Source organism: Actinia tenebrosa, unplaced genomic scaffold, assembly GCF_029948245.1.
Source record: "Actinia tenebrosa isolate PJP-AT-01 unplaced genomic scaffold, QUT_ActTen_1.0 PGA_scaffold3__52_contigs__length_22856419, whole genome shotgun sequence".
Lineage (NCBI taxonomy): Eukaryota > Metazoa > Cnidaria > Anthozoa > Actiniaria > Actiniidae > Actinia > Actinia tenebrosa.
In genome coordinates this window covers 12044546-12284236 of record NW_028292580.1, presented here as the reverse complement: position 1 = coordinate 12284236, position 239691 = coordinate 12044546, and the positions used below count along the sequence as shown (strand labels likewise).

At 38.2% G+C, this 239691-nt stretch overlaps 21 protein-coding genes, 3 non-coding genes and 2 pseudogenes across 39 annotated transcripts; 15 read left to right on the top strand and 11 right to left on the bottom strand.

Moving 5' to 3' along the window:
- The first annotated feature begins 1127 nt into the window (after window positions 1-1127).
- LOC116289420 (supervillin) lies at window positions 1128-43034 on the top strand. 5 transcript variants are annotated; one of them, XM_031696358.2, is made up of 25 exons: window positions 1128-1220; window positions 1455-1548; window positions 8665-9882; window positions 15070-15184; window positions 15652-15736; window positions 15824-15991; window positions 16474-16610; window positions 16809-16950; window positions 17212-17369; window positions 18409-18531; window positions 18792-19010; window positions 19589-19642; window positions 20701-20791; window positions 20873-21022; window positions 21549-21742; window positions 22147-22223; window positions 22488-22510; window positions 22952-23030; window positions 23391-23528; window positions 24052-24170; window positions 24377-24532; window positions 24740-24904; window positions 25634-25752; window positions 26311-26466; window positions 41706-43034. In XM_031696358.2, exons 3-25 carry the CDS (start codon window positions 8777-8779, stop codon window positions 41790-41792), a joined length of 3861 nt encoding a protein of 1286 aa, XP_031552218.1. In that variant the 5' UTR covers window positions 1128-1220; window positions 1455-1548; window positions 8665-8776; the 3' UTR covers window positions 41793-43034. The 5 variants fall into 5 exon arrangements, with proteins under 5 accessions (XP_031552218.1, XP_031552209.1, XP_031552201.1 ...); XM_031696349.2 differs by lacking the exon at window positions 1128-1220 and adding an exon at window positions 1227-1354; XM_031696341.2 differs by lacking the exon at window positions 1128-1220 and having other exon boundaries at window positions 1361-1548.
- Trnad-guc (transfer RNA aspartic acid (anticodon GUC)) lies at window positions 27512-27583 on the bottom strand. The gene has a single exon. It is a non-coding gene; the product is annotated as a tRNA-Asp (tRNA).
- On the top strand, window positions 28445-30847 carry LOC148908660 (uncharacterized). The gene has a single exon (XM_089035362.1). The coding sequence runs from the start codon at window positions 28543-28545 to the stop codon at window positions 30124-30126; it is 1584 nt and encodes a 527-aa protein (XP_088891488.1). The 5' UTR covers window positions 28445-28542; the 3' UTR covers window positions 30127-30847.
- LOC148908657 (uncharacterized) lies at window positions 33859-41672 on the top strand (annotated as a pseudogene).
- On the bottom strand, window positions 34271-34342 carry Trnad-guc (transfer RNA aspartic acid (anticodon GUC)). The gene has a single exon. It is a non-coding gene; the product is annotated as a tRNA-Asp (tRNA).
- Window positions 36125-37539, top strand: LOC148908658 (uncharacterized). Its single transcript, XM_089035363.1, has 2 exons — window positions 36125-36150; window positions 36272-37539. Exon 2 carries the CDS (start codon window positions 36286-36288, stop codon window positions 37537-37539), a length of 1254 nt encoding a protein of 417 aa, XP_088891489.1. The 5' UTR covers window positions 36125-36150; window positions 36272-36285.
- Window positions 41533-41604, bottom strand: Trnad-guc (transfer RNA aspartic acid (anticodon GUC)). The gene has a single exon. It is a non-coding gene; the product is annotated as a tRNA-Asp (tRNA).
- A 535-nt stretch (window positions 43035-43569) lies between the features above and the next one.
- LOC116289412 (U6 snRNA-associated Sm-like protein LSm3) lies at window positions 43570-45257 on the top strand. Its single transcript, XM_031696329.2, has 3 exons — window positions 43570-43709; window positions 44205-44300; window positions 44896-45257. The coding sequence occupies exons 1-3, from the start codon at window positions 43581-43583 to the stop codon at window positions 44977-44979; spliced, it is 309 nt and encodes a 102-aa protein (XP_031552189.1). The 5' UTR covers window positions 43570-43580; the 3' UTR covers window positions 44980-45257.
- Window positions 45258-45742: 485 nt separating this feature from the next.
- On the bottom strand, window positions 45743-49093 carry LOC116289401 (tRNA-dihydrouridine(20a/20b) synthase [NAD(P)+]-like). Of its 2 annotated transcripts, none has more exons than XM_031696312.2 (11): window positions 48960-49093; window positions 48799-48825; window positions 48547-48641; window positions 48241-48316; window positions 48112-48153; window positions 47860-47994; window positions 47328-47442; window positions 46881-46974; window positions 46665-46750; window positions 46331-46418; window positions 45743-45914 (listed from the first exon to the last, which is right to left on the bottom strand). In XM_031696312.2, exons 1-11 carry the CDS (start codon window positions 49085-49087, stop codon window positions 45766-45768), a joined length of 1035 nt encoding a protein of 344 aa, XP_031552172.2. In that variant the 5' UTR covers window positions 49088-49093; the 3' UTR covers window positions 45743-45765. The 2 variants fall into 2 exon arrangements, 1 of the variants encoding a protein (XP_031552172.2); XR_004196329.2 differs by having other exon boundaries at window positions 45897-45914; window positions 46526-46750.
- Window positions 49094-49573: 480 nt separating this feature from the next.
- Window positions 49574-57883, top strand: LOC116289446 (mitogen-activated protein kinase 14). Its single transcript, XM_089035391.1, has 13 exons — window positions 49574-49796; window positions 50463-50613; window positions 51175-51233; window positions 51328-51439; window positions 51809-51838; window positions 51970-52017; window positions 52155-52269; window positions 52361-52436; window positions 52549-52624; window positions 53581-53659; window positions 53901-54010; window positions 55272-55335; window positions 55449-57883. Exons 1-13 carry the CDS (start codon window positions 49681-49683, stop codon window positions 55529-55531), a joined length of 1119 nt encoding a protein of 372 aa, XP_088891517.1. The 5' UTR covers window positions 49574-49680; the 3' UTR covers window positions 55532-57883.
- A 536-nt stretch (window positions 57884-58419) lies between these two features.
- LOC116290962 (guanine nucleotide-binding protein-like 3 homolog) lies at window positions 58420-82904 on the bottom strand. 4 transcript variants are annotated; one of them, XM_089035262.1, is made up of 22 exons: window positions 82869-82904; window positions 82742-82794; window positions 82503-82560; window positions 82083-82165; window positions 81722-81838; window positions 81403-81457; window positions 80981-81090; window positions 80796-80859; window positions 80553-80656; window positions 80060-80204; window positions 79577-79664; window positions 79218-79329; window positions 78817-78882; window positions 78532-78619; window positions 78337-78391; window positions 77542-77641; window positions 77381-77417; window positions 77126-77214; window positions 76819-76902; window positions 76467-76610; window positions 59048-59081; window positions 58420-58663 (listed from the first exon to the last, which is right to left on the bottom strand). In XM_089035262.1, the coding sequence occupies exons 1-22, from the start codon at window positions 82879-82881 to the stop codon at window positions 58590-58592; spliced, it is 1773 nt and encodes a 590-aa protein (XP_088891388.1). In that variant the 5' UTR covers window positions 82882-82904; the 3' UTR covers window positions 58420-58589. The 4 variants fall into 4 exon arrangements, with proteins under 4 accessions (XP_088891388.1, XP_088891389.1, XP_088891390.1 ...); XM_089035263.1 differs by having other exon boundaries at window positions 76524-76610; XM_089035264.1 differs by lacking the exon at window positions 59048-59081.
- Window positions 82905-83189: 285 nt separating this feature from the next.
- Window positions 83190-86996, top strand: LOC116290963 (exonuclease 3'-5' domain-containing protein 2). The gene is made up of 4 exons (XM_031698087.2): window positions 83190-83821; window positions 84450-85081; window positions 85483-85794; window positions 85882-86996. Exons 1-4 carry the CDS (start codon window positions 83250-83252, stop codon window positions 86268-86270), a joined length of 1905 nt encoding a protein of 634 aa, XP_031553947.2. The 5' UTR covers window positions 83190-83249; the 3' UTR covers window positions 86271-86996.
- Window positions 86997-87296: 300 nt separating this feature from the next.
- Window positions 87297-89642, bottom strand: LOC116290964 (dehydrogenase/reductase SDR family member 6). Its single transcript, XM_031698088.2, has 2 exons — window positions 89214-89642; window positions 87297-88873 (listed from the first exon to the last, which is right to left on the bottom strand). The coding sequence occupies exons 1-2, from the start codon at window positions 89602-89604 to the stop codon at window positions 88500-88502; spliced, it is 765 nt and encodes a 254-aa protein (XP_031553948.1). The 5' UTR covers window positions 89605-89642; the 3' UTR covers window positions 87297-88499.
- A 2406-nt stretch (window positions 89643-92048) lies between these two features.
- LOC116301452 (conserved oligomeric Golgi complex subunit 5) lies at window positions 92049-136526 on the top strand. The gene is made up of 25 exons (XM_089034828.1): window positions 92049-92114; window positions 92216-92355; window positions 92517-92574; window positions 92678-92732; window positions 93245-93314; window positions 93599-93719; window positions 110771-110808; window positions 111099-111191; window positions 111434-111584; window positions 111942-112027; window positions 112272-112349; window positions 112640-112718; window positions 113401-113578; window positions 114020-114181; window positions 114298-114397; window positions 119741-119851; window positions 120519-120581; window positions 128988-129091; window positions 132897-132966; window positions 133280-133347; window positions 133679-133787; window positions 134069-134145; window positions 134429-134555; window positions 135364-135443; window positions 135944-136526. Exons 1-25 carry the CDS (start codon window positions 92078-92080, stop codon window positions 136050-136052), a joined length of 2364 nt encoding a protein of 787 aa, XP_088890954.1. The 5' UTR covers window positions 92049-92077; the 3' UTR covers window positions 136053-136526.
- On the bottom strand, window positions 115216-131600 carry LOC116301453 (potassium channel subfamily K member 10). Of its 5 annotated transcripts, none has more exons than XM_031710512.2 (5): window positions 131491-131600; window positions 127382-127483; window positions 118501-118923; window positions 116458-116961; window positions 115216-115961 (listed from the first exon to the last, which is right to left on the bottom strand). In XM_031710512.2, exons 2-5 carry the CDS (start codon window positions 127437-127439, stop codon window positions 115357-115359), a joined length of 1590 nt encoding a protein of 529 aa, XP_031566372.2. In that variant the 5' UTR covers window positions 127440-127483; window positions 131491-131600; the 3' UTR covers window positions 115216-115356. The 5 variants fall into 5 exon arrangements, with proteins under 5 accessions (XP_031566372.2, XP_031566373.2, XP_031566370.2 ...); XM_031710513.2 differs by lacking the exon at window positions 131491-131600 and adding an exon at window positions 131027-131294; XM_031710510.2 differs by lacking the exon at window positions 131491-131600 and adding an exon at window positions 127640-127841.
- A 406-nt stretch (window positions 136527-136932) lies between the features above and the next one.
- Window positions 136933-140490, top strand: LOC116301445 (MICOS complex subunit MIC25). Its single transcript, XM_031710503.2, has 7 exons — window positions 136933-137074; window positions 137227-137302; window positions 137737-137837; window positions 138320-138448; window positions 139443-139513; window positions 140012-140147; window positions 140263-140490. The coding sequence occupies exons 1-7, from the start codon at window positions 137000-137002 to the stop codon at window positions 140287-140289; spliced, it is 615 nt and encodes a 204-aa protein (XP_031566363.2). The 5' UTR covers window positions 136933-136999; the 3' UTR covers window positions 140290-140490.
- Window positions 140491-141439: 949 nt separating this feature from the next.
- Window positions 141440-153504, top strand: LOC116301449 (putative ATP-dependent DNA helicase HFM1). Its single transcript, XM_089035936.1, has 43 exons — window positions 141440-141552; window positions 141905-142296; window positions 142603-142695; window positions 142796-142858; window positions 142974-143044; window positions 143255-143387; window positions 143489-143640; window positions 143793-143873; window positions 143967-144134; window positions 144240-144286; window positions 144514-144667; window positions 144763-144851; window positions 144946-144989; window positions 145177-145278; window positions 145378-145403; window positions 145498-145617; window positions 145875-145922; window positions 146061-146107; window positions 146207-146340; window positions 146506-146553; window positions 146648-146728; window positions 147015-147106; window positions 147191-147297; window positions 147374-147421; window positions 147499-147562; window positions 147654-147687; window positions 147926-148007; window positions 148083-148129; window positions 148270-148355; window positions 148524-148556; window positions 148677-148727; window positions 148813-148973; window positions 149075-149181; window positions 149329-149424; window positions 149515-149585; window positions 149831-149893; window positions 149988-150039; window positions 150107-150214; window positions 150327-150391; window positions 150636-150867; window positions 152120-152807; window positions 153023-153067; window positions 153426-153504. The coding sequence occupies exons 1-43, from the start codon at window positions 141440-141442 to the stop codon at window positions 153481-153483; spliced, it is 4596 nt and encodes a 1531-aa protein (XP_088892062.1). The 3' UTR covers window positions 153484-153504.
- LOC116301454 (TBC1 domain family member 30) lies at window positions 153460-165228 on the bottom strand. Its single transcript, XM_031710517.2, has 9 exons — window positions 164349-165228; window positions 163799-163963; window positions 161667-161728; window positions 160993-161058; window positions 160770-160889; window positions 157340-157522; window positions 156738-157081; window positions 156340-156445; window positions 153460-155879 (listed from the first exon to the last, which is right to left on the bottom strand). Exons 1-9 carry the CDS (start codon window positions 164842-164844, stop codon window positions 154611-154613), a joined length of 2811 nt encoding a protein of 936 aa, XP_031566377.2. The 5' UTR covers window positions 164845-165228; the 3' UTR covers window positions 153460-154610.
- Window positions 165229-167914: 2686 nt separating this feature from the next.
- Window positions 167915-181939, bottom strand: LOC116301447 (scm-like with four MBT domains protein 1). The gene is made up of 18 exons (XM_031710505.2): window positions 181870-181939; window positions 180578-180740; window positions 179944-180047; window positions 178700-179270; window positions 177885-177976; window positions 177437-177692; window positions 176695-176777; window positions 175964-176222; window positions 175288-175385; window positions 174709-174964; window positions 173955-174037; window positions 173368-173605; window positions 172446-172485; window positions 171934-172238; window positions 171501-171718; window positions 171245-171323; window positions 170355-170872; window positions 167915-168698 (listed from the first exon to the last, which is right to left on the bottom strand). Exons 2-18 carry the CDS (start codon window positions 180675-180677, stop codon window positions 168573-168575), a joined length of 3426 nt encoding a protein of 1141 aa, XP_031566365.2. The 5' UTR covers window positions 180678-180740; window positions 181870-181939; the 3' UTR covers window positions 167915-168572.
- A 539-nt stretch (window positions 181940-182478) lies between these two features.
- On the top strand, window positions 182479-184973 carry LOC116301446 (uncharacterized). Its single transcript, XM_089035524.1, has 3 exons — window positions 182479-182789; window positions 183161-183350; window positions 184708-184973. Exons 1-3 carry the CDS (start codon window positions 182608-182610, stop codon window positions 184816-184818), a joined length of 483 nt encoding a protein of 160 aa, XP_088891650.1. The 5' UTR covers window positions 182479-182607; the 3' UTR covers window positions 184819-184973.
- Window positions 184974-187835: 2862 nt separating this feature from the next.
- Window positions 187836-194010, top strand: LOC116301457 (fibronectin type III domain-containing protein-like). 2 transcript variants are annotated; one of them, XM_089035544.1, is made up of 5 exons: window positions 187836-187975; window positions 188343-188648; window positions 188808-188878; window positions 189907-190260; window positions 192885-194010. In XM_089035544.1, exons 2-5 carry the CDS (start codon window positions 188570-188572, stop codon window positions 193164-193166), a joined length of 786 nt encoding a protein of 261 aa, XP_088891670.1. In that variant the 5' UTR covers window positions 187836-187975; window positions 188343-188569; the 3' UTR covers window positions 193167-194010. The 2 variants fall into 2 exon arrangements, with proteins under 2 accessions (XP_088891670.1, XP_031566380.1); XM_031710520.2 differs by lacking the exon at window positions 187836-187975 and having other exon boundaries at window positions 188148-188648; window positions 192885-194001.
- On the top strand, window positions 193748-195661 carry LOC148908656 (uncharacterized; annotated as a pseudogene). Its single transcript, XR_016120835.1, has 3 exons — window positions 193748-193825; window positions 194476-194652; window positions 195213-195661. The product of XR_016120835.1 is annotated as an uncharacterized LOC148908656 (transcript).
- Window positions 195662-195859: 198 nt separating this feature from the next.
- Window positions 195860-199536, bottom strand: LOC116301456 (general transcription factor 3C polypeptide 6). The gene is made up of 6 exons (XM_031710519.2): window positions 199423-199536; window positions 199247-199330; window positions 198644-198707; window positions 198196-198234; window positions 197589-197683; window positions 195860-197200 (listed from the first exon to the last, which is right to left on the bottom strand). Exons 1-6 carry the CDS (start codon window positions 199447-199449, stop codon window positions 197138-197140), a joined length of 372 nt encoding a protein of 123 aa, XP_031566379.1. The 5' UTR covers window positions 199450-199536; the 3' UTR covers window positions 195860-197137.
- Window positions 199537-199586: 50 nt separating this feature from the next.
- On the top strand, window positions 199587-205773 carry LOC116301455 (transmembrane protein 43). The gene is made up of 11 exons (XM_031710518.2): window positions 199587-199742; window positions 200730-200897; window positions 201071-201205; window positions 201603-201697; window positions 201804-201853; window positions 202170-202310; window positions 202774-202892; window positions 203369-203446; window positions 203512-203613; window positions 203922-204039; window positions 204800-205773. Exons 1-11 carry the CDS (start codon window positions 199728-199730, stop codon window positions 205012-205014), a joined length of 1236 nt encoding a protein of 411 aa, XP_031566378.1. The 5' UTR covers window positions 199587-199727; the 3' UTR covers window positions 205015-205773.
- Window positions 205774-206196: 423 nt separating this feature from the next.
- On the top strand, window positions 206197-221954 carry LOC116301442 (cilia- and flagella-associated protein 337). Its single transcript, XM_031710499.2, has 31 exons — window positions 206197-206383; window positions 207032-207122; window positions 207811-208026; window positions 208263-208367; window positions 208619-208672; window positions 208921-209029; window positions 209139-209226; window positions 209630-209763; window positions 210222-210320; window positions 210408-210510; window positions 210762-210826; window positions 210919-210983; window positions 211503-211586; window positions 211671-211749; window positions 212294-212355; window positions 212693-212788; window positions 213587-213655; window positions 214153-214248; window positions 214415-214530; window positions 215044-215116; window positions 215305-215478; window positions 215963-216079; window positions 216173-216280; window positions 216380-216440; window positions 217258-217389; window positions 217970-218121; window positions 218277-218345; window positions 218624-218756; window positions 219165-219283; window positions 219576-219717; window positions 221195-221954. The coding sequence occupies exons 1-31, from the start codon at window positions 206301-206303 to the stop codon at window positions 221413-221415; spliced, it is 3315 nt and encodes a 1104-aa protein (XP_031566359.1). The 5' UTR covers window positions 206197-206300; the 3' UTR covers window positions 221416-221954.
- Window positions 221955-221999: 45 nt separating this feature from the next.
- LOC116301443 (uncharacterized) lies at window positions 222000-235890 on the bottom strand. 2 transcript variants are annotated; one of them, XM_031710501.2, is made up of 7 exons: window positions 234998-235888; window positions 230279-230511; window positions 226752-226860; window positions 226185-226351; window positions 225055-225191; window positions 223663-223715; window positions 222000-223457 (listed from the first exon to the last, which is right to left on the bottom strand). In XM_031710501.2, the coding sequence occupies exons 1-7, from the start codon at window positions 235323-235325 to the stop codon at window positions 223426-223428; spliced, it is 1059 nt and encodes a 352-aa protein (XP_031566361.2). In that variant the 5' UTR covers window positions 235326-235888; the 3' UTR covers window positions 222000-223425. The 2 variants fall into 2 exon arrangements, with proteins under 2 accessions (XP_031566361.2, XP_088891004.1); XM_089034878.1 differs by lacking the exon at window positions 225055-225191 and having other exon boundaries at window positions 234998-235890.
- Window positions 235891-239691: the final 3801 nt, after the last annotated feature.

Sequence of the window (239691 nt, the reverse complement as noted above, 5' to 3'; positions counted from 1 at the left end):
CCACTCCTGAATGCGAGTCTCTCTATGTCAATTTGGAAAGGTTATCACTGCGATGTCGATCATTTCGACAATGTTCAGTCTCAGTTAAGGCGACTACCACCGGACGAAAGTTTACCTTTGGCAAACAAATGAAATGGCTTGAAAATCTAGGGAGATAAGAGATCGTCGCCGGGAAATGATATCAACAAGAAAATGCGCCACACCCCTGCCAAAATGGTGGGACGTTAAGCGTGTTCTTCCGACCAGAAAAAGCTGTTGCATAGATTTGATTAAAAACCAAAGGAAGTTGACAACATTTTAAAACAATCCTTTTGTAATGTGACGTGACAAAAGTCTAGCTAGCTGCTCGAGATTGTGTGACTATGAAAGTCAATATCCGTTTTATGATACAAGATTTATTTCTGATTGCCAGTTGTCTTCCAGCATATATGCGAAGTGGTGTATTAGCTAACATAAGTAGATTGAAGTACCATCTTCAAGGTTTAGAGTGATAGGAAGAATTTTCCGAATGAAGAAAATATAGTTAGATGCTGTGTTTAGGATTAGCATCTAAACATGTAACGGGAAACCATTGCCAGGATTCTTCATCGAGACATAATTTATTTTAATGCTATTTTTGACTAATTTGTTAATATCTTAAAGAGTTATGCGTTGATTTAGAAGAACAGTCGGTCCTAGAAGACCCTGGAAGTTCAAAAATCTAGTTTATATGTTGTGTGTCTGTTTCTCTTGTATTGACGATGATGGGCACTATGAGGTCAAGCACTAATTTTGGTTCCAATACGGGAGTCTTACGCGGTTTTCTTGTTGATACTCACGAAATCACTTATATTCTATTTGCTTCCCAATATTGAAAGCTTATTGATATATTTTTTTCCTCTTTATTTTTTGCCTCCAATGAGAGAAGGGAAATGTAAATAAATGTTCAAGCTTGAAGATGACGTAAGAATAATTAACACACGTTCACGTCCACAACACTTCCGGTCTCACAATGACCTTCAGAATATTTTAAGCCATATTCTCAGTAGTCGGGATTTCCTTTCTCGTATATTTTTTTATAACTTCACGTCAAGGATACACATTCATACACGAATCCTTACTTTAAGATTTGAAAAATTATTTTCAACTTATCGCCAGCGATTGGTGAATAAATTCAGCGGCTTCCCGCCAAGAGTGGGATTATATATACAAGATGGCGGTAAAGAGTGAGTGAGTACAAGGTAAAGAGAGTTTTCGATTGACCTGTAATCATCACATCCGTTGTGCAGTGTGACCTATTAATATTGACTCGTACAAAACCGCCTCAACGAATCAACTCACTGATTCGAGACTTATACTTGTCATGAACGTCACGGTATGTGTGAAGCTTGGTTTGAACCACCAACGGAATAGTGTCCTCAGAATCGTTCTTCCTTTCACGTAGAAACATTCCTTCTATGCAATTCGTCTTTCAGATCGTTTGTTAATCAACCCGACGTGCTAATACCTAGTTTTCTAACCAAAATACGAAGTACAGAAGAGGTCATCTTGAAGGTATCTGCAATTGAGGTAAGGCCTAATAGAACATGGCGGTGGACAATAATTAACTTGTCAACTTGTTTGCATTTATTCGTTGATTTATTTCTTTGTGTAGTCGTCTTTTAACTGAAGCATTGATTCAGCTCCTACAGGGTTGCTTAATAGCACATATAACCACAGTACTCTAGCTTTAAGTTTTTGAATTAATATTTTATTTTTTTTGTGTTTGGATTGATATTCTGTTTAATGTTGTCAGTTCAAACGTTTACGTTGGAAGTGACTTTAGTGTTCGACCTCACTGATTCAACGTTGATGATTACGCACGTCAAGATCTTCTATCTTGTACTCTTATTCTGTTCTTTATCTTTTAAAATGTATTAAAATTCAACAAGCTGGAAGCTGGAACCATGCTTTCGGGTTTTTTTCCGAGAATGTCGAGACAACTGGAAATCTTTTGACGAAATCTAGAAAGCTTAACTAAATTAAATCTTGCGCGTTATTGGCTTTTGTTTTGTTTGTAGTCTTCTTGTAAAGATTATTACTAAGCGATCAACGATCACATGTAAAAATGAAAAGCGTTAAGAACTACAGCGGCAACTATTTTTCAATCTAGACTTCATAATTACCGAATTTCGCTCTACCTTTCATCGCCTATAAATTTATAATCCGATCTGTACGGTATTCTGTATTCCGCATTATATATATCAAGCTAATTAACTGTAATATAAGAATTTGGTTTGAAACGCCATAAAATACCAACTTCCTGTAAAAAATATATAATTATTTTGTTGTTTGAGAACGTGTTTGCTTTTCTACGATTTTTTTCCGATAATAAATTCGCTAATTTGGTCTAGTAAGCACCCTTTGTATCAAATATAATAAATGATGCAGAAGTATTCATAAGAAGTACAGAATTGTAAAGTTTCTCAAACGTAACGAGAACTTCCTTCTAACAAGTGTCAGAAGGATTTCATGGCTGGGAAGAGTTATGCTAAAGAATTATTTTCTTTTTGTGTTTTTGATGCACCATTGTTTGGAGTAAATTGCAATTGTTATGGAACGCTTTGCCTGGTTAGGGGTATTTGAAGACGTGACGTCATCCAAGTAACTGGTTTATTAGACAGCTGTAATTTATTTATTCCAAAAATCGTGTAAATTTATATATGAGAATATATGTATCTATATTATCTATATTTCTATATCTTCATAAATTTAAAATTTAAATTGGAGAAAAAAGCAAAAAAATCGCTTTCTTCAGTGTGAAATATTTAAGTTCACTTTTAAAATGAAAGTGAAAATCTGTTTATTGTTTTATTCAATTACAAATTGAAAGAGGAAATGTCATTTACTGTAAATTGAATATCAATCTTTTGATGCAAAGTAATCCATTGTTTTTCTATCAGTTTCTATGATATATGACTTGAATGGAGGCATTATGGCTAGTCTTACAGAGTCAGTGGTGTTTAAACATGTAATTGCAGCTGTAAACAATCTAAATTCCAATTTTGTTCTGTTAGTTAGCCATGCCCTGACTTTGATCAGCCCAAGGGTTGTTTTAGGGTTTGATCTGTGAGTAAGTCGTTCCCTGACATCCATCAGTCCAGAATTTGATTCATAGTTCAAATTGTGAGTTATTTGTGCCCTGACTTTGATCAGCCCAGACGTTGTTTCAGGGTTTCTATAAATTGGAAGGTTGGTTTCACTGATTTGGACTGTTTTTAAATCTTAAGTATCTGAGAGGAATATCATAATTTTAATTCTATTATAACTATTTTCCGTCCATGTTTGAACTTCACAGATTAAATAACATAAAGTAAGTTGTATATTTTTCAATAAACAACCTGTTTATATACAACTTTTTCAGTTTACGACAACCCTTACATTTATGTTTAACAACATTAAACCTTGAGAAATCAATCACTTTAGGCAGACAGCTAGACTTTCACGCATCTAGGGTTAGAAAAACAGGTTTCAGATAACATCAAAATGTATTCTTTTGGATTCCTGAAAGATAAAACCACCAACACATTTTGTAAATAGATAAAAGCATGTCATGTTTACCCATTTCTAAGCTATCAGTTTCTCATTAAGAAAATTTAAAAATAAGACTGAAATTTGATTACAAACAATTTAGATTACGTATGTAATTGGCAGAGAAACCAAACGTCCTAGATTTCCATTTAAAATTCATTAAGAACATGATATTTAAATTTCCGTAAGTGCCAATCATGACACTTTTTTGTGTGATTTTTAAATTATATATTAATTTTCATATTAATCATGTATAAATGTATTTATTCATAAGTTATTAATATTATCTACTGTGGTCTTCATATGTACGTGTGGGCTTTATCTATGCTTTCTTATGGATGTACTATGCTTTGGCTTAGTTCTCAAATGTATGAATATCCACAGATATATGTTTGAAGCAGTCATTCAAAAATTTTAATTAATTAGCATACAAATTAAATACCACTCAAATGTTGAAACATCAAAGACCTGTAGTGACATTTCATACATCAAACTTATTTCAGGTATGGCACTTAATGAAAAGGTTTTTTATGGTCTTCCGGAGTCAATTAACCTATTTTTAATTATAACAAAATATTAATTATCAATATTGAATTTAGTAGCCACTCTTCAGCTGCACTGCGTAGTTGTTTATTCACTAAAGCAAGCAAGAGTCCCAGATTTTAGGGGGTGGTGGTAGGGGGGAACGTGTGAATGTCAGTTTACCTTTTGGTTATTCCAGGGGAATTCCATAATTATATATATTAGCCATTAAAAAAATCGATTCTAATTAAATTTAGTAACAAATTTATTAAACACTTCAGCTTTTTGCTAAAATAATATATAAAATGAAATCCTTAATTCTGGGGGTTTAAATACCGTCCTCCTCTATACATTACTGGTCCACTGTATGATATACAGAATTCAAATTAATTTTGTTTTTTTGCAAAAATTATTTGAAATGTTTTCTTAGAAATTTGACAACAGGGCCTTATGAGTAGAAAATGTTTTATTTTTATTTTTGTGGTTCATAATTCATCAGTAAATGGAAATCTAGCTAGGGGATACTCATATTTGTCCCAAGAAAAAGGGATTAATTGAAAAGATCGGACCAACTCAGGCATTGAACTTCATCATTAACAACGCCATCATTGTCAACAACATTTGCACCACTACAACTGGTCACCACTACTATCACAACAAGCAACAGTCCACCTATATCATTAATGTCACCAAAATCATTGTCACCAACATCATTGCCAGCAACATCACCACCATCATCAACACCAATGCCAACATCACCACTACCAACACCATCATCATCATCATTGCCAACATCATCATCACCAACATTACCATCATTACCATCATCAACATAACCATTACTAACATCACCATGATTTCTCATCATCACGAACATCACCACCACCACCATCATCACCATCACCAACATTATTACCATCACCAAAATGACCACAGTCATCATCGTGCACCATAACACACTTTACCAACATCTCTATTCCACCAACAGATCATAAAGATCACAAACTACAATCCTTAGTAATTAATTTTTGCACTGACAAAGGTTTGTGTTTTTATATTTCTACATGCCCTGACCCCTAAGGATTTTTTATGAATCAAATCATGTAGAAGAACAATTAAACAACTTTTGTTAATAAAAGAGGTGGTCAGCATGGCTCCTTCCAACCAATTCGAATTTCTGTTGCTAGAATCTTGAAAGCATTTTCAATTAAAATGGCCAGGCTGTCATCTTGGCTTGTGAGTGATTTTTTTATTTTTTATTTTTTGCTTTATATGTTTACAAGTTTTAGCTTTTGCAGAACCTCCGTTATTTTCAGCTTTCCAATTCTTCATTGAAAGGTTTTTCTAGTATATTCTATAACTTTTTCTTCTAATCAGTTTACTAAGTAATGTTATCTCGAATCTTCTAAAAATCGTGAATTTGCCAGAGAGTTTTGGATATAATCTATCTTTCACTCATCATGTAGCTAAAGAAACACGTACAACTATGTAATAGGATATTGTATATATCTTTAAATATTTAAAATCTTAGGAATTATTCATGTACAATTATTTTACAAGATATATTGTTATCTAAGAATGATCAACACAGATGGCTAGATGTGGGTGAAAACAGATTTGTCACGATAAACGACTTTCCTCAACAAGAATGAATGTATGATTCTTCGTTACGCGTTCAGGCAAAACCCGGATTATTTTAATGCCACTTATGATAGATTGACACAAATGACCCTTGACTTTAGACATAATTAGTAATGATATCTCAGAAATACAAGGCAAAAATTGAAAACAATCTTAGATTTAGCTGCACACACAGTGCCCCATGAAGTGTATACGAATGGACTTCACGAAATACAATTATTTTTCGTTTCATATTTCGATAGTTTGAAGCTTCTTTACTCCTCAATAAAACTCAAATTAATAGTAAACTAAATCAGAAAATGCTGAAAATTAGTTTTTAAAGCGTTTTTTTTAAAAAGTACGTAAAGACAACATGTTTTCGCACTGAATTCAAAGATTACCTTTAATTTTCATGGTGTGACGGTATTTTATCAAAACTTATTTTACTCTCTAGGTTTTTTATCTTTTACCGCATATGAGAACATTTGATAAAACATTTATTTTTCTAGTTTATCTTAAAACCAAGTTATATATCGTAAAGTTAAGTTAGAATAGCATAAGTTCTAACAGATGTGAATCGCAAAATGCGGTTTTCGGTGCCATATCATTGACATACACGTATCCGCGCACACTGGCCAACAAAACTGAAGACAGTAGTAAGCCGACAATTTAAGGCGCCAAGCTATCTCTTTATCTCCTATAATCTTCATTCAGATAACGATAAGTTTAAAGAAAACTCATTGAAAAACAGTTTTTGATAAAATTCTTGATCATACACCGTATCTATTAACTTTGAACGTACGAAGTTTTTTTATAAACTGATTCCAGTTGAATTTTTGAATTCTTGATAATACACCTTATCTATTAACTTTGAACGTACGAAATGTTTTTTTTATAAACTGATTCCAGTTAAATTTTTGGCGTTTCGCGATAACTGTAGTTGCCAATATCGTCGTGTTTTAGCCAAAGACTGACCATGAAAAATGAGGTAAATCACGGCTCTTGAAGCGCCGAAACTTACTTCCGTTTGTTTCCCCTTAAAAAGACAGAGCACATTCGGAGAAATAATTTGAATAAGAAGGAAACTTAAACACCGTGTGAAAAGGTTTGTAACAATATTCAGAGAGATATACGAATACCTTTGCTCAAAATCATTATTATCTGTAGCTTATCTCGTAAAACAGATTACCATTTACATGTTTCCTTAGAAACACACTTTTTGATCTGTTTATCCATTGTCCTATATATTTTTGTTGGAACGTTGTAGTCTTCAACACTCCTCGCCAGGCATAATATGTAGTGTTCCTTTGTAACGTTGTAACATCATCATTGGCTTGAACGATTTCAAAACAACTGTACAATCTGTTTACTAATTTTTTTCTGTTTTTGGAGGAAGACCAAAGAAAATAACTCGATGCTTCACTGTTATCTGAATTTTAAATTATATCTAAGTGGCTCTATTCATATGTTGTAATTCTCAATTTTTGCATTTCTTTGTTTTTACGGAAAAATCTCTTGAGCCTGCTTAAGAACTCGTTATGCATGAATAACTTTTGAGCCACGCAAAAAAGAGAAAACATCTGTCAAGCTTTTGTCGAATTTTTAAAAAAAATTGTAAGGATATTTTGCCGTATATAGAAAAATAAATAAAATATCTTATAAAAGGTGGGTTAAAAAGGTTTAAAATGCAGAATATGAAAGGGGAAGAGACGAACAGAGAGTTGAAGCCTTGACGACCCGGGACCCCTTGGTAGCTTGCGAACAAATGGGCAGTCCAGATAACACGAGTGTGAGGAATGCTTCGACTGAAGCGTAGGCAACTGGGACTGAAAGTACTTGGCCAACTGGAGCCTTTTGAAATACCTCAAGAAGTGCATTTTTGAACGTCTGAGATTCTCCAGTCAAAAGTTAACACACAATACTTCAAGGAAAGCCAACCAGGATGGAGGCACAATTTGCGGACGAAAGAAAACCTGTGCCAGTAATTACAGACATAAGTCAACGAGCGATTCGTGAAAGAAATCCTGAAGATCCCTTAATTCTGGCCTCAGAAAATGGTACTCTAGATTACGATTCTACAGATTATGGCCAGCCACGAAAGTCCCATAAGAAGAAGGATCGTTATGGGAACTACGCTAGCGCTATAAGGAAAGCAGATCCGCAGTCAGAGCTGGTAAAGAGAAAACAGAAATATGCCGCTGCGCTTGAAGGAGCCAGGGTCGAAGATGATGATTTAGATGAGTTTTACAAAGGAACGGGGATAAACCTGTGCGAGCCTGATATTATGTCAACGGTACCCGTCGACAGGATTAAAAAACAGTATTTATCCTCGGCTAAAGAAGAAGGCAAAGTTGTTCCTCGTACTGAAGAAGCACCAGCACCACATCATATCGAACCGCAATGGCCTCCACGTGAAGACATGTTGGATGGACCAATTAAACCAAGGGTCATTCAGATATCATCCGAGGGTGAGAAGCACAAACGAGATGGAGTCGATGGTGGCCATATTAAACCTGTAAATACAATGAAAGATAAGTGGCAAAATTTACCCCAAAAATACAAAAACAAACCAATGGGAGTGAATAAACCAACTATAGACATTGTGGGCGACAGGCAATGGATAACCCACTTTCGACCTGTTATAGATGAAGGAAAGGCTCCTGAAGAACCGGAGTGGCTAAAAACCGTGCGCAATCGTCGCTGGTTATCAACAGTGAGGGCTCGCTTTCCCGAGGACGAGCAGGAGAGAATTGCATTCGAAAGACGTTCCACCACCCCCCGGAAATTCAAAAAACCCAATCCCCATACAGTTATGCGCTCGTCTTCTGATTTAGATGACGAGTTTGAGGAAGTGATGAGGCGTCGGCGCAAACGCAGCGACAGCGCGGATGAATCATCTTATTTAACTAAATCCGCTTCTACTTTTGTTAAATCTGCTTCTACTTTTGTTAAGTCTGCTTCGTCTTTCTATAGCGACAGTGACGTCACAGATGCTGGGAAAATTTCTAGCTTAAAGAGGAACGCAATCAAGGGCCCAATCAAGGAGTACCTCAAGAATTTGTCTCTGGAGAGATCCAGGAATCATATGTTGAAATGGGCTTTCACTGCTGATGTTGTTGATGAGCCTTATCGATACGATTTACCAAAACCTGTAGACTTGATTGTCATGGATGAACTGGAACGAGAACATCAGTGGAAGTACGAGCAGGCGAAACAGAGGTTTGGGTCCGAAGAAGAAGACCTAGAGGGGACATCAATGCAATCGTTGTCGCAGGTGTCCTTCGCCTCTGAAGAAGAGCTTCCTGAGAAGTCTCCACTAGATGAATCTGCTGGCTTTATTCCAAAGTTAACGGATATTCAACAAAAACTACTAGATGAAGTGGACTCCAAGCCAACCCCAAAGTCGGTGGCAATCGAAGAAGATACCAAGATTATCCCTAAACTTTCTGAAGTCAAAGATAAGTTAGTATCCACAGAGGAAAACGACAAGAAGCCCTTCACGTACGGAGATGATGAGCGGTTCGAAGGAATAAAAAATGTCAAGAACAAGCTGCCAAAAGGGCAAAAGGAATCCGAGCCACAGGACTATGTGATGCCTACAACTGTAATGAAAAAAGATCAAGACTTGAAGAAAATGATGGAAGAAAGGAAGAAACTTACTGACGAGAATATCGACGATAGAGCCGAGAGTGCTGCTCAGGAGATACGTAGTCTTGCTTCTGATATCTCCAAGACCTTTGGCTCAGATAGTCCTAAAGAGAACCAAGAAAAAGCAGACAACAAGGAATCTGTCAGGAAAGTTTCAAGCGAAAAGAAACCAGAGGAGACAAAGAAAGAAATTAAGAAAACTGAAGGAGATTCAAAACGAAAGGTTTCTGGAGAAAAGGAATTTACTCAAGGAAAGCCAAAGGTGTCATCCCTCGATCAAGAAGATTCTGGCAAAAAGAAACCAGAGGAAACTAAGAAAGAAATTAAGAAAACTGAAGGAGATTCAAAACGAAAAGTTTCTGGAGAAAAGGAATTTACTCAGGCAAAGCCAAAGGTGTCATCCTTCGATCAAGAAGATTCTGGCAAAAAGAAACCAGTGGAAAAGAAGCCAAAGTCTACTCAGGCTTCCGTTAAGAAGGAAGACAACGCCAAGTCATTGTCGTTGGAAGAGAAACCTGTTTTGGACACCAAGTCCACTTCAAAGTAAGATATGGAGCTAGTTATATGTCAAATGACTTTTGATAGTTTCATGACATTTAAGCCGTCAACATAGCAATGTTTCTTTGTACTTCATGATCTGATGACATTTTCTAGTATGACGTTTATCAGGAGTATCGAAAATCTCAAAGTCATTGAAAGAAAAGTTAACGAGATCAGACGCATGCGCAAAGAAGACCTTTTCCATGTTGCACAGAACTGACACTCATCCGTACGATAAAACTGGTAAACAATTTCTTGATAATTCACGTACGGGGGTCACGTTTTTTTACAGTGCTTTCATTTAGCTATGAGTCATCTCCAGATGCAATATAGGGTTGATTGACGGAAGTTAAACCCAGTTGGGGAAATCACAGTAGCATGAAAGTGGCTGTAAGTAGCATAATTTATGACCTGTTTTCGAATGCGAATGTGAAGGGTTTTCTTATTTGCGCACTGCGAAATCTCATCTATTGATTTGCTCTATGTTTACAAAAAAATGGCTCTTCGGTATTGCGCAGCTTCATTCCAGCTCTGCTGCTTGTGCTTGATTGACACAAATTAATATCCATGCTTATTGCAGTGGCTATCTTCTATGATTTTTTTTTTTTTTGGGATTTTTTTTGGATTTTGAAAAACAAACATGAATGTTCAAACTATAATGAAAAATACGCGATGAAAGACATGTTGTTTTCTTTAAAGGGAGTCGTTGCCATAGATACTTTTAAAAAAAATATTTTGGACGTGGGGATAACTGGAAAATACAAAAGAAAACCCTATTTTTCTTGATGGAATTTGTGCCATTTCGTTTGTATTTTCCTGTTTAATAGCGGCCTCACATACAAAATAATTTTGAAAAAGGTCTGTACACAAGTAAATAAAATAACAGATTGGTAGTAATGGCATCGAATATTTTGAATGCCATCGATTGTTGCATGGCAACGACTCCTTGAACTTACAAATATACAAACAAACCAAAACCACTCATTGTTACTTACTAATATAAATTTAAAACAAACTATTGACGAATTTACTGCTAAAAGTTATATACGACAGACTTGAGAGAAGTATATGAATAGTGATTGTCTCGCATTGTATGATTAATAATTTTCTAGTTTAGATATTTTAGAATATGTTTAGGAAGAATAGATTGTAGTGATTGAGAGTCTAGTAGTGATGGACCTTAGTATATAAATTATTATCTTCTTCTAGTTTTTGATATTATGTGTACATTTAGCGGGGGGAAAGGAATATACTGCAACAGAGCAGGTTTATCTCAAATAGAAGATGTGCAGTGACTCATGCTGGATGGCTTTCTCTCAGCCAGTGCATGAACCAATCATAAACGAGAAAACAGACACCATCCAATCACAAAGCTCGGAAGCCATCTAATAGTCACTGCACCAGTTTTCCAAATTGAAAAACTGAAGTACACATTTCAGTGTGAAACAAGCAGTCAAAGACAAACAAACAAAAAATGCATTGATTTTTTTTTTACTAATTTGAATTAAAACCAGAGTGGACGTTAAGGCAGGCCTTTCTCCATTCATTAAAAAAAGCTTCTGGAAAAAATATTCAAACTGGTTAATCACTTTTATTCAATAATGTATTTCAATAAAATGTGTAACAGCAAGCTGTCCTTATCACCGAAGTGTCACGTTAAGTATCTTATCTCAAGTGTATGTTTATTTTTGGTTAAAAAATATGGAGCGGTTCCCCAGGCGATCTTCTGCTATGTGCTATTGTCACGAAAATCTTTCGTTGCTTCTCCGTTCAGCTAGTAGAAACTCGGTGTAAAGATAATTTGGCAAGCGTAGAAGGCTTTTTAACATTTCTTTGATATCGATAGCTCCTTCTTTTAAGCGCGTAGGAATAAATAGTTTGATTATTGCGGTCTTATTTTTCCTGATAATGTTTTGCGCGCCTATTAAAGTGAACTTACCGCGTCGCCAAAACATCCTGTTTGCGCAGTATACCACTCTAAGCAAGAATGTTCTTTTTATATGAAAAGCACCCCGCAATTAAAAAGTCCTTAGTTATCCGTTACACTGTCGCATTAATGGAGATATAATCCTCCCGCATGTCTGATCACCACTCTAATTTAAGTGATCGATAATCAAAAGTGGTGTAGCGGTCTTACACTTGCCTCTTACGTCTGGGGTCTCAGGTTCGATTCCCAGACTCGGCATCACATGTGAGTAGACTCTTTTAGGTCTCTCCCTTGAAGCGAAGCCGGGGCTTTTGGGTTTCCGACGGTTCTCCTGTTTTCTTAACTTCCTCCGCAAATCCTCTAACAAGTTAAATTCGATCTGTGAGTTTACCATGCTCTGACTTTGATCAGCCTGAGAGGTTGTTTCAAAGTATCGATAAAATTTGACGATTTTATATGGTGGTCGGACTTTTGAAGCTAATATCTGATTTTAAAAATTCACATTATATATATATATACACTTGATTGCAGAAAGGTTGTAGTATACATTTATACAAGTACCTAATTTATTCTGTATATTTAATGATATGCAAAACAGAAAACTCGCTTTATTTATTATTTGTTTCATTCAATGAACGTCAAAATATTTTAGTCTTGTGTTTCACATCTTACAGATTATAAATCAATTGGTTTTGAGGGTTAAAAAAGTAAAATTGCAATATGCATCTCATTAGGTATTTGTATAAATGTATAAATGTATACTACAACGTTCCTGCAATCGAGTGTGTGTATATATATATATATATATATACAGTCAATTCAAAAAACGTTGTCGTCGACTGGCTCAAGCCTACGCAACTGGACCGAAAGAAATATGGGTAAAAATCACTGAAGCGGTTTAAATATTCGTTCTGAATAAATTGTTCCCGCTAGTAATAAGATAATAATGGCAAGAAACAATCCATCAAATGCATGTCTTTGGGTTTAGGGAAAGAAAAACAAGGTAGTTATGATTCAGTTCACAATTTCGAAAATATGAAGGCATTTAAAAAACGTCTCCTTCAACACTTCCCGCTCGCCTACGAACGTTCGTGCTGTAAACCAGGCATAACTAGTCAGATAAAATTATGCAGTCAACTCGGCTTCAATGATTACTACCCATAGTTCCTTTCGGTCTAGTCGCGTAGGCTTGAGTTGCTCGACGACATTTTTTGAATTGACTATATATATATATTTACTTGCGATTTTTGCAACTTTTATCGGGCTTTTGGGCCGTTTATGTAAAAATTCAAACCCTCGTAAATCAGTCGAGTTAATTTACCGCGCCTGGAACTGGCTGGGTCGCAGAATATGAATAACACCCTTTACTGAAGAGCTTATTACTTGCACCATTGATAAGATTCTTATTAGAGACTTCAACAGCTATATCCTAAAAACAAGGGAAGCACGTGTGGCGTAGCGGTGTGAGCGCTCGCCTCTCATCAATGCGACCCGATTCCCGCCGGGTTCGGTGTTGTATATGAGTAGGGTTGTTTGTTGGTTCTCTCCTGTGCTTCGAGTGTTTTCCGGGTTCTCCGGTTTTCCTCCCTCCGCAAAAATCAACTCCTAAATTCCAATTCGATCATGGAATGAGGGCCACAGGTTTGTTATCCACTGGCTATTAAGTGCTACCTTCGTGAAAAAAGGACGTTATTAAACGAATCTCCAAAACTCACAACATCGATATTAAATTTGATTAAAATCTACGCTATTTCATGAATAGCGGAGCAGTCCGGGTTGTAAAGATTTAAATTCCACCTTATCAAGTTACTTGATAACCACCGACTTGTTCTTTGCGAGGAGAAATCTCTGAAATCGTTTAGGAATGGCTGACTTCATGAATGACCTAGAAATTCTAATGGTTTTTGGTGTTTTTAAATTGATACTCGCAGCGCTGCTCACGATGCGAAGCACAGTTCAGCTCTTGATTAGTTTCCAGACAAACCTATGAAGAACTACTGACTAATAAACGCTAAGTAGCACCATTCAAAGAAAACATTTTCCCTCAAAGATGTAGTGTCTGCACACTTTATTGGAATGCTTTCTTCGCTCGGTATACAAAAGCATAGTGTTCAAAGGTCATAACTTAATGTACAAATTTAGTCCATTAAATTAAGATTGATAGGATAGGATTGAAGTCATTGAAGGTGATTCGCATTTGAGGCAAGCTTTCCTGGTTGGTTCAATCGGGGTCACCGAAATCCTTCCCGTACAGGAAGGCATGTAATGTAGTCTGATGTAAAGGTTGCTAGATTAGATAGACTAGTTAGAAAACAAGTTTTGGACTCAATGACTGTTTTCTCAATGAGTGACACGAGAATATGACGACTATAAATATACACAGCACAAACAGACGAACATAATGGAGCTCAAGCACAAGCAGCAGAATCTGGAATGTTTTTACAAACAGGCGCAAACTCCTGGTCAGCGGTACTACTATGACAATGTCTTGTAAAAGCGCTGTTAAATGTGACAATTTCTCTTGCAGCTTGTCTCGTTAAAGGCATTGTAGTAGGTTGTACGAGCGTGTGGCATACGGTCATATACTTTTCTTCCCCATTTTCTTATTGGAGAAATGGAACCACCATTTATTAACCCAGAGCCCTGTCATATTTACTGCGCATGCTCCACGCTCAGCTTTATAGGTCAATCTCGTACCCAGAGCCTGCGTTTCTTCTGGCCTGCGGCGAAGAACGAGGGATCTGGCATAATCCATTTTTTGAGACCAAGATCAGTTCTTGGACTTCCGGTATAAGAGCGTATACGTTTAAAGACTTGCCAAAAAAAAAGAAAAAAAAAATGTTCCCGATTTTTAATTCTTATTTTGAACGGAAGTAAACACAGAACTCTGTTTGAAAGCAGTTATGAAAGCTATTTTTCATTGATTGTTTCACTTCCGAAAAACTGCGCATGAGCCAAAAATGGATTATGCCAGAGCCCTCGTTCTTCGCCGCAGGCCGAAAGAAACGCAGGCTCTGGGTACGAGATTGCTTTAGAGGTGATCTAGCATTTCATTGAGCATGCGCAGAAAAATGAGTGTGCGAGAGTGGTTGCAATGGAACTCGCGCGTGTAATAAGGGTAGTTTCTTGCCACGCGCAATTTTTTTTTCCACGAGACAAGTTGAATGAATCAACGCTCGTAACAAGGGCTTCATTATTAATTTTTAAAATTGTGGTCGAGGGGAAAAAGTTCAAATATTAATTTTTATTTTTGTTTATTTAAGTTTGAAAGCTTTCGCTGATCATCGTCGTAAGCTTCGTCCCTCGCGTAAACACGCACCCACGAGTAACCCAATCAAAGCCAGGCAGAAAAGAGAAGACTTGAGAACAGAGACTGATGTAAGATTCTAAGTAACTATATTATATTCTTTAACGCACTAAATCTTCATCCTGGTGGGGGTGGGGTGCGGGCGAAGGGAGGGATGGTGAGATAATTCCTTCTCTTGAGAATTGCTTTAGGGAATGGGGTATATTTTGCTTTCCAGTTTTCCTGTTACTGAGGTTAACCTTTATTAGCCATCTACGCAGATCCGATGAGAAAAACGCAACGTGACGACGCTAAAGAAGCCTATTCAGAAGGCTAGCTTAAATTAGAATTTTTGCAGAATTTTTCATTTGAATGTTCGGGAGGCATTTCAATATGTCTATATATATTTGAGTGTTCTTCACTTTTGTTTCCACGTATATTTTGACAATGAAACAAGGCATACTGCCTACTTGCTGTCAAAGAGCACAGTGGTACTTCACAATGATCATGCTCAATTTTCTTTGGTTGATAATAAATCTTTTTTTCCCCTTTTGTCCAGTTCCTCGTATCGAAGGCCGAGCGGAATCACGTGAAAGAAGCTGATGAACTAGAGAAACCTATTCGTACTTATGTGTCCAAGAAACGTAAGTTACGCTGCATTTACTGGTTATTTAGTCAGTATTCTTTGTTTTATGAAGTATTTTCTTTTTTAAATCTTTTTTATCCTGTAGGAAATGAGTCAAAGTTTGCAGCCGAAGCACTTGAAGGGTTGTCGAAGAAAGAAAACCTTAAAGAAGCCAGTACTGCTCTTAGAAAAACCGCCAAGAATGTTGAAGGGATCAGCACTGAACTCAAGGAATTTGGTGGCTTTCTCCCTGTCATGCTGCTACAGATTAAAGGTACATAGATATTATTCAGTCTCTTGCTATGTTTAGTTTTGGACGATAGCAGCTTTACTAGTTCTATACAAATTACGCTGGAAGGAGGCAGAATCCACAGGAAACCCATAAACAGAATATACAATGTAGTGGACAGAACCATTTAATCACAAGGTGGTTTTAAGTTATCTCGATGAGATAGTTTAGAGTTTATTTGTAAGAATAATTGCTATTGCGTCCATTCAATATGGATATAATCAAAGGTGCTTCACAATTCCCTGCGCCATCTTGAAAGGCCTGAAAGGCCACCTTGCCTTGGCATTGAAGCAAGACGAACGGCGAGCTTGCAATAACAGAGACGTGAATTTATTTTTTCAATCCGTCAAAAAGGTCTCAATCATTGCGAGCTCACCGTTCGTCTCACTTCGATGCAAAGGAACGGCTACCTTGATAAGATGGCGCAGGGAACTGTGAAAGGAATTATAGTGGGTTTTTTTTCACAGGCCACAGACACTTGCAAACGAGATTGGTAGAACCCTCTGCGAAGTCTCTTAACTCAGGTGACGCGTTCGTGTTGGTAACCGAAAAGAATGTCTACGTGTGGTTAGGTAAAGGAGCGAATATCATGAAGAAAGCCAAGGTAAATTATGTAGAAATAGTAAGAACGATTTTGTAAAAATGTGAAGTTCAAAGTTAATTATTTTTGGAATGCACGGGACATCATAGGCCGCCATGCTGGATTTATATTTAGTCTTGTTTCATTTTTCTATGTCATCCAACATGGCGACCAGGTCTTTGGTATTTAATTTAACTCTCCGCTCTTTTGGTTTGGTCCCAGGCTGCTGAAGTATCCACGATCATCGTCAAACAAAGAGACCTGGGTACTAATACCAAAACATCCCACATGATAGAAGAAGGAAAGGAGGAGGCCGGATCGACGTCATTCTGGAAACTTTTGGGCGGGAAAAGTAAAATAGCCAGTAAGTCAATTGAAGCAATGGCTTCCCGCAAACAACACCAGATGTCTCAAGATGAACCTCTATGTTCTTGACGAGAATAATAATGAGAAACGCCAGTCATTCCAGCTATCCTTGGATCTTGGAATGATCGATTTTCCAACGTCCATTCCAATTTTCCAACGAACTTTTAAGTTCTCTAACATTCTTCTTGGAAATATCTATACCTATTCATAGAACTGCAGTCAGTAACTTATTCATCAATTATAATATCTTCATTCGTAGGTGCTCGACAAGTTCCAACGGACGAAGAATACGAAAAGAATATCCAGGCAACAAACCTAGTATATAGGATTGATTATAGCCGAGACCCCCCGGAACTCAAGTTCAGAGATGATTTATCCGGAAGGGTACTTAGTGAAAAATTCATGGACCCAGATCACGTGAGTAATACTCTGACTCTGACGTAATAGGGTCGCGTTTGACGTTTATGACCACCATGTTGATTGACTATAAACTAAGGATTTGGTCTTGGTTTCCTTTGCTTTGTAAAACCAAGTGCACGAGGCTTTGTTTCCTTTCCTTGTGGACTTCCGTTTTCTTTCGTTGTGAACTTCCGTTTTAAATGAGAGTGTAAGGGATCTCGCGCCTACTACCCTTAGTCCTTCTTTTAGGATTTGGCGACGCACCAGTTTCTCGGTTTCCAACACCATTGTCCATATTAGCATATCTTTTTGCGCGTTACCTTCAAACAAAAAAATAAATATATAGCGCTGAAGGAAATCACAAGGGGCCTAAAATCGTGAAACACTACGCCCAAGCTGAATTAGCTAATGGTCCCCTTCACAGTTCCCTGGGCCATCTTGAAAGGTAGCCGTGCTTTTGCCTCGTATCGAGACGAACGGTGAGCTTGCAATGATAGAGACATTTAAATGATAATAATAATAATAATAATAATAATAATAATAATAATGTCTTTATTAAAGAAATGATAAAATACATATCATTAACGTGATTACAATCATAAAACTAAAAACTGATTAAAAGATACTAATTACTAAAGATTATTCTATTTACAAATGAGTTTTTAAAACGTTGAGAATTAACTCTAGGTCTAATAAAATATGATTTCCTTAAATTATATTTGGACGTTTGTATCTTAGGCACTATGCTATGCAAAGGATGGTCACTACTAACCGATTTCTTATATAGCCTTGTGTCAAATTTATTTAAAAGATCCTGGATATCATAATGGTATGTTGTATAATTTCGTTTGTAACAGCGATCTAAAAAGTTTTGTACGGTGGTAAGCTCCGGAGGTGATGCTCCATAAACACTAAGACCATGATTGTTCAAGGTGTTAAAAAAGGACTCTATCATTGTAAACCCACCTTTCGTCTCGCTTCAAGTCCACGGCTACTTTTCAAGATGGCGCAGGGAACTGTGAAAGGACTAGACTAACACTGTCTTTTACTCCATAAGGCATACGTATTGGATTTTGGTCCTGAGGTTTATCTTTGGCTTGGACGAAATTGCAACCGATCAGCTCGACTAAAAGGAATGAAACTTGCTCAAGAAATCTACGATGGAAAATTTAAATATAAGGTACGGGTACCTAGCCAAAAAACGCTATGGGTCGTCACGCAACGTGGAAGTGATGCATTGCGTGACGAGCCTTTGGGCTTGAGGGTAGGAAGCTACGGACACACGCTTTTTCGTAACGTGTGATCGAACGCTATTTTTAAAACTTCACATAAGTTCTCATATATATAGAAGGGTAGGTTTTATTTCAGTTTAGCAGTTTTATCCAAATTGGGCTCCCTGTGATAGAATGAGACTGACTTTGAATGTTATGATTTTCTCAGAGTCGACTAAATCCGTTCCATCCTTCGTCCCTCTCGGACAAGGAGCAGAGTCATGAGATATCACGGCCTAAATGGGCTTTACTCGGCAGAATGACGGCGCGTTCAGAGACTGTGTTGTTTAGAGAGAAGTTCATTGATTGGCCTGATCACAACGTTGATTACACCAAGGACTTTGTCAAGAAACCGGTCAGCGGTAGCTTTGCTGTCTTGAACAAAAAGGTTGGTATCTTATACCTAATCATTTTATCAGTCGACACGTCATTTTAGTAGAAACAAATTTACTACGGATATTGCATGAGATGTCCTAAAATTTCGAACAGATTTCACCGCTGAATTTTGTACATATATAAGCAGCCATTGCAAAACTGACGTCATTAATCTTAAGGTCATCAATTTTTACTTTGTTTTAATTAAGTAATGAAGCAATAGGACGTTTGCACGGTGGATTCATTGACCTGTACTACCAGACTCCCTTGCACACTTTCTTTTGTTCAGTTAATTAGTACCAATTGTCTTACTATTCTCATGAGGGAATACAAATTTAAATAAGAAAGAAAATTCGCAAAGCATCTTGGTAGTGGAAGTGAAATGACGCCATCATGCAAACGTCCTATTGCAAAATACACCTCTGTCGCATGAAAAGTGCCATTTTTTGTGCATATAAGGGAAGAGACCTCGATTTTATCATGCTGACCGCTGACCATTAGCTGACTATCTGTGTCAGTCAGGTGTGCATGTTTTGTATCGTCTCTTTACTAACTTAAATATGCGTGCTAACTGCATCTTTGTACTTTAAGTCAACTCTCCAAGAAGAAAATCAAGAAACAGGCACTGGTGATGCTATCTCATACGTACGTACATCATTCATGCAGTCATACGTACATGCATGCATACCTCGCTTCCTTTCATAACTTTACAGACTTTCATGAGCAGATTTCGTATTCCTATGAAGTCACAGTAACGTGCATGACGTGATAAAGTCCTGCTCTGATTGGATGAGCAGCGGTGTCGTGTGTGTTATTTGATTGAATAACGAAACAATATTCCTGGAAATGAACGTTATCATGTGTCGTATGACCCATTTTAGCGCGAAATCTGCTCCAACCAATTTTGGCATCACTCATTTTGTTCATTCAGTCTTTTTTTCGACATACCCCTCCCCCCTCCCCCCCAACTATATTGACTATCTTTTCACTCATCAGACGACCATTATCAACATCCGTTAGCATTCCTCATCTCTATCGTTACCACCAGTGTCCTCATTATAATCATTATCCATCATCACCATTGCTTTTTAGTGAAGAAATAGAAAACTCGCGCCCGTCCTGTGTGCAGTCATAAAGCACGTGGGGGTTTTCCGCTACGGTCGTGCTTCTCCTAACACTTCTCTCGTATTCTGCAAATTCCCAAGTGCTTTATAACGGCACACAGTACAGCAAGCAAGTTTTTTATTTCTTTCATAAAATACAAAATACAATAACCGGTATTTTAGTTAGGAATGACGCAACGGAAAGTGCGCGCGCGTGAAATGTGCTTTCATAAAGCACGCGCTCCAAACCAATCAGAACGCGACATCATCATGTTCATCAGTTTGTTACAATAACGCCTATATACATATTTTGGTTTTTTATTCTTTTTTTTTTTACACGTTCCAATAAATTTAGAGTCACCAGAAAAGCTACAAAGCTAACACCGACAAGCTCCTAAAACTCTAATTATTTTTGTGCATGTGACGTCATAGCCGCCATTTTGGTTGGCTTTGACAATAGATGTAGTCGTAGTCTTGGTATTATATCTGTTGTCATGTAAACTACAATGGCGGCCACATCTTTTGTCCTCTTTTTCTCATGCGAAGAGATGCAAAAGCCACCAATACCTTATCTATCTCTTACCTCTGTATTTAACACAGGACAAGCAAGAAAATGGTATTTTTAGCCTCAAAACAGTCGATGTAAACATGATGATAGAACTTCCTCCAGAACCAAGCCTTGTTCTTGAAAGTAAGTAAGGAAAATGCGGAAAATCAATACTTTATGGATAATTCTGTATTAATCGTCATTGGTTTTTCTTTCTGTCGGTAGATTTTGATATAGGTAGAGGAATTGGAAGTATTGACGAAGAAGGAAGACGGTTTTCCGTCACCACTGTTGATGTTAAAGTGTGGCATGTCAAGGAATATGGCTACAATGCTATGCCCGAAGAGGATTATGGTCACTTCCATTCTTGTGAAGGTAATAATTATCAGGGAATATCAGTTATTATTTTGAAATAGGCCGTTTGCCTGATGGCGTCATTTTACTACCACTACCAAAATGCTTTACGTATTTTCTTTCTTATTCAAATTTTCATTGCCTCATGAGAATAGTTAGATAAATGGTGTTATTTAACCGAACAAAAGGTGTTCAAGGGATACAAGTAGTGGTATAGTAAATGACGCCATCATGCAAACGGCCACTTTGAATACTTAACATCAAAAGTCATTTGCATGCATTCTCGTTCTTGTACCCAGACCATACTCAGATTTTGCTAATGAGTAGGATCTGAGTACGATGTTAGAATAGCCAAGATGTTATTTATCAGCATTATGCACACCTAGTTTTTTATTTGATGGTATCCTGTTGTCATCAGGACAGAACTTAATAAAAACTTACAAATTACTAGGCGCGGACACGAACCAAGTCCCTCTCTTCCTTTTCGTACCACAGGAAACCCAATTGAGACTAAGATTTTTATTTTGTTTTTATTTTGAAACTCCAGGATATATCGTTCGATGGAAATACTGTGTTAAGCGTACAGGTGTCAAGTCACTAAAAGGCAAGACATCTAGGATAGAAGATGTAGGCAGAGACAAGATAGTCTACTTCTTCTGGCAAGGACAAGACTCTACGATCAATGAGAAGGGTGCTGCTGCCCTAATGACCGTAGAACTGGACTCAGACAGAGGACCCCAGGTAAGATATTTTTCAGAGAGCTGTTGGTGTGAGTAGAGTTGATTGGTTCTTTTTCTGACTTCGAGAGTTTTTCCAGTCCTGTTTTTTTCTCCCTCCTCTCAAATGAACCCTTTATAATTCGAACTGTATGGCGGCTGCAAGAGGCGCCTTCACACGCTTTCACTTCGAGCCCGTTGAGCTGCGCCACTGCTGTACTTTGCGTTGATGATTAGCAATGACAAGTTTTTTTTTAATAAAGCCTACTACCAAGACGTTCTTAGGGTCGTCACAGAACGATTCTCTCTCTGGAATAAGAATATATCGACCAATATCATGCATAAAAATAATTCAGTTGTTCCCCCTTCCTCAACTCATCTGAATCTATACTTTAGCTGACCATGTGTTGCTACATTCGAATGTTTCAGGTTCTCGTAGCGCAAGGAAAAGAACCGCCATGTTTTCCTCGGTTGTTTGGTGGCAAGATGGTGGTACATCAAGGAAAGTAAGTGAGATTGTGCGGGGAACGGGAGGGTAGAATAGTCATGGTTTCAACGCATACTGAACAGAAGAACGTTAAAAATGTTTTTTTTTTTTTTTTTGCATTGAAAATAATTGCGCAAAACGCAATTATGCATTTGCATGAATGATAAATCCTGGTGTGACCGGCTCGAGTAGAAGATACCGCACACCAGTCAGAAGGACAAATAGAAAACATTCTGTAAAAATGCTTTTCGGACTTATTTTTCAATTTTTTTGTACATTCCAGGCGGGAACCACCGGAAGACGAAGGTAAAATCAAGATGTCTGTTACTTTATTTTTACTCCTAGTTTGCAGAAATTCAAACCAATGAGAAACGATCGTCAATTTTGAAGTTGGGGGCGTTGAAGTAAAATGCAACTAAAAGATATTACAAAGAGCTAAATGGATCCCTCTCATGACTATGACTTTACTTTTAGTGCAAATTACTTTTTCTGCTGTGTTATTGGTTAACCGCACTGCTCTCAGCCAATCAAATTCGAGTACATTTTTCATGTAATATTGCTATTATGGGAATAAACATGGATGCCACGCTTAAAAGTCCACATGCCCTTGGTAACCCCGTCCGTCGGAGTTCTAACGCCCGTACCGTGTTACTGCAGTCTTTGTTTTCGAAATTTGCGTTCATTTTGCCATTATCTCTTCCTGCGTCATAGTCTAAGTAATGTTCTTTATATATTTATCGTGAACAGATGACGAGGAGGACACGTGTATGTTTATTGTACGTAACGAAGATCCAGACGAAGTGTACCTACTTCAAGTCAAAACAGAGTAAGACATCAAAGCCTTCTTTGAAATACAGTAAAGTGAAGTAATCGGGTTTTCGTTTCGTTTCAATCTTTAAGAGCTAAAATAATATTAAAAAAAAAAAAAAATAATAATAATAATATTTAATGAGGATACTCCACTCATAAAAATGATTTCCAGGGAGGTCCTTAAAAAAATTTAAAATATAAGTGAAAATAATAAAATCTCGTACTCGTCGTTGCATCTATAAGTCTCTAAAAAGACACACATCGTTGCACCGTGTTTATGTTCCGGGAGGGAATTGGTGTTTTCATACCAATAATTAATGACTTTACCTCTAGCCTAATTGGGTATTAACTAATGTATTTAATGGTTTTGTTTCAGTCCATACGCATTACGGTCGCGCACCTCATTCGTTGTAGTAGATCTTATAGAACTAATACTGTACGTCTGGCACGGAGCAAAATCAAGCAAAGAGATTAGAAACATTGGAAAAAACGCGGGAAAACAGCTCATGAAGTGGTTAGTAAAGTAATCCTAAGCAGTATGGGTATATTTTAGGAATTGGTTTTAGAGTCACGCCAGTCACGCCAGAAAAAAGTATTGCGCGCAAGCAAAAGGCACGAGTTTGTCAAGGGGAATGCTACCTTGCTAGGAATTAAAGTTTATGTTTGTCACGCGCTCGAGTTCTCGAGTAGGAATATCTCTCACGTTTCCTAGACTTAATTTTTAAGGGAGTGGTGGGTTTTCTTGGGAGATACGGTGGTATATGCTGCTAGAAATTTATTTCTTCTTGACCTCCAGAGAGAAAGTGAATAAGTAGGACCCTTCAGACTTAGTTGAATTTCTTTATACCCCTTATTTTTCGAAGCATTTTGTGACAGGAAGAAAAGTGGGTAGAATGCAGGTCTTCCCATTGTAGCCTTCTAAATGATTCGTCCACTGAGTACAAATGGATTGAATTTCCCCGGCGGGGGGAGGGAGAGGGTAAAATTGATGTCTAATTTTCAGGAACAAAAGTAATTTGATATTTTTTCCTGTTTAGGTTTAATGACAAATTCCCTGATGATGCTTTAGAAGTACAAGAATTCGAGGAAGGAGATGAGCCAGATTTATTTTGGGACGCGTTACGGGGAGATCAGTCACATGTATCACTCAAGGAAGGTGCGCAAAATATATGATCGTATTTTTCTTCTACTTCAATTTAGGTTGTTTGTTTTTAAAGATTTTTGTTTTGAGTCCGAGGCTAACGGGGGAAAAATCTATTGTACCACTCAACATGGTTGGCGCGTGGCGAAAATTCCATTGGCTATATAGCTTTTAATCTATTGCATTTATTAATTATAATTTATGAATTATATATTTTCCAGATTCTCGTAAATACGACTTCACTCTACGAGTTTTTAGTCTGAATAGCTCCAGCGGTCAGTTCGTGGCCACAGAACTTCTGAATCCATCGCGTTCGTCGTCTGTGACGACACCTTATCCAATCCGCCAATCACAACTTTACAGTGCATCTCAACCAGGTACTATGGAACACTGCGTAACTCATACAGACAAGGTGTATTCTGGTCTAGTTTGGGTACAAGTACGTGGTGTACACGAATGATTCTCATACCCAAGCTATACCATAATGCATCTCTGCCTGGTTCACTGCCTGGGAACTGATTCATACTGGGATTTCGTTTGCGTGCTTTTTTTAATTAGTACTTTTGTTTGCTTTTTTCCTCCAGCTATTTTCCTCATAGACGCTCATCATGAGTTGTACATGTGGCAGGGGTGGTGGCCACGTGACGAAGAAGAAAATGAAATGCAGGCAACCACTACAGGTTCAGCGCAAACACGCTTTAGTAATGACCGTCGCTTAGCAATGGAAACCATTAAATCATACGCGCAAGGTAAGGAAAACTCTTGAGAAAATACAGACAACACTACACCTCTCGGTTTAATGTTCCTGAGCGTCTCTCGTACTAGTGCTTCCCCTCTAAGACCTCTAAGGGTAGAGAGATGACGGATACGGCAAATAGTATTTAGTAAAGTGTATGGTACTTCTAATAAAGGGCGGACACTTTCGGGAATACCATACAGCGGAAAGCTCGGCAAACTTTCTTGAAAAACAGAGCGAAAACCAAAATTGAAAACATTACAGCACGCGTCTTACTAGTTACCAGTTTCCGCGCAACCTCGGGAAAAGCGAGAGGTTAGTTTCATTGTAGTAATTTGGGGGGGGGATGTCTTGTACCCGTACAGATAGCCGTTTAATAAAGGGTGTCCGCTTAATAAGGGGCCAAATAAAGGTTTGTTTCACTGTATTTGGAGCCCCCACAGCTGCCCGTTTGATAAAGGGTGTCCGTTTAATAGCTGTATACTTTGTTCTTGGATTCGCTTCGTTCAATATACAATATACAGTATTTAAATTACATAGTTTTTCGTTTTCACACCTTTTTAAACTCATTATTATTCATGTATATAAGTTTATATAACGTTTTCTTAGTTTTTTATCACTTGATAACGACGTTCAGTTGACGTCGAAACGTCGTGTAATATTATGTTTTTTTAGAAAAGTTTTATGGCTGAATTTTATCTTAAAACACTTCGTTCATAACTGGTTATTTTTTCCACTTCAGAACTCAACAGGAATTTATCCAAAACATACATTATTTTCGCTGGACTCGAACCCAAGTCGTTTAAAGCTTTATTTCCATACTGGGAAGAACGCGATGATGTCAGGGATATCAATGTGGAAGTAAGTATCAAAAAGTGTGGTGTGATTGGACAGTGCGAGCTATTGCCGTTATGATTGGTTGAGAAAGAAAGCCATTTGAGAGCCATAACCTCTACCCTAGCCTGCGTCACATCCGGCTACCTCTACCCTGGCTCCACAATTTTTATATTCAAACTTATCTGTAACATAGCAATGGATTTCTGTCGGTTGTACTACTCTTATCCAATCATGACGCTGCAGCTTTTCTTGCAACGGCGTTGTGACAAAAGTTGCATGGAGCATTACAGCGTTTAACCTATAGCGCAATTTAAATAAATAAATATATATTGCGAGACAAGTTGCAGTAATCGTTGCAAAAAGTAGAATTTGTTTCTACTTTTGGCAACGATTGCGTCTCCGTTACACTGTGTAAGACCTCTTGCAACTTTTGTCGCTGTTGCAAGAAAAGTTGCAGAGAAAATTGCTCCGTGTAATCTCACCATGTCGCTTTGCATTTTTTTTTTTTGCCACGCCTTCACAGGTTATTTTTTCATTTCTATTTTCATTTTCTTTTCATGTTTTTGTTTATCTTTCTTTCAGGCACGAAAGGATAAACCCGTGTTGTTGAAGCTCGAGGAAGAATTGGCCAGATTATCTAGAGATACATACTCACTCAGCGAACTACAGAAAAAACCCTTACCTGATGGAGTCGATCCAACAAGACTAGAAATGTACCTTCATGTCGCAGAATTCGAGGTAAGAACACACCTTCTACTTTGCAATTCTTCGTTTGCTTACGACGTCATAGTCGCCATCTTGGATGAATTTGACAAAAGAATTGTCAATGGATTCTTTTGCTATATCATCCAACATGGCCGCCGTGTCTTTTATTATTTCACTACCCTAGGAATGAATGAAAACCAGCCGTAAATTCGTACGTCAGTTCATTGAGGGAGTGCGTAGTCTTTTTTTCTTTTCTTTTTTTTTTCTGGGGCTAGAGCTATAACTGAAAGTACTTTTGTCAATTTGATTCGGTTGGCATGCAAGTTAAATAATAATAGAAAAAATTAATGCTTTAAAGATATTTGATAGTATCTTTGAGGCTTTCGCGTTCAGACATGATATTAAAGGTAAGATTACGATTAAAACGCGTAGTTTTTTTGAGATCATGACGTTTTGGCTATAACTTGTAAAATGTGTGAACCGCGTATACGTAAACAAAGCGCGGGAAGAGGCAATGTAGCGATGAATGAGCGACATGTTCTCTGGTGGGGTTGTCATGGCAAAGACGGTCAGAATCACTAGTGTTCTTGATAAGTCACATCGATAATTGTAAAATTGCAAAGTTTCGAAAAGATTGCCCTTGAATTTTCGAAAAGGTTGCACTGACAAAGATTTTTTTTTTTTTCCAAACAAACATTATTGCAAAGAAACATATCTGCATCGCCTGCGTTATCAATCCGTTATCAGGCTGGACGATCTTATGGACTATTTATATGGATGGGACAAATTTGATAGTAAACTCCTTTTTCCGATAAATCAACTTTTCTTATAATGTCACACTAGCGTGATACTTAGCGATTAGTCTATGAGGCAATAGATGTGGCAGATGGTCGAATTGTTTATCGATAGGTCAAATATTTACATGCAAAAAAGTCTTGAAGTTAAAGTTGAATGTAATTTTTTGGCTTTCAAGCAGGCACTTTTCACTACTAGTAGGTTATAACTTATAGCCTAGTACTAATTACTGTGAGTAATCATACAAGTAAAGCTTTTCAAACAAAAACAAACAGGTAATCCTCTCCCCGGCGGGGAATCGAACCCCGGTCTCCCGCGTGACAGGCGGGGATACTCACCACTATACTACCGAGGATTACATGATAATACCGACGAAAAGTATCATCAATATCACGTCGAAGGACAGAATGTCTTTTTTCCGATTGAAGTTATATTAGGGTTTGCCAACAGCAAAAAAACTATCTGCGCTTTCGTTTATATCTGTGTTTATGTTACGCACTTATTTCTTTTTTGCCATAAAGAGTATCACACTTCACGACAGAATCACACTTCACAACAGAAAAAATTAAGTGAAAATGTAATCCTCTCCCCGGCGGGGAATCTTTTGCTGCAAGTTGGGAAAACTTGTTGTAAAAAGTAGAACGTAGATCAACTTTCTGCAACAAATTTGCGATTCGTTGCTCGTTTTTCATCACCCGTCCAACTGGTCACGCAACATTTTATGTACAGAAGCGGCCGCCATCTTGAATTATGTAGCTTGTAGCCAATCAGCATGCAGAGTATCACCGTGATAGTCCCAACTTGCAACATTACATTTTGTTGCGTGACAAATTGGATAGATAGGATGTAAAACGAGCAACATTGTTTTCGAACTTGCACCGCAACAATGTTGCGCGACAAGTTGGACGTTTTTGTGTCTCGTATTTCAGCGTCTTTAGTTAAATCCAACTAATTGGTCAAAAATTTACATGCAAAAAAGTCTTCAATTGAAATAATTTTTTCTTTTTTTTTCAAATCCGGCACTATTCGCTATTAGTAGGTTATAACTTATAGCCTAGTACTAGTTACTGTGAGTAATCATACAAGTAAAGCTTTTCAAACTAAAAAAGATAATCCTCTCCCCGGCGGGGAATCGAACCCCGGTCTCCCGCGTGACAGGCGGGGATACTCACCACTATTCTCGGTTTTCACCCACGTGACTTGGTGCATGACAACGGTTGCTAACCGCCATATTGGTGCACAACATAGTGTAAACAAAAGAGATTCATCACAATCGAGCGACTAAAAGTCAATATTTTCAGCACATTTTCTATAATGGTTCTTTGTTTAATGGTAAATTGTCATACCAGGAGTGTTCGTGATAAGGGAATTTCCCTCTTTCGTGTTCCATCGGTTAGAAAAAGTCAAGGAGAGGAGGCAGAAGAGCTGTCGATTGAACGACGTAGAAAGTGGTTGGCCGCCATTAGTAGGGTTGGGTTATCCGAAGAAATCATCAACAGTGGGAGAATTTGCAGCCGTCACTTCGTTTCTGGAAAACCTGCTGCCAATTGGGATAAGTTTAACGTCGATTGGGTGCCTACATTAAATTTGGGACACAACAAAACAGTAGTAAGTGAGAAAAACTCTGATCTTCAAGCCGCGCGAAGTGAACGTGCAAAAGTGAGAAGGAAGAGACAACAGGAAAGAGCATTGTTCGAGTCAGCTGCAAAGGTAGCGAAACTGGATGAAGAAGGCGCTACAATCGACAATATTTCTTTTGACTCTCCTTCTTTAACTGAGGAAATCAGCCAGATCGCAAATGACCTTCAATCAGCGAGTGATAAATCAAAGTTGCACTGCCAAGATGGCGATTTATTGGACGGGATTACTTCGAAGCTGGAGGAACTTTGTAAGATCACTGACTCTAGCACACAAACAAACGAAGTTAATCCAGAAATGACCGAGTCAAGCACACAAACTGAGGAGTTAGATTATATGTTTTCTCAGCCAAAGAAAGCCCCTTTCGATCGCGAAGATATGCTGGAAGATGGGAAGGTACTATTTTACACTGGATTGCCTTCAGCTACTATTTTACAAGCTGTATATGAACATGTAGCCCCTCATGTGGCAAGAAAGTCGTTGAGCTTAACGAAGTTCCAGGAACTTGTCATGGTCTTGATGAAACTCCGACTTAATGTGCCATACTTGGATCTTGCATACCGTTTTGAAGTGTCTGCACCAACTGTCTCCAGGATATTTTTTACCTGGATAACAATCATGGACATACGACTCTCTCAACTAATATATTGGCCTGAGCGGGATGAACTATGGAGAACAATGCCTCAATGCTTCGAGTTTTCGTTTGGAAAGAAGACAACAGTGATTATTGATTGTTTTGAGGTCTTCATAGAAAGGCCTACCAACCTGCTGGCAAGAGCCCAGACCTTCAGCTCCTACAAACACCACAACACTGTAAAGGTATTAATTGGAATCACTCCACAAGGCACCATTTCCTTTGTATCAAAGGCCTGGGGTGGCAGAACATCTGATAAGTTCCTCACTGAAAACTGTGGTATTTTAAATAAACTTGTGCCTGGTGATCTAGTAATGGCCGACAGGGGATTTACAGTTCATGAAAGTGTGGCATTCAAGAGAGCAGAGCTTGTTATACCAGCGTTTACTAAGGGGAAGAGCCAGCTGGACCCCATCGATGTTGAGAACACCCGAGGAATTGCAAATGTCAGAATTCATGTGGAGAGGGTAATCGGTTTGCTGAGGTGCAAGTACACAATTCTGAAAGGGACACTGAGCACTGACTTTCTCATGAGCAATAAGGAACAGGTACCAGTCATTGATATCATTTTAAGGGTGTGTTCTGGTCTTGTTAACCTTTGTCCACCAATCATTCCATTTGACTAGATTATAAACATACTAATTATTACCAAAATTTAAGAATTTGAATTTATTTATAAAGATAAAAATGAAATACCAGGATATTCTTGTATTCAAAATGTCATAATGTATTGGTGACACAAGAAATATTTTTCTGCTTTGTTCCTGTCAGAGTAGCTATTTTATTTTTGGACATTGCTGATGAAAACTAGTGTATCTTAATTGTTTATTATTAATTCTCAAATTTACTACTATTTTGTTGCATTTAAAGCACAATAGAATATAGTGGTCTTTTGTATCACCTATTTCAAAAAAACAGTTGTCACTGCCAAAGGCAATAGTCGATTCGAAGGTGTAATATATGAAAATAAACGCAAATAATCAAAGCCTTTAAAGTTCTTTCAGGCTACAAACAACACTGGATATCTCAAAACTCATTAAAAAAAAACAAAAAAAAAAACAAGTGATTCCAGAAATTGTTGGAACTATGAATAACCTATCACCTTTCTCCTTTAGCGATGACAACCTTTCTTAAATGAAATAGGTGTATAGATATGTTTTTGTGTAATGAATATTCTAGTGGATCGAAACCAACTGTTATTTGCTAAATAGCTACTATGATTATTAACAACTTTGTATTTCTTTCATGGTATTAATGCATTTGCTCTTCTAAAACAACATTACTGTTTCAAATAAAGAGTAGATGATGGCTAGTGAACACTAGCGTGTTCTAAACACATATTCTAAACTGATGGAAACATTGTAATTTTACCAATTTCCAAACACTGAGCCAGATGTGGGCGCATTTTGGGTATGTCAAATGTAAAGTCTCGTGGGCTGAAACCATAAACCAGACACGTAGCAAATGCTATGGCAAAGATTCCACAGTCACTCCCATTCAGTTGTTGCTGGACTGTTACATTTTCTATGCCTACATAGCTGTCTGCCATTAAACTCTCTACCTGTTCTTCAACCTCTTTGGCAATGATATCATGGTAGAGACTATCATAAAGGTTGACCATGCCTGGTCTACATCCAATAGAGCTTATACAGACCCAGTGCATATGTCCTGTATGTAATATTTGAACAAATTCTGAAGTGACAACATCAAAGTTCCTAATGGGGCCAAGGGTTGTTTTTTGAAAGCTCTCTATCAGAGGATTGACTTTCTGTAGATGTACTTGTGCTTTCTGAATTATTGTACAGTCCAGCCATCCAGTAGGTGAATTAATGATGTCAAAATGACTGTCATTGAGGCTACCAAGGGAAGCCCTCTTGTCTAAAACCCCTTTAGTCACTTGTGTTATTTTGACATCCGATTCATCATCACTGGAATCAATAATTGATGAATAACTAGTAGATACAGCACTAGCATTATTACCAATGATTGTACTTTCCTTTTTGTCCAATTTAGCTGCTTGCATTTGTGGAATACTGTTTTCACATTTTAATTGGCTTGTTGATGCAGCACTAACAGTGTTGGCTTTTGAAGAAGAAGAACAAGTGGTAGGACCAATAGAACTAGATGCAGTTACTTTGGCTGCTTGAGACACCTTGCAATTGCTGCACACCCACGTAGTTTGACTATTGTTAGGCATTCTTTTATAGTCCAGACACTGGAGATGGAAAAACTTTCCATTTTGGCAATTTTCACTGTGACATTTGAGAAGCCTTTCATTCATCATTGGTGATGAGCCACATACACAAATACTGTCCAGTTTCAAAGCTTGATCATTATGTGTGCACTTAGTAGAACTTGCCTTTGATGCTTTTCTTGGCTTTTTGCATTGAAATTCTGCTAGCAAGCGGCAGTTAGGACAGTACCAAACATCAGGGACTGAATCTGATAAATGCAAACATGTCTGGTGAAATTCCTTTATTAGGCACTTTGGGTTACTGCAGTGAATAGTTCTTCCTTGAGAAGGCATTCCACAGTAACAAATACCAGAGGACTTGTTTGCTGGTTTTATTTCAGGTAAGTGCTGTTTTCTTGTATACCATCGAGCAAGAATCTCAGGTAGTATGCATGTCTGCCATACTTTTGTAACTTTGGGAACGATAGCTTCCCAGTGACTTGTTTCTGGGAGAATTCTTTCAATGAAGACTTGAGGTTTGTTTTCGCTGAATGCACACACGACAAAGTCACAAAATTGGCGACCAGTTATAGACAATTGTTGCTGCACTTGGTAATAATACTGGTGCTTTCTCTTTAGTCGAAATATTCCATTCACTTTCTCTAGGCAAGAACTTTTCTTAAGCACATAACTTTCAAAGTCCCAGTTTTCAATAATGTAAGGGCACTTTACTTCTCCACACCCATCACCACAACAGGAGCAGGAACAGAGGAAATCAGGTGTTGCATGCATCCAGGGATGTTGCTTATCAATGAAAACTCCACACTTTATCAGTACAAAATCTTTGTGGTTTGCAGACATGAGATGGTTGTAAGTCTCTATGGCTTTGCCTTCATTTTTGATTCCATGATTGATTGCTTTAGATTGCACACTAAACAACTGTGGATAGCAAATGTTTTTAATAAGTGAGATAGATGGTTGGTCAGGATTTGTATTGGCAACAGAATAACTCATTGAAGCCCCAACACGACCAGCTCTATGTTTAAAAAACGCAGTTCCTTTTGATTGATCCCTTGTTTCCTGTTCTATTAATTCTATCTCGGAATCAGAAAGAGATAGTTCGACTTTGCAGCACTTTTGTAACAGCTCTGGGTAGTTCAGCTTCAGATTCTCATGATTGTAAAGGGATGGTATCGTTAGAACACGCCGACTTTTTAGTACAAATTGATCAGCATAAGGAGCCACTAGAGAAAGAATGACAGGCTTTTTTTGGCTCTCATTTAGTTTTGCAAAGAAGGTTTTCATATCCGTTTCTGTAGGGGTGACATTTGGGACGGACTTCGTTTTCCCTACCGGAGTGCTAGTCGAAGGTTGTACACCATCAATTTTAACGTCTAATTCATCTTTCAACTTTCGAGCTGATTTAAAATTGATGTCTTCAACTTGAGCGTACGGTACTTCGTTTACGTAAGTTGGGAGTAGCCACGTACATTTCACTTCTGTGCAGGCCAACTTTCCATGTATACGATTCCACGCCTCAATATAAAACAGTACGCTCCCTACATGAGAGCAGCACTCTGCTAGACCTGCTTTGCAACCAAGGCAGTGGGCAGATATTATCGTTCCTTCTCCATTAGCGATAATCCAAATTGGTATTGGCGGTTCATTCATTCGCTGCGAATGACGAACTTTTCCTAACACCACGAACTTATTTCCAATGGCTTTTCCTTGAACGCTCGTTATGAAGCCCGATACCATTTGATTGTAACTCTCTAGACTCTTGAAAGCCTTGAACTGCCTTAAAGTATAGAAGCTGGTTTCCAGCACAAGATAAGAGAGAAGATCGGTGGCTTCGATCGGTGGCAGACATTCTGCATCTAACTTCTCGCCTTGTAAACACGCGGGGTCGACTCCAATACCTTCGATTTTTTTTAAATATCTCGTTCGAATGTGATTTTCAAGCTTTTTGGCGTATTCAGATAAGACAATTGAAGAGGTATCTTCAATTCTTTTCTGTTCTTGGGTTTTGTTTTTTGAAATATCGACGAGTAAATCCTCGGACATCGCATAATTCGAATCAAAACATAAGCGCACGTGTGTGATTTGACATATGCTAATGAGCTTCCTGTGCACCAATATGGCGGACACTAAGTTTTAATCCGCTCGTGACGTCACGTGAAAACCGAGAATACTACCGAGGATTACATAGTAACATTGTTGAAAAGTATCATGAATATCACGTCGAAGGACAGAATGGCTTTTTTCCCCGATTTAAATTATAAAAGGGTTTGCCAACAGCAAAAAACTATCTGCACTTTCTTTTATATCTGTGTTTATGTTACGCACTTATTTCTTTTTTGCTATCAAAGCAGAATTATTAAATACCGTTTTCTTCAAACGTCGGACCCGTTAGTTTGTCCGCGCAAGAAAAGAAAAAGTTTAATTTGCCAAAAAAAAAAAAAAAAAAAAAAAAAAAAAAAGAAAAGAAAAAAAGAGGAGGGAAAGGGAAATGTTGATATTTGATAGAAAAAGTAAAGAGTATCGCACTTCGAGAATCACACTTCACGACAGAAAAAGTAAAGTAAAAATGTAATCCTCTCCCCGGCGGGGAATCGAACCCCGGTTTCCCGCGTGACAGGCGGGGATACTCACCACTATACTACCGAGGATTACTTATTAAAGTTCGGGACCATAAATATACAGTATTCTTTGTTACAACGCTAGAAGAATTAATCTGATAACTATATGTAGATGATGGCTAGTAAACACTAGCGTTGCACACCTACCTACCAGCAATCTGTCAAAGACACTATTAACTCTTTTATTTCTGACGGCAGTCTTCCAGCTACTGCCAACAATCTTATCATTAACACTCCCCGCACCTCTCATGTTTACTTTTTACCTAAAATTCACAAACCTAATAATCCTGGCCGTCCTATTGTATCAGCTTGTAGTTGTCCCACCGAACTTATTTCTAGCTTTCTTGACTCTCTTATGTCACCTATCGTTCAGACTCTACCCACTTACATTAAAGACACTAATCACGCCCTCAGGATTTTTAATGACTTTCATTTTCAAAATTCTCAATCCAAGTTTTTATTTACCATGGATGTTAAATCTTTATATACCGTCATTCCTAATGATGAAGGTCTCAATGCTCTCAAACATTTTTTTGATCTTCGCACCGTTTTAGAACCGAGCACTCCTACTTTATTGCGTTTAGCTGAACTTGTCTCACCCTTAACTGTTTTTCCTTTGGCGACCGCTTTTTTCGACAGATTAACGGTGTAGCTATGGGCACCAAAATGGGACCTAGCTATGCTAATTTATTTGTTGGCTACATCGAACAATAGATTTTTGATCTCTATCCAGGCATTAAACCTGAGCTTTTTGGTCGCTACATTGACGATTGTATTGGTGCTACTTCTTGTTCAAAACAAGACCTAGATTCTTTTATTCTCTATGTCAATTCTTTTCACCCAGCTCTTGAATTCACTTGGGACATTAGTGAAACTTCTGTCACATTTCTTGACATTTCTGTGAGTATTTCTGCTAATCATCTTAATACCACTATTCATTATAAGCCCACAGACTCTCATTCATATTTACTTTATTCCTCCTCACACCCTAAACACACTCTCAATTCTATTCCTTTTTCGCAATTCTTACGTTTGCGCCGTCTTTGCAGTGACGACACTGATTTTTCTCACAAATGTCAAGAAATGCGTTCCTTTTTTCTTAATCGTGGTTACCCTATTACCATCATCGACCGTGCTATGCTTAAAGCTTCTTCCATAGATCGTAACACTGCTCTCACCCCTAAATCACGCAATTCTAACCTCAACCGCATTCCATTCACTATCACTTACCATCCTATTAACAACTCTATCAAACCTGTCATCAATCGTAACTTCAATTTACTCAACTCTGATCCCACCACGTCCAACATTTTCAAAGAACGCCCTCTTTTTTCTTTCAAAAGGGACCGTAATTTACGCTCTTTCTTAGTTAAAGGTGTACTTCCTTCTAATAAAGAACCCGGTACTTTTCGCTGTTCTCGCAAACGTTGCTACACTTGCCCCTTTGTTGCTTCACAAACTTCTATTAAAGGTCCCAAATCCACCTTTAATATTACAGATCATTTTGATTGTACTTCTTCTAACGTCATCTACTGCATTCAATGTTCACGCTGTAACATGCTCTATGTTGGAGAAACTGGCCGCCGATTAGGTGATCGTTTTAGAGACCACCTTTACGACATTCGCAAGAAAGATTATATTTCACAAACTCCGTTCGAAATATATGAGAAAACAATAGGTAGAATCCTGCCATTTGTGCTTCGGACCACATTTTAACGCACTCCACTCCCCTAGAGTTTAAATATTGATGACGTAATCCCAGAATCCCGTGCTGCACTAAGTGCGAAGTCACACAGCACCTTTCATCTTTTTCTGCTGTGCTTCGGACGTACGATAAGGTAAGTGGTTACTAACCGTGTTTTTATCCTCTATTTTATACCTTTTAGCCTACTCCTATACCCAGAATCATAAATAATCCCATTCGGGATACAATTGCTTGTAATATTTTTGAATTTTTAGCTCTAGTTGCTACAATGTCTTCTCGTAAACGATCTAAACATTCTTCCCGCCACACGGACAGTTCGTCCGAATCAACAAGCTCTAGGCATAGCAAACGACAAAAAACATCCCAAGTGGACCAAAAGGATATAAATTCAGTCTTCTCAACACTGAAGGAAATCCAAGAAGCGATTTCAAAGACGAATAAGCGTATCTCAACTCTCGAAGTTAACATGGAATATTTCCCGCCAAAACACACCGAGATAGATTACAATGATCTGCTCTCAGTCCAAGCAGAAGACACAGACCTGGACTACGATCTCCCAGAAGATCAAGAAGGGACACAGTCCCCATCAGACTCGGCTGAAAAGCCACCCAACTCGGCTGTTAAGCCACCAAACTCGGCTATTAAGCCACCAAACTCGGCTAATAAGCCACCAAGCTCGGCTGTCAAGCCACCAAACTCGGAGGATAGACCACCAAGCTCGACTGATAAGCTACTCAATCCAGGCTCCGAGTCTCCAAGAACTGAAACTGCTTCAACAAAAGGCGAGAATACGCTAATAGATGATGAAATGTATGACCCTGGGGCCACACCATCCTCCTGGGAACCAACCAAGGGGCTATCAACCTTCCTAGATAAGCACTTTAGGAAGAAATTAAGCCATGACCAGGTGTCAGACATTCTTGAAAACTTCAGTGTTCCCTCACTTGATTGCCTAAGGGCACCCACTCTAGATACCTCAGTTGTAAACCAAATAAACAATCCACAAATAAAAAGATTTGTCCAGAATCGTGATAAAGACCTATGTTTGGCTCAAAGAGCTTTGCTAAACACCACAGGTCCACTTTGTTGCTTACACGATGCCCTCTCATCGGGGAAAGCAGTGTCACCTGACGAGGTTAAGAGTATTTTAGAACAAGCCTTATGCTTACTAGGCTCTTCAAATTATCTCCTTTCAACTGTTCGCAGGAAAAGGGTCCTAGCGACTATTAACAAGGAAAAAATTAACCTGGCAGATGAACCTTTGCCTAATGCCAAAACTATGCTTTTCGGTGAAGATTTTCCCACCTTAGCCTCTAAACAGGCAGAACTTAGTAGGGGTCTATCCAAAAATCTCTCAGTCCCCACTAAAAACCAACAACCAAATCGTAAATCTAATTACAATCAAAGGTCCAAGCAGTCCAACCAGTCGCGCGGTTTTTCCAAATACCAAAGTAGCCGCTCAAAAAACTACCGGTCCTTTCGCCCCTCAAAGGGGACAAATCGGGAATCAACAGATTCCTAAACAAATGGAGGGAAATAACCTCAGACCAAGAAATCCTAGACATTGTTACAGGGTATCAAATTCCCTTTCGTTGTGTTCCAGTTCAAAGAATTCCAGTTGTGACAAAATCAACAGAACAAACAAAACCGTTATTAGACGCAGAGATTCAAAGACTCCTGAATATGGGAGCAATCTATGTGGACCCCTCCCCAAACGAACCAGGCTTTTACAGCCGCTTGTTCTTGGTGCCCAAAAAAGGAGGATCCTTCAGACCAGTCATAGATCTGAGTCATCTCAATCATTTCATACAGAACTCCCACTTTCAAATGGAAAACATATCGTGCTTAAAAACAATCCTAAGGAAGGGGGACTTTATGACGTCTATAGATCTGAAGGACGCGTACCTATCAATACAAGTTCACAAATCTTCTCAAAAATACCTGAGATTTTTGTGGGACAACAAATGCTACGCATTCGAAGGTCTCCCCTTTGGTCTAAATACAGCACCAAGAATATTTACAAAACTGACCAAACCGGTCGTCTCGTTTCTTCGAAAAAGAGGTGTACGCATGTTAGCTTATCTAGACGATTTTCTTCTGTTGGGGTCCACGATGACAGAGTCCGAGACCAACACATCAATGGCATTGAAACTGCTGCAAGACCTAGGTTTCACTATCAATTGGGGAAAGTCCCAGCTGAAACCAAGCCAATCCATTACCTTCCTAGGGTTTATAGTAAATTCAGAGACACTAACTCTGAGCCTACCAGAGGAAAAAGTCCAGAAGGTTCTGGACAAATGCCAGAACGCCCTGACCAACCCAACTATGATGGCACAGGACGTAGCAAGCCTACTCGGCTCTCTGGAATCAACTCGCCTGGCAATACATCAGGCCCCCTTACACTTCCGACGTTTACAGATTCAACTTATAAAGCACCTTCGAATCAACGAACACAACTACGAGACACAAATCACCCTAAACCACCATGCCCAAGAGGAGCTCAGGTGGTGGATAGCAAATATAAGAAAGGTAAACGGAAGTCCAATCAACCCTCCGACCTCAGACCTAGTCATAACAACAGACGCCTCCAAGAAGGGCTGGGGGGCAGTTTGCGAGGGCACCACCACAAACGGTCGGTGGTCCAGCGAGGAGAAAAAGCTGCACATCAATTATCTAGAACTGAATGCAGCATTCCTTGCCTTAAAAGCGTTTATGAAGAACCAACATCACAAGGCTATTTGCTTGAGAATGGACAATTCTACAGCAGTTGCCCACATAAACAACAAGGGAGGAACCCGGTCGAGCATACTTGTCTCCCTGACGCTGGAAATATGGGAGTGGTGCCTACAAAGGAAAATCCTGATAAGCGCACAACATCTCCCTGGGAAAGACAATCACATTGCAGACAAGGAATCAAGAGAGTTTCACGATTCCAGCGAATGGAAAATAAGCTCCCAAGTCATTCAGCCTTTCCTCAAAGATTGCAACGTCGACCTATTTGCCACACGACTGACAACCCAACTGCCACAGTTTGTGAGCTGGAGGCCCGACCCAGAAGCCCTTCACACGGACTCCATGACATTAGACTGGGGACCCCTAAAGGGATATGCATTTCCACCATTCAACATGATCCCTGCAGTCCTTCGCAAGGTATCTCTAGACAGAGCAGACCTCACACTTGTAGCCCCAATCTGGCAAGCCCAGACTTGGTGGCCGATACTGCTCCGACTTCTCATCAAGAATCCAATAATGCTTCCCAATACGAGGAACTTACTGAAAGACCCAGCCTCAATCGAAAGGGTCCACCCATTGTTTCCGAGACTACACCTAGCCGTCTTTCACATATCAGGGAAAACTTACAAACAGAAGGCCTTCCTGAAAACGTTACCAAGATACTATTGTCAGCCACTCGACCCTCCACACATAAGGCGTATGAGTCCGCATGGCGGCATTGGAGCAGCTGGTGTCATAAATCAAAGATTAATCCTGTTTCAGCAAAATTAAACCAAATTCTGGTGTTTCTGTCAGAGTATTTTAACACTGGAGTTGCTTACAGAACCGTTAATGTTGTTCGTTCAGCTATATCGTCTAGCCACAATAAGATTGACGGTTACCCAGTTGGGCAGCACCCACTGGTAACACAACTGTTAAAGGGTATGGTGAATATCCGACCCCCCAAACCAAGATACAATCACACATGGGATGTCACAAGAGTAACAAAATACTTGTCATCCATGGGAAGTTCCAGAAAATTGTCATTAAAGCTATTATCACTCAAACTTGCCATGTTATTTGCACTCTCATGCCCAGAACGAGTCTCTTCCCTGTCTAAACTCGACTTGCGATACTGCCAAGTACTTCCAGAAGGCATCTCGTTCACCTTGACTTCTCCGAGAAAGCGAGGATCTCCTGAGGACATGGCCAAAGCCTTCTTTGCAAAATTTCATTCAGACAGCAAGCTCTGCCCAGTTAACACTTTTCAATGTTACTTGAAAGCCACTAGAAAGGTTAGACCACTGATTCCCTCTTCAAAACCAGATATTGTGTTCATCTCATTCATCAAGCCCCATAAACCTGTTACTTCGACCACTTTAGCCCGCTGGCTACGTGAAGTAATAAAAGCCGCTGGTATTAACACAGATATATTCAAGGCACATTCTGTACGAGGTGCTTCAACAACAGCTGCAGCAAACAACAATGTCCCAATAGGTGACATTATGAACATGGCAGACTGGACATCACCCAGTACCTTCCAACGCTTCTACTACAAGCCAGTACATAACAGCAGCTATGCTAACGCTGTCTTGAACACAAACAAAGCTTAGTTCTTCTAACCCAAAGTCATTTATATTGTTGAATACGTTCAAGTTACGAATAAATGTATTAATTTCACAAACTCACTGTGTTAATGTCTGCATTTATTCAGACATATTGTTGAGGGCGTTAAAATCTACCTATTGTTTTCTCATATATTTCGAACGGAGTTTGTGAAATATAATCCCAATTATACAAGGGCCGCGAAGCGGCCTGAAAGTATAATTGAAATTATATTAACAAACGAAGTGAGAAATATATGAGATACCCTCCCGCCCTCGTACTTGTCAAATATTAACAAATGACTAGTCATTCCCATCATATATTTCTCATCGTGGAGTCTCTTCACACAGGCGTTAAAAAGATGAAAGGTGCTGTGTGACTTCGCACTTAGTGCAGCACGGGATTCTGGGATTACGTCATCAATATTTAAACTCTAGGGGAGTGGAGTGCGTTAAAATGTGGTCCGAAGCACAAATGGCAGGATTCTACCTATTGTTTTCTCATATATTTCTCACTTCGTTTGTTAATATAATTTCAATTATACTTTCAGGCCGCTTCGCGGCCCTTGTATAATTGGGATTTATCTAAACCAGTTGCTCGGCACTTTAACTCTGCTAATCACTCTGAGCTTAATGCTATTGTTTTTGGTCTGTGTTTAACCCACTGCAGCAACAATCATCGTAAAACAAAAGAAATGCGCTTAATTCATTCACTTGGCACCGTTAATCCCCACGGGATGAACGAACGCTTCGCTTATAATTAAGTTATTTCCCACCTATTGTTGCTTTCGATCCTTTTGTTTTCCTTTGTTTTATGGCTTGCTTTTTTCTTATTGGTTTGTTTTCTCTCTCCTCTACTATATAAACATCTCTCTTACTCTTACTTTCCATTGACTCCGACGAAGGACTAACGTTCGAAACGTCAGTTACTATTTTCACTACGGTGTATAACTTATCATTCTACGATAATTGTTTAATCTGATAACTTATAACTGAGGACTAATTGCTTTAGTTAAATCCAACTAATCGGTCAAATATTTACATGCAAAAAAGTCTTCAATTAAAGTTAATTTTTTTTTTTTTTTTCTTCAAAGCCTGCACTTTTCGCTATTAATAGGCTATAACTTATAGCCTAGTACTAGTTACTGCGAGTAATCATACAAGTAAAGCTTTTCAAACAAAAACAAAAAGGTAATCCTCTCCCCGGCGGGGAATCGAACCCCGGTCTCCCGCGTGACAGGCGGGGATACTCACCACTATACTACCGAGGATTACATGATGAAGTTTGGGGTCAAAAAAAGACAGTATTCTTTGTTACAACGCTAGAAGAATTAATCTGATTAATTAATGTTTAATTTCTTCTTATCAACAGAAAGCGTTTGGAATGTCGAAGAGCGACTTCGAAAGCATCCCGACATGGAAGAAATTGGGCTTAAAAAAGAAGGCGAATTTGTTTTAAACCCAGAAAATCCACTCACACTCACACTGCTAAATTCTGATATTTAATACCTTTACGTATATTATTTCAGTTAATATTTCAGCTTTTACGTTGCCACTCGCTAGTGTACAGCCGACTCAGGAATCGTAATGAAAATTAGTTAATAATGAAGTAATTTAAAACTTGTATTTATGATTGAATATTTATAGAATGTAAACTTTTGGGCTCGATACGACATCGATACGACACACTGGTTGTGCAGCAACCCTTAAAAGTTGAAATCTTGAAGGTTTATTTTCTTGATCCGAGATCCACAGTCCAATCCAGTCCCATTTATTCCAGGTTGTTTGGCGTTTATCAAAACAGGAGCAACTCTAGAAGAATCCAAGATACACAGCTAATCGTAATCAGGCTTTATGCAGTATTTCTTTAGCTTTAGTTTTCCGCTTCAAATTCTTGTAACAAAGTTAGCTTTTCTCCCTTTCCAAGGAATTAGCCTGCGTCACATAGGAATGGACTATTTGAAACTTTGGTTCTGGATATCATTTTCTGTCAGAAACACGTTTGTTACTTTTTTTAGTGTCTTGGGACATGCCGGGAAAGTTTTTTCAGGATCACTTGAAGGAATCCAAAAGCATCGTATTGGTTGTTATTTTATTGTTCTAAATTGAAGCACAGAAATGATTAATAAATTACAAGCCTATGGGCTAGACATGTTTAGTAGAAGTAGAATAAGTAGAGTACGAACTGTTCGCAATAGACTTCATTTTCTTTTGTGGATAGCAACCAAGATGGCGTCCATAGCGACGTCATGCATTTTAGTCACGTGGTTGCACGCCACTAAAATTCATTCACCTGTAAATGGCTTTGGCCTTCTTTTAAGATAATTGTTTTGATCTTATCTCTTTGATATTCTTTTTACCTCACTAAAGCTCAGGTCAAACGTCAAAATTTACATGAGGCGTACGCATTGAATACAATTAATAATAAAGACGGCCTTCTTTTATGTCATTAGGTTCGGCTCATGTGAAATTCGACGTTTGTATTCGGTCTAAGGCAATGAATATAATTTAGAATGAAGTACGGCAACTAGAATAATCAGAATTGTGATTGTTAAATGTGTAAATACTGATAAAAAGAAAAAATTCTCAGTGCACGTGCTAGACTAAATAATTATGATTTGTTAAGCTCAACACATGAATTGTTAAATCCTTGAAATAAAGAATGAGAAAATGTATTTATTAAATGAATCGGTTTTAGATATTTGGTCGAATTTTGAGTATTGACTCACAAACAGGAACTATTTCGGCGGTTGATGCGCAAAACTAAAAAAGATTCTACTGACATCCCATTTAAAAGTTCTAATTTTCCTGCGCCTCTTTCAGTCTTTTATATCTTTATCTCCGCTCCATTCGCAAATAATTTTGACTTGCTCTGCTCTCCTTAAGAATCTCAATTGCAATTCACCTCTTGAACGCTAGCCCAAAACGTGTTGGATTGTGTTACGGTCACCAAAAATAAATGGAAATGAATTGTGCTTCTAGACGGACCCCCTTGGGCAACCCCAGCCTACGCCCCTGTTATCTTTTGCTATTTGTCTTTTCCTTCTACCACACCCTTTCCTTCCTGTCAGATTTTACTTTTTTTGTTGGGGGAAGAACAGGAATAAAAAAATGAAGAAAAAGAGAAAGAATTAACGAACGAACGAACAAACGAATGAACGAAGAAAGGAGCGAAAGTCATTCAAGCCACTGCTGGGCCTGGGTACTACCAGTTCCTCCAAGTGTCTTGTGGGTAATTCGATTCAAGATGGCGGCAGAAGAAGAGAACGTTCCATCCAACACTGTAGAAGAACCACTAGATTTGATACGACTGAGTTTAGATGAGAGAATATATGTTAAGATGAGGAACGATAGAGAGCTCAGGGGAAGACTGCACGTAAGTTTTCTTTGCAGACTTGATTAAATGAGATTAGTTTCCACATAAAACACACGTGGTTAAATATCAAGCTCATAATCTTGACAACTGGAACGTATGTCAGAAACTGTACTAAAATGCCTTTCATTTTTGTCAGTTTTGTTCGGAATAATAATTTCAGACGTAGTTAAAATTTTAAGGTAGAAATCTTTGGCTGTGTTTTGGGAAGAAACTGAGTTGTATAATTGAGTTCAAGGTTTTGCTTTGCATTGATGATGTTGACTATTTTAAGAGAATTAAGACTTATTAGTGCACTTTATGCAAGAGCTACTTAACATACGTCCCTCGAACAAGAAAATATTAGTTTAAAATAATAAAATGTACAGACAATCCAATGACTAAATGAAAATTTACAACTAGGAAGGAATCTACAGTTATAGCTGAACTTGAAAATTTTGATTATTTGTTTGGTTGCTTATTGAAGTATGCATGGGTGCATATATTTTGCTATTGTAGGCATTTGATCAGCATCTAAACATGATCATAAGTGAAGTAGAAGAGACTATAACGACTGTAGAAATCGATGAAGAAACATTTGAAGAACTATTTAAAGTAAGTAAATGACATTACAGTACCTTTGACAGCTGCCTTTACCTTCCCCGAGCACTACCCCTCCCCCTGAAGGGATGGGATCAGGTTTTAAGGTAGAAGATGATTTTGATAATGTACAAGAGTTTACTTAATGCTTATTACTGTTTTCAATGCTAGGGACTGATCCAGACAAAATTTGCAACAGGTTTATTTGCACTAGACTACTGTCAATATTGGCATAAATCATTACCCTGCATGCAGGGCTTAAAAAATGACTGGTTAGTTGCCAGTCACAATGATCAGCCAAATTAGTTAGTTCAATGTTACTGATCAAAATGACCAGTAAGCCAAAAATTTGACGGGACAAGTTTCATATCTGGTCATTTCATGTTTGTCTTTCTTTCATGGGTAAAGGTGATCGATGTGCCATCTTAATTCATCTTTTGTTGTATTCTTTTGTGGTAAGGTGTTATCATCAATGGCTGTCATTACTGTAACAGAGCTTTATTTGCCCCCTGGATGCTCCAAAATACATCGTGTCCAAGATGGCCACCATATTGTCAAAGTATTTCATTAATATTGCTTGGTTAAAATAACCATATCTTTTCTGTTTCAGACAACCAAAAGAAACATACCAATGCTGTTTGTCAGAGGAGATGGTGTTATTCTTGTTTCACCACCATTGCGAGTCGGACTGTAGACTTATTTGTATAAAAAATTCTTTTTTTCCTACTTTTACTTTGTAAACTTTTCTTCAAGTTAACATAAAATACTTTATTTCCCTGTACATTAAATTTTTAGACTTCAAAATATCTAGATCAGACAGCAAATACTCTGTATGTTTTTGTATATTAGTTAATGGTGAAATATGTTTACATACATGTCAGAATTATAACTCCTTTATGTGTACTGGTATTTAAGACCCTAATAGTGAGACACATTAAAATAATTATGCATAAATAAAAGAAATTTGGTACATTTTTGTCTTTTATTTTTTCTTTGTATGAATTTTTGGATATTAACCACAAACATTTGAGTTTCATTTTTGCCCCAAAATCCACTGTAGGGCATTAGTCATCTTCAGGGTAATTTTCTTTGGCTTTTGTCGATCAGATAAATTATGTAGATTGGGGCAAGTCTAAGAGCAAAACTAAGACTTGAGTATGTTATTTAATTACTAATAAAACAGGGTCCGGCCCAAAATCCATTTAAAAAAGCTCTTTAGAAAATAAATTTGAGCAAAATAAATAAAAAATAATCATGCATCAAGTGCAAAATTCATAAAGTCCTGATATATAACTTAATTTAAATAAGTGTAAAATTCTTGTATGATAGAGTGCATGCACTAAACCCGTGAATAATATTTAGTACTAATAAATAGTAATTCATACAGAATCCTTTGTTTCCTATTGTTTGATTATCACTATTTAGTACTAAAAATTAGTACTTGTTTCACGGTTTAGTGCAAGCACTCTACAAAATGGAATCATAAATTATTATTCATTAATTGGGTGCAGACAGTCGGGGATCTTGTAGAACATCGACTGTTGCAATTCATGTATTTTATGCCATAATTATCTTCTAAATAATCTAAAACTGCAGTTGTACTCTTGAAAGTGTTGAATACTCTTTTCTCTGTTAGGAAATTAAAGAATAATATTTTATTAGCATTAATAGTACCTGGTAGGTTCAGATGTTATTACCATGTGGGATTCAAGGGTGACAGCAGTAGTACACTTGTCTACCTGGTTCCTTGACCCGGTATCACTTGTGCATAGAGTTTGTTAGGCCTCTCGTTGATTAGGCCAAACAAAAAAATAAGTGTGTTTCCTGTTGCACAACTGACCCTAATTTTCTTGCCGATTCTTGCCGACCCTAATTTTTTTTTCATTCCCAAATGCACCACAGGGTTCCCAGCCAGCTCATTTCCACTGTTGTATCAGTAAAAAAAATCCGACCTACCGACCCCAATTATTTTTCTCATGCAACAGGAAACACACTTTTTTTTTTTTGGCCTTAAAGGGAGTAATTGATTGGAGATTGACACTTACCTGCTTTGGATAAAATTTTATCCAACATGAATATAAGATGATGGTGGAATGCAGAAAATGGAGTGCCAAGGGACAGTGAAATGTCAATCTGAAAGTAAAAATAAAATCTCAATTAAACTAGTTATTGTAAACCTTACGCATGAGGTAATTGAAGTGCAACCAGTGTCAGCACTTATAAAATTACAATGCAATTACAATAATTATGAAGTTGGTAATCCTAATCTAGTATCCTTTGCATCCGGTTTTAGTGCATCATGCCATGTGATCTCTCCTTTGGATGGAGTGCCATGACAACAGTCATATTGGATGCCAAGGAGACTGCTTCTAATCATACCCAGTCAGATATGCATTGTAATGGAGTACAATCATACCCAGCATACATTGCTGGGTTATTTAGTATTCCTTGCGCTGCCATAACACCTATGAATAATAAAAGATAAGATATAAAAATCTAACAAAATGAATAAAAAACTTAACCATACCATTCATCACAGACAAAGTATCTAGTATATCTAAGTCATACGATCAAGTGAAATGACTTCCAACCTACCATTAACTCCCGTCTGTTCATAAACCTTCATAACATCTGTTTCACATTTTATGTCTCCATTGGCAATAACAGGTATTGATACACTGTCCTTTACCTAAATAATGAGCATGAAAATAAAACTTAACAGTTTTGTGTCTATTCAAAAGATATTTTTGTTCTGTTTTTTTCTTCTTCTCTAATTTCCTTGCATAATGAAGCAAGCCTTGGTGGTGGTACTAACATGTACAGAGACCCAAATTCTTAATCAACTTTTTGGATCCAGAATTTGGTGGACGTCAATCAATGCGTTTCCATGACATTCCTTAGGCACATGCCCTTAAAAGATTTGTCTTTTCTGACAATGCTGGAAAACACTGATTGGCGTCCACCAAAACTCTATTATGTCTCAAAAAAAATTTCCTGATTATGATTTCGCGCATGTAATTGAGAAGCAGTGTAAATACTAACCAGCTTTACAACATCCCAGGTTGGTGGTTCATTTCTTTGTTTCACTGTTCTGGCATGGATGCTTATCCATGATGCACCAGCATGTTCTGCTTGTCGACACAGTTCTATAGTTTTGCTGTCATTACAAGATCAAAGTAATATATTTAAGAAGTTTCATAATGTTTGATATAGATCCTTTTAGCTTGCCTCCTCCACAAGCTACTCCATATATTCTATATTCGCTATATTCTATATTCTTTGTTGGGATCCCTGTATCAAATTATATGGAGCAAAAAGAGCCAAGGAGATGCCTGTGGAGGAGGCTACCTTTTAGCTTGGGAGTAATACTTTTCCACATCAGACCATTTCTCATTCTTAAGAGTATAACTTCTTTGTTTAAGAGTTGCACAGGAAAGACACATGAACATGGGTCATACTGTAACTCAAACAAAGAATCTTATTCACCAAGGAATGACATGTGGTCTATAATGGTAAGACACTGCACCACAACAAAATCACCACAACGAATAAGGTTTATTCAGTTCACACTAACCTAGGATCTTTATCAATTCTTATTTTGATAGAAACAGGTAAATCATTGACTCTTGATTTCGTTTGTCGTACCATATCTTGAATCAGCTCAGGTCTTTTTATCAGAAAAGCACCATACCCCTCCTGCATAGCCCACCTAAGGCCGAATGAGAGGTTATAAAGGAAGAAAAAGATTAGACTGCTCTATATGGAAGCCCTTTATATCAATAAAAATTTGACTGCATATATTGAATGAAGAGAAAGGACAAAGTACCTTTGTGGACAGCCACAGTTCAAATCAACACCATCTGCAAACCTATCATTGTATATTAACAAAAGATTGAAATCAGACATTAATCAACTTAAGACGAAACAAAACGTTTGTCATAGACTATACACTTACTGTGCAACCATCTCTGAAGCATCTGCAAAATCTTTGGCACAACTGGCAGCAAACTGGACTATGAGAGGACGATCACCTTGGAGAAATGCCAATGCCAATCATTCATTATTTTCAACTTTAAATTTTGTTAAACTTTCAGATGAAAAGTAAGGACTACATTGAAGAGTTTATATTTGGGCAGGGGACTAGCCCATCCCAGTCACATCACATAGTGCCTGACAAGATACACCCAGGCCCTATAAGTAGGAAAGGTAGGGGTACTGCTATACTATACCCAAGCAGTACTGTTTTCTAGTGTTGGTATACCTGCGTTGGTGGTGAATTCATTATCCCTTGCCTTCTGTGATTTAACAAATGAATCTGAAATAATCATTGGTGTGTAACACAAGTCGCAGCCATATCTAGAAAAAAGTAATGATTAGTAAGCTTAATAACTTAAATATATCGTTTTTTTCTTCTCATGATATAAATATTGAAACTTAATTTTACTTAAGCTCACAAAGAAATTATTAGACTAAGAATAACAGTGAGTTAATTTAATAAGAAAATATAAGTTACCTCCTAACCAATTCCCTAAACGCTAACCTAAAAAAGGATAAGACAATTTCAAAGTTACTGTAGACACAAATAAGCTTATGCGGGAAATCTCGAAATGAGGTGACAAGCGCGAGCAAAACAATGCGCACCTAAACAAAATTACGTAATTCTTTGAAACTTACTTTGAATACCTAACCATTGGAGCACAGATTCTTAATATTTTCTTTTCTTCAAACAATTCTAGAGGTTTTTTATACTGCCAAGGCGAGCTCTCAATGTTTTCTTCGTTTTCTTCATCTTCGTCCGCCATGTTGAATTCTACCCAGCATTACTAGCAAGCGGTATGGGGAGCATTATTTACCCTAAAACTTTTGACTTAATATCAAAGACGTCCCTGTGAAATAAAATCCTTTTTCATGATTTTCTTGGCTAAATTATCAGCCATAACACAACAATAAGAACAAAGACATTCTATTTAAAGTTTTATTCACTCTTAAAGCGTTCTTAGTAATTTCTTGTGAACTTTGGAAGCTTGGGGCATTCTTCCTCTACATCAGACACCTCCTATTCTTTATGTCCCAAACATTATAAATAACTGTAATTCAACTTTGTTGACACGATTAATAGAAATAATAGCCTTCTTCATGAAGTTTTCAGAACACAATAAAAGCATAATTATTGAGATAAAAGGTTTTTATCTGTTTTTTTATTTTTTATCGAAGTTCCCTTTCTAGGTTTCTTTGGAAGGCCCCCTTCAGCTATATGCGCGTAGAGGACGCATTTTGCCCTTGATACGCGCACTTCCTTTCAACACACCAAGAAATGCTTCAAAAATAACTCCACATTTACAGCTTTTTCTCCCTAACTTTCACTTTTCTTCTTTCTTGAGCTGCAGAAATACAAATGGCAGATCTTCCACGAGGTTTTTATCGATCAGAATTAAATAAAACGGTCTGGGAAGTTCCGGAAAAATATCAAAATTTGAGTCCTATCGGAACTGGTGCTTATGGTCAAGTTTGGTAAGTAAGCTAAGATAACAACCCTAAAAAACCCTGGAAAAACGTTCTTCAGTGGCTTGCCTGGATAGTATTTCTTACAGGAGTCGATGTTAAACCTTTTTAAAATATATTTATCAGTATTCGCCACGGTTTCTAATTGACATATATCGGTGTTAATGATTTTCAACACCCTGGACTTGTTTGAAGCTTCTCTGAAAGTTTTTAACATCTTTCACTCTTGAAGTATTAATAACCTAACAGTCGTAGTGATATATATTTTTGTGTGTTGTATTGTAGCATTTGTAGTTATTTGTCAGTACTTGCTTAGGGTATCATAAACAACCCGTAAACATCGGAGCAGAAGACGTGTTAAAATGCAAATAATACTGCTTACTGTATATTATATATCAGTTTCGAAACTGTTTGTTCAGTTGAAAGGAGTGCTTCGTAGTTTATAGAAGATTATTAGCACTAATGTATGGTTTAGATATGTGCAGGGGATAACTAGAAATGGAAATATGTCTAGCACACTGAATGATATATGGAATGGCAACAACAAGACATCACAACATAACTCTCCCCCTCCCCCCTCACCCCTCACCCCTCCCCCCTCCCCCATAGACTTAGCTAGCCACCCTCCCCTCTGGTTACACTGGCAAATGCATAATTCTTATAATTCTATTACAGTTCAGCTGATATAACAAATGGAGGTGATGGTGATGATAGTACGCCAAGATCGGTTGCTATTAAGAAGCTTTCAAGACCATTCCAGTCACCAATGCATGCCAAAAGAACATTCCGAGAACTAGAACTACTACGACACATGAAACATGAAAACGTAAGTTAACTTCAGTACACTAGTTGTACCTCCAGCAATTATCTTTTGGCCTTCAGGCCATCTATTGACCAGCTGTTATCTTGAAGTTGTTTTACATGCTATGAGTTGTCAGCCTGATTTGCTGGTCTGCCAGTATCAGGAGTTTATTGGGAGGCAAGTTGTATGTGTAGTTTAGTACTGATTCATGCGCCATTCCTATTGAATTGAATTAGCCCGACTCACAAAATCTGTTTCACTTTAATATTTTTTTGTGTGTGTTGGGCCGATTATTGGATTTCGGACCAAAATGCAACGAATGGTAGTGTGTAAAACCTCCCGATAGACCCCCAATACTGTCATACCAGTGAATGGGGCCAACAAATCGTAGCATGTAAATCCACCTTTTGGCCTGGGCTTCCTGTGATATGAGATAGATATTATAGAAAACTGGGGCGTTAGGAATGACTGGAAGAGTAGATGGTAAACATAACATCTTTAAATTTTCCAAGTATTGGTGATTCTTAAAGAGTTGGTTACACTAGGATTTTATTTGCTGAATGCACCTTTTTTAATATTTTGCAGGTTATCAGTCTGCTTGATGTTTTTACAACTTCCTTGGTTTATGAAAACTTTCAAGATGTGTAAGTTAACAATTACAATGTAGCAGTTTTTGTTATAACATTATTATATCTTGAATACTCAATGTTTATCCATGATCTGTCTGCTTGGTTTTAGATATATGGTTACAGAGCTTATGGGAGCAGACCTTAACAGTATTCTAAGATTTCAAAAGCTGACAGATGAACATGTTCAGTTTCTGGTTTACCAAATTTTGAGAGGTCTAAAGGTAATAGAAACTAAAAGATTATTATAATTATTTATGATTATAATCATTATTATTATTAACTATTGATAAAAGTTTTCACTCTCACCCCTCCCTCCCTCAATCTATCCATCTATCTTCCCATCCATTGTGTAGTTCCAGAAAAATATCCATGCCCCACCATGGAGGAAATCAGAAATTCCCAGGGGGTGTGGGGTCTGAGGAAAAATGAAATTGCAAGGAAATTCCAATTTTTTCCAAGTTCCTCTATGGTGGAGTATGAAAGTTTTCTGGAACCGAAAATTCATTCAAACTTGTTTCTGTCTGTCCATCCATCCGTGAATCGACATTATAGGTAAATAAGTTTACTAAGTACCATTCTTTTGTTTTCAGTACATACACTCAGCAGGAGTTATTCACAGGGTAAGTAGGTCGTTATTACATTAAACAATAATTGATGCTGACACTCTTAGTTACTCTAAATTTCATTTCTTGAGAATATTTAAGCAGCTAACAATTCAGTGCTCGCATCTGAAATGTATCTTTTTTTCCAGGATTTAAAACCCAGTAATATTGCTGTCAATGAAGACTGTGAGTTAAAAGTAAGCAGTTCAATGGAATTGGGGTTGAATTTACAACATTAAACCAAATTCATATACATTTTATAATGCTATTTCTTCTAGCTATGATCATCATTTTTTTTGCACATTTATATGCTTACCTCATTTTTTCCTTGTAGATATTAGACTTTGGTTTAGCTCGGATGACCGATAATGAGATGACTGGATATGTTGCCACAAGGTGGTATAGGGCCCCAGAGATCATGCTCAACTGGATGCATTATAATCAAACTGGTTAGTTGATAAGGATGTGATAGCTGATGAGTAGAGTTACAAATAAATCTATTTTTATCTGACACATTTTGTTTATTTGATATGTTAATAGTTGACATCTGGTCTGTTGGTTGTATCATGGCTGAACTTCTTACAGGGAAAACATTATTCCCTGGCAATGATCATATCCTTTGAAAAAATGCAATAATCGGTCATCAATTATTTAACATTGATTTATTTCATTGTTTGATCATATTCCATATTTATGATTAGAGGATTTCTTAACTATGCCTCACATATTGACCAACTGACAAAAATTATGAAACTTGTTGGCAAACCATCTGTAGACTTCTTGCAAAAGATAGTTAGTGACTCAGTAAGTATATAGTGGCCAGGGCTTTAAACAATGGCTGGACATTGAGCAATGTCTGGTCAGAACAGTGACTTGTCCAGTAAGATCTTTGCCTTGCTGGTCATTTTGACCAGTAACATTTAGCCAGATATGAGGCTGTGACTAAGCTAAAACTAATTTGGCCTGTGATTCTGACCAGCGACTGCTCAGCATTATTTTAAGCCTGACTGTCTGACTTAGACCTTGCTGACTGTCTGACTTAGACCTTGCTGGCTGTCTGACTTAGACCTTGCTGACTGTCTGACTTAGACCTTGCTGACTGTCTGACTTAGACCTTGCTGGCTGTCTGACTTAGACCTTGCTGACTGTCTGACTTAGACCTTGCTGGCTGTCTGACTTAGACCTTGCTGGCTGTCTGACTTAGACCTTGCTGGCTGTCTGACTTAGACCTTGCTGACTGTCTGACTAAGACCTTGCTGGCTGTCTGACTTAGACCTTGCTGACTGTCTGACTTAGACCTTGCTGGCTGTCTGACTTAGACCTTGCTGACTGTCTGACTTAGACCTTGCTGGCTGTCTGACTTAGACCTTGCTGACTGTCTGACTTAGACCTTGCTGACTGTCTGACTTAGACCTTGCTGGCTGTCTGACTTAGACCTTGCTGGCTGTCTGACTTAGACCTTGCTGGCTGTCTGACTTAGACCTTGCTGACTGTCTGGCTTAGACCTTGCTGGCTGTCTGACTTAGACCTTGCTGACTACATAGATCGAACAATTTCAAGGGGGGTGGCTGTTACATAGAAATAAATTTATGATGTCCTTTGTAGATGTTACCTTATTCTTTAAAATCTTACTGATTTTACAAACTTGAATTGAGGCTGAATTAGTCACCCAATCCTTGCTGCAAATAGCTTGAACAGGTTATTTTGTTTACCTACTTCTCTTTGCTTTCAGTTAATTGATATCTTAATCTATTCTCCAGGCAAGAACATACATTGAACAAATGCCAAACTACAGCAAGACACCATTTACACAATACTTCCTTGGTGCCAACCCCCAAGGTAAATGGAACCTTCTCAAAAGTATCGCAGATGCAAAGTTAACATGGAAATACAAAAGAAATGCCACAAATTCCATCGAGAAAAAGAGTGATTTCTTTTGTATTTCCATGTTAACTTTGCATCCACAATATTTTTGAGAAGCCTGGGTACATTCAGATTGAATCAAGAGATTTTAAATTAAAATAAATTTATATGAGTGGAATGATAAACAGAGAATGATATGAATGTTGTATTTCAACAGCTGTTGACTTGCTAGAAAAAATGTTAAACCTTGATGCTGATGAAAGAATAACTGCCACACAAGCCCTCAGTCATCCTTATCTTAGCAACTTTGCTGATCCTAATGATGAGGTAGGTAGTGAATAGTTATAGGAAATAATGAAGACACCTTTTACTGCAAGGATGCTTGAACACCATGAACACTTCCGGGGGGTACTCCCCTATATTCGCTGTACGGGTAAGTGCTGCCAAACAGGGTATGGTTTTCAGCGATTCTACAATTCTACTCTGGAACAGGGTACATAAAATTGCGCTCGCTCTGGAACAGGGTATATGAAATCACGCTCTCTCCTCTCTGGAACAGGGTATCCATTTTTGCAATACCGGAACAGAGTATGGTTTTCAGCGATCTTGCTCTAGAACAGGGTATGAATTTCAGAGATTTTACTCTGGAACAGGGTCAGGGTCAGGTCAGAGGGCTCTGAGCAGCACATCCCTACCCTAAACGGGCAAGAGTACCCCCCTCCCATGGGGAACACACTCAGTTTTTTTCACTTTATTATTTCCTGAACTTTCTAAAGTTTCAGACTCTCTAAAATGAAGCATTGAGTTCAAATCCATTGAATGACAATCAAGATAAATCTTATTTCCAATTATTGATGATTTACAGTATTCATTTTTTTAAGTAACAAAAAACTTGAAGTGTTCACGGTTCAAGTGTCCTTACTGTAAATTTGTACGTTTTATTTCCCATCAATGTGAAAAAAATATTTTAATAGCGACTGCATTGCTTCAATGTCTGTACTATAAAAAAATTATTATTATAGCCTTATCAGGACCTAGACAGACACAATTCCCTATGAAGTTATGCCAAATAGTCTTTCTTTCTTTGTATTGGGACTGAAATTATAATAATTTCATGTTGTGTTTATTAGGTGCTTATCTTCACCTATTTATTTTCATGTGTATACAGTTTGTATATTTATCTTCATAATTTGCACGTTTATACGCATATTTGATCTGATGGATTTCAGTATATGGTTTATCGCTAATGGGTTTCAGTGTACGCAACTCTCAGAGAAGTCATACAAGTTTCCAGTAGCTCAGTGGTAGAGCATCCGTCTAAATAACCGGAAGGTTGGGGGGTCGACTGCCATCCTGCTACTCTGATTTTTTCTAGGGTTGTTGTATTTATTAGCGTGCTTATCTTCACCTATTGATTTCATTTTCATATGAAAAAACTGCTATATTACTTATATAACCTTTAGTATATAGCCTTATATATGCCTCTATGTTGTTTCTAGTACCTTGATAATGATGTCATGATGACTGAAACGTCGCCCAGTAAAACGTTTCCTTATTGTTTTTGATTAATATTATTCCTTTATTCTAGCCCATCTGTGATGCTTTTGATCAGTCCTTTGAAGCAAGAGACCTCACCGTGGAGGAATGGAGAAGTATGTATCCAATCTGCTATGACTATTCTTTTTAGGATAGAATACTGTTTCAATCTGTTTCTGTAAGAGTGGATTTTTTCTCACCTATTTGTCATTGTTCTGTTTTTTTGTAGAATTGGTATACAATGAAATCATGGATTTTCAAGATAAGTCCAGACAGCAGGCTATGGATGTTGCCGAACCAATGCAATCATAGAAATACTGTTTTACAGATATTTGCTTTAATAGAATTAGACATATTTTGCTCTCAAAACACAACTGCTTTAATTTTAACCCTTTAGACATTTCAGAGGCCATTTGTAGCACAACAACACAGTGAAGAATATAACTAGGGTCTTTTTTCAACTGCAACATAGTTATAGAGGTTATTACACTGCTAGTTGTTTATTACATAGAAAATATATAATGGGTGCGAGGAGATATACGAATTTTATCTTCAAGTGTTCAATTGATATCTCATGAGTGAGCGCAGCTCACTCGTGAGATATCTAAATTGAACACGAGAAGATAAAATTCGTATCTCCAAGCAGGCATGTAATATTCTGTTTATTATATAGATATCAATGAAACTTAAATTAAACAAAAGCTTAAAAATTCTTTATTAAGATAGCAAGCCAATTCAATAGCGATATCTTCACGTGTGAAAGATATGGTATCTTCCACTGGGTGAAAGATATCAAGTTTTCGACACTAGAGAAAACCTGGTATTTCATCGATATCTATATAATGAAGCCGGATAATTTTACGAGTGAAAAAATGCAGCTTCACAAGTAAAATGATCCAGCTGTAATACACAACTAACATTGTAATAATTAGTTTATTGTACTAAACAAAAAGAAACTGAGAAAGAATGCCTGCAAAACAATCATATTTTATTGTAAACAAGCAAACTTGAAAGTCACGAGCTCAAACCACTGATATGAGCCACACAAAGGAAAAGAAGAAAATTTCCTCGTGATGACATCAGCAAAAAGCTTGTCCAAAACCAGTTTACAGACCATGTATTTTCGCTCAGACTGCAATATTGCAAGGCTGTCAACCCCCGAGATATTCAAATCAGGAGAATTGATAGGGAAGGGACATGACGTCACAGCACGTCAAAAAGCGCGCAAAAAGACATCTTTCGCTTTGTAACATTTGATGTGATTGGTTTATTTCTGACCAATCAGATTATCGCTTATATTACAATGGCCTGCTTGCAAGAACAGTTTACGAGGAACGTTTTGATTTTGTTAGCGACTTAAAATAACACAAAAAAACACAAAATAATTGGAATTTTATGGTTGTGAAAGTTGAGTCTCACAAGAAATGGTCAGCTTCTGGAATTATCTGGGAGATTTGAGACTCTAATCTGGAGACCGGGAGATACGGTCCAAAATCTGGAGACTCCCGGTTTATCCGAGAGTTGACAGCCCTGAATTGCACTCGAAAAATGGTCATAGTACATGGGAAATTGATTGTGTATAATGTGTATTGATAATATATACTTCATTGTTTGTACGCTACTAAACTTCCTTAATTGTGGAAACCATCTTTTACAAAAGTTTGAATATCGTGAATAAGGAAAATCGTAGAGAGCATAGAAAAAAGTTTGAAATTTAATAAAAACAGAAAAGTGAATTTAATCATTATGTTAGTATTAATTCATAGGAAAGAAGCATTTTGCAAACTTTAAATTCTTAACTGTTAAATTTATTAATCATGCATATTAGTTATTGGTACTGGTAATTTAATGTGCAAATCCAGGAAATGATACTTACATGAAGTACTCTGGGTGCCAGAGGCTGTGGATTTATTCTAATTTGCCAGCTGTGATTTCCTTTAGTAGTATTTGTTTGTTTACTGATAATGGTTGAGAAGTTACATCATTGTCAATTCACCAGCAAAATTTATTTATTCCCTAAAGCCAAAACATTTTGCTTGAATTTCATCCTTCAAAATTCCAGTTTCTAGGAAGTCAAGGAAGAGTTAGAGTAGGGATATTTTTTTGGGAATCTGTAGCACAGTTATAATAATGATCATACCAGCCATGTGTTTAGGAAAGCAATTCACTTATGATTAGATTATTTGTCGTACTATACATGCATTATAGACCTGGTAGATGTGATCAGGTTTAGATTAAGATACACTTGTACGTAAAAATCGGTTGCAAACACATTTTTCAACTAGAGTTTAAGTAGCTATACTAACAATGCTTTCTAAAAGTACAGCATGGAACAATAGCTAAATGATCATCCCAAAACTAATATAAATATATATGGCCTGTACAGCTTGAATTCTTGCATAACGATCAAAGGACCCTTCTCAAAATAATCTTGGACTCAAGGCTAACATGAAAAAATCACTTTTTCTCAATGGAATTAGTGGCATTTCTTCTGTATTTCCATGCTAGCCTCTCATTTGGATTGAAGGTACTGGATGTAAGATAATTTTGTGAAATGGTCCATTGATTTTAAAGTCTGTGTAATGTTTACATTTTGCTTTTATTGTCTTTATACTGTTGTCTGGGTTTGGTTAGTGTTGCTAATAAATTATGTTAAAGATAGAACCTATCACAAGATTTGTCAGGGTTGTCAAAGTTAATATGATATGACTAATGATTTGGATGGAATATCCTGCCCTGGGTTTTGTAGACTCATCTTTTTTATTCACTCTCTCTGTCAGTTTATACTGTAAGCTTTTCCTGTCTCTTGTATTAAACCTCCACACAGACTCCTTTAGGGTTGTCAAACATGCAACCAAGGCCTCCATGCATTATGACATCCCTATAGAAGGTGCCTTAAATACAAACACATAAAATGAAATGGCATAAAAAAATGCATATCCAGCACCCAAGGAACTGTATGCAGATGCCTGCATTTTGTATACATATGTTTATTGCAGAGCATTTCTTAACGAGTAAATAAATAATCAATTGGAAACCGTGTTTTAAACTTTCTCTAAACTACCTTATTCTTCTTCCCTTTTTAGTGCTAAAAATACCATGAAAATATTGTTATTAACTTCATTAACTCCGACTATTTAAAAAAAAAAAAAAGAAATAAAGGAAAGAAAAAAAAGAAAGAAAGAATTAAAATCAATGAATATGATTCATAAACAACTTTTATTTTCTAACATTTTACAGTTTGTTAAAATGTATTTCATAAGTTTTTCTCAATACAATTGAGAAAAATACCTCTAATAGTGAGGTCTTTATGCAAGGTTAAAATTATTACTTTTTATTCCATCTATACTTGAATTTTTTTTTCAAGTGATCAGGCAAAGTCTTGATCAAAGGAATACATGTCATCATCATCATCATTCCTCATTGAAACTCCCTGATTAGATTCTGGAGAACAAAAAAAAAAAGGAGAATTATCAGTAACTATGGAAATATGAGCTTGGTGACCCAAATGCCAGTGAGAGCATTTTTTGACAAACCCTGAAACAATCTTTGGATTGAGCAAAGTCTGGATGCACCAAAATCGGTGACCAAAAGTGGAACTTAGCTAGGATTTGTGTGTGAGTGTGGTAGTGACGGAGAGGGATGGGGGAGGGAGGAGGGGGGGGGGGGGGGGGGGGTTGGGAAAATGGAGAAACCTGAAAAAAATCCATTTTAAATCAAGGGAGAGACCTAACAATCTCTACTCCTGTACATGTTCTACTGAGGCAGAGTCTAGGGATTGAACCTGCTACAGTACACTACTGGTTTGATTAGTGACTTCTAACATACGCTTTCTTTTCTCTTTCTGCTGTCGCTTAAATTCCTGGAAACAAACAAAACAAAATTAGGATCGTTTTCTTTGATTTATCATCAGCAGCAGTTAGGCGGACTCGCGAAGCGCCGGCATTGCCAAAAATCACAAGTCGAAAAACACCAGGGGGGGGTGGGTTTTTGGAGGTCGGTAACCCGCGGAACAGGGGGTCTTGCGCGATCCGCCGGCAGCGCGAAAGGTGCCTAACTGCTGCTCTGTTGGGTACTGCAAACGGAGGTTAAAATATTTGTCGGATATACGATGCATGAATGTAAGAAGTTCACCAATGACTTTTGCATAATTTGTCTAAGACCTAAAGTTATCGTACCTAAGCCAGAACCCTTTTGGTGTTGTGGTAAAAAAATGCAGATAGAAGACGACACGTCAGCACAGTGTTACGAGTGTGGTAAAAATATTCGTAATGCCGTACCAAATGCTACCAAAGAGCAGTATTACGCCAATGGAGGTCGTAAGAAAACGCCATATAAGAGATTAAAATACTTCCGAGACTGGATGAGTCATATCCAAGGTTTACATCCGGTATATTTAGACACGCAGAAAATCATAGACCACTTAGAAGAGCCAACCCCACAAAGTCTACGAAAGACATTGAAAAAATTGAAACTAGGGAAATATTACAAAGCTATTCCCTATCTTTTGTCAGAAATTACCGGTAAGCAAATTCCGGATGTGCCAGAAATGGAAAGGGCTGAGTGGTTATTCTGTCGGCTGGATAAGGATATTCCTTATTACCCCGACGTAATTTACGAAATATTTTACAAAATAGACCCCAACCACCCCCTATTAGAATGGATTCCGAGAAGATGAAATGTGCAGTCGAAATCCCCCTACGTTCTTTTCAAAGCAGATGTCTACTGAGCGAGTTTTCTTTGGAGCTCCTCTTTTGCCTCCTGGTAGATCTTTTTGCGAGATTCCTCGGAAAGATCTTTCACTATGGTTTTTTTATTGCCTGACTTTAATTCTCCGTATTTCTTTTCCTCCGCGAGGATCAAAGAAAACTCCGCGTCGTCTATGCGGCGGTCCTGCAGAGCCTTGGAGACTAAGTCGGCAATGGTGTTAGCCTTTGCTCTTGCCAGGGCTATATGAGTGTCGTGCTTGGATATCTTACCGGACAATTGCTTTATGATGCCTGTCGTAACAGCGGAAACAATGCCGCAGACAGCTCCAACGCTTGCCAAAGGAACGCCAACGACTATTCCAGGCCCTGTAAGCGAAGTAGCAACGCCAGTGCCTGTTAACGCCACGGACATGGAGCCGGAAGTTATCGCGATTTTATGTAGTATGCTTCGGGCTCTGGCGTACTTTTTCCTAACCTCTTCGTAGTGTTTCGCTTGCCCTTCCAAGTAAGCCAGTATTAAGTTCGCTTTATTCAGACGAAAGTTTTCGGCATCCTTAGGAAGTTCAGGATAAAGTGGGGGTGCTGAAGGTATAACATCCATTATATACTAATGTACGACGCTTTTGGAAACGATATGGAGGATCGGCCACATTATACACCACCACCACCCAAACAACCTCCAAAGCCAAAACCAGCGTCAAAGCCTAACTTTCCGAAATATTTGCTGCCGGCAACGGAGGATTATCCATTTTACGATAATAAAGACACGAAGGACTTTACTGGGTTGGTTACCACTTTAGAAATACCCGTAGGTAAAGCGGCATTTAAGATAAAGATTAGAGACATCTTCAGAGAAACCCGCATGAAGCATACATCAGGCAAGGAAGCCAGAGAATGGCTGGCAGGGCCTAACATGCGGTATTGGCCGCAGCAGTTGAACTTTGCTGTTTGGGCTGCGACGAAAGGATGCGGTGTGGCCATGGATATGTTGCATATTCCATTTTTGAGATTCCACGTTGCCTTTACCATCCGCAGAATATTGTTTGAACTAGGAGCGCCTCTACCAAGTGATAATATCTTTAACGCGAAGGATAATAAATACGATAAAGTCGCATGGGAGCGTTTAAAAAACGAGTTTGGGCTTTCAAACCCTGACTTTCGTAATAAAGAAGGTGCCGCACACGGCCTCGGAGAAACTTACACTTATGCAGCATATGTAGGAGCTAGCATAGAAAGGGCTGGTATGGGGTATCCGAGCAAATGGGAATTCTCAGACCTTGGCGGTAAAGCATCAAAGGGTACTTTAATTTACTTCATTGAAAGCAAAGAAACCCATCCGTGGGCGCCATTTGTTGCCGCGAAGGGTATTGGTTTGAAGAATTTAGCAAGGATTAACAGGAGTATTGAAGCCTTCGTCTATTGCGCTCTAGGCGCGCAAGTTAGCACCCGCAGCCCTATCGTGAGTGCCTCCGGTGCGTCACAGGAAACCCAACAAGTATTCCTCGTTCTCTTCGAAAGCGCTGTTATCGAGAATGAGATTTCTAAGTCAGTTCAAAGATATCAACTTGCGGTGCAGCAATCAAAGGTTAGACTGGATTATGCCTTGAGTCCTGGTTGTTGGTTAATGCCAAGTAATTTGGTCATCAACGCCGATTCCGTCGTGGGTTACAACAACAAACTTCAACGAGCTACTAAGGATATGAAGTTTGGGGTGAATGACGTGAACTCTGACACTCTTAGGAACATTCCCCATTTCGTGGAGAAGCCAAAGAAGGAGCACGTAGAAAAACCATCAAAGAAGGCGCATGTAGAAAAGCCACCAAAGAAACCAGTAAAGAAGGTTACCGAGGAATATGACCATGACTTACTAAAAGCCGGCTTAGCAGCTGCAAGCATTGGTCTGAGCTATTATATATGGCGATGAACAACCCCTACGTAGCTGGAGTAGATTGTGTTTATACGACTTACACAGGCGAGAAAAAATACACCCAGGCATCTTGGGTTGATGTCACGGGCATGTCTGTAGACTTGAACTACTCAGGAAAGAAGTTAATCCTTTGTAGTATTTGCATTGGTACGAGCAGCCATGCCAACGTCGGCTTTAGGTTCCTGGATGAGAATGGCGTACTGCAGCCTATGAGAAATAAGACAAACAACAGGGAGCCTGTGCATTTCTCCGTAGAGCCGCCAACGAATAGCGCTGAGAATCTTACGACTTGGACTTTTCACATGGTTGCTGATTGCCATGGGAAGGTAAAGCTGCAAATACGCGTAGACGACACTGGGAGCGTTTGCGTAAATAGCATAGAAAATCAAAGGGATACGACCTATAACCACGAGACCATAAGCACTCTTACGGTGCTTAGCCTTTAGAAGCAAATTTATTTGCTGAAATATATGAATCCACATTGGAAGGAAGCCCATTACGCTTATTACTTAAGGGATGAGCGGTATACTGATCACACCTGGCTCGATATTGGGATGTGGGTTGAAGTTGGAGGTCTTGCGTTGATCGTTTGTAGTATTATCGTTACCTCGGGGCGGGCGGGAATCATAGGGTTTAGGTTGGTTGACGAGAACGATGAGCCTTTAGCCCCTTATAGGGCATCGACCAACAATCGAAGTCCTACTCATTTCTCAGCGCAGCCATATCCATTTAGTAATGAGGCGTTTTACGTGGCTACGTTTCAAATGGTAGTCAATTGTAAGTATGCTAAGTTACAGATTTACCCTGACGGTAGTAGCAATCTTGGTTATTATGCTTTCATAAATAGCACGGACGGATACGCTAACACCCCCGACAGGACCTGGCATCATAAGACCATTAGTACTATGACCGCTATACCACTAGTTCCGCATTATCAGGGCGGCGCGAATACTATCTTTACTTATCCCCAGTCGAGAACACCTCGGGCGGCCGACGACGATAAGCCCGACATAACATACAAGGATAAGATCATCCCCGAATCTTCTTCAGGAGTACCACCCCAATAGCGACAACCAAGATCCAAATGTTATTCCCCACGAACTTCAACAGTTCTCCGCCGGCCCTAAGTGCCAAGGAAACAACCGAACCCAGCAGCCCAGGAAGACCGGCTGCCATCTTTTTTCCCAAGTCCGTCAGCCCACTGCCTAATTTCTTTACGCCCGCGCCCGTAGCCTTAAGCGTGGATAGGATGACTCCTACTACGCTCGAAATAGCAACCGCAAATGCCAGTGGAACGCCATACTTCAAAAGGGCTCTTTTTATCTTTTCCTTGGTGGTAAGCCCCAGCTCCTTTTCCTTACCTTCTATTTGCGTTTGTAATTCCGCCAGTCTTTCCTGAAGGGTTTCTACTTCCTTTTGGGCTGCCTCCCTTTCTTCTTCAGGGCGAGTTTGATCTTCGATTATTACTCGCTGTCGATCTATTTCGTACTCCAAGTCTTCGACGGCCTGTCGAAGTTGCCGTATTTGTTCCTCCGCCACTGCCTTGTCCACCATCAATTGCCTTTCTCTGTCAACAGACTCCATTAATTCTTGTCCTAAGCGCTGTAGTTCCGTGTCTTTTCCCGCCGCTTCATTCAAAGCAGCCCTTAGCTGATTCCTTGCGTCGCTTTTTTCGTCCAATGCCTTAGAAAGTCTATTCCTAAAGTCTACGATTTCGTCGGCATGGCTCTTAGTAGTTAGTTTATTTTGTTTAATGAATTCGTCTTCCAATTCTCTTATACGTTCCTGCAATGCTTGGTTTTCCTCTTGGACGGCTTCGAAGCGACTGACGATACCGCCTTCTTCCTTGGTTACGTAGTCGAGTTGTCGCGTAAGGTCATCAATGGTTATGTTATTTTCCTGTATTTCCTTCTTAAGTGCTTCCTTTTCAGCAGTCTCGTCGCTCCCCAATTGGCTAAGTCTTTCTTGACGCTCCTCTTGCAGTCTTATTGCAGATCTGAGGGCATCTTCGCTACCCGGCAGTGAAAGGCGACTAACAAAGGCCTCCCTGGCAACTTCTGTATCCCTTTGAGTCGAAGTGCTTAGCATCGTCAAGTTGGGCGCTCCCAGCGCATTTGTGACTCCTTTTGGAAGCTGGTTATTAAGCAGGTGGGAATTCTTCCTTTGATACAGGTCGTGCCATTTTTCCCTACCCGATTCTCTAACTTGAACTTGCCCTTTGTCTCCTATTTGGATGTCTAAGAGAGCCAGGTTTATGTTTGGGTATCGCTCCCTTAGGTCCTCGATGAGGTCCGCCATTAAGTCCGACCGCACGCCAAGGGATTCCATTTGTAAGTATTCTGGAATGGGCGTGTGGGGGTTCTTAGACTTGAATTTATCTCTCAAAGAACGCATAGCATCGCTGGCCCTGACGCCATACTTGTTCAGCAATTTCTCAAAAAGGCCTCGGGGGTCTACATTGTCATTAGGAAGTAAAGACTCGTATTCTTCGTCATTAATATCAACTTGACCTTCTTCGGTAATGGGATCAAAATCCGTTCCTTCTACTTCCATTATATATGATAAGCTCAAAGTTAAATCCCAACGTATTACCTAAGCAGGTTGGCGGGCTGAAAGCAGAACGCACCTTTCACCGGGTCACATTCACGCCCAGCAGCGCTAAACCTGGAGAAACGCTGTATGTGGGCGTTCCCCGCCTAACGGATAACCTAGTATTGGTTCCTGGCACCCTGGCTTTAAGGTTTGACCTAGCAATACAACCAAGCACCAAGGACAAGCGCTATACCGTCAATAATGTGGGTAGGAACCTCGTCTCTAAGATGAGAATTAAGTTTGCCGGGGAATCCCTCTTAGACTTAAATAGGTATGATTTGTACGCCACGTATAAGGATCTGTGGCTAACAGCCTTTGACCGTGCGCAGAAGGTAGAGCAGGGAATTGGAAGCGTTACCCTACGTCAGCTTCGCAGCGACACTAACCCGGCGCCTACTGACTCCGGCGATGCGACCGCAGTAGCAGACGCAACAAGGGTAGTAACTGCGTACGGTACCAAACACGTTATCCCTTTGGACTTTGAAGTAATTACAAACCATGGCGTGTATTACCCCAGACAATTGGCAGAGTTGCAGTTTGAAGTAACCCTGGCGGACACTACGAACGTCATTGGAGGCATGGACAGCGCAATTAGCGGGACTGTTGATCCTTATTCTATCACTAATCTAGAATTACAGTACGAAACCGTGTACAGCGAAGATTTAGCACGTAGCGCCGGCATGGAATACAGCTCCGGAAAGGCATTCCTTTACGACCACGTAGTGATGTCCAAGACGTTTAGCTTCTTGGATAAGACGGATGAGGTTATCAACCAAAGCATTAACCTCCCCCGAAGAAGTCTCACGGGGCTGATGTTGGTGTTTGCCAAACCCTATGAGGCCGGTAAGCGCGACTCTGAAGCCTTCCACAACCCCAACATTACCAACGTCAACGTGAATATCAACGGCGTTCCAAACAAGGTCTACTCGCAGGGAATAAAGCCCGCAGACGTTTACAGGGAGGCAAAGCGTAAGTTTGGCGACCAAATTAGCCCCGAGGAATTCTTTAAGGATAAGTACACGCTGTGGATTGATATGCGCACCATTAACGACGAAGACCTGCATGGTCAGGGTTTACGTCTAGTAAACACCCAGGATGGCATAACATTGGAGATCAAGCGCACCAAGAACACCAGTGCCGGCGACGGCGATAATATAAACTGCTACGTCTTCGTCGTGTCTGACGCGCAACTGAGCGTGGAAATGAACCAACTTAAAAGTGTTGCATATTAGGGTTAAAATATTTCTTAGATATACAATGCTGCAAATATTTGAAAACAACGGTACGAAACTGCAATGCATAGTGCAAGGCGAAACTTTGTACTTCAAAGCGAAGGAGGTGGCTTTGGCGTTGGGCTATGAGCGCCCTAGAGATGCAATTAGAGCACACGTATCTGAGAAATACCAGAAAAGATGGGTTAATCTACAAGGGGCTGCGAATCACCGCTCCTTTACTACGCAACCAAATGCCGTGTTTATATCCGAACCTGGTTTGTACGAACTGATATTTAGCTCCAAACTACCCAAAGCTGTGGAGTTTCGTGATTGGGTCTTTGAGGAAGTCCTACCCGCGCTGCGTAAGACGGGTAAATATGCAATAGACAAGCGCTTTGACGGTCCAAACAAGTTGGTATTCAAAATAGAAAATGAGTTCGACCTGCATAAAAAGGTGGTGGACTACATCCGCAAGTTTTACCCCCAAATGCTCATAGCCCCTGGTCTAGGCGAACTGCAGGATTCGGACGGCAAACGTATAAAGTGCTGGCAGAAAGGATATCAACGCGGTCAACCCGACTTAATGATCTTGAACGCGCACACACATTACTGTGGATTCTGCATAGAGCTAAAGACTCCAAAAGGCAATGGCAGGTTATCTGAGGATCAGCAACTGCTCTTACAGAGGTATGAAGAAAACGGCTATAAGGTGCTCATAAGCAGCGACTACGATGTCATTTGCAGGGAGATCACAGCATATGCTGAACACCTACGAATTCCCTGCAGGTGGTGTTGTAAGGGTTTTAAAACCTCGGAGACTTTGGCAACACACTTAAAGATATTTCATAGAATATATGGACAAGGATAAATTTAACGAGTTAAAGTTCATACAAACGCACTGGCGCGATTTGGTGGTGGGGGAAATCTACGAGATAAAGAATTATGTGGTCTTTGAAGACTCGGACCGCCTGCGTTTGGTCTTAAAGAATAAAAAAAGAACATACACCCTTTGGGCGCCCGATAGGATAAGGTACGCCATCGAAGGGCAGGATGTTACCCATGTTATGAGTCATGGTAAAAAGGATGGCAGGTGGGTATTTGACGTAGTCAAGTATGAGCCTGAGAGTCCTCTGCATTCGTAATGTCTGCCGCGGAGCACCAATGGGATCCTTCGAGAAATACCTTGCCGCAATGAAGGCAGGTGTATTTTTTACGCGGCGGCGTAATGCAATCGGCTGGTAGTTCGCACGTAATACAGTCCATATATTGAAAGGGTGATTAGGAATCCTCCTAAGAAGGCGGCTGCGTAGGCTAGCATATACCTTTAAAGGGGTTCTTATTTTTATTCATTATCCTTAATAATAAATGAGAATAAGAATGGGGTTTGCGCAAACCCCATTCTAAAAGGGTCTCAGAATGTTGAGTATAAGGTTGTTATATTGTTAAGGACGCTTATTTGTCGAGGCAGTTGAAGATATGTTCCTCTTCTCTGATGCAACCACAACGATCGCACTCCTGCCTCCAATACTCCCTTTTAGTCCACGGAACGCCTTCTGCGCGTTCGAAAGAGGGGAAAGTACGGACTATCTTCTTATGGTAATCTATGCGATTCCTTAAGTAATCCTCTTTATGCGGGCAGCGACTCATCATATCCGCACATTGGTAGCAATCCACGCCTTCCAAGTCGTAGCTCCCAAAGAGAAATCGATAGTTGACTTCATGTGTTTTCCGATGCGTCTGTAAACGTTGACGACTGCTTAGTATCTTATTACAGAAACTACACTGTCTGCTTTGTTCACAGACGCCCCTTTTCAGGTGCTCGGAGGTGTTAGGGAATTCCTTATTACAGCCCTTGCAAAGCCCACAAATGCGTTTGTCTTGATGTTGTCGCATCTTTTGAACGGTGCTGAATTCTTTACCACAATCCTTACAAACTTTACTAATTGGTTTCTTTGTGCAAACGCCACGACGAACGTGGTATTGTAGTCTTTGCTTGGTGCTGAACACCTTTTTACACATTGAACAGTTCATTTATACTTAAGTGTACCTTAACCACAATATAACGTATTTTTAACTTTATTGTTAACATTCTGCAGTGTCTTTTAAAACAGGTCTACTGGAGCATACAGCTGCGTTTAAGAGACACTTCATAATATTGAGTATAAGGTTGTTATATTGTTAAGTATGTCTGCGTGTGTCTTTTAAAAGACACCTAAGAATGTTAAGTATAAGGTTGTTAAATTGTTAAAGATGTATGTGTCTTTTAAAAGACACCTAAGAATGTTAAGTATAAGGTTGTTAAAGATGTATGAGTCATTTAAAAAATGTCTTAGAATGTTAAGTATAAGGTTGTTAAATTGTTAAAGATGTGTGCGTGTGCTGTTTAAAAGACACTTCAGAATGTTAAAGATAAGGTTGTTAAATTGTTAAGGATGCTGTTTAAAAGAAAAAAAGATGTCTTAGAATGTTAAAGATAAGGTTGTTAAATTGTTAAGGATGCTGTTTAAAAGAAAAAAAGATGTCTTAGAATGTTAAAGATAAGGTTGTTAAATTGTTAAGGATGCTGTTTAAAAGAAAAAAAGATGTCTTAGAATGTTAAAGATAAGGTTGTTAAATTGTTAAGGATGCTGTTTAAAAGAAAAAAAGATGTCTTAGAATGTTAAAGATAAGGTTGTTAAATTGTTAAGGATGCTGTTTAAAAGAAAAAAAGATGTCTTAGAATGTTGAGTATAAGGTTGTTATATTGTTAAGACTACTATTTTAAGAGATGTCTCAGAATAAGGTTTGTGTAAATCCCATTCTTAATAAAAACAGCACATCTTTAACAATATAACAACCTTATCTTTAACATTCTAAGGTGTCTTTTAAACGACACATGCAGACATCCTTAACAATTTGGCAACCATACGCTTAACATTCTTAGGTGTCTTTTAGAAGTAACATGCAAGACATCCTTAACAACCTTATCTTTAACATTCTGAGGTGTCTTTTAAACAGCACACGCACACATCTTTAACAATTTAACAACCTTATCTTTAACATTCTGAGGTGTCTTTTAAACAGCACACGCACACATCTTTAACAATTTAACAACCTTATCTTTAACATTCTGAGGTGTCTTTTAAACAGCACACGCACACATCCTTAACAATTTAACAACCTTATACTCAACATTCTGAAGTGTCTTTTAAACAGCACACGCACACATCTTTAACAATTTAACAACCTTATCTTTAACATTCTGAAGTGTCTTTTAAACAGCTCTACAGCGGATATCGCATAAAGTCCTGCACGCTTTCTTTTACCCAACCGGCCATCGTCAAAAGCGCGCCAAACCTTTCCGCGCGCTTCAGGCTGCACATTTCATCATACAATTCCTGCACGCGCTCCCGCAGCCGATCGATCTCCTCCCTTTGCATTTCTATGGTGTCTCTTTTATCTTTTGCGTCGGCGGCAATCCTTCTTACTGCTTCCACTGGGTCCATCGTATATATAATGGATCCGAACCATATTCCCTGCAATGCTCTGATAGTAGGACCCACCGGCTGCGGAAAGACCCAGTTCGTGGTAGAGCAGCTATTAGGACCCTTTAGATACCGTTTCGACTACATAGTGCTATTATGCCCCACCTACGTGAATAACCGCACCTGGACGGGCATAGGAGTGAAAGATGACGACTTCTTTGTGGATATCTTAGACCCTAATGAGTTATCCAGCCATTTGAAGTTCTGGCACAAGCAATTCCCTAAAGATACGCAGACACTACTCATACTGGATGACATTGCCTGCGGGGACGACGTAAAAAGACGCACCTCCGAGCTCGTTAAACTCGCCTTCAGCGGTAGACATGACAATATCAGCGTTTGGTTGCTTTCCCAGCAGCTTACCAGCGTCTCTAAGCCTTTTAGGGAAAACATAGGTTCACTTGTCGTATTTTATACTCCGAGCCGGAGTGACCTGGAAACCATCTTAAGCGACTATGGGGGTGAGATATCCAAGGAACAGTTACACGAATACATGCGGCATTTAAAGACGCACCAACATTCCAAAATGATCTTCTCTTTGAGGTTTCCGTATTCCATTAACATATATGGACATTGAGCAGTTGATAGATGAAGTTCCCACGCAGCTAGATGAAAGTAACCTTAAGGAACAACTTAACATCCTTGTGTCTTCGGGGAAGTGCAAAGAAATGATAGGCAAGGAACTTACCCATGAGCAGGTTAATAAGTTGTCAGAAGAGGAAGTCAAAAAGTTCCATAAGAGGTACGAGGCTGCCCTTGCAAGTAAGACCACGGACGCCGTAGCAGACTCCGCTATCCGACTTGCAACTAAATTGCTTGGACTTGCACTGCCCATAGACGACGTGGAGCAACTGCGGAAGGACATAAGCGAGGACTATGTCATCGCCCAAGAACTTAAGATAACCTGTGGGTGGTTGTCTTTAAAGTGTGGTAAGTTAATGGCAGTCGCCTCTGTGGCTTTGCACGTAGCTCAGCATGTCGACTTGAAGGAACTTGCGGGCACCTTTGGTGCCTCTTGGAAGGACTTCAAGAAGGACAGAGAAGTCGAAAAGGTCTTCCAGGCAGCACTTACTGAGGTACCTGATCAAGTCGCCTCAAGTACTTAGTCAAGTCATTCGTAAGTACTTAGTCAAGTCACCTCAAGTACTTAGTCAAGTCGCCTCAAGTACTTAGTCAAGTCGTCCTTAAGTCATTGTCAAGTACTTAGTCAAGTCGTCCTTAAGTCATTGTCAAGTACTTAGTCAAGTCGTTGTCAAGTCGTCCTTAAGTCATTGTCAAGTACTTAGTCAAGTCATTCCCAAGTCATTCTCAAGTACTTATCAAGTCCTTAGATATAAATGAGTGAACCAGAGTCGAAGGCAGAGCAACCCGAGCAGAAGATTACCAAGGCTAAATCTCCAGGCAGAGTTGCCGCGGGGAAGAAGCTCGCGGAGATGAATAAAAAGAACAAAGCCAAAAAAGAAGAAAAGGTGGAGGAAAAAGAAGAGGGATCCTTTTGGAATCCGGGATACGTCATTGGCGCGTTAGGAGTCGCTATAGCAGCAGGCAGCCTCTACTTACAATGGCGGGCTACGAAAAAGGTAGAACCACCAACATATCACGCACCTGTGGAGGTTAGAAAAAGCAAAATCCCTGAAATGGAGTAATAACCTTCTCGCTTTGTAATATAATGTCGACCGCGTTGTTGAAAACTGTTGAAGAAGCAGCTATCATTACTTCCATCGTTGCGGGTATTGGTTGGGTGGGTAAGAAAGTGCTCAAAGAAGACTTTACTGAAGACCCAAGCAAGAGCTTCGCTAATTTTGCTAAAATGACCGCTGCCGTAGGCGGGGCTATCATGCTAAAGGATTACCTACGGAAGGAAAAGTACCTCCCTACGGCGTAATATATAAATGGCCAGTTTGCTTGCAGGTGGAGTCATTGCAGCCTTAGCATTCACTGGAGCTAATTATGGTGGTCAGTATTTGGATAGATTAGTTAGAGGTGATCGCAGCGGAGATTTAGCCGCTGAGAGGAAGAGGCACGACTTAGCGCTGGAGAAATATCAGCGAGACGTGGCGGCTTGGAATGAAAAAAGACAAGCTTACAGGGATTGGTTGGACAAAAACTACCAAGACAAGATGCAGGCGGATAAGAACTTCGAAAATACGGACTACGCCTTTAGACTTTATGCACAGGCGCACCCCGACTTTAGAATGAGAAAGCCTCAGTTTAAGAATTACTACCAGCCTTCTAAGAAACAAAAAGACAATGAATTGGTCTTTGTAGGAGTCGCAGGGCTGGCGGGAGGCGTAGCTTTGGCGTGGGCATTGTAAAATGCCCCTAATATAATGATCGTCTTTTTGGAAAGCGACAAGAATGACTTTACCACTTACTTGAATCCCCCCATCCTGCGCGGAAAGGGTTCGGTTGGTTAGTTGCTCTTTGTACAATTCTTGGTATAATTTAGTCAATGGCTTTGTCGTCGGAACTTCCGGCACCAAGCCAAAGTTACCAGATTCCCATTACACCCCCATAACGCTGGCTAAGGAGCTAGCAAAGCATGGATATACTCTTACCACAGGATTACCCCATGAAATGAAATTCAAGAAAAATAGTGGAAGCGCTAATTTAAAGGACAGTTCATTGGTAGAACTCCTGGGCCTTACTAGTACCACGATAAATAGCGGCAGTACATATGATGTAAAATGGAAAGTCGCATCCTCTTACGAAGTTTATTGCGACTTGGTCAATAGTTACAGCAATGGAGAAAGGTCTTCTCTTATGTCCAAGTTTCTGCCCAAAGGTAATCCATTTGACCTGGTAGAATACGCTCCCATTTCTTTGTGCTATGACTTGTCTAATTTGGTAGAAAGCATAAACATCACCATTAAGGCGGACGGAAAGACGGTGGATTTCAACGGACGCAAGATCAATCTCGTTTTGGAATTCATATAATGGGCCGCGTAGAGGACAAACTCAAAAGGATTTACTATGGGCCCGAAGGCTATTGGAAAGGAGCGTCGGCCATCAAGAAACTCGCGACCGTGGCCAGGGTATCAGATGAAACGGCTAAGAACTGGTTGAAAAAACAAACCCTCTGGCAGGTCTATCTTCCCGTGCCCAAGTACATTCCCAGGCCCAGCTTTACCGTAAATACCCCCAATGAAGTTCATCAGGCAGATTTGCTCTTCTTACCGCACGACACGGTGAGAAGAAAGACCTATAGGTACGCTTTGACCGTAGTTGATATCGCAAGCAGATATAAGGACGCCGAACCCATAACCAGCAAGGATTCTGGGGAAGTCGCAGAAGCCCTAGGTAGGATTTATAAGCGCGTTTTGAAATGGCCTAAGCTGCTGCAAGTGGATGCGGGGACGGAGTTTATGGGCGTGGTTACCAAGACCCTGAAAGACCACGACACCAAGATTAGGAGAGCTGAAGCCGAGTACCACAGGGGTCAGAGCATAGTCGAAAGATTCAATAAAACCCTGGCCGAGCGTCTCTTTGGGTACCAGTATTGGAAAGAGCTGGAAGATCCCTCCAAACGCAACAGGGAATGGACACAGCGGCTCCCCCAGGTCGTCGCGGCTTTGAACAACGAGGCGGCCAGGGCTACGGGAATGAAACCCAAGGATGCCATAAAAAAGAAACACGTGGAACACAAGTCCTACGTCAGAAGTTCGAGGGCGGTCGGACTGAAGGAAAAAAAGCTCCCCCGCGACATAGTGGTCAGATACCTCTATCAGCCGGGGGAACTCGAAGGTGGCAGTAAGAGAGCCACGGATCCTAACTGGTCCCTGGAAACGTATGAGATTTCGAAGTCCGTCACCAAGGAAGGGCAACCCGTGTTGTATTACCTAAATGGCCCAAGTCGTGGATTTGTCAAGGAAGAGCTGCTCATGGTCCCCAAAGACTCAGAGTAGCGCAGCACCACGCGCCCGATTACACTCTAGGCATGTCAGTCTTACGTTGCCTCTGCAATGCCCGCGCTTATTATTTATGCGATCCACGGAGAACTGCTGATCGTCATTTGGGTCAAACCTCCATAGTAGAGGTATGTTACATTTGGCACACCTTGCCCCTTTCTTATAGACGTCGTCCACGCATAGGTCGAACGTCATATTTTTTTCTTCGTCGTGCCGCTTGTAGCGAAGGAGTTTCTTAGCAATGTTCTCCTTTGCTATATCTTCTGGCGTTTTATCGTAACGCAATTGCGGACCCCAAGCCCTCCGCAACTGTTTGGCATACTCCACACGGCTTACGGCAGTGTAGATAAGGTTACTCCAACATAACCGCTGGTCTATGATCCATAAGGTTTCTTTTATGGTAAGCCCTTGCGCGCTGTGGACTGTCATACAATATCCCAAGCGCCAATCTGGATGGGAGGTTATTTTTTCAACCTTTCCCATAGGCACCCAGGCTTTATCGTGCGTTACCGCGTTCTGCAGTTGGACGTCGGTGCCCGGCACCCACACGTCTCTCTTCTGCATGCGGGTATCGCGAGGCTTGTAGCAAACGGGCACCAAATGGCCCGGAAATCTTTCGCGGTGCACTTTTAATAGATCTTTCTGTATTCGCGATTGTGCTGCGCGCTTGCTGCTCAACACCAAATCCTCTGGATGCCACGCGGTAAGGAAGTCCTCGTAAGACTTCGCTCGTACATGCTTACGCAGCGTCTTGTTTTGCTCGGCGTCACTGAGGCCCCGAAGTTCCGCCTTTAAGTTTCTTACTTGATCCTTGCTGCGGTAGTCGGCGTTGATTTCCTCTGCATGGTCTACCATTCCTTTTAACCATTTATGGGGCATTTCTCCGCAAATGGGAGGAGGTTGGCATGGATCTCCAGCAAATATCACTTGACACTTTCCGCGGAGGAAGTCTACAAATTCCTGCAGGATTTCTAATGGCACGGTGCAAATCTCATCCCATAATATCACCGGGGGTATGTCGCGTATTGCTTCCGGCACCCACTTTTGACCGTTCCAGCGAAAGAAGCTGTGGTACGTTTGCGCATCGTAACCCATCTCCGTCAATTCTCTTTCAAGGCGGTGTGTCGGCGTTAACACCTTCACGCGAGGAAATAATTCCAAAACCCTGGTGGTCTTACCGCTGCCTCCCGGCCCGTACAGGTACGAAAAGCGTTGGTAAGAAATGGGGTCGTCGACGGATGGCAATGGCTCCACGGTGGGGACGGTGGCACCTTTTACGTGTTCCCCGTGGTATTCCACACGTTCTCTCCAGGCTTTTATCTCTTCATCTTTTATACGCCATTGACCACTTTCCGCGAGTTCGTCCTCCGTGTAAAACTCTTGCATTTTTTCTAACACTTCGGGCTTCACATACAAAGAATCCGTGGCCACGCGCGGAACGTCCTCTTTGTCAAACCTCAACAGCATTGACAATAGATTAATATGCGCATACGCGAGCATGCTGGCGCGCAAATGGTAATATTGCGGGCGATGATCTTGGTAATAACACAACGCATTCCATTGCCGTTCCCCTTGGCCTTCTATGAAATAATTCCACTTCTCTACGGACACCATAGTTCCTTGCTCATGTGCACGTTTTACGAGGAAGCTCAACTCTCCGTCATCGGTTATCAAACGCCGCTGCATGTGCTTTTCTCCTTCTTTTGCGCCTTGGGTGAACTTTCCTATGACGATTCTGGCGGTGGGGTTATGCTCCGGAAGCCATTGCGTAAATGCAGAGTGACAAAGTATGGCTTCATGCGCTGCGTACGTGAGAAGCTCGCGCTCTTCGAGAAACTTCAGCAGGGGTATGGGAATCCATTCTTTCTCCTGCAGATGTTTCCCATACCACGCGTAAATTATTGGATGTAAGCCCTTTGCTAACTTCCACGTGGTCAACCGCACGAACCCCGTAGCTGGGGCGTCGTATTTACCGGGCAAAGACACACGAAAGAATTGTGAGTCTGGATGCCCGTAGCGGTCGTAATACTCCTTACAATCCCCGAGGCCTTTAAAACTGGCAGGGTAACAATGTTTCATGTCTAAGGAGACGTATTCGTTTTCGTCATACTCCATGTTCCACAGACCTCCATGACCATGCTCTACGCAGGCTTTGGCTATGTCGGCGAATTCCTTAGGCGTGGACTTCCATCCGTTCCTCTTCTTTGCGGCTAAGAAGTCCAAACTACGAGAGCTAAGGACCTCGTCTGAGAAGTCTTCCCCTAAGGTTTCACAAGCACTTTGAATGCGTTGGTGTTCTACTAGAGGCCTGTAAAGAGTACCATCCTGCGTCATAAACTGACTTCCTTCCGCGTCCATCAACCAAACGGAATTCTCGTGGACCAATTCTGCCAACGGCGATGCTTTATAAACCTTAGTTTCCTTCTTTTTGGGGAACCTAAGTTCTCGCCAAGCGTGTCCATTGTGTTGGTAGATGATTATGGGGGCACCTCTACCTCCATATTTTTTCGTCCCTTCGTAAATGAGACCGTCCGTGATGTCCTTCACGTGTATGCGGCGTTCTAAGGCCGTCTCTAACTTCTTGATGTTCTCAATAGAGCCTCCAGTCTTATAAGTGTCATTTTCCCATTTCCTGATGGCTTCTCTCCTCTTGGGCGTAAGCTTGCCGCCACGAGAGGAATCTTCGAAGAACTCTCTTACCAACTTCCCGACACAATTACCTGGATGTCGCATTGGTCGCAACTTTCTGACATCCGGCTCCTTAATCTCGTACGCGCCGTAAATGACAACGGTAACCGGGTAAGCGACCTCATAGAAGAGCATGTCAATTCCCTCCAATGCCCCTGGTCTCGTATGCTTATTCAAGACGAACAAACTCTGCTTACCAGACGCCCTGATGGGATTACGGCCCTTTTCTATCACCCACTCGCCGTCCAAATACTTCACGAACGTCAACTCCAAGCGGTAGTCACCGTCCGGCATTCTGTCGATTATCCTTTCAGCCATCTCGTGATTCATAGTCTTGTCTGTCTTGCCCTCCATGAATGTCGCAAGGACAAAATCCGCATCTGAGTTATCCATCACCTGATTTCCCAGCCTGCGCACAGTTTCGTTTTGAATGTTGTCGACGGATGCCATGTATATCTAAAGAATATCTTTCCCTCCATTTGCGACCCCAACAGAGCAGCAGTTAGGCACCTTTCGCGCTGCCGGCGGATCGCGCAAGACCCCCTGTTCCGCGGGTTACCGACCTCCAAAAACCCACCCCCCCCCTGGTGTTTTTCGACTTGTGATTTTTGGCAATGCCGGCGCTTCGCGAGTCCGCCTAACTGCTGCTTCATCACAAATGGTCAATTGAATTTTTTATTAGTACCTTTTTCTTGTTTTTGTTTACTTGTTGGTTGAATTCATTCTTTTCATCGTTACTCACAGCTGGTGGAACTTTTTCTTTGACAACTGAATTCTGTGAAGGTTTTGTATTTGATAAAAGTACAGTCATGTCTTCTTCCTCCGCCTCCTGCAAAGGCATGAATAATTCAAGAGTATAAACATGTGAATTTGTGTTTCATCAAGCAAATATTCTCGGGGGAAATTGTGAGTGCTCCAGGTGGGAATCAAAGATGGGACCTGTGGTATCAAGAGTAGGTAATATTATATCTATACACTCAGGAAACGTTTTTAATCGCTGGTCAACCGAACATGATTATATTAAACGTATTACTTACTTCATCACTTTCCTCCATTTCTTCTTCTTCCGACTCCTCTTTGTCTGATTCACCATCATCACTTTCAAATTCTTCATCATCATCCTAAATATAACAATACAAATGTCAAAAACAATGTCAGAGAGCATACACACCTTCCATTATTTACAGTGATCACTCATAAACTGTCATTTTACTATCTGGCTTCTGATTGGTTGAGACAAATCAACCAATCTTGGATAAGGAACGAGCTTGAGATAATAAATGTATTATCTGTAGGTTTGTCTGTAAATAATACTGATATCAAGAAGATTATTCTTTGTGTTACCATTTCATTTTCATCCATTGTTACAGCGTTGGTGGGACCACTTGACTGTAGGACCATTGCATCATCCATTGTGCTATCCATTCCTGCACCTTATTTTATAGAAATCGATACCATTAATACAGACTAAATTAACCGACAAATAATGGTAGACAGCACAGCCACAGAACAGATTTGATGAAAATCAAGAAGGAATTGTTTGAATGGAAATACTATGAAACAAAACTAACTAAAGAGATGTGAAATTTAAAAAAATACCTTTTAGTTCATTTTCCTCTTCTTTCTGCAAAGATGCCTAACATTAAATAATTAATGAACACATGTTTAATATTTCATTTATCGATTCTAAACAATCAAGATTTGATAGTTAAAATGATGGTACAGAATGTCATATATATGCAGGTTATATTCTACCCTACCAGGTCAAATTCTTTGCTCCATTCAGAAACAACTTCAGCTGAGACATGAGTTGGCATGGTATGTGTCTCTGGTGGATGGGTGTAGAACAGGATCTTTCCACTGCAGGAAACAATAAACAAATAGCCCCCTTAAGTATACTCTAGGGTTACTGTGACTTGGTAGTAGTAAATAATAGTACGAGTAAGAGTGGGAGTAAAGAATGTGACACCAAAAACCTATTGATATACTGACAACCTATCAACATCCTAATGACACTCTCCCAAAACCCTACAGACAAGTCTCTCCCAAAACCCTACAGACAAGTCTCTACCAACATCCTACAGACCCTCTTCCAAAACCCAACCAACACCTTACCAACACCCTACTGACATCCTACCAACACCCTACTGCTCCCCTATGGATGCCCTCCTGAAAACCTACTGGCATCCTACTTTACTATTGCTAAATACAGTCAACTCTCCCCTCACCCCAATATTGCAGACACCTTGTTATTACGGACTGGAAAAATACCCAACAAAAATACTGACAAAGAAATGACCATATAATAATTTTTGCTATTGCGAATGTTTGCTATTATGGACATCAAGTGATGGTCCAAGGATGTCTGCTGTAATGAGAGTTGCCTGTACAATATTGCACATGCCAATAAACAGCTATAAACAGGTTTGTAGTACACATGACAGTATAGTAAAATCAAAACAAACTGTGACAAAAATTTGGCTTCCTGGCACAGCAAATTATATTCCTGTGAACAATTCATATCCCATGGTACAGATGCAAGTTACAATATGTACCTGTTCCAGTCACGTAAAACAGTTTTTCCAGCAGCAACAATATCTGGTATTCCACCTGGAAATAACAAGGAAACAGAACTTAGAATTGATTCTGGACAGTCTGAGTACTAAAAAAACCGAAGAGTGAAAGCTCATTCATATTCAACCAAGTTGCAGCAATGGAATGTTGTACTGTAATAAGAGTAGGAAGTTTACCTTTTTTAAGCTTCCCTAGACGTTTACCAAGATGAGCTAAAAACTCATTGGTATCTCGGTAATCTGGAACAGAGTACTTTTCCATAACCTGAAAATAAGTAAAGTGTAAATCTCTTGAAGCTTGAGATACAGCTTTAACAGAGGACATTCAGTCAAATATGGAAGACTTTCTTAGTTAGTAATGATATAAATTCTGCTTTCCAGTGTTAATAAGTTGAGGAAGTCAAGTATTATTAAATTCAATTACTATCATTATTTATTTATTATTAGTGCATGTATGTTTACCTGTTGTTTGTTGCATCTTTTCAAGATGGCTTCTACTGGAGGAATAGGATCGTCAATGTTCTCTATCTTTATGTGAAAATAAAAAGAAATCAAGACATGAGCATGCTTTCATATACATGTAGCATTCTAGGAGCTATGCATCAATAGATTGCTTGAACACTGTCACTCAAATGCTCAACCATGGTTTATGCATCCACACACAGCTAATAGAATGGTTGAATAGACCTATCCCGAATTTGCTTGACTGGTCATGAAACAATGGTTTCAAGTCGAGGTTGAACTTGATGAATAAAAGAATCAAGTTCAGTCTTGACTTCAAACCATTGTTTTGTCAGTCAAGCGGATTCGGGATAGACCTATTACTCACATATATCTGGTGGTCATACTGGAGTGTTACATACCTTAACACAGTTCTTAAGTATAACAGCAGCATCTGAGTTCCCTGTGTCCATAACTATCCCAGGGCTGTCTAGTAACTTGATATGTTTGTCTAACTGTATTTCTTGCATAGATCTACCGTAAAATGATAAGATTAAAAATGCTGCATGGGGTGAGCTTAATATTAGCTTGCAACTTCATATCACTTAATAGAATGTTATGTCAATAATGAATCTAATGGAATAAACATAGGGAACTCATTCCTATATTATCTGGGGCACAGACTTTTTTCTGAGTTTCCAACAGTATATGTCTATTCCATTAGTAGTTTCAGTTTTCAATAACTTCATATCAGGGTGGAAAAAAGATGTGTGTAACTCACTTAGTAACTCCTGGAGTATTCCCCACTGTACAGGCTCTACTTCTCTTCAGACTGTTTATAATACTACTTTTCCCTACATTTGGAAATCCTAAATGGACAAACATCATCAATAAAATAGATGGAAACAATGCCAAAATTAACTTCGATATGCATTATAATATTGCAAGCACAACACATTATTTTCATTTACTGCAATTTTCAATTTTACACTAACCCGGTAGTTGTAAGCTACTCACACATAGTGAAATTTGGTCTCACTGTTGTCAATCAAAAATAGTCAGCTGATACAGCACCTTTTATATTTTTTGACTGGCATCAGCAAAAAATTAATTTCGCATTGAGCTGTTGCAATGTGTGAGTTTGCATAATATTGAGAATCGCAGTAATCAACATTGGCAGCACATCTGATCATTTGCCTTTAAAGTAATTATCTCTAAGTGTACTAATTACTTTACTGCTATACATAATAAGCAATATTCCTACCTACTACTCCAACAGTAATAGCTGTTTTTATATCCTTATTACGACAGTAATTTCCCAGCAGTTTTAACAGGGTGTCTGCTCCAACACAAGAACTTGATGAAAGTACATCTTTATTGGCTAGTGCAACTGGGATCTTGCTGTGACTCTGAAATAATTGAGATTTTGAAATATTCTTTATTCATCAATTTAAACATCCAATTACACATCAATACATCCATCTTTTCACTCATTTACTCATTCATTCATCAAATTATTAATTCATCCATGCATTCACTCATCCATCCATTCATTTGTTCACACTTACACCCTATTCACCCGTTTATTTATTCTTTTTTTTTTTTTTTTTGCTTATTTCCTCAGTGTATTCAATTCACCCACAAAAATTAATATTCCATTCTTTTATCATTCATCCATTCATCCCTCTGTCAATTCATTCACTCATTCTCTCATTCATTTACTATAGGTTTTAGATTTAGAAAAGCGAATCGCCTACCAAGTTCTGCTTCTGGGTCTGTGTGGAAGATTTGAATATAACAGCCGGAAATTCATTCCTCAGATATTTCAGCCATTTCTCGGCTATATCTTTTGGTATAAGATCTAATGCAACAACAAAAATATATACATGTAAATTTGCATATTAAATAATAAATTTGTAGAACAATGAATTATGTTAGAATGTGTATAAAAGATGCTGGAATGATAGTAAATTATAGGAATGCACAATTATTTATCTTACCAATTTTATTCAAAACAAGGACAAGTTTCTTCTGACTTCCAGATGCCAAGACTGCTTGCTCGACCTAAAAGAAATTTATTAAAAAATATCATCTTGCACCAACTATCGAAATACTGTAATCAGTTGGGCTACCTGTGTAAAACACAGGAAGCCCATATAAAATATGAATTTCTTTTGGTACAAACCTGTGGGCATCTGCAGCCAATAGGGTCTCTTGCATCCAGTACTTCTAATATCACATCTGCTGCATCTACAACCTTTTTGAATTCTTTGTAATAGGCCTTCAATGATGTTTCTGGAATGGACAACAGAAAAGTCAGGAAATAATATAGAAAAGACATGAATAACGTTGGGAAAATATGAACATTAAACACTGATTTGACTATAATATTATACGTTGACTAAAATATTTTGTTTCACAGGTCATATATCTTCACTCTAACAGGAAAATAACGCAAAATTGGTAGCTCTTGGAGTAATCTTTTCACAAAGAGAAATGTGTGTAAATAGGCTCTTAAACTTCTGTAGCTGGTTTTTCCTTTCAAAGCCAGATAAATTCCATTATTACAAAGTAAACCAGAGAAAGAAATGAACTTTATTATCTCACCAGCTCTTGCTCCCATAGCATATTCACTATCCTTTAAGCCTTCTTTTAATGCTTTCTGTAAAGACAATATAAAACAAAATTAATAGTTAGGTATCATCATACAAACACAGCAAGCTCACTGGAAAACATAATTATTCTAATGACATAAAAAAGACCATAAGTTTAATACATACTCCTTTTTAAAGTTCCACTCAGAGACAAATTTCATAAATAATAGTTTCAAGTTGAGGTAGAAGTTGCTGTGCATGATAAAAAATTCCAACTTTTATTGTGGTCACTGAACAGAATTGTAAAAGGAACTCATACTAGTTTTTATTACCTTCTTTTCAAACTCCTTGCCCCTTTTTAAGGCATCTTCTTGCAGATTGAAAAGGTTTCTTCTTTTATTCACTTCCCTTAATCTCTTTTCTTTTTGCTTTCTTTTTATTTCCTCATCCTTTAAAGTGAACAAAGTAATAGTGTAGGATTACTGGTACTGGTACCATATGAATAAATGACTGTAGTATACATGCAAGATTCCAAGCTTTTGCTGGTGCATCATGCATGCACGGTGACACTCTGACCCCCTCTCCTGACCCCAACCCCAACTCAGGATGAACAGACAGGAAGGCTTGGTATTATTACTGGCAACTGTGTTGTATTAGTGAATGATGAATAATGTTACATTATCCATACTATACCTTCAGTTTCTTTTCTTCCATCTGTCGCAGAAGTTGGTCCTTGAATGGATAAAGGTTGGGAATCCCTGGATCCTTCTTTCGTTCTGAAACCAGAAACAATAGTAGTATTGTAGCAACTAACTTAAGGGTTTAACTAACTTAATGTGCATTGGCCTTTAGGAAGTAGAGAAAAAACCGGATCGAGTTGGCATCTCCATCTTGGAAATGTACCCCTGGCAGGCCCACGATGCACTACGATGCCAGTTGACTAATGATCCAGTTTTTTCCCACAACTTCAGAATAGCAAATTATATATCAATGTACAGTATATCACTATCACCCTACCATCTTCTTCCCCCTTCCTTCTTTCTATAGAATCCCTTGTGTACGAATTTGTAGAAATGAGCTAATACCTACGAGTAGTGCAAATATTTAACTCACTTTTTGAAATGCCACTTTTTCTTGTTTCTTTTCGTACTTTTCTGTGATGTTCTGCTACCTAAGGAGAAGTAAAGCAGCGAGTTTTATATTCATATATGTGTGAAAATGTATTTACTTTTCCTTTACTTGCTTTTAATCCTTATGTTTAAAGGAAAATACAGATAAATTGTAGAAAATTCTAAACATACGGATGTAATTTTAAGACGTTTTTTAGCTCGAAGTTGGTGGTTTTTTCTCACCTTTTTCTTGATTTTATATTTCATTTTCGCCTCCATACGTTTACTCTTCTTCTCTAAATGTTCGGATAACAAAATATTGGCCATCAGATTAAAATCAAAGGATAAAAAAGAGAAATATTTGACTTACTTGGACCGACCATGTTTGATCTTGAAAAATATACACGTGCAATAACCTAAACCCAGTCTCCTCGCAGCTTCGTTCCCAAATCCTTTGTTTGGGGTTCCTGTGTTTTTCAGAACATGATGAAAGGGGACTTTAGAAACACATAGATAATTACATAGAAATAGGAATAACTTGGCGTTAAGAAATGAAGATTGAATTTATTTTTGGCCTTTTCATTTCTAAATTTTTGAAAAACGATAGTATTAATATTCTTTCGTCTGGGGTTCCTGTGTACCTCATCCCCAACATTTGGTGAAAGGAACACAATCAGATACCTTGGTTTTCAAAATGGCGGATTGATGTAGAGTTTCAACTTCAATTGACCGAATTTTTGACTCATTGCAGATGAAGTTAGCAACGATATATGATATAATCCCTCCATGGTTTGCTGCAGTCTTTACTGCCGTGATGACAGTGGTTTTATTCAAGGTTTCTCGAAGATTTTTCCCAATTGTTCCTAAAATAGAAGGCTTCTGGGAATTCTGGCCATGGCGTCGCAAAAAAGTGCCTAAATTCGCTAAAGTATACGTCCTTCAAGATGCCAATGAATGTGACCGTATTCTCCAAGCCTACAAAAATGAATACCCATTGCCGCTTAATTTTCTAGGGCTGGACTGTGAATGGGTGAATCAAAAAGGAATCGAATCCCATCCTGCTGCTTTGTTACAGATTGCTACACCTTTGAATGACTGCTTCTTGATCCGCTTGTACAAGATGAGGGGTTCTTTCCCTGTAACGTTGAAGGAGATCCTTGAAGACAGGAATATTTTGAAATTTGGTGTTGGTATACAAGATGATGCTAAGAAACTGAATGGGACATATGGGTTGGATGTTAGTGGGTGTGTGGATTTGAGGCACGTGACCCTGCGCTGTCAATCATATCAAGGATCAAAGCCTGATGAACAAAATTTAAAGGGGTGAGTACTAGCTCAGTCCTCAGAGGTCTGGTCAGTTCTGAACATGTGTATATTGACCACCGTTCTTAAAAGTGCACTTGATACTTTAACTTTAAAGGCATTTGTAAAAAGGAAGATGGCCATCCCCTTCCTTCTACCATGGGGTATATAGTATTGGAGTTCCAAAGGGAATGTAGTAAACTGAGAAGAGTACAGTGTTTTGTGAAAGAATTTATTAGGAGGTAGAGATGTGAATTGCACCCTCTGAAGATCAGTTATTTTCTTAATCTATTAGCATGTAAGAAATTTAATACCTCATTAGTAGGCAGAGCCAGAAACAGGTGCATAGGCAAGGGGGCCAGCACCCCCCCCCCCCCCCACCTGGCCTCATGCCCCTCCTCCACACCTCATGCCCCCCCCTCCTCACCTGATATGCAGCAAAATAGCAGCTTTTTAGAATTCATATGGCGTTTTCATTTCTTTAAATTTAAATAAAATGTAAAAGGTACTGCCTGCTTGTTTTGGTTTCACTCAAATAAAATGGCAGGTTTTTTTAAATTGGACCTCCCCCTTCAGAAAATCCTGGCTACCTCCCTTAGAATTGCTTCAAATGGTAATTTGATATCTTTTTTCTAATTGTCTTCTGTAGACCTTCGAAGATGGGACTTGATGCACTTTGTAAACGATACCTTGGTGTCCAGATGGACAAATCATGGAGAGTCAGATGTAGCAACTGGGAAGCTGATAGCCTATCTGGTAGACAAATTGAATATGCAGCTCATGATGCCATTGTTGCTGTGCACATATTTTTAACTCTAGCAAAGCTTAAAAGTTATAACAAGGAGAGAGAACTACCATTAATGGATGAACAAGGAAAGAATAGTGACAGTAAACAGAATGTCCAAAGTAATAAAAACCTTTGTTTTGATTCAGAAGAAGGTTCAAAAGTTACTCTATCATTAAACAAGTATGAAGTTGAACCAAAGAAAGGGTATGTTACTGGTGTGGCTGAGATGCTATCGGATTCTGTATTTTGCCAGAGAGCTATATCTTTGTGTAAAGGAATCGTGGATTTAGGATTTAAAAGCAAATTCCTAAAGAATCCATCTAGCATAAGGAAGGAAGGATTCTTGAATAAAGGTACAAAGAATCCTTACAAAACTGGCACACCACAGAGGAAGAGCCCTTTATATACTAATTGTCAGCTGGTGGCTCCAGATGGGGAAAGGCTATGTATACTAGACCGTAAGAAAGCTGAATGGTATTTGGACAAAGAGATAGGTGAGTTCAAGTAACTAGGCTTAAGATTTGGTTGTAAGTAATACTGTAAAACAAAAGGCATTCATCAGCTAAAGTATTTATTTATTACAGATGTAATCAATTTCTGTAGCTTGTAGTGACCAGCTGGGACACTAAAGGGAGTAAAACTAAATGTTTTAAGGGCCATGGCCCTGACAGTAGTGAACGTGCGTGGTAGCAAAACGACCAGTATTCCTGCAGGCCATATAGGCCCAAACTCTCTATCTGCAGATCTCAAGTCCATTGGAACTACATTCCTTTCTTCCCGAACATTGATCTTATAATGATAATGTGTCTAATTATAATGATTTAATAAATGATAATAATAATATGAGATAAATATCAAAATTGATACAATGAAATATAATATTTTTTCATTGTAGGTGAATTGATTTCTGAAGATCCTTATACAGTCAGACTTAAATTTGAACCCTCTGCCCGTCCTGTGAAAGATGACGACTACTATTTGACGTTCAAGGATAATATCTGTGTTGTGTGTGGAAAAAGTGACAGCTATGTGCGTAAGAACATTGTCCCCCACGAGTATCGCAGGTACTTTCCAGACTGTTTGAAGGATCACCATTCACATGACGTCGTCCTGATGTGCCCAGAATGTCATAGATTGTCTTCAATTTTTGATGAGCAGCTACGACAACAACTGGCCAAAAAATATGATGCTCCTCTGGGGAATAAAGGTGGGTTAAAGTGCACTTGACCCCTAATAATACTCAAAGTGAAATTTAGTTGAATGTTGGAATAAAATACATGATTCCTTTTGTCAGAACTTGCCAAGTTTATTCAAGATCCTGTAAGAATGAAGGTACGTTCTGCTGCCAAAGCTTTGATGCATGCTGCCAACAAGCTTCCTAAAGAAAGAGAAGAAGAGCTCCAACAAGTTTTGAAGGATTACTACAGGACAGAGGAACTCACTCCAGAATTTATAAAAGATGCATCTGTAATGGAAGTCCAGAAAGAAAATGTCAATTTCAAGTCGCACGGAGAAGTCGTTATCAATCAAGTCACTGAACAGAAAAAGTTACTAGAGTTTGAGAAGATGTGGAGGGTTCATTTTCTAGAGACTCTCAACCCACAGTTTTTGCCCAAATTGTGGTCTGTAGAACATCGATTTGATAAAATGAAGGATGCTCTTGAAAAGCTGGATTTGCAGTAGTTTGTACAGCTTGGACCACGTTTTTGGCTAGTGAGATTCTTGTGGTCATGATTGTGGATATAGCTAATAGAAAAAACTAATAGGAAATTAAAATATAGTAAGTTTTATTCAATTACAAGATTTTTAGAACTGGACTTCAAAACATTCATAGAAAATATAGCATATAGTAAGATGCCTGGATGTTACTAAGACGTGAGGAATTTTTTTGATATCATCCAACCTCCTTCCATACGAATATCTTTACCAGTGATGAGGCTTGAATCATCAGAAGCCAAGAACACAACAAGGGATGCAATTTTTTCTCCAGTGTTCTCCCATTTTACACAATCTGTCATTCCTTCAAAGTATCATTTCGTTATTTATGTCAGAAATGAACTATGTATGAAATTATGTTAAAGACAAAGAAAAGGTGTAATGATTATATGACTGACTACGTAACCTCAATAAACAATAGTCTAACAAATAAGTCTATAACAATACATCAATTAATAAAGTAGGCAGGCAGTTTGAGGCAGAGAACCGATGAAATAAGCCTCAAAAACTGAAGAGAACAGAGGAGTCAGCTTTGAAGAACGGGAACAGAATAACAGAAGGATTCAAAAGTGCAAAGAAGATGAGAAAACAAAGACAGTATTAAAAAAGAACATTATTAATTTTATTAAGTTAGAAGAAATAAGAATTTGTTTCTTTTTTGTTTTTTGTTTCGTAAGTTGAATTATTATTTAGTTAAGGTTAGATTTTCATACCCTGGTCCCAGAGGCTCGACGATTTTTCTCCCGGCCACGTATAAAAGTATACGTGGCCGGGAGAAAAATCGTCGAGCCTCTGGGACCAGGGTAAGATTTTCAATAATTTAAGATTAAAGACTTTTAAAGTGTATCTGCTTGAGATTCGCATCTTGACAGTTGAATTTCTAAACATCAGGGCCCGGTTGTACGAAGAATGGATAGCGCTATCTGGAGGACAAATCCTTATCCAGTGGATAAGCGGATGCTGTTATCCAATAAATGTATCCACTCCACCCTATTTATCAAATAAAGAATTTTATTCTCAAGACAATGATGTGATCTAAAATCAGAAAATATTATGCCTAGATGAATTCTGGTCTATTGTGATCAGAAATAGGAAAGCGTTAGGTCAAAAAGATGAAAAATATTGTCTATGGCACATTGCATGACTCACCAGCTGCTCACACTTGGCTGTTTACATAGATCATGATAGATATTGTATTGGCAACGTTCCTAGCTACAGTCATAGTAAGACCAGCATCTACACTAGCCATGTTCAGCTCAATGTCCAGTAGCGTAATATGACTAAAAGAAATATCACGTTTTCCTCGAAGGTTCTGGCATAAAACAAATGCTGAAATACCATTCTCCATTTTAAATCCTCACTAAATGGTCAGGGCATTCTGGATTTTCGATTCACAAGTTGAATTTTACATTTAAAGTTCAGGCTAACGCACATGAGGCAAAGAATACATAATGAAACACGTGATATATCTTTTAGTCTAAATGTACATGTAAATTTGTAAATGTGTAAATGTCTTTTTTTGGTGGACAGCGTTAATGACATTGACTGTATATATATCTCACCAACAAAAAGCAAAAAGATATCAATGAAAAGTGAAGGCCGTCATTAGTCATTTGATAAGGGCTTTCAAATCATGGCACTTAAGCAATACTTTTCACAGATGAAGTTTTGTCTACAGGACACTTCACTGTATGAAATAAAATTCTAACCAAGCCTTATCCATGATTTTGGTACATGTTAATCATAAAGATACTTTATCCAATTTTTATGTCTGCATAGGATCATAACTCAACAACTTCCACCCCCCTCCCCCTGACCCCTGTGTTTAACATGATAATTTTTGTTTGTATAATTATTAATGACTTTAAAATTAAACTTGCTTATTGTCTTTTTTAATAATAACAACTAATAGCCTGAGTTAATCAAATATTAAGTTTTATTTAAAATAGATTTTCATTTTTAGAACTGCCCTTTAAAACTCCAAAGGAAATATAGCATATGGAATTTCTGGATATTAGGGACCGACCGTTTATTGTTGTATTGTTGGGGGGGGGGGGGGAGGAGAAAAGCCACTCTGTGGAATCCCCTGTTATTCCCATTTATTATTATTTTATTTATTTTTATTTTAACTTAAAATTGTACCCCCTCTCCCTTATGATATTATAAACAATCAGTCCCTAACCAAGGTATGTGGAATTATTTTGATAACATCCAACCACCATCGATTCGGATATCTTGGCCAGTGATAAGGCTTGAATCATCAGAAGCTAAAAACACAACAAGGGATGCAACTTCTTCTGGTTTCCCAAACCTTCCCATTGCTTGCCTAGAAATGTAGCCTTCCAAGGCCTTCTTGGGATCAGGGGCTGAATCAATCCTTGATTGCAAAGAAGGAGTATGAATGGTGCAAGGGCAAATAGCATTACAGCGAATCCCCTTAGTGATGAAGTCCGCAGCAAGTGCTTTAGTAAATCCAATCACAGCCCCTTTGGAGGCTGAATAACTGAATCTGTTTGGGACCCCCATGACACTTGATGCAGCAGAAGACATATTGATAATGGAGCCAGAACCTATAATAGTATAAAGAGTTTGGATATCGTCAGGATTATTATAATATTAATAAACCCTGGGAAAGGGGGACTACCATACATCAACTATATGGAGAATGCCCTGGGGCCCCGGGGGGAATGCATCGTTAGATTTAACGTCAACAGTCCCCCCCCCCCCCCCCCCTATCCCAAGCCATTGGCATCACATGGAGACCAGACTAGGTTCATACTCTGAACAAAAATCTAAATCCCTGCATAGCTAATATTATTTTAGACTCTACAAAATCTAGGCTAACAGCTAACTATGACCTAGGGTATAAGTATTCGAAATAGCCTACGATAAGAAACAAGTGCACTTCACCTTTTTCTAACATTTTGGGCAAGACTTCCTTTGTCAGCCTGAACATTGACTTGACATTAACATCAAAAGTAAGGTCCCATTCTTTCTCAGTGCACTCTAAAATATTCCCTCCAAAGACTATTCCAGCACAATTAAAGAGAACATCGATGCTCTCCAAGCCTGAAACGAGCTTCTTAATCGCCTCATCGTCGGTCACGTCAAGTACGCTTGTCTGGATATTTCCAGGGTGTATTTCAAGCTCTTTCAGTTTCTCTGCATTGATGTCTGTAGCGATGACTTTGGCGCCTTCCTCTGCGCACTTGATAGCAGAAGCATGGCCAATGCCTTGAGCAGCAGCAGTTATAAGAACTGTTTTACCAGAAAGTTTACCTTCTGTTTTTGTCGAAGCCATTTTGATGCTCTTCAAGTGGAAATCACCTGACTACAAAACAACATGACGTCACGTCTGTAACCCAAGCTCGTCCCCAGGGCCCTCTCACGTTCAAGAGAGAAGACCCTGGCGTTGGCTGGACACGTGACAAAGCGACACCCAGAATTCGGGTGTTTTAAATAAATGCCGTAGAAATATCTGGAAGTATACAGGCGCATGTTGCCAAACATACATTGGCAACTAAGAAAACATTGAAACTGGCTGACTATTCAAATGAACCAGAGTTTTCAACAGTTCTTCGTCGAGTGCAATTTGCACATCTTAATCAAATTAATGTCCTTTTGAGCATAGTTAGTTTTGAGTGGTATGATCTTCGGTAAAACTCGCTACTCCGCACTCCAGCACACGCTTCAGAGGGACGCCTTCTGTTGGTGTAATTTCTAAAATTTTTCCCCCAAGGATTTTCCTCTTTAGCTAGATTTCAATTTGATGCATTTGGGTAGAAAGGAATAGGTTGCTCAAAAATAGAATGTTTCACTATTTATATTCTCTACTTTCACATCCCCATAATACTTTGCGTCTTTTTGTATACAAAAATAAAATGAAGAAGTAAAAAACAGAAAAACACAGAAGCTTGAAGACGTTTAAGGTAAATTTTAAACATTTTTTCGTAAGTCAATACATTTTCTGTAAGACCAAAACTCTTGATGATCTGTACACGCAAAGATAACTTGGAATAAACTAATAATTAGTATTGTACAGATAAAAGCAGGTATAGTATAAATTCAATTAAGAAACATTTCAATTTGGGACAGTTTTTTGATTGGTTACCCCCCAAAGATGCAAGGCATTATGGGGATGTGAAAGCAGAAAATAGTATTATTAAAAAAAAAAAAAAAAAAAGGAAAACAGGAGCAAAAGCGGTGAGTAGGTATAATTTTTAGGTCACCCATCCAAGTGTTAACCCTCCTCAGAAGAGCTTGACTCAGTATAGTTGAACAACAACGCATTTATCCACTGGACCACGGTTCCAGGTGAATCAGCATAACAATAGCCGTGAAAACAATGCACCGAATAGACTAGGCTTTTTAACGTTATATTTTCAACCGATTCCGTGCGTGGCAGAGATGCAAGGGATTAGCCTATATGGTCTGGGGGCCGGCTGGTCTCTCCCCTGATGCTTTGGCTAGAACATTTTCTTGCGTAATTCGTACACCCAAGGGCAGAAGGATTTAATCGCCGTCAGGTCCGAAGTCCATACGCCGCCTCAGCTCTGCGGATGTCTCGGGGGTATGGCACAGTGGAATCGTTTTTTTTTTTTTTTTTTTTTTTTTTTTTTATATCTCTTTTGGTGGGTTCGAATCCCGTAGTCCACATAAAATTTTTCTTTTTCTTTTAATCCATTTATTTTTTATTAGATTTAAATCTTCAACAATAAGGCAATCTTTTAAAGAGGGAAAAAATATTTATTCCTATTCGGATTGCTTATAAGCCGCGGTATAAGTTCGATCAGACGTTATCAGTCATATAAGCAACATCGATCCGCGAAAAGTAGACCTATGGTTTCCTATCTTTCCTGGCAAAGTTTACTGACAAGAACATTTATTGCACTTAGCTTGGATCATCATATGCCCGCAAAGGACTGGTGGGTGGTGCCGTTGGTGATTCTGACAGAGAACATTGGGATATTTGATCTTGTTGCGTCATGGCGCAAGATCCTGTATTGACAAGTAATTAATGGGACATTCATGAAAAGGCAGAACCTGCAAATCATGTAGAGAACACCTTAAGGGAGAAGATCGTCTTAGACAAGTTAAACGAAATCATTATTTTCTGTGAAACATTAACATCCCTTTTTTTTTTTGTTGTTGGCTAAATTGCAACGAGGCCTCTGTGCATGATAAGGCAACCCAATGAACGCCTAATGAACTTCAAAACGGTTAGCGAAAAACAATTATAACAACCATTTAAACATATTTCTAAATGAATTTATGTCGCTAAATTGGCATGTACTAGGTTATTGGAATGAATAAATTTATTTCGTCAGTCAAAACGAATCTTTGTCATATCAAAGGTTATTGCGTAATTTAAGATGGAGAGAGTATTAAAAGTTAGTGACATCAGTAACGCAACGTTGTTTTCTCCGTCTACAAAACCGCATATATCTTTAGAGTTCGCAAGTTCTGGAAAAACATACACCTATAATGTTCCAAAGTACCCCCTAGCCAAAGCTCCAGCATATACCCGCACATTTGGGCAACCCCAGTGCACGCTCCAAGAACGTCTTGTTATTTGCTTATTTTACTTTTAGTATGATGTTCTTTCATCTTGCAAAACTTTTAAAAAAATCTGATGATGGAAACTTTTGCTCATAAACGTCCTGTGATCTTTATTTGCTGTAGATATTGTCACCCTCCCCTCCCTGGTTATAAAAAATGCGGCTGAGCATGCAGTTACTCTTGTCAGCTGTTTCTCTTCGTACAACAAATCCAAGATGGATGCCGACTTGTTGGGACATCTTCAAAACGACGGTAAATATTCCACCATTTTTCTTTCATCTTGGTTATTTTTCTTTAACAATCCCAATCATAGGTCAACTTTGAAACGTATACTTGTTATTCTCTTTGTTTAGAGACGTACAAACAGTTTCTGGAGGAAGGTTTTGATGCTCGATCGTATGCGAACAGTATCATTCAAGGACGAGCTATTAGTGAGTCACTGGCTAAGCTAGCTGATGGAGTTAGTCTACTGGATAAGGAACTACATGCCCAGGTGGATTGAACGTATACTTTTGTGTTTATATGCTTTGTACTTTGAGAATATTGTTCAATGATGAAATTTGGCCAATTTTACGTATGTATATTTAAAAAAATTTAAAAGATTTCAACCTAGTTTTTTTGTTTTTGTTATTTGTTTGTTATTTGTTTTTCTAGGTTGTTGAACATCATGATGATCTCCTTCAACAAGCAACTGGAATTGAAACACTAGAAGGTAATCTTGGTGATAAGATATAACATATGTTATGTACAAATATATAAACAATATCAACCACAAGAAGTGCAGTAGTTGATGAGCCTTGTTCCACTTCCCTCAGGTGTTCTACAGATGATGCAAGGAAGAATTAACTCACTCATGGCTTCTGTTGGAAGGTAACATGCTTGTCATCCATAAATTTGATGTCTGTGAATAGGCCCTTTGCAGTTAACAGTCACATGTCTGTACTGGAGGGCAAAATTTTTGTTTTTATATTAAATTGATGATTCGTTTTAGCTACTTGTAAAGAACTGATAGAATGAAAAGATGTGTATCCAGTGTGTTATGAAATGTAATTTTATTATGATCTCTCAAAACAGGTTGTAGAAAGTTTGTTTGCTCTCCAGTAAATTTCACCCATGGGAGTCAAAATATTCATTCATTTGCTCTCAGTGAATTAATCAGCACATGGTTGTTTATCTGCAAAGGGCCTATAATACATAAATGAAAGAACCAATTCATTGTGTGCATCATCCATTTATCCATCCATTCATCCATTCATCCATCCATCCATTTATCCATCCATCATCCATTTATCAATTTATCCATCCATCATCCATTTATCCATCCATTATGTAATCATTCATTCATTTTCAATTCGTTTATTCATTTATCCCTTTTTTTGCAGAATACAACAACAGATTGTTGAGCCTCATAACAAAATAGTCTCAAGAACTGCCCAACTTCGAAGACTACAGGTACCATTAGCAATATGTTTTTGGAGTATAGGACATTTGCATGATGGCATCATTTTACTTCCACTGCCATAAAGCTTCGCAAATTCTCATTTCAATTTGTATTCCCTCATGAGAATAGCAAGACAGTTGGTGCTAATAACTGAACAAAAGAAAGTGTGCAAGGGAGTCTGGTAGTAGAGGTCAATGAAGCCATATATTGTGCAAACGTCCTATTGCTAGCACAGATAAGACAAAATTTTTTCCTTCTTATATTTATTTCTTCTAAACCTCTCCCTTTCTCTAAGGCTGCTTGTGATGTCCTTAGAAGAGTCATAAGGATTTTATACCTGACTAAAAGATTACAGCAACAACTTCAAGGTGGAGTTAGGGAAATTACAAAAGCTGCACAGAGCTTGTGTGAACTAGGTAGGCTGTTTGTTGTTGCACTTTGCCATAAGCCTATAAATTTGTTATAAGGATGTATCCGTGTAGCAGCAGTAAGGGGGACTCGCGATCGATGCCGTATATTTGCGGGTTTTACCCGGGAAATTACGAACGCGGGTACAGCAGATTTACGGGATTTCCCGCGAAAAGTCCCTTACTGCTGCTCTGTTGGGTACTGCAAACGAAGTATAAAATACTTCGTATATAATGGATACCATCAAAAGTATCAAGAACAAGACTGTGCGCAAACTCAGAACCCAGGTTCTGGACAGGTTAGACGCAGACTTTGCCTTTACGACATTTATGGAAGGTAATACGGATGAGACTATGACACAGGAAAGAGCAGAACAGATAATCGACCTAATGCCCGAAGGTAATTACCGTTTGGAGTTGACCTTTATAAAGTATCTGGACGGGGAATGGATTATTGAAAGGGGCCGCAATCCCATTAGAGCGTCTGGTAAAAAGAACCTGTTCGTCTTAAGTAAGGCTACCAACCCGGGAGCATTAGAAGGAATTGACATGTTATTCTATGAGGTTGCTTACCCTGTTACAGTGGTAATTTACGGGGCGTATGAAATGCCCACGCCAGATGTAAAGAAGTTACCACCAATGCGACATCCTGGTAATTGTGTTGGTAAGTTAGTCCGGGAATTCTTTGAAGATGCTTCCCGTGGTGGTAAGTTAACCTTAAAGCGCCGAGAAGCCATTCGAAAGTGGGAGCATTCTACCCGCAAGACTGGAGGAACCATAGCCAATATTAAGAAGTTGGAAGTGGCATTAGAGCGGCGCATACACGTCAAAGATATCACAGACGGGTTTATTTACTCTGGGACTCACAAATATGGAGGTAGAGGAGCTCCTATTGTTATCTACCAACATAATGGGCACGCTTGGCGGGAACTAAGGTTTCCTAAGAAGGTTAAGACCTCAGTCTACAAAGTATCTCCGTTAGCAGACTTGGTTCATGAGAATTCCATCTGGTTAATGGACGCAGAAGGTAGGCAATTTATGACACAAGACGGTACTTTGTATAGACCCGAAATGGAACAGCTGAAGATAGACAGCGTTTGTGAAGACCTGGGTGAAGATTTTCCCGAAGTATTAAGTTCTCGTTCCCTGGACTTCTTAGCCGCAAAGAAGCGTAATGGCTGGAAGCCGACTCCTAGCGACCTTCCAATTCCAAAAGCCTGCATAGAACATGGTCACGGAGGTCTTTGGAATATGGAATACGACGAGGACGAGTATGTCTCGCTGGATATGAAACATTGTTACCCTGCGTCTTTCAAAGGCCTAGGAGATTGTAAAGAGTATTATGACCGTTACGGACATCCGGGCAGCCAATTCTTTAGGGTAGCTTTGGATGGTACGTACGATGCCCCAGCGACAGGATTCGTTAGATTGACCAGCTGGAAGCTAAAGGAGGGATTACATCCCATAATTTACGCGTGGTATGGGAAGCATCTGCAAGAAAAGGAATGGATCCCTGTGCCGCTATTAAAGTTCCTTGAAGAACGGAAACTCCTTACGTACGCTGCTCATGAGGCAATATTATGTCGCCGGGAGTTTACCAAATGGTTGCCAGAAGACAATGCTACCGCCCGCATAGTTATTGGTAAGTTCACTCAGGGCGCAAAGGAAGGGGAGAAGCACATGCAACGCCGCTTAATCACAGATAAAGGAGAATTAAGCTTCCTCGTGCAACGAGCTCACGACCAAGGTTCAATGGTGTCAGTAGAGAAGTGGGATCATTTCACAGATTCCCTGCAACAATGGAATGCCTTGTGTTACTATCAAGACCACAGACCGCAGTATTACCATCTGCGTGCTAGCATGTTAGCTTACGCCCACATTAATCTCTTAGCGATGTTGCTGCGGTTTGACAAGGAAGACATTCCAAGAGTAGCTACTGACTCTTTGTACGTCAAACCTGCAGTGCTCGAAAAGATGCAAGAGTTCTACACCGACGACGAATTAGCAGAAAGCGGGCAATGGAGGGTCAAGGACGAAGAGATAAAGGCCTGGCGAGCAAGAGTAACCTACGACGGTAATCATGCTAAAGGAACGGTAACCCCGACTGAGGAACCATTACCAAGTGTCACAGACCCCATTTCTTACCACCGCTTCTCTTATCTTTACGGAACAGGAGGCAGTGGTAAGACTACCAGAGTCCTGCAACTATTCCCTAAAGTAACCGCATTAACTCCTACACATCGTTTAGAACGCGAACTCACCGCTATGGGCTTTGAAGCACAAACTTACCATAGTTTCTTTCGTTGGAATGGCACTAAATGGGTCCCAGAAGCTATTCATGATATTCCTCCTGTGATCTTATGGGATGAAATCTGTACTGTGCCCTTAGAAATCCTAAAAGAGTTCGTAGACTTCCTAAAAGGTAAGTGCCAGGTAATCTTCGCAGGAGATCCTTGCCAGCCACCCCCAATAGCAGGGGAAATGCCCCACGAATGGTTAAAAGGAATGGTAGATTACGCAGAGGAAATTAACACCGATTACCGTAGCAAGGATCAAGTAAGGAACCTCAAAGCGGAACTAAGGGGCCTTACAGACGCTCAGCAATGTAAAGTACTCCGTAAGAGAGTACGAGCCAAGTCCTATGAGGAATTCTTACAGGCCTGGAACCCCAAAGATGTTGTCTTAAGTAGTAAGCGTGCTTCTCAGGCCCGTATTCAAAAAGATCTGTTAAATATTCACCGCGAAAGATTCCCCACTAATCTCGTACCCGTTTGCTATAAGCCCCGAGATACCAGAATGCAGAAAAGAGACGTACGGGTACCTGGCACTGACATTACTTTAGAGAACGCAGTTACCCACGATAAAGCCTGGGTGCAAATGAAAGACGTAGAAAGGATTACTTCCCACCCCGATTGGAGACTTGGTTACTGCATGACGGTACATAGTGCCCAGGGATTAACCGTAAAAGAAACGATGTGGATCATAGACCAGCGGCTGTGTTGGAGTAACTTAATTTACACCGCCGTAAGCCGCGTAGAATACGCCAAGCAATTGAAAAGAGCTTGGGGTCCGCAACTGCGTTACGATAAGACCCCAGAAGACGTAGCCAAAGAGAACATTACGAAGAAACTCCTTCGCTACAAGCGCCACGACGAAGAAAAAAATATGACGTTCGACCTCTGCGTGGACGACGTCTATGAGAAAGGGGCAAGGTGTGCCAAATGTAACATACCTCTACTATGGAGGTTTGATCCGAATGACGATCAGCAGTTCTCCGTGGATCGTATAAATAACAAGCGCGGCCATTGCAGAGGCAACGTAAGGCTGACATGCCTAGAGTGTAATCGGGCGCGCGGAGCAGCGCTACTCTGAGTCTTTGGGGACTATGAGCAGCTCTTCCATGACAAATCCGCGACTTGGGCCATTTAGGTAATACAACACGGGTTGCCCTTCCTTGGTGACGGACTTCGAAATCTCATACGTTTCCAAAGACCAGTTAGGATCCGTGGCTCTCTTACTGCCACCTTCGAGTTCCCCCGGCTGATAGAGGTATCTGACCACTATGTTGCGGGGGAGCTTTTTTTCCTTTAGTCCGACCGCCCTCGAACTTCTGACGTAGGACTTATGTTCCACGTGTTTCTTTTTTATGGCATCCTTGGGTTTCATTCCCGTAGCCCTGGCCGCCTCGTTGTTCAAAGCCGCGATGACCTGGGGGAGCCTCTGAGTCCATTCCCTGTTGCGTTTGGAGGGATCTTCCAGCTCTTTCCAATACTGGTACCCAAAGAGACGCTCGGCCAAGGTTTTATTAAATCTTTCGACGATGCTCTGACCCCTGTGGTACTCAGCTTCGGCTCTCCTAATTTTAGTGCTGTGGTCTTTCAGGGTCTTAGTAACCACCCCCATGAACTCTGTCCCCGCATCCACTTGCAGCAGCTTAGGCCATTTCAAAACGCGCTTATAAATCCTACCTAGGGCTTCTGCGACTTCCCCAGAATCCTTGCTGGTTATGGGTTCGGCGTCCTTATATCTGCTTGCGATATCCACTACGGTCAAAGCGTATCTATAGGTCTTTCTTCTCACCTTATCGTGCGGTAAGAAAAGCAAATCCGCCTGATGAACTTCATTGGGGGTATTTACGGTAAAGCTGGGCCTGGGAATGTACTTGGGCACGGGAAGATAGACCTGCCAGAGGGTTTGTTTTCTTAGCCAGTTCTTAGCCGTTTCATCTGATACCCTGGCCGCGGTCGCGAGTTTCTTGATAGCTGACGCTCCTTTCCAATAACCTTCAGGTCCATAGTAAATCCTTTTGAGTTTGTCCTCTACGCGGCCCATTATATGAATTCCAAAACAAGATTGATCTTACGTCCGTTGAAATCCACCGTCTTTCCGTCCACCTTAATGGTGATGTTTATGCTTTCTACCAAATTGGACAAATCATAGCTTAAAGAAATGGGAGTGTATTCTACCAGGTCAAATGGATTACCCTTAGGTAGGAATTTGGACATAAGAGAAGACTTTTCTCCATTGTTGTAACTATGAACCAAGTCGCAATAGACTTCGTAAGAGGATGCGACTTTCCATTTCACGTCAAGTTGACCATTGATCGTGGTACTAGTAAGACCTAGGAGTTCTACCAATGAACTGTCCTTTAAATTAGCGCTCCCACTATTTTTCTTGAATTTCATTTCATGGGGTAATCCTGTGGTAAGAGTATATCCATGCTTTGCTAGCTCCTTAGCCAGTGTTATGGGGGTGTAATGGGAATCTGGTATTTTTGGTTTGGTGCCGGAAGTTCCGATGACAAAGCCATTAATTAAATTATACCAAGAATTGTACAAAGAACAACTAACCAGCCGGACCCTTTCCGCGCGGATGGGAGGATTCAGATAAGTGGTAAAGTTATTCTTGTTGCTTTCCAAAAAGACGATCATTATATTAGATACGCCAAGGCCACGCCTCCTGCCAGCCCTGCGACTCCTACGAAGACCAACTCACTATCTTTTTGTTTCTTAGAAGGCTGGTAGTAATTCTTAAAGTCAGGCTTCTTTAACGCCACTGTGGGATGCGCTTGCGCATAAAGTTTGAAGGCGTAGTCTGTGTTTTCGAAGTTCTTATCCGCCTGCATTTTGTCTTGGTAGTTCTTGTCCAACCAATCCCTGTAGGCTTGTCTTTTTTCATTCCAAGCCGCCACGTCCCTTTGATATTTCTCCAGCGCTAAGTCGTGTCTTTTCCTTTCGGCGTTAGATTCTGCGTTTCTATCACCGCTAACTAATTTATCCAGATATCTACCACCATAATTAGCCCCTGTAAATGCTAAAGCTGCAATAACTCCGCCTGCGACTAAGCTAACCATTATATGTTAGGTAGGTACTTTTCCTTCCGTAGGTAATCCTTTACCATGATAGCCCCGCCTACGGCAGCGGTCATCTTAGCAAAATTAGCGAAGCTCTTGCTTGGGTCTTCAGTAAAGTCTTCTTTGAGCACTTTCTTACCTACCCAACCAATACCCGCAACGATGGAAGTAATGATAGCTGCTTCTTCAACAGTTTTCAACAACGCGGTCGACATTATATTACAAAGCGAGAAGGTTATTCCATTTCAGGGATCTTACTTTTTCTAACCTCCACAGGTGCGTGATATGTTGGTTCCAATTTTACTTTTGGCTTCGTAGCCCGCCATTGTAAGTAAAGGCTGCCTGCTGCTATAGCAACTCCTAACGCGCCAATGACGTACCCAGGATTAATGAAGGATTCCTCTTCCTCCACCTTTTCTTCTTTTTTGGCTTTGTTTTTTCTGTTCATCTCTGCGAGCTTCTTCCCCGCGGCAACTCTGCCTGCAGATTTAGCCTTGGTAATCTTTTGCTCGGGCTGCTCTGCCTTCGACTCTGGTTCACTCATTTATATCTAAGGACTTGAAGGACTTGACAAGTACTTGAAAATGACTTAAGGACGACTTGACAATGACTTGACAAGTATTTGAAAATGACTTAAGGACGACTTGACAATGACTTGACAAGTACTTGAAAATGACTTAAGGACGACTTGACAATGACTTGACAAGTATTTGAAAATGACTTAAGGACGACTTGACAATGACTTGACAAGTACTTGAAAATGACTTAAGGACGACTTGACAATGACTTGACAAGTATTTGAAAATGACTTAAGGACGACTTGACAATGACTTGACAAGTACTTGAAAATGACTTAAGGACGACTTGAGAATGACTTAAGGACGACTTAAGGACGACTTGACAATGACTTGACAATGACTTGACAAGGACTTGACTAAGTACTTGAGAATGACTTAAGGACGACTTGACAACGACTTGACTAAGTACTTGAGGTGACTTGATCATCAGCAAGTGCCGCCTGAAAGACCTTTTCGACTTCTCTATCCTTCTTGAAGTCCTTCCAAGATGTTCCAAAGGAACCTAGTACCTCCTTCAAGTCGACGTGCTGAGCTACGTGAAGTGCCGCAGAGGCGACTGCCATTAACTTACCGCACTTCAAAGACAACCACCCGCAGGTTATCTTAAGTTCTTGGGATATGACATAGTCATCTCTTATGTCCTTCTGTAGTTGCTCCACGTCGTCTATGGGCAGTGCAAGTCCAAGCAATTTAGTCGCAAGTCGGATAGCGGAGTCTGCTACGGCGTCCGTGGTCTTACTTGCAAGGGCGGCCTCGTACCTTTTATGGAACTTTTTGACTTCCTCTTCTGACAACTTATTAACCTGCTCATGGGTAAGTTCCTTACCTATCATTTCTTTGCACTTCCCCGAAGACACAAGGATGTTAAGTTGTTCCTTGAGGTTACTTTCATCTAGCTGCGTGGGGACTTCATCTAAGAGCTGCTCAATCTCCATATATGTTAATGGAATACGGAAACCTCAAAGAGAAAATCATTTTGGAATGTTGGTGCGTTTTTAAATGCCGCATGTATTCATGCAACTGTTCCTTGGATATCTCGCCTCCGTAGTCGCTTAAGATGGTTTCCAGGTCACTCCGGCTCGGAGTATAAAATACGACAAGCGAACCTATGTTTTCCCTAAAGGGTTTAGAGACGCTGGTAAGCTGCTGCGAGAGCAACCAAACGCTGATATTGTCGTGTCTGCCGCTGAAAGCGAGCTTCACTAATTCGGAGGTGCGTCTTTTTACGTCGTCCCCACAGGCAATGTCATCCAATATGAGTAAAGTCTGTGTATTCTTGGGGAATTGCTTGTGCCAGAACTTAAGATGGCTGGATAACTCGTTAGGGTCTAAGATATCTACGAAGAAGTCGTCATCGTTCACTCCTATGCCCGTCCAGGTGCGGTTATTCACGTAGGTGGGGCAAAGCAGTACGATGTAGTCGAAGCGGTATCTAAAGGGTCCTAATAGCTGCTCTACCACGAACTGCGTTTTACCGCAGCCGGTGGGTCCTACGATCAGAGCGTTACAAGGAATATGGTTCGGATCCATTATATATACGATGGAGCCAGTGGAAGCAGTGCAAAGAATTGTCGCCGACGCAAAAAATAAAAGAGACACCATAGAAATGCAAAGGGAGGAGATAGACCGGTTAAAAGAGCGCGTGCAGGAATTGTACGATGAAATGTGCGGCCTGAAGCGTGCAGAACGGTTTGGCGCCTTGTTGACAATGGCGACGTGGGCTAAGGAGTCCATTAAGGACTTCATTCAATATCCCCCCTAGAATGTTAACAATTAGGTTAAGTAATTGTTAAGGAATGACATACCTCGAAATAAAGATGTCTTAGAATGTTAACAATTAGGTTAAGTAATTGTTAAGGAATGACATACCTCGAAATAAAGATGTCTTAGAATGTTAACAATTAGGTTAAGTAATTGTTAAGCAATGACATACCTCGAAATAAAGATGTCTTAGAATGTTAACAATTAGGTTAAGTAATTGTTAAGCAATGACATACCTCGAAATAAAGATGTCTTAGAATGTTAACAATTAGGTTAAGTAATTGTTAAGATGTTATATAGTGGTTATCGTACTGTTATGTATAGATGGACTGCGCGGCGTGTAAAAAGAAGTTTAGCTCCAAGCAAAGACTACAATACCATGTCCGTAATGGTGTTTGCACAAAGAAATTGAGTAAAGTTTGTAAGGATTGTGGTAAGGAATTCAGTACTGTTCAAAAGATGCGACAACATCAGGACAAGCGTATTTGCATACTTTGCAAGGGCTGCAATAAGGAATTCCCTTTGGGAATGCAGCAACACTTAAAGAGAGGAGTTTGTGATCAGACCAGGCAGTGTGGTTTCTGCAATAAGATACTTAGTAGTCGACAACGTCTTCAAACGCACCGGAAAACGCATGAACTAAGTTATAAGTTCCACTTTAGGAGCTACGACTTAGAAGGCGTGGATTGCTACCAATGTGCGGATTTGATGAGTCGCTGCCCGCATAAAGAGGATTACTTAAGGAATCGCATAGATTACCATAAGAAAATAGTCCGTACTTTCCCCTCTTTTGAACGCGCCGAAGGCGTTCCGTGGACTAAAAGGGAGTATTGGAGGCAAGAGTGTGACCGTTGTGGTTGCATCAGAGAAGAAGAACATATCTTCAACTGCTTAACAATTACTTAACCTAATTGTTAACATTCTAAGACACTCTTTGAAATAGCTTCCGGGTGTCTTAACAAAGATTTAACCTAGATGTCAACGTTATCAGACATCTTTATTTCGAGGTATGTTATTCCTTAACAAAGATTTAACCTAGATGTCAACGTTATCAGACATCTTTATTTCGAGGTATGTTATTCCTTAACAAAGATTTAACCTAATTGTTAACATTATTGGGTGTCTTTTTTTTGAGGTATGTTATATGCTAGCCTACGCAGCTGCCTTTCTGGGAGGCATTCTAATTACCCTTTCAATATATGGACTGTATTACTTGCGAACTACCTGCCGACTGCATTACGACTCCCAAAACACGTAAAAAATACACCTGCCTTCATTGCGACAGGGTATTCTCCGAAGGATCCTTTGTGGGGCATTGGTGCTCTGCGGATCCTAAAGCAGACGTCCTTACGAATGCAGAGGACTCTCAGGCTCATACTTGACTACGTCAAATGCCCACCTGCCATCCTTTTTACCATGACTCATAACATGGGTAACGTCCTGCCCTTCGATGGCGTACCTTATCCTATCGGGCGCCCAAAGGGTGTATGTTCTTTTTTTATTCTTTAAGACCAAGCGCAGGCGGTCCAAGTCTTCGAAGACCACATAATTCTTTATCTCGTAGATTTCCCCCACGGTTAAATCCCTCCAGTGTGTTTGGATGAACTTTAACTCGTTAAATTTATCCTTGTCCATATATTCTATGAAATATCTTTAAGTGTGTTGCCAAAGTTTCCGAGGTTTTAAAGACCTTACAACACCACCTGCAGGGAATTCGTAGGTGTTCAGCATACGCAGTGATCTCCCTGCAGATTTCGTCGTAGTTGCTGCTTATGAGCACCTTATAGCCGTTTTCTTCATACCTCTGTAGGAGTAGTTGCTGATCTTCAGATAACCTGCCGTTGCCTTTTGGGGTCTTTAGCTCTATACAGAATCCACGGTAATGAGTGTGTGCATTCAAAATCATTAAGTCGGGTTGACCGCGTTGGTAGCCCTTCTGCCAGCACTTTATGCGCTTTCCATCCGAATCCTGTAATTCACCTAGGCCAGGGGTCACGAGCATTTGGGGGTAAAACCTGCGGATGTAATCAACCACCTTTTTATGCAGGTCAAACTCATTTTCTATTTTGAATACCAACTTGTTTGGGGTGTCAAACCGCCGTTCTATTTCGTACTTACCCGTTTTCCTTAGTGAAGGAAGGACGTCACCTAACACCCATTTACGGAACTTTTTAGCAATTAACTTCTCAGATCCAAATATTAGCTCGTAAAGACCTTCCTCCGTTAAATACACGGAATGTGGCTGTTCGTTAAGGGTGTCGCGCTGAGCTACACCCTTTATAGACCCGAGGGTTACCCTATTTTCCTCTGACACGTGTTTCCTAACCGCGTCTCTCGAATTTTTGTAATCTAACGCTGAGGCTACCGACTTCGCTTTGAAGTAAAGTTTGTCGCCTTGCACTACGCATTGCAGTTTGGTTTCGTTGTTTTGAAATACGCGAAGCATTGTATATATAGCATATTTTTTATGGCCATCAATAGGCAACACTCTTTAGCTGATTCATTTCTACGCTCAGTTGCGCGTCAGACACCACGAAGATGTACGTATTTATCTTAGTAGTGTCGCTGGCATCTTTGGTGCGTTTGATTTCCAATGTGATGCCGTCCTGCGTATTTACTAAACGTAGGCCCTGCCCATGTAGGTCTTCGTCGTTGGTGGTGCGCATGTCAATCCATAACGCGTACTTATCCTTAAAGAACTCCTTTGGGGCAATTTGGTCACCAAACTTGCGCGCGACTTCCCGGTACATATCCTCGGGCTTTATCCCTTGCGAGTAAACCTCGTTAGGCACTCCGTTAATGCTAACACCTACGTTGGTAATGTTAGGATTAAAGAATGCCTCAGAGTCACGCAATCCTGCGGTGTATGTCTTTGCAAACAGTAACATTAACCCTGTAAGGCTGCGCCTGGGAAGGTTAATGCTTTGGTTAATAACCTCTTCGACGTTGTTTGTAAAGCTGAACGTCTTATACATCACAACGTGATCGTAAAGAAAAGCCTTCCCGGCGCTGTATTCCATGCCAGCGCTACGAGCTAAGTCTTCGCTGTATACCGTCTCGTACTGCAGCTCCAAGTTCTTGATGGAATAAGGATCCACGGCTGATGAACTTACATCTTTTCCTTGCAGGATGTTCGTAGTATCTGCTAGGGTCACTTCGAACTGCAGTTCACTTAGCTGCCTTGGGTAGTATGCACCGTGGTTTGTGATAACTTCGAAATCTAATGGAATAACATATTTAGTACCGTAGGCCGCCTTTATTTCGTCTTCTCCTGAGGCGCTAGAGGTTGCGCTTCTTACCTTGCGTATGGCTGCGCTTGCTATTCCCTGCTCTATCCTTTGCGCGCGGTCGAAGGCCGTCAACCATAAGTCTTTGTACGTGGTGTACAAATCGTACCTGTTCAAGTCCAAAAGGGATTCCCCGGCGAACTTCACGCGTATTTTGGAAACAAGGTTCCTGCCTGCATTATTAACGACATAACGCGTGTCTGCGGTATCTGGTTGTATTGCTAGGTCAAACCTTAAAGCCAAGGTGCCAGGAACTAAGACTAGGTTATCCGTTAGGCGGGGCACGCCTACGTACAAGGTTTCTCCAGGCTTTGCGCTAGAAGGCGTGAATGTAACCCGGTGAAAGGTGCGTTCTGCTTTCAGTCCGCCAACCTGCTTAGGTAATACGTTGGGATTTAACTTTGAGCTTATCATATATAATGGAAGTAGAAGGAACGGATTTCGATCCCACCACCGAAGAAGGTCAAGTCGATATTAACGACGAAGAATATGAAACCCTGCTTCCTGATGACAATGTAGACCCCCGAGGCCTTTTTAATAAATTGCTGAACAAGTATGGCGTCGGGGCCCGCGATGCTATGCGTGCTTTGAGAGATAAATTTAGGTCTAAGAACCCCCACAAACCCATTCCAGAATACTTACAAATGGAATCCCTTAGCGTGCGGTCGGACTTAACGTCGGAACTCATCAATGACCTAAGAGAGCGATACCCAAACCTAAAACTGGCTCTCTTGGACTTCCAAATAGGAGACAAAGGGCAGGCTCAAGTTAGAGAATCGGGTAGGGAAAAATGGCATAACCTGTATCAAAGAAGGGATTCCAGCCTGCTTAACAACCAGCTTCCAAAAGGAGTCACAAATGCGCTGGGAGCACCCAACTTAACGATGCTAGGAACTTTGACAGAAAAGGAAACGAAAATTGCTCGAGATGCCTTTGTCAAAGGCATTTCGAAGCCTGCCTTCAAAGATGCCCTCAGATCCGCAATTGAAGTACGAGAAGAGCATCAAGCAAGTCTCGAACAATTAGAAACCGCCGAAGAGGAAAAAACCAAACAACTCGAAGAACTTCCAAAAAATAGCGACGCAGTTTCACACTTAAAGGAGGCCATACATAAGATGATGACCGAGAGGGAAGAACTCGAAAATGAAATGCAAAGAGCTAACGTGACCATCGATGACATTAGACAACGACATGACAAAGCAACCCAGAAAGAGGATAACATCGATAGGCAATTAGAAGCCGTCCAGGAGGAAAACCAAGCACTTCAAGCGCGCATAGTAGAAATAGAAGACGAATTCATGAAACAAAGTAAGTTAGCCAAACAGAGTCATACCGCTGAGATCGCAGACTTTAGAGCTAGGTTAACTAAGTTGCTAGAAGACAAAAGCAATGCGGTAATGAGGTTACAGACTGCGGTAAATGAAGCGGCGGGGAAAGACGTAGAACTACAGCGCTTAGGAAAAGAGTTAATGGAGTCTGTTCGACAGAGAAAGGCAAGTAATGGTGGACAAGGCAGTGGCGGAGGAACAAATACGGCAACTTCAACAGGCCGTCGAAGACTTGGAGTACGAAATAGATCGACAGCGAGTAATAATCGAAGATCAAACTCGCCCTGAAGAAGAAAGGGAGGCAGCCCAAAAGGAAATAGAAACCCTTCAGGAAAGAGTTGCGGAATTACAAACGCAAATAGAAGGTAAGGAAAAGGAGCTGGGGCTTACCACCAAGGAAAAAATAAAAAGAGCCCTGGTGAAGTATGGCGTTCCACTGGCATTCGCGGTTGCTATTAGCACCGTAGTAGGAGTCATCCTATCCACGCTTAAGGCTACAGGCGCGGGCGTAAAGAAATTAGGCAATGGGCTAACGGACTTGGGAAAAAAGATGGCAGCCGGTCTTCCTGGGCTGCTGGGTTCGGTTGTTTCCTTGGCACTTAGGGCTGGCGGAGAACTGTTAAAGTTCGTGGGGAATAACATTTGGATCCTCGTAGTAGCTATTGGGGTGGTCCTTTTGAAAAAGATGCGGGGTTGATCTTATCCTTGTGTATTACTGGGGACTTATCGTCGTCGGGAATCCGAGGTGTTCTCGACTGGGAATAAGTAAAGATAGTATTCACGCCGCCTTGATAATGCGGAACTAAAGGTATGGCAGTCATAGTAGAAATGGTCTTATGGTTCCAGGCAGCATTCACCGGAGAACCAGCTGTCGAATAGGCGGTATTTATCCCAACCGAACCCATTTGGTGAGCAGCAGCACGATCGCTTGGGCGAACTTGAAGCCTCGCGCGTTGACAGTTGGCTATTATATGAAAAGTCACCGGTGTTAGGTTCTCCACGCTAGTGGTCGCGGGCTCAAACGTAAAATGAGTCAAATGCCTCTTATTATCTTTTTTCCTGTAGGGCAGTAGTGGGCGGTCATTCTCATCAAGAATTCTAAACCCAACGTTAGAGTTATTCCACGTACTAATGTTAATAGTACATATGATTATACCAAGACCTCCAACCTTCACCTGCAGGTTGGTATCATACCATCTATCACCAAAGTACTCCTCCTCCTCTAAATAATAGAAAAGCGAATCTTCCTTTACATGTGGGTTGTTCATATATATCTAGAGACTAAGCACCGTAAGGGTGCTAATAGTTTTGTGATTATAAACGTAATCTCTTTGATCCTCTATGCTATTTACCGTAACCTTTCCCGTATCGTCTACGCGCATTTGCAGCTTTACCTTCCCATGGCAGTCGGCAACCAAATGAAGAGTCCAAACGGAATGATTTTCAAGGCTGCCTGGGTTGGGCTCTACGGAGAAATGCGCAGGCTCCCTGTTATTATCTTTTACGCGCATGGGTTGTAGTATGCCATTGTCATCGCAGAAACGAAATCCTACGTTGGCATGGCTGGTCGCACCAATGCAAATACTACAAAGGATCAATTTCTTACCTGAATAATTCAAATTCACGGACATGCCCGTGACATCAACCCAAGATGCTTGGGTGTATTTTTTCTCGCCTGTGTAAGTCGTATAAACACAATCTACTCCGGTTACGTAGGGGTTGTTCATCGCCATATATAATAACTCAGACCAACGCTTGCAGCTGCTAAGCCGGCTTTTAATAAGTTATGGTCATATTCCTCGGGTATCGTAGGCAGGACCTTCTTTTGGAGCTTCTTCTTTGGTTTGGGTTTTTCTGCGTGTTCCTTTTTTGGCTTCTCTACGAAGTGAGGAATGCCCTTGGTCATGTCAGAGTTCACATCATTCACCCCAAACTTCATATTCTTAGTAGCTCGCTGCAGCTTGTTGTTGTAACCCACGATGGAATCGGCGTTGATGACCAAATTACTTGGCATTAGCCAACAACCGGGCGACAAGGCGTAATCTAGCCGCACTTTAGATTGCTGCACCGCAAGTTGATATCTTTGAACTGACTTAGAAATCTCATTCTCGATAACAGCGCTTTCGAAGAGGACAAGGAATACTTGTTGCGTTTCCTGTGACGCACCACTGGCATCTACGATGGGGCTGCGAGTGCTAACCTGGGCTCCTAGAATGCAGTAAACAAAGGCTTCGATGCTTCGATTAATCCTTGCTAAATTCTTCAGTCCAATGCCCTTTGCGGCAAAGAAAGGCGCCCAAGGATACTTTTCTTTGCTTTCTATGTAGTAAATCAAGTCACCTTTTGACGCTTTACCCCCTAAGTCGGAGAATTCCCATCTGCTAGGATACCCCATACCCGGAGTTTCTATGCTGGCGCCAACATACGAAGCATAGGTGTAAGTCTCTCCTAAACCATGGGCGGCACCCTCTTTGTTGCGAAAATCAGGGTTGGTAAGCTTAAACTCATTCCTTAATCGCTCCCATGCGACTTTGTCATATTTGTTATCCTTCGGGTTAAAGATAGTGTCACTAGGAAGCGGCGCTCCTAACTCAAACAATATCCTACGAATAGTAAAAGCAACATGAAATCGCAGGAAAGGAATATGGAACATGTCCGCGGCTATACCGCATCCTTTAGTAGCAGCCCAGACAGCAAAGTTTAACTGCTGCGGCCAATACCGCATGTTGGGACCTGATAACCATTCTCTGGATTCTTTCCCCGAGGTATGTTTCATGGCAGTTTCTCTAAAGATGTCTCTGACTTTTATTTTGAAAGTCGTAGAACCCACGGGGATTTCTAAGGAGGTAACCATCTTAGCAAAGTCATCCGCTCCGCCTTTGTTATCGTAAAATGGGTAATTCTGGGTTGACGGTAATAAATTCTCTGGAAAGTTAGGCTGCCTTTCTTTATGCTTGGGTTTTGGGTTCTTTGGCTCCAAATCCTCATTGCTGTACATCCTGGAGCCGTTATAGTAAATCCCATCGGGTCTCCTTTCAAACTTACTAGCATCCGCATGCGGAAACATCTTCCTAAATGCTCTCCAGTTGGCATAGTTCCGGTTGTCATGATGTGGCTGCTCCTCAATATCATTCCCAAAAGCGTCGTACATTAGTATATATAATGGATGTTATACCATCAGCACCTAAGTTGTATCCAGATGTTCCCTATGCTACACCTAACGAACTAAACGCCGAAAACTTTCGTCTGAATAAAGCGAACTTAATCCTGGCTTACTTGGAAGGACAAGCAAAACACTACGAAAAAGTTAGGAAGAAATACGTTAGAGCCCGGAGTACGCTACATAAGATTGCGATAACCTCAGGATCCATGTCCGTGGCGTTAACAGGCACCGGCGTTGCTACTTCGCTTACTGGACCGGGAATAATCGTTGGAGTTCCTTTGGCCGGCGTTGGGGCAGCCTGTGGTATTATTTCTGCTGTTGCTACGGGCATTATGAAACAGTTGTCAAGCAAAATATCTAAGCATGACACTACAATAGCTCTGTCAAGGGCTAAAGTAAATACTATTACCGATCTTGTCTCAAAGGCCTTGCGTGACAGAAAGATAGACGACGTAGAATTCTCGCTTATTCTGGCCGAAGAAGACAAATACGAGAAACTAAAGTCGGACATAAGGAATAAAAAAACAGTCGTAAAAGATCTTTCCGAGGAATCTCGCAAAAAGATCTATCAAGAAGCGAAAGAAGAGCTTCAAAGAAAGCTTGCTCAGTAAACATCTGCTTTGAAAAGAGCGTGACGGGATTCTATTTACATATCGAACGTCAGTCTAGAAATTACGCGTAATCTTATGCCATAAGATTTATGCTAATTACTCATCTTATGGCATAAGATTTATGCTATTCGCTCATCTTATGGCATAAGATTTATGCTATTCGCTCATCTTATGCCATAAGATTCACTATCTTCTCGGAATCCATTCTAACAGGGGGTGGTTGGGGTCAATTTCGTAAAATATTTCGTAGATTACGTCAGGGTAATAAGGAATATCCTTATCCAGCCGACAAAACATCCACTCGGCTTTTGTCATATCAGAAACCTCGGGAATAGACTTACCGGTAATTTCAGACAAAAGATAGGGAATAGCTTTGTAATATTTCCCTAGTTTTAATGTTTTCAATGTCTTCCGTAGGCTTTGTGGCGTTGGTTCTTCTAAATGGTCTATGATTTTCTTCTTTACTTCGTTGTTTAAATATACCGGTCGATAACCTTGGATATGACTCATCCAGTCTCTGAAGTATTTTATTCTTTTGTATGGAGTCTTCTTACGACCTCCATTGGCGTAATACTGCTCTCTGGTAGCATTTGGTACGGCATTACGAATATTCTTACCACATTCGTAACACTGCGCTGACGTGTCGTCTTCTATTTGCATTTTCTTACCACAACACCAAAAGGGTTCTGGCTTAGGTACGATAACTTTAGGTCTTAGACAAATTATGCAAAAGTCGTTAACGAACTTCTTACATTCGTGCATCGTATATTTATAAGATATTTTTTACCTCCGTTTGCAGTACCCAACAGAGCAGCAGTAAGGGACTTTTCGCGGGAAATCCCGTAAATCTGCTGTACCCGCGTTCGTAATTTCCCGGGTAAAACCCGCAAATATACGGCATCGATCGCGAGTCCCCCTTACTGCTGCTCGTGTGTTAAGGAATATTGATTTAGACTTTGTATGCTTTTTTAAATTTAAGATTATCTTGTGCAAGGTGCTGACCTATCAGGAATACAGGTATTTAAAAGAATCACAAACTGTCTTACAGTGTGACTACTTTACCCGGGGCCACCTAGACAGCGAGAACAAATCAAATTGTAGAATGAAAACAATGCATTCCAACTTTGGAATTAGAATTAGAATTCTTGTGCAGTCTAGGTTTCAGATTGGCTTGGCAGTGGTTTGGCATTGTTTTCATTCTACATTAAGTCCAAATTGTTTATTCTGAGTATGATTAGATACCAGGTGGTAAATAACATATTATGCGATAGAAATGATGATAACATTTTTTCTCTACATTTTTTTAGGTTGTGGAGAATGATATGAAAATGATTGCGGAAGCAAAAAAAGAAGTTGAAATTCAGGCACAAAAAATGTTAGAGCAAGGAATTGAATCACAGGTATGATGTCCTTTCTTCCTTCCATCCATCCATCCATCCATCCATCCATCCATCCATCCATCCATCCATCCATCCATCCATCCATCCATCCATCCATCCATCCATCCATCCATCCATCCATCCATCCATTCATTCATTCAACCATCCATTCATCCTTTCATCTACTATTCATTCATGCATTCATACATTCATTCATTCATTCATTCACTTGCTCATTCACTTAACTTGGTTGCTATTTGCAGAATCAAACTCAAGTTGCGACAGCACTTCAAGTGTTCTATAATCTAGGTTGTCTGTCTGTCACTGTGGAAAATATTGTGGACAACCTCAGAGAAAATCTAAAGTCAAGCATCAAAGATGCTGTTGATGCCAGTAAACTTTCACAGGGAACAGGTAAATTTTTTCTTTTATACATAATTTATTTATCATCATTATCATCTATTGCTGTCGTGGATCAACCACAAAGCATCGACACAACTTTCATCCAGAGTCATCTGTCCTGGGCGGATCGAGGCCTTTTCTGAGTTTGATAAAGAGGATGCATTGTGGTCTAGATTCGGCACAAACAACACCATACAAGGCATGATGTTTGTACTGAAGCTAGACCAAAATTCACCATGTTCGCTATCTCAAAAAAGGTCTATTGCCTCATGAATTTCAATGCCTTATCAAACATTTATTATGAATTATATTTTTTCACTCTTAATCTTTGGTTTTTCTATGACAATTCTGTGGGCTTTTTCTTTTCAGGTCAGACCAATACTGCCACACTAAGAGCAGCATTATGGACACAAATGGAAAAGCTTATGGATGTGATTTATTCATCATGTGCTCAGGTTAGAGAAGATTTAATCAGCACCCCTAACATTTTTTAACATACTTTTGGAACATACTGAACCAACCTGTATCCAGCATTATTAAGCATATGCGAAAGGTACCCCTCATTTCCAGAGCCTCTACCATGTAAAAGAATTGGTAACATCCACACTCCTCTCAACACAGGAACTCCATTCATACATGTAATGAAAATACTAAGTATATATTACCTTCATGACAGTCCACCCATTCCGTTTTATTTAGGTTTACCATTTGCAGAAGGTGTTGGCCAAAAAGAGAGACCCAGTTACTCATGTCTGCTTCATGGAAGAATTAATTAAGGTAAATGGAACAGTATTAAATGTCGCATTCTCCAAGTAGAGCTGTCGAGATTGGGCAATTTAAAGCAAACAATAGTTTTCATTGTCGACTCATCCTATTGTTTTGTTTATTGTTTCTTATTCATCTATTGTATTCATCCAATAATTGGGTTAGATCTTCCTAGAGCTGCACAAATGGAAACCCATGTTTGTACATGACTTTTTCATTCTTTAGAGGAAAGAGAATACTAGATAATTGACAAGAGTAGGCAGTTGATTCATGACAGTTTGTCTTGTTTATCACTCTCACAGGAAGGAAGCACTTCAGTTAATTCTTTCTGGAAATCAGTCACAGTAATTTTAGCAGATGAGTTTTCCCAAGAAGCTAGAGGTACTTTTTTCATGCTCTTCATTTATTACAGCTGTAAGGGATGGGGGGATCACAGTAACAATATGGTCAAGTTTTAAAAAGATTTCAAAATATGAGATTTTGTACTTTGAAACAGCACACATCTATTGGACATCACTTTGTAAAGCAATTTTTCTGTTTTCTTAACTGCTATTAGTCAGGAAAAGTAAATTTTGTAAGCCTACCTCTGCCATGTTTACTAAATTCAAAGCAATTTCTGATGTTAAAATTGACTTTTTGCAATAGATTGACATGTGATCATTAATGGATAGCAAAAAAAATTGGACTTACTTTATTTAAAGACTTTTTGCTGGATTACTAATTTTTCATGCAAAACCTTTTCAAAAATACTTTTTTCCCCTTATAAGATACTTTCAATTTCAAGATACGAAGCAGTTTAAAGTTTGTTTGCCATCCATCAGAGCCTTCCCCCAGGGACCTTGAGCTGAATTGATGCGTTAGTAAAGTCAAATATCAGCACTTGACTGTTTGTTGCAAAAGGCCTTTTGACTTTTTCAACTATACTTGATTCCACACGTCCTAGAGTCCCCTCTCTTCCCTCCCTCACTGTCACAGAGTCCAAGTCCTGACTGTAATCCCCCTTAGTGAGTATTTGAAATTGGTAAACAATACGCCCAAGCTAAAAAAGTCTATGATATTTTAGATTCCACATTTCTTAAGCAAGCCTTTGAGGGTGAATACCCCAAGGTTCTGAGGCTGTACAATGATTTATGGAGCAGACTTCAACAGTTTGGTACCACCAATACTAACGGGCCTTCGGTAATGGCTGCCAATGAAGTTCAATTTGGGCTCTTCCAGAAAACAGAAAACTATGATTCTAGGTAAGGGTTTCTTTTCTGTGATGCATAGGGAGTCTCTCCCAGAGCTGGAGGGATGAATATTTGCATTTTAATGTGAAAGCTTCCACCAAATTCCAAGGATCCTCAATTTTTTTGCATCTCAGGAATTTTGGGTTATCTCGAAATGTCACAAAATAAAATTTCTCTCGCACATTTTCACGTCAAAAATAAATAAACTGAATTTATTTTTAGAAAAGTTGTTTTTAATGCAATATACTTAGGTGTGGGCCTTTTGGGGCTCAGTCCCCACTTTTTAAGGGTGTTTTTGCAATTTGCACAGGCAGCCATTCCACCTTAATGCAGCTTTGATGACCGCAGCTTCAAACAAAAAGAAAAGGAAACAAATATAACTAATCGACTTTTTCAGCCCTCTCATTCCATTCTGACGCCACTGATATTTCATATCCATTTGTTTTTTTGCAGTCCTGAACAAGCACTGAAGAAAAGTCTATCTCCCTTTGAGAATGCTTACTTGTCACGATCTCTGTCAAGACTATTTGACTCCATTAACTTGGTGTTTCCATCAGGGGCTCGTAATCCTCCACCCAAAGAAGAACTTACTAACATTGCTAGGACAATCGGAAGGTAACAACTTTGAAAGGATGATTTTTACTTTTAAAAAAGTAGATGAAAAACCAGTTTGCTAATTGAGATGTTCCTGAAAAAATATTGGTTAGATAATACTCCTTTCTGTTGGACAGTGAGCTGAACGTGGCTAGTGTAGATGCTGGTCTTACTATCACTGTAGCCAAGAACGTTGCCAAGACGATATCTATGTACACAGCCAAGTGTGAGCAGCTGGTAAGTCATGCAATGTGAAAATATTTTACGCCTTTTTGACCTAATGTTTCCAATTTAATATGTTGGCTCAATAAGAATGAAAAAAGGATTCCCATTACTTTTGTAATTCATATTTTACTGTTCGCTTTGTTTTGTTAACTTTTTAAAGCTGAAACGTCAAGTTCATGTATCCAACATGGCGACTATTCAGCTGATCTGAGAAAAATGTTGGCCAATCAGAATCGAGAAAATTTTCAAAACTGAGGCTTCACTTTTCCTATTGAAATTATAGATTTTCAGGCAAACAAAAAAAAACTGATTATAAGCGCTTAGGCTGCGTTCATAATGTATGGCGGGGGGGGGGGGGGGGGCAGGTGAAATTGAGGGGGGATCGGGAAAAGTTTGGTAGGAAAAAGGGGGGGTGGGCAAATTTTTATCAGAAAAATTGGGGGGATGCACAATTTTTGGAAGAAACTACAAGCCTTGCTTAGGGGGATCGTATTTTTTTGCATGATTTTAAGGGGGGTGTTAAGAATTATTCTGGACATTTCAAATTTTCACCTCCCCCCCCTCTGCCATACATTATGAACGCAGCCTTAGTGGCACCATAACCTTTTTTTGCAATGGCAGGCATGTTATTTTTCGCTGGTCAATTTTCGCAGGCTTCTTGACACCATCATTTTGCAGCGGCGGCATTTCTACGTCAGTACACACGCTTCTTGTTTGACACTTTCGTTTCTTTTTTTTTTTTCATTTGCATTAGTTCTCGTCTTACAACAATGTTTTTTAAGAACATATTTTTTATTTCGGAATATGCAAAATGGCATGGCTCGGTTAGAGGAGCTTAGCAAAAAGCTTTTTATTGGGTCGTCAAACACCACGGTTATGACGTCACAATCAAACCCAATGATATCGATTCGACAAAAGGATAGTTTTTGACTTCCAACATTTTGATAGATGTGTTGATCAACATTTTATCATCAATCTTTATTATCGAGTTGTTTTATTGCGTCTTCATTTGACGCTGCTGTCATTTCATTATTTGTCCACGTGCTATCACGTGATTTATTCATCCTATCAGGATCTTCGGTTTCTGTTTTCTTATGGTTACCTAGGATACCGGCGCCATTTATTTCTGTTCGGGAGTCCTTCGTAGGATGATCGGAGCCCTTCGTAGGATGATCGGAATTGTTCACATCTCGTGAGGTGTGAATACTGTTACTGTTTGTTCGATCTACCATTAAAATACACGAGTTTGTATCTAAGTCGATACCCAGACTCGTGGGACCAAAGGCCATCGAAATACTCCTGTACCTGACGTTATTCGTTAAAGCGTTTACGTGCTCTTGCACGTAATCTTCGTTGCTAAGGCCCACGTGGGTGTGTGACGGATTTAAACTAGTTGAGGTCGTCGATATTGTGTCCTCAAAAACTGAATACGCCTCTCGTTGCGGGCTGACTGTATTACCTGAAGTGTTTTCCACGTTAGTGTTGCAAAGCAGTTCTTTGAAATTAAGAAAACATTGTTTGGTGCTGCAGTCGTAAGAAGGCTTGTTTGGGTTCATTTGATTGATATGATATTTTCCTACGAAGAAAGATAAATTTTGTAGTTAAAGGGTTAAATATCAGGAACAGGTCAGGGATAGCATATTGCTATTTAGTGCTACCCTCAGTAAATAAAGAGTTTATTATTGTTATTTATTATTATGCAAAGATTTAAGAAGAATTTATGCATGAGAAATAGACTGAGAGGTGAAGAATACATTGAGAAGCTAGACCCAGCACCTCAACAACCAACTGACCTGAAGAGATGGAAAAAAAAGAAAGATGAGCAGCAATAGGGGTTCAGACAGAAGTTGGACGTCCATTTCTATGATCTACATACAAGAAAAGAGAGAAAGAATAACACATAACAGGACTGAGTAGCATGTTCGAACTTTCAAGAGACGGCACGGTTGCTGTTGAATATTTATCTTACCGTAATGTTACACCGTTTTGGTCATGGGCTGGATCCCCGTTCTCAAGAATGTAACAGAAAATATGACGTTATTAAAGATGGCGGCAGTGACGTCACAACTCACCTTTTTTGCTCATATAAGCCGATTTGATTTGTTTAGTCGCACTGCTGATCGATGTAAATACGCTAGAGACGAGCGAAAGACCAAGTCCTATGAACATTAACCTCACGCACCACATGACTCGTTCATAGGTCGATTTGGGCTCCTTGCCTTCATTCGGTACCAGGTCCCCAAATCCAATAGTGCTCAAAGCTACGAACGTGTAATAAACACTATCCAAAAAGGACCAGCCTTTTTCTCTCTCCGAAAAGTAGTACATTATCCCTCCAATGGGAAGGATTAAGATCATTAGAACTACGCTGAGGATAAAAGTCTTGATGTGTTCGTGACGAACTGTGCTGTTCTTGAAGAGTTTTTTCTCCACACACGTGATCAGGCAATGAAAACAAAGATTAATGTGTTCGCCAATAGACTGAAGTGTTAAGAGGTTGATTGGAATTCCAAAGAATGCGAAAAATATCAAAAACAATCGGCCAGGCTGTGTCTTGGGTGCCAAGTGGCCATACCCTAAGAAAACACAAGAAAATTAGAACATTTAATCATCACTTAAAACGCGGAATTTCGTTTGCAGAGCCGGCATTGGTCTTGAACAGCTGAGAACGGTTTGTCGGTGCTGAACACGAATAACGCACGCTCTGGGAAAGAGATTGGTTATGAGCCACGGAGTGAACATGCGTCCCTTTTGGGCTCCGCTGGACTAGAAAAGGGAAAATAATTTAAGAAGTTGTTTAACATTTAAGTTTGCAATTACCGATGAAGAACCCAAGAACGCAGCGAGATAAAAGGAAAACGCGGACGATTTCTTAGTTTTCATGCGGCTTTCAAGTTTTGATTTCATTATTAACGAGAGACCCCTTGGAAAAGGAAGTACCTGGGGGCGCTTATTGAGTGCATTTGGCTTAATTGATTTTTACTTTTGTTTCTTGCGAATATTATTTCATCTTCAAAATACTAAAGGTAATGAATGTTCAGTGCTGAAAGCCTCTCCGGCTATAGCTTATAAAGTACCCAATGGAATAGTTTATCCACTATAAACTTAGCAACACCATTGCAAACGCGACCAAAATTAATCAGAACCAGTGGTCTGTTCAAGAAAGATGCCCGAAGGGGAAAAAACGATCAGTGACTGAGCGAAGTCGAGATGGAATGAAACTAAAAAGCGGGCTTTTTTTTTTTTTTTTTTTTTTTTTTGCCTCGCGCCGTCGTCTTCATGACTGGCGTTGTCATTAAGACGTCAAGAAGTTACAAATGATGATGTCCTGATGAAGACAATGGGGCGTGCATGAAAAAATATATTGGTAGCGCCGCCGTCGTTATGAGAATTAAGCGTCATCTTTGCTGAATATGTCTGAGTCTTGGAAGCTGTCAGTCTAGGAATCTAGGAACGGTTTAAATATTATAAAATACGAGGGGAAGGCGAATCATATGAATAAATTGGATAGCTAAAACAAACCACGGCCGCGAAAGTACTTTCTGTACATACGTCATTAACTTTTTATCTCATTAAATTATTTGTATGTCTTACAAGTCTCTTGGCAACTAAAGGTTACTAGATATTACTTGATTAATGTAGTTCTCAATTAATCTTAACTTTTCTTCTTAAGGCAATATTTTTTATCGGGTTAGCCACGAGTCGGTATGCCAACGGACTAAAGAGTTAGTAAGAATACTTTTTCATTTTTTAACGACTTTTTTAACGATTTTTTAACGACTAATTTAAGTAAACAGAGCCTTTGTAATAAAGTCACCCGTTTTGGCGTGTCAGATTTCACAGTATAGCAAACACGCAGGGACTTGTGGTATTTGTTGGATACATATGAAGCCGGGGTGCATGCTGGTGTTGATTGGGCACCCTCTCAAGACATTTTTAAAGCTATACGGAAATTTACACACAGGTTCCCCGCATCCCTCTTCCCGATATATTAACTTGTAGAAGCATAGTTTCACTGTCGGCAAACTTAATGGATAGTAATTCCAGAATTTTTTAAACCTGTGCGGGATTTCACCCCGGGACACTCCTCTAGAGATACTAGAAGGATTTCTTACCTATAGTGGTAGTCACACTGCCGACAAAGTACAGCGATTGGTAATAACTCCAGTCATTATGGCTGTATTTACACCTGTGAGACGCCTCAAACATCGCACACAAATCTTCAACGATCGTTCGAACTTCCTTCATTGAGACATTAAATTTCTTGGCCATTTCTAGTTCCACTTCTGAATCTCCTTCATTGTGACAAAAGTTTTTCTCGTCTTCATTGCCCGACTCTATAACGTGGAATACCGCCGCACCAGTCGTAGTGTATATTCCTAAGAGTAATAGTCTGTAAAGAAGAGTCTTTGTTCGTTTCTGTAATTTAAGGAAGCGTTTTGAGCTGGCTGTGTTTTGAGCCGGGCCCGAACTGCTACGAAGGACATTGTGTGGGTCGGCTTCATTTCCTGTCATTTGTTGAATGGTACTCGCTCGACCTGTAAATATAAGAGGAACCATTTGTTTACATGATGTATTCATATCTATTTAAATACTTTTTTTTTTTTTCATGAAAAAGGCCCCTGTATTGACCCTTTGTATGTGACGTTAAAGCAGCTCATAAGCTTGAAGCGAGATGACGTTTTACCCCCGTCTCTAGACCATAATCCTTTTCACATTGCTTTTGTTCTTTAATTATGACTATTGTTCCTGTATTCTCTAAGGAATCAAAAATTTTAATATGAAAGAATTTTAAAAACTATTATGGTATAGAGTCGGGGGTAAAACGTCATCTTGCTTCAGGCTTATTTGGAGGACAAAACAAAAGAATTTCAAAACCTCCTGAAAACTAGAAACCTATTGTTATGTCCTACAAATTGAGCTACATTTCGTCGTGCTGTAAGGGCTGTTGACACGGCTCACATGCCAATAGCCAATGTGCACGAGCACGAATTTCTAGCACAAAGCATGGTGGGAAACCGAGTACTTACGGATTTTCAGCTCCTCTAAAAATCCTCTGACAATTTTTCCTCCGACATTTTCTACGAAACTGTAAGTATTTCAACAGACGAAAATAAAAGAGTAATTTTTCCCTGATAATTCTATTGATTTCTTTGTTCTAATTTGTGTAGTACTCGGTTTCCCATCATGCTTTGTGCTAGAGATTCGTGCTTGTGCACATTGGCTATTCCCAATTTCCTCCAGAACCAACTAAGAACCCCTGCTTTAGTAATCTACTTGAAGGGAAAAGAATACGAATAACATCATAAATGACCAAAATGAATAATGATTACTGACGCACATATATCATTCTAGCTCCCAAGTGCACCAGAAGCCAGTCAAGTGCGTGGTCAGGTGTCTAGCGGGCAACAGAGAAGCGCTGCAACTGTAAACAGTCTTTTTCAGTTGTATCAAGCTGTTTCCAAGGTGACCAAAATTTATTGATTCCCAGTCATCATATATTATTATCATCATCATCATATATCATCATCATCATCACCATCACCATCATCCAATTTTATCATCGTCATCATCATATATTATCATCATCATCATATTATTATTATTGAAAAGTATACAAATAAAGCAAAAAGAAAAAAGTTAAGAAATCATTTTAGACTTTAATAAGAAACATTACGTCAGAAAATATTTTGTAACAGATGAGAATATGTGGACCGCGTAGCACTTATGAAATACAAGATATAGAAATATAGATAAGTTATAGTGCTTGGGAACGAGGTTATTCCGGGCGAAAGACCCTTGGAAATAAATTCGGAAAAATTAATTTCTGACCTTCCGACCTTGTAGTACCGATGCTCTACCAGCTGAGCTAGAGGTCAGACTGAGAGCAGTCCGGGGTGAAATAGATGTATGGTCACGGTATTTCTATATCTTGTATTTTGTAACATAGGAACGTTAGCTATCTCGTACCCAGAGCCTTCATTTCTTACTGCTTATGCTCGACATAACGATAAAGGGTCTGCATGTGCATGAGATTGGAACGTTAGCGAAACATTGACTTGCACAGACGCACATTTTATATTCCCACCAACATCGAACTGTCAACCTAAAACATTGTCTTTTTTCGTCTTAGATTGTAGATGGTTTGAAAAATCCCCCAGACATAGCTGTAGACGCAGTACAGGCAGCTTTAGAGGTAAGCAAAGCTTCGTGTGCATATTTTCAAACTTTATAGAATATTTTTAACCGTTTTCTTCTCCGGCATCCTACTTATGTGATTAACGAGGAATGCTGCACTGCGCTTGCTCGAAAAAATGGCGGATGCGAAAAGCGGACGCGCGAAATGATTCTGCTTATTATTTTTACTTTTCGACGTTCAAAAACGCATTAGCAAGGTTTTTTCTAGGAAGCTGTATTGTCGACGAAGGTTTTGGTGTTTTTTTAATACTAAAAAAAATCTTATTTTTGCGAAGATCCTTTTCCGTCAGCGGCTTTCCGTATTCACGCTCCGTGATTAGATAGTTTTTCAAGTATACCCTTCTTATGGGTTCATAGAAAAGACATTTAACAGTCACGCGAAATCAGGTCTGACAAAACCAAGTTTACGTTGTAGCCTATGGTAATAGGCTTACGTTAAATGATAAAGAACAACTTGTGTCTATTGCTATGACAACCTTTCATTTAGCTCAACCATGAATAAATTAACTTGATCGATAAGCTCGTGTGTGTGTGTTTTTTTCTTTCTTTTTATGACATATTCTACATATAGGCATTAGACAAAACAAACCCTAACAGTACATTTGTATGTAGCTTTGCATTTCTTTCTCTGGATGTCTAATTACCTCAATAAGCTAAAAATTACGATAAAAAAAGAAGTTAATTGGAGAAAAAACTATTAGTTTTTGTTTGTGCAATTATGTGCTTGGGTTTGAGCTTTATATTTTCAAAGCCTAAGAATTAAATTTTTGTTGTATTTGCTTTTCGAAAACTGTTAATTTTCAGCTATAGCGCTAGCCGATTTAAAACTATAGCCGATTTAAAACTATACCGCAGTCCGTGACATTCATAAATATCCCATTTTTTAACTCTCTAACAACCGATATTTCACGCATTCATTAATGATTTATAAAAATTGCTGCAATTTTCGACTTACGCTAGAAAAATCGTCACAAATCCTTTGAAAAAATTTCGGTTTTTTGTTTTCTATCCAATGCTACATAACGTGATAAACGACCCCAAACACAGACTAGAATTTTCTTTTTCCAAAACATCACGTTATCATTCAATTTTGAGTCGTCTAGTTTTCAATTCATTAGTTTTTGCCATAAAAACTTCAAATACAAAAACAGGAAATACATTTTTGAGCTTAAGTGTCGAATAACTTAGGACTAATAACATTTACTAGAATATTTCTCTTCAAATTTCATTTTTCCTACCTACCAGCTCATCTAGTCTTTCAAGAACTCGTCACATTGACTATTTTGGCAATTTAAAGAGTTTAACAGTCAGAGCTGCTTAATTATTTTCTTACTACAATGACGTTCTACGGGCTGCAACATTATAGCAACCCTGAAATCCATTATCAAAAAAAAACCCTTACTCGAATCATAATATTTGTGCGTTTTACCTTAAACTCACTTCATATCTACTTTATGAGAACCGGTGATTTTTCTCGCGTGTCCGCGTCATTCGTCTTTTTCTTTTCCTCATAATTACCAATTACATTAGTCACTAAATACACAGTTTGTATAATAAAGTTGGTCTCTGGCATATAAAAAATTTTTTTTCGAAGAGGAAACATGACTGAGCATTTTGGTTTTTGTATCTTTGTTACATGTTTGTGTTCGATATTCTTTAATAATTCTTACGGATTCTTTTTTTTTTCCTTCTTCTTCTTCTTCTTTTTTTTTTTTTTTTTTTTTTTTTCGTCACCACTAACTAAATTCCAATTTCCCCCCCCACATATATCGTATTACAAAACATACAATACTATTAATATAGCTAGTTTTAATCTATTTGCTATACTGACCCTTTACTCCGGTCTTTACGTTAGTCAAAGGAGAGACCATGAATTCAAACTGAATCATTTTAGTTACTCGGTCTTGACGTTTTTCATCTTCTTACCCTAGATTCTAAATTTTACTGTACAAAACATTTCGTAGGTCCACTACCTTGTCTAAAGCTTGAAATAATTACACTACGGCGGTCCCGCGCTTTTATTTTATCATATAGGCTCTTTTGCTTTGCGAATATTCTACAAAATAACTTCAAGGTAACTGAAAGAAGATAAGAAAAAATAATAGCACTTAATTTGTGACTTTACCTGTGTAAAACGATCTGTTATTGAAACGTCTACAGTGGTTCTCTTGTGAACCAATATAACACCATCTTTAGCAAGCCCAATAGTGAAAGCATATGTCGATATTTGGCTAATTTATTCACTCATCCAATTTAACTGTGGATCTGTCAACCCGTAGCCATGGGATAGCTCATTGCTTTGAGAATCAAAACAACTGTGGACCTAATTGCAATACTTCTCGATTAGCTTGACTTAAACCTCTCTATTAAATCTTTACACAGTCTTGCTGCTTTTTGGGGATTTAAATTCATTACGGTTTTTTCTCTCTTCCTAAAAAAAAAGTCGCTTTATCTCTTAAATTTTTATCTTATATCTCTTGTATTTTGAGCGTGATTTCAAGAGGAAGTCAGTTTAAAAGTTGTATGAATATGTGCAAAAATCAACTGATGCTCCAAAGACGTTCCGCGAAAACAATTTCTCGATAAGATATTCGAGATATTCTTGGAAGTATTTTTCTTTTACGTTTTTTATTCAAATTTTGTTTACAAATAGTGATGTATTCAACGTCTAGTATGACTTTCTCAAAGTCATGAGTTTCTCTCTGACAGCCGTATTTTTACGTAAGATATAATTATTTTAATAAGTTACAAATGAATGATCGAAAGAAAGATGGATTGAACGAATGTACAAATGAATCAATGCATGTCTAAATGAATGAATGGATGGACAAATTTATTCACTTTATATACGCATTCAGCCCATGCATATATTCATCCAGTCAATTGTTCATCCATCATTTATATTCGTCTTAATTAGTATGTTATGTGCGGCTTATAGATAGACTGACCACATTTTTATATGTTCATTTATTTATTCCATTCATTCATTCATCCATTCATTTATTCGTTCATTCGTTCGTTTGTTCGTTCGTTCGTTTGTTCATTCGTTCGTTCGTTTGTTTTTTCGTTGGCTCGTCCGTTGGTTCGTTGGTTCGTTCATTCATTCATTCATTCATCCATTCATTTATTCGTTCATTCGTTCGTTTGTTCGTTCGTTTGTTTGTTCATTCGTTCGTTCGTTCGTTTTTTCGATGGTTGGTTGGTTGGTTCGTATTCTTTCATTCATTGCTCATTTTGTTTCTTCATCCATCCATTTCTTTATCTGTTTGTTTAATTATCAACAATAAATCACTAATTTTGTTCTTTTCTTTTATTCATTTAATCATATTTACCAGCGAATTTGTTTAAGGCTTATGGTAGCGTTCGCTATCTTTTCTGTTTACTCGATTCTCTCTGCTTTTTACTGATCACCTCAGTAATAGTTAAGAGCGTTTGCCATCGAACTCCTACGCAGTAAACCTAAACCAGAAAACGATTCCCAAAACTTGACATTATCCTATCAATCCTGTACATCTTCATCATTTTCTTTGGCAGTTAAGTCCCTAACCTCGTGGTCAAGTATTCTTGAGGTTATTACAGCAAAACGATTGAAAACTAAAGCTATGAGACTAATATTGCTAAGTTACTAGTCTATTTCCACTAGAGATGGGTTATCAAAGTAGATAAAGTAGATTCCGTGCTATGACATAGGAGTTACCATGCTGTCCAATATAGATAATCTAATGTAAAAAAGTAATAATTCAAAAACACGTCTTAAAGCCCCCTTTACACCAGCGATTTTTGCTGCGATTTTTTTGCGATTTTGTCCATAATAAATAATGGTAAAAAATGTACTTTTTTCGGGATACCAAGATTTTCCTAGACGAATGTCTCTTTTGAAGGAAAAATATTTCATATTTCCGAAAATTGCCACACAAATCGCTGCACAAATCGCTGCACAAATCGCTGCACAAATCGCTGCACAAATCGCTGCACAAATCGCTGCACAAATCGCTGCACAAATCGCTGCACAAATCGCTGCACAAATCGCTGCACAAATCGCTGCACAAATCGCCAGTGTAAACGGGGCTTAAAAAGTGAAGAGTATAGGCTTTCTCTAGTTTGAAGTTAAGATACAACTGCGATAGACGTGATGGAAGCAACTGAAAAAAAGTTGTCTGCATTCGCATGTTTTACCAAAACTTAAAGCCAATGGACAACGCATTGATTGCCTCTTTGGTGATTTATGAATAAATAATTGTATTAGGACGAAAAATACTAGAAAAGTAGATGCAAGAGAATCGCGAATGGGATGGCACCCTTCTTAAAATTGTCTTGTATGCGAAAATAACTTGAAAATACTAAAGAAATTCCACAAATTCCATCGAGAAAAAGTGCGATTTCTTTTGTATTTCCACGTTAGCCTTGCAACCACGGTACTTTTGAAAAGGGTTCATTCTTGGCCCAAATGAATGGGAATATCATTGCTCGATAAATGGAAATTGAAAATTGTGATCTAGCTGATTCGGTCTAGTCGTTTAGGGATGTTTTGCCTTCAAACTTTACATCTTTTTAAAAAATCTTATATATTAAGGCCCCGTCCACACTATGCCGGATAAATTTGAATCCGAATTTTTATTTATTCGGTTCCATTTCGAAAATTCGTTTTCGGTGAAGAATTGTTCCGGATTCGCCCGGACTAGTGTGGACGGTAGGCCTAACGGAATAAATAAAAATTCGGATTCAAATTTATTCGGCATAGTGTGGACAGGGCCTAATATACTTGGTAACATTGAAATCCACATCTTATCCCATACAGTGTGTGCAACCATGTGACTCAAAATCTCTTGAGATATGAATAATCAATTAACAACCGCCATGTTGGTTGATCAAACAAGAAAAGCTAATGAGGAATGCTTTTTTTTGTCAACCAAGATGGCGGCAATGACGTAACATGCGCATGCTCTATTATGAAGAGCTTTTCCAAGCAATTTCACCTAAATCATGCCATAGATTATTTTTCTTTGGATTTTGAGGTTGATTGCCAAATGATTTACAGCTTCCAATGAAAACCTATTAGTAGTGACTTAACCTTTAACGCAATCAAAAAGTAAAAACAAAAAACAAAAACAAAAGACAAAAACAAAAACAAAACAAAAACAAGCAAATAAAAACCTTAAATTCCTAGTCAATGAATTAGAGCCGTGTAAAACGAGGATTGTTCAAGCTTGTTTTGATTTCAATAGGACTCATTAAAGTCGTGTTATTAATATATTAGTCATGAATTTTGGAAAATTAATTACTTGAATCGGACAGCAAACTAGCAATCGAGTGATTAGACGTACAGTACACAAGCTCTTTTGACATAATGTTTCTGATATTGGACTTGTCTTCGTGGGAAGTTCTTCAAGCAAACAAGAAATACAAAATGACCTTGATTTTAATTACCGATGAAACGTGTAGTCGTATAATTTCCCACCCACCTTCGAAAGTTTAACCTCTGATCAGGATCTTATTAAAAGTCTTTTAACATAAAAGTTTGTGTCCAATGAGGAAAAAAGACCATGAAATTTAATTACTGCAAACAGATGTTTTTCCAGCATCACTAACAGCAGTTTTATTCCTTGTACATAAATTTTACTTTCACTGAAAAATAACTACTAGTCTTGAATATAAACGACATCAAAATTGCTTCTTCCAAAATTGTAAGCACTAAATGGGCTTTCCTAAATTGCGTTGGAGTCCCTTTTCTAAGACTTTGACACATGAACTGCGAAAGCTTATTTGAAATACAAAATACATACGCACTATGAAAGGGAATTGAAGCTTCTTTCAATCAAAATGGCTTATATAGAAAATTGCCTTATTTGAATTGTATTATCTCACCCATATGTGCATTGAAAGGGCTTCTTTGAATCTTAAATATTCTGTATATAAAAGATTCTGGGCTGCATTGAAAGGGTTTCCTTTTGAATTACACTGGATAAGCTGTCCTGGAACATATTTTTAAAGTGAAACCTTCAACTGAATGGTATACATAAAATCTAGGCTGCTTTGAAAGGCCGTTTCCTTTGAAATTCACTGAATAAGCTTCCTTGAATTTTTTTTCATAAACCGACTTCAATACCTTTTGATTTACAACTAAAAAAATTCATTACATCGTGAACAAAGTTTAATTGATTTCTTTTTCTATGAATATGCTAACTATTGCTTCTTTAAAAGTAATTTTTTTAAACTCTAATTGTAACGTTTTTCATAACAGTAAATGGACAAGACATTTAATTTAACCCCTAAAAGAATTTTTTTCTATTTAAAAAAACTGTTGAGTATAACAAGACTAACGAAGTCCCGTCGTTTTTTTTTGTTTTTTTTTTTTTTTTTGTTTTTTTGAAAGAATAGGAGAATTTTGATTATTTTATGTTTAGATGCAAAACGCAAACAAAATAAGCAAACGAGATAAAATTAAAAATAAGAATAAAAAACGAAAGAAGTGTATAACATTTTTTCGATGTTTGCTTCTATTTTTAATTGTTTTCCTCAATCCTTTTATCACTAAAGTCTGTAGGTCTTTTGATTGAAACCCCATTGTGACGTCAATATATCTTCTATTCAATGGGTTTTACTGGAAATTCCCCCTGTTTTATATTCTACAGAGATAACTTGGTTTTAATTTCCAAAAGTGTGTTTTTATAGTTGTCACACCATGACTGCTAATAAACACGAGGGTGTATGTATTGGTTTTGCTATTTTTTACTACTTCATAAGTCTATTATAAGCCAAGTAGGCTATACGTTTTGTTTTTATTTTTTAGCGCTTTACCTCGTTGTCCATTTTGTGTTGACGCCGATCTTGCCCTCCTAGGTGCTCCTAAAAACATCTTTTCCTGGCGTATTTCAAGTAAAACGTCTTCCTTCGTTGTTCCTGTCGAGAAAGAAAGGGAAAATCAATAAGGAAAATATTCCAGACAACTCGTTAAATCCGACCTCACTGCTTTGATAAAACCATCACTTACTTCACAAATTCAAAATAATATTTAATACTACATTGCGGACGTACAAATCAAAACAAGTACTATACCCCAGCTTACTGTTTCAGCGATTCAATTCAAAATTTAACGATAAGCTCTCTTAGCCTCTTCACCAGCTATGTTTCTAATCTTTCCAAAAAAGTTCATTCCAGGTCTTTTTCGTTGTCTATATTTTGTGGTAAAAAACTGAACATCTATGGGGAAAAAACCCACACTTGTCTTCAGTCGTCGATCAATTTGTATTGTGCTAAAAACCTGAAGTACAACTACTTTGAATTGCAAATTTCCCCTCTATGAATATTGAAATAATCCCTTAATCTAACAACCTAAATAACTTGGGAACGGGCTTTGGATAGACAAATAATAATTTATTGTTATATGAATAGTTGGCGGTTCTGGTTGTCAGTCGTTAATTCGAGCCAACATCTCCAAGCCGTTTTTCCTGGTCTTTTCTGTTGACTTTCATCCAAGCTGTTTGATATGATTAATTAAAGGGAGTGTGACATTATCCCCTCCATCAAATAGCATGCATCGCCATATGAAAGGTACTAATCAAATGTTCTTTTTTGTCGTAAGAGTCGCCGATACGGTGATATTTATCGCATTTGATTTGAGTCTTACCGCGTTTAATAAGTCAATATGAGCTCTCACTTGTCGTTTTAGCAGTAATTTCCTTATCGATAGCTTTTGTGGTTGTAGTTTCTTAAAAAAAAACACAAAATTAGATCGGGTTTTTTTTCACCGAAACTTACTATTTATTGTTTTCCCGCTATTTCCTCTTGTTTGTTTTCCATATCATTGGCTTGCACGCGCGTCGTGATCCAAGAAAAAGCAACAAGGACATTTTGATGTTAATCTTTTATCGTAACACTAAATTCTGTCTAAGTTGTTATGGATATCTTGAAGTCTCGAACATGAAGTGTATTTTGACCCGCGATGTCAAAGCTTAACTGAAGTGAAGTAGATTTCTTTTATTACAAATTTCAGCTTGGCCTTTAATTGCCAGGGAGATTTTTTTGGCGGAAAAGGAGTTGCGTAACCTTAAATATTTATAAGCATAAGCTGGGTTTTTTTAGAAAGATTTTTGGCTGATTAATGACATATTTCATTGAAAATGAATAAGATTATTTACAAATTGGTTATGTATCTTATTTCGACCAGTTTTACCATTGAAAGTTTCGCGCCAAAGATTGCATAAACTTGCTGGCAATAATTCAAGGTTTTTTTGGCTGTGCAGTTTGCACAGAAAAGATCGACAATCTAATAATATGGATTCTACAATGTTTAGTGAAATAAGTTAGGTTGTTTTTGGGGTGGGGGGGGGGGGGAAGGGGGGGTGAGAAGTGACCATTCTATTTCCAATATTATGGCTGATGGTAAATGTGTTCATTTGTACAGGAAATGTTGTCTTTGATCAATACAGCGTTGGACCCCCTGATTGAAGCAATAATGATCGAGCTGGAGAACTTGATATACCGAATACATGCCGAGGACTTTACGAGGTATAATGAACGTAATATTTAAAAAAATATACGGAAAAAATGTAATAATGAACTAAATGTTATACCTATGGTAGGAAAATGAAACGTCTTTATGATTTTTATTTTTGCTTTTGAACTTCGGACAGTTAAAACTAGAAGCCATTCCGCCACCTTCCATACATCGGTTCACTGGTCAAACCGCACAAGCTAGATGAATAGACGGTAGACTATTTATTTATTTTTTACCTAGGGTTGTTTTAAATACCTACGAAGGTAATAAACCTGTGGCCCTCAAAGCATTAGAGGCTGCAAGGTATAGTTTTAAAATTTAAACCTTGAATCCTCGGTTCCCATCCTCGGTTGACTGAAATACTTTGTGTTTGACCAGTAAACCGATATAACGCAGGTGGTGAATTCTCACAGTGACAGTCTCGGAATCAAGGTTGGTGTAGAGGTAATACACTCGCCTCTCGTGTCTGGAGTTCGGATTCGATTCCTGAAATCAGTATCACATATGAGTAGAGTTTGTTAGTTCTCTCTCTTCTTATTCGAAGAGTTTAAGTTGGAAGAAGAATCCGAAAACAGCCTGGTTTGTCATATATTGGATCGATTAGACTCGGTCCAGACAATCTCAATCGTAGAAAAAATTCGTAACCAGAAATCGGAAAAAAAGGATTGTAGCCAATCAGAAGCCAATAATTCAATTGATAAAGACAACAGTTTGTTTGCACAAAACATAACTCCGACTATCGCCTTACTCGGGTCACAATACCCTCAATGAAATGAGTCACCAAGTGTCATTTGTTATCATCTTAGTTCATTGGTACTCAAAAAGCTTCACGAGCTTACCATGGGTTACTTTTGATTTCTTTTTTTCGCGCCCTGACTTAGCCTGCGTCCAGTCGGTATAATTTTCGAGAGAACGTAAGCTAGCTCTGACTTTGATGATCCTAAAGATTGTTTCAGAGTACAATAAAATGTATATGCGTTGGTTCTTCCGAAATTGAAAGAGAACTGACAACGAACACGCAGAGCATATTTGAAATTGCCCTATTTTACTATGACGTCACTGCTTGTTTATGTGGGGGATAGAATCGCCAAATCCAATAGAAAAATCAACAAAATTTGCTCCTAGCGAAACAGTTAAATCTAAAATGGCCTGGTTTTCAAATATAATATGTATTAATATGTACTAAAAAATATTCTGAGCGTTTGCTGGCTATTCTACTTCTCTTCGCGGATTGATACGGGTTTTAGAACAAGTTTCGGTGAATTTGCATTGATTTGACCCCCTCCGGCGACCATGATCCTTTGCGTTTAAACAATAGGTTGTTTTGATGTGACGTCATAGTGAAATAGGGCAATTAAAATTGATTGTTTTATAAAACGTTAAAACATAGAGGGTACAGTACAAAGGTTAAAGTCATTTGATACAATAACCATAACCCTTCCCACTTGGATCTCATTGTCTGGTGCGATTGATCGATCGACTATTTCTGTCAAAGTAGTTCCTGTCTTCCTGTGCTAAATATTTCATGACACTGAGTTGGTGTGTTCATTATATCTCTGTGCTCAATTTAAGTCATCCAAATGTCTCTAGTCAAAATAATCGCTGTTGGAACCAACGGACAAGACACGTACCAAAAAGTCAAGCCTTCGTTGAACTCCGACTTTGAAAATTTAAAGACTAAACCCGCATATCAAACTATAATATTTTTCATTAAAAAAAGGATAAGAGAGTTTATTTGAATTGGAAATTATTTTCAATCAAAGTAGTTGTTGATGTTTACGTTGTAGAATACTCTAACTAAAACATTCTAAATGATCTTATAAGTGATCTCGGATTCACAAAGAGCTGCACACAAAAAAATTAAACGATAAAATGCGAAATATATTATGGATGGAGTAATTCAGTCTACAAAATTAAACGATGATATATGATATGGCTGTATATACCTGTTTCAAAAAATTGCCGTAGCCAGAATAGATAGGAGATAAGCGATAGGTCATTCAAAGATTAAATGGAATGACTTGTGTTTCTTCTCATTCTCTTCAAGAACACGGAGGTTAGTGTTGAGATATTCAGTGTTGTTTGCAGTCGTCTACACCATTTTAAAAGGTCTGAATTATACGTGTTTAGTTGCATGCCCATAATTCCTTTCCGTCTCGCTATAACCTATCGCCTATAGTCCTATATAGGTAGTATCTATGCGTTCAAAATTCGACAGTGTGATCAGAAAGTGCCTAGTTTGTTAATTCGTACATCTATGACAACTGAAATTTTATGATAATATTTTTTTAAATAACTGCGTCAAAACTGCGCAACACACTTACCGACACAAGAACGTTAAATAATCTGTCGTCAGGATATCGCTAAAATTAAGCTTTAGGAGAAAACTGATATACATTCAATATTTTACCTCTTATAGCTTTATCTTCGTGCTTTGTAATCTTACACAACAGCTTTGGCGCGATAAAAACACACGAGCCAAACGACCAAGAAAACAACTTTTTTTTTCTTTGCGTATTTGGATACCACCTACGCTCTTCAGACATATACTTCATGTATGGCTCAGTTCATTGATTAACATCATAATCTCTACGGAAATGATCGTGGAGGATAACAAATTTTAAGTCATGAAGTAGCTACCCCAGAAAAATATTCGTTATAAGCAATAAAGAACAAGCGATCTGATTGGCTCTTATTCTAGAGTGTTCTAATGATCTGAAAAGCTCACTCAGTCTATACAAGGCCAAGAATGTTTATCAGTAGAGAAGCCAATAGCCTACTTCCGAGATATGTTTCGCTTGTCACGCACAAAGGTTTCAGTGTGAGGCTACGTGCTAAATGCTCAGTCATTCGTGACAGGCGGTAAAAATAAATTTAATTTAGCACGTAGCCTCATACTGAAACCTTTGTGCGTGACAAACGAAGCATATCTCAGAGGTGGGCTATTCTAAGAGGGGAAGCTAAACTATACAATTTAGTACTAGTCTTTGGCTCGAAATAAAAGGATTGTTTACTTCTCTGATTAAAAAAACTAAATTTCCTAGTTTGACGAAGGGTTGAATTTTCCTTGCGAGAATAATAATTTAGCAAATAAAAGCAACGACACCGAAAATCGATATCGGGAGCCGAGCATTCGAAAAAATCTAATATTTTGTCATAGAGGATCAAGTATTCATAGCTATTCATAGCTATCTATTAATTTAAGACATTGCGGTGTCTTAAGATTAACGCCCACATTCCTATACACCACGAAGTTGGTACTACGCAAACGTCTGCTGCCAGAGGTCTGCTGCATTACCGCATTATGTTTTGGCGAGTTTTGCGTGATCACGTGACGGCAGCCATATTGAATGGCAAAAACGATAAAATCGTCGAATATCGGGTGACTGACCTTTTTTGCGCCAGATTCACCCCCAGTAGCCTCGCACTCAAAAAAAAAAAAAGGTTTTATAGGCTATAAAGCATAAAAGTATAAAGGTTTTATACTAGTTAGAATCAAAATGACCATTTCAGTTCCCCAGAGAAACTCAGTGGATTCTATTTTTGTCACGACTACCGGCGCATGGTCTTGCAAACTCACCATTTTCTACAAACAGCACTGGACGCTTATCTTCTTTTTTTTTTTTTCTTTTTTTTTTCTTTTTTTTTTTTGCGGAAGGAAACAGAGAATACGTTATGAGTAAAATGAAAAGCTTGAACGAGAATTTAGGGAAAAGCATAAATGAAAAAAATATATGTTTTTTCCCCTTTTGAACGTTGTGCGATTCCGAGAAAACTTGCCTTATTTTTATATTTTATTTTTTTCTGTCCATTCAGTACTTCGTTGTCTAAATACAGCTCTAGGGTTCCGGATGCTCCTTGTTCGGCATATATTGAAGATATCGAGGCAAGTTATATAATTATAATTATAATAATGATAATAATAATAATAATAATAATTATTATTATTATTATTATTATTATTGTCATTATAATATTTCTGTCTGTCTGTCTGCCAACTTGTCTATTTGTCTGTCCTTTGTCTTTCTTTCCTTGTTTGCTTGTTCGTTGATTCATTCGTTCGTTCGTTATTGTTCTTTTTCTTTTTCGTCTTCTTTATCTCTTTCGTTTTTCTTCTTCGTCTTTCTTTAAGTTTGCTTTTTGAAAAGGCCAATGAACAAGGCATAAAAACAGTGCCTAATTCTTGAGTCTCTCCACAGGACTTTATTCTTAGTGTTCAGAAGAATCACATGTCGATGTTTGAATGCCACGAGCTACTGATAACCAGGTTAGTCGAACTAACATTCTTGTAATAGGACAAAGATGAAGAAACACTCTGCGCATGCCCGAGAATTCGGTGAAAAGATGACGGACGATCACTTATTGTGTTTATGTAACCGAAAAGGCAAAAAAAAAAACACTTTTGCTTGACTTTAGCACAATTGAATATTCATGGATCAGCTCCCACAAGCTTAAAAATTTAGAAAGTTAGGTAGGATTAGAATTTAAAATTCTGATCGCGGAAAATTGATTATAAATGATTTCTATTGTTTACTGTCCTTTGAAAATAAAAGAAATCCCGTATTTTAGTGATTATTTATTCTTTTCCATGCCATCAGACTAGAACCCGTTGCCAGTCGGGTCTTGGAATTATTTGTACGTCACACAAGCCTTTTGAGGGGCATTGGAGAAGGAGGGAAACTCAAACTAGCGGCTGATATGGCTCAGGTATTACTATGTCTTATTGCCAAGGGCATTGTCAGCAATTCTACTTATGGGCTTCCTGTGGAATACCCAAGCTATAATTTGTCTTTAGCCAGGTCACAAACCATCGCCATCTGGCTATAAAGAGCGCACCGTTTGATTCGATTGCAATTCCTTTGAGTTGAGAAATCGTCAAAATCAAAAACTGCCGGTCACGTAATCCTTGGCCGAAAGTTTGTCGGCATCATGAGAGAAATGTTTGTCTTTCATAAAGTAAGTCTTTTGTGTTGTTTTCATCTTTTCAGATTGAATTCGCTGTTGGACCGTTCTGTCGTAAAGTGTCTGACTTGGGCAAACCGTACAAACTTCTACGTTCTTTCAGGTAATTTTTGCTCTGCGTGACAGATGCGTGACGTGTGCGTGACATAAAATGATCGCGATCCCCCCCCTCCCCCCCCCCCCCCCATCTCTATGGTTCCTACTTGCTACTAGTGGCTCAATCCACTGAGAGAATAAAATATCTTTTTTCCTCTTAATTTCTTTCCCCTCGCTTTATTAGCTATTCTATTTCGTTTCATTTATGACTCTCTCACTCCTTTGATTTTGATTTTTTTTCCTTTGTCTTTTCTTTCATCTAACGAGGTATCATTTTATTCGTATTCCAGGCCATTATTATTCCAGACATCTCAGGATATCGTAGATAACCCGGCACTAGGCGAAAGTCTACCTTATAGTCTCGTACTGCAGTATTTGTTCTCTAGAGCACCGAGCGAACTCAAATCACCCTTCGAGGTAAACACCCTAATTAATGCCCGGGGAGGACTCTCTTGAAAAGTGGGTAGGGGGGTTCGACGGACGGTTTTGAAAATGACCCTAAAAGGTACACATCAATTAACTGAGATGCTGATTTCAGACCCTAAAAGGTACGACCATATTTAAAATGACAACGTTTTCAACCATTATATTCTTATATGATGTTTGATATTCTTAAAAAAGTCAGCCGGAGACTCTAAAAGGTACGCGAGGCCTCATTTTGGACCCTAAAAGGTCCGTCGAGCCCCCCTACCCACTTTTCAAGAGAGTTCCCCCCCCCCCCCCCCCCCCCCCCCGGAGAATTAATCATAATCACCTTACATTATTTGTACCACGGTGTTATCCAAGCTTTTCGAACCACAACTTCATGTATCTTATTCGTACCGCGTATAAATACTGAATACAACATAGAAGTTACTTTTTAAGCGCGGAGAGGAACTGAAGCAGAACTGATTTGAGTTCTTGGTTGTATTTTCATTGCAATTGGTGATTAATGTAAAGTGCTGTGTTCCTTTCAGTATTCACCATTTTCCGATACATCGATTCACTGGTCAATCACAAAGCATTCAGTCGAGGTTGCATGTTTCAAATTTGAATAATCCTTTGAAATCACCTTGGCGCCTCGCTTGAGCGGTTCGTGTGAACCAATGTATGGAAAATGGTGAAGTGCGTTAGCGCGAGTTCTGTTAGTCGCGTCTCCGGCTCTTGTACCAATAATGCTACTTGGACTATATTCCAGTACGAATGAGTAATACGAAAATGGGGATGGTTTTGTTTTGCGTTTTAGGTAGCAGGATGGACCACTAATTATTTCTGTCAGTGGCTAGACGAACATCCGTCGGAGGACGAACGACTGGCTCTCATAAGGTAACAATTGGCGTGCTTTTTTATTGTACAAGTCTATTTACCGGGTTACCTGTGGTAAACCGGTCATAAAATGTCTGGGTTTTTTTTTTCCTTTCAAGCTTGCGCGCGTCTTGTCGCTGATAAACTGATAAACTTTTTCCAGCTTCGTCTCCCAAAATAATCATCCCGATTTTGAAATAATTGTTAGCTGCCAAATAGCACTGTTCCAACAAGACAGTCAGCTCAATCCCGATACAAGTGACATATGATAAAATGAACTAAGAAAATATCGCAACTATACTGACAGCATCGGATCAAAAAAAATTGTATTGCAAGACATTTATCAGGGTGCGCCGCTGTTTTGCTATAAATTTCTCTGTGGCTCGTTCGCTAAAATGTATTTCTTATCGATGACTTTATCTAAAGTGGGTTCTCTTGGTTCTCTGTACCATTACGCCTTTCAACTTGACCTTTTTCTTATCATAGTGATTTATTGAATACATATCTATATTTTTTTGCAGAGGAACTTTAGAAGCTTATGTTAATTCCGTAAGGTCACGTGGCGAAAAAGAATATGCACCAATCTATCCCATCATGCTTCAGATTCTTCAATTAGGAAGCAAACCTTGAACTGCTATCGATATTAGGTTCACAAGGGTAAAATTTCACAAGTGGAAGGGCAATTGCCCGAGTTAAGTCTAAGTATGGGAAAGGAATATTTCTTAATTATTATATTAATATTATATTAATGATTATTGTAAGAATGAGCGAAGCTTATTGGAATATTCTTATGGAAAAGGATGTAAATAAGGAATGTATTTATGACTTAGTTGTAATACACCAAATCCACTACTTTCCCATTTTAGACCACGTGTCATTCCCTAAGGTATCGTTTCTTTGTTTATCGGTTGCGCGTGAGAAGACACATAATTATGGATACGACTTATACAAAAAATCTTATTCTCGAGAGAATGACACGTGGTTTGAAATGGGTAAAACATTACGCCCAAATGGATGAAGTCCGTTTGTAATCAAACTCAGCTCAGTAAGGCTCAAAGGGTTTATTTTAAATGATAAAATAAATAAAGGAAAGGTAATGGCTAATATTGTGTATTTGATTTCAATACTGCGCGCAGCATTTCTAGAAGGATGACGTACGTCCTTTAATTACTCTATTCGGCTTCCGTATCAGTATTCGGTTTTAAGAGAACTCAAAAAAAGGTAATGAGATCGTGAGGACTCGAATAAGGTCCCTTTTGCGAATTTTCTTAGTCTAACAACATTTTCGCGACGTTAATTTTGCTTTTGAAGGTCGCATATTTTACGCGGAAAAAAATTATATCTTGAGTCACTTTCAATATTTGATTTCAAACACAGGCATTCTTTGAAGAGAATCACTTTATGAAAATTCGAAGGTTCGAGTTATGACATTCTTTCCTGCCTTACTATTGGGATACCTGTGTATAACCACATCTGCTGTCCAGTGTGATAGTGGGCTCCGATATGAGAATCAAAATGGCCGCCAAATGAAGTGAGATTTTTTAAGACGTTGATTAAATGTAATTTTGTGCTATAAAATGGGTAGTAGTGAATCTACGAGAAAAGTAACTCTTGAAAAAGATACAGACGGAGATAGCTCTGGTATTATAAAGGTTAGTTTATTGAGAATTCCTTTCTTAACAGTGGTTTTCTTACCACTTCAATTCTAGACCTGCATGCAGGTTTACTTTGGTATAATCTGAAGATATTTTCTTAAGAGACATTCAATCCATGCTTTTTGCTTTTCGTTTTACTTGGTCTTTAGGTTTCTGAGCGAGTGGTTCAAAGATTAAGAGGGAAAAAGGATCTTCCATTGAATTTATCAGAGGAGGTGACTCCAGGTACGAAAAGATTCATAAAGTTACATGCACATAAGGTTAAACATTGAAAGAAATTGTGCGCTTCAGTGTTTATCAATTTAATTTGACGAGGGGGTCCTGACTGGAAAACTAAAGCAAGACTAGTAATAGGATGACCCACCCCTCCCCTATCTAAAGCTGCAGTGGAGAAGGTCTGAAAGGAATAAATTTTAGTTCTGTCTTTTTTCATTGTACATCCTAGGGGTAGTATGGTGTAATGTCAATCCCAACATAAATGATGAGCTATGAATACTTCCTGGAACTATGCATTATATTTCACCAGAATGTACAGTGTACTGCATCCTCTATGTCAAAAAGGGAGGGAGAGGGTGTTACAATGTGTTGATTGTCATGGTTCTATCAGTTATATTTGATTAATAATTAACACTCAATTTATCATAATTTTAAATGATTAGAAGAGATAAATAAGCTATGGAAGGAATTACAACACGAGAAAACTCATCTCGAAATTCAGAAAAAGAGATTAGAAGACCTATTACAGAGAGCTTTTGAAGAGGTAAGATCAGCAACTATTCTAAAAAATAAAAAAGGCCTACATTTGAGCACTGCAATATTAGTACCTAATTTTGCTCTTTTCGATAGGTGATCATTTTTCATTCCCCAGAGATCACCTAACACACAACATGCTAAAGTATGAATGTATTTAATGTATTTGACTACTTCTATGCACTGGCTTTTGGGCATAAAAGGAGCTCTTACATGCCACATTTGTAAAAAAAAACAGCCAGCTCCTCATCTAAATATGGTTAATGCATAAAAGCCCTTGCATAAAAGGATGTGGATACATTAAATGTGGTCATACTTTAAATTGCTTGTTGTGCTGTAAATGCACATAGAAACAGAATGTTATGCAGTTAGAAGTTTAAATTTTTCAAACTCAAATGAAATTAGAAAATGTTCTCAGTCCAAAATCAAGCAAAAATGAAAATAAAACCTCAGTGTGTTAGCTACTGTTACAGAATATCTTTTTTTTTTCAGGGGAGAGGTCAATCCTTGCTTAATGATTCAAGTGAAAGTGTAGATGTTGCAGAGGTTCAAAAACTGAAGGATGACATGGTTGTCAGAGAAAATGAATTACTAAACGAAATAGAGACACTAAAACAAAAGGTACCCTGTAATAAGAAAGTTAGTTTAAGTTTAAAAAGATACCTTTTTCTATGCTATGGAGGGATTTATAAGTTTTAAGTGACACTAAAGATCTGAAGAATACATATTGTAGTTCCTTTGTTATGGTTCTCCATAGGGAAAGTATGGCTGTGTAATTCTAATTTAAGGATACACGGAACACAATCGGGTCGGGTTTTTTGAACGCTCATAGCACATTTAGTTTATATAAATTTCCCCATAAAGTATACATTTCCTAACATGTTAAAGTTCAAATATTGCATATTCGATTTTACTTTTGGACAAAAATAATTCATTTTGGATTAATTAGGCATTGATTGCAAACTCTATGGTTCGACGCAAGATGTTTGTTCTCCCTCTGGTTAGCGTAAACAGATCAAATTTTTTTTGCATCTTATTACACAGTATGTTGTTCTACCAAAGTGTGTCTGCGTTTTTTCTTTTAGCGCGTCTTTAATCTTTTATTCAATTCCAAAGTTATAACTACATGTTTTTAAGGGCATTCTTGAGAAAATGGCAAATATCTGACAAAAGAAAAGGAAAATGAAAAAACGCAGACATATTTTTAAACTTGAGCATAGTAGGAATCCACATGCCAAGTTTCACGGTAATTGATCAAAAACCTGAGGGAGAATAAACCTCCTGAAAATGTGTATTTTACCAAAAACTACCTTTAAGAAAAACACAAGTTTAGTTTAATGGGATTATAAGTTTATTTACTCAATGTTGACAAGTTTCTGCACAGTACGCCAATGAGCGTAGAGTATATTAACTTAATTTTTATATAAAATTAAAGATTTTACTTTTATATTTGATATAGCATGGTTTCAAGAAAAAAAATTTTTTTGGACAAAAATTGTGTTCCGTGTATCCTTAACCGAATTATATTGATTTTATTCTTGAAATATAAAAAAACTATACATGCACTGGAATATAATCCATGTAAGACTGAAGTATTATTTTTGATATTTTTTAGAATGCTCATATTGATGCAGTTTCTGATGAACAATATAATGCTGCATTTGAGGAAATTAAAGACAAATTTAGGTAAAATCATTGCACTTACTTAACAAATGCTCCACATATCAACTGAAATCTCTGTAGAGGTATTTTAAAGTATTTAAGAAAAGGAATAACAAGAGTTTCATGCTTTCTCTCATAAAAATGGCTCTTTTATTGTAACGTGGAAATGGGGCAACCTAAATATAGGTTGATTTTTTATATAACTAATTCAGTCTAAATTTTTGCAAAAACTGAAGGATGGAAGAATTATTATGACTGGGTGTAGTTATCTCTCTCCCTGTTAGGAATATAAAGGAAGCCTCAAAAAGATAGACACCCTATATAGTATATATTATAGTAATGCTGAAAAATAAGATATCTTAGGGGGAGGGGGAGAAGGTTTGTGGGAGTCCCCTCCCCCAAAAAACAAATTCTCAGGGAACAGGAGAGAACCAAAGCAAGTGCTACACAATGTTATTCTTTGAATGGAAGAGATTGATGCAATATTGACCATATACAGCTTTTTTTACCTCTTTACTTTAGACAAATTGAAAGACCAAAAGTTTGTCAAAGTATTCAACAACTAGCATTAGATTGCTACCAGGACAATCCCAAGCAAACACTACGATGCTCTCAATATGTTAAAGACTTTGAGAAGTGTGTGCAGCAGTCAAGACTTGTAAGTTTAAAAATAAAGTGGCTTTAAATATTATTTTTAAATTTTACTTATTTTATCGTTGTAATTCAAAATTCCAATTCTCTATTTATTTTTTTTTTTTTTTTTCGTGTTTCAGGAAAATCTTCAAGACATAAAATCCTAGTCAAAAGATAATCTCTTTGAATACTCCTTGAATCGCTCAAAAAAGAAGAAAAGAAAAACACTAACAGAATTTCGTTGTGTGGAGTTGAGCTGTTCGGTGCAGATGTTGAAGAAAGGATTTCATGTTTTCTGTATTTCTAGATCCTTGTATTTTGTTGAATATATCAAAAGACAGCCGAAATAAAAGTTTTATGCCTTAAAAGTGTTGGTCTATCTTTAATACTTTTGTCCTTTTAATTCTACATTTGATGTTACTTATTCGTTCAAAAACTCGTGCGTTCATTTGCTCGTTCTTTTGTTTTCATTCATTTTTTTTCTTATCTATTTAATTTTTTCTATTGATTTTCGTCATTAAAGCAAGTTTTATTGTTGCTTATTTTAGCTCTAATTGAGAGCACCTTTTTGTTTGAATTCGTTATTCTAGTTACAAGTTAAAAATTTTTTTTAAATACTTCGGACACTGCCTACACGGAACCGGAAATAAGGACAATCAGCTTTTACGGTAACACATTTACTTCCGTTTCCAGAAAAAGTTATTTCGACGCGCGTGCGCCCATACTTTCCCGCCAAAACCCGAGTGACTTTAAAATTTGAGTGCAACTACAACATGAACTAAAGCGACAAAGAAGCGAGAAAATGGTCGATAAAATTATGCTTGTTAATGTTAAACATTAACAAAATCTATACCGTCCTTTTTTGTATAAAGTTTGAAGCGTAGGATACACTATAGGTAAGCTAAAAAATAGTTAATTCCAGGTTAAATTTTCAAGTTTACATGAGATAAAGTAGAAGTTAGTGTGAAGTTAGTTGAACACATTCGTGTTGTTTATCGCAATGTAAAAGCGATAAAAAGTATGCCTACTTCAATGTTTTGCACTGTTTCGAGTAAAAATGTAAAGTAAAAAAGGAAAATTTTCGATCTTTTTAATTGCAAAGCCTGCTTTTTTGCTATTTTTGAAATAGAACTTCGCGAAGATTCGTTTTGTCAAAATTGACCTTTAAGCTTTAATTTCCGAGAACTCTTTATTCTAGGAGTATATAAGCTTATTTATGAAGAATATCATTGACTTTGCTTACGTTTTTGATTGTGCAAGTGCTCATAGTTTCGGGATCTTCTATTTCTTATTTTATCGCAGCCTTTTTCTAAAACCATGAGCTGGCATTTTAGCCCCTTCTCACAAGAACAGAAAAAACAGCATCGTTTATTGGACGATATCTTGTTTGATGATCAGGACAAAAACAAGAAAGCCAACCAAGTAAAGGTGTAAGTAGAAGCAAGGCAATGATCAATACTTAAAGAACACCACTAGGAAACTCATTATCTGTAAATTTAAATAGATTAAGCTCGAATTTTTCCTAAGCTCAATAAATTTTGTTTCGTTATTATTTTGTTTGTCAAACATAATAACCAGTTTTAGCTACCGCACTTAGGTCAGGTCGACCTAATTTGTAATGATGCAACATCATAACTTCGTGAAAAAGCATTAGAGAACGACGGGCATTTAGAGCTGGTCATCATATTGTAGAACTTATGCCGACAACTACAAAATAAAAAACAGCAGGTGCTGTCTTTCTTGGCCCATTGACTGGTCCAGATTTTCCTTTATTTTTTCCAGGCACCCATTTAGAGTATCAAGTGCACCTCGTCTTCCTCCAGCACCGCCAGACTTCGAGGACTTATTCTCGCAGATCTCCCAAAAAGACATTACATCGACTCAAGCTTTCCGAGAAAATCTCTCACAATTTGGAAAAAAGGACTACATAAATACCCAAAATTCAAGAGCTGAAATAAGAGGGTTGGCAACAAGACATCATGAGACCCCTACCTTGAATTATCCAGAGAGCGACCGGCTTTTTCATAGTCCTCCCAGGATTGATTTAGATATTGACGATGATGAAGAAGAATATTTATACCCAGAGGACTCGCCTGAGCTGTTTACACCCGAGCTGTTTTCCGATAGTTATAACATCCAAGAACAACGGAAAAAGCCTAATGACGAATTTCCAAGTATAGACACTCTTTTTTGTTTTTGCTTCTTGTGTGTGTTTTCTTCTTCTTCTTCTTCTTCTTCTTCTTCTTCTTCTTTTTTCTTACTGATTATAAGTTTGGATTATTTTTCGTTTTTTTTTTCTGTTGTTGTTGTTGTTGTTGTTGTTGTTGTTGTTGCAGTTGTTGTTGTTTTTTTTGTTTTTGTTTTTGTTTTTGTTTTGTTTTTGTTTTTGGCATAAGTAGTTTTATGGTACGGCATTTCAACACGAGTATTTCAATGCGCTTTTTATATCATGATCATTGAAAGATTTTTTCATTTGTCAGGGTCTACAAATGCTAATAATAGGGGACTAGCACTTCCTTCTCAAAAATTCTATGATGATTCATTCAGAACACCAAACCCTCTGTTCATCCCTGGTAAGCAAATACTGTATCGATATAAAATAGAGAAGACAGTACTATATGGCAACCTATAAATACCTGCTAACTTTATGAAATTTGAATGTGTAATACGTAGCAAAAACACCAAGTTATGCAGATCGAGATGGGAGAGAAAAACTACGGTCCACAGTAGAAATACGTATCCTTTGGTGATGTTTAGTTATTTGGATATTCAATTATTAATGCACTTTACGTCAAGTTTTAGCTATTAATAATCTTAGAAAATCGCGCGAATTTTCTTTAATGAGCTTCAGCTGAACAATTTCGATCGGTTTTCAGTCAATTTCCGTACTTTAACATTGTCCAGTCACGGGTGTTCGATGAGGTAAGTGCTCAGCAAATCATGCGTTAGTCAAGCGCATTTGTTGATTTTTTAAATTTTCATTCTGCATTTTAAAGAAATCTTCAATTTAAAACTTTATTTCTAGTTATTTTCTTTCCATCGTGTTACACATTGAGCTTCCCCCTTTTCTGGGTGGCTAATATAAAGCCGCGCGTGTTTACTTGGAATTGCAATTTATGGCTACTTCCACAGGTATTTTACTCCGACAAACCATTAGTGATCTGCGCTCCAACTGGAGCAGGAAAGACAGTAATATTTGAGCTTGCTATTATCCGGCTTCTGATGACCGTAGGTGCAACAATATCAAACACCAAGATAGTATACAGTAAGTAGTCATTTTAGGCTCATTGTTTTTGATACGACACACACCCCAACTTATCAAGGAACGATTATTTTTAATAGTTTGCCTTTTTTGTTCTATCATAGTGGCGCCCATGAAAGCACTCTGCAGTGAGAGGTGTAACGACTGGTCTTCCAAATTTGGTTCTCTTGGCTTGAAGTGCAGGGAAGTAACAGGCGACAGTGAACTGGACGACTACTTTGAGTTACAGGACACCCATATTGTCACCACAACACCTGTAAGAAAGGATGTTCTTTCATCTGATTATCTTTCTTTCTTTACTATGATTTTCATGATGTGCAAGCCAGAGAAACCCGCGTCACTCAAATTCTCTAGCTCAATTTTTTTCAGGCATTGTCAAATTTTTCATGAACGTCACTCCTTCCGCAGGAAAAGTGGGACAGTATGACAAGAAAGTGGAAGGATAACAAGTCGTTGGTTCAGAGCGTTCGTCTTTTTCTCGTCGATGAGGTAACAATTACTGCAATGCTATTTTTATGGAACGGAACTAATTTTCGTAGCAGTGATATCAGCACCGACCGACATTTTTGATACTTATTTAAGGTGCACACGTTAAACGACGGTAATCGTGGTGCAACTGTTGAAGCAGTCATAAGCCGCATGAAGACAGTTCACACAGCTCTTTCCCGAGGAGCGGGCAAGCGGGAAATCAATCGAGATACAAACATGCGTTTAATAGCTGTCTCTGCTACCATTCCAAATGTGGAAGATGTAAGTACGCTCAATCCTCACTCAAGAATCAGTTAAGAGGCGTCGACTTTTTTATATATTTCCGTATTTTTTTTATCATATTGATGTTATTTTGTTATGTTTTAGGTTGCAGCGTGGATCGGAGGAACAGAGAACCCTGCATCAAGCTACAGGTGCGTGCCATTTCTGATTCTTAGGTGTAAAAACCGAGCAATACAGTTTGCAAAACCTTTCTAGCTTCGCAACGTAATGCTCTAAACAGGTTGCAAACGCTAGAACTGTACTGCGCGTAACATCTCTTTAAATGGAGTTCCATTAAATAGTCAAATACTGCTCCTTGCGAACTGAAATTCTATTATCTCCAATACATTGCACAATATACATGTATTTTTTCTCGTAGCATGGATGATTCTTATCGACCAGTAAAACTAAGAAAAGTCGTTCTTGGTTTTCCAATGCACTCAAATATGTCTGAATTCAAGTTCGACTTGTCTTTAAACTACAAGCTGAGTGGCGTCATACAAACTTATTCTGATCGGAAACCAACACTTGTGGTAAGAACTTGCCTTTATACTCTTGATTAAGATAAAACCCGTGATAAAGATTTGGACACTTTCATGCTCGTCCTTTAATTTGTTTTTCTTAATAGTTCTGTTCAACACGAAAAAGCACCCAACAAGCTGCAAACACTCTAACAAAAGACGCAAGGTTTATCGTTAATTCTCAACATCGTCAAAGGTACCATAAACTGAACATCAGATTCTACCTTCATGTTGAGCTTTAAACACACATTTTGATAATTTTATTTACGGTGAAGCTTTTTTCTCATTAGGTTAACACAAATTGCAAATTCATTGCACGACTCAAAACTTAGAGGTGAGAACATATAGTCATCTGCTATACGCTCTACATATATGCTGCATGCCAGGCCATTTTTAATAAAAATGGGCGTAGAAAGGAAGTAAAAAGGTTGTTTTCTTGCTTTCTATGAGTCAAACTCCAAAGCTTATCAATATAGAAAATACTCCAGAAATTTTGTCATCTCTCTTTTCTTACCTTATAGAACTCGTGATATGTGGAGTTGGATACCACCACGCAGGACTTGACAGCACAGATCGTAAAAGCATCGAGAATGCGTTTTTAAAAGGCGAACTTCCTGTACTCTGTAAGAAACACAAAAAGTATAAGACCCTATTTCTTTTGTATCAGGGTTAAGTAGAAATAATAAAGTGCTTCATAATTTTATGCTATTATTTCTTTTCAGTTGCAACAAGCACTCTAGCAGTTGGGGTATGAATTTCAGTTTGTATATAAAAACTCATATTCTCATTTGCTTCGATTGATTTGAAATCCAAACCTAACAGCGCCTTATCACTTTATTCAGGTGAATCTGCCTGCACACCTTGTAATCATCAAGTCGACTCACTGTTATCAAATAGGTGTTTACACAGAGTATTCTGAAACACAAGTTCTACAAATGATCGGAAGAGCTGGACGACCTCAGGTATTATACCAGATGTCTATTTAGCATAACGGATACTACCGAAACATCCCGGTATATTAGGGAACAGAAGGCTTCGAAATCATGGCATGCACATGCTTCACCATGAAGCTTAAAACATACACTTATTGAAAAGAGGGAGTAATAACCCTTTTATACTTATTTCATATACCTCCCCTTCAGTCCCGGTACTTTGGGCATGCATTGGGCTTGTATCCGGCTTTGACCCTCTTAACTTTGTGTTGTATCTTCGTTATTAGTTTGATACCTCAGCAACAGCAGTTATTATGACAACGACTGCTAGCAAGGTAAGTTGAATTAGTCATGCCATTGGGATGTTCCTTTACCTTGGAGTGCGCAAGAGTGGAATAAAGTCAAAATAATAATCAACGCTTGTACTTCATTTATAAGGAAAATATTTTTTTTCTTTCGTCCTTCTTCTCAAGGAAAAGTGGAGTTCTCTTTTACAAGGAACACAAAACATAGAAAGCAGGTAATTAGCCTTTTATTTAATAACTTCCCGTGGTAAAACTAGTACCTTAGGCTGTTTGGCTTAATATGACTTTTAATATTTCCTTTCCATGTGTTTTAGCTTGCATCATCATCTTATAGAACATCTTAACGCCGAAATTGTTCTCCATACTATTTCGGACGTATCAATTGCTCTGGAATGGTTGAAGTCAACTTTCCTATTCATTAGAATACAAAAGAACCCAACTCATTACGGTAGGACAATATTTTATGATATTTGAATGAACGTTGACCAGTGTACTATTAACTATGGTGCGGATGTGTGGATGGGAGAGGTGGAGGGACGGGAAGAATGCATGCATGGGTGCAGGGTCAGTATGAAGTATGAACAAGTGATATAGTATACTTTTCCATATGCAGGCATACCTGCTGGTCTCAGCAAAGAAGCGCTTGAACAAAAACTACAAGGTTTGTCGTGTCGTCCTGGCTTCCGCAGTGATTTTCTTTGTTTCACGAACACGAATTATAAATCAGTAAAAATGCTTTTGATGTGTTTGTGCAGAATTGTGCATCCAGAATCTCAACACACTTGAGAAAGCCACTCTTATCAAGATGGACGATGGATTTGACTTAAAACCTGGAGGTATATCCACTTATTAGCAACTGGGCACAAAATCTATCCTTAAACCAAGCCGTTGTGCCAATTTGGGACATAAATAGAAAGAACCCCACGATATTAGAAAAAGGATGGAGATTTGACTCGTGATTTAGAATATGAGAGAAATGGCATAACCAAATAATTAAATTGATTTTGTTGGGATTTTTAGGGTAAATGTGCGGATTTAATAATATAGCCGGACTAAGTTTAAATGCTAACAATTTTATGTTTAACAACAATCAAACTGCAGATCGTTTTTCTTAATTCCCAGAACCCGGTTGTTTAATGGCACGCTACTGTATTGCTTTCGATTCGATTAAACAGTTTCTAGACATTGAGGGTTCCGAATGTTTAGCAGATATGGTAAGTTTAAAATTCCCATGCATACAATAGAATGATGATTCCAATATTAATTCAAATACTGAAATGTCCTTCTTCGATGTATAGGTAACTCTGGTGTCAAAGTGTAAAGAGTTTTCAGATGTGAAACTAAGAGTCAACGAGAAACGAATACTCAATGGTTTGAATAAAGACAAAAACAAGTTGACTATAAGGTAATCACCGGGGCTAAAAAATAATTGCCACACCCAAATAGGTCTAACTTGTACCTTGTTGTAATTCATTCATCAGGTTTCCAGTCAATGGAAAGATCAAATCGACAGATCAAAAAGTCAGCTGGTAAAAAAATTGTACAGTCTAATATGCTGATGTAATATAGCTTTATAATTATTTATATAAGTATTTTACTGTTTCAGTCTAATCCAAGCAACATTAGGATGCTTATCAATATCTGAATTCTCTTTGAATCAGGATGTAACGGTAAATACACTGTCCTTTATTGCGTTCCGTATTCGTTACCGGGAACTTATTCAACATGAAGCAATTATGGTTTTTTTGTTGCCTTTTGCAGAAAATCTTCAGATGTGGACAAAGAGTAACACGTTGTAAGTTGCGAGATGTGCATTGCATTATGTTGTTGTTGTTTTTTTTAACTTGCTATAATAGTTGTCATTGCTGCTGTTGTTGCAGTTTAGCTATGCTGCTGTTGTTTTCATTGCTGTATTAGTCATGGTTATGCTTGTTGTTGCTACCGCAGTTATCGTTGTTGTCGCTTTCATGAAATTGTCTTGATATTATCTTATATTTAGCTTTCAACATCTTGATAATTACTTTAATACCCAGGCTTGGTAGAGCTTTCAATGCTTCACAACAAATTCAAGTCACTTCTAAATGCAATTATCTTCGCGAAATGCATGAAAGCAAGGTATGGCTTATCACTTCTCAAACACATAATTAAAGGTAGATTCAGCAAACAAAAACTATTGTGCTTTGTTTGCAGGTTATGGGAGAATTCCAAATACATATCAAAGCAGATTGAGAAAGTTGGTATGAAATATATGCAGCATTTTTGGCTAAAATGTCTGTTTTTGATCCTAAATTAAATACAGCCACACCCTAACCTTAAATCCTGAACCCCAACCTCTAACCACTAACCCTAATATTGCAAAGTCTTTGTTTTTTGAAAGGAACCACATTGTCAACCATGCTGGTGAATGCAGGTCTAACATCATTTAAGAAAATCGAAGAAACGAACCCACGTGAGATAGAATTGGTTGGTCAAAACAAATGTTTTCGTTAACTTAATGTCGTACATTGTACTACTTTTAATGTAGCCAATTAGAAACATTGTTAGTATAGTAGCATGCACTGCAGGCATTTCTCGTGGTTTCCGAGGGAGATAAGACTTTATTTTGCTAAATATGTATTCTACTTGTTATAGATTGTCAATCGTCATCCACCCTTCGGCAGCCAGGTAATTCATTCAATGCAAGACATTCGTCATTGTTGTTCGAGATTGTTGGTTTTGTTATTGTTGTTGACGTCGTCATCGTCGACTTTGTTGTCGTTCAAGCCTGATCTTTTACAATTATAGATTAGAGAAGCTGCTATGTCATACCCGAAGTATGAAGTGTCTGTGGAGCAGGTAAATAAAGTAGATGCATGCATGTAAACGCTTAAAGGATAAGGGGTTGCAGCGTGATGTAATATATGTGCTATTATGTCACCAGAAAGGACGCTACACCTGTAAAAGCTCTGAGATTCTTCTTAGTGTCACGATGACCAACTGGATGAAACGTCAGCTGTCTACAGGCTCGAAGCGTGCATATCACTTCTGCGTCTTCTTGATAGGAGACGCAGACAATGATGTTGTTTACAAACAACGACTTGGGTAAGCTGAATCAGATATCAACACAGTGGTTATCAAGTGATTCAGGGGCAAAAACTCAACTCGGGCTCATAATTCTGAAAATTGCATCCTTCTCTTCATAGAGATGCGGTATTTTTTAAAGAGGGCGGTGTGTGGAGCAAAACGATAAATGTTCGTCGCGCAAGTAAATCGCCTGAATTGAGCATCAATCTAATCAGTCAAGATTATGGTAAGTGCTTTATCCGTTCGGTAATCGTCTATTATGAACACTATTGACTATTTGTTAGTACAAGGAGTTTGGACATATTCTCTTGTTTGGCTTTATCTGCTTTATAATCCCTTAATTTTGATTTCAAATTTGATTTAATATCAATAGTTGGAATTGATGTCACAACTACTTTTACACCATACTACAGTGGATCGTACTTTCCTGCAGACACGACATCAGCTGAGCCTATCGAGCGACAAAAGGGTTAGAATCTTTTAATCATTTAAATCAATAATAATAATTATATAAAACGTGAAAAAATAACAGGGTTGATAAATATCGAATTTCTCTTAGTTCCACAAAGTACGCCAGCTCCAGCAACATTATCAGGAAAGCCTTGCAACCATCGGTGCATTAACAAGAATATATATCCTTTAGTGACCCAGTCTAACAATTTGAAAACTTGCAATATGTATCACTGAAATACATTAATTCGAATCATACCCAAGATAATACGAAGGAGGCGCGCAAACATAGTATGCAAACTTATTTTTGTAGAATCGATACTGAAAGTATTTTATTGGGGGTTAGGTGCACCTTAAAAGCTCTCTGTGATCAGAGCCAATAAGAACTATACATACCGGTAACAATTCTTTCCTTAACTGTGCACAATTGTGGCCACGAGTGCTGTAAAACTGGAGTTGGGTCCAGACCAAAGAGAGTCTGTACCGATGTAAGTTATCCCATGCAATTGAAATATTACAATTTATACCTAACTGGCACCAAGCTAAACTTCTATATTCTATGCAACTGAATTTTGAAAATAGAAAGAAAAAGAACCTGCGTTAAATACTGGCATAACGCCTCAATCAAACAACGGTAAGCTCTGTTTCTTTGACATGTTATTCTAAATGCTACCGAGACTATTTACGAATATTACTTACAGAAAAGTACGCGCCCCTTATTGACAGGAAAAGTCATGAATGGGTTTTTAGATCAACTTCACCAGAGAACCTTCGCTTTACCAAGGACACCAGCACAAAAACGACTCAAGGTTTGTCATTACATAGATTGCAATGTTTCCTATAGCTTTATGTCTTATATTTACTTTGGGAAATCATTGGTAATGGTAAAATGAGACCCTTTTCCACTTTATGATTGTTCAGGTACTCTTGCATTTAATAATCCTCATTTTATTAGCCATTCTGAAGTTGAGGAAAAACTGGGTCGAGTAGGTATCGCAGTATTTTTTGGGGCTATTTTAAAACAGCCCTCTAATTTGCACTGCAATACCAACTTGACCTAGTTTTTTTCTAGACTTAGGAATGGCTAATACACTGATGCATTTTTGTGTACCATTCACTAGTAACACGTTAGTAACACGAATAGGTGCGTTAATCGAAAGCAATTGAAATTAGTTTTCGACTTGATATCTATGGATATGGCTTTCAACATATATGGCTTATTTCCTCAAGGTTCCAATCAGCACCACTCCAGTGAGTACAGGCCTTTCGTCGAATTTCGCTGAAAGATTCTCGTACAACCGCAGAGCATTACCACTTCAGTATGGAAGCCATCAAACACCGTCTTCTACTCTAGTGATTGTAAAAACAAGACCAACAGAAAACTATAGGAACGAGACTGATTTACGCACGGAGTGTCAACTGAGACAGAATAAGAAAATGATATCTGACGACATATTTCAAGGTAAGATTTTCAACTGCATAAATTTAAATGGGTTTGCATTAATATAAACTCAGTAATCGTTGGACATAAGGCCGTTTTTTCACGTTTTCACCATGGAACGATCTTTTCAGACAACACTTGATCGTTGTTGTTGTGTTTTTTTTTTTGTTGTTTTTTTGTTTTTGTTTTTTTTGGGGGGGGGGGGAGGGTGGAAAACTGTCGTAAGACTAAGCTTTTTCCACCGTCTTAAGGTGACTGCCTACTTTTGGAAATTGATTTAAACCTTTTTTTTAAACTTCGATTTTCCGAATTGAAATTTAATGCTGATTCCAAATCTGGAAAGAAAAATAGGGTATCCCGAGCTCGTTTTCGAGATAATCAGCATTTAATGGAAGCCTACGCACGAGCTTTTGGAGTAAAAATTGCGCCACCGGAAGTGATTAGAAAAAAATTAAGATTTATAAGATAATAGTTATTTGCAGACTCTATGATTGCACGAATGAAGGCTAGTCAATCATTCTACAATAATACATGGATATTTTCGACAAAAATACAAAAAAATACATTGATTTGTCATTTGTCACATTGATTCGGTGCTCTTCAAAAATCTCATAAAGTCGAACAAAAATCCCTACAAAAATCTATTTTTTCATGTGTTACTGATTTAAACTTTTTCTAAAATGTTGATATAACCTAGATTTTTAGGAGTTTCTTTAAATGAGCTATTAAAAAATAGAGTCCCGTGCGAAATTTGAGGGTTTTGCCCAGTTGAAGCTCAAAACGGTATGGTTCTTCAATAAAATATTGTAGATTTTTCAGCGGTTTTTGAGCGCGCGCTCATCGTGGGCTCAATTCGAACGCTCAAAAGTAGGCAGCCACCTTAATATAGAAAAACCTTTCGACACATACCAATTCCAATGTTTCAGTTCAGTATGGAAAACCCAAAGTAAGATAACTTTTTCCTCGCGGTTTTGGGATATATGCGCTTAATTTCCTTATGCAGTAGAGAGACCTGCGATCTCGTCATCTTAAACACCTTTGTTTTATTAATATAGGTTTTGCACCATTACGTGCCCACGTCTAGAATACGGCTTGGGCTGCCTGTGGTTAGATGACGGGACAATAAAATCCATCCCTTTGCCTTTGCCGCTTGGTCGGAATTGAATTCTTTCGTATGTAAAACGATCGTATTGTTCCTGCCATCTAACATGGCTGCCGTCACGTGTTGGTGGAAAACCTCTATTGATTTTTGGATTTTTTTAATGATTTTCAGATGATGATGATTTCTTTTCGGATATTCTTGAGGGCCAAGAAGACGAGATTGATGATCTCCCATCACTCTACGAGTATGGATTCTCAGGGACAGATCATCCAATGCCAAACCCAACTTCTCAAGTGAAAGCTACTCGGGGCGGTAGCTCCACTTATTTTTCCAACAACAATAAAGGCTCTTCTTCCAAAATAAAAGATCAAGAACAGAGTCAAAGGTTATTCAAGGAGAAGAGCAATTCGCTCAATCCAAACTCATATAGAATGCAGGATGAACCAGCCCCAAAGCGGAAGAGGGTTGCTGACATTTCAAATAACTGGGCTAAGAAAACTCCAACAAAACCGTTGCCCCACCCACAATCACTGTCGTCCAGATTACCAGGATGGGGGGATTTCCAAGCTGCAAAAAGTCAATCTAGTTATATGAAATCTGCAACAATACCTAAGCACGATAGTGAAGAGGATAAAGGTAGAAGAGAATATGATCAAGCGAAGCGTAAAGATGTTACTGGTGGCGCCATTCCAAAACGCAGCTCAGTATCGCTGTCTTCCAAAGTACCAGGATGGAATGAATTTAAAACAATGAAAGACAAGGCTGTCCAAGAGCAAAACAATACCAATACAGATACAGGACTAGATTCAGATCTAGGTAAACGGCCAAGTAAACTGGAACAGGAAGTGGCAGGTGACAAGTAAGTTTACCAATAAAACGTCTAGAAAAGTATAGTCTATGCATTGCTGTATTGAGAGAATTCTTGACGGTTGGTACTGGGGGAAGCATTGGAAAGCATGAAGTGTTGTACATTCTTTTTTTCGTCTCCCCCCCCCCCCCCCCCCCTCCTCTATCACTACTGTATGCACATCTTATTAAATCAAGTAACCCGGCTGCCTAATTTGAACTTTTCAGGCTGCCATTGGTTCCCGTTTTCTTTTCTTCTGACGCAAACCAAAGGTACGTAATGGTTTTCACTCATGTATTTCCAGAGTTTTGCTAACTTAACTTTAGTTCCCCCACCCCCGAATATTTGTAACAAGTAGAGACGAGTTACAGAACCTTGGCATCCATCCTCCCTGATCATGTGATAAAAACTCTGTTTTTCATAAGTGTTCCCTGATGGGCGGGTTTTAGTGGCTTGCCATTTCAAACGCAACGCACTGTAGCCAATATTGATTTTCCATAACGGGTTACTCTCTGATGAACAAAAAGATGCTTTTAGGGATCCTCTTGCTTGAGGGCAATTGGATGCTACACTAATGTGGATGACAGCAGTTGCAAAGTAATTCGTTTTCCTATACACATATATTTATAGATTTCAGCCCGATGATGATCAAGACGCTTTCAGCGATATCTTCCATGGAGTATTTTAATGATTTACGTATCATATGGAAAGATACATTTATACATGATGGTCAAGGTACTGTACTCTCCTTTTAGCAATATTGCCCACGTAGGGAGAGGATCAACAAGTATGCCCCTCTTTATGCGATTAAACAATCTGCACTACTGAAAGATTAGAAATTGTATTTATTACTAGTTGTATATTGTACTAAATAATATCATGCAAATTCATTATACGCATAATTCAATAATCATTAAACTTTCAGTTAAAGAATCTCCATCTTGGTTTAACTTTTCTCCATGTTGTATTTTTGATTTAATTGAAAAAAAGTGTAACTTGAAAAAACTTTTTTAATAAATTAAAATGCAATATCTGACACTTGAAAGGTATATTGGATGAGTAAGCTGAGGGTGTCGAGCAGTAGAACTCTATGGCATTTTAGATCACTCTCAGTATTACCTTAATTATCATTCATAGACAAGGTTATAGACAAAGATATTATATCAAATGGCGCCAAAACCGTTCATAATCAACCCCACCTTTGCTGATTGATAATTCGCTTACAATTATAAAATTATATGGCTGATGGTATCTACAACTGGTATTTGGTATTATCTACTATTTCAAAAATGTCCAGACAATTTTCACTAAGAATAGAAAGGAAAGGAGACAGGATTAGATTCTAATCACAGAAAGATAGTATTTTGAACCAGTTGATCTAAAAGAATTAAGGGGATAGGTATCAGCGCAGTGAATGGAACGTAGGATAAAGGAATAGATCATTGATTGGAACAATGTACACCTCAGGGGACATTGATCCTGTTATCAAGAACACAATTATCGATTTTCAAAATATATTCTCGACCCCTATATTTCAATCATCGCCACAATAGTTTTCATTCAAAGTCCCAGACGAAATATTTGGCTAGTATCTTGGATTTGTTATTTAGTCAATGAAGATCCACTAGTTCATTAATAAAAATATTAGTGCCACTAAAGCGGCGTCATTGATGCTAATTATCATAATCTATGCGTTTTTCAATTGTTATTATTATTATTACATCATACCATACTTAAATACCCTTTAAAACCTTTACATTAACATATTCTATTATCATTTATATAAATAATATTTCTAAGCAGTAGTTACAATTGCTAACTCTTTGACTCTTCAGGTATCGAGTTACCATTCATTGGAAGGCGTGGCCCTTTTTTACCCTGAAAGGCCTCCTTTCTCTTGATACCTTTATCAGAAATGTTCCCATATAGCATCTTGCTGCGACCTGCCGCTTTGCTCCGTTGGGGAAAAGGCCGGAAATTGGTAGGGTAAACACATCTTTGATCTTCCTGTACCATCCATGACTTTAATATATTATTATCAGTAGACGTGAAAGAATCAATCGAGCTTTTTGCAGTCGAGACAGCAGACATGGTGGCTCGATTTTTCAAGACAAAGGTCCTATCAGTAGAATCCATCACCGATGGACTGTTTTTATCGAGAATCTCGACATTTGACGAAGGACTCTTCAATGAAGGTTTGTTCGAGTTATCAACCATGATTGTATTAGCTGGTTTTCCTCTTGATGAGTAAAGCGGAACTGTCCTGTGTCCATTAGAAATTGCATTATTTTTAGGTGATTCAAACTTACATATCTCTCCGTTTAGTCCCATGTGTTCAAGTTTAGGTTTACTCGTAGTAGATTCTGAAGTTTTTAAGTTCGTTTTTGAGCTATCATGCCCATTGTAGCCTTGCTTTTGATTTCCTTTAAATAATGTCTTCAAATGAGCCGTACTTTCTTTTTCATATGCATTCTGCTTGGTTGTTACCGCATCGTCATCGTTACCAGTGTCATTGCTAGTATTTATTGCACCTTTCCCTCTCGCCTGTTTCTTTTTCGTTGCAGATACAAATAAATGGTTAATGGCGGTAGGAGTCTTAATCTTGTTATCAGCTTCCTGGATATTTTGGACAGCAGCTTCGCTAAATACTACTACGGCTTGCTGTTGCATCAACCGCATTCTACTATACTGTTTTTCAAGATGACTCATTTCTTCATTCACCTGATTGGAAGCATCAGGGTTATTGTTCAGTTGCCGTGTAGTATACGGTAGGGGGCTATAACCATCGGTCGCGAACACCCCTGGACTTGCCTCGGCGATATCACTACTCCTCCTACTCGGCTGATCGCCTTCAGTTAAACTTTTCATTGGCGGTGATGCAAATTCCGAAAACGGTAAAAGCACACCTAGACAGCCTACAGATTCTGTATCAAGTTCGTCCTCGTCCTCATCACTTGAGGCGTTACCCAAGTTGGAGCGGGAGCCTTTGTCCTGGGAATCACTGAAAGGGTGAATGTTATATGTGTACTGTTCACGTAGTTCATCCAAGCCAGGAAGAGGAAATGGTGCCAAGGAATAGACAGTCTAGAACGAGAAAACCACAAACCTCTTTTACTTAAAAAAAATAGTAAGCAGCTGCAATTACAGCGCAGCTGCAATTACAGCGCAGCTTTAAAGTTACCAAAATTTCTAAAAGGCTTTAGAGTTACCAAAGTTGTATATAAACGGTGGCTTGTGCCATACAATCCACATATTCTGTGTGAAGTGACCCTATGAGTAAGAAAGGTTGATTTTTGTCTCGGGTTTATGCGATTATTCGCATTTTACCGGTGTTTGCGTTGCTTAGTAGAGTGTGGCATTTAGATTTGAATGACAGCAAGCAAGCAAGCAAGCAAGCAAGCAAGCAAGCAAGCAAACAAACAAGCAAACAAGCAAACAAACAAACAAACAAACAAACAAACAAAAAAACGTTTTATTGTGGCAACCTTATAACTGAGTAACAGTTACGATCGCTTATTTTACTATCTACACCCGGTCTACATACCTGCAAAATTGATCGACAATCCACAAATTCTCCTAAAGCAATTTCTTGAATCAACACACCCATTTTGCAGTAGAAATCATCCGACGTCTCGACATCTTCAAGTCGCCTGCAAAATCACAATATACCGAGCGTTTTGAGTTGAATGAACCGAACAACAGAAAAGGAGATATGCAAAAAAGTGCGTATTAATTTGCTTGTCTAGAGTATATTGAAAATACTACTAAATCTACTCAATCAAAAATTTAAAAAACGAGTGGAACATTTCATATCACGAAGAAACATTAACAATTTTCTTTGTAAATCTGACACACATGAATGAACCTGCGGCAACAGATCAATCAAGAATGCTTATGCATGCAGTCAATATAAGGTTTATTTGTTCTGTTAGATAAACTTACTCTCCTAGCTTTGCCCATATAGCAAGAGCCACTCTCAGGAGTACCTCGGAACCTTCTAATAAAATCGAGTCCCATACACGAAGCACTGTATCTTGCGGCAAACAAGTAGCAAACAGTGTCAAAAACCATTGCATCGTAAAGACATTGATAAGCGGTGGTTCATAGGCTGAAGTCCCTCCATGTTGGGCTGAAGCTTGTGCCTGCAGGGAGTCGAGGTGACGGGATAGCTTTGGTAACTTCAGCCGCATTAAGTCTCGAAGTACAGCCATATCAACTGACAGTGCCCGAAGATTGTTGGAGAAATAATTTGTAGGTAGGACGTGATCGATTATGTAAATCATAACCTAAAATGGAAAAATCAAAAATCAATAACTCTTAAACATCTCGAAAAAGATCGCTACGTATTTATAAAATCATTCAATTCAAACGGGCTAGAGATGAATGTTTTCAGTTTATTCAAGTCAACAAGGATTTTGGTTTTCCAAAACTGCACACAATTTTTTGGCTATGGCTCATAGACCAATACTATTTACTGTATACCACGCCTTAACCTATAATTTATTTTTTTCTTTTTTTGCAAGCAAGGTCTTTTGGATAAATACCTTTAATGCATCCTCTTCGTTTCTTTCCATCACTTGTAATATAAGAGCAGCGATTACATTAAACCCTTGACAGTATCCCACAGATTTATTCCATCTTGCATAAGCTAGTAAAACACGTTTGAGAGCTGCTCGTTCCTCGGGTGTATCGCCACAAAACCACGCACATCCAGTTCTATGAAGATCCTATAAAAAGAGAAAAGCAGATTTTATCAAGTATTTTGAAACGAGCGCGATCCCACCCTATCCTCAACAACCAACCCCTTAAGCAATAAATTTTATTGGGCTGTGTAAGTTTAATTGTGTAATGACCTGCTAGTATGGTAATTCTCATTAGCATCCATAGCTAACCGCACCCGTGGCCGCCATGTTTTTGTCTTTTGACTCTTCAAAATTCTTACAACACATCAATAATGGCAAGGTGATATAAGGCGTGTAAGTGCATGGTTTTTGTTGTATTATGATTGTGTATATATCCGCACTATAATCTCAATACGGTCACAAGGGGGGTGAGGTGGTGTGTAATGATTTGATATAGCCCTATAATGTTAAGATCAAATAAGGCGTTGTGTGCTTATGGTTTAGTGTGGTCCTATAATGATTATAAATAGCTATTCAGAAGCATGAGTCGTGTGGCGACAAAATAGAGGGCCTTTACAAGCGTTAGTCTCGACCATCTTCAGCTGCGCCTTTCGAAATTCACCTACGACTGGAGAAATGATTAGATTTGCCCCAAGATATAGACCACTCAAGGTGGTTATTGAAAACAAATGTTTCTGTATCTAAACTACTTGTCTAAAACCTATCACTTTGTTCTACTGTAGATGCGCATGTTTGTTAAGACATCTGCTAGACAAGTGGCCTCTTTATACAGGCATAAATCATGACTTCTAATCCTCAGAACTTAGAACAAAATACTCGATTAAGAAAGAGGATACTTCGAAATATTATACCTACTACTCCAAAGAAAAATAATTGAAATGAAAGTGTTTAAGGCACAATAACGGAAATACAGTAGCTCTGTGTGTATAATGGTGACTTTGCCCACCGTATTACCGGCAAAGCGACTAGCAACTAAGAAGCGCGACTTACACCCCTGAATTTGAATGAACAGCAGATGCGCAAATCGACGCCCGCAGCTTGTCAAGCCTGGAGACAGAAGCGCTGCAATTCTTCGATAATCTTCTCGGAGTTATCAAAAAAACGATAGTTAAAATCAAGAATAATAATCAGTCGAAAAATAAAGAAAGAGACAAAACTAAAAATAGTAATGTGCATGAAATTTGTATTTGAAAAACAACTCTATTGTTTTGCAGACTGATAATGATAACCGCACTTGGCGCCGACTATCTTATTTACGAGAAGAAGCTCGTGGAAACTCAAAAAAACAAAAACTTGATCCGGTCTCTTTTCACAAGATGGAAATATGATCCTTTTCCTATGCACCTTAATCATCTCATGAGATACGACTTCCTTGAGAATATGTGCTAGGTATTTTTAAACGAATTTCAACATAGGAAATGGATTTTTTACTGACAACCGAAAACCAATTTTTTTGGAAACAGATAAAAATAAAAAAGATAAAATTTTGATTGTAACCCACGCCTTTCAATGATTCAACTAGGTGTCAGATGTCTCCATTACTCCACGTGGCCTAGTATAACCGCATACCACAGAACGACTTACACTCCCTCTCTGGGCAACGTTCTCCAGCTTTTAAGCTTAATTTATTTAATTTGAAACAATTTCGAGTCATTAGTCTGTTTGACTTATGGTAGCACAGCAGAGGTTTTTAATAGCATTATTGTATGTAAAGGGTTACGTAGATCATGGTCGCCTAATTTCACGCAATAATGGGCGTTGTAAGAAAACGAACTATAAATACATCATTCGGGAACACTTTAACATGCATTAAAGATTTTCTAAACTATGTTTTAACAAATTGTAATAATTAAAAATATTGAGTGGCATTTTCACTAATTCGCTGTTTCTTGCGTTTTTAAGAACGATATCCAAATCATTCCTGTTTGTTGTGCTCCGGAGTCGCTAGAACAGTTATATTAAAACAATTAGTTTTTACTTTTAGTCATCAATTAAATCAAATATTTATTCACGTTTGCCGCCAAAAACTAAAAAAGGGCTAGTGGCTGTGTTTTACTAGCAATAAATTTCGCTCTTTTAGCTTAGACTATTTAAAATGTCGAGTGATTTATCATTAAGCTTCCTGAATTCATTATAAAATACAACTCAAAAATAGACCTATTTCCTTATCAACATCCCTTTCTTGGTGAAAGGAAAAATTTTACTTAGTTCTTTTTAGGATTACGAAGATTTTCATTAGGGAATCGTAGAGAGAAAATGAAAAGAAAACCAGAAAATAAGATGTCGACAGAAATTTATTAATGTCAAGAGTTGCCTGCTAATTTTTATTCCTCTTTCTTTGTTTTTTCTAATGATTTGTTTACTTTGTGAAAATTGGAACAGGTTTTGTGAACAGGTGTTTAATTCTTAGGATATATTCTCTTCGAACACTCTTTACTCACATATTTATGAATATGTAATGACCATATGGTCTTTATACATGAAAAAGATAGAAAAATAAAATGCATTAAGGAAAAATCAAAATTATAAACTTAAGGTTTCGAAAATAACAACATATTCTTTGTCAAAAATATACAAATTTGCGTTGGAAAAGCTCTCTCATGGATTACTTCAAAGACTTTTATGGGATTTCTTAATGAAAAACGTTTGAATCAAAATTGTTGACACTAGCACTTTAATTAGTTAAAGGGGAAAAAGAGTTTGTGGTCATCTTCGAGAGAATTGCTAAGCAAACAAACTAACAGCAAGCAAGGAAAAACAGCAGAAAATTCTCAAGTGTGATCACTAAGGTGTCTCTCCAAAATCTTCTATTTCACTGGAAAAGCTGTTAATATTTTTTAATGCTGTTAAATCTTGTAGAACAGTGTTTCTTTCTTTCTTTCTTTCTTTTTTTTCCCTGAGAGAGGGGGAAGTGAGTCATTGCCTGCTGATCACTCAAAATATTGACTGAGATTCTTGTTGTTCTTCTTCACATAATTCGAAAGTTTCAACCACATTCTATACCCTGATAATTAGTTATTATAGGCTGCTTTGGGCTGCCTTGAGAATGCTATTGCAGAGAGGACAAGATTGTCTGGAAGAATCAAAATGGGAGCTGCATTTTTGTACTGAAAATGTGATTCTAAAACTTGTTATCACTTGTCACCACTGCAAGTACAGTAGTGGCACAGCTCAATGGGGTCAAACTGAATGCATGCGATTCTATGCACTGGAACTTGGATATTGCTTTTTACACCAGGATCTGATATTGGGATACCCCCCACCCCTTCCCTTTCTCTTGAAACTTTGATGGAAACTCGAAACTAACAGAAGATATTATCAAAAATCCTACCTTAACAATTTGAGATCCCAGCTCATCATCATCAGGGTTGCTTTTTTCATTGAAGCAAAACTTAGCTGTCTTCTCCCAGTTTAAATCACTTATCTTGCTTTCAGCAAGACAAAGCCATAACTATAACAAAAGTAAAAGTATATTAATTAGTACATAAAAATAATTTTAATGCAAAATGAAGGAATGATACACCTGTTAAAATATCTACTTTAAAAACTCTTACCCTTTTTCGCCATGCAAGGGGGAGACCATGAGGAAGTCGTGCAATTGACTTGAATGCATCTAGCCACTAATAATAAAAAGATAAATCACAATTGTCAAGACTAGAGGTTACTGCGGTTTCCGATATTCTGCGAACTCAGACGTTTCAATGACTTGTTGTGAAATTGGTTTTTTACTGCCACCAGTCAAGAGCATAAAAGGTACTGACTGATTATTTTTGACTGATGACAGTGAAAAACCAAATTTCAGTGTGCAGCTTGTAACTACTGAGTTTGCAGAATATCAAAAACTGCACATACATACGAGCAATATTGAGCTAAGTTATAAAGCATTTTACAAAACTACCTAGCCTTTCCTACTTTCACAAACATCTACTTTAAAATTCAATGTAAGGCAATAAATTAGCCTCCCCCCACCCAAATGATATTTTTACCCTTACTAATTTGTAACCAAATACCTAATGCTTTTGCACAAAATATAATGCCCAAGTTCTCTGTCTGAACTTTAACTAATTATTAAACTAGATACATTTTGAAAATCCCTGCAGGCAAAAATAGATACAAATTGCTACATTGCAAAACATATTTATTTATTAATAACCATTACGTAAAGTTACCTTGAAAAAAAATGCTGCCAGAGATTTAAGTAAGAATTTAATTAAATTATTATTTTTACCTGTCTGAAAGCCTTTTTCCCACTTTGAGGAATATATGAAAACCTTATTCTTGTATCTACCCCTGGAGAAATAAAAAGCTTAGATTAATAATAATTATATAAAATATATTAACAAATTTCCAATTGTTAAGCATAATAATAATAATTTTATTCTTAAACATGCATTACAAGACATCTCAATGTTCTTACAATATATAATTGTGTAAAATATCAGATTATCACATGCTGAGAGCCTGACATCACTCCAAATTGCAAAACTACAGTGACAGAATGAGCAGGAATATGATAAAGGCATGGAAACAGTTCGAAAAGAAGAATGTTTTCAAGTGTAAGCTCTAAAACAATTCATGGGATTTAGAATTAACTCTTAACTACTTTTCAAAAAAAAGTCTGTAGTTTTAGCTTTCTAAGAATTCTGGTAAATAATAATAATAATAATAATAATAATAATAACTTTATTAATGTGTAAAGGATGAAGAGCAAGGATTTAACATAACTTAGCATTAGACGCTTATATTACATGTACGAAGGACAGGATTGGACGTTCACAAAATAACCAAAATAATGTCAATACAGGGAACCAAAGTTTAATAATAAAAATAAATACTGCCGAACTCTCATAAAACAACAGTGGAGGTATCAGTACATGTTACTTATAGGATGATAAAAGTTTGTTGGCAACAGCTTTGTTTACCATAACATAAATGTGTTTTATTCACTGCACATATATGAATATTATGATTTACTGTAAGTCAAGTTTTGGGATTTCAAAAAAAGAAATTATATAATTATAATTATTGGCTTATATTACATATAGGAAAGAGAGAGTCGGGGTGTATCTTTTGCCATTGTTTCCAGCTGGCAGAGAATATAGGCTTGATATATAGTGGGATAGAAAAAAAATACAAGCCATGATCTGTCAGCATGAATATTGCACGATTCACAGACCAAAAAGAAATACTAAGTAGTAACGCATTTGTACCCAATGAAATCTGAACAAACTGAATAAATGTGGGCTTTCTATATGGACAAGAATTTTCAACTGTATCAGATGAGACATCCTATATCATGAGACATTTCAAACATACAAAACTTGTCAGCTTTCCTCCTTAGTTTGGGATTTGTCTTCCTGGGCTGAACAGTTTAGTGAATCAAGGTTGGCATAATGATAAAGTATTGCACTCGCCTCTCCCCTCTGGAATCTCATGTTCTACTCCTGGACTGAACATCACACTGTGAAAAGTTTTTTAGGTCTCTCCCTTGATTTGAGGCTTTTTCTCAAGTTTTTCCTCCCACACCCTAAATTTCAAATCTATCTGTAAGCTAACAGCACCCAATGGAAATTACTTAGATCAGCTTAGAGTTGTTTCAGGGCTCAATAAATCTCCTCAATTAGTAAAGCATTTGTCCCGAGCAAGAAGATTAGATACTTTAATAAAGATTATCATTATTATTAGTTGACCCTTATGTTCCTTTAAAGCAGTTTTGATTCTTTTTTCTCTAGTGACCATAAAAGGAACTTTAACCTAGTCAGAAGTCCAATCTTATACATTTAAATTGTACAAATAATTCCTCTTGAAATGTCAGATTTTAAGCTCAGCAATATAATCTTGGATTGGCATAATTATTAAGCTTTGATGCTTTTCAAGGGACCTATGTAAAGTTACATGTACCCAAATCAGAAAGATTGAGAAAGAATATAGCACTTCTTCAAATATTCTAATTAAATTATAATCCTTGATCAAAAGTGCAATTTCACTGAAATATTATTGATGTTCAAAGTGATTAACAAGCATGAGAGGACTTAGACCACTAAGTTCTTTTCCTGTATCTAGAATAATTACCTGATCATGAGTCAGTTTACTTATGCAGTGTAAATAAAAATCTTGACTTCGATATGATGTTTATTTCGGAAATATTAACACGAACATCCTTGCAATTTTGGGCTAATAGTTTTCGTTATTAGGACGTTATCGGACACCCTAGGGAACCAAAAGCGGATACAATAACTGTCTGATAAAATTGAAGATAGATAACTATAAATCACTCCAAATCTTTAAAACTTTATGGATGAGTAAACTTATTCTAATTATTGAGTGAATTGCGACTGAGAGAGAGAATGCTTGACTTACTTCTCTTTGGAGAGACAGCTTGAAGAACAGCAGTTAAGACGTCGAAGTTCTTCTGAAGTTTGTATGCGTTCTTGGCTCTTCTTTTTAGTTGTTTGACTAGTTTAGCAGAAAGCATAGAAATACGGATCTTGAACTCTTTTGCTAGGACACGAAGCTCGTCAATGTCTAAACGTAAACAATAAAGAATACAAATTGCCGTTTAATAAATACATAGAAGGCTAGCAAAGAAAATTATTAAGCCAAACAAAAAAAAAATACACGCAAATACCTACAAAGGAATACATTATATTGCCTAAGAAGCTTTTGCTTTCATTCGAGAGAAAAAGAAAGAATAGAACGAATCAAAGTCACCAACTACAGGTCGAAGTTTACAATCACAAAGCATGTGAAGCTTATTTCCTTTTCCTCACAAAGATTGATGCCTTTTCCCGAAACCTAGGTAAGCTCAATATTTCACTGGGATTTCTAATCAGACGATGATTTCTTTAAATATGATAGTCTAATAAAATCCCTAGTTAGGACACAAATAAATTGAACAAAACAATTATACCTTTGTTTTGGAGGGAATTGCGAGTCCATTTTTCTCCTTGATCTTCGAGATCAAAAGACCCTCCAAAAATACTTCCCGAGGTTGTCGAGCACTCAGTCACATTGTCACTATCTACAGAGTCCCTGGTATGGTAGTGATCATAAATTTCAAATAACAATCCGTCCACGATCGAGCATTTTTTGTCATTTGCATCAGAATCTCCGTTCTGATCAAAGACCTCATTCTCGGATCCCACACGACTTTCGTCGTCTTCCTCCAAACTCCCTTTACTCTCAAACGTCGTAAAACTCCAGTCTGATTCGATACTCTTTGGACTTGACGATGACTCTTCGGTGCAGTTACTTTCAGTTTCGTTGGTATCTAAACGAAGAGACGACGGTCCCAAATCGCCAAGACTTGACTGTAATAATGCATCCGCCATTTTGACCACATCATGACGACTAATTTGAAATTCACGAGTCGCGCGCAAATTAACATAATTCGAATTCGACCCCATGCCTACTCTTTTATTACTTTTTTCGTTACTTTAAGCCAAAAAAAAAATCTTCTTGATAAACAATGGTATAGCTAAATAATCCGATAAAAAACGAAATAATCTGTGCCTTCAGGACTTCAGAATAAATTATTGTTCTCTTTTCCAAATGTTTTCTTTGGACCATCTATATTCCCTTGAATTGTGCCAAAAATGCATGTTGATGATCCATGCTATTTACATGTAAAAAGACACATCGTGGATGCAAATCCCTAATGCATCTGAACCAAAGTCTTTGCCGCCTGTAAGTTGATAGAACTGTCTTTAAAATAAGCAATACCGAAAGTAAAATCGTGGGTAAGGAAGGACTTGATCATGAGCCGACGTCAGGATGCTACACTTTCAAGTATAGTAGGTCATGCCATATCACACCATACAATGCAGGTTTTTAGACTTCTAACGTTTCCCAGGCGACCTAGCTAGTAAAATACAACCGAAGTTAATTATTCAGGGTCAGAAAGACATAAAAATCATGGAAAAATCATTCTACTTTATTTATGTTTTTTATGCAAACATAAGGACACATAGATAAAATATTTTGTGCAACTCGCTGCATTAACGCCAAAAAGCCGGCAAGCCCCTATCGAGTTTATATGCCCATATGTGCTTGTGCTAGCGCTTAAAAGGAAATATCTCCCTTGTTAGACATGGATGATCTAGTGGAGCGAGCCGGTACCATAAGACTCTGGAAACAGATGTTTGATCGTACGTTGGTGACAGAAAGACAATTTAAGTACAAATAGGACAATGAAAACTCTCGATCGGGAGGCGGATAGAGAGGAAAGAGATGAAAGGCGTTACCACTACTAGTACTGATACATACCGAATTGGAATCCCATTTGATCTACCTGTTTAGCTACTTTCCTAACACCTTTTAGTGGCCGGCTGGATTAAACCATGAGAAAACATAAAAATTGTTTTTATAAGTTAGACTATTATTTCTTGTTTATGTTCTACTGCAAGGGCCCAAGAAAGCCGCTGATGATTATTTTGACTAGCTGCTCTAGCTCCGTCTCACATGTAGGCCGACATACTGCGACTTGGGTAAATTTTTTACCCAAGTGATTGAAATAGAACTTCAAAAATAGTAACGTGTATGTCAGGTAGGGGCGGAGGGGCCGGTGGGGAGTGAAGTCGAAAATTCTTACCCGAGGGGAAAGGGGGTTAGTAGTCCAAAATTGATGCAGCATTCCATTTATTTGTCTTAAATATTGTTACATTGTGAGTCTTTGTCCAGCTAGAATTAATTAGAAGTAGGGAGAAACTTTTTTCACATCACTCACCATTAATATTTAGACGTACGGCTTGATGGATATATAAACTGAGCCAATATCAGAATCGAATTGAATGAACATAAAATATAATTTGAATACGGAGACCTTTTGGTCTTTCTATATGAACTGGTTGTCAGAATTGAAATTACTGTTCTACATCAGTCCAGTTTAAAAGGTTGTATCATCGATATAAGTAGCCAACGGCGTCTACCAATGAATTCTCTCTAATGCATTTTTCATAATACTGATAAATTTAATGGTAACGGAACTGAGCGAATGGCTAGATATCAATAACATTATTAGTGGCTGTGGGCTATTTTCTGATACCTCCTCTTCACTGCACCTGAGCCAATACGACGTCATCGTCCGAGTTAAATTATGACGTATGACGTCATAGTGTAGAGTTTTACCGCCTACACTTGGCGATAAAAATTTATGGTTAAAAAATATAGAGCGTTTTCACTCACGTGAGAAGGCAGCCATAAACAATAGAAACTTTTTGCACAGCATTTACATAAAAATAGAGTTCAATTCCCGGAGGATAGAAAATGCATTGTTTTGGTACCCCATAATGGCCGCAGTGACGTCACGTGAAAACGCTCTATATATTATAAAGAGCAGACTTCATTTCATTTCATTTCCAGATTATCGTTTTCTCTGGACCAGTCAGTTGTTGGTTGGTCATTCAAGCGTCGATCGACAATTTATCGACCCTCAGCTTAAAATCATCTTGGCTACTAATGAGTGAAATCATTCCTTTTTTTGAAATAGACCTCCTCGGCTCGGGCGTCAATGTTTTTTCCCATTTCATACCACGTATCTTTCAAAAGGAGCCTGATTAAAACATTCGCGCCTGAGCGCGCCCGAGCAAGACGGGTCTATTGGTGATATTTCTTTTGTATTTTTAGCAACGTACAAAGCAGTTAATGTAATGTACTCGTAAATAGTCTGCGTAGCGGCCCCCTCTTGGGGAGGGGGTTGCGGAATACAATAGATTTTGAATACATTACATTACATCCAAGATAATTTGAGATAATTTAAGATAATTTAATCTTTCTCGTTGCTGAAGAATTTAAAAGGATAAAGGATAATTTCGATAGTTATAACAAATTTCTCCATATCTTTATAGACTGTAATTAAGTTTCCTTTGCTCAGCCGCATCATTTCTCGAACTTTTATTTTCCTTTCAATCAAACGAGCTCATCAATCATAGAACGGATCTCATCATAAAAATAAGAAAGCTTTCAGAACACATTTTGTAAAACCATAACGTTAATTGTACTTCGCACATTAGTTCAAGCGCAACTACTAAGGCAAGGTAGTAAGGTAGTTTCCTGCATAGGGCGAGGAAATGATCGAATAATGTTACTACTCTTCCCAGTAGACCGAGGAATGTTGTACCACGAGGACATGTGTTTTACACCACGCGATTAAAACTTGACTGAATTTTAATCACGTGGTGTAAAAAACTTGCGTCGTGGTACAGCATTGGCATCACGTGGTCGATTTGAAATGTACTTGCGGATAACATAACAGACGCTACGAAGGCGATTAAAAAATCACAACTACCTCGGTCTACTGGAAAGAATAGTATATAGCTAAGAAAAAAGTTAATTCTAAATGAGATACATTGAATTTTTAAACATTACTTAAAATTTTCATGTCCATTATTTGATTTGATCTCGATCGAACAAAAACTGTTGCTTGCTACCCTATTGACCCCTGGGCATTGGGTTAGAAAAAAAGAATCTGCAGCAGCATAAATTTGAACAAATAGTTTATTTACTTTCGTTTTTTTTTTCCCCGTTATGAATGACAAATACACAGACTTGATCAGACTTGTATAATTTAGATTGGATGAAAAAACTCGATTTTAGAAATAATCTTATTTGAGTGTGAGGAAAGGTTTACGGCTGAAGGGAAGGGAATAAAAGGAAGGGGAAGGGAATATGGGAAAGGCAAGAAGCGAAAAGAGAAGGGAAGAGAAAGCGCAAAAGAAATAGAAGGAAAAGAATGAAAGGAAAGGTGCTTAGGTCACCAACCTTAAGGTTATGATGTAATGCATTATGGGATATACTTCCACCCTTACGCTGAATAGCGCTTCACAATCATGAAATAAACACTCATTATGACTATTCCCACTGAACATCTTCAAATTGACTAGGCAAATGGCCTTTCTAAAACAAGCTGTTTGTTGTAGCATTAGAGGATATTAGAGTCTATCTTGATCTTCTGCCGTAGTTTGTCAGGATGTCATCGTGTAGCTTGATAGCTGGACCCAAAACAAGGCGTTTGTTGTAATATTAGAGGATATTAGAGCCTATCTTGATCTTCTGCATAGTTTCTGGACGTCATCGTGTAGCTTGATAGTTGGACCCAAAACAAGGCGTTTGTTGTAATATTAGATGATATTAGAGCCTATCTTGATCTTCTGCGTAGTTTCTGGACGTCATCGTGTAGCTTGATAGCTGGACCCAGCGTCACACCAAGGACTTTATGTATGTCATCCAATGACAGAAGCATAAGAGCCTTACCATCGACTTCCTGTTGTTGAAAAGAATCGAAACGATTAAGGATAATGGCGCTTTTCATGTTTCAGACAAGATCCAGATAATTCGGGACACGGCAATTTGCCTTTCGCGCATAAATAGTACTATATCAGTAATGTTTGGAAAAGCTAAAGCCAAAGAAATAAAAATAAATAAATAAATGAAAATAAATAATTAAATTACATGAGACTTCGGCGTCTGACTTTGGAAATTGACTTTAACTATTATTAATTATTATTATTTATTTATTTATTATTCATTTATTGAGCGCATCTATTTGGAAATGATACTCTCCACATAACACCAAGTGTCATTCCCTCAACAATAAGTTTCCTTCTCGTCTATATTTGGTATTCCTCATAAAGCGTCATAACGCCGGCGAAGAAATAACGATCTAGGGAATATCCAGTGATATGACTATGGGGAAAAAGTAGATTCGTTCTAAATGGGTAAAAGTAAATTCACAGAAAAACTGTGTAGTTTGTTGCTGGAGTACTCAGGCATGTGCCTCGCCAAGCACCTATTTAAAGAATTGGTCTGATATGTACCCCCTGTCATCAAGACTTAGAACTCTTCAAGTTACATGACGCAAGACCAATACATACGTCCATTAATTATTTATTTTTAAACTCCTCGAAGAGCTAAATATATATTTGGAAACGTGACAAATAAATAAGCAAGTAAATTTAGCTTTAAATACTTTCCTGTACACAGAATATCAAAAAAGCGTGAGCGGCAATTCTTATCAGATGGTGGCATTTCAATTCTATAAAAGTTTGAAAGTGCGTCATATGAAATTTCACACTTCAACGTATGTATCTTTCTTAAGTTGAGCTCATCTGTGGTCTCAGTTTTTCAGTACTTAGCACAATATAATGATATATATATAGATAGATATGTCTTAAAATGGATTATATATAAATAGAAAATAAATGCATGTTAGATGAAAATCTAAGCATGAAACCGGAACTCTCTTAAAGTGCTTATAAGCCTTTGCGCAATATTTTCAGAATTGATTCTTTAGATGGTGGATAGTTGATTGTGAAAATATTTCGTCATTTGAATGTCGGGTCTTTAAGATACGAAGGTTTATATTCCCAATATGTTAATGACTATGACGTAACATAAGGATCATTTGATATACAACACTGCACTCGTTCTGGAATACAGTATTTTATAAGCATCACCCTTTTACTCGTGACTCACGTAAAGGTTCTTACAAAATTGTTTTCAAAAAATTTCCAGCGTTCAATATTAAAAATTGCCACACAACAACGCAAATCCCTTATGTTACGTCATCGCGCAAATCCCTTATGTTACGTTATCGCGCCCAAATTTCAAAAGAAAAAAGTATATTTGTATTCCCTGCTAACAGAGTCTCCCTCGTTGGCGCTTCTTGGCAGACGGAAAATTTTCTCTGCTTTGAATTGCCAACAAGGGAGACTCTGCTAGCAGGGAAATATTCAGTTGTATTGCAATATATGTATCTAATGTTGATCCGAATTATAAAACAAACTTACAGCTTGCGTTTGTCTAGAATAGCGAACATGGTGCATTTTGGTCTTGGTAAAAACAACTTTTGTTCATTGTCTTATATGTGTTGTTTGTACCCAACCTATACCATAATGCACTACAATAAACATTGTTCTACCTGCTCAAGGAAGACATCAGCAAACTTCTTACAGTCCCTTGGGCTAATAAACTCGACTACATCAGCAGTAGACCACGTACGAATATGACCTTCGGGAATCTTGCCCATAACGTCGTCCTCATCATCATGATCAAGACACGTACTGGTTGACTGATGGTCATTATGAGATAATGGCGGTGTCTTCTTTCTAAGTCGATGTTTTGGATTCTGTACTTTTGGTGTGACTTGCTTTGTAGTACTGTTTGGTGTTGTGACATCGATAGGTGGTGGTGTTTTCTTTATAGGTTGTTGTTGTTTTGAGTTTCGTGACTTGGGTGTGACTTGTTTGGTGGTACTGTTTGGTGTTGTGGCATCGATAGCTGATGGTATTTCCTTCATAGGTTGTTGTTTTGAGTTTTGTGACTTGAGTGTGACTTGCTTTGTGGTACTGTTTGGTAGGGTAGTAGTTGGACTGTTTGGATTAGTCATGGCTGAAGAATTCGATTGTTTTGATGATGAGTCGATTTTTTGACTATTACCTGGAAATCAACAATTTACAGAGTGAAAAGACAGGAAATTAGATACAATTTGAAGTTTGATGCACAGTAATTCCATAGAATAGTTCTTCTAGTCTGCAGGATATGGTTCCAGCTGCACGTAGACTACTCTTCGCTTTACTCGATATACGACACCAATTTTGGGAAAATTGGTGTCGTATATGACCAATGGCTTCACCCTCCATGCATCCCAAGAATTTTAGCCTTGTAGTCTGCTCTTTAATTCGTTGTCTCATTTCACTGAATATCTTCTTTTTTGTTTTGCAATCATAAACCACGTTCCTCAAGTCATGGCTTGTGCGCATTCATCAATCATGCGTCGCATTAGATCACACCAAATCAAACTATATGTACCTTTGTCACAAGAAGCGCACTCTTGAACTAAATGTAAACTCAAAAGATTTTCACATAAGGATAACTTGGAGACTATCGTCTAAAAAAAGAAACAAACACTAGGTAAGCAATAAGTATTAAACAGCAATAAATTCGAGAAGACAAGTCTTTTGACCGCAAACTTCTCGAGAGAAATATGCATGCATACATTTTTTTCTTCTTCAAATTTTCATTTTTTCAAATTTTTCTACTTGCTCATTGCTTAGTAGCAAATTACCTTTAATATAGAAATGAATGTCTTTTTCTCCTTTTCAGTGGAAAGCAACTGAAGGACTTTTACGGCAGAATTAGAGGAACGAACAAGGTATTCAACCACTTTTCTGAGTATCGTATTCGGAGCAGCAGGTCCAATGACATCAGGTATCGAACCCAACTTTATGCTGTCTATGTAAGGACCACAAGAACAAGTCTTCTTCACAAATATTCGAACTTGATCTAAGATTTGAAATTCAACATGTGAGTGAACTGTGCTAGAGTCATTTAAAGGGTTTGGGAAGCACGGGCGGCTTAGAGGTGAGAACATTTGCCTCTCGCCAAAGCCACCCGGAGCCCTAAGTAACTTTTATTTCTTTCATCTCCAATTCCCATTCCATTCCCATTTTCGTTTCACATTCATAGACAATAATAAGTCTATTCTGGAGTACGCTTACCAGGTTGACTACTGAAGTCATTATCATCAGTTAAGTCTATAGTAGTAGTAGGTCTTTGCCCTGATTCAGATGCTGTATCCATATCAGATTCTAGCTCCACTACATGGATATTCATGTCTTCTGACGGTCTGGAGCTCTCATCTGTTGTACTTGATGGTGGTGTTTGTTGGCTTGCAGTAACCGTGCTGGTAACTCGACGGGATTCTTTGGCGTGCTGAGTAACGGATTTTCTTTTCTTGCTATTTTTTCGTCTTTTTTTTCTTGAATCAGCGGTAGTTGAAACATGAGAATCAGTGGATCGTTTTCTATGTTTATGAGAACAATATAAAGTGAAAATAATTACAAATTATATAAAAATATCTTATAGGTGGGGATTAAGACTCAGATTTCAACACATATTTCATCCACTTTCATTAATCGATCATTTATTCAACCAGTTCTTTCCTTCATTTTGGTTGTTTCTTTCAAAATTCTACTGACTTTGATGGATACTACAAATAATCACTAGATACCTTAGCGATGCCACCCATCGTCTGGTCTGTGGTTCTTTTCCTGAAAACACAATCAAAAGAACTTTGCAATGAACTCTTTCCTTTGAATATAATATTCTCCAATGTCAAACCCCCTTGAACATCATAGACATGGATGGATCGTAGACAAAGAATGTATTTTTCAAGAGGGTATGAAAGAGGGAAAAACATTACATTTACAATATTTATATATTTTTCAAGCCTGGCTGTGAGCTAAATAATGCACATTTTGTGTGAATATAACTACTTTTTTTGCAGTCCAGATCACTCCAGATATGTGTCTTTCCTCATTATGTTTTGACTACCATTCATTAAATTCACAATGATCTGACAGATAAATTTTTTGATCAATGGGCAGAAGCTAAAAACCCAGACCTCTGGAAGTTGTGGAGGTCATAAAGGTGCGCACGTTTGAAAGAAGCCAATAGTCAGGAACAACATTAAGTATGTGAATTAAGAATATAAACAGAGTGGCCCTATAGCCGATCTCAGAGGAACTCCAACTGACTTTGGACAAAAACTACTAGGTAATTATATATTGATACAAGATTTAAAAGATCTTTGACACTTGAAAAGGCTTCGAAAAACAGCGAAACCAAAGTGGCCCAAAAACCGATCTTTGGGGAACTCCGCCACTTATTCAAGATAACAGGTTTTGCGACCCAATTGTTAAGGCAGAACATAGATCGAATTAGAATTTAGAAGCTGATTATTGAGGGGAGAAAAAAGCAGAGAACCTGTAAGAAAGACCAGAGAACCCTGAGGAGAAACCACATTGGAGAACCAATAAACGCCTCTACTCACTTACGACATCGAGCCTCCTAGGGCTTCAACCCAGGTCGCATTGGTGAGAGGGGGGTGGATAAGCATTCCACCTGTGCTTCCCATTATAGAAGTGACCTACTTTTTTGGTGTGGTGTCAGTAACGGATGTCCATAAGTACCACACCATCCAACAGGCAACAAGTTGTAGGACTCCACATCATAAATGTGTTCAACAGCATTACTGGGATAACCATCCAGACGAACCCATATTGTACGGCCAACAACTTGAGACACAGTTGCAACACTGATGGTCTCTGGTTTGGTCTGGTCTACGGCTTCTAGTTTAAGAGCATTTTCAAATTCAGTTGATGGTACATCCTATATCAGAAAACAGAAAAAGATTAGTATAGTAGTAATAAATTATGCATTTGGTGTGAGAGAGAATAAGAGAAAAATATCAAATGCCCTTGGCAGGAATCGAACCCACGTCTTATGTATTTCAGTCCAATGTGTTAACCACTACACCACAAGGATCAACCACGCTGGTAACGCAGCCGGAATATGAAATTTAGGGTGCTTGTGAGGATCCCAGAGCGATATTCTAATTATAGAAGATTATAAGATTATAGAAGATTATAGAAGTTCAGATAGAGCTTGGTGTCTGTGTAAAAGGGATAGACATATAAAGGAATAAATAAATAAAACTGACAATACATTTGTCACTTACCTGACAAAACAATAATTCTGGTGCTGCTTTGGTTTGCATTGACTCCATGTATGTATCCCATCTGAACTCCTTATTGGAATACCCTGAAGACATACAATGAACAATATGAATTCAGTGCTCGCCTCTCACCAATGCAACTGGGGTTCAATCCTTGGACTCATCATATTTGAGTTCAAGAAGTTGCTTTTTGGTTCTCTCCTGTGCTTTGAGGGTTTTTTCTCCAGGTTCTCTGGTTTTCCTCCCTCCCCAAAATCAAACTCTAAAATTAATTCGATCTAGACAGGGCCTCGAGGTGAAAATTACTCTGTGTTAATCTAGTTACCCTATCAAATTGTGTAGTATTTTTTCTTATAATTATGTAACACAGATATACAGTATGTATGCTAGTAGAGCATGCAGGGTTTTCAATAGAAGCTGGCAACTGGCAGATTCCGCCGTATACTCTTGCTAATTCGGCCACCTACTTAGCCACTTCCCAATGTAATTGTAAATTTTGATTAAAGTTCTTTAAAGTTTATTAAAATAAATTTTAACCCAATCTTTGTTGCTGTACTACGAAAACTGTAATGCAATCGAAACTACACCTGTACGACGATCCGCCATCTTGAACTTTTGTGAGAAGAGTGAGACTGGTGACAAGTATGCCTTGATTACATGCTCCAGTAACTTCCGGTTTACCTCCTATTTGAATTTAATAACCGCCTACCAAAAATTTTATTGGCAACCCTGAGCATGGTATGCCTAGTATATGTACCTGGTGGTGGAGTTAGTTGTAGTTTATTCTTATCACACCAGCCAACAGGAAAGATATTCCTGGACTGTGCATGGCACCAGAACATAATATTTTTGTCCTTGCCAGTATTGATTAAACTGTCAATCTGCACTGTAAAGTAGTATTTATTGAAGATTCTCTTCACAGAAGCCACACAAATAGATGATGGATCTTGAGGGTTGACTGCTTCTAGCTGCATGCCTTCCTTGAATCCATGGACGTCTGGTAAACTGTCTTCCTGTGAACAATATTGGAAAATAAAAATTGGTCGCATTGTTGGATATCTTGAACCAAACCATTTTCTTTTTTTTTGTTTCTTTTGTTTCATTAATCAACAGAGGAGCCACTTTTTGTGCTATTTTATTGCTATTAAGAATGATTGCAATCCACTTATTGTTGCATGGTAAAAGTTGCTACTTGCAGGTAAAATCGTAAGTCTACATGTCAAATGCAAGAAAAACAGTTTTATGTTAATGATACATTCAGAAATTTATTATAAGATTAGTTGTTTAAAAAATGTTACAGTACATTAAAATAAATGATTAAAAAAAGTTAACACACCTTTTTCAGCTTCAGTTGAGAATTTGGATCTGCCTTAATTGTCAATTTATACAACTCATTCAGCAGCTGTTTTTCATCAAGCCATTCAAACTTTAAATCTACAAAATATTAAATTTGTACATGTATTTAACAAATAGCAGCTTAAAAAAGACTGGTCTTTGGACAGTGAATGGCCAGAATTGGAACTTTTCCTTTGCCTTACTCATCATTTCAACTCGTAAAATTGAGCTACAAAAGAGATTCTTATTCTTATTAGAAATTATTATTTTAAGCCCTGAATAGTGCAGAGCAGCTCTCTATTCAGTGACACAGCATGGAGGAGGCACTAAAAGCAAAAAAAAAAAAAAAAAAAAAACTGTACAGGGAAGCAAGAGCTGTTGGCAAGTGCCTATCATACTTTACATTGCATAGGCAGCAAATACCAAAAAAGTGTTACAAGTGTTAAAAGTGTTAGAAGAAGCATGATGCACAAGTGCTTCTCAACACTTCTTGAGTTTTCTGCAAATCCCTGAGTGCTTTACAACTCCACACAGCACAGCACAGCAAGCAAGTTTTTTAATTTCTTATAAAATACTTTTACAATAACCATTATTTTGGATAGGCTGCGTACTCTTATAAAGCACGCCCTTCCAACCAATCAGAAAGAGAGATTTGTAACAATATTTTATTATAATACCTTTTGGAAGCTTGAGATTAAGTCCTGCTTGGAGACCCCATCCCAGATGATGTACTGATTCTGACAGGTAATACACCTCAATAGCGTGGTCCAAGTTGGAGTCTCCTTGTAAATTAACATACAGTTTGAAGCCAACACTCCTAACTACTTTTCCCACCCAGAAGCTTGTGGGATCATCTTCGTCCAGTACTTCCATGAATGATCCAAGTTTAATTTGGTTTAAATCACTGAGACTGATGGGCTTTTGTTTCACTAGATCCTAGAGAAAATGGGCAATGGAAAATGCATTTAGTGTCTAAATGCAGGGTTTGAGCAGGATCAAAGTGGTGGTTGACATTGAATTACCCCCTCTCAAAGAAGTGAACGCTGTAAAGAAAGACTTGAAAAAATGATTTCAAGCTTGAACGGGAATCGAACCCATATGACCTCCGCGATGCGGTGCGATGCTCTACCAACTGAGCTATGAAGCCAATCTTGTTGGTGAGCGGTCACTTTTGTTGGGTTCATCAAGTAATGTAGATGACCATCAACTAACCCAGAATTTACTACAATAAAAACCACCAATAATTATAGTACAGCACTTACATGTACTATCAATTAGCCTACAACTACAATATCAACTAACATTCTACCAATACGTGTACCTACATACAAAATATTAACAGTTTTGCATTGACAACCTTCACCAACAACCTAGCATGCACTATTAATAGAAGCAATAGACATTTCACCTTTTGAAACAATGCTTCTGGGACTGCTTCAGCATTCGTTGTATCCAGATATGATTTCCATTGAAAGGAATTGCTGGTATAACCTATAATCAATCAATGGTATTAGATGTCAATAACTGCTCCTTGCAAACTAGATTTAATATGAGCATACTGACACCACTGTTAAAGACAGGAAATGTGACTTCTGCACAAAAGTTTAGGGGCCATGGAGGGCCTGGGCAGAGCGTGCCACAGCCCCCCACTTTTACTCTTTTCCCATACTAGTTTCATATTTTCCATTCTATTCCCATACTGTAGTTTCATATATTTTTCCAATTTTAGCCCCACCCCCACTTTTAAAGGTGCTCCGTGGCCCCCAGTGTTACATGTAAAAGTGTCACTTTCTGTGTAAACATGATGCGTGATGTTGGGAGAACATGAGAGAAAGTTCATAACCAAAAGCAGAGCCTTGACAACCTCACGCCATCTGACATCAATCAAGGGGATTGTCGTATCATAGCTTCATTAAAACAATATGAAACAACGACGACTTTGGATATCAAGGGTTGATCAACCAATCCATTCCCTCCCCCTTACTTTCCTTTAGTTGCTTTAGAGTTTAATTACCAAATATAGAGAGTAATACAAAATCTAATAAGGAACCTACAATACTGGCTTGATAAGTTACAACCACCCCCTTGATACCATCCAGTATCTCCCATTGAATAATAATTATTATGCCGCATAAAATGTTTATTCTTACCTTTAGGTGGAGTCAATTTCACATTGTTTTTTCCACACCATCCAACAGGAAAAATGTATTTAGATCTTGAATGACAAAGAAACTGTAAAGGTGGCATCTCTGCTGATCCCACAGCTGAATCAATCTCAACAGTGAAAAAGTGCTTGTTTAAAATGTTTCTGACAGTAGCTGCACAAATCAATAAAGGATTCTCTGGGTTAACAGCCTCAACCTTCATCCCTGGTTTAAACCCTTTGTTCACTGGGAGACTAGCTTCCTACAAAAAATAAAGGAATTGTAAGCACATATACTCAGAATGAATATCTTTACAAATTAATAAGGCTGCATGGGATAGAAGAAAATAGATTCACAATGCAACTATTTGGCTTCATAATTTTTGTATTTATTTGGGGAGGGGGGAGGGGCAAGGGGCTAACAGAGTAAAGTCAGGATTAAAAGTTTTTCAAACCTGTTTGTCTTTCATGTGTTCTGAATCACTATGAGTGAAACACATTTCAGTAACTCTCCGGAATACAGCCCATCGTGAATATTTTTCCATGACTTAAAAAGAAAAAAATCACAATAAAAAAACAAGCACCACAGAGAAAGCATTTTTTGAATTTAATAATATTTTCCCTGTGGTTTCTCTAGGATAAACAGCTCATCAAGAAAGCTTACACACTACATGTAAACAGTATTTTGATAGCCACTGAAAGGAATAACATTGTCTGAAACAGGAAAAATAATGGCCATCCATGCAAGCTTAATGACACCATACAGTAGATAGTATGCCATCAACTGAAATTTCGTAGGATTTTGATAAACTCAAAGTATGGCAATTAAGTCTATGCTGATTGTTATGTCACCAATTAAGCAACAAGACTAAACACTTCGTAGGTCTTCACATAGTATCGCAAAAAATACTACATTTTTTCTCATCCTGGCGAGTTAATAGCAAAAATCTACTTTAGATATCTACTAAGAATTTATTCCTTAAAAGAAAAGGGGATTTTTATTGTTATTTAGTGCGCTAACTTACCTTTTATTACCAAAAAAACTACCCGAATCCACCATCTTTTTTTACATTCTCACATAGCTAAAATCCTGTAGAATGCCAGCCACAATGGCTGATTTGATCACGTGACCTCTTAGTGCAGGTCATCTATTCTACCCCAAGAGAGTGAATGTGCCACATGCTTATGCAGTATAAAATTTACTCAGTTTACCAGTAAGACTCCTAGCACAAGGTACTTCAAAAATAGCACTATATAATGTTCACCATACCTTCGGGTGGTTTCAACATCATTTTCATCTGCTTACTCCAACCCAAGTTGTGTAGGCGGTCAGACAACAAATTTTCCCATATGTCACCATCCTCAGATTCATACCCTTCAAACCTAAGCCGTAATCTCAGTCCAAAAATTTCCACAACTGAAGCAACCCAGTAACACAGAGGATTTTCACTATCTTGTACTTCTAGCTTGGCACCAATTTTAAGGTTCTTGTTATCGTCTTCAACAGATTTATGGAAGAGATGGTCTGGGGCAGGGATTGCATTTTTAAGGTTATTAATGAGATATTTTGCCCAGTTTTGTTCCTTATGTCTTATGGCTTCAGGTGGTATTAGTAAATTGTCTGTTTTTGCACACCAGCCAATAGGCTGTAGTAACTGAGATGAAGAATTTAACCAGAAGTCTCCACTGCGATCGTTATCATATCCATCAAATCTTAGCAACAATAATGGACCTGATACCATGACAACCGTTGCTACCCAGTAAGAATTACTGGTGCTTGAGCTATCTTTTGCTTCTACTTTCATGCCTTGCTTAAACCCTGATGCTTTGGAATCACTGGCCTGATATGAAAAAATTATAATAAGACCATCAGAAAATCTTATATAAAGAAATGAAGCCATTGAACTATCACTACAGTACAATACTTGTTTGTGTGTGCAAATACATAACTGTTGTGTACTTTTTCCACTCAAAACTCTATTATAATATGTATGTACACAATTTGTTTCAAAAAACAGAAATTGTTGTGCTTTGATGTTTTCTTGCAAAAATAGGAAAAATCGCATTTATAACTCCAAGTTCATGTGTTCCACTATAGGTGTTGTTCGGCTGTGGATATATTAGGATTTGCAGTGTGATACTCAGTCTCAGATTCCAGATCTCATTGCTTTTTGAAATGGGAGTATACTCAATAAATTACATGAACTCAGTAATAAATTAGGCTGCGTTCATGACGTATGGCAGAGGGGGGGCAGGTGAAATTGAGGGGGGATCGGGAAAATTTTGGTAGGAAAAAGGGGGGATGGGCAAATTTTTATCAGAAAAATGGGGGGGATACACAATTTTTGGAAGAAACTACAAGCTTTGCTTAGGGGGATCATATTTTTTTGCATGACTTTAATGGGGGTGTTAAGAATTATTCTGGACATTTCAAATTTTCACCTGCCCCCCCCCCCCCCCCCCCCCATAAATTATGAATGCAGCCTTATAGATTTTAATCAGTCAACAACTTACTGGTACATGTTTGAAGGCAGATTTAGGAACAGCTCTAGCTCTGCATTTCTCAAGATATTCTTCCCAGGTGAAAAAATCATTAATGTCGTCTTCATTAGAAACAGCTACAAAGATGTATAAATGTCTTTTTAGGATAAATATTCATCTGATAGATATTTAAATAGTTTGAGACCATTATACTAAAATTACTTAAATGTCATAGTGTAGATGCTTAGTACACTGACAGCAAATCAATACAGCTGTAGACCCTCATTAGATAGATAGACCATCAATACTCAGTGATGGATCCTCGAAACATGAATGGGCCATCAATAATATAGAGATATACTATCAGTATTTAATACAGTAGCTCAGACCATCAATGATCAACCATCAGCAGACTGATAGACCATGATAGACCCTCAATACATCAATACACCATCAACAATGCAGTCATATACCATAAGTATTCAATAGCCCCACAAAGATTAATGATAGACCAATGATAGACCTTCATTGGACTGATAAACCCAACACAGGCTTTGGCCAAATGGCCTTGTTCGGCATATATTCAAGATATTAGTCAAAGTTTTTCCCTATCTGAGCCTCCTGGCCAGTAAATAACCTCTACATATTTATGTCGACTGACATTTACCTACAACCATTTTTGGCTTCTTTGCTTTCTTTCTGTTTTTGAGTATTTCTTCCAATGTTCTCTTTGTTTTTTTACTCACACCATCTCCAGCTTTGTCCATGTTTCGCTTTACTTACATGTACCTCAATCTGTCATACCTCCATAATATTATAATCAGTCATATCTGGAAGGGAGAAGTATTGCTATATCAGTAATTTTCCTTTAAAGGAAAAACATTTGCAGAATGGCATATTAAATAAACAGATATTGTATATTTTGCAGAAATTATTCATACCCCCCTCCCCCCGTAATTCCAATTTCCTTCCATACAAACTCTGTAATTTTGTTCTTTCTCTCACCCCCCCCCCCCCATACCTCAAATTCATCTGTGGGGGGGGGGGGGGTATAGATAATTTCTGTAACTACACATTGGTATTTTACAGTGTAAATTGAAAAACCATGAGCACCTAGAAATATTCTAGGAATGTTATATTCTTCTTTGGCCAATCAGAATTGACTTTCTAACCAAAAAATAAAGGAAAGATAGCAATAACACTTCTGATTGGCTATTAAACATTCTTGAAATATTTCTAGGTGCCCACGCTTTTTTGATTTGTACTTTAAAACACAATAAATAAAGTTTATTTCACGGCTTGTAACTCAGACGTTACTTTCGAGGGGGGACGGCGAGCAAATAGACATCTGTTTTCTTATGTAGCAGCTTGGACAAAATTACGTGTTGCAACCATAAAGTTTTGAAAAATTGTCACATATCACACTATAAAGTTATTTGAAAGACTGTCATCAAGCCGAATGATACCATGGCTAAAGATCGAGAAACAATATTCGAGATACAAATTTTGAAATAAAATAATCTGACGAATTGAAAGAAACATTTTTGTAGTTGATTTCAAGAAAATCTCGATATTTTTGATGTTACTGATGCACGAGGATCTAACAAGTTTGTAACGCGCGAAAATTATATCGCGACAATTATGATGATTCCTCGCGCACGCAAATGTTTATAATACTATTTTCCTCTAAACAACAGCAATTGTAGGCTAAATAGCTCTTCAGTAAACCAAATAAGTGCCTAAAAAGATCTTCTTTTTGCATATAAAATACGTCTCCATTTATCAAAGTACGAAGCACTTTATTCAAAATCATCCCAAGACACTGACCGTTTGTCACTCTCGTTTTAGTATGATGGCGGGAATTCGTTATAATGGAAGGATTCCTATGCAATCTGATGTTGGTATGGATGGCAGTTTTACCGTAATGAGTGGTAAGAGAGATAAAATAGTCATACCTACCGTGATATTTTTACTCTACACTTCAGTCAATCGGGACATACATTTGGGCATTTGCTATAATACAATGGCGCGCGAAAAGTACCTCGGGAAGCCCGCGCTACAAATATCCCGGATGTAAAAAATAAATAGGGGAAATGACCGCCCGTCGGTCATATAACGGTACGAAATAATTCCAAAATATCAATAAATTAATTTGTTTTTCAACTCATAGTTTTGTTGTTTTATTTATTCATTTTTATTTTCGCTTATGTTTCATTAAAAGAACATCTTAAAAATAACATCGGCTTAGTAAAAATAACATTAAAATACTTGTCTATTTAAGACTTTTTTCTAAATTAAGAGTTATAAAAAAATTCAATTTCTTTGAAGACTGATATGTATGTCATGACATATACGTTTTATACCATACGTTGCAAGGCCAATGATTTAGGCAGTTTTCTTAAGTATATTGTCTTTGGAGACAATGATATCAGATACCAATTTTCAGAAGATAACAATATGGTGTTTTGTTAGAAATAAAAAAAAAATCCAACGACTTTTTGAAGTACGAGCTCTGACATAAGGATCAAGTCAGCGGTTACATCGTCATAGCAACGCTAATTCCTTCGAACCATTTTCCATTTTGCGCGTGCTGGTTTGGAAGACTTTGGTTTGGAAGACTTTGGTTCATAAAAAATTTGCCTTTTAACTTTCAAAAAGAACTTTTGATTTCAAAGCACCTCGATACATTCAGTCCAAATGAGTAATACTAAAAATCTTCGGACTCCGGAGAGCAAAAAGACCGCGTCTTCAGAGACAAGTAAGACGCATCTTGATGACGAACAAATGAAGCTGATCAACAAACGCGACGCTCATAGAAGAAGAAACGAAGCTTATGTTAAAGTTGTGTACGGGAATTCTACTGAGAGGGAAGAAGTGCGGTAAGTAGCCTCTTGAATTCTTGACTTTTCACTCTTTCCTATGTACTTAAAGTAAATAATTGTACATTCAAAAGTCAGGTGTTAGTGAGGTACAAACCACATCAAGAGTAACTTTGTGGTTTTTTTAAATATTATTTTTTAAGCCTAAATAGCTCCAAAATAAACTATAGATATCTTGAAATAGCAGCTACGAATAATATCATACGTATGACGTTGCTAAATCAGCTTGAATGTAAAAGATGTTGACTTTTTCCAACCCTTGTCGTAACTATGGTACTCGAAATGTTTACACATTACACATTACTTCAAAACCACTTCCGGTTGGTGATTGGCTCTTTAAGAAATAAAATTCTTTTCGTTTTCATGTAAAGGAGGCGGAACAGAATATCACTTCAGCAGCAGATTGAAGAACGTGATGAGAACCACAGGACGTTTATGAAGAACAGATTTGGTGAAAGCGAATTTGCCATTAACTACGACAAAGCTTGTTTACACCAGGACGCACAAGACAGAAAAAATAGGCATGATTACCTCAAGACGTTCAGGGATGAAAATAAAAGGGTAAATGTTTAATTTTCAAGCTATTAAATACCTTCAAATGTAACAAGGGACTGGTCATTTATTAGAGGGGGAAGGGGGGGGGGGGGGGGTTGGGTGGTGCATTTTCATTTTCCATGGCATGTCTTCTTGTGGCCCTGTTCTTTCAAATGCATAAAGTAATATAACGTGGCCCCAGCAAGAATGAGAACATAAAATAGCATGAACCACCCCCAACTCAGACCCAACCTGGGCCTAAGAGTCTTGAAAGACATTGATTTCCTTCACTATCTTGCATCTTCACCCCTGACGATAGGTCCAAGATAGGGCTCTAAGTCTAACATCCATACACTTTCGGTTCTACCTACACATGAGCTCATCATACAAACTTACAAGCAAATTATTTTTTGATACATCATATCAACACTGCCCCCTCCACTTGTGCCATGGCCATATGCAGCATATTTCCCCTATTCCCTGCGTTACCTTCAAATTAATCCTTACAATTTTCATATTTTCCTATATCTCTTCCAATCTATGATACTCATACGAACTCATTCCCATCCATACCCTCATGCTCTATAAACACTCTTTCACACTCCTTAACATATTACCCACCGAAAACCCATTCCCCTCTCTCCTTGCTTGGGTCTGAATACCTGTGTTTTCCATAGTATTATCAGATTCACTTTCGAGATTCTATGCTTTAAATTTGCTATGAAAATGTAAACTAAATAGCTTTATACACTATATCAAACCTGAAAAAGTTGACTAAAAACGCATGACCCTCCCAAAAATATTTGCATAATAATGCAGCCCCTCATTTTTGGTTGAACAAAAAACAAAGGCCCCTTCCCCATTTCCACCACCCTACCCGCCCTCTAATAAATGACCAGTCCCCCAAGTTCTTTATGAAAATATTTTGAAATAGAGGGCTGCAGCGATGAAGGGTTGGGGTTTTAAAAATGCATTACTGGTTTCAATCAATTCTAGGGGATTCATTCCATGTCGGATGATATAGCAAAAGAACTCATGTGCAAATGAAGAATAGGGTAGGAAGGGAAAGGGGAAGGGAAGGGAAGGGAAGCCCCTGCTACCTTTTGCTCAAACTGTATCTCTTGGTTTCCCTTCTTCTCCTCTAGTACTACAACCTGTCAAATACAGTATTCCATTATCAGGAATCCCTAGCATGAGCCCAATGCTGTTCATTTTAAGCAAAGTCTATGTAAAAAAAGGGGACAGACAATGGTCAATATATTGCATATGGTCAGTTACAAAAATAATGCTCCTGGTCAACCCTTTATTTTATGATAGTGGGTCTAATCAGATTTAACTAACTCAGTTTTTTCCTTCTCTTTTTAATTCCCTTCTTTTTCCACAGCTGATGGAAATCCGAGCAGAGCAACTTAGAAAGGAAAGACAAGCCACACACCAACTTGAACGCCAACTTTTAACTCTCAGTCCCATCAACTGGAATAAGACACTGAATTAGTGTTGCTGATGAAGCTGATCACAGCTTACACCTGACTATACCATCAATCATGGCCTTGACTAAGTTCACTGGGAAACACAAAGACGACAAAACTAACTCATGTTGCTTTATTAAGTGTGCAACCACATTAGAGGCTAGTGGTGAGATTATAACAGAAGTGTTTTGTTTTATAAAACTCAATTTCGAATTCCTAAAGACAAATCATGTAGTGGAACAGTGTGAATTTTCTTTTATCAATTTAAACTAAAAAACTTGATTATATATGAACAAATTTAAAGAAAAACTTTGAAACGGTAAACTGGATGGATCTTTTAAATCATAGCTATCTGGCTGTGTCAAAATTTATAATGAAAGTCATAAAATACATTACATACAGAGTTTTTAAGGAGCTAGTAAAATCAAAATCTTAGGTCTGGGATAGGTTCAGGGTTTTGAGGTCCTGGTGGCACACCCCTACCCAAGTTGAGGTGGTAGTACCCCCCCCCCCACCCCCCCACCCCCCCCCCCCGGCAAACAACTGTCGTTTGGGGTTATATTTTACGATTGCACATCCTGTTCTTCATGTTGACTAACATGAAGAATTATTCACGGCCATAAAGTCGAACGTTTCTTTTTTGATTTGCGAACGATTCTTTGTTTAAGTAAGGTTAACGACAGTAGAATATTGACACCGATCAACACTTCTTCGTCTCCGTCGTCCACGTTGAATCTGCATGGTACTTTGTTTTACCGCTGAGTGATAATTCGCGGACTCATGATCAGGTGTCAACAGACAGCCGGCGATCGTCTGCGATCCGATGTGAACCAAGCTTTAAGGATTCGTGATAGGGATTCCTCCCGGGTGGGGGGGGGGGGGGGTACTCCCATATATGGACTATACGGGGATGATCCACTGAACAGGGTATGGTTTTTCGAGCTTCTTATCATAAAGAGTATGCAATTTCACTCAAGTTCCAAGTTCTTCCTGAATTTCCTGTCATATTCAGGGATTTCTGCTTTCGTATTGACCGAAACTGGTTATTATGGTCGTAAAAAAACGATACGCGAGATGACATGATAATTGAAACAGGAACTCAGTGCAATAAATTATATTTTTTGTCATAAACAGGGTCCACAAATTTGATTTTTTTAATCATAAACAGGATACATCTTTCAGAATCCCAGCGGAACACCCCTACCCAAATTCTGGCGGAGTACCCCCCCCCCCCCCCCCCCCGGGATTCCTCTCAAGCGAAGAAGGCCAATTATTGTCAGGCGTGAAATTTATCACTTCAGTTATTTCCGGCGTATCAAAACGAGGAAAACGTAATTGTAGTCCCGGCAGCAGGAAATTGAAATGTAAACAAAATACCGAATACCAACAAAAATAAATTTTAGGGGATGACATTCTAAAAGATATGAAGCCTTAGTACAACTATCGAATACCACGCCAATGATATTCATCCTATTAATTGTATTTCTATTACATGTATTTGTCGTTCTCAAAAGACGAATATCTTGCGTGGTATTCTGTAGTTGCTCCAAAGCCTTAACTGAAAGGAAGTTGATATATTGATCAGCAGAAGATATGACATTTTCGTCAACAGCTAGAACATTCGCTTAAATAGTTTGATAGGATTTGCAGGCTTTTGTCATAAGTTTGAAGCAAAGGAAAATATTTTTAGGCAAATTTCCAGAGTTTGAGAATTCATTAGAGAGTAACTCAAACTACGAAAGATCCCTTCATGCAGTTGAGTTGCGTGCCTATCGCGTAACTCGAAATCACACAACTTTCTTAACGACATCGAGTTACGCGCAGTGCGTGATAACGTCAAATTTGGGTGTGGTCGAGCGCGTATCTCGAAAAGCGTGTAGCTCGAAGCGCATACAGTCCTTTGAATAAACATTGTCGTTTGATCGGCTTCATCCCTACGCGCCTAGACCGAAAAGGACCATGGGGATAATTAATTCACAGTTACTAGCTGCCGCATATGTTATCTAACACGTCTTAAGCTCGCAGTTTTCGATCCCATTGAATTTGCTAAAACCATGCCTCGAGCATACGGCGAAGATTTAAACTGGCGAGCAGTTTGGATGACGCAAAGTCTGGGTAATTTACCCGTTATCCTTTTCGGTAGGCGCGTAGGGATGATCCGATCAACGACAACGTTTAGTCAAAGGACTGTATGTATAACTCGAGGAATACCCGATCTCAATAATTGCTCCGGTTATGACATATATATGAATATTAATTTTCATCTGGATTTTTGGTTTCATATAAAACACTACTAAACACTACTGTGAGAGACAGGAAACCAGGAAATCTATCATAATGCCCTGAAATCGCAATTTTTCGAGAACATTGAAGCCCTACTTTGCCCTTTTTCTTCTAATTGCTTTCTGGTTGGAAACGGCGTTTTTTTCCAACTTTCCAACTTTAATAACTTTTTTGATTGACTTATATTGTACATACTCGTGAAAGGCCGGGTCAAACTTTTCATCCCATGTTTCCATCCCAAATCTTGAATTTGGGGCTTGCGAAGTTCATGTAATTTAATGGATACTCTTTCGAGCTCCTCCAAAGACGGCAAACGGCAAACCCACGCCAACGAAGCTTAATAACTCGCGTTTACAAAAAAAAAAAAAAAACCCTCCAACTCCTTCTGATTCGAAATGCACACTTCTGCCAGATATTGGGTCAATTGGGCTTTGCGGGTGATTGTCTCTTCTTAATTATCACATCACGTCCCTCGACTGGTTAGCAATTGTCAGCACAATTGTATGTAGAGCCAGTTTTTGTATGACTGTGAAAAGCTTACGGCACGAACGCGGACGTGAACATGGCAAGGGATACGCCAGACCAATCTCATTGCTCGAGAATTTACTCTCCATCCAATCAAATTCTCGAAACACGGCATAAACACGGCGCAGACACGGTCACGCCAAGGTCACGGCACTGCCAGAACAGACTAATAACAATGAATCAGCTAATTACAAATGCAATCCTAGAAAACATCACGTTCGCGGCAAGACACGCATACGGCATCATACGGCAGCAAGCTTTTCACAGCCATACCAAAACTGCTCTATCAAAGTTAACGGTTCCGGCATCCATTGCTCAAGGTGTGTTAAAACCGACTTATATGCAAGGACGACTTAATTTATGCCCTTACAAAAGGTAAGTCATAATTTTTTTTCTTTCAGGTGAATTTTTGAATTTTCAGAATTTTTCGTTTGTTCTGAACAACCCTCGTAGGAATTCGCCGCTGGAAGACTCGGGTCTCAAACAATACAAATAAAGGGTCACGCTCGACACGCTCGACAGTCCCAGATATTGAGGAATTAGTACAAGAATCAAAGATATTCTAGAGAAGGAAAATCGTGTGTTTTCATTCATAAGTAGCGACCCACGACGAGGGAGCGAAAACAAACTGTAATATCTTATTAACCTCCAGGTGTCTTACTTTTGGCTTACACAACCAAAAATTACAAAGGTGATACCTTCTTTTCAGGGATGATTCATTTTTTATTTGTGTATATTTCAGGTGTTCCATTCCCACCATCAGACCTCACGATTACAGGTTGTTACAGCCGAACTACCACCATTACATGGAAAAAGGGACAAGATAATGACGCGCCCATCACCCACTTTGTCGTTGAACAAGAATCCACCTACTTTCCAGAGGAATGGCATGTCATTGTCAATATCACCGACCCCACAAAAACATCTTATACTCTGCAACTGACAGCTTGGGCAAACTTGACGTTTAGAATGCGAGCTATCAATAAGATTGGGCCCAGTCGAGCAAGCATGCCGACACCAAAAGGACAGTGCGTTACTAGCGTGTTCAGTAAGTTTAAATGATAGCTTTTTGCTTAGGGTGTTTCATTGAAAACATTAAAAAAATATATATAAATATAATAAATTGATAAATTAAATAAAGTTATTTAGATTAAGGTTCAATTGCAAGTTTACTTTAAACCTGAGAACTGTGGTTTTACTCCAACAGGGCCACTTATGTTTCCCAAAAACTTCAGAGGATTGCCAGGAAAAGCAAATGAGCTTGATATTGCATGGACGGTAAGAGTCGTATTCTTTAATTCTGTCAAATATGGCGTATTTACTTCTCCTTAGTGGAAGGTGTAATGCCTAACAGGGTTTCAACCCAATTCTCTACTTTCACATCCCCATAATGCCTTGCGTCTTTTGGTGGTAACCAATAAAAAAAACTGTCCCAAATTAAAAGGTTTCTTAATTGAATTCATACAATACCTGCTTTTATCTGTACAATACTGATTATCAGTTTATTCCAAGTTATGTTTGCGTGTACAGATCATCAAGAGTTTTGGTCTTACAGAAAATGTATTAACTTACGAAAAAATGTTTAAAATTTACCTTAAACGTCTCAAGCTTCTATCTTTTTCTGTTTTTTTACTTCTTCATTTTATTTTTGGATACCAAACAAGGTATTGTCAACATCGTATGATCAGCTTTCAGCAAAATAAGTGGGTTTTTACCCTCTGGTTACGCCCCAAAGACGCAAAGTATTATAGGCATGTGAAAGTAGAGAATAGACCTCTTTACCTTCGTTGTTTGTTGTGCACATTTCAGACCATGTGATCAGCCACTCTTGGGAGTTGATTCTAGTTCATGTATAAATATAAATATTTTAACATGTTCCTCATTAAAAAAACACTCTCAGGGGAATGTCATGTGATCTGAAATGGTCAATTTGCATACGAAGGTAAATTGAATTACAGTAGTACAATTTAGAAGTTAGTTTTTGAGGAGGGTGAGGAAAACCGGAGAACCTGAACCCGGAAAAGCCCTCGAAGCACTCGAGAGAACCAACAAACAACTCTACTTACATATGCAATTTATAGTATTCATGTAGTACGTGGGATGCATATATTTAAATGCATACTGGGATACTTTATTGCTGATCTTTCAGTCATATTTGGCTGTCTAGTTTCTTATTTTTAATCCCTCTACAAAATGTAACCATTGTTTTTTTGTGCTCCATTTTTGAACCTTTTTTCTGGGAAACTGACAACTATTTACTTGAAATTGCTAACTAAAGATTGATTACAAATTCTCTATCTATATAGCCCATGACCAAGCTTGAAGCCTGCAATGGCCCAGGATTGCATTACATCCTCAACTACTATAAGATTCTAGATAACGGTCAGAAAGGAAAAGAACAGAAAGCAGTTATCATGGATCCAACTGTTGATCATTACTCAATTCCCAATGCTGGCTACTACCAACTGTGGGAGTTCCAGATTACGGCAAAGAATGACGTTGGTGAAGGACCAGTCAGTGATATCGTTAAATGTTTCTCAGGTCAAGATGCACCAACATCTAAACCAGAAAATGTGAAATTGGGGAACATATCTGCTCGTTCTATTGAGTTAATATGGAATCGAGTTATCGTGACGAGGGAGAGTGTTGATGGATACAATGTAAGTTATTTTAATAGTTCATATCATACAGTATGTACTAAATATTTATGTTCTCTACAGTAAAATTACTCCAACCAAGGCCACCCAAACAAATTTTCTAATAAGCCAATCGAAAGTGGGAATCTGAACAATGGAATCGCTACAGATTGGAGAAATATCCATGAGTTTACACGGTTTAGAAGACTGCCGACACCTTTGTTGTCGAATATAAACGTGCTATCGCATAGCAACACGGTGATAACATCTAACAGTGTCAGCCTGATACATTAGTATTGTTGTCTGGAAGAAACAAACTGTTTTCAAGAAACTGTGTAATTTTATAGTTCCTTTTGCTTTTCTATCCTATTTGAAGTCATAATTTACTATTTACTGGGTTGCCTGTGGCAGCCCAGTCGTAAAATGCCTTTGTATTTTTGTATTTTGTTTTTGTCCATCTCGCGAAAAGTGCATTGTTGCGCAAGAGTACCCATATATGGGTTTGAAGGACGTGTTCATAGATTAATGAATTCATGATTAATGATTAATGATTATAAAGTCATATAATTGAGCAGTAAAAGAAGATTTCTCGGACTGTAATTAGCGGTTTACCTGTGGTAAACCGCTCATAGAAGACCTTCGTTTTTTCTGATTCTTCGATCCCCGACAAAATGGACAAATTGCGCAATAGTACCCAGAGGTCTTCAGGGCCTTATACCCAAGAGACCTTCCCGTCTATAGTCCAATCAATAAGCATGTACCACATGTCAATCACTCGTCACTATGTTGTCAAGTGATTATGAAAGGGCGGAGCTAACAGACCACGTGACAGAAATTAATTTTTACGCATGCTCTATTTCGTTGACTGCTGTATTTTGGTTAACTATTCATGCTTTGATTCAGCTATTTTAATAAAGCAGTATTTTCTGTAATCGAAGATCAGTTCTAAGCCGGATAAACGTGGTCGTGTTAAAGAACTCCGCGCCTAATAAATGGCTTCGACTTTTAAGGTAGAACCAAGTGTTTAGCCTATTACGGCCGAAAATCAAACACTGCCATTTTTAGTTTTTGACGTTTTTTCTCCTCATTCTCAGGTACGATTTTTCTGAAATTTTCAGAATCTTATCATCTAGTACTAATGCAAAAATATTTATGACGCCGCTTGAAAATTTGATTCAAAATTTGAAGCATATGAAACATCGCGCTGTGGAAATTAAACATTACCATTGAATGGATTGCCTTGAAGTTTTTACGTATCTATTCCAAGTATTTCTAATGGGCCTTACGAAAAATCAGCATCAAATCGTAAAAAACTCATCGAATAAATGTTTTTTTTACTAATTGTCGTTGTAAACCTCAAAGATGAGAGTTTTGCTAAAAATCACATCACAAGAGGCATCATAACTTTTTTTCTGCCCAAGACTTTCCATCCAAATCTATACACAGGCTGCATTAGTACTAGATGATAAGATTCTGAAAATTTCAGAGTACAATTTGGGATTTAACTCCTCTTGTCCAATTAGAATCGAGTAATTTTGTAGAGTGTATTATAAGGTGTTAAATAAGCTCCAGCATAACAGCACGTTAGGCGACCCAGTGCACGCTCCAAGAGCGTCTTGTTTTTCTATGTTTTTGGTGACATAAATCATTATATTTGTAAAGAAAACATATTACAAGCTCTTATTTATCATTTAGTTTTGCCATTCTGATCTGCGGAAGAAAATCTAAATTTAAAATGTTCCGCTAATCTATTGTCTAAATACTTAAACGCTATTGGATAATTCGTAGAAAATTATTTGTCAAGGTGGCCTTGGTTTGAGTAGTTGCACTGTAGTGAATAGTCACGCTTGTGCACTTTCAGTTGCCTAATTCCTATCCAAAATAATGGTTATAGTAATTTGTATTTCATAAAAGAAATAGAAAACGCGCACGCGTGCTAGTGTGCAGTTATAAATCATGCGCCACGCGTTGTGCTTCTCCTAACACTTCTCTCGTGTAACCCCCACGCGCTTTATAACTGCACACAGCACGTGCGCACTTTTTCTGTTTCTTCATCGGGTGGGAGATATGATTGTTTATATTTGGTGGGAAGCATTTAGGCCCCATCCACACGTATCCGGAAATTTCTTGATCCGCCCTGATGCACGCTAGTGCCTAGTCCCTTTGATGGATAGCTTTTCTTATTGAGCATGCGCAAATCGTGTGTACATCAGCGTATTCGAAAATTTGCGGATACGACCGTCCACACGTATCCGTATTCGGAGCGTATTCGAAAATTTCCACTCTAGAGACCGTTTTCGAAAATTTCCGGATACGGATACAAACATTTCCGGACACGTGTGGACACAACTCCTCGTATCCGCAAAAACAAAAATTGCGGATACAAAGATTTCCGGATACGTGTGGACGGGGCCTTAACGGTAACAAGGAAAAAACTTGACTGCAACAGGGGTGGGGGCTGTGAGGAGTGTTACAAGTCACCCCCTCCCTTATTGTATGTAACAGCATCTCCAATTAACATCAAAAACAATATATTATAATGACATGGTCCAACCCATCCACCCTCTCCATCCCTGGGGTCTTTTCTATTCATTCACCTAGCATTCCATTCATTCATTTAATAATTTTATTACATGGTTTGTCTTAAGATCTATCATTGGGATCAAAGCAAGTTAGTAGAAACTCATCGTCAAAATAGAAAGACCCCAATAGGTGCTAAAGTGTTCAAGGCCATTTCAACTCCTGAAGATATTCAGAAGCAAAACGTCACTGGACTAATCCCCTACACCAGCTATACTCTGACAATTAAAGCCTTTAACAGTGGAGGAGAGGGGCCATCAAGCGAGGAGGTCAAGTTCGATACTCTGGAAGATTGTGAGTGGCCATATAGAATTATAATTGAACTTTGTACATGTAATTGTGTGTTATGACCAGATGACAGCCAGTTTTGGTGAGGTGTTGATGAAGGGTAACCTTTGGTTGGCCAACTAGTTGTCGTCACGCCAATGTGTTGGCTGGCAATAGACGACTTGCACTAACAGGTCAAGTGACCCCACCCCCTTAAAACGACCAAATGAGTCAAAATGAGCTCCAGAAATGAAAAGAGCACCGCCTCAAATTTAGTAAGAGGGCGAAGTTTCAGCTTGAATTGTTGACTATAGAAGAAATGACATTAAATATAAAATCAAAGATTTTACAAGGATTTGTAAGGGAAAAGTGTTGGCTGGTAAGCTTTTGCCATCCAGCGCACTTTCCCATACAAATCCTTATAAAACATTCAATTTCATATCTAATGCCATTTCTCCTGATTCGCTTATTATGAGCTGAAACTCATAATAAGAAGGAGTATTAGAGCAGGTTTTAAATGATGATAGTGATTACGAAAACGAAGAAGGAAGTGAGGAAGAGATAGAACTAGAAGTAGACAGCCAGAAAAGTATTTATAGAGGAATGGGTATCTACTTTTGATGAGGGAAAAGCTCAGGTTTCGATGGTGCATTTTCCCGAGCGAATGCGGTGCACGTACTTCTTCTTGTGGTTCGAGAGTCTTTTAAAGATCAAAGTAGAGAAAAAGACCCGTTACAGGAAGGTATGAAAACTATCTAAAGCTCAGGTTAAACGTCGAACTTCACATGAGCCGAACTTAATGACATCAAAGAAGACTGCCTTGTTATCTATCCTTTCAATTTGGTTCGACTCATGTGAAGTTCAACGTTTGACCTGAGCCTAAAAATGTAACTTTTAAATAGTTTAAAATATGTTTATAAAATTAATATTTGAGTTTATAGAACACTATTATAGTCCCGGGGGGGGGAGACTCTCTTGGAAAGTGGGTTGGGGGCTCGTCGGACCTTTTAGCGTCGAAAATGAGACCTCGCGTACCTTATAGGGTCTCCGGCTGACTCCCGGCTGACTCCGTACCTTTAAGGGTCTCAGGCTGACTCCGTACCTTTAAGGGTCTCAGGCTGACTCCGTACCTTTAAGGGTCTCAGGCTGACTCCGTACCTTTAAGGGTCAGATTTCTTCGTTTTTAAAAATATCAAACGACATACGAGAATATAATGGTTGGACTATGAGGGACTACCTTTTATGAGTGACATCATTTATTGAGACAACAGAATATTTGTAACAATCATTGTTTATTGCTGGAATGATCATATGCATAGGATCAGTTATAGCTCTCATATGCATCTCAAATATAATATACCCCAGTAATAATTGTTTGATATATTGGAGCAGTATATTTTACAGCAGTAGATTAAAGAACGTGTTGGGAACCACAGGAAGTTTATGAAGAACAGATTTGGTGAAAGCGAATTTGCCATTAACTACGACAAAGCTTGTTTACACCAGGACGCACAAGACAGAAAAAATAGGCATGATTACCTCAAGACGTTCAGGGATGAAAATAAAAGGGTAAATGTTTAATTTTCTAGCTATTAAATACCTTCAAATGTAACAAGTTCTTTATAAAACTATTTTGAAATAGAAGGCTGCAGCGATGGAGGTTGGGGGTTTCAAAAGTCCATTACTGCCAGTTTTCAATCAGTTCTAGGGGAGTCATTCCATGTCGGATGATATAGCAAAAGAACTCATTGAAAAGTCCTTTGTTAAATTCATCCAAGATGGCAGCAATGATGTCATGTGCAAATAAAGAATAGGGGTGGAAAGGGAAGGGGAAGGGGAAGGGAAGCCCCTGCTACCTTATGCTCAAACTGTATCTCTTGGTTTCCCTTCTTCTCTTCTAGTACTATAACCCGTCAAATACAGTATTCCGTTATCAGGAATCCCTAGCATGAGCCCAATGCTGTTCATTTTAAGGAAAATCTATATAAAAAAGGGGAAAGACAGCTGGTGGAAATTTAGAGAATATATTGCATTTGGTCATTTACAAAAATAATGCTCCTGGTCGACCCTTATTTTTGAGTGCATCTAATCAGATTTAACTACCTCAGTTTTTTCCTTCTCAAAAACAGCTGATGGAAATCCGAGCAGAGCAACTTAGAAAGGAAAGGCAAGCAACACACCAACTCGAACGCCAACTTTTAACTCTCAGTCCCATCAACTGGAATAAGACACTGAATTAGTGTTGCTGATGAAGCTGATCACAGCTTACACCTGACTATACCATCAATCATGGCCTTGACTAAGTTCACTGGGAAACAGAAAATGACAAAACTAACTCATGTTGCTTTATTAAGTGTGCAACCACATTAGAGGCTACTAGAAGTGGTGAGATTATAACAGAAAGGTTGTTTTATAAAACTCATTATAAAATAACTGTTATGAATGTCGCGTTCTGATTGGTTTGGAGCGCGTGCTTTATGAGAGCACATTGCACGCGCGCGCACTTTCCGTTGCGTCATTCCTACCTATTATTGTAAATCGTATCTTATAAAAAAAAAAAAAAACTTGCTTGCTGTGCTGTGTGCAATCATAAAGCACTTGGGGGTTGGCAGAACACTCAAGAAGTGTCAAGAAGCACTCCGCTACGCGTCGTGCTTCTCCTAACACTTCTCTCGTGTTCTACCAACCCCCGCGTGCTTTATGACAGCACACAGCACGCGCGAGCGTTTTCTATTTCTTCAATTTCGAATTCCTAAAGTCAAATCATGTAGTGGAACAGTGTGAATTGTCTTTTATTTAAACAAAGAAACTTGATTATATATATATGTACAAATTGGAAGAAAAACTTTGAAATAGCAAACTGGATGTATGTTTTAAATCATAACTATCTGGCTGTGACAAAATTTATAATGAAAGTCATAAAATACATTATTTACAGAGTTTTTAAATGATACACGGAACACAACTTTCGTCAAAAAAAATTTTTTTTTTGAAACTATGCTAAATCAAATATAAAAGTAAAATCTTTAATTTTATATAAAAATTAAAATAATATACTTTACGCTCATTGGCGTACTGTGCAGAAACTTGTCAACATTGAGTAAATAAACTTATAATCCCATTAAACTAAACTTGTGTTTTTCTCAAAAGTAGTTTTTGGTAAAATACACATTTTCAGAAGGTTTATTCTCCCTCGGTTTTTGATCAATTACCGTGAAACTCGGCATGTGGATTCCTACTATGCTCGAGTTTAAAATTGTGTCTGCGTTTTTTCATTTTCTTTTTCTTTTGTCAGATATTTGCCATTTTCTCAAGAATGCCCTTAAAAACATGTAGTTATAACTTTGGAATTGAATAAAAGATTAAAGAAGCGCTAAAAGAAAAAACGCAGACACACTTTGGTAGAACAACATACGTGTAATAAGATGCAAAAAAAAATTGATCTGTTTACCCTAACCAAAGGAGAACAAACATCTCGCGTCGAACCATAGTGTTTGCAATCAATGCCCGATTTATCCAAAATGAATTATTTTTTTCCAAAAGTAAAATCGAATATGCAATATTTGAACTTTAAGCTGTTAGGAAATGTATACTTTATGGGGAAATTTATATAAACTAAACGTGCTATGAGCGTTCAAAAAACCCGACCCGATTGTGTTCCGTGTATCCTTAAGGAGCTATTAATGCCCACTTGTGATATATGTGTGATACTTTTTGTTAATAAAATATATGTAATATATAACTTCAAAACATCAATATTTGTTATTTTCTGTTCTCATATATTTTATATTCCTAATATACACATCTCAGTGGGTAGTACGATAACAACAATGCACTACAGTATAATAATCCACAGTTCCCTGCATCATCAGAACAGCATTAAACTTGCAATGAAAGATACCCTTCTATAACCTTTTAATTATTCACATGTCTCTATCACTGCAAGGTCACTGCTGTCCTTCCTTCAATGCACAGGCATGGCTACCTTTCAAGATGGTGCAGGGAACCGAGAAGGGGACTGTTGTTTGAAACATGTAGTGATGAAATCTTGAGATCAATTTTGTTCACCAAATGATTCTTCAGTAGAATTCTGTTCCACTTCAACTGGCATATCATCCTAAAAATGGGGGGAAAGCAGCAATAAGAAAAAAATGCTTCCAGGTCACACTGAATTAGACACGTTTGTTGACTTGAATGTCAGGGAATTATGAAAACATCAATGAATGAATGATTCTTTTCTACATTGCAATAAATACAATCATATGAAATCGCCTGGTAATACAATGCAGTAGACACCAGTAGGATTGGTCGAGTTTTAACTTAACAACTCTTTAAGTTCAGAACCAGAACCAAGTTAAGAACCAGCCCACTTAAGACAAAAATTAGATTGAAGTCCAAATGGTGGCTATGTGGCCTTGTGACAGTAAGGTGTATTAGGCCCATACAATTTACTCAGCTGACCTAAATATAGGTTAGAATTTGCAAGAACCCAATTTTCCATTTACCTCTTCTGCAGTTTGCTTTAAAAAGGCTCTGACCATCTTAATGGATTTAGTAGTCATCCCTTTGAACTGGAATCTTTTCTTTTCACTATCGTCACCTGATTTGAATTCATGCCAACAAGTTTTGCATTAGTAAAGGCTTCGACTCACAAAGTGTAATGTGTAGTTCCAGAAATCATCCATACCCACCCCACAGAGGAATTTGGAATTTCCAAAGAGTAGGGGGATCAGAGAAAGAACAAAAATTACAGAGTTTGTATGGAAGAAAATTGGAATCTTCCGGGGGGTAGGGGGGTGTCATAAAAAAATTCCTCCATGAGGGGGTATGGATAATTTTTGGAACTACACAATATATTAGGGATATATATATATATATATATTTATATAGATGTGTATGGTAAAGTATTCAAATTTCAACCATTGACTGTAAAATCAGTGAACTGGAATCACATGATTATGCCAAAAATTTTAACCAATCAAATTAATGATTGATTTGTGACTTTCCAGAGCCTTGGATTTTTAGTTAGAAAGCTGAGAAGGCTTTGGATACGAGAATGCCCTTTAATGGTATGCAGGCATCTCAAGTATAAGAATAATTTATGTTTCTTACCTTGCACTTCCTCAAAGAAGACATTTGTTCCAATAGCATCTAAAAAGTTAGATACAATGGTAAATGAAATCAAGAGACATTAAACCAAAGCAACACTCAAAGGGTTGATAATAAAAACAAATTGAAGTCTTAGTTTTTTCTGCTCAGATATCCTAAAAATTTGTGGAGAGAGTGGTATTTGCTATAACTGAACATGGTCCAGTATATACAGTGTATATCTTGGTTGCTAATGACATCACTATGCACGCATACAAGACAAAAATTTGTAGAGGAAATATAAATGGGAAAAAAATAAGTTATTTACCATCCTAAATTCAGTCCGGACAGGAAAAAACTGTGCCCTCATCCTTGAAAACAGTCTGGATATTCAAAAGTGTCCTCGGGTACAGTTTTTTATATCCATGCCTTCTGGCTGGTAAATAACCCCCTATTAATATTTTACTCTTGCCTTCATGTTCTCCAACAAATGTGTAGGGTCCAATCTGTAGTACTGGTTCACTTGTGTTGATTCCCTAAAAGTACAAGAATAACAAGCTCATCAGTATGTAACACAATTGCTATTATAGAAATGTAGGTCAATTAAGACATTTATAGTACACTCAACAAAATTACTTGACTCTGATTGGTCGAGAGGAGTACAATTATAGCGTTAATTGTACTCCGGAGTACCGAATTAAGTCGCTATGGAAACACGGCCAAAACAATGTCAAAACAATTATTTTCTATCATTTCGTACTTAAAAAAACATAAATAAAATTATAATGCCGTAAGAAGTAATCTTTTTTATGCATTTCAGTTGCGCGATGGACTGAAAATCGGCCGCCAAATAGACAAAGATGAACGGCGTCGCTTCGCATTTTTTACTGAAATTTTGTTGAGTGAACTATAAACAACAATTTCCTATACTAATTTCCATGACGTTTCTAAGATGTTGTTTAATGACAATTACCCCATGCATGTTGTTTAAGGTGAGTTATTCATTTTATATGTTGCTATAGACAGGAGAGGAGACTATGCTAGTGGAAATAAACTTGGAGGCTCTTATACACACCAGGAGTCTGCAATGTTCAGTTGTTGCCTCGTGTAACACCTCTGTTTCCAGGATACCACATAATTCGACTAGAACTAGCTGTTCCTGACAAAAAATAAGTTTCAGCATATTATTAAATAAAAAGCTCCAGTTTTGACTTTCAAAGTTTGAACTCATAATCTCAAATAGTCTCTAACCTCTTCCCATTCCTCATTATCTTCCATTTGTTAAAGAAAAGACCAAAAATATAATAATTAATGGAACATTGTACTTTTATCCAAAATTTCCGCCATATTGGAACTCACGGTAGAATAAACTGGACCCCAATAGGAAATGACGTCATTGGATATCAGGCCCCAAACGTTTTGTAACAAGAGAAAGCGGAAGTGGGTCAAACACTGTTCAAAGTGTTTCAGTTCACTTCAACCACAAGCAATTCACCTGTAATCTTGGTATTATTTTACCTTCTTTGTTCGTAAATCAAGCACTTTTGGACGAAGCCATGTATCGAGCACACGTAAGTCAAGTTTCTTTCTTATTTTGGGTCGATTTTAGAACAAAAATTCCATGAATTTTCATGTTTGATCTTAAATTTACGTATTGACTCAGAATTCTAAAAGTTTCTCAGAAATTCTATAAATTTTGCAGGCTGGTTGATACGCAAAACTAAAACTAAAACCTTTTGTAAGTAAAGTAGGTCGTAAGGATGATGAAATCCTACGGTAGCTGTGTCCGCGAAAAAAAACAAAGTGCTATAAAAGCTTTTACTCGCCTTGATTAAATTAGATTCCAAGGTCTCCAAGTTTAATACTTGTTTTGTAAATAAATATTTATTTATTTACAACTTATTTTTCAAAAACATAGCTTTTTTCTTTTAGAAAACAGTTTAATAATTAATATAGTGTTTTACTCAGTTTTATAGAAAGAATTATCGTAAAGTTTTAAGTTCAATCACCTATACAAACATATGTATTGCACCTGTGTTTGCTATGTTTATGAGAGCCAGTTAGAAAAACAATTTTTTTATTTATTCTTGTCATATATTGAACCATTAATTTATATGATCTTCCTGTCCAAAGTTAAAACTTTCTGTTTGTCAATTTTTTTTGTCTGATATGCTGTTTTTTCGGTTGCTAGCTATCTGTTATCCATCTGTATCTATCTGCTGTCTGTCTATCTGCCTGTCTGTCTATCTGCCTGTCTGTCTATCTGCCTGTCTGTCTATCGGTCTGTGTGTGTCTGGCTTCCTAGCTGTCTATCTATCTATCTATCTACCTGCCTGTCTGTCTGTCTGCTTATCTGTCCATCTATCTGCCTGTCCCTCTGTCTGTCTGTTTGGCTCATCTGCCTGTCTGCATACCTCTCTGTCTGCCTGTTTCCCTGTCTGAGAAGATGCATGGCTAGTGGACCTCATAATATGTTAATCAACCTATTCATGCAAGTCCACATCATTTCAATAACTGTTTCATTATTGCTCATACATGATCCGCTATTTTTTGTTTAGCACCCCAATGATCCAGGAATGCATATCAACAGTGATTCAGACAGCCATACCAGATTAACCTACAAGGATAATCCAGGCTTTTTAGACAGATTACAAAGCAGCTGTGGTGCTACAGTCTTTGGTATTTTATTGGTTATCTTTGCATTTCCTGTTTTGTACTGGAATGAGGTGAGACATACAAATAAACACCTAGGTAGACTTTATCTTAATATAAAATATGTTACTTTAGTATTCAGGTTTATAGAACCAGTAGTTTCTTAATGAACTACATGTATTATTTTCATCAAACCAGTGCCATCCATACAATGACCAATCAAATGATAGTTATAATATGATTTTAGGGTAGAGCAGTGGAAACAGCAATGGCACTTGATGAAGGGCTGAGAGCAGTCGTTTCATTACCATCAATCACTGAAATCCAAAGACAATATCAAGACAAATTGGTTCACTTGACAGGACCCTTGAAGACTGGCATGGTATGTAGGTATGAATTAAGGTATGTAGGTATGTAGGTACATAGCTATGTAGGTATGTAGGTACGTAGGTATGTAGGTATGTAGGTATGTAGGTAACTATAATGACTTGAATACTGTTATAAAAAAGAAAATACTTTTATATGGGTTTCTTATATTTATTTCATAACTATTATTATCACATACCCAGAAGCTGGTCATTACTAACAGCTTTTCAATAGGATAGGGAACCAGATTAAGTTGGTCAGTGTAACTTTAACTAGCTAGACATAGTAAATAGGTTTGTTTTTATGGGAAAGGAGGTTGGAGTAAGATTTCTCTATTGATTTTTTAATACAAATCCCAGAAAGTTTAAATACTCCAAGCTCCTGACTCCCTTCTCCTGAATGTTTTTCTTTAGGTTTTAAATGATGGAGAATATGGTGTTGCTCTTAAAGCAGTCAAACTCAAAAGAGAAGTTGAGATGTTTCAATGGGTAGAGCATCAGTCGACTAAGTATGTAGTAAATGTGGTGTGGTTCTATCCTCACTTAAAAAATGCCTGCTTGGGCTTCCTGTGGTAGAGACATTTCAAATCTAAGAAAGTACATGTTCAATTTTAGGGAGTTTGACGAAGGTGGAAAAACAAGGGTAGAGACAACCTACACGTACAGTAAGTGCTTCAGATGTGTTGATGTCTATGTAAACTGCCTATTCAATAATTAGCGTATGTCAATAGGAAAAAAGGATTGATAGGGGGAAGGACCTTGAAAAGGGGATACATAAATGAAAGACTTTTTTTTAGTGGGAGGGGGTACAGGGACTAAGCTCTTCGAAAAACCTTGAACTGCTATGTTAAACCCATTTTGTTAAACCCGGTTTCATGGCCTGCCTATGAAGTTTCTTGAATTTCAAATTATCCTAATAACTCATCCGATGACACGAAAAATATAAAGTTGATAAAACTAGCATATGAATGATATCCGCAGATCAAGAGTGGCAATCCAGTATCCAAAATAGTAATCAATTTGACGATCCATCTAGACATCGCAACCCTGCATCAATGCCTGTATCAGCATATGTCAAGGTTGCTGACTTGGTGTATGTTGGGGAATTCAAGCTTTCTAAAGGCAAGTATTTACCAGCTATTTATAAGTAATATATTAGTTCGCCTAAATAATTAGTGTTTGTATTGATGGGTGATGGGTCGCGAGCAAGAAAGTCAAATGACAAAAACGTAGCAGCCATCTTGGTGCGGTTATAACAATGGATGCTAAAAATTTATCTTTTGTTAAATGGCACCAACATGGCCGTAATGACATAACGCATGATTGAAGATGCTTGAGTTTGACAGATTTGCGCGCAGTTTCCCTGTCTCGGGTGCGCAACATATGAACCGTGAGTTTGGACCTTAAATTTTATTCTACGCTTTGTTTGACGTGTCCTGATCATAAATTTGATCAGTAGTGTTGCTTATTGTTTCAACACGTGAATAAACTCAAATGAGAAATTTATGAACATATTTTAATTTATGGTACGCTTTGCCTTACGGTTTTTGGAGAGTTAAACATTTTTGTCATCATGTTTATGCAGGTCTTGTCGACAAAATTGAGAACTATCAACGCTTTATCCCAAGAGAAGTTCCGTCTGGAAAGACCGTGGTGTTGCAGGATGGAATATTCTATCACTCTAACGATCCCTTGCATCCTAGGGTTTGTATGACTTCTTATTTGTTTCAGAAAGTGATATGTAGCTATTTCAAAACGTTTGTTCTTATGCACACTGAATATTACATAGTGAATTGCGCTCGGATAGTCCTGATGAATTGTAAATTGAGTTTTGTGGAAGCCAAGCCAGGCTAAACAGAATTATTTTTCCTTTTTTAGATAATAGTTATTATTTGGTATTTTTGAATTTTCGTGCTATTCTTTGCTTAAATTGCTTTATTGATTTTCAACATTACAATGCACCAATATGCATTTATTCAGTATGTACTAAGTATTACTAATTCATCCTTTTTGAAACCCCGTGTCTAATAGATAACGTACAAAAATAGTTTATGTTTTGTATAAAAGCGAGGACGAGAAGCCAACATACTTTGATTGCCATTTTTACTGAATAGTCTATAAATTATTTTCAGGAAATATCTCGCTCAGATTCAAATCATATTTGATTCATTTTTTCGTAGGTTGGTGACGTGCGAGTTACCTTTTCTTACGCTGGTTTAAGCGGCAAGCCAGGCTCAAATCTCGGTGAACCACAAACAGTAAGTACCAAGTCTATATTAAATGAGATGTGCAATTACTGATGGCATAGTATCTTTGTTTGTAGGTCAGTATTGTAGCCCGACAGTATGGATCGCAGCTTACCCATTATCATACAAGTTCAGGACATTCATTGGAGCTTCTTTATATTGGAGAGATGAGCGCCAAGGTGCGTAATCTATACAGTGTGCTGCGTTTAGCGTTCGTACCGTGCCGTGCCTTGCCTTGCACGCGCCATGTCACACGTAACGAAATCTTTTTTGTTTCAACTTTTAACAAAGAAATGATGACGAAAATGTATTTGAACAGTGCTGCATGTGCTAGCACTCTTAAAAGTGAAACGACCTTTATCATCGTCACTCACATTAACTGGAAAAACGTATGACATACAGTATTCGAACAATTTACACCATATAAGCTTCATATCACTGTAAATCTTTGTACAACTTTTAGTCTTAAATTTGATATTTTTTCTAGGAAATCTTTGAGGCTGAGCACGCCGCTAATACAGCGATGACTTGGATCTTGCGTGGAGTTGGTTGGCTGATGTTGTTCTTTGGTTTTCTGTTGTCCACAAGTATTCTCAGCACTTTAGGTAACAGCCTAAGAAGATAATGTTATCTTGCGCAGCATCTGGATCATTATTTCATTTTCTATTTTACTTGCCGTTTAACAGTCATGCGAAACAACATTAAAAATAATAAGACTCTGGGATTGAGAAGGGCGGCAGACTTTGAAATAATCTAGAGTTGGGAGTGTGTGCGGTATGCAAAAGCGCATCCCTTGAACCAAGTCAGTATAGGTTGTTCAGAGGGGTTCAACTCACCGCAAAGAATATTAGACGGGAACGTTTGCAGGAAATGGAACGTTTCGATTGGCAGAAATTGTCACGCAATAGTTGAGCAGCGACCCAATCTCCTAGTATAGCAGCTAAACTTTTAAGTGCACCCAAAGTATCAAGCCTGTGGCCTTGATTGGCCCTACTCAAGAGAGCATAAATAAGAGAGGGAATCTTCTTAATAACGCGCGCGCCATGTAAATTCCCGGTTGGGCTATTTTTAGTAACCAGATGCAGTTTAAATATCGCCTTACCCTCATCAACTTGCGCGCGCGCTCTTTCCGTTCCGCTTTCGGTGATCAAAACGATAAACGGAAAGAGCGCCCGCGCGAAAGTTGTTTACGCACGGGAGTGCGGTAAGACGTAATCTAAACTGCATCCGGTTACTAAAAATAGCCCAACGTTATTAAGAAGTTTCCCACTCTTATCGCTTTCCTGCACTACTCTCATATTCTAATGTCGCGCATGTAGACAAATCTCTTGACCTCGCTTATTTTTTTCATTTTTTCCCTTCCAGTTTCTTGGTTACCCATCGTGCGTGAACTGGTCGGTCTTGGCATCACTCTCATTTGCTTTTGCTTAGCCTCGTCATTATCTTTGGTTACCATAGCGATAGGATGGATCTCCCATAGGCCTTTGCTGGGTATCGCTCTTCTGGCAGCAGCCGCTGTCCCGATGTTACTGTCCAGACTTAACAAAAACAAGAAGAAGGAATCGAAGAGCTTTGAATGAACGACTGCCTTAGTATTTAAATGTTTAAGGTTTCATAGATAAATATAGATAAGATTTGTTTTAGTTTTTATTTGCAGTGTTTATTAGCACTATAATGGGAAGTCACCATCACTGTAAGAACGGATAGCTAGAACGAGAATGCATATCAATGCAAGTTTTTAGTTTTCGTTATTTTTTTCTTAGCAAACTCAAAACAAACTTCAAGTCCTGTTAGCGACCAAAAGCTTTTTGTCGCTTTTTCACAAAAGAATATCTCCACAGTGAACTTTTAGATAATTCTTGTTAAGTAAAAGCGCTTACGTTAAAAAAGGTTCATTAATTCTACCGCCAACACTGATGAATAGAGAAAAAAGATAAAGCGCTTTTTAAAAGTTTTTGCGACCTGGGCAATTCTAGACAATACTCTTTATTAAAGTCAATCCAGTTTACAATGATATTTTGATTGGCAGAGGTCAAAAGCCTAACCTCTTCTAGAAGTTGTGGACCCTAGCAACAGTTTTAATCTTCAGAATGTATATGAAAAGACGTATTTTAAGAGATGTAACTAATACAGACTGTACTAAGACGGTAGGATAATACATATGATAATAGCTATGTGGAATGAGGGTAATAATCTGTGATGTGTTAAAAAAATATAAATAGATTAAAATAAAAATAGACGCTCATAAGCACATATGGCTACTGCAAGGTTAGTGAGTTAAATGAATGTAAATTTGTTGAGGAGCATGACTAGTAAAGATTATAGTATACCTTCCTTAATTTATTTTTGAACAGCTTATCTCTGACCTGATTAAAAATTTTAAAGCATTAAAATGCTACAAGAAGATGGAAAGAGCGTAAAAACTGATTATGAATGAGTCAGTGGATCTTCAGCTTTTCGCGCTAACAGTTTCCATAGCAGATGAACTTTGAAATACACTATTAGACCGTTTTCTCAAGATTGCGTGCGCATCCAATTTGACGGGCCACAAAACCAAAAAACGCAAATTCAGCGTGGAGAAGACAGTTTTATATTTAAAGAGAAGGATAATCGATTTGATAACAAATCTAATAGAAGTGTGTGATAATTCTCATTTAAAAGCTTCTGTTCTGGTATCGTGGTGTATGATATATGTGCGGGGCTCCTGTGGTTTTGTAAACGAAGAAAGCCTGGCACTAGCCTTGCTGCTATGGTTTCTTGTTTAACCACAAGGAGACAAAACATGCCTTTCGTTCAAAGATGGACGAATATTTATCCAGGTTTATCAAAGATTGAGATCAACACACACGGTATACACTACTAATAAATGATGTCTAAGTCACCTGGTGGAGCAAACTCCATAAAATCCGCGTCAATAGTGGAAAACGAGCCACAAAATCAAAATGAAAGGTAAAGTTTACATCGAACATTAGTCCCACTCTCGAACTCGACGATTAATTAAATTTTAGAATATCAGAAGACATGCTCTTTTACTTAAAGCTCTAAAGATTCTTGCTTTTTTAATTTCTTATCAGTTTGAGCCTTGGTTTTGGGTTTGAAAGTAATACAAATGTTTTCGAGCAATTATAGGATTGTGGGTTCAAACTGAAAATGGCCAACCAACTAGGTTTAGTGAAGTCTTCCAGTAGTTCGTGTAAACGCCGTAACGAAGCATTTATTCCCCTTTACTATACTGTTCAAAGAAGAAGTATAATGCTGTTTTTATTTTTTTAATGTTGAATTGTTCCATAGGCCCTTCTGTTTTCCTAAATTATAGATCTAACCCTTGCCACTGTCTTTATAATTCATTATTCCAGGAAGTCTAGAAGTATATAGCATGCTCCATCTAAAAGTCAATAGTAATATCAATGTTTTTTTTTTCATTTTCTCCATTTTTTAAAATTCTTTAGGTATAATTTTAACATTTTTCTAGATTTTTATTAAAATTATATTGAGATTTCATGTTGGTGCTGTAAAATCATTTCTTGGCATCAACTGATATTTAACAGTGTAATTAATCGTGTTAATATGGTACTAACAATATTCTATTTCTCACAGGAAGTCTGACCCTAAAGTTACAACCTTTGGGCTCAAACTCGTTAATCGTCTTACAATGCATGATTTGAAAGCAATACAAGATGCATTCACAGTGAGTGTTTGTATAATAAACCTTTTACCAAACATATTGTGTATATATATGTAGCTCCAGAAATTATCCACCCCCCTCCCCCACAGAGGAGTTTGAAATTTCTGAGGGGTGGGGGGTCAGAGAAAGCAAAAAAATTACAGAATTTGTATGGAAGAAAATAATTTGAATTTCAGGGGGTAGGGTAGGTCTTTTTCAAAAAAATCCTCGGCGGGGGAAGGGAGTATGGATAATTTCTGGAATAATTACACATTTGCTTGAATAACCCTCATGACATACTGATTCAAGTCTAGGGAGCTTGGGAGCCATGTTGCGTGGTACAGGTACAGTATCTATACATCAACTTGAAGCCATTGTTTCATGGTAAACTTGGAAAAGCTCCCTTGTGTTGTTTATAATCCAGACATCCATTAACTCACCTGCCCTGCTTCTTCCTCCCACACTGCTAGAGCCTCCTGACTCACTCCCTCTCCAACTCAAATATGCCATCTAAAAAGCTTTGGTTAGAATTCCTCACTTGGACTGTAGCTCCCAACACTCCCAACCCCACTCCCCTAGAATATTCCTTACCTGTACCCTAGCTGCTGCATATGTATAATTATTGCCTGTCAGGTATAAACAAGGACAAAAAGAGTTGCCTGGTGCTTGAAGATTCCTTGAATAAATTTCAAATTTCATTATTTTTTAATAGATAAACCAATCAGGCCAGGAGAGGGATTTAAGCCTTGATTTGGACCAGTTCTGTGAGATTTTATCTATAGTGTTAAATAAAGGTGTACGAGAAGAATATGAAGAGCTTTTTAGCAAGATTGATGTTGCAAAGGAAGGGTTTGTTGACTGGGACAAATTTTCCAGTCATATGCTTCTTGAATATTATGAAAAAGATGACAGAATGAAAACTACGCAGGTACATGTAAACAGCAAGCTGTGTTCTTTTTTCTTTTCCATTTCTCACATTTTCTCATCATTTTTTATGTTTATATTTCTCATTTCCCCCCATATTTTTCCTCAAGCTGTCAGCATTTCATAATCTACTTTCCTCATCATCTTCCAAATATTTACATCCATATTGGTTAAGTTTTTAATATTCTGTATAATTTATTGAGCATTCAGTTCATTTATTTTTTATTAAAAAAAACTCAGGTACCTCAATGGAGAGAGTTGCGTAATATTTCATGTCCACACAAAGAAATTATAAGAAGAATTTGTCCTTTGAGCAACCCATCTAGATATCTGTCAGTTAGCAAGGTACAGTATGAACTGTTTGGGAAAAAAGTGAAGAAATAGAAAATGCAAGCACATGCTGTGGGCATTTATAAAGCATGCGGGAATTGGCAGAACACAAGGGAAGTGTTAGGAGAAGCACAACACGTAATGGAGTGCTTCTCGACACTTCTCGAGGGTGGTGTATGTCAACCATACCTTTTTTTTTCTTTTTTCCATTTTTATTCTTAGTTTCTTTTCTTCTATTCTCATATTTTATTATATATTTTTTGCAGGAAGGGGTAGTCTGTCTTTGGTCACTCAGTATGAAGCCAATCAGAACTTTACAGGTATGCATTTATAATTCTCTTTTTGAGTGCTAGCCGTCGCATGCTATAGAACATGTTGGATTGTGTTATGGTCATGAAGACATTCGGACATTATTCTTGGATTTTCAGTATGATTCTACTGATAACTGAAACACAAAGCAACACGTTTTGGGCTAGCACTCAAAAGGTGAATTGGATGGGCGTTTCATTGTGCATAGTAAATTTGAACACTTTATATACTGTACTTAATATACTATTATGTTTATTAGGTCCATACTGACCATGATGAAGTAAAACAGAGAGACCTCTGGGTCACAGACTTTGTGCCAATGCAGAATATTTACAAGCTGGCTCTCTCTTTGACAAGCAAAGAAATTGGTATGAAACATATTATGCTTGACATTGTATGACATGCTAGCACTTTTTCCCTTTCTGGTCAGGTTTTTTTTACAGTCATCGTAAATCAATACTTTGTATATTGTTTCAGCGATATATGACCTGAGCTCCAAATCAGAATTTAATTGTCAGTTTAGGATTAAAAACCTTGATGACACACCTTTGTGTCTGGATTACTGGTGAGTTTACAAAAGTCTCATGATTACTGTATCATTGTCATCATCATCATTATCACTGTCATCATTATCATTCAATAACATTTGTTGTGTTGTCATGATTAATATTTTCCCAATGCATCATCATCATCTCCATCATCGCTATCATCATTATCATCTGTTGTGATAGTAATCATCATTGTCATCACAATGCTTCATCATCATAATTCTCACTCATCAGTAACAACATTATATAGTTTGAGTTTACTGCATCATCATCATTGTCATCATCACCACCACCATCACCATTATATTGTTTCTTCTTTCTCCAATAGCTTCATTACCATCTACTCTACTAATTGTACCAGCAATATTGGTGTTAATATATGTCATAGAAATAATAAATTGTTTATTCTGGAAACTATAGGAATAATCCTGATAAACCTAATGAAGCCATCCTTGTGTATGGAGATGTCTCTGGTCAAGTGATAGCAGTCCTGTTTTCTGCTGTTAATATTGCTTTGTTCGACAGACCTGCACAGCCAGCAGGCAGTAAACAAGGTAAAACTTCTTTCTTTCACAATGATACACCCTCTTCTTAGCCCTTAATATCAATTACAGGCAGATCCATGATGTTAGACTTAGCGTAAAGAACATGATTGGCTTGCACAAAATGGTTTCCATGGAACCACCTCTGGATTGGCTACAGAATTATGACTACTCTCTACCAACAATCCCCTTCGCATGGAGTGATCATATAGTTCAGCTCGCGGGGATGTTGTTAACATGTCCACGCTTGGTTTTTACGGGCAGTCACTGCAGTGACTAACTCAAGTGCGTGTAGTGCTCACAGCAACTCAACGCGTGCAGTCAAAGCATACCAGTTAACTTTGCCACACAATCACTGATTGCTTTCTTATTTCGCCAGTTATGAATAACAAGAAATAGCAAAGACACATGCGAAACGTTGCAACTGCCACATCAGACGTTGCATTGATGATTTCTTTTTTGCTCCACAGATATCTATCTTACTGTAGACATTAATGATGTTGCAAAAGGCAACTACAGAAACGCGAGAATAGTTAAACATCATGGTCATACAGAATGGACAAGACAAAGTATGTACTGTACTAACAAAACATTTATCAATGCATTCATCATCCTACCTGTACTCTTTGTTCTAATGGTTGTTCTTTTTATTCCAGTTATGTATTCAGCTCACTTGGACTGCTTTATGTCATGTGCGACAAATTATAAAAATTCTTTAGTTCTTGGCTGGGTAGAGAAGTCAAAAATGCATATGAGAACGTAAGTTTTAACTGTATTTCACCCATATTGAGAATTATACGGCCAACTTAGCGTTAGACATTTTAATTAATGCCTACTACCAATCAAAATTAATATTTATTCTGACCATTTATTTGAGTCACTTCATAAGTTAAAAATATTATGTTGAGTTAATATTGGGTCATGTATAAACTACTTTATGAAAATATTATGATAATTTTTTACTTTCGTTTATTAATTTTCCAATAAATTATTTCCCCCTTTTCCACCAGAACTGCGTTCAAGATTCCTCAAGGGGTCAATGCATTTGATTATAATGAGAAGATGAATCTCATAGGTAAGCTGTCATTATAAGTACATTCTCACACACAGTTTATGCACAACTCTTAACTTCAATGACAGCCCTATTCTTTTTACTTGTTTCCATAGCAACGGCTGGTGTCAATCACCATGTGTGTTTATGGAACCCTTATGTAATTTCTAAACCTGTTGGGGTAAGTTTGGGGATATTCTTAATATTTATTGAATCGTCCTTCAAAGTTGGAGTTGAGAAAGGTCACTCCATATATGGAATCATATAATTCCATATTTGGATTGCGGTTCTTTACCCTGAGGTCAAAGAAGGCAGACAAGTGTGTTCGTCGGCTGGCGAAACGGCTGAGAGACATTTACGAGCTTGGCGAAGACGAAAAACAAGAAAAAACTACAAAAAATATGAAAAAAACAAGCTTCTCCCCAGTCCCTTTTTAAAGACCGGGAAAGAGAGCCTTGACACTTATTGGTTGATATGACTCTACTGTTAAGAATCATTAATAATATTGTTTTGTCAGGGTTGAATAGCCTGATCCAAATATACAGGTACATAGTTGGGAGAACACTGCAGAAGCTGAAATTGCACTCTGCTTGATGTCATGGTTCTCCATTGTGCGCATTTGGGTCCAGGTTATTCAACACAGAAAGATGTTAAACAAAGGGATTTTCATTTTAAAACCTTTTTTTTTTTGTTATCCCAGGTCCTGCGAGGTCACATGCAGAGCATTGTAGCTGTCAAGTTCATACAGTCACGTGGTCAGCTTATTAGTTTATCTAAAGATAAAGTAAGTACTCTATGATAATATTATCAGAATTAAGGATTACAAGGATCAACCTAATGTCCTTTTATTCATAAATGTTTGTTACAGGTCTTGCGTATTTGGGACACACACCTTCAAGTATGTCTACAACGATTATCAGGAATGTTCCCTAAAGGACCTGCTGAAGGTTAGTGTCTGCAACGAATAATGTCTGCTATATAAAATAACAGTATAAACTTTTTGCACTCTTCATTGCAGAAGTAGACCCATATTCTGTTTGTCTGCAACAAATGTACCAAATAAAATGATAGTATAAACAAGTTTGTTGCGCTCTACATTGCAGAAGTAGACCCATATTCTATTTGTCTGCAACAAATGTACCTTATAAAATGATAGTATAAACAAGTTTGTTGCACTCTACATTGCAGAAGTAGACCCATAATCTATTTGTCTGCAACAAATGTACCTTATAAAATGATAGTATAAACAAGTTTGTTGCACTCTACATTGCAGAAGTAGACCCATAATCTATTTGTCTGCAACAAATGTACCTTATAAAATGATAGTATAAACAAGTTTGTTGCACTCTACATTGCAGAAGAAAACCTCTATTCCATTTCTGCAACATTGTGAGCAACAGCTACACGATTTGTCCGGGGCCTTGAAACCTTTAGTTGGGCAGCGGTGCAGTTCACACTAGTCCTTTGAAACATTTTTTGAATTAATTTCAGTGTCCATTTCGATGTATTATGACGAAGAACACAGTAAACTCTTCACAGCCTTCAATCAACAGGTAAAATCACGACAGAAACAAAACTCATAGGTAGATGTTTACTTGTACATAGCAGTGAATTATCATATTTTTTGGGGGGGAGGGGGGGTTCAAGGGTGGTGTTACTGCACCAAACTCTTCTCTCACCTCTGTGGTCTCAGGCTGGATTCCCTGGACTTGTCATCACGTGTGAGCAGAGTTTATTAGGTCTCTTCTTTGATTCGAGGGTTTTTTTCTGCGAGACCTCCAGTTTTCTTCCAGCTGCATTTAACCGAACACGCTAAAACTTATTATTCGTGACTTTGATCAGCCCAGAGGTTGTATCGATAACAAGACATTATGTTGACTTACATTGTAGCTGACGTTAATGGTGATGAAACCAGAAGTGAAAGATCGTGTAATGAGTCATGAACAGCCAGTTACTGCAGCTATTTACAACAGTAAATTTAACCAGGTGAATATTAAACTCTACAGACTGAGTGACGCATGGTTCATGTTAATGCGTAATGTAGTGCGCAATGATTTTCTTTCTTTTTTTTTTTCTTTTTTCTTTTTTTTTTTTTGCAAAAATTCAGGCCCTCTTTTATCAATTCCCAAATATACCCATGCTGCACTGCTCCATAATTTATGTTAGTAAAAATACGCAGGTGATTATAGAAATTCTTGCGCGCTGATTGGTCAAGAAACTCACACTATCACACGATAATCACCTCGAGCGAAAATCCAAAATGGCGGCTAGCCGCTTTGTTGCTGTTTTCTTCTTTTTTTGAAAGAATCACCTGTGTATTTATACTAAAACAATTATTTGCCTCAGCCTCAGTGAATGTCGGGGAATATTTACCTCGCCGCTCGAAGACTCGCGTCTTGGTAAATATTCCCCAATAATCACTTGGCCTTCGGCGAATAATTGTTAAATAATCCTTGAGGTTACGTGGATAACTTTGCGCCTCTGATTACAGGCACCGTAACGGTACAGATTTGACGCGAACATTCGTTCAGTCGTGCTGTAACACGACGCAGTCATTCTCATTGTCACCGCACTTCAGCTCACGTTCTCCCCGATTAGCAGGGCACCTGTGGTGGGCTATAAGTTTAGAGATTATCACACCACGTATGTTTTCGCATTGGGAAATAATATAACTGTGATTCTCTCGAATCCTCTGGTAAAACTGCGTCAGGAAGACCATGAATAAGTGAAATAATTCGGTTGTCACCCTGTGTGAATGTCTCAACATTATCGTTTGTCCATCAGGTGGTAACAGGATGTGCAGGATCAGTGATTACAATGTGGATGATCGATACAGGACAGAAAGTCAAGCAGGTCAGTCAGCTATTTCATGTCCAGCTTATCATCTCCTATCATGTTAGCATTGTTATTTAGTCTGTGTCTTGACTACCTGCAGAGCCGGTATTTGCGCTGCACAAACCATGCTTAAATAATGCATGTTTGATACTTCATGTACGATGCATTTGTGATGTGGTCCTTTTATTCTGAAAACAATATCATTTAAGTACTCTTTGTGTACCAGTAAATTAACTATCTCCAAATGCCTTGACATCAGCACGAACGTGCCTATGTATGGGGATGAGAAGTCTTTGCGCATTATAAATTATCACTATATTTGGTATTTAATCTCAATATAGTGCATAACAAAAATAACTACAGCAACAGGAATGATGTCCCTGCAGTGCGTAGCCTAATCCTATGAAAAACATCTCATCAAACATTTACTCTCATTTTGACTCTAGATTTTCCGGACTTTTCTTTATCAACACTTACGGTTCTTCACATTCCTAACATTATCTTTGCTGTTTCAGTTTGCAAACGCTCATGGGAATTCAGAGATCACCACGCTTACTCAGGATGCAACAGAGACTCGTTTATTCACTGCAAGTGCTGATGGGACTGTTAAGGTAACAGTTTTTCCAGCACAGTTTATTTCATTGGTAATCGTTAAAAATCTTTAAAATTGTCAAATATTTGGAATCGAATTAATTTCATTGGGTTACCTGTGGTTTTCTTGGATCGAAATGACGTCAGTACTAATGAATAGAATTTCTTTTCTCAATATTTTTTCAGATCTGGGACTTCAATGGTCATTGTCACAACATACTAATGGCAGGGAATGGTGACCCAGCAGAGATCAGTCAAGTATTATGTCTGAAGAGAATGATCATTGCGGTTGGTTGGGACAGGTAGGGCCTATATAGCCTCTCTTCGTTTGTTGGTCTGCCTGTGGTATTTATATAGCGTAAGAGAGAAGCGTTGTCCACCAATCACGGAATAAGGGCTAAGCTAGAAATATACCAAAACTACGCCATTTCTATGGATACATTACAGGCCACGATGTGCGCAATTTGGTTTTTGTTTGAAAAGATTCACTTTTGGAAATTTCGAGAAAAATAGCACGTTTATGTCGGCTTTCAACGCCGCCACGTTTGTTGTTTTGACCACACTCGCGTGTTTTCCCGCCAAAACCACCACAGGGAGACCAATATTAAAAGGGTGATTACAGTAAAAGTTTTCTAAAACAAGATAGTCTTTGATTAGTCGTGAATTTTCTAAGGTACCAGTCTAGTGTATATATTTCTCAGACGGAGAAGAGTAATCAAAATCAGAGAAAAACTTCAAAAAAAATTTGTTTACATTGGGTCATATCCAGCGACAGATAATTCGTAATTTGAATGTTTTGACCATTCGTTTTTCAGGGCGTTGTGTGTATTTCGTGATAGTCAAATGAATACCTTTTACGTGTATCCTTCTGATTGGAAGGGACGACAGGTGAGTACATCCTTTAGCTAAATCATTTGAGGGTCATTCCTTTATACATATTCTTAATGAATTCTGAGCCCCATCTCAGGCAGGACGCCTACTCTCTTTCTTTTACGCATGCGCTTAGACATTGTGCCGCTGAACATACATACAGAATGCCTACGTAAGATGTTCTAATTTCTCGATAACTTCCACAGGAGCATCAAGACGATGTCTTGTCAGTAGCGTACGGCCCGCCATCATGTCTTGCCACGGCCAGTTATGACGGAGAGATTGTAATCTGGAACCTGAACTCCGAGCAGGCTTCACGGCATCTTACGTCACATCCGGAAAGAAAAAGAACCAGGTCCTCACGGCGGAATAGGAAAGCGGTTAGTTCTAGGACTGGGGTGCGGTAAAACTGCATTGGGTAAAGCTCGTATTTCGAGAGCTTATGTCTTAAAGTCCCCTTCGATTCTCATTTGGCAATGATTGCAAATTGCAATGCATATTATTTTCTTACATAAGTATTAGATCTAGTAAGAGGTCCTTTGTCTATCCCTGGAACGTATTCAGAATCAGGATGATTTCCAGTTAAGAGGTGTGGGGAGGGGGGTCTCTCATAACAGTCAAACTGTAAATGTAAAAAGGGGGATACAAGCACCCATGGTTCCCTAAAGCCTCCCCTTTCCTCTCTTCGAATTTAAAGAACATGTAGCTCGCCTCTATTAGTGGGGTAATATCTAGTTATTATTGAACGTTATATAAGCGCAGCATAACTTAATATTTATTAACGACAGAAAACTGTCAATATTTATTATCCACAGAAAACTCTTATTCTAACCTCAATTTTTTTTAAAACTTGGATTATCGTAGGGAGGTACCAGTCCTGCCGCGACAAATAAAGTCGATGAGTTCCTGAGACCAAATCAATCAGCTGAGAGAAATGGTTCCGCCTCGTCAGATCGGAGCTCTAGAGAAAAGAATGACAAGGTAAAAAAATGTCATATTTTAATAACATTGTTCATTTTTTTACTGGTACTGTAATTTGATAATAGGCTGAAAATAAGTTTCTAATGTTTGTAGGAGTCGGATGGTGGATACGCCGTAACGAAGTTGCTGTTTTTAAATGCAAGACCGCAGACCGGGTTATCTGGCGGCGCAAATCTTGTTTCTTGTAGCGGGAATGGATGGGTAAGAAAGAAATAATTAAAATGTGATTTGTTCATTTTTTTTTTTTTTTCAATTTGAATATCAGAATTCGTGTTTGCAAGATTCTGTGTTATTTTGTAGATTCGTTTTTGGAACCAGCATGAGTCGACATTCCTGGGAGAATTTCTTGCCCATCAGCATGGTATGTTAGTTAACGGTTAAAATGAACCTGATAAAACGACCGCATGCTACGTACTGTTAGGAGGTCATAGTTAAAAATGAGCCTGATGATACGACCACATTAATATCTACGACCAGGTTGCTAACACGACCGCATGCTATATATTGTTAGGAGGTCATAGTTCAAAATGAACCTGATGATACGACCACATTAATATTTACGTACAGGTTGCTAACACGATCGCATGCTACATACTGTCGGGTCATAGTTCAAAATGAACCTGATAATACGACCACATTAATATCTACGACCAGGTTGCTAAAACGACCGCATGTTACATACTGTCAGATCATAGTTCAAAATGAACCTGATGATACGACCACATTAATATCTACGACCAGGCTGCGAACACGACCACTCTGTTACACACTTTAAGGTCATGGTTAAAAATGAACCTGATGACACGACCAGGCCGCGCTAATGCCCAAAGCTTACGAACGAGACCACACCAGTAAATGGATCCCTCCACCATAAGTACAAACCACAACCTAAATAGAATAGATTTCGTTTGACTGTGAAAGAATATAACGGTCACGTTATAAAGATTTGACAACATCTTTTGAGCCAATCACACCGAACGATCACTGGTCTTTTACTGAAAGTGCTCGTACGCTCCACGGTGATGATAACGGCAAGGCGCGGCACGGCACGTACATAACGAGGATTTGTTCACAGTCATAGCGAATTTAGGGATTAACCTGATAATACAAGCGCGCTTACGACCACGCTGGAATATAGTACGACCATTGTAATTAATCCCGTTTAACATTACTTCTAGCGGGTTCTCTAACCATGTGTATAGATGATACCAATACGTACCTCGTGACTGGTGATGCTGATGGTGTTGTGAAGGTCTGGGATATTTCAGAGTACTGTGTGACCGCCGACTACGTGCGAACCGATCCTCCACGTAAGTATATATACCTTTATATCTCCCTTCTTCACGACCCCTATCCCTTCATTACTTTTTAGCATTTATCTTATTGTTTTTACTTGGGCTACCTGTGGTAGTAGTCTTATAATGATCAGAAACAGTAAAAAAAGTAAAATGTAAAGCCAATATTTTACTTTGATAACGCGGGAAGTGGTTGTCCAGTTCTCGACTAAGCCAGGGACTCGTGTATAAATCAATCGAAGGTGCGCACTTTACCCTCTCAGTCTATCAGTGCTCCTTAGTATCTAGCTCTGAGGACCGCGCACTAACCAACTGGGCCCGGTTGTACGAAGCCTGGATAGCGCTATCCAGGCTTCGTACAACCGGGCCCTGAGCTACGCCTGCTCCTAATACCATAATATACCTTATTTAAGATAGCGAACTTGGTGCAATATAGTCTAACTTGTTCGTATATGGTGTTGTTTGTATCAAAGGTAGGCCAAAATGCACCTTGTCTTTCGCACTCAAAAAAGGCTATGTCTATACACGACACGTCCGCACCGTCATAGAATCTCCTCTGTATAATGTAACCAAAATTAATGTGTTGTAATCGTAGCACTACTAAAGCAGTTCCAGCCACATACTGACATCATCAACCACATCGAACTGCTGACCAGAAGTGAACGACTGCTCGTACTTACAGCATCTAGTGATTGTTCTGCAGCATTATGGGATATTGAGGGACGACACATCGGGGACTTTGGACAGGCTAGTATTTCTTCGCGAATTCTTTAAGAATATTCATCTTTCTAGGGAGTGGGAGGGAGATGAAAGCAGATTGAATCAGATTGAATGGTAGATGTAGAGGAAACCTGATTATTGGAAAGTATAGTTGAGCTTATCTTGAACCCTCTTTTATACAGGAAGAGCATTGGAAAATCGAGCCGATCTCGAAAGAAGAAAGAGAAGCAGAAATGCAACGGCAAGCAGAGGTGAGATTCACTTCATTGACCGTCAAAATACGCGGCATTACCCTTAGAAGAGAAACTCATAGACTTCCGGCATCCGCATCGCTCGGGCCCAACCAAGGTGCATTGGCGTATGCCTTTTCTGGCTTTAGTCCCGTCGTTCCGGTCGGTTGTCTACTGCGGTGGACTGCATACAGTGCGCGGCTTCTGCAGTCACTTTGATCTCACACCCCGGCGGCCACATAGTCGTTTTTTTAATTTTTTTCAAAGAGTTTATTTATTCCTTTGTTGTTCTGTGTTAGGACGTTGCTGAGAAAAGTGAGGAAGAAGAAGAAGAAGATCAAGAAGAGGAGGAAGACCAAGAAATACAATACTACACTGATGAAAAATTTGATCCTCAATATCGAATGACTACCTGGGAGAAAACTATATTAGGTTAGAAAAATATCCATCCATCCTTTCTCATTCCGTGCCTTTTACCTATCCCATCCTTTAATCACATAACAACTACTATCTATTCTATTGCATCCTATCCATCCATCTGATCAAATCCCATCTATCGATAAACGCATCACATACCATTCATTTTAATATCCCATCTTTCCATCACTCAACAACCTTACATCACATCTCATTCATCCATCTATCCCATCCACCCACTTCAACTGTCAATCCATCAACCCCATATATCTACCATAATCCATTTATTCATCCATTCGTCCGTCCGTCCATCTTTCTGTCCTTTCTATCCATTCACTCATCTATTCCATCCCATCCATTTTTTCCGCCACCATGTAACACCTTACACAATCAATTATTGGAATTTAATCTTATTCTCACTAGGAAAATCATACAAAGAAGAACGAGGTAGCAAACGTGAACGTCGTCAACCAATGACCATCCCTAACCTACCATACCTGACATGGGAGAAAACAGGACAGGCTCCTGCCGGACCCTATGCGGTAAGACCATATGTAACCATATATCGGGTACTCCCACCCTCTTATACGGTAAGCCATGCAACGATGTACGGGCAAATCTCCTGCCATACCCTATGCGGCAAAACCATATATAACCATATACTGGGTACCCCTATCCCCTGCAGTATGAAAGCATTGCCGTTCCCAGGGGGAAATAGTTTCTCAGTAAGGTATAGAATACCCTTGTACAGCAAGCCATACATTACAGCATACGAAGAAACCTCTTTCTATCAACCATTTTTTCAGCGGGTTTTTACGTATTTTCCTTCATTAGGCCCTCGAAACAAAAGATCTTGACGACGTTGGTACCATACACAAACCAGATTTTATCGTTAACCCCGAGAAATATTTCAGCGAAAGAAAGTCCGCTGGCTCGAAAGGACGATCACTGCCGCCATTACCCTCTATCACTGAACGTAAGTAAAACTGTCATTCCACTTGATGATAGTGATTTTACTTGGCCCGTGAAGGTAGCCCAATAAAAACTTTTGGACTCAGTCAAAACTAAATGAAAGATGGATAAACTTTTTGGTAAATGAAATTGGCACATCATAAAATCTACTCTGAACAAGACTCTGTAACAGATATGTCATATGTTACATTATCAAGGAAAAAAACTTGGTAGTGGCTATATTCTATGCGCAGAAAAATACTAATTACAGAAAAATATTAATTACCGAAAAAACTTCACGTTTTTGAAAAAAAATTAAATGAAAAAATTAAAATTATAACATAATTAACCAGGGTAAAATGAAGCCTTTTTATGTCGAGTTTTATATTATATTTTATTAATAATTGATAAATATAATCTGTAATAATATAATAACAAGATAATGATAAATTACAGGTCGAAAGGCTAAACACCGGAATTAAGCGTTGAATGCGTGAGTAAAACAAGCACAGAAATAGCACGCACCTTAGCACTATGATTTCAATAATCGACTTGAACTTTAAACATTTTTATATATCCTTCCTTATCAAGTATACCTTTCAGTTTACAGAAATATTTCTTATTTAAAAAAAAACATCGCATCTGCGATTAAATTTTGAAGGTCGTAAAATATAAAAATTCACCATTTTCCATACATCGGTTTACTGGTCAAATACAAAGCATTCAGTCGAGGTTGCAAGGTTCAAATTTGAATCAATCCTTTGAAAATACCTTGGCACCTCGCTTGAGTGCATTGTGTTTGACCAGTGAACCAATGTATGGAAAATGGTGAATTCGTAAAGATATGTCATTTCATCAAATTAAAATAAATCCAAAACTTAAACTATTTATTATTTATGAAAGGAGAAGTAAACTGAACAAAGAGACTCTTATTAAATAAAAATTAATAATGAATTCTATATGATCTAATAAAATATATGATCTAATGAAGCGCATTAGATCATATATTTTAATGAATTTTTGCGCTATATAAGTAGTAAAATTATTAAAATTAGTAATTCTTGGATTTTATAAAGTTAAATTTCTAATTTTGTATTTTCGGACCAAATGCCATCGACATTTCTTTTTATTGTGGGATGAAACGCTTGATTTTTCAGCATCCTCTGATAGGGAGTTCCCCAGGGTTCATCTATTGCACCGCACAATTGCACATGGTTTTGAAGATTTATCATTACGTTTTTATCATCACACCCTTTTGTTGAAGCATCAAGGGTATCTAGTCAATAACGTGTTAATGCCCTTTTTCGTCCCTTTTCAATTATAATCGGATTAAGAAGAAAATAATACTTAAGGGAAGGTATCCTGAACATGGGAAAAGTTTATGCTCACATCTTCAAATCTTTAGTTTTTACAGTGTGAAATGTGGGAAATCATAATTAACGCATGCGCACTTACGTTTGGATAAGTCATGTAGCTTATTTTAATACTTTATGCTTTTTAAGGTCTTCAAATGCGGTACGATGAGAAAAGCCTGTTTCCTAAGTCTATTCTCGACATGGAATCCAAAATGAGGACCACGCATTTACTTGGAATGCGGGTGTCACGTGCTAGCCGGCGTATAGATCCTCCACGAATTCGCGTACAAGAAGCAAGTACTCATTCAAGAAGATCATCCAACTGGAACAAGGTGATAATGAAGAGAACTAAAAACGATGATGACTAGGCTAGTACAGGTAATGGTGTCAGAAAACACGTTCTGTTGAAGAACAAAGAAGGGCCGGCAAGCCACATTGGTTTAATGGTATATCATTTTGATATATGTGGTAAACTAGACATCGAATGTTCGATGGGGTAACCTTTTTTCATCCTGTAGTTCTGCTGCACAGCATCGTTGAGTGTATACTGTACACTGCACATGTAAATGCCATTGCCTTGTCCCTAAGGTTATAATTATAAAATGTATATGGCATAAAGTGGTTGGTATGGTGACTGTAATGGTCCAGTCAGGTCATGGTGTGTAAGATGTCAGTTAGAGTGGTAGCTATGTACATGTATATGACTGTTTTTGCGGTTTGTTTGATGCGGTTGGTTGTTCATGGTAAATTGTTGGCTTGCAAGAGATTTCATACGAGTGCGAAACCAACGGCAACGCCTCTTAAAATGGTTGCGCTCTGACCATTGATATGGTAGGAGCCAATCAGAAACAGGATTTGTATCAGACCGGTGTTTTATTTAGTACACTAAAATCACTAGTCCTATATCGCCATGGTGTGCTAGTTTCTAATGTACATAGATTTCATTAATATCTTCAGGATAATATTTGTAATTTATTGTAAAAAATAACAGAATCTATTTTTTTGCTAACTGAAACTGTATACCTCTTTAAATGCAATGTGCTTGTTCGGGTGGACTCCATGTCTTCTCTGCCAAAACTGCACGAGAAGCCTGGGACCTGGGGTGAAATATTTGCCATACGGCAGTCTTAATATATTCTACGGTAATAATTTAATTAATATCCATTTTATACATCATTATAGTTTGGTGTATGAGAACAGAAACAATTTATATATTTTTCACTTTTGCATTTGCATTGCATTGCATTTCTTTTTCTTTTTCTTTATGCGTATATAATTTACAACTCTAATGTTTTGACGCCTTTTCCAAAGCTCGGCACTCGTTTCAAGGTTTCCTCTTATTGTTTGTCTCACAGGAGACTGGTAACCAGGATATCTTTAGCGATTTAAAATATATCTCTTTTACAATCGTCCAATAATATAATTCTCGTGTTTTCTTATAACAGACTTGTGTGGCTTTGAAACTTTATCTGCGACATCTTAAAACAGGCCAGTGGTTTAGGAGAAATTATGAGATGTACATCCGGGATAGTCAAATACTTACGATAATCAATCACCATATTTGGTCGTAATAGTCCTATTGGCTATTTTAGATCGTAATGGCCCTATTTGGTGGTAGTAATTGACCATTTAATTCGTAATAACCATATTTGGTTATGTCGTCTAATTTTTAGTTTTAATACTACCAAATGCAAACCTTCAGGTTAAATTGAGGTGGACTGGGGCACAATTGGCAGTCCTTGTTGGTTTTCATGTGACGTCATGAATGACATGTTTTTAGCCAACAAGGCGGACATGTATGTTCTAGCTTGTTCCTCTTGGAAAGAATAGCAAAGCACCTATATTTATATATTTTCTCTCTCGAATTGGCATCGATTAAAGTATAACAAATCGATGTTAGTTCGTAAGGCTATCGGAAGGTAAATAACCGATTAACGTAAATATTCACGGTCTGTTTGGAGGTGTTATGTACATCAACAAATGTTTCCTTCGAGCTGTCTGATTTACATAGTTCACTTAAGAACACGACAGTTTACTGTTAGGCCTTAACCTGCGTCTGTTACCCCTTAAAATATTCGAAACTGTTTTCCGTCTTTCTAACCAAAGCCCTTCATGCTGTTGTCCGTACATTGGCATCAGTTTCCAGAGAAGGCTTCCCTTCACCCGCAGTTAAAACTTCAAGTTTTTTTTTTTTGCTGACTAGATTGTGACGATGCTTGACTATTTCGTGCGAAGCCTTGAATTTCGTCTGTGCTGTCATCAATGAGCTCCTTGTTACTTGTGTTTGCTGAACGCGGAACCGTGTTGGTGCAAGGGCAACTATCTTGTAGTGAGAGCGTCTCGTTGGCGGCAAAAATTGAAGATTGTTTTGAAGAATTTTATACGACTGATGTTCTTGGCAATGTTCTTTCTATTTAAAGTTGAAAAAAAAAACAGTGATGAGGAGAATTATCAGAGAGGAGTTATGGGCACCTGTAGTTAAGGCATCGCGGATCATTGACAATAGAGAATGCTTCAAGATTTTGCTGCGTTCAATGCAATAGAATGGTTTACTTCAAGAGTACTGGACGGAAGAAAGACAGACGGACAAACATGTGACTGACTATACAATTTACCTGATTTCTGCGTGTCATTTAGTCCCCGGAATATGTGCTTTGCCTTGAACGTTCTGGAAAGAAGACAGGAATTAATGCAGTTTAGGAAAATCCTTCGTTGCGCAATGTCAGTGAAAATCTACATAGAGTCGTGGGGTATGGCAGAAACGGAAATGTGTCCATGTCTGTACCGTCATAAGTTGGTTACCAGAAAACAGAAGCAAAGGGACATATTATGGGTTATAATTATACAGTCTGATGTCATGCAAAAACTGTTCTTTTCTCTTCAAGATTAGTCCTCAAAGTAAGCCTGGATGAAATACGCTGGCATGTGAAATATAAAATACCATAAATCGCGATACGACCGGCTTTTAAGCAACGTGGGTAGGGCGCTAGAGGGAAGTGGCAGCGGGGACTAGGGAGGAAGACCCTCTATAGTGACAAGATACAACTACTCTTGTAAATATCTCGTTATCAAAATAATGATCTTAATCAACATTATAAGGACGTCTTGTATCGTCGACGATGACAGAAAACCGGGGTTCTGACGCACATCTTGCCTTACTCTCGGTTAAACTGAGGATTATCTTGAAGAAGAAAAATGTGCAGTGCGCCATGTGCGATGAAAGACCTCGGAGAATATTGATTTCTTTGTGAATGAATTGCGCATTTTTGCTTTGTTCATGCGCACAAAGGTGAACTACACACTAAACACAGATTGGCATGACTGACAACTCATTAGTTTACGTACAAAGACGCACAAGACGAAACAAGCAGAAGATTACTCTTGTTAATGAATAGTTCTAGCGCTTTAGAAATGATCTTAGGGTATTTTACTACCACATCAAGTTGCACAGAATCAGTAGAATCAAGTGGCATTGTTCACAAAACATAAAAGCTAAGGCCTTTGAGTTTTCTGATTCATGGACCCCTTCCAAGTAGCAACCATGTTTCTTCCCATGAGAATAAAAGTCTTTCCTTAAACCCGCGTAAACTCTTTCTAAAACTTTTGAGAAGCTACACTGAGGCGCCGGTTATAAAATTTTGTGTTTCAGTGAACATTGCTGCCATCCTCGGGAACCCAGCGGTAAAGTTTTGTCGCTCGAGAAAAGAGTGACAAAATTTTGACATGACATCGCTGCATGCTGCTTGAAAAAGGTCCATTGACATTTCTTGGATTTTCCCCATTTTTTTCCCCCAATAAGGATTTAGAAAGCTGCTGTCTCGTTTTCCCTAAAATCGCTATCGTTTCCAGCTTCCATATTAAATCATTCTGAAACTAGACCACGATTCTTTGACCTCTAAAGACTCACATTATCTTGACACTGCAAGCATTATGGATTAGAAGCACAAGCTGCTTTTCTTTAAACAATGAAGAAACATAACACTAAGGAGTGAGAAGATTAGACTTACTCTTGATTTGAAGAACAAAATATTAAGTTGATCAAGAGAACCATAATGATGGTTCCCAGTAGCGAAGCAGCAAAGATTAGAATGATTGTCGTTACGCGTTCGTCCTTTCTTAATAATTCCGCGCGCGATTCGTCTTTCTGCGGGACGAAAAGAAACAAATATTAGAGCTTGTTATTGTCATTAATTGTTATTAGTAAAAATACGCAGGTATGATTATTGAAAATCTCGCGCGCTGATTGGTCGAGAAACTAACACTATCACACGATAATCACCTCCAGCGATAATCCAAAATGGCGGCTAGCCGCTTCGTTGCTGTTACCGGAAAAAGTCTTTTACTTTTTTTTTTTTTTTGAAAGAATCACCTGTGTATTTATACTAAAACAATTATTTGCCTCAGCCTCAGTGAATATGAATATAGGGGAATATTTACCTCACAGCTCGAAAACTCGCGTCTTGGTAAATATTCGTCGATATTCACTTCGACTTCGGCGAATAATTGTTAAATAATGCTGTTATTAATGATAGATTAGTGATGAGCTTTTGTATACTTCATTCCGCGCGGCACTAGTGAAATCAATAGAGACCTCTTTACCTTAGGCGTAATGTTTTCCCATTTTAGATCATGTATCATTCTCCTCAGAATAAGATTCTTTATTTGAATGGTATCCATATTAATGTGTCTTGTCATGCGCGGCCGTTAAACAAAGAAATTATACTCTTGGGAATGACACGTGGTCTGAAATAGAAAAACATTACGCCCAAGCTGAAAAGGTCTATTGTGTTTCATGGCAACTCTTCTCGAATTCACCCAAAGATACAATCGCCAAGTTTTTGACACGTGTGTGTTTAAATCAATGATTACCGTGACCTATGGAGTGGCATGGCTCATATATAATTTTCTCCGCCTTCCTCCCTCGTTGATTGATTAATTAATCGTGTACAAAATTCAAGGTTGTTTTTTCTTGACGTCATATTCAACAAAAACACTCTTTGAGCATGAAGCCTGTAGAATGATGATGCCTTATTGTTAAATACATATTCAACTTGCCTACCATTTTGCAACCCGACATAGAATTGCTTTGCGGAAGAGGCGCTCTATTAAGAGTGCGTACAAATGACAATTTTCTTACTTTCTTATTGGTAACCGGACGTCTCGGCTTTCCTCTCATATTCGGTAGGTTAGACCCTTTCACTGAAGGCGGCGGCTGAGAAGATACTGAAAATGATGACAAACCTTTCTCTCCTTTCTTATTTTTTCGAATTTTTTCTCTGTATTCTCGTCGTTTTCGGAAAAAACCTGAAATGTAAAAAATATTCTGTCGTAAAATTATTAAGAAACTAGACAGATATTTGCGCGCGTTTTTACAGAGTGGCCCTATAGCCGATCTCAGAGGAACTCCAACTGACTTTGGGAAAAAATTACTAGGTAATTATATATCAATACAAGATTTAAAAGATCTTTGACACTTGAAAAGGCTTCGCAAATCAGCGAAACCAAAGTGGCCCAAAAACTGATCTCTGGGGAACTCCGCCACTTATTCAGTGCAAAAATTACAAAAAACATCGATATTGATTATATATGACTATTTAAAGTCTATAAGGGAAAAGGGAAAACAAATCTAGATGCTTATAGCTTAATAGCTTATGAAAAATAGCTTAAATCTCTGAAATCTTGTTTCAAAGGATGTTCGACTTACAGTTTTGATTCCCTCTAATCTTGAGTAAGAGACAAGGTTTGCCACCAAACGGTGTACAAGTTAAGCTTATTTTAATCATCTTTCCGGAAACAAATGAATTCTTTCTAACCTGAAACAAAAGATAATGACAATAAACGTAATCAATAGCAACAGAAATGGAAAATAACAGTCGCGGTCGACGTGGAATTAAAAGCGAGCTTTTTTTAGCCTGCGTAGCCAGGTGTTCTTTGTGGGTTTTTTGGGGGGGGGGGGGGGGGCTTGGGGAGGAGAGAAGAGGAGAGAGGGAACGCCTGCCAGCAGACCTTATGATTTTGAAAAACCCGTTCGCCCACGAACGGGCACTTCTGAAAATTTTTAAATTTAGTCCCTAGTAATTCTTCTAACCAGAGCTTCGGGAGTAATTATTTGTCAGCGGCAGCTGATATGTTTGTTTGCATCTGCCGTTCAACATTGTGGACATTCATCACATGACCTATTTGTCCATATTAGGACAGATTTTTATTGGTGTAATATGGGGTTTCCTTCAGGGTTTGTGCAGGTCCTTAAACTCCTTGAAAAGTGCATGAATTTAAAATGCATTTTCAAGGGCACTTGAAACTCCTTGAAAAATGGAAAAACGTAGAAAAGTCCTTGAAAAAGTATCGATGAAAAAAACTCAATAAGATGTTTACAGGGTTCGTGCTACTCCTTGAAATCCTTGAAAAGTCCTTGAATTGAAAACACGTTTTTAAGGGCGCTTGAAAAGCTCTTGGAAATAGTGAAAAACGCCAAAACTCCTGGAATACTCCTTGAATTTAATGCAAACTTAATGTTATTTCTAACTTTCCTTTTAAAATAAATAACGATTAAAATTGATTGAAGAGTTTTCGTATATTTTGTAAATAGCCTAGCTGAATATCTGGGTACTCCTGGTAAGAATGCGTAAATTAAAGATCTATTTATCTAATAGGGTGACCAAAACTAATTTTACTACCTAATTTCAAAACAGTCTATTACAGAAGAATGACTTCAAGGAGTTGCGTGGTAGAAACGAAGAGCCGAGTTGAGAGCAAGAACCCTTAATGTGTTTACCATGTAAGAGCACACGTGCGTATCATGAAAGAGATGAAAACCACTTGAGCTCAATATGTTTGTCGCCGTCTACTGAATAATTTCCTCAATAGAAATGATAAACAACGCTCTATTTGATGCGTAAATATCATTATTACTCGCTGACTTATAAAGTGGGGCAATTAACATGGATAGTAGATTTTAGGGATTCGCAAAGTTCTAAATAAATAAAGCGTGTCTGGTTGGATAAACAACTTATTCAGAAAGGTTGCCGGATCAACGTGCCCTTACACGTGGTAACGATAACAGAATGCAGACCTAAAAAAACGTATTTCAACTCGATAGAAATAAATGAAGTCAGAAATCCTTTAACCAGTACAATATAATAGCGCTTTTCTTTAGTACTTTTTTGTATTATGGGTTTTTTGCTTGTTGTATATTAATGATTTCATTGACGCTAAAAAAAATTTGTTCTAACATAAAATTAGATATGCTCAGTTATCCAAATCCTAGAATCTTGATGGACTACGAAACGAAAGTTGACAACAATGTTTAGAATTTTTCTAATCGCAACATACAATATTTTATCGTTTTCGAGGTTGTACTATGGCCAACAAATTTGATTGTACAGACATACATGAGAAAAGGTTTCTTCGTAACAGTGGACGCGCGCTTTTGACACGATTTATAAGTTTGTTTGTACAGACATATATGAGACAAGGTTTCTTCGTAACACTGGACGCGCGCTTTTGACACGATTTATAAGTTTGTTTGTACAGACATATATGAGACAAGGTTTCTTCGTAACACTGGACACGCGCTTTTGACACGATTTATAAGTTTGTTTTCAACACGCCACGTTTGGTATCTTAAAATTCGGACTTGATTGCGAGGCTTTAGTCGTACTGTAGTCGTAGTCGTAGGATTATATTAGTAGTGTATATATTTATTTAGCTTTTTATCAGGTGAAGAGCCATCTTGTAAATACTTTGATAATAAACCATTATCATTAATTATTATTATTATTATTATTATTATTATTATTATTATTACTGTACTTCATTTAAAGTACAAATACGCGAGTAACAAATTCATTAGCAGGATTAAAATAATCACGAACATATACGACGTTCTTATACCGTTCGGCAATAATAAGAATGATAGTTCATTACTCAACTTGATAATCGAATCTACCACTCTATATCTACTGGTCTTTTTGAGGTTAAATGCAATTTTGAACATTTTATAGCGGAGAGCCTCGATATCGTGCTAGGATTTCAAGTATCTCGAACTTGGCCTATTGTCCTTAGTCCGTAAATTTACAAGGTCTTTCTTAAAAAATCACGCCACAACCGGAAATATCAAAAATAATTAAAAATACTTGTTTTTATTATTATTTTGCGGCAAAGGAAACTCTGACAGCGTCTGAAGTTCACGACTATACTTAAACAAGTAATTAGACCGACCCGAGGGGGTCGGACACGTTTCGCAGCATTTACGCAGGTTCACGTCACCGTATCGAAAGGCCGAGGTTAAAACGCGGTTGGTTTTAACAACGATAACATTATTCAGTTACTTTTTTTTTTCAAACATTGTTACGTTTTGAAGCTCAAGGCTGCGCCGATGAAAGTAACCTCGTGTACTGTAATCTTCCTGTCAAACACTTAATCGTGGTCTGGTGGCGCGATTAAGATGATTTTAGAAGATAATATAGGTAAGTTGTAGTGCTTGGGAACGAGGTTATTCCGGGCGAAAGCCCTTGGAATTAAATTCAGAAAAATTAATTTCCGACCTCGCTGGGATTCGAAAAGCACTACAACTTACCTATATTATCTTCTACTATTTCATTAGTGCCACGCGGTCCACATACTCTCATCATCTTAAGATGATTTTAGGTTTGTTTACAAGTGGTGAGCGATGCACGACCAATACTGTATGCTAATCCTTTGCCGATCCAAGGCAAAGGGAAGAGAGGAAAGGTTGAAAGTCGAGTCTTTTTCTGTGATTTTTCACTTGGATGATTTAATTAGAATACGTGTGCAGGGAACGTAACCGTGCGCAGCCTACAATGAACCATTCTCAAAATCAGTGTGTAATGAGGGTCACGCAAAAACACAAAAAAAATCCACTTTTCCAAAATTTCTCATTTGCAAGTCAGAGCTCCCAGGCTAAAATTTTCACTAATCATGTTTACATAGTCATAATCTAGTCATATTATCCTCAGTACTTCAATTATTTGGACTTTCAAAAATTGGGGCGTTTTCATCCAAGTGCCCCTTTAAGGCTAACCTAGGTAAATAGCTATCCATCCATCCGCATGCCACCTCTCCTTGAAACCCTACCTATCTTCCTCTACCCTCTCCTGTATCTTATCTCCATCCAGTCCAACTGCACATTCCTTCTCTGTATTATTCCATCTAATTTTTCCGACAAAAAATAAGATTTTTCTGATTTTATGCAGTTAAGACCAAACTTACCCTCACTTGATAAGCGTAGCCCCTGGCAACCTGATCAAAACCTCTTGATATGACGTCAATATTTCGCGCCAGTCTTGGACTCCTCGCCCATGATCCATTGCAAGCTAAATAGCTAGAATTTAATCTGTCTAATGTACAACCAGATGTTGCAGCGTGAATGGACTGCCATTGGTTTGGCTTGACCATCTTGATGAAGGCTTTCGATGATTCGTACGGGAAATAGAAGCCACATCCTAAAAGACAAAAAAAATCGTACTTGACTCACCGGATTTTAACACTCAAATGGCTTCCGTGTTCAAGCATTGTGATTGGACTATTATTTCCGGATTATTCATTGGTTTGCCATAGGAAGCCATTCAAGAGCCAAGGAACGGAAGCTGCTCCACTCAAAACCAACAAACCTGCACTACAATGTGAGGGGGACTTTTTTAAGCTTCTGTATAAGGAGCCTGTATATCTGGAATAGATTGATGCGGAAACTGGAAACCATAAGTACGTAATGTCAACCTTTACTGCTAGTAACTCTTATTTGCCATATTACGATGAACCTCAGTTGACTGAAATTTATTAATTATAATATATAGATATAAGTTTAATAAATGATAAATATGATAGGTTTTTTGTCCAAAAAGAGTATCTGTGAAAAACAAATTAACCCTAACCGTTATCCAAAAAATCTAAAAATAAAATAATAACTAACCCTTTCATTAGACAGTAATATAATACACTAATATTTCTTATCATATAAGTCATGTATGTATTCATTTCTTTATGTATATACAGCTATTTCAAAAAAACGTCATAGGCAATAGGAGATAGGCGAAAAGCGATAGGAGATAGGTCATACTAAGATCCAAGAATAGCTGGAATGACTTGTGTTTCTGCTTCTTATTCACGTTAAGAAGATGGATCTTCTGTTGATCTTCTATTGAAAATAGAGCTATATAAGTAATACATTTCTTTTAATTTAATTACAAAATCCAGAACTGAGCATATGTAAAGGAATGTGCATCCTTTTCGTGATGTGGCCCTACGTTTGGGGTTCAAAGATCAAGTAAGGCTGCGTTCACAATGTATGGTAGAGGGGGGGGGGGGGGGGGGGGGGGAAGGGAACAAGTGAAAATTTGAAATGTCCAGAATATTTCTTAACACCCCCCCCCCCCTTAAAGTTATGCAAAAAAATACGATCCCCCGAAGCAAGGCTTGTAGCTTCTTCCAAAAAAGTGCATCCCCTCATTTTTCTGATTAAAATTTGCCCATCCCCCCTCAATTTCACCTGCCCCCCCTCCTCAGCATCATTAAGGCATGGCTCTCAGATGAAAAACTGATTATCTATATCATAGCCAGTTTTCTACGAATCTTCCCCAAACTTGGCAAGTTCATGCCTTTTGTGAAAAGAAGGAACCTTAGAGCCTTGGTTACCATGGAAACTAAGTCACGTGACCACAAGGCCGCCATCTTGGATTTTTAAACAAGCCGTTTGTAAACGTACCGAATCATCTTTAAAAGTCATGAAAATGCTTATTACTATTCATATTTACAATGCCTATATGGATCTAATTGGATATCTTGGAAATTATTTTAACTTTAATTTTTAGAATATTTTCTATTTTTTCCAAAAAGTTAAAAATATTCTAAAAATTAAACTTAATATAATTTCCAAGATATCCAGTTAGATCCATATAGGTATTGCAAATATCAAAAGGAATATGTATTTTCAGGACTTTTGAAGTAGTTTCAATACGATTACAAACGATTTTTTTTTAAAATCCAAGATGGCGGCCTTGTGGTCACGTGACCTGGTTTCCATGGTAACAGATATGCAGTAATTGCTTGCCTTGAAGAATTACTACTACGAGCCAAATTTGGGAAAGATTCATAGTAAACTGTCAAAGATATGAATAAATAACTGATTTTCCATCACTTCCTCAAAAGAGCCATGCCTTAATGGTGCTGAGTCCCCCCCCCCCCCCGCCATACATTATGAACGCAGCCTAATATGGATTCATATAACACCACTACGAAACCAAGTCATGGTCAATGAGTACTTCACTTTGCTATTTTGATAATCCGACGCAGATAAAAGACATCTCAAGCTGTGTCAAAGATATACTGTTTCGCGAAATAATGTCCTGATTTTCTGTTCCTCATTCATGTTCTAGTAAAATTAATATGTCACTAGTACTGCAGTTCCCTATCCACAATCATCCCCCTCCCCCCAATGTACTATTATACAGCCAAGGGTGCCAAGAAAATCGTAGCCTCCTTTACAGCCGTTCTTAGGGTCGTTCTTAGGTCGACGACCCTAAGAACGGCTGCAAAGGAGGCTAAGAAAATCCTGATGGTAAATTCGTATTGACGAAAAAAAGGGATATCGAAGAGAAGGCTTTGCACACAGTTGCGCAAAAGAGCAAACCCTCGACCCTTCATCACACCTTCTTCAGATAAAGGAGAGACATTGAAAGACAGTGAGCAAGCTAATGTGATTACAGCAGACAATCTCTATGGATGTTACGTCACACGGAACACAAGTACTTTTAAGCTGTGGTCTTATCAAGTAAGCCGGTCAGGTAGATCTGCGGTGCGTGAACTAAGAAAAGGATCCAGTGCTTGTCGAGGGAAACTAGTCGTTTCCGCCGAGGAGCACGTGGTGGGTGGCAAAATTGAAAACGAGAACGAAAACCAATGTTTCTTGGCTTTTTTACTTCCGTACATTGTTGCTTTGGTGAAAGGAACCTGAATGATCGGCGTCTATCTGGCGACATTTGTTGGACCAATCATAACACACAATTTGATGATTTGAACCAATCACAGTACGCGAGAACCAGACACCTTCTTGAACCAATCAGAGCGTGTGAAAAGGGTATTTAAACCAATCAGAGCGAAATCCCGACATCTGCTGAACCAATCACAGCACACGACCTGAAGAATAAAAACATTTACCAATGGTATCCCAGCACTCGATCTGACGACATCTGTGGAACCAATCACAGCGTGTGAGGTCTCTACTTGTCCAATCAGAACGTCGCACCACGGCACGTCCGTATCGTACATGTTTTGCTGTCATGCTAACAGTGCTTTACCACGCATTTATGCATGACGTACACCACCAACTGGCGATATTCGCAATCTATAAGATCAACACTGAGAGATTCCTTCACGAAGTCCAATTACCCCGATCTTATATTTGTGATTACCTCGTTAATGTGTCGAGAAGTTCAAAGATAAAAGTTATGGTCACTTGAGATTAGAGAGGACTTACGTACTTTTATACGAACAAAAAAGTACTTAGGATTTTTGGAATGCTCATGTTTATTTTGGGGGAGGGGAGGGCAGGGTAACTTTTTCTATCAGATATGTCTATTTTTATGAAAAACTTTCGTTTTGAAATTAGAAATTACAAGCTACTTGTTTTGTTTGTTAATGTTATTTATTTATTTATTTTATCTATTTTATTTTTTTTTAGGTTTTAATTTTTGTCTTTCGTTCACTTTTAGTTTGTTAATGTTCCTGTATCTTGCAAAAATATTTTAATTAGACGCAAAAAGTAAAAAAAAAGGAAAATTCAGAGCTGGTCAAAACTTAAACAAGTTTTTCACATTATCTTTATTCAAAATAAACAGTTCGTAGTTCACCACATCAACCAGTGCGTTTGCCAAGACTGACTTTCATCTTTCGCGAACCAACTTATGAAGAAGACTTAATTCCACAGCTGCCTGCACAGCTTCAAGTCGAAACTACGTCATGTTTTATAATCAATTCAAACGCATGAAAACGAACCGTAAAGTCTTTTTTTTTTTTAATCATGAACACCTCATGCGAAAGCCTAAGATCTACTGCTAAGAATTTGACCGATATAAAAACGTTCAAGTTCAATTTGTCCACGTTCTTCATTACTATACTAAAACATATGACGTTAGTTGTCATGCGTCTGAAATATTGGTTCAAGTACTAAGATCAGCGCTGCACTCTTGCTTTCGGCCTGGTTTGCTAATGATTACTATTGTGTCTACCTTAGTATAATTTTGACAATCGCGTTGCACCATCCTCGGGAACCCAGGAATAAAATTATGTCTTGGTGTTGTCCAAAAAGGAGGAGAGTAGAACAATAAAATCCGACTTTAAAAGAGCCTTAACTCTTCAGTTTACACGCAACACTTTAAAAGTACTTCATTCAACACAATACAAAACAGAACTACGGTGGATACTTTAGAGCCAGGCATCATAATTGCTCGTGTAAGTGTAGACTTGGCGCACGAACCAAACGTCAACGACAACGTGATTCGATGAAAGCCTAATCCTCTCAGTGTTCTGAGGATATTTGTTTTACAATTACGAAGTGCAGCCTGCGGGGGATCAAAAGTCTTATCTGATTGAAAATATCTTGTACAAAGTACACTTTAAAATCTTTTGAAACCTAACATGTACCCAAAACAAAAGAAAGACTTCTAAATTACATTCATATTCAATGCACATGTGGAAAGAGAATCGAAAATAAATCTCATGCACAACATTTGTTCAAAGAAAAAGTTCTCAAATTTACACGTAATGACAAAGACAACAAAAGTATCCAAAACCATGCGAGCAAATGAAATTGTTTTTGACCTCAGACTCGCTTTAGGATAAACACTATTAACGTTATTGGTCTTAATATAACATAATGATTTATTTACACGTAACAATACACTCCAGTGATGATATACTTAGAATACTGCCTACCTTCTCGTAGCCTCATCTCTTCGTTCCCAGTACATTTCCATCGGTTTTTGTGTAGAACCATTGTTCCTTTTAATGGAGAGCACTGGCATTTGCAAGGGTTGCTTGGGGTGCGTTCAAAACCCCCGTAAACAGCACATTTATTTCCCTGGTGTATATCAGTGCATCTAGATCTTGGTATGTTAAAACGATCTTTGTGGTACGAGTCCTTCACGATGACTTTTCGTATTATTATTAATTCGCATCTCACGCACTCAAGTCCTACCATCCAGCCTATAATAGCTAACCAACAAGAGCAGGACACCAACCACAGCTTTATGGGACCCGGCATTAGGTAGAAATTACCAAATCAGATAGCCTAGTAGAGTTAAGGAATGCAATTCTCTCGAGGTAGTCCAATATATTTTTACTTCACGCTTCGCCTCTCACGATCCTTTGAATTTATGCCGTCAATGATTTTCAACAAACTCGACAAGTTGTGCGATCCATTCATTTTGGCTCCTTACTCGTAGTGTCAGATCACTCCACGTCTTCATTTACCACCCTAAATCTCATACAAGGATTAGGTTTCCCAAAGAGTAAAGCAAAGTCCCTCCAGAACACTCGGATCCGAACTAGGCTTCTTACGTTTCGCTGTATAGGTCAAACACCCAGCATGACATAGTCGAACTAACGAACGGTAAATACCTCGAGAAATGTTTGCCTCTATAAGCCAGCACCAATCGAAGACACACTGTGATAATGATCCAAAGCCTTCCCAGATGGATTCGTTTGCTTGTAGAGGCAAGACAGACGAATATACCTAAAGACAGTAAGTGTAGATAAACAAACGACATACAACACTAGAAAACTCATCCAACATTCTGTCGTTATAGTACTTCTAATCCTTCACTAATTATGACGTTTAACTTCGATAATTAATGAACTAGATTTGAATTTCAAATTAATTTTCCAAAAAATGTCGGATGTCGGTTCACGATTTAAAAATAACTTATTTCTTATCCGAGGAATAATAACCTTTTTATTAATTTTTATTTTCAGTCTAAAACTAATTAAGTATTTGTTTGGTGATAACTAGTAGAATACTACCGTGGACTGCGTCGGTGTTTCTGAATAAAACAGCAGGGACTTGTGGATAAATTGAATCACCGTAAAAAGCTTTGTGAAACTGAAGTTTCGGACGTTAGTCCTTCGTCGGAGTAAGTAGAGTAAGTACTCCGACGTCAGTGCTTCACAAAGCTTTTTACGGTGATTCAATTTATCCTCAAGTTCCTGCTGTTCTAAATATTTGATTGATGATGATTGACGTCGTAAACAAATTCAAGAACTTGTTTCATTTTTTTTAGCCAGGGGGCCCCCCTACCCATGAATCCATGTCGCTCTCTGCATATGAACGCGAAGGACACACAGGATTCGTTTTCTCTTATGCCCAAACCGAGACTGGCAAATGTCTTGTCAATTGAAAACCAGTGCCGATTTGTCTCTCGTTTTTGGCGTTACGAAATCCAACGAAGTGGGTCGACATTGACCTTTGTGGCCAAGAGGAAAGGATTAGTAGTGGAATGATTGAGATCTGCTATTATCGCTTGCAATTATTACTAGAATACGTCTTAAGAAGATCTCAAGCTGCTTCTCCTGAGCCAAAGAATTTGATACTTTAGGAAGCAATGTTTGAAGTGCTGGACGTTTGGCCAAATTAGTAGGGAAAGAGCCGTTGTTGCAGATAAACAATGTACTACAAAGCCGATTTAAAAAAAAAAGTTTTTCCTTTTGAATCTGAAAGTGATTTTGTTTGGAATTGGATATGTGATTGGAGAAGAAGCTTAGTCAAATTACTTCCTTCACCTGGGTAAAAATAGCGAAGATTGAAATAAGTGATGAAAAACTATAGGAAGGATTTCCTATTTTTAAATGTTCTTTCATATCTATATATTTTTCTTATCACCTTATTTTTATGCTTTACGGAACGGTTCCGTTTTCTGCTCAGAGAGTCAGAGAGTCTCTTCAAACAGCTGGAACTAGCTACCTTAACTATAAACGCGCATGCTAAACATGTTAGCGTTCCTCTTGTCGTTTCCAAATTAATCTATTTAAAAGCTGATCACGTTTCTTGGATCATACTGAGCCAATAATAGAATAGAATTAGAAAAAAAAAAGAAGGCAACAGGAACCAATATTTGCTGCATAACCTTCAAATAATGGTTGACATAGCGGTAGTACACTCCCCTTTCACCTCTTTCATGGGACGTAACTCGAGTTCCATTTTGAAGTCGGCATCTCAAGTGAGTAGACATGTCCTGACTTTGATCAGCCCAGAGGTTATTTTAGGGTTCCCGGCATCTGGGAGTTAGCTGTGCCCTGACTTGGATCAGCCCAAAGACTGTCCTGGGTTTGATCTGTGAGTAACCATGATCTGACTTTGATCAGCCGAGAGGCTGTTTCGTGCTTATGATCAACTGTGAGTTAATCATGCCCTGACTTAGATCAGCCCAGAGGTTGTTTCAGGGTTCAATCTGTGAGGTAGCCATACCCTGACTTATAATAGCCCAGAGGTTGTTTCAGGGTTCGATCTGTGACATAGCCGTGCTCTGACTTTGATTTTTTTCCAACATACCATCATCAAGAAGGCGGGAAGGTCATGGCGATAGCTACAACGGATAAACCTTGGATTTATCATCGCGATAGACAGTACAAACACGCCCAAATTATCGCAACGTTTCTTTTGATTTGATTAAAGTTTGATCTTGAGACGGAAATCTTTGAGATAATTCTTTAAATGAGATGTAAATCCATGGATTGTTGATTTGTTAATGAAGGTGATCCGACGTTGATCCGACGTTGATCCGACATGAAGACGAAAAAGGGACGCCATGGCCACGGGGGATAGGATTAATTTAACTAGGTCTGGCTCTGATGTGCTACGGAGGCGCGCGGCTCGCTCGTGTTCTGGGTACGTACGTGTTTTCATCTGTTTCAGATTCGTACTATCTTGTGTCGCCCCCTTTTCGTAATAAGAAATGAAGAAAGAAGTATTTTAAATTATTTTTGAAACTATTCAAATGCTTTTCGAAAATACTGAGCATCACATTGTTATCTGTAAGAGGAAATAAGCAAGCACGATTTAAAAGAGAAAGAGGAAGAAAATACAAGAAAAGACTGAGGAAAAGGAAAAAGAGGCAAAGCAAATGAGAGAGACGCAAGATGAAGCACACACTTTCATTTCGGTTGGTATTTGTCAAGTTTAGTTTTTGTAACAAGATGTTGCGAGTGAAGGGGTGGACTATGACACCTTGAGATTAAGTCTTCACTTAATGCCGATAAACTCGATATACAGGTCAACAGAGATTGTTCCTAACGAAAAAACGCTTGCGCATGCGTGCAGTTCAGCACGTCTTTCATGAAATCCAGAACGTTATGGATGCTCGTTTTTCTCAGCGGACCATAATACAAAGCGTTTAATTGCTAAACGTTTATTGGACAAAAAAACTGTGACAACTTAAAAGACATACAAAAGAATTCAACATTTGATAAAACATAACTGACTTTGAACATTTTGAGAATTTGTATGGAAAATTAATTTTGAATACACTACCGTAAAAATAGAGCTCTTTACCTTCGTCGTTTGTTTTCCCATTCCAGAACATGATGTTATGCCACTCCTCGGAGTTGATTCTTTCATGTATTAATATTTGAACATGTTCGTCATATAAGAACAATTCTCAGGATAACGTCACGTGGTCTGACATGGGCAATTTGCATAAGAAGGTAAAGAGGTATAACGATATCACGATCGAAGTCCTTTTCAAACAAATTTCACTGACAAACTAGGAGCATGCGCAGAATATTGTGGCAGCAAAACGTAGCCATCCATTGATTAATTATTAACTAATGCACGGATTAAATACTGTGTACGAGGATTATTGTCGAAGTCTCTTGGGTTCGTTTAGATGTATTTTATTCTGGAATCATGTTGTACACATCGTCGTGCTCGCTTCGAGCCGTGGTTTGCCTAGAAACTAATTTACATCATACCGATGTCCATATATGGGGTGCTATGACAATTATTAAATACGGTGTACGAGGATTAAACGTTTTGAAACTCAACTGACCTAGCTTCACCTCTAAGGAATATTAAAAACACATTTTTGATATTTCAAAACACATAAAAGGTACGATTTTCAAATCGGTTATTCCATGAATCCCCACCCCCTTCCCCCCAATCTAAGCACGATTTACAGTATATCCTATTTTTAAATACTAATTTCCATTCAATTCCTCTCAAAACCAAACCGCATGCAAAAACAAATCGGTAACATATCTGGTATCGATGCAAGGTCTGTATTATTTTTCGTTTGTACTCGCTTACCTCCAAGAATTCCCTGTCCTATTGCACTTTTACTGTCTTCACTTAGAACAAGCAGTCGATCGACTTCGTCCATTTGTTGTCAAGGAATCTCATCGATGAATAACTTGTGCTAATCTCATCCTATGGCTATATAACATACCATTCTGATATCGGTTTTATCTTTTTTGATTACTCTACGCAACGACTACTTCTTACCAAAGATAGTGGTTCTATAAAAAGAAGGCGCCCGGGCTATTTTCTCTCTGTCGTGTTTTAAAATTATTTTCGCTTTGTGCGGTCCGAAAAGGCTGGCGCTTGAAGATACTACTGCATTTGGCCTCGCATCATAGCA

What these genes read in the sequence shown, in the direction of transcription:
- LOC116289420 (XM_089035361.1), top strand. Translation starts at nt 7,634, where the DNA reads ATGGAGGCACAATTTGCGGACGAAAGAAAACCTGTGCCAGTAATTACA. An exon ending in CTACTTCAAGTCAAAACAGA is followed by an intron (nt 23,031 to 23,390) that starts GTAAGACATCAA and finishes GTTTTGTTTCAG; the next exon opens with TCCATACGCATTACGGTCGC. An exon ending in GGAAAACAGCTCATGAAGTG is followed by an intron (nt 23,529 to 24,051) that starts GTTAGTAAAGTA and finishes TTTCCTGTTTAG; the next exon opens with GTTTAATGACAAATTCCCTG.
- LOC148908660 (XM_089035362.1), top strand. Translation starts at nt 28,543, where the DNA reads ATGGTTCTTTGTTTAATGGTAAATTGTCATACCAGGAGTGTTCGTGAT.
- LOC148908658 (XM_089035363.1), top strand. Translation starts at nt 36,286, where the DNA reads ATGTCTTCTCGTAAACGATCTAAACATTCTTCCCGCCACACGGACAGT.
- LOC116289412 (XM_031696329.2), top strand. Translation starts at nt 43,581, where the DNA reads ATGGCGGCAGAAGAAGAGAACGTTCCATCCAACACTGTAGAAGAACCA. An exon ending in AGCTCAGGGGAAGACTGCAC is followed by an intron (nt 43,710 to 44,204) that starts GTAAGTTTTCTT and finishes TTGCTATTGTAG; the next exon opens with GCATTTGATCAGCATCTAAA. An exon ending in CATTTGAAGAACTATTTAAA is followed by an intron (nt 44,301 to 44,895) that starts GTAAGTAAATGA and finishes TTTCTGTTTCAG; the next exon opens with ACAACCAAAAGAAACATACC.
- LOC116289401 (XM_031696312.2), bottom strand. Translation starts at nt 49,087, where the DNA reads ATGGCGGACGAAGATGAAGAAAACGAAGAAAACATTGAGAGCTCGCCT. An exon ending in CCTGGGATGTTGTAAAGCTG is followed by an intron (nt 46,975 to 47,327) that starts GTTAGTATTTAC and finishes CTCATTATTTAG; the next exon opens with GTAAAGGACAGTGTATCAAT. An exon ending in TGAACAGACGGGAGTTAATG is followed by an intron (nt 46,751 to 46,880) that starts GTAGGTTGGAAG and finishes TATTATTCATAG; the next exon opens with GTGTTATGGCAGCGCAAGGA.
- LOC116289446 (XM_089035391.1), top strand. Translation starts at nt 49,681, where the DNA reads ATGGCAGATCTTCCACGAGGTTTTTATCGATCAGAATTAAATAAAACG. An exon ending in GATGCATTATAATCAAACTG is followed by an intron (nt 52,270 to 52,360) that starts GTTAGTTGATAA and finishes ATATGTTAATAG; the next exon opens with TTGACATCTGGTCTGTTGGT. An exon ending in CACCGTGGAGGAATGGAGAA is followed by an intron (nt 55,336 to 55,448) that starts GTATGTATCCAA and finishes GTTTTTTTGTAG; the next exon opens with AATTGGTATACAATGAAATC.
- LOC116290962 (XM_089035262.1), bottom strand. An exon ending in AAAAAGTGGCATTTCAAAAA is followed by an intron (nt 82,166 to 82,502) that starts GTGAGTTAAATA and finishes TTCTGGTTTCAG; the next exon opens with AACGAAAGAAGGATCCAGGG. An exon ending in TCTAGGGAAGCTTAAAAAAG is followed by an intron (nt 78,392 to 78,531) that starts GTAAACTTCCTA and finishes TGTTATTTCCAG; the next exon opens with GTGGAATACCAGATATTGTT.
- LOC116290963 (XM_031698087.2), top strand. Translation starts at nt 83,250, where the DNA reads ATGAAGTTAGCAACGATATATGATATAATCCCTCCATGGTTTGCTGCA. An exon ending in GATGAACAAAATTTAAAGGG is followed by an intron (nt 83,822 to 84,449) that starts GTGAGTACTAGC and finishes TGTCTTCTGTAG; the next exon opens with ACCTTCGAAGATGGGACTTG. An exon ending in TGCTCCTCTGGGGAATAAAG is followed by an intron (nt 85,795 to 85,881) that starts GTGGGTTAAAGT and finishes TCCTTTTGTCAG; the next exon opens with AACTTGCCAAGTTTATTCAA.
- LOC116290964 (XM_031698088.2), bottom strand. Translation starts at nt 89,604, where the DNA reads ATGGCTTCGACAAAAACAGAAGGTAAACTTTCTGGTAAAACAGTTCTT. An exon ending in GCCCAAAATGTTAGAAAAAG is followed by an intron (nt 88,874 to 89,213) that starts GTGAAGTGCACT and finishes ATACTATTATAG; the next exon opens with GTTCTGGCTCCATTATCAAT.
- LOC116301452 (XM_089034828.1), top strand. Translation starts at nt 92,078, where the DNA reads ATGGATGCCGACTTGTTGGGACATCTTCAAAACGACG. An exon ending in ATAAGGAACTACATGCCCAG is followed by an intron (nt 92,356 to 92,516) that starts GTGGATTGAACG and finishes TTGTTTTTCTAG; the next exon opens with GTTGTTGAACATCATGATGA. An exon ending in TTTATTCATCATGTGCTCAG is followed by an intron (nt 112,028 to 112,271) that starts GTTAGAGAAGAT and finishes CGTTTTATTTAG; the next exon opens with GTTTACCATTTGCAGAAGGT.
- LOC116301453 (XM_031710512.2), bottom strand. Translation starts at nt 127,439, where the DNA reads ATGTTTTTAGGAGCACCTAGGAGGGCAAGATCGGCGTCAACACAAAAT. An exon ending in CAGTGTGACTACCACTATAG is followed by an intron (nt 116,962 to 118,500) that starts GTAAGAAATCCT and finishes GTGTTTTCTTAG; the next exon opens with GGTATGGCCACTTGGCACCC. An exon ending in GGCTTATATGAGCAAAAAAG is followed by an intron (nt 115,962 to 116,457) that starts GTGAGTTGTGAC and finishes CTTTCTTCGTAG; the next exon opens with GAAAATATCATATCAATCAA.
- LOC116301445 (XM_031710503.2), top strand. Translation starts at nt 137,000, where the DNA reads ATGGGTAGTAGTGAATCTACGAGAAAAGTAACTCTTGAAAAAGATACA. An exon ending in ATAGCTCTGGTATTATAAAG is followed by an intron (nt 137,075 to 137,226) that starts GTTAGTTTATTG and finishes CTTGGTCTTTAG; the next exon opens with GTTTCTGAGCGAGTGGTTCA. An exon ending in TAGAGACACTAAAACAAAAG is followed by an intron (nt 138,449 to 139,442) that starts GTACCCTGTAAT and finishes GATATTTTTTAG; the next exon opens with AATGCTCATATTGATGCAGT.
- LOC116301449 (XM_089035936.1), top strand. Translation starts at nt 141,440, where the DNA reads ATGAGCTGGCATTTTAGCCCCTTCTCACAAGAACAGAAAAAACAGCAT. An exon ending in ATCGGAAACCAACACTTGTG is followed by an intron (nt 144,668 to 144,762) that starts GTAAGAACTTGC and finishes TTTTCTTAATAG; the next exon opens with TTCTGTTCAACACGAAAAAG. An exon ending in GTTTACAAACAACGACTTGG is followed by an intron (nt 148,974 to 149,074) that starts GTAAGCTGAATC and finishes TTCTCTTCATAG; the next exon opens with AGATGCGGTATTTTTTAAAG.
- LOC116301454 (XM_031710517.2), bottom strand. Translation starts at nt 164,844, where the DNA reads ATGGGGTCGAATTCGAATTATGTTAATTTGCGCGCGACTCGTGAATTT. An exon ending in ACGAAGAGGATGCATTAAAG is followed by an intron (nt 157,082 to 157,339) that starts GTATTTATCCAA and finishes TTTCCATTTTAG; the next exon opens with GTTATGATTTACATAATCGA. An exon ending in ATTGTCGATCAATTTTGCAG is followed by an intron (nt 155,880 to 156,339) that starts GTATGTAGACCG and finishes TTCTCGTTCTAG; the next exon opens with ACTGTCTATTCCTTGGCACC.
- LOC116301447 (XM_031710505.2), bottom strand. Translation starts at nt 180,677, where the DNA reads ATGGACAAAGCTGGAGATGGTGTGAGTAAAAAAACAAAGAGAACATTG. An exon ending in CTGCCTTCAAACATGTACCA is followed by an intron (nt 179,271 to 179,943) that starts GTAAGTTGTTGA and finishes TTTTCATATCAG; the next exon opens with GCCAGTGATTCCAAAGCATC. An exon ending in CTGATGTCTTCCTTGAGCAG is followed by an intron (nt 168,699 to 170,354) that starts GTAGAACAATGT and finishes TTTCAACAACAG; the next exon opens with GAAGTCGATGGTAAGGCTCT.
- LOC116301446 (XM_089035524.1), top strand. Translation starts at nt 182,608, where the DNA reads ATGAGTAATACTAAAAATCTTCGGACTCCGGAGAGCAAAAAGACCGCG. An exon ending in ACTGAGAGGGAAGAAGTGCG is followed by an intron (nt 182,790 to 183,160) that starts GTAAGTAGCCTC and finishes TTTCATGTAAAG; the next exon opens with GAGGCGGAACAGAATATCAC. An exon ending in TCAGGGATGAAAATAAAAGG is followed by an intron (nt 183,351 to 184,707) that starts GTAAATGTTTAA and finishes CTTTTTCCACAG; the next exon opens with CTGATGGAAATCCGAGCAGA.
- LOC116301457 (XM_031710520.2), top strand. Translation starts at nt 188,312, where the DNA reads ATGATTCATTTTTTATTTGTGTATATTTCAGGTGTTCCATTCCCACCA. An exon ending in AGCTTGATATTGCATGGACG is followed by an intron (nt 188,879 to 189,906) that starts GTAAGAGTCGTA and finishes CTATCTATATAG; the next exon opens with CCCATGACCAAGCTTGAAGC. An exon ending in AGAGTGTTGATGGATACAAT is followed by an intron (nt 190,261 to 192,884) that starts GTAAGTTATTTT and finishes GTTTGTCTTAAG; the next exon opens with ATCTATCATTGGGATCAAAG.
- LOC116301456 (XM_031710519.2), bottom strand. Translation starts at nt 199,449, where the DNA reads ATGGAAGATAATGAGGAATGGGAAGAG. An exon ending in ATTTGTTGGAGAACATGAAG is followed by an intron (nt 198,235 to 198,643) that starts GCAAGAGTAAAA and finishes CTAACTTTTTAG; the next exon opens with ATGCTATTGGAACAAATGTC. An exon ending in TAAAGCAAACTGCAGAAGAG is followed by an intron (nt 197,201 to 197,588) that starts GTAAATGGAAAA and finishes CCCCATTTTTAG; the next exon opens with GATGATATGCCAGTTGAAGT.
- LOC116301455 (XM_031710518.2), top strand. An exon ending in CTGTTTTGTACTGGAATGAG is followed by an intron (nt 200,898 to 201,070) that starts GTGAGACATACA and finishes ATATGATTTTAG; the next exon opens with GGTAGAGCAGTGGAAACAGC. An exon ending in GGAATTCAAGCTTTCTAAAG is followed by an intron (nt 202,311 to 202,773) that starts GCAAGTATTTAC and finishes ATGTTTATGCAG; the next exon opens with GTCTTGTCGACAAAATTGAG.
- LOC116301442 (XM_031710499.2), top strand. Translation starts at nt 206,301, where the DNA reads ATGATGTCTAAGTCACCTGGTGGAGCAAACTCCATAAAATCCGCGTCA. An exon ending in TAATTTCTAAACCTGTTGGG is followed by an intron (nt 210,984 to 211,502) that starts GTAAGTTTGGGG and finishes TTGTTATCCCAG; the next exon opens with GTCCTGCGAGGTCACATGCA. An exon ending in TTAGTTTATCTAAAGATAAA is followed by an intron (nt 211,587 to 211,670) that starts GTAAGTACTCTA and finishes TGTTTGTTACAG; the next exon opens with GTCTTGCGTATTTGGGACAC.
- LOC116301443 (XM_031710501.2), bottom strand. Translation starts at nt 235,325, where the DNA reads ATGCCGGGTCCCATAAAGCTGTGGTTGGTGTCCTGCTCTTGTTGGTTA. An exon ending in GTCCGGTTACCAATAAGAAA is followed by an intron (nt 225,192 to 226,184) that starts GTAAGAAAATTG and finishes TTCGTCCCGCAG; the next exon opens with AAAGACGAATCGCGCGCGGA. An exon ending in AAATGACACGCAGAAATCAG is followed by an intron (nt 223,458 to 223,662) that starts GTAAATTGTATA and finishes AACTTTAAATAG; the next exon opens with AAAGAACATTGCCAAGAACA.